General features: G+C 45.5%; 1 protein-coding gene across 2 annotated transcripts; it reads right to left on the bottom strand.

The window, feature by feature from the left end:
• Positions 1-51308: 51308 nt before the first annotated feature.
• Positions 51309-243806, bottom strand: SCN3B (sodium voltage-gated channel beta subunit 3). 2 transcript variants are annotated; one of them, XM_078681823.1, is made up of 7 exons: positions 243677-243806; positions 237260-237907; positions 177257-177420; positions 88190-88415; positions 82891-83029; positions 65833-65932; positions 51309-57624 (listed from the first exon to the last, which is right to left on the bottom strand). In XM_078681823.1, exons 2-6 carry the CDS (start codon positions 237309-237311, stop codon positions 65869-65871), a joined length of 645 nt encoding a protein of 214 aa, XP_078537949.1. In that variant the 5' UTR covers positions 237312-237907; positions 243677-243806; the 3' UTR covers positions 51309-57624; positions 65833-65868. The 2 variants fall into 2 exon arrangements, with proteins under 2 accessions (XP_078537949.1, XP_078537950.1); XM_078681824.1 differs by lacking the exon at positions 243677-243806 and adding an exon at positions 243252-243317.
• Positions 243807-288358: the final 44552 nt, after the last annotated feature.

Below are 288358 nucleotides of genomic sequence, written 5' to 3'. Positions count from 1 at the left end.
TATACCCTGATTTCACCGCTAAAGTGCAGGAGGAACGACGGCGCTTTCTCCCGTACAAACAACAGTTGCGGGACCTTGGATTGGACTACGCTATGTTATACCCGGCGCGGCTGCGCATTAACAGACAGGGCCACTCGCACTTTTTCACGGACCCCAAAGAACTGCAAAAATCCTTGAAGGTATGGATAAGGGAGAACAGAGGAAACTCGGAGACGCGCGCACCGGACCAATCTGGCGCCGAGGACCTGGAGGAACAGGACTGAGAAGGAGAGCATGCACGGGGGCACGACGGCGAACTGCTCCCATGGGGGCACCCAGGGCGCCTCTCCGCCCGGACACGAGACGGACTCCCGCTTGGCCCTTATTGCGGGACTGTTTGATCTACTGGACGTCGTCGAGTGGGTGAGATCCGAATGTTCTGGACTGGTGCCCCTGGGCCCACAATTTTGCGACACGTTGCTGCCCTGGGCGGGATCCCCCACCCTGGGGCTGGACACGAGACAGGTCAGATGTGGCTTGGAGGGCGGGGGGCGGGGGCCCGGGCAATGGGCCGGACCCTAATGTTTGATATTTTCTTGCTGGACTACTTCCACAGGGCGCTGCCGCGGAAGCAGCTTACATTCATAGTGAGGTGTTCCGGAAGGGACGGTGCACAACGAGAGGATTGAGTAGGCTACCTCTGCCCTGGCGCTTCTAGCTGTCACAGCTCGGACAGAGCTTGTTTGGGGTGTTATTGAATGGGTTTGCTGAAGGGTGGGGGGGAGGGATGTGGGGATCTCGGTCGCACCAGGTTGGGGTCGGTGGGCTGTGGGAGGTGGGTTGGGAAACTTTTTCTGAGTTTAGGGGAGTTTGGGGGGGGTCCACAATGTGTTCCGCAAAGTTACGTAATTTGGAGAGGACTGGTGGTGGTGGCGCGCGCCGGAGGGCGCGACAGGCACTGTTGGTAATCATCAGATGTTGCTACCTTCCCTATGGCTGACACACCACCCGGCGGGTCGCCGAATGACACTGAAACCCTTACAGCACTCACATGGAACGTTCGGGGGTTGAACGATTACCGGAAACTCCGTAAGGTGCTGCACTATCTCCAAAGACATCACATAGACCTGGCCTTGCTGCAGGAGACACACCTACCCAATGCTAGTAGAATGCACACACATAGAGGCCTCCAGGGTCACTCCACATATGCTGGCTTCACATCTCACGCCAGGGGTGTCCTTACGTGGGTAAACCCTAAATCCAAGCTCTCCCTCACACTGCTGAAAGCGGACCCGGAGGGTCGTTTCGTGCTGAGCAAATGCACGGGTAAGGGACATAATCTCCTGGTCATGAATGTGTATGGCCCGAACTACGACACCCCTGACTTTTATACAGCAGTAGCGGGGCACTGTGTCGACTGGCCCACAGATAGCATGATTTGGGGGGGGGATTTTAACTTTACTTTTAACCCAGAACTGGATAGGTCGGGGGGACCCCTCAGGCGCCCGGCAGCGGCTGCGCAGAGAATGCAGGCGGAAATGGTGAGACTGGGGCTGGTAGACGTCTGGAGAGAGAGGCACAGCGCGCGGGGGGGTTTCACACACTACTCTGCGTATCACAACATCCATACCAGGATCGACTACTGGCTGTCGGCACTTCCCCTGCTGCAGAAGGTGAGAGACTGTAGGGTACTCCCGCGGACACTATCAGACCACTCCCCCATACTGTTAGTCCTGAAAACTCCACAACCGAGAATACCCCCCTTCACCTGGCGCTTTCCGCCATACTCCCTGCTGGATGAGTCATTTCGCGCAGAACTGGGGGAGGACATTGACACGTTTTTCTCTAATAATATAGGCACAGTGGACAGCTTCGGGACGGTGTGGGAAACATTCAAGGTCTACGTTAGAGGAGTGGTCATGGCCAAACACTCCAGTGTCCTAAAAGCCATCAGGAATAGACTGTCATATCTCGAGGGACGGATTGCGGAATGTGAGCGCCTACAGCTGGCGGACCCGTCTCCGGCTGGAGATGAGATACTGCGGGAGCTCCTGACAGAGTTCCACGAGGAGGCAGACAGGGAGGTTAGGCATCTGGGAAAATACGCGACGGCCCGCACGTACGGTGAGGGAGACCGGCCGGGTGCACTGCTAGCCAGAATTATGAAGGGTGCCAGGCGGCGACAGGCAATCTCAGAATTACAGTCAGCGGACGGGGCGACGTTAACGGCCGAGGAGGATATCCTGGCGGAATTCCAGGGATTCTACCAGGAGCTGTACTCTAGTAAAATCTCGGGAGTAGAGGGGCAAATTGACAATTACCTAGATTACATCAAAATGCCGTTCTTAGAGAATTGGCAGAGGGAGTTCCTGGCGACTCCCATACTTCGGGGGGAGATAGCGGACGCCCTGGACAGCATGAGGTCGGAAAGCGCGCCTGGAATTGACGGCCTAACTGTGACCTTTTATAAGGCGTACAAAGACAAACTGTTGCCCTATCTTTCCACCCTCTTCGACGAAATCTGCGAATATGGCGCCATGCCCCCGTCTATGAGGGAAGCACTAATTGTGACGATCTTAAAACCAGGCAAGCCACACGATCTTCCGGGATCGTACCGCCCCTTGTCTCTTATCAACGTAGACGCGAAGATCTACGCTAAGGTTCTGGCCACCAGACTGGCGCTTGTCGCCCCTGAACTGGTGGCCCCAGAGCAGGCAGGCTTTATCCCTGCCCGGAACCTTACGTACAATATCAGAACGGTTATGGGAGCCCTGCAACACACCAAACATGACACCAAGGCCATTGCAGTCTTCTTGGATATGGAGAAGGCGTTTGACTCCGTGGAATGGCCTTTTATGCGTAAAGTCCTCAGAAAGCTGGGGCTGGGAGACCTTTTCCTCCAGCTGCTGGGCGCGCTCTATCACCGGCCGACCGCGAGAGTTCGCCTGGGCGATGTAGTCTCTGAGGCCTTCACTATAGGTAGGGGCACGAGACAGGGATGCCCCCTCTCGCCGCTACTGTACGCACTGGTAGCAGAGCCGCTGGCCTGCGCGATGCGGGAATACCACTCCTACGAGGCAATCAGCTACCCAACCTACAAAATCGGCATTTCCACATACGCGGACGACACGCTGTTGTACATTAGAGATCCAGTGAACAACCTCTCATCGGTCTTGAGGGAGGTGGTACGGTTTGGGGCCCTCTCGGGGCTGAAAGTCAACTGGCCAAAGTCTGTGGCATTCCCCCTGACCCCTGTAACTGAACCCTTCGAGATGGAATATCCTCTACAGTGGTCCGCAGACCCGGTCAGATATCTGGGCATACGGATACACACGGACCCTGATGTCGTGTTGAGGGAGAACTACGGGGTTGCCTATAGCAAACTAGCAGATGATGTTGAACTCTGGATCAAGCTCCCACTTTCGTTGATGGGCCGCATTGCCTTGATGAAAATGGTAGTCCTCCCGAGATTTTTGTTCCTCTTTAATAACCTCCCGATCGTCCTCTCTAAAGCTTTCTTTACAACCTTAAACAAACTCCTGGTCAGACTTGCCTGGGCCGGAAAACAGCCTAGAGTCCGCTGGACGGTACTTCAACTCCCATACGAGCAGGGGGGGTTGGCAGCCCCGGACTTTGAACGTTATTATAGAATCGCGCAAGCCTCCCATCTCCATACCTGGATACATGGCAACCCGGACATACCGCATGTTATCCTGGAACGACTATTCGCTGCACCTACTCCGCTGCCGGCGACTATCTGCAGCCCTGGCGACCGTAGAGTAGGAGTACTGGACTCCATCCGCTCTACTAACCACGCTTGGCATACCATAGTGCAGAGACAAGATAAGGTATTGTTGTACGCCCCTAGTATGCTGTCACACTGGGCGCTTTGGCTTCCTACACTGACGGAACCGGGTGTACACAGAGCTCTCGGTGAGCTGGGTGTACGCACGCTGGGTGACCTATTCGACAATGGTACGGTGAAGACGTGGGAACAGCTTACGCGGGGGCGCGATCCCCCCTCCATGCTACACCGCTTCCAATATCACAGGGTCCGCAGCGCTTTCCTGGACCTCTTAGGCCCTGACATGGAGGAACCCCCTGAAATCCCGGAACTAGAATACGTAATACACGCTGAATCTCCGAGGAAGCTTATTTCTAAACTCTATAGCATGGGACACGCACACACGGCACAGCGGTACACAAGGGCGCGACTGGCCTGGCAGACCGATTTAGATATACACATAGATGACGGAATGTGGACGTATTGCTGCGCGGCCTCCAGGCGAATTTCGCTGAACGGGAGACACCGCCTGGTTCACTTTAAATTTCTACAACGGGTGTACTACACGCCGGAACGGCTGCACCGATATCGCCTCCGCGACTCGCCACGTTGCGAGAGGTGTCGAGCCCCGGTGGCGGACTTTATACACGTTGCCTGGCTGTGCCCGGGAGTTCGGAGATTCTGGACCGAAATATTTGCAGAACTGAGCAGAATTGTGGACCTGGATCTGGACATAGAACCCGCTCTTGCCCTCCTGGGATATGCGAGGAATGTCCCGGCGCCGGTGCGTAAAATGGTCAGCATGGGCATGCTGCTAGCCAAACGGGTTGTCGCGTCTTGCTGGATGCGAGGCCCGCTCCCGACTCTGAAGCGTTGGGCCAGCGACATGCTGTACTGTAACACGCAAGCGGAGGTGTATAGCGAACTACTCCCTCCCCGAAGTCGCCCCAAGAACTTCTGGGAACTTTATCGGACCTATCTTACTTCCAGGGTGGACGAGGATGACACAGCATCGAGGGAGGGCGAGGGACAGAGGGGCGCAGCGACCTATGATCCGCCTTGACTCCAGCGGCGGCACCCTTCCATAGCCAGCGTCACCACGCCCTGTAGGCTTTCTACCTCTCCCAGCCTAGCACCCCCGCGTGAGCGCCCGCGCATTCGGTAGGACATGCTAAGCACCACACGCCATGTCGCTCCATTAGACCACGAGTAACTTTCTGGGAACACACAGACTAGGGACCAGTTGCAGGGGGTTGGAAGTTGGGGTTGGGGGGACGAGTTGGGGGAAAAAAGTAAAATCTATAGATATGTTAAACTTTGCACAGTGCACGTTACATTGTTGATGATATCACCATTCTGGAGCCGCAGCCGACTGGCTGGTACACTGGACTGTTCCTCTGTTGGTACTCATTTTTTGTGGTTTCCGCCTGACATACTCCTACCTCATCGATATGACGGTCGGGCCTATCGCCGGCCCGTGATGGGATGTAGGCGAACGGCTCTGTATGCATTGTAATGTGCTGTTTTCTGATAAATAAATAAAAAAAAAAAAAAAATAATCAATTAGCAACCTAACTTATCGCCCCTTCCTAAAGGTGATATCAGCTAAATTTCTACCCTCTCTAACATTTGGCAGTGAGGCCTTAAATGGAAAAGACGCAGTTATTATCAACAATGCTATTTCAAAAACCTTTAAAACCCTTTTTCAACTGCCTAATAATGCATCACAAGCACAAGTTAGGCTGGAATTCGGTCTAAATAATCAGCTTTATGTACGAAAAGGACAAGCAATTAAAGTCTGGAACAGAATAAAAAATGACCAGGAAAATCTGATGTCCCAGTTACTTTGGAAAGAAATTAGTGGAAATAGTAAATCAACTGCCTGGAAATATCTGGACGCGGACTGTAAGAATTTGAGGTTAGGTCTATTTGGGATACTACCATAACTCAGGAATCATTTAAGAAAACTATTAATAAAATAACAGATCCCTTATCGTTGATAAGAGACAAAGACACTTTTGTAAAAACCAAACATGCATGACCCATAATAAATGGATTCTCAAAAAAGATGGTACAGCAATACTTGGATACGCCATGGTCGCTGAAAAGCAAAAACTTTTTATTAAAGCACGATTTGGTGTATTGCCGGGATTATGCCATTAACAACGTGGAAAAATCTTGAAAAGGATTCACTATGTAGGCTGTGTAAATCTGGGGAGGAAAACATGATCCACCTACTGTGTCTCTGTCCTGAATTGAAAAATGAAAGAGTAACTATACTAAAGAGACTATTTAATGAAAGAGGGGTAAGAACATGTAGACAGGCATTGATATTATGTTTTTCTTCAGACGATATACTCATGAATTCTGCTTTGGTAAAATTTTTAACGAAAGTATTAGATGAGATGATAAAACAGGAAACTAATAACTATTATATTGTGTAAATCTTCATTGTAATGAATTTTATAGTAAACATTTCATTCAAAAGATGTATAGAATTTTAAAGATTTGTTGTTTTATAAATTGTATATAATGGATTATTGTATGAATTTGTTTTATTGTAAGATTTTAATTAATCAAACAATAAAGGATACGTACATGACCCCACCTGCTGGCTCATGTTGATCCCACAAAAACAACATCCTTTCCTATACTGACAACATAAAACTCAGTCGTCCCTCTCAGGGAAATCCCCTAACACAAGGAACAAATTCACCACATGCATGTCTGAAGAGGCCAGCTGGATTGAGTCAAGGTGTCAAGCCTAACATTAACAAGACAGAGGAGGTGATCTTCGGAAAGGATGCTTCCATGGGTTTTGACCTGGTGGCACTCAGACCTGGGACTCATTCCACTCCCTGCTCACACGCCAGATACCTCAGGTTCATCAGCGATAGGTAGCTAGGCATGTCCGCCCAGGTCAATGTTGTTTCCACGTCCTGTCAGTGGTGGTGCGTCCATTGGGGGCGTTGCCCTACTAATGCCACGGTCCCATTCGTTGTACTTCTGACACTAATTGCAGCAATCAGGACTCCTGATTGGAATTAGCATCAGAAGTAGAACAAGCCACGGATGCTGAAGGGGGTGGGGCTGCGGCAGGACTCTCAGGGTTGAGTGACAGCGAGGTGCAATAGTGCGCATGTTCGTTTTTGGGCTGATCATTTTTACAATCAACCCAAACATGCGCACTAGCCTTCTCCTTAAGAGACCGAGGGTTGCTTCATGTGCATCCCCCGGTCTCCTAATGGGCAGGTGTTGGACCTGGCCCTTTTTGGCAGGTTCACCCCGAAACTTTTTTTGCTTTTTCCTAGCCTGTTTCTGTGACCTGGTGTTGGTGATTTTAGGCCTTTGCGCACTTTTTCACTGTGGTACAGTGTAAAGTGCGTGAGCTCTCTGTGTATGTGTGGTGAGTGACCTGCCCTCCCATAGGAATGAATGGGGAATAGGTATGACCATGGTAGTTCCTGATGTGTGGGGAGTGCAGGGTCGAGTTTGGTATGTGCGAACTCGTGAGATTGAATGCTGTGTAATGATGTATGCGGCATTATTTGTGTCTAGTGTAGAAGTGCCACTTTTAGAAGTTGGCATATTTGTGTAATTTGTGTCTGGCAAGTGATTGGCTGAGGCTGGCTGGTGAGCCTGGCTCCAAGAGTCTGGGAGGGTCTGCCCCGGTGGTGAATGGAGTGTTTAGCATGCTGATGTGAGGGGAGGAGTGAGCCTGGGCCTGCTTGTGGATTGACCGTCTGGTTTGAGGGTCCTGAGTGAGGCTGGGTTTTCCCCACACAATGCTGGCTCCACCCCCTGGGGTGCGTCTGATGTCCCTAGCCTGGCCAGTGAAAGGAAATCCCTATAACCAGTTCTAGCTGGTTCTCACACTGCCTGCACCCTGCTAGACAGAGGATTTTTCTGTATAAAAAGGGTGCTGTGACGCTCTAAAAATGTTCTTGTTTCTGACTTGAATCCTGCCAGGGGCGTGCTGCTGCTTGGGCTCAGGGGAAAGGCTTGCCTCCCTGGGCCCTGCCCAGCCCCTGGATGCCTGGAGGACTTCTGGGGGACCCCTCTGCCTTGCCTGGGCTGATTGGGGGACTTTGCTTTGCTGATGGCGCCCTGGGAGTGCTTTCCTTTTTATTTCAGGACTCCTGGGTAAATCTAGCGCTGGGAAGCGATGTATTCGCCCCTGGCGCTTGAGACCGCTTTATTTTTGTCTCCATAGCGCTGGGAGCGCTTGATTCATGCCCATAGCGCCTAGGAGTGCTTTATTTCTGTTCTAGCGCCTGAGAGTGCGTTTATGGGCCTCTGGCGCCTGGGAGCGCCTTGATTGTTTTGGCCGGTGCCCACCCGGCATTTGCCCATTTTTATTGCTGGTTTTTGTGGCCCCGAGCGAGTGCCCACCTCGTTTTATGGTGAGTTACAAAGGAGCCGGTGCCCACCCGGCATTGCCCCAGAGTCCCGCCGTAGGAGCTGCACCGCGGGCCGCCGCGCTGCCTGCGGCGACTCGGAAGTCCTTGCACGAAGGACCAGAGGCTGCCGGAAGTCCCGCCCCCCTCGGCCGCGGAGCGAGAAGGAATCTGCGCGGCGTATGCTCCAGCGAGGCTCCCATGTTGTAGGAGAGCCCCGCAAGTACGGTGAGCAGAGGCGGAGGGGGAGCGGGGCACATTGCCGGTGCCCGCCCCCGCCGCAAGTCGAGGACCGGGTGAAGCCGGGCACTTTTTGCAAAGGCGGGGCTCTCAGGAGGAGAGAGAGCCCCGCGGTGACGGCAGGAAGCCCCGCAGAAGAAGTGCCGTGCCCGGAGGAGCCCCCGCCAGGAGAAGAACAGCCCGGTAAGTAGAAGGGCTGGGGGGCTCCGTGTGGGCTACTGTAGGTGCCTGTTCCAGGCACAGTGACGGTAAAGAGCGGCCCCACTTAGCAGCGGGCCGCTCCAACAGTTGGGGCACGATGATTTTAGGAGCTGTGAGCTCCGCCACGGCAGGGGTATATTCAGGGCGGCCCCAGATGGCAGCGGGCCGCTCCACCGTTCTGTTAATGATCCCTGAGGCCCGTGTCCTCCCCCAGTTGTTTGGAGAGTCTCTGAGGCTCGTGGGGGTATTTGGCCATGTCTAGCCCACGAAGGGCTCCTGAGGTACATTCCGAGCCTCGAGGGCTCCATGGAGCATATTTGTTTAAGAGCCTGTGTGGCTCCAACGTTTGGGGCATGTGTGATTTCCAGAGCCTGTATGGCTCCAACGTGCGCAGTTCAGAGCCTGTGAGGCTCCTACCTTTTGGCGTAGTTCTGTTCTAGGGTCAGTGAGGACCCTGCCGCAGTTTTTGATTCCCAGCTGCCTAGCAATTAGTGGGCAGCTGCACTGTTTAGGTCTTGTGATGTTCCCAGGTGCCCAGCAAGTAGTGGGCACCTGCACCGTTTAGGTCTTGCGCCAGTGGTGCACCCCTGACTGGTGCTGCAAGGCAGCGCGCCCTGACATTCTGGACACAGGGCTCTTTAGTCCCTTTATTAGATGGGGGCTGGTATGTGATTTTATTTAGGCGCAATGTGATTATCTATGTGATGGGAATGGCCTAATGTGAGTTTTGTGCAATGTGATATGGTGCTAGGAAATTTAATGCATTTCTTATGATTACGCACCTTGATCTTACACCTCTGAATGTTTTTAGGCATCAAGTGTTTTTGCGCTATTGAGTTATGTTCTGGCACCTCTGAATGTTATTATGCATCATGTGTCTTCCTGGATTCTACACCTCTGAATGTGTTGGTTTATGCATCATGTGTTTTTCCTTCCCTGCACCTCTGAATGTGTTTATGATGCATCATGTGCCTTATTATTACACCGCTGAATGTGTTTTTATACATCATGTGTTTGCCTTTTCCCTACACCTCTGAATGTAGTGATGCATCATGTGTAATGTGTTCTTGCTGATACCCCTAAATGTATTTTATTCTTAGGTGGTTGTTCTTTCCAGTACAGGTGGTCCTAGTGAGGTCCTGGTCCCCTGCGTGACATTCTCCTAAGGTGGTTAGGGTTGCGTAGGTGGTACTTACCTGTTACCAGTAGTTACTGGTTGTGTGCTATACTTGCTAATTTGTGCTACAGTGATTTTATATCCTTTTCTTCTAATTTCTGACAGTATTTCTATTTCTAAAAGTGTTGATTCTGACAGTGGCCCATGTGGCCCTGTCTTGTGAATAATCCCATGTGAATATTGCCCGTGCCAGTTGGCACAATGTACATGTGTGATTTCTCTCGGATGTGTTTTGACAATACAGAAGTTATTTTTATATAACCTTGTGTGGAGTTCCTTATGTGGTGTGCCTAGGATGTTGTTGCTGTTGTGTGCTGGCGCAAATGCTTTACACATTGCCTCCGAGTTTAGCTTTACTGCTCGTGCCAAGCTACCAAGGGGGTGAGCAGGGTTTGTTTTTATTTGGCGTGTGACTCCCTTGCCCTGACTAGAATGGTGGTTTCTGCCTGGCTTTGGCGTCAGCCTTAGCCTACCAGAAATAGCCAGGGATAGCCAATCCTGGCGCTGCTGGAGCAGCGTCTGGATTGGCTGAGAGGGGTTGCTTGCCAGCCACTCCCACTCACCCAGAAGACGTTGAAGGCGCCAACGCATCGGACCCCGGCCAGGAGCAGGCAGCAGAGGCAGCGCGGACCCACCCGGTCAGGTAAGTTTAAGGTTTTTTTTTAACTTTATTTTTAAACCCCCAGCCCCCATCCCTGCACAACCCCCCACGAGTATTGCAAGCCCTGAGGTACGTTTTAAAATTATTTTTAATCCCCTCCCCCGTGCTCACTCTCCCCTCATGCTCCCTCCACCCTTTGTTACTGGCGGCTGCCACTGCTGTGTTTGTTTAGATGAATGCACAGTTTCACAAAATGTCACACACCGATCTCTGTGTTTTCTGAAAGAGGCTGCGTGCTAAGCTTAACCTTGTCCTCAAGGATGTGTCCATGTTTGGAAGCAAAACAACAGCTCTGGAAGGGTAAAGGGTACTCACCTCACATAGCTTTACAGGCTACCCCCTGGCTCTGCTGGTGGAAGATCCTTCATCCTGAGGCCCTGCAAAACAAACAGCCATTTGGGAGGTGGCGGCATATTTTTTGCATGAAGAGCACTGCAGACATGCCTTATTGCTCCAGTATGCACTGCAAAGCCTTTGCGAACTGGGCACGTGTGGTGTTGTTCAATATGCGTGCTGCACTCTCACTTTCTAAGGTGCGAAAGCTTCCCTGTGTTAAACGTTCTGCTGTTCAAGAGTCATGTTACAGCATTATATGTATGTGCAGGGTTTACTATGGATGAGCCTAACCATGGGTTGCCCGTGTTAGTTTGAGTTTCCACAAACCCTAGGTGTAGGGCACACGCTGGCTAAACCAACCACACTTCCACAGATTTCCTGCTGCACACTCCTCCCACGTTCTTTACCATCAGATGGGGAGGAGGGCCTGCCATGGTGCAGGTGCTGCTTGCTCAGCATTTCTCATATCTGCTTTTCCTTAGCACTGCCAAAACCCACTTTTAATATTACCCAGTTTAATGCTGTACTGTAAACCGACTTTACCAGGATTCATATTCATGGCCTGCAGCTCGCAGCATATGTCTGTGGCAAGCAGTAACTCGCTGAGCCATCTCTTGAGCTTTTGTACATCTCTCAATGCTCTCATATTTTTCCTTTCCTGACCTCTCACAATCTTGACATTTTCTCTCCAGCCTTCCCCGCAAGAGTTTTAAGAACTTTTGAGGTGTTACATTAGAAGTTGTTTAAAAGAAATTGACAAAGCCATACATAGCGAATACATCTCAGGTCTGATGTTACACGGGCTCTATGTCTTGGTTTCCGTAATGTATCATGATTTTTTGTTAGGTGATCAGTTTTGTCGAATTTTCAACATGTAGCGGGTTGCTGTAGTCCAGAAATGATTCGGCTGTTGCACAGACGATTGGCATTACGTTATTTTTGAATATTAATGTTAATGCCTGCAGTGGTTAGCTTTGCTTAATGTGACTGTGGCTGGTTTTAACCTTTGTGTGATTTCCCGATTACATCAGGGTCTGTTGTTCTGTTTTGCCTAGTTCTTAATGGGGGCGTCTTGTTTCTGGCCATTGGTGACCAGCGACCCTGGAGAAGTGTTTTTGGTTGTTGTTTTGAGACAACCAATAGTGTTTACTCCCTTTGAGGTTCAGGGGTTTCAAAGCGCGTGTGTGCCGATTGTATGGGGATGTAAGCTATAGAATGAAGGAATTTCTTCCATCTAATTATGCCATTGAATGTTATGCCGAACACCAATAGACTCAATCAAGATACAGGCATGATTTTTACATGGGATGGATAAATATTACATGCCATTGTGGAATTTTAAATACACTTCCGACATTAATGATTTATCTTTGGGTGTTCAAAGGCCTTGTTCTGTTGCAAATACTTGTAATTCCATTCCCAGATCTCTCGGGTGCAATTTAAGAGGGAGAATAGTGGAAAACAATGTGCTTTGGGAAAACATGTATGGAAATACGTGGACTAGTAACAATAACTCATGTCTACTCCTATGCAGCACACTTTACACAGTGACTTGTCCCGAGTCACTAGCTCAGTACAGCAAGAACATTTTGATGGGGGCTAGCTAACGGGGATAGCTAACTCGGTACCAAGGAATAAGCAGGAACATCAACAGTCATTTGGCAATACATTTTTTGCACATTGCTGTGGTTTTTGCCCCTTGTCTCAAGAATAAAACAAAATGCCTGCTTTTTTTGTGACTGTAGGTGCATAGCATGGGCTTCATTGTCTACTCTAGCCACCTGAGGAAACTATTTCATCTACCATGTAATAACTGTGATCTAGCAAAATATCTCTTCCTTGACTGGGCTCTAAAAGTGAAAAAGCGTGGTTTGGTGGTATGGCCATTCTAAAGAGCTTGCAAGTGTGATGCTTTTGTATGAAGAGTTGTCTAGCAAAATCTTGAAAACTGGTTTGCCTTAAGTTATGTCTGTCTTGGAGTAGGTGCACAAAGATGTCACAAAAGATGCACTTTGAGATTTTATTTCCGTCTCAGTACACATAGTCAACTTGAGTACATGGCACAGTCCAGTCTCCTTGGACTGCAAAGAGTATCTTGCCTACAATGTAATAAAGTGGTTTGCACCTGGGTACAGCCTGTTTCGCTCAAGTGCCGCGGAGGGCACCTCACTTCTGTTTAATATCTGTAGAAGTAGCATGAAGTGCTTTGGTGCCAAGGCTGGTGCAACAGATTGAATTAGAAATAGGCTTTTGTAGCTTAGCATGTTCTGCTGATTACTTTGTTCAGTCTATTTAAATGTGTACCATCATTCTGACACATTTTCTCCTCTATTACTTGCATCATGAATCGGTGGCTCCTCCAGTGATTTGTGACTGCATTGTGATGTACTATTCTTTGTAGAAGTGTGTCTTCGAATCTTTCATACATTGCAGCAGTGTTGGGGTGAAGTTGATGGATATGAGGATGTTGTTACAGATCCTACCATAACACTTTCGCAAGTGCTTTATCAACCTTCCTGCTTCCTCAAATTTGCTTGGAAATGCTCCATTTATCCACTCTTTTTTCAAATTTTTCTCAGGGGAGAACAACCCCGAACCCCCAATAGGTTGTTCCGGCTCGCACGCTAAGCTCGCTCGCCTCAGTCCAGTCCACGATAACTTTACGCCTCACCACTTTCAAATGTCACCAGACGCCACTGTGTCCTGTTCTACACTCTGAGAATGCCGAGGAAGATCTGCAAATGGCTAACAAACAACACCAGAAAGACTGTCACCCAAGCACTCTTCAGCAGCAGAACGGACTATAGGAACTTCTTCTATGGAGGAATCACCAAACATCTTCAAACATCTCAGGAGGAGACTGTAAACTGACCAGATTGCAGTAGTCAGACTTAAGCTTAACCTCTCACACATGACCCACATCACTCCTCACTTCAGGTAGCTATACTGGCTCCTTATACACAATCACACGAGCATAATCCGACCCATAGGCTTTAAGGAGGCATCACTACCCAGCTTGGACTACAAATTGGACGTGATTGACGTCATTATGTAGTTCCCATACAGTCTCGCGAGATTTTACATCAGCGTGTGCACTATGCGTTTGTTTTACGTCAGTGTTGACGTTCCCGGAGAGCAAGATGATCGAATGATTAGGTGAGTGGGTTAACATATTAGCATCGACTTTTTACTATCAGAGAGGCGCACACATCGTCTGCTTCAGAGGGGTTTATCAATAATAAGACACTTAAGCCCGCAGTGAGACACTCCCTTTCGAGCCCACTAGGGATGTTTACGCTTGATAGGGTGTGTCTAAAGTTGGAGCATAAATAATTCTCACCCACAGAGTTCGTTGCCTCCCCCTTTCTCAGGTATTGCCTGGGGTAACGACGGAGAGGTGAGTGGGAGCATTCTAACAGCGGATGTTCTGAGCTAAGCAGCGTCCTTTTTTTAAAAAAAACGTGTGCCATTCACTGATTAGGTTACGCTCTGATAACATGTTTGAGTGGCTTAGTTTTTTAAGTTATTAACATTTTCATCAATTGTAATAAGATTATACCAGAGAATCCAGAGTTAAGAATATTTCTTAAGGTAGAATTGGGTGTATTTTGAGTTGCACGTTTTTGAAGTACAATCGAATTAAGGATCACATATTCATTGTTATAGAATGCTAGCATTGATAACAAGGTGCTTAAAAGCTGGCTTTCTAGTTTGTGTTCTCCTTACTTACCCCAGAGCGTGGCCTCATTTTTCCCTGAGTCTGAGTCCAGGCGAGGTGAGGTCTTCTCCCCGGTAGAGCTGGGTGAGTGGGTTATTTGCCTTTATACTTTGTAAACATGGAGTGATTGATCACTTCTTTCATTCGTCCATTTCTTGAATATTGGTGGTTTGTGTTTGTGTTTCATTAGATCACGCAATGGATCTATCTACATGGAGGAGCTGTAACTGATACATTGTATCCTTTCATTTGTAGCACAAATTTTTCATTATTAATTTTCACTTGGCAGTAGCATTGTTATGAACAGAGGTCCTGATGAAAGCCTTGCGTCCTTCCCATATAGGTTGAAACATGTTGGCCAGTAATGCAGTGATTTGTTTCCATACTGCATCCTTGCACTGTTCGTTTTGTTTTTAATTAGGAAGAGGGTATATTCCTAATAAAAGTACTGCTGTGTCCTCTATCCTATTTTATATTCACCACACCCCTTCTTGCACTGCACGTTTACCCATTTTTTGTTTTTCACTGGTCACCTAGTGCTTGCTGGGCAGTGATCCCGCTCTTCAACAGGGTAAGATCTGGTCTCAATGATCTAGAGACTTATTACCACTGGAGGATGACCAGATGATAAAATTGATCATGCAATAGTTTGATGGGTATCCTAAGAACTGAGCGGGTTCTATTCACAGCCACTGACACTTCCTCCAGTTCAGGTTATTGTTTATCTCGCTCCAATTGTCCGTTAATTCCATTCAGCTTGCTATGGATTGAGTGTTTCATTTATCCCTCTGCACTAGACCCCTAGGTTTCTTTGTGATAAAAGTTATTGATCAAGGGGTAACAACCTAGGCTAGGTCTTTAAACTCCCATTTGACCCTTCCTTATCTTATTGTTAGTATCCTTATACACAATCACACACGTTTCAAGCTCCTCATTCACCCCATACAATCCACTACACAAAATAGGACCAGCCTACTTGTCCAGCCGCATGGGCTTCCCCAACCGTTCGGGCACCTCTGCTCTGGCTACTTGCACACATCTCACACATCCATAGAAGTAGAACAGGAACTTGATCCTTCACTTACTTCACCCCTAATGTATTAAACAACCTTCCACATCACATCAAAATCTCTTCCTCTATTCTTGAATGCTGCAAGAAATTGAAGACATGGATCTTCAATTATTCCCTCTCCTTGCCCCAGTGTTAGCCTCACATACCTGCACAACACTAAGGTACCCTCATGGGTGATAGTGTGCTTCACAAATGCACCTAACATCTCCATGGTGTATTCAGGCTGTCTCTGTCACTCGTTGTCAGATGCAGTGACGCAGCACCGGAAGCACGGAGGTGCCTCACTGCGATTGACAATGAGCGACAGAGACAGACTCTGCACTTCCAGTGCTACAGAATCAGAGTCTTCGGAGCCGAGAGGAAGCACCATGGCCGTCCCCGAGCTTGTGCCAGCAAACCTCCTCGACCCGCCTCACACTGTCGCATCACCCCCCCAGCGGAAGAAGCCCTGTAAGCTACAGTCAGCGGTTTACACTGGATTACACTGGATGCTGCGGCAGGCACGGTGAGGTGGGGTGTGGGGGGCAATGTACAGGCTGCATCTGCATCTGCATTAAGGGGTGACAGGTTGGCTGAATGGCAGGGGAGGCCTGCTCTGCTCTGCTTGGCCATCCTGTTTGCCACCCAGCCCTCAATCCCGTTCTGCCGCTCAGCCCTGTTCTGCCTACCCGCCTACCTGTCCATCTGTTCACCTGCTTTCCCTGTGGGGCCTGCTTCCCCCGTGGTGTCTGAGATGCCTGAGATACCCGGATGCATCAGCAAAGCTGTGGCACAGTTGTGGGGACAGGTGTGGCGCAGTGCAGTGGCCCAGGCTGAGACTTACTGACCTACTGACTTCGGACATCAAGAGGAGCCACGGATCTGTGGCCCAGCGTACATGACATCACCGAGGATCATACAGCTGAGTCAGTGTGGCACAGTGCCCCAGAGCGAACCTGCTGGCCCCCCACCCCCCGCTCCCCTGCCCTCCCCCCTCCCCCCCCCCGCCGAGGTAGTCAATAGGGCTAGGGTGATACAGGGCAATATAGGGGAAAAGAAATGAAAAGACAAAAATAAATAGAAGGGAAAAGGACAAACAAGGCAGTGACCCTCTGGTCCTCTGACCTTCCGACAAGAACCAGTCAAGGAAAAGCAGAAAAATGTTAAGGGGGCATTGATAATAACTACAACAATAATAGCAACCACAACAATGAGATTGGGGACGGCGAGGCAGCAGGTGATGATAAACCCTAACAAGAAATTACACAGGACAACAAAGAAGGCATTGATTGAAGAAAGCAAAGAGGATCTGATGAGGGTGGAGGAGGAAACACCCCTGATCTCACCACTCTTCACTAGCCCGCAGGCACAACCTACTGCCAAAGTAAGCAATGCAACCACTCGATCCATTTTGACCAAATCCAGCCATCAACCAAAAATGTATACCAAATTCTCCTTCATAAAAGACGCCGGGCCAGTCTTGTGCTTGCACAGGGACAAAGAAAGTAATCTCCCTACTCCTCTTCAACCCATTAAAAAGCACCAGATTGTGCAACAGCAGTCGAAGGTATACTGTGTAGAGTCTGCAGCCACCAGAGAAGGTTGTGCGCAGCAAGACTCTGGGATGCAAGTGTAGAAGATGATAAGGTCAAAGGGAACAAGGGAGCAAGGACCTTGGACAAACAGGCGATGTCATACGGAACCAACCAGAGTTGATTGCGCTAAAAAAATCAACAAACCTAACCGGCAGGAGAAAGACGTCCCTGACGTCCCAGGCCCAGCCATAAGTTACACAGAGGCAATGGAAGAGGAAGAGGAAGAAAATTAAATTACCAACATCCATATCTCCCCCAGTAATGTCAAGGAAGAAACCCCGGGCAAACTGGTACCACACCAACTGGGAAAATAGGAGGCGGAAAGAATCAGGGTCTCCCAAATTCCCCCAACAACAAAAAGAATATTCAGAAAAAGACTCCAACCAAGAAAAGCAACTCAGCCCCTCATACCCATCAGCACCTGAGCCCATGGAGGCCACAATAGCAATAAAGACCCCATGCACACATCAACCAAAATGGAGGCTGAAAAAACTCTCAGACAAGGCCAGGAAAGCTGGATCAACCAAGCCAAGAACAGCAGCAAGGCCAGCATTGCCATCTGTTAGCAGGCACTGCGCAAGTCAAAGCAAAATGAAAACAGAAGGGCCATACAACTTAACAAACCAGGAATCATCTTACCTCACACCAGAGTAATGGGAGGAACTGGTTGCCTCATACCCTCTCGCGCCTCAAGTTGAACCCCAAGAAAGAAACAGCTCCCCAAAGCTTAACATGAAACAGGTCAAAATGCAGGAAAAAATAAGATATTTGGACCACACTGCTGCATACAATGCAATTGTCGGTAAATGCCATGCAATACTAGTCTGACAAAATGGACATCCAACTGTCAGTCCTCAATTCCCTCTCGATCTTCGTTGCAAACATCGACAACAAATTGGCAGATCTCAACAACCTGATCAAAAGGGCACAATTGGAGACACAAACTGTACATGCCAGCTGTACCTAGACAAATTGGCAACCCTCCCAACGGCAATGGACAACATTCTCTCCGACATAAAAAAAGCTGTGAAGCAGAAACCAGAAAAAAACAGCCATCACGAGAAAGGCCGAGCAACAACAAATACATTTAACAACCTAGGATCTGTCCCAGTGCACTCTGGATCTGACATCAGAAAGAAAAGTTTGGCCAACGAGGGCTTGGACCCGACAAGAACAGATGTAAAAAATCAAATAAGGCAAGGATCGGCGACATCCTCAAAGTGCAACATAGCATCCAAAAGTAAACTCCCAGGAAAGTTTACTTTAACAACTAGCTTGTAAACATCCAAACAGCAGAGGAAACAGAGGAGGAAGGGGCGAAACCAAAAGCTACTGTAGACTATATCATCTTGCCTGGGCAAGAGCCATGGTTTAGGAAAAGACCTAAAGGAAGATTCCTGAGACACTTCAATGCAGGCGGGTGGCGCGACAGAACCTGATCAAGAGTCATCAGAATGCCCGACACGGAAAGAGGGGACAGAAGCAAATGGAAGAATCTCCCCTAACACAACCACATGTGGTGGTGCTGACCCCAAGAGCAAATCCTGGAAAGGCTGAGGATGGACACAAGGGCGTTCACTTACAACAGGCCTTCGCCGCGAGACAGTTCCGACATGTGGAAGGCACATACACGGCACGGAAATAACAAGAAGAAGAGAACAGTAGAAGAGGCAGGGGAGCCCGGTTCCAACAGCATAAAAGAACACCTTCAAATTGGTTGTTTGCTAATACGTCAAGCGAAGAAGATCCTGAACCAGGCCCTAGTACTAATAGAGTGAGATTTAATCAATCAGAACCATCTAACACCGATTTAAATACACTCTTGAGGAATTTTTTAGAGCAGGGCCAAGCATCCAACAAAGGCCCGGGATTCCAACAACAACAAGGAAGAGGAAGAGGACGGGGCAATCGACCACAACCACAATGGCAAACTTCTTCACCACGGATGACGCGGAGCAGAGGGAAGAAACCAATGTGAAGAGCATTGTAGTCAATCTATCTAATCACCCTCTGACACCTGAAGAAGAGAAGGTGTTAAATAAGGGATTAGGCTTTGTGCCCACGCCTAACCATGATGCATTCAAATGTCGAACTGAGTTCCACGAGACGATGCGTAAAATCAAATTAAAGAAATTTTTCTTGAAACAACCGTTTGTAGAAAGTAAGGGATTTAACTCCAACCTAAGAAAACCTTCAACCTTTTGTCCTCCTAACGCAATGATCGGTCCCGAAGTCGCTGTTTTTGAGGCAAAGGTTTTAGAAGAGATTGGAGCTATAGAAAATAAGAGCGAATCAATGGGGTTCAAAAACATGACGAAAGAGAATTGGGATGCCATTAAGTCCCTTCAGAACAACGACAAAATAACTATAAAGAGCGCCGATAAGGGCGGTGCAATTGTGATTTTAAATACGTCTGACTACGAAGTGGAGGTACGAAAACTTTTAGACGTTAGAACTAACTACCAACCCCTGGCTAGAGATCCCACTCCGGAACTGAAGGAAATCATCACACAACTTGTCGGGACTGCGAAGGAAAAGAAATGGATAAGTACGAAGGAGGCGGAGTTCCTCATTAATACCACTCCGAGGACTCCGGCCTTTTATATCCTCCCGAAAATACACAAGCCTGCCAGGCCCCCCCCTGGCAGGCCAATCGTCTCGGGTATCCAGTCCATTCTGGAACCTCTGTCCCAATTCGCAGATTACTACCTCCGCGAATCGGTGATAACCCAAAGATCTTATGTGAAGGACACCACAGACATTCTTAATGTCCTTGATTCCATGTCTTTTGACCCGGACACTGAGTATATCGTGACTATTGACATCGAGTCCCTATACTCATGTATTCCACAGGAGGCTGCTCTTGTGGCAATCGCTAAAGCACTTAGAAAACAGGAATGGTTTTACGATGCGCCGCAGAGCTTCATCCTACAATGCGTCGAATTGGCGCTTACAAGAAACTTTTTTTGCTACAAAAATGACCTCTTCCTTTAAGTGACGGGAACATCAATGGGTGCCACGATGGCGCCAAGCGTGGCATGCATCTATGTGGGACAGTTCGAGGAGCACGTCATCGAATCTGATAATAATCCCTTTAAAGATCATCTGCGCCTGTGGAGGCCCTATATCGATGACGTGCTCCTCATCTGGGCAGGAGAAGAAGATTCTCTCCTTCAGTTCCTTAACTGGTTAAACACGCAGGACATGAGCCTGCGGTTCACGTGGAAATACCATCACACAAGTGCAGTCTACCTAGATTTGGATATTGAGGCCTCTGAAGGAAAGTTTACCACCAGTGTGCATCAAAAACCAACCGACAGGAATTCATTACTGGCCTATCAATCATACCACCCGAGGGCCCTCAGGGACAATCTCCCAGTGGGCCAATTCATGCGATACAGGAGGAATTGTTCGTCTACTGAGGTTTATAAAGAACAAGCAAAAGAACTGAGCAGAAGGTTAAAAGCGCGTGATTATCCATGCAAAGTAATCCGTCAGGCGAATAAGAGGGCCTTGAATACTCCTCGGGCAGCCCTTTTAGAATCTCAAAGTAAAGAGAAATCAGAATGTCTACCTGTGGTCATGACCTATGACCCTATGGCATTGAGGATTCGCCAGGCCATCAGAAAGCATTGGTCCATTCTTTCCACGCCAGATCACAAGATGCCTCCACCCCGCTTTGCCTTCCGAAGGGCTAACAATCTTAAGGACAAATTGGTCCATACCAGGATGATAGAGAAAACACAAACAGAAACAACCACCGTACCGAACGGACATTACCCGTGCGGGAATTGTTCGGTTTGTCACCTTACGAACAAAAGTACCACAGTTGTGCTACAATCGGGAAGGGTATGGACACTGAATTATTTCAGTAATTGTAATACTACCAATGTAGTGTATAGGCTGAGATGTGAATGTGGTCTTGAGTACATCGGACTGACGACACGCAAGATCAAACTCCGTATACAAGAGCATCTGAGTACAATACGACAAGGTAAACTGACGACCAAGTTGGTGCAACATTGCCACCGCAATAAACATTCTTTCACTTGGGTGGTCCTGGAAAGAGTGGTAGGCGAGGCGCAGTCTATGGAAAGATGCCTGGTAACAAAAGAAGCACGCTGGATATACCAGGAACGAAGCGAACAGCGAGGATTAAATGAACTATTGGAATGGAATAAGTTACGTTGAACAACCTGTACAGATGTTCCATGGCTCAGCAATCTAATGCCCGGTATTCAAACATATAACACAGTGTTTCTACTGTTCAATTCTGATATTAAATACCACTTATATCGTTTGCCGAGCTGTCTAAGCCTTACACCTTGAATCACCCTGAACTACCACTCGTATAAACCTAGGGACATAGCTTTAATAAGCATGCATTAGCGTGAAAATGATTTACACTGCATAATTTTAAATTTAATTTGCATATCATTGAGGTATATCTAGAAAGCGAGTGACCATTAGCGATATGCTTAAAAGAATGATGATTACCCTGTTAATATATTCATTACCTTAATCCCTAAATATACAAGGGGATTGACGTGTTAAATTCCCACATTAAGAAGTAAAAGCACGTGCACTCTTCGGAGTATCCAGTCTCAATGATCCCAATCTATACTTAATACAGCTATGAGATTGTTCGATAATGGCTGTATTGTAATTAGTGGGTTCCAGGGACACACAGCACTAACTTCTACTCTCGCTAGACCGTTCCAAGATGGCCGCACAATTTAACTGACTTTATTCGATCTGCCGGTAATGGATAGGATCAGCACTTGTAAACATAACGCCGACCAGCCATGTGTACTACTCGCTTCCTGTACCTGGATATGAAATAGTGGTAAATCTAAACGCTAAGAAAAAGATATGTAAATATTGTGGCAAAGCTTGAAACAAAGTCACGCAAGCCATGTGACTGTACCTACCAATCAGAGCCGAGTAAAGCCGGCGTCTGGAAAGTAAATAGAGCGGACATCACTCGCTCGGCGTTCCGGTGCTGAGAAGACGCCGAACGAGTATTCTCCACTGGTAAAAGATGCGAAACGGGCAGATTTTGTGGGGTTATACAAGACAACTTTGGTGAGACTAGAAATACAGTTTTTAACCACCGCCCGTGTGGCGTTCTTTTTCCTAGATAAAAGTATTGAAGGGAGAAACGACCACACTCACCGCTTGGGTGGTGTATCTTGATTTTAGAAAGTGGTTTCTCTTGAATGGTATGAAAGAAAAACTGGCCAATTAGGTAATTATTATCCATTATGTTGTAATTATTAAAGTTCGCGCTGTGTTGAATACACAGTGGAACTACAGGCAGTCCCTCATACGTACGTTTCTATTTTGATTTACAGCACTCAAAGCACAGTGCCTCTGGCAGTGGCAGCTCAATATTGTTTGCCCTGAAGAAATTGCCTGATAAAGACCAAGGCAATGAAACATGTCGGCTGTAAGCAGAGTGCGAATCGATAGGTAGTATTCGCATCTCTCCTTTTTATGTATATGTGTTTACTGTTTGCAACAAGAGAATGCGAGTAAAAGGTTTCTGTATCTTGTTTGCACAGTAGTTTTTTCGTTATATGTTGAACGTTGTTAGTCCTTGTCACATATAAGTTTTGCATACACTGCACCATTCACTGTCTCTTTTCCTTTGGGTTTCGCACACGTTTACGTTAAGCTAGGTGGCACCGATGATGAGAACAGGGCCATCCTGGTGAGTACCAACCAGGGGTCCCATTGGTGGTGCGCCCGTGAGGTGCCTTCTAGCTATTCACATTTTTTCAAATGTTGTCCTTCTAGTGAATGTATGTCCTGTGCTGTCTGGTTATATGTTGATCAGAGAATGGCTATCTTTTATCTTGGCAATAGACTGGAACATGGTAATAATCTCTAGAATTAGAGGTGTAGCTGGAATGATCTTTTGACAATCCATAGATGTTCTCAGGTCTATAAGATAAACTGCCTAAAGGACTAGGTCTTTTTGTGATTGTTGACTGAAATAACAACAACAAGGATTCAGGATACAAAGACAAGAGCTCGCCCGTAAAGGAGCATTCACTGAAAGTAGGTATAAAATCAAAATGGGGCTTCTAGATTCGCTTAACACCTATTTGGGGAAAGAATTGCAAATCAAAGAGGCATGTCCAGCCAGAAGCTATTTGGACAACTCACTTAACCAACTGGGACTGCAGAACCACTGGGAGCTATCAGGGACCTTTGCAAGCTTTAAAGAGATAGTAAATAACACTGTCAAAAAAGAATCACTCATACATGATAAAGCTGCCCTGACAGAGTGCGCTCAAACTGGTTTACCTTACCGTCCTACAGCAAGGCAACACCCCAAGTCTATCTCCACACTAGCTTCTCTAGAACCATCAAAGAGACGTTCTTGAAACTCCGCCTAGGCATATTACCATCTGCATATCATATGCTGCGGTTGGCTACGCCCTCCGAAGTCAACAATTTTCCGACTATGCGGGAAGGGAGAGGAGGACATAGTGCATCTGTTAACCATATCTAACACCCTAACACTGGAGCATCGGACCCACCTTAGACCACCATTTAATAAGAAGCACATTCGGACTTGCAGACAAGCAGTGTTAGCAAGCTTCTCCGGCGAGGATATCCAATTAAGCTGCCACCTGGTAAAATTCCTATCTGCCGCCACACTGAGCATCAAAAGACAAGCCAACCAGCTAGTGGATGGTGATGCAGTTGAACGGACCAAGGTACATTGATCCAACTTTCACAAGACGCTGACTGCACTGCAGCCTTATTGAGAACTTCAGCACAGTAAAACACTGGTATACCGCACATTTTAAAAAAGGACTCGCTCTGGGTAGATTGCTCTAAAGAAATAACTTATGTTGACTAACCATTTTCCTCTAAGTACCCAACAATTCTTAATGTATGCATTCTTTTACTCTATAGCAAGATTTCTCGTAAATAGCTGCTTTGCATTCAGCACCTTTTTCTGCTGTAAGTTAGGCGTAACACCAATGATTTTTATTAGAATCTCGCAGAGGTAAAAATTGCTGCTTTGGCACTTTACACTGTTGTGTGTGGATTTAGATATCGTATCTAGATTTCCCGATTCATGCCCTTATATAGGTACACTACACATTGCCCTCATATAGGCATAGAAATTGACCCCTTATTTAGGCATTGCTCATAATAACCAAATACAAGCATGGTCAACTACATCTGATCCTCTTCATCACAACGAATACTTGGATAACTAGACTCTTAAGCGTTTAGGACTTCCCCTTGCATGGGTATTGATTTCTCCAAGAACTCATTTATTATGCATGAACATCTATTCCTTAGGGGTTTATTCATGCCATTCTTATGCCCGACTTTTATGTCAATACTGGCATTCCTAAACACATTCAAGGTATAAATATGCCTACACTTGCTTTGGCAAGGCACGGTTCGGTTTGGACGCGGCTCGCCACAGCAAGTCCCGAAGGAAGTCAAATCCCCAACAGACGCACTGACCAGAAGCTGTCATCCTCCTCGCAGAGAATCCAGCTTCAATGTTTCTGACTCCCCTTGCCGGGTGTTAGAGATCGTGTTCCGGGAAAGAGATACCAACCTCTCTCATTCTAAGGTATGGAGCTGATTAGAACCTAGAGAAACTTTAGGCAACTCTTGGCATAACTTAAGCAGACTAAGACAGCACCTACTTCTTCCCTCGTACTGCACTTAGGTTAGGTACACGGGGGTAGGATTATTGTAGAAGCACCAGATGAGTATTTTAGCCTGTGTTATATATGTCTGTATTTTATGAATTTATGTCATAGCTACAAGACATGCTATTACAGTATTTTTTTATCCTACTGCTATCGCTGTACATTTTATACTTCACATTCTGTCTAATGATTGTAGCAGTTCATATCTCTTGCATGAGAAATAAGGCTGTTGAATAAACCCTTTTTATTGAAATGCCCGTCTCTCTATTTCTGTGCAACTCTGTAGAAATTAAGCATGCACGATTGACTGAGTGAAATGGTTATCTATTGTTTCCACTACTCTGAAGATATTGTTCCGACTCTAAGGGAAGCAAAATTGTCATGTTTATGCAGTTGTCAGAAACTAATTCCTTCTTGTACATTCGAGAAGTTTCTAGTGACCTCTGAGTTAGCTGGCACACACAATTAAGTTTAATGTACTCGATAGAGACATACTGACCTCAGTCCTATGTCAAAACTATAGTGTATATTATTCCAATGCACCAAGCCTATCAGGGATATAGGGCCATATGTATGAAGAAAACGATTTGCGATTCTGAAATATCGATTATTACCGAATCGCAAAATCAGAATCGCAAATCGGGATGTAACAACGCAATCGCAAATATATAGCGATTCGGCCAAAATCGCTAAATATTTGCACGATGGGTATCAGCGAATCCTTAAACGCCAAAAGTCGCAAAATAGCGAGTTCGCACCCTGGAAATCGCTATATAGCGCGACCGCACCCCAAAATTCGCTATATTGCGTGACCGCACCCCTAAATTTGCTAAATTGCGATGTTCCCACGGGAAAAATCGCAATTTAGCACATTTCTGGAAACATCCAATCGCTATCCTGATGCTTTATGATGACATCACCATCCAGGAAGTGAGTGATTTCCTATGGTGCTTCTGGATTGAGACAGAGAGTGTGAGAGTGTTGTTTGGTACTCAGGAGCCATGGCAGAAGTTGGAAACCAGGATGTCCCAGCAAGCCAGCAGGAGCAGCAAGCAGGGGAAGCAGGCAGGAAGAGGAAGCTCAAGTTCTCTGAGGCTAAACTAGAGACCCTAATCACCGAAATGGTGCCACACCATGAGGCATTATTTGGGACCAGTTCCCACAAGGTGCCAGAAGCCAGCAAGAGAAGGATTTGGGAGGGCATCCAAGCCAAAGTGAATGCCCTAGGAGTGATCCACAGGACAGTTGAAGTGTTGCAGAAGCGCTGGTACGACCTGCGCCAGCGCTCCAAGGAGAAGTTGGCTGCCAGGCTGGAGCAGTCCCAGCTCACCGGTGGGGGAACCTCCAACGTCCCTGACTCTACACCACTGGAGGAGCTGGTAGAGGGCACACTGCCTCCACAGAGTGTTGCGGGCGTGTCCGTGCTCGACAGCTCAGCACAACCAGCTGCAAGACCAGGTAAGAAGCATGCCTCCCCACCCTAAACCACCCCCAGAACCCCCTGCCGCGACCTAGGGATTAGGGGAACCACATGTCAGGCTAGAGCAAGTACACAGGCAGTCACTGCAATGCATTATGGGAGATGTAGTCACAGTAGTCTGTAATGTAGAATGTAGCATCAGAATTTCACATTGTACACATGTGCAGGTCAGGAAAGGTGAATGACACAAGTAAAGTCAGGGAACACTGTGAAAAATGTATTAGAACATCACATGTAATGATAAAATAAGTAATGTGTGCTGTTCTATCCACAGCACCTGCAAGTGGGAAGGCTACAGCCAGTGCAACTGAGACAGGACCCCAAGCCTCAGGAGAAGGCAGCCATGGCCATGATCCAGATGTAGAGGACAGTCCTTTCATCCGACCACAGGGACACAGTAGGAGGAACGTGAGGCCATTCAGAATAATGGATGATGAGGAAGAGGAAAATGTAAATGTGCAGTCTGATGCACCAGTACCCCAGCAGCAGGAGTCCAGAACAGAGTCCAGAGGCAGGCGTAGACCCCGCACGGCCATCAGCTCCAATGTGCAACAAGATGAATCAGTGTTTGCCGGCCTAGAAATTCACATGCTTCAGGTTCACCGCCTGCAAGCGAAACACATGAAGACCATTCAGAGAGAGATCAGGGCAGGGAACAGAGGACTACGCGAGGAAATCAGGGGGGCTGTGCAGGAGCTGACTGCAGAGTTGAGAGCTGAACGCGCAGCCAGGCGCAAAGAAATGGCCCGCATGGACCACTACACGCGTGCTATTAATTTCCTCGCCTCCTCCACCAATATGCTGGCAAGGCGTGCCATAGAGACTAAGCGAGAGTTCTCGCATGGTATCCAGGACATAGCCACTGTGGTAGTGCAGTCAACTGCCACCCTGGATGAGCTGCGTGCGCTGCGTACTGCTGGACCCGGGGTGCTTACCCCAGTGAGGAGGACTCACAGTCAGTGCGGAGCTCAACACCACCACCCACTGTTGAGAGGTGCCGTAGTGGCCGGAGCAACAGGTCTGCCACACAGCATTAGGGACTGCAGCAAAATGACTATTCCACACAGGGGGGATATGGGGCCAGCAACAGTGTAGCACTTGCTGTACCAATGACTGATTTAGTTGCACTGTGATTGAAACATGTGCTTTGGTTTAGGAGAGTTCATCCAGCTTTTTATGGATGTGTGACATTGTTGGTATTGGAAATTAAACACGTTTGCAGAGCAAGAAGTTGTCATTGTATCATTTTCACTCACCTAGAAGTAGTTCCGCATGATCTCATCACGCCTCTGTCGCCCAGCTGCAGCAGCAGCTACGCCAGCTTCCATGTGTATGGGTCCGGGTCCCTCCACGTCAGAGGTATCTGAGTCACTCAACTCCATAGGTGTCCCTTTCCTGGTTGCAATGTTGTGGAGCATGGCACAAGCTACAACAATTTTGCAGCACGTCTCAGGGCTGTATTGAAGGGCTCCTCCACTTTTGTGGATGCATCTGAATCTGCTCTTCAAAATCCCAAACGTTCGCTCGATGGTGCCTCTTGTGGAAATGTGTGCCCGGTTGTAGCGCCGCTCCCCAGCAGTGGCAGGATTCAAGTAGGGTGTCAGGATGAAGTCCCGGACTGCATAGGCACTGTCCCCTGTGGGTGGAAATGTTTAAAGGTCAGTCACTGTGATGCACATGCTGGTCATGAGTAATATGGGCTGACAGTGTGTGCTGTTACCTAGAAGGTATCCCTCTCCAAATTCCCCTCTTGAGAGTCTACGGTGTAGCCCACTGTGACGGAATATGAAGGCGTCATGTGTGCTTCCTGGGTACTTTGCCACTATATCGGTGATTATGTTTTTGGCATCACACACCATCTGTATGTTCAGTGAGTGGTAGCATTTCCTGTTCCGGAATACATACTCTATGTTTGAGGGGGGTGAAATGGCAATATGTGTTCAGTCTATACATCCTATGACGTGGGGGAATTGGGCTATGTTATAAAATTCCTGCTTGGTCTGTGCTAGTTCCTGTGGGGTGCTGGGGAAGTGTATGTGATGTTGCATCCTATGTGTCATGGCGTCGAGGAACGCATGGAAAAAGCGCGACAGGGCACTTTGTGACACCCCTCCTGCACTGGCTATGACCCCCTGGAAACTACCTGAGGACAGCAGGTGTAGTGAACAGAGGACCTGGATGTGTGTGGGTATGGCTTGTGTCCTGCGGGTGGGGTGTTCTAGGTGAGGCCTGAGTTCCTCAATCAATTCAAGCATGCTCTCTTCCTCCAGTCTGTAATGGGTGTGGATATCCTCATCAGTGCGTTGGAAGATGGTGGTGCGCAACCGGAATATCCTCTCCTGCCGTCTCCTCCTCTGCGCCAGAGCTCTCAGTCTTCGCCTCCTCACAATCATGTACAACCCGGACATTGTGGTAGGGAGTGTGTTGCATTCTGGGTTTCAATTTATACTTTGCACCTGGTTACCACCTGCTCCCACTTGATGGTAATTGCGATTCCTTATTTTGCGATTTTGCTTAATTCGCTATTTGCGATTGGTTGATACATTCCATTGTGATTTCGGAATAGCGATTTCAACTTTAGCGATTCTCCCTAACGGGTTTGATCGCAAATTTGGAAATCGCTTTTGTATTCGCTATTTAGCACTTTCGCAAAGTTTGGGATTCACTATTTAGCGATTCCTTATTTGGCAAGCGTTTTTTGCTTCATACATTGCGATTAGCGATTTTTTAGTCGCTAACGCTATTTTTAACAATTCGCAGCGTTTGCGACTGATTTTTGACTTCATACATATGGCCCTAAGGAACTACACTACATGGTGCCCAACGGTTTGGTAAGGCACTAATTTAATGCTCGATACTGAAGTAACTCAGTTGTGCTTTTCTCAGAGACCCCTACTCATAAAACTCCATAAGACATCTGGAGTAGGTAGGGATAGTATACGCCATAGCTGAGTAGGACGAAAATCCTTTGTATTAGCTTTTTGGTTTGTTCAACGTTGAAGGATACACTGTTCCAAAATATTGTGTGCCTTATCTTTGTTCCCTTGAATCTTGCTCTGCAACTTTCATTAAACAATGGGCGAAAAAGCCTATAACACCGAAACCGGTGAAGCTACAGGCGACAATGTCGTACCAGCATTTAATTAAACAGGTTTTAATGAAACTGATGAGAATGATATAATCATTCCTCCAAATTGAAGGAGAGCCATCACTCGAAAACTTATAAAACATGGCCTAACACCAAGAGGTGGTAGAGCAGTTTTTGTGATAGAGGCACATGAATATCACCAGACAGAGGTATTCTATTCATGGATAGTATTCCCAGAATAAAATCCAGTAACACACGTGTTTCACTTCTACAAAGAAGATGAACCACTAGAGGAATATATTCCGTTCAGGGATATTGAAATACAACTCACATACCATGAGCTCTAGTTTAAAGGTACACTAAAAGATTTAAATCACATTACCAGGCTTGGTCCACTAGGAAGACCAGGAGCAACATGGCCGGTTTTAGCCTGCTATACGCCTACCCTGACATTGAAGAAAAGTCGGATGATGAAATACTTAGTAATATCCAAAGATTAATAGAATTATACAGTTAAACCACAACTGTCTGAAAGTCCTGAAAAGGCTTTACTAAAAACACTCCTACCTCTTCTAAAAAGAAGTTGGAAAATAACAAACAATCAAAAGAGAAAGATTCTCAACCCCGATGTAGGTCTCCTCAAAAGGAGCCCTTTGAAAGGAGGTATAACCTCAGGAATAGGGATAATTTTAGAAAACCTGACAGGTATCAACATACTGATACACGTTCCTCTTGTACCTTTCAGATATCGTCACAGACATTCGAAAGAAGAGGACGGTCAGATCAAAAAGAAGAACGCGCGAAGTACAAAGACAATCAACACGTTCAGAGAAACAATACAATACCCCAATTCTCCAAAAAGAAAGTAGCAGGTCTAAAGATCAGACATGCCGAGGATTCTGGGAACACAGCTCAAGAACGGGTGAATGGGCTCAGACAATGTTGGACAGCGCAGCAGAAGTAACAATAGCTCTCCAGAACCTGAAGGGACTTCTGGAGACAGTGGACTCGAATGAGGGCATTGAAGTTGAAACTGCAGATACCAGGGTTAGCTCTCTGCATAGGTTATATGAAATAACACTCCGGATGGAGGGAGACATACCAAGAAAAGTGAAAGCACTCATTTGGGAGCGACTTTCAAAGGGTTATGATATACTTCTAGCAGAACGGGACTGGCCTCCAGAATTTGTCAGGGAGTGCTCACATGGTGAACACATCATTATGCCAGCCTTCTCCGACCATGTTCCAGTACATTTAAAATATATGTATGCCAGTAAATGGGCAGTCGCCCAAGTCCCAGCAGTATACAAAAATCATGTAAGATGGGATGAGGATTCACCTCACCACACAATCCAGTTAAAAAACGTAACCAACTGCACAAAGGCAGTACCAAATTAAGCAAGAAGCTAAAAAACAGGTCAGGGAGATCTTAGATCAACTTGAATACCAAGGGGTGATTGAAACTTGCACCTCATCAATGAACAATCCTTTGTTTCCTGTTTCCAAACCAGACAATATATATCGTCTGGATTTGGATTACAGACAGCTAAACTCTTGTTGTACAACATTTACAGTGCAAAATGCACACAGAACAGCATTAATGAATAACATTGTGCATAAAAAATATAAAACCACATTAGATATTTCAAATGGTTTCTTTTGTCAACATTTGCACTTGAAAGTAGGTATTTGACCGCTTTCTCAATAATGGGGACTCAGCATCAATTCTGTTGTCTCCCTCAAGGATTCAAGAATAGTCCGGGGTTATTCTCAGCAAGGGTAACAGAGTTACTACAAACTTATGATGACGAGGCATTGTCATATGTCGATGATATCTATCTGACAGACGATGACCTGAACAGGCACTTGAACAGGGTGAACACCATTATATTGGGCTTCTCCTCTGAGGGTTATAAATTCAAATTCAAAAAATCAAGAATTGCCCATCTCAATGTCCTTTTTCTAGGATATGAACTCAAGTGAAGGCAAAAGCCTGGCAGCCAACTTTTTAGAAAAGTGTGCGCTGCTCCAACCTCCAACAACGCTGAAAAACGTACAGTCAATTCTAGATTTCCTGAATTTTGGAAGAACTTACATTCTAAACTACGCAGAAAGGGTTAAACCTCTCTACGAATTAATCAAACCTGATTTTAAAATCACACATTGGACAAAAGAACACACAGAAATTTTGCGTTCGCTACAAACAGACATGTTAGCAACAGAACACTTACAAACATGCGTAAACTTACACAACTTAGGGATCCGAATAATTCCGGGTCAATGCGGATTCACCTACTTAACTTTAACAAAGTACCAATTGCATACAAATCACATTTGTATACACAAGCAGAAATGAAATTTACATCCACAGAAAAAGTTCTGACAGCAGTTTAAACCGCTGTAGCAAAAGAAAGAGCCCTAGCACAGGGGAAACGCATTATGGTCATAACTCCTGTACCAGCCTTGGAGGCGTTTACAAAACCTAGCATTCCGAATGCAAAAGCTTTACATCCAAGATGGATACAATGGGTTAATTCTCTTGTTGCAACTGATGTTGAATACGTTTTTGATCCTCATTTGAAAACACAAGCATTTCTGCAATATGAACACGAATGTCCTCTGCCTACTGAAAATCTACCTCTTGACCAGTACGAATTTATAATTCATACTGATAGATCTGCACAACCTGCTACGGGGGTAAACAAGCTTATAGTGCAGCATGCTCAATCGTTAAAGGTTGTATGTTTGATGGCAAATTTAGACCTATGGTCACAAAAACGCAATCTCTAGGAGATTGCACTGCTCAGCGAGCTGAACTACAAGCATTCAAAATGGCACTTGAAAATTCGGATTGCGAATTCCCCACACTCATAGTATGCGATTCTTTTTACTGTTTTCAATCTTACACAATTAATATTTACAGAATTGGCTTTCAAATGGTTTCAAAGATGAAAAGGGTGGCACAATCAAGCACAAAACGCTTTGGGAACAAGTAGTTCAGTTGCGAAACGGACTACAAAACACTCATGTGATTCACAAGCTGAGCCATCAACGTGATGGCGTTCACGTTGTAGTGAATTTATTGGCTGATGAAGCCGCAAGGGGGGCTGTGAAATCGGCTTCCGTAGCTGCAATCACTCTTTCAAAAACAAAAATAGACAGTGAAATAATACTGGCTGTCAATGCTTCAAGCAAAGGCAGCGGTACAGCGTTACCTAAAGGGTTTCCACTCAAATACTGGTATATAACTTATGCGAACAATATTCCGTTTGCTCGAATCCCTGGAGTGGGGGATAGGGTAATACCAAACATGGAACATAGATTAGGACTAATCCTAGCAGCACATGAAGGGCACGCCTCTGCTCATGCAGGTGTTTCCGCCACAATGTCGTTATTAAAACAACAATACTGGTGGCCCGGCATTAGGAAACAGACCAGAAACAATGTCCTGGACTGTGAAATATGCCAAAAGATGAAAGTCTCTACTATGAAATGTCTTGCGCAGACGCCCCTGTTAATCTCAGATAAACCATTAGCGTGTGTTTACCTGGACCACTGCGGTCCCTTACAAAGGGATCGTAACTATAAATATATCATGGTCACAGTGGATTCGTGTTCAAGGTTCATTTGGATGTGGCCTCAGCGCTCGGCTGACGCACAAACTGTTATAAAAGATTTGGGATTCTTTATTGGCACATACGCAATAGGCACACTACACTCTGAGCAGGGCCCTGCGTTTAGCTCTCGAGCTTACAAAGAAGGCATGGCCAGTTTGGGCGTTGAATTGCGGTACTCTTCTCCATTCCATCCTGAGGGAAATTCTCTTGTGGAAAGAAAAAACCGGGACACAAAGCAGTCTATAATAGCTAGGGTATTTGGTTCGGGTGATGGGTGGGTCAAACATCTTTATGGGGTCCAACGTAGTCTTAACAATTTGCCAAGAAGTTCCCTAGGGGGTATCACTCCATATGAGGTCCTATTTAGAACAAGATTGTTGGTTCCGGATCTTGATTGTCATAGAACAGTGGTGGAAAAAAAGAAATGTGATATCAAAGATCGTTTGGCTGTTTTATAGGACTTAAATGAACTAAGATCGAAACAAAGCAACATGTTCCTGAAGCCAACTACCACTGGGGAAAAACCAACTGTCCCAGCAAGGCCTGTCTGGATCCCAAAGCTTGGTGATCTAGTCAGAGAAAAGATCGCGGACAAGAAGGAATTTGGGCCTTCTTACAGACAACCAGTACCTGTCCTAGCAGTCCACGGACCAAAAACTGTTTTACTGCTTCCCCTTGCTGTTAAAAAGTAGAGAATATTGGTGTCTATTGACCTGATCAAACCACACTATGTGGCTGATACTAAGCAGTAAGCCAAGTGGACTCTGACAATATAGCAGACTCACTCCGCTCAAACTGAGAGACTCATCACCTTTGAAGATTCTACAGTGAGAAAAGAAGGACTATGCAATAAAGCAATGGAACTTGTTCCTCTTGAGACCCAAATAACAGTTTGTCTTGATACACCTGTCTAATACGAAGTAATAGGTAATCAAGTGGTTCCAGCAATTTCAAAGAATCCTGATGCAATTCCAACCATTGACAGAACTGCCTCTGGCTATTTTATTAACTTTGATAGGTTTTCCGAGGATCCCAGTGAACCTGAAATGACGCCAGCACAAAGAACTTTCAAAGAACAAGCAACACACTTTTTTCATCACCTGAAAAAGACTTATCTGGTTTCACCATGGATTGAACTATGGATTGTTTTGGGAATATTCTTCTTTCTACTTTGGTTAGCTCTGGTAATAACTCTGGGTATGCTGATAAATGGAAGATATATTCAAATGGACACAGCAAGTAAAAGAGTGAACTTACTTCTCCAGCCACACAAATCATCCCATAGTGAAAAAAGAGACTTGTCAGCAGTGAACATCACAGCAGCTCCTATACCAGATGGTATAGTTTGGGACAGAACTGAATATGACATTTTTGGCCAGTCTGAGCTTTTAAAGATGCACACTTATTCAAGATTTCAATAAGTGACTTTATTACATCTAGTCAAGTCAAGTCAAAAAACCTTATTTCAGCTATACAGCCATAAAAGCACATAAAAATATAGCATACATTTAGAGCACCTTCTGATACACAGTTTAAGATAATAAAAACAGAGATGATTTTTTTTTAAAAATGGTACTGAAGTGCAATTGTTTACAATGTTCGGTGACTCATCAACCTGATACATTACAAACTTAATTGAAATTCATTAGCTGATAGTTTTTAGAACATAAAACATGATTCAATAAATACTAGATAAAACAATCAATCAAGGTATTATTAAAAGTTAAGTTTCTACTGTTTGTCCTTATTTGGGAGCATGTGCAAGATTAGCATAGCAAATAGTAAATGGAGAAGCAATATACTGTAAGGATTTTCCATTGGGGTCAGAGGTCAAATAGGGTTTATTTGTCAGCAGGCACCTTTTCCATTATGATTCTCCTGCGTGTGCACCACATCTTGAATAGAAACCTGGAGGTGCCAAACACATATAGTGGGTCTGTTTCATACTTTAGTAATCTGAAGGCCTCAGAGTGGTGTCTAATTCCCACATTTCTTCAAAGCTGGACAATCCATTTTGACCTGGGTCTACTATACGCAGGGCAAAAGAGGAGGACGTGGGGTTCTGTTTCTTCAGTCACAGAGCAACCAGGACATCCTAATTTAGTGACTCGCTTCCATTTGCTGGTGAATGCTCTGAGCGGGAGCACCCCATGCCTAAATTGTGAATACAATTTCTTTGCAGTAAAAGGCTGAATACTATCCAGGGCCAACTTAAGTTTGTACTGCTGCTTGACTTCCAAAAACCTGTGAGTCAAACTACATGAGTTAGCAAACTGTGATAGTTGGGCAAATTTGTATTCCTTGTAGGCAGGCAGAAGATAGGGATTTTTTAGAGATGGAGGGGCAGGTCTCTTCTGGCGTCAGCCACATATTCATCCTGCCCAGTACCTGGCAAGTATTCTTAATGTGGGACAGCCATGGTATATTCCTTACACCCAGGATGGTCATAACGTCCCTAAGTTCCTCCCTATAATAAACCAACTCGGGCGTATTCCATATACGACGCTATAATAGAAGTGGGCGTGAGGCAATTAGATCTGCAATGGGGCCAATACCTAAGTCCATCCGTAGTGGTGTCAACGAAGTACTTTTCATAAGAGCCAGTAACTGCCTTAGAAAGGTATTCTCCGTTATAGATAGAATATTAGTTGGGCAGTGTCCCAGAGCTCCGTTCCATATAGCGACGCACCCCTTGCCTGTACTTTATACATTTCTGCCGGTGGACCTACCACTTTCTGGGTACAACTTTTATATACTGTCAAGATTCCCTCTATGGACTGAGTGAGTTTCAAATTGGCTTTCTTTATCTGGTTCCCCCAGTCCATCGTGTCAATAAGGGCCCCATTCGGATGTCAGGCGTATTGCCCCCGCCAGGCTGGCGGTAGCCACCGCCGGCCTGGCGGGGGCAATCCGCCCGACATCCACTTCCAAATGCCTCCGCCATATTAGTTTGGCGGGGGGACCACGGCGGACGGAAAGACCGTCCGCCGCTTTTCCACCCCGGTCGCCTTGCGGCCGGGGCGGAAAAGGATTAATATGGTGGCGGTGTCTAATAGACCCCGCCAGCCATATTATGATGGCATGAAGCCATGAAGGCTTGCGGTCTTCACTCTGGGGGCCCCTTGTGGGCCCCCAGAGTGAAGGAGGGGTGGGGGGTGCACACGGGGGGTACCTGTGGTACCCCCCAGCATTTGCATAAACAAAGCGGCAGGCACCACGCGGTGCACGCATACATTTTTAACATTGTGGCGGGCGGTGCAGTGAGCACCGCCCGAATGTTGAAAATGGGGGATGCGCCCGCCACTGTGGCGGGCGCATCCTAAGGTACACATCGGGACCCCCGCCCTTGAGGCGGGCGCCAAACTAATAGGGACCTAAGTGTTAGACCTAGATAGTCAAAAATGGACACCCTCTCTAGGGCCATGCCTTCCATTTGGGGGGGTGGGCAATTGGTGGTGTTTGCATGGAAGACCATATATTTTGTCTTTTGAAGGTTTATCTCCAGGTCCCTCTTCCTGCCGAATGAGCAGAACTCTTCCAGAACCCGCTGCATACCCATTGGTGTCTTGGAGAGTAGCAGGGTATCGTCCGCAAACATTAAAGCTCGTACCTAACCTCGGGGAATCTATATCTTTTACAGCTAGCAGTGTTTTAATAAGGCCATTTAAAAAGAGGGAGAACAGGGTCGGAGCTAAGACGCATCCCTGTCTCATCCCTTTCTCTACAGGGAAGGGGGCTGTCAGTTCCCCTTTTTTACCATGCTTTATTCTCGCATACGTGTCACGGTGCAGACGCTTAAGCAAGTTGCATAAATATGTTGGTACTCCCATATCCCGGAGTATTACCATAATTGATCCCGCTGCATCTAAGGTCCACAAAGGTTAGATAGAGGCTGCCACCCTCTAAAGAGACCGTTTTCCAATAGATCAATTGCAGTCTAAAGATCTTATCTATGGTAGAGGTTTTAGTCCTAAACCCAGCTTGTAAAGGCGTTGATACGTTCTTTTCCTCGATCCATGATTGCAATCGATCAAGAACAACCCCAGCAAATCTCTTTTGGGTGACATCAATATGGCTTATTGGACGATAGTTTGCCGGGTTGAGCGGGGAGTCTTTTTTATAGATAGGAATGATTTCTGCCCCTGCCCAAGTCAGGGGCATGGCCATACCTTGTAAGATAGCGTTGAACAAGGTGCATAAGTAGGGTGGCCACACTGCTTGCTCATTTTTAAATAGGTCACCAGGGATTCTATCAAGGCCAGGTGCCTTGGAAGGCAGGTGACTTCCCAGAGCCGCAGTAACCTCTTTCAATGTGCAGGGGGGGTGCATCACTGGTTAGATTTATTTCATTTGATGGGGCTTTGGTGGGAACCACTTCCCCATCAAGTGTCCTCATGTATAAGGTTTTAAAATGGGATTGCTAGACTTCTTCCCCCAAGTTTGGCTCGGTTGCAGAGTTGCCTTCGGATTTGCCAGTTTTCACTAGGTTCCAAAAGCCTCTCATATCCCGATTATCCAAAGATTTTTTGATTGCTTCCCATTTGTCTACCTCCCAGGTTGCTTTTGCTTCAGTTATAATTTTTTTGTAGTGTGCCCTGTTTGCCTTGGTGGATTGGTTGTCGTTATTTTTTATCCCAAGTAATAGAGCACGATTAGTATAATTACATATTTTGTTGTACCAGGGGTGTTTAGGTTTGGAGTCAGCTCTATTGCTAAATTTTTTCTTATAAAAATACTCCGCCAGTTTTAAAAGCATTTCCTGATGATTCGTGCTTAGTACCGACAGGAGTTCTAAACCTTGGCTATTGTCGGGTGCTTTAAAAGCTATTTCTAAAACAGGAATGACTTGTTTATAAAGGGTGGCCACTTTCTCTGGTGACTGTACAAAGGTTCCCCACCACACTCTTCTATCCCCTTCAGTTGTAATTAAGTTTGGAACTACTTGTGGGGATATGCTCTGTAGAACATTAAGCTGGGGGAGAGCTATTTTAAGTGCCAGCGGGTTGTGGCCACTTTCAGGATCAACGGAGAAGTCAATAACTTTGTGCCATAGATCTACATCAACCAGGATGTGGTCGATTATAGAGGCCTGGCCTATCTTGTTAAAAGTACATTTTCCTTGGCTGTCAGACGGGAAGCGACCGTTACATGCCCTGAGTGAATGACTGCAAATTGATTAGTTAATCTGAAGCACTAAGGGGGTCCCCTCCCCTGACTGGATAGCTATTACATTCGGGGATTGACAGGGCTGCATCTTCGTCACTCGTGATGGCGTTATCAAGACCCTTTAAGGGTTCGAAATGACAATTGAAGTCCCCTCCAATAATTACATATGTGCATTCTAATAGTGTGTACAAAAAAAGAGTCAAGACAGTCAATTGTCGGGGAGGTTTGCCCCGTCCTTACTGGACATGAGTAGATGTTGATAATTGCTATTTGGAGGGAATTTGTAAAAGAAAGGAGAATGCACAGGATATCAGGGGAGGGAGTGTCTATCATTTTGATACTACATCCCAGGTGTGTCCCAACCCATATACATAAGCCCCCTGAGGGTCTCCCCCTAGGCCCCTGGACTGCTGGGATACTATATGTGACATAGCCCACTCTATGCAAGTCTACCCTAGATCGGGTTTCCTGGAAGAGGCATAATTGTTGGCTATCAATGTACTCTCCCCAGTCAGGGAGGTCAGTTTTAGCGCTGAGCCCTGCTATGTTCCATGATAACATCTTAGGGTACTGGGGCTCCTCTGGGCCTGGAGTTTCATGTTGTAGTTGTCTCCCTTCCCTTGATGTTGTCTGGTGCGGGGCTTTCTACCCTGGTCGAAATGCTATCAGGATCCCTGCTTGTCTAAATGGGGTCCCCAGAGTTAATGCGGGTATTTAGGGGTTTATAGGTCTTTCCGGCCAGAGCACCCATACTCTTTTTCCGTAATTGTCTAACTCAACTGCCTGATCAGTGAGCCATGTAGAGCTTTTAGATGTAGCATTTAGTCAGTCGACCTAATCCAGGGAGCTGTATCTATTACTCACTGGGATATTAAAAGGTGTGGTGTCCTCGCATCCCTGGCCCATATTACGGAAGGTGGCACTCTGGGCTTTCAATTCCCATTTTCTATAGACTCTTCCCATTTCATTGACCAGCTGGCTTGGGGGATAGAAATAGTCCAAGGAAAGTTTTTGAATGACTTCCATCTCCTCGAAGATCTCCATCCCAGGATTTGCTGGACCGCCCTCCTGTCCCTAAAGTTAATCAAAACACAGTCTCCTAGAATTTCCTTACGGCTCTGTCCCAGCCATATATCCCTTACGTACAAATAGAATTACACTATGTGCCGAGAAGGGGAGTGGTATGTGTTTATTTAGACAATATGTAACTTTATTTTTCAGTTCTGGGTAGGTCTCCCCCCGGACATTTTCCAGCTCTGGCACTCCAGCTAATATAACAACATAAGATGCGGATGCTGGGGGCAGGTCTATACAAGGGAGTGTTGAGCTCTTGTCCCTCACTCTGGAATTGGATGTATTCTGAGTAGCTGTAGTGGCGGTTCTTTGTGGCTGGAGTCCTGTTGTCAGATCTGAAGTAGTTGCCATAGGCCTAGACTCTTGCCCGGGATCTATTGTGTGGGACGGTCTATTTTGGGGAATAGATGGGGCCTGGTTTTTTTGGGCGGGGGGCAGTCCCTGTATGCTCTTGCATATTGGCAGATTTTTCCTGTTCCCCTAGAGGGGGCAGAAATAGAGGGGTAGATGGAATTTCCAGGGTTCGTAGGGAAGCTGTGTTAGAATTTGGTGGTTTACTCAATTCCGCTGTTTGACAGATAACATCAATTTTGGACCCCCACAAGACCATCATTGTAGTTAACTTACTGATGCATCTCATTGCCACTTCAAACTCTGATTTTATACGCTGTTCGAAGTGGTCCTTTAGCTCTGTAGCCAGGTGTTGTACCCATACTGGGGGCTCTAGAGGTTTGGGGCTACTTTTAGCGACATCCTGACCTCCCGCCAAATTATCTGAAGCCACCATGAGGGCATTTTTCGCCTGTGTCCCTCTTTTTAGAACAGTTTGCTTCCTGAGTCCTCCTCTCTTTTTTACACCCCCACCCTTGCCAGTCCTATTGTTAATTTCCCCAACTAAGCGCTCTTGGGCACAGGGTAATTCTGGCGTGGTGGGAGCCACCAGTGTTTGTGGGGAGTGGGATAGCTCTAGGTCCTTGGTTGTGGAAGTGCTTAATATCACCAGGGTCAATGAAAGGCGTCTCTCAGTGCGTTTGATTTCACTCGCGACAGCTCCTATTGCCTGCTGCAACATTTTATCAATAGCAGTTGGTTTGACAATTGGCGTGGGTAGTGCAGCTTTCTGCCTAGTTGTTGGCCTAGAGGGCGGGGGGTGTTCTTTCCCATATTTATTTGCTTACTAAACCCCCCGATGCGCAATGGTTCCTACAGCGTCTTGCTGTTAATTTGGAGAGGGGGGGAGTGTTAGAATTTCAATAAAACTAGGAACTTCAGCTTTTACTTAGCACTAACTCCCAGCTCAACTTAGGTTAATGTCTTGTAATGCATATGGCTTTAAGTATCTTTAGTCGTCAGCCAAGGGAGGTGGCCCAGCCTCATACAGTCTCGGACGGACTCAGACGGGCCCGCCTTGGCCCGGGCTTCGCCCGGCACGCCAGTGTGCGTCCCGCGCCGCGGGGTTTGAGGCAGCGCTTTATAGCATGATCACCACGCCTCCCCCTGCGGCAGCTGGGAGCAATGCTGTTGTCAAGGAGCTGGTGCAGCCTGGGACAGCGAGTCCCACCAGGCTGTGCTGGAAGTGAAGTGAAGGGCCGCGAGGGTGTGGAGAGCAGCCTGAGTTCCAGCTCAGAGGGGGCAGAGTCACAAACAACAGGTGAGGCGAAAAATGCTCCCCTGAAGCAACACGTGCCGCGGGGGTTGAGGCAGTGCTTTATAGCGCGATCACCACGCCTCCCCCAGCGGCCGCTGGGAGCAATGCTGTTGTCAAGTAACTGGTGCAGCCTGGGATAGCAAGTCCTACCAGGCTGTGCTGGACGTGAAGTGAAGGGCCGCGAGGGTGTGGAGAGCAGCCCGAGTCCAGCTCAGAGGGGGCAGAGTCACAAACAGGTGCGGCGAAAAATGCTCCCCTGAAGCAACCTCTAGTACTTTTTCTGATTATTGGGACTTCCAGACTATTAATAACATGATATCTGATCTAGAAATGTTAGCAGTATTCACAAATCATGAATATTTAGAGAGTTCATTAGACTATGAACAAATGTATTGTTATAACATTATGGTCATAATTTCTTGCACAAATCTGCAATGCCTAGAAATGTATATATGTATAACCATTGGGAACATTGTCCTACACCTCCAAAGGGTAGCTCAAAAACTTTTGTAATTAAATTTCCATATTTTTCAGGGTTAAATTTATCCAATGCTGAATCATTTTATTTTAAAAATGTGAACAAGACAGGAACGAAAAATATGTTAACCAATACAAAACAGTTTTATTGTGCAGTCTTTATTGCCCAACTGTCTAGACATGTTTTCGACTTTTGGAAAGACACCATTGAGACAAAATCTGTCTGGGGTACAAAAGATTAGCAAGTACAGGGGGTAGAAGCTTTGTTTAGAGCCTGTATCATCCCTGAGCAAATTATGTCACTGTCCAACAAACATCTTGCCTTGGTTTAGCCAAGATCAAAGACATGAACACACCGACCATACCTATACCTACAAGTAATAGCACTACACGGGGGGAGGTACATAATATTTTGCATCACAACAGATCAGATCCAGAATGGATAAAATGGCTGCTTTGGCCCACAGGCACAAACAACTGTCAAGATCGATTCCTAAACAAAACACAGGGTTTCACAATCAATAGGCCAGACCCAAGATATCTTCAAAGACAGCATCCTGGGGTAGTAACAACATACAGTGTAGGGGAACTATGCCTTGATTGGCTACAGAAATCTGCATTTGATGATGTAAAACAACACTTATCTTTACTTAAAGATGGCACAGACCTTAGGCAATTCTTGCTAGGACCAAGAAAAACGTTTCAAATATGCCGGTATATATGCTGCATATAACGAATTATGGAAGATTACCCAAGCATAAACTGGAGAACGAATACGAGAAATTGATTATATTAATTTAGAGAAATCTCTCTCTGTAGTAGACAATGGGTTAATGACTCTGTAGTCTAGGATATATTCATTGGACAGCATCGTATCTTCTGCCATAGACATCATGGAACAAGACTTGGTCATGCTGCAACACGGCCAGTCTCAATTACATTCTATCATGCTATTAGTCTGGGTGCAACAAAACTGTCATGCAGGCTATATGCCTTGGCGTTTAATCAACACAACGTCACTGTTTTCAGAATTCAATCTCACTGATAAACAGATCAAACTGGCACAAAGGGGAGCAGACTATACGGTGCTGAGCATTGAAAAACTGGACAAATTACCATTCACAGTGGCAGAGAAACCACCTACTGAGTGGATCATACATGGTACAATTACTCTGCCTGTTACAATTTTCCATTTTCAGTATTGTCTAAAACACATACCAGCAGGCAAATATGAAAGGTTGGGTAAAGAATACATCAAGATATCCTGGAATTTACCATACACACACAGATGTTGGAGTGGGGGCATGAAGTGTTTCTTAGCGGTACTAACTGTGAAAACGCACTGAGCAATTCTCTCCTTTGTCAGGGTATTAATTTACACGGGCCTGCAATGGATCCACTACAAACTTATTCTGTCACCTGCAAGGCTCACCAGCTGCAGTGATTAATCCAATTTTTTGACTACTTTTTAATTGGAGTTACCTAATGTTGAATGATCACAGCAGCTGTGGCATGTTGCCAGGTATTCCATATCTAGTGACTGTTTCATCCAGGCTCACTTGCTGTATGCAAGTATTGTTTCAACAAACCAAGACAGTCAGGGAGTCGCCCCTATGGCCTTCACTGAACATTTCTTCTATACAAATTGATACTCTAAGCAGAATGAAAGCCAGTCTTTTACAAAAAACTATGCCACTGACCTCGGCCAAAGAAACCTGTGATCTACAATTCGCAAGGACTTCTGCCGAGATACATGCCCTTTTGAATACAAACTGCCCTATACATTTCTCAGAAATGTTGGACCGTATCTTAAACATGTCTGATACGAGCGGTATCGTACACCTATTTAAGAAGGTATGTTCAGGACTGTTAGCACCTTTTCAAGCAGCCCTCGGAATATTTCCCAACTTTGTGCACTCTGTGTTTGGCGGACTGCCACTACTTTTTGAACTCGTTGCAGGGATCCTATTTTTGCTCCTACTGCTACGATATGGCAAGCCAAATCACCAATGCCACTCCAAGCACCATGGAGAGAGCTCTATTGGAGATGAAGTATCGTGAGCGCATCGTTCAAATTCTAGGCTTACCTCGTCTACGAGAATTAAATACCACATGGTTTCTGTCATTCAGACCAATCTGGCAAGATTGCATATTACCTGTTCTACGCTGCCTGCTTTGCGGTGAAGAATGCATGCTAGACATCTGTCTAACACTCCCATTAGTCATGCCTACGGATATTGATACTCTGCTGGACACGGTAACGGCTCTGTGTTGTCCCCAGCGACTACCAATTCTGATGACCACATTAATTGGGATCTCACAGAAGCAAATTGCTACTGCTGAGGTACGAGAGGGAACAACAGGCATGCAGATAACATCCAATACAAACATTGCTGATGCGACCAATGCTGAAGGCGATGCTTCTCATCTACGTGTGGTTAGTCTTCTAAACGAGGTAATCCAACTTTCACCTACAATGGTAGATGACTTTTTATCTACAGACATAGAAGATTTCATGTTTTCTCCAAGCCCTAACACTGACTTTTGATTTTGGCACACAGTGTTCTGAGAGACTTTGACCTTCATTTTCCAAAACAAGGTACTAACTTTGGAACTTTTTCCTATGATTAATTTTTTTTCTCCAAATTTGTACTTTTCATTTTTAGCACCAGTAATCTTCTTATAGTAGAACTAGTTATAGAGAACAAGAATTCTTTGAATATTTCCAGAGACAATACATGAACTTGTCCACATCTAAATGATTATGTAATCTGAAATGAAATGGTTTCGGCCCTTTTTCTTCTGTATTCACGAGCCATTTCATAAATGTGTATATATGTGTATTCATTCAATTAGCATTCATTGCCAACTTATGCTTAGAATGAAACATTGCTTTAATATGTACAGCAAAATTGCATTTTATGCATCGCAACAGCTTTGAATGCATATTTTCAAATATATTTTTAGCCATGTTCTTAGCCATCCATGTGTAGCTATGTTTTAGATATGTTTAGCATGTTTAGAATTTAGTAACATCGTACATATGAAAGTGGAGTGGGTGTTGTGTGTCGATTTAGATATCGTATCTAGATTTTCTGATTCTTGCCCTCATATAGGTTCAATTCACATTGCCCTTATATAGGCATATCAATCCAGCCCTTAGTTAGACATTGCTCATGCTAACCAAATACAGGCATGGTCAACTACATCCAATCCTCTTCGTCACAACAAGATCTTGGAAAACCAGACTCTTAAGCCTTTAGGACTTCCCCTTGCTTGGATATTGATTTCTCCAAGAATTCATTTATTATGTTTGAACATCTATTCCTTAGGGATTCATTCATTACGTTCTTATGCCCGAATTTTACATCAATACTGGCATTCCTAAACATCTTCAAGGGATAAATATGCCTTCACTTGCTATGGCAAGGTAAGGTACGGTTCGGAAGCGGCTCGCCACAGCAAGTCCCGAAGGAAGTCAAATCCCCAACAGACGCACTGACCAGATGCTGTCATCCTCCTCGCACAGAATCCAGCTCCAGTGTTTCTGACTCCCCTTGCGGGGTGTTAGAGATCAAGTCCCGGGAAAGAGATACCAACCTCTCTCATTCTAAGGTATGGAGCTGATTAGAACCTAGAGAAACTTTTTGCAACTCTTGGCATAACTAAATCAGACTAAGACAGCACCTACTTCTTCCCTGGTATTGCACTTAGGTCAGTTACACTGGGGTAGGATTATTTTAGAAGCACCAGATGAGTATTTTAGCCTGTGTTATTTATGTATGTATTTTATGAATATATGTCATAGCTACAAGACGTGCTATTACAGTATTATTTTATCATACTGCTAACGCTGTACATTTTATACTTCACATTCTGTCTTACGATTGTAGCAGTTCATATCTCTTGCATGAGAAGAGATGCTCTGTAGAAATGAAGCATGCACGATTGACTGAGTGACATGGTTATCTATTGTTTCCACGACTCTGAAGATATTGTTCCGACTCTAAGGGAAGCAAAGTTGTCATGCTTATGCAGTTGTCAGAAACGAATCCCTTCTTATTCATTTGAGAAGTTTCTAGTGACCTCTGAGTTAGCTGGCACACACAATTAATTTTAATCTACTCGATAGAGACATACTGACCACAGTCCTATGTCAAAACTATAGTGTATAATATTCCAATGCGCAGAGCCTATCAGGGATATAGGAACTACACGACAACACTTTCCTTACATACTCAGGCATTTTCACTTTTTGTCACTTCACCTAACCTGCTGCTAAGTATTTGACCAACGAGGTCGGCTACTTTCGCTCTGCTGCTAAGAATATACCCACAGGGATTTGATTGCCTGTTCACAACGAATGCCGCGGTGCACACATGAAATACACTATAATCCCTGCAGAGGTTATATCGTTGTCTTGCACATTGCACTTTCTCCTACATGCCGTAGCACTTTGTTTCTTGCTGTCTAATCTATCCTGTTGTCAAGTATTGGACTAACGAGGATAGCTCTGCCAGTCAAGCCGCTAGGATTAGCAGGACTATATTTTGTTTAATATTATAGTTTTTTAATGGTTACTTATTTTTTTCTGTTCAAATTGTTGCTATAAAATGTCAACATGGGATGCACATTTGTAAAGGTTTTAATTAACTGTACAATAAATAAAATTTCTATTTCAGTTTTCAATACAAGTAACATAACATAGCTTAAAATAAAACAGTGCAATGCACACTAGTGAGTCCAGAAACACGAAGGACATATGAGCACATGTATATGCTACAATACTTCTTTCTCTACCAGCTGACAATTGGCATTGCTTCAGATTGGGCTCACTTTTTTCGTTTGTGCAGTTGTATGTGCAGTCCTTACACCTTGTACCATTTCTTTGTTTTGTCTAAAAAAAACTTGTTATTGGAATTTATTTCCAGCTCATATATTAAATCAATTCAAGTCACAGGGACTCATACATTTGTCTTCATCTTTAACAGACACATAGCCTGCGTCACCCAAAAATAACATTTACCTCCATCTGAGACACATCAATTTAACCAACTCTGGCTATCCTGATTGTTGGACCCGGGGTTTCCGGTCCAACTAGGGTAGCTTGGCACCAAAGGGGGAAGGCCTAACTCCGAGGTAACTGTGTTGTACCTGCGTTCACTCACCACAGCAATCCAGCACCCCTCCACCAAAAATGACACCACACCTTGTTAGAAAAGTATGGAATGCTTTATAAAAATCTTTAGATTGACTTATTCCTTTAGCAGTGTAAAATTTTAACACATCAAGCACTTCCACATTTGATTATTTGCATCAGTAAGAGCACGACATTGCATTAGCTAGAGAACTTTTTCTTCCAGAAGAAATGAGCTCAGCAATTTTCACTTAGTACTCCAATTTTCAGGTAGTCGCCTTGCAGTTTAAATAAGACAAGCAGCAAGACAGGTGCTTCTATACAGTGAAACAAGATTGCGCATTACTTCGGTAATGAAACAGTATTACATATTCCCTTTTAGTAAGGCTGGTATATGCATTAATATAACTGAAACCAGAATCATATTCCCCCAGTGGAGCAAGAACATGCATTAATTTCGGCCAGTAAACAGGTACTTGGTCTGGTAACCTACAACTCCCTGGCTTCTGATTAGCTGTAGTAAAGGTCCAGCAGTAGTTTTATGATTGGCAGGAGCCTAAATTCTGTAGTATGGTACTACTAGTTTAAGCTCCCCTGGTTCACGTTACCTCACCACCAGGGATCAGGAAAGTAGGCCAACCACTAGGCCCGGTAGTGATCTCACAGAGTTTGTGTCCCGCACCAGCCCCAAATCCCTGCTTACTTGTGGGCTTGAAGTTTTATTAATGGTTTTAGCCGTCACAGGCAGCTTGGGGAGCTTACATCCTCGCCGACAGGCTACCGGCGAAAATATCCGCCCCCTCGCAAACAAGGCAAGCCCACACACCAGACCTGCTCGGGAGAGAGGGCGCCTCCGTTGTCATACCCAGGCAAGGCTGCCGAGGCTTGGGAACCCCTTCAGGGAGCAACTCTTCACTCCGATGCAGATCCGCCTCTCCCCGAAGAAGTCAAGGCCACCACTAGGCCTGCGCGGGAGGGAGGACACTTCAGTGCGGCGCCGCCTCCTCCGTGAAGAAGCCAAGCCTTCCACTGGGCTTGCGCGGGAGGGAGGACACTTCAGTGCGACGCCGCCTCCTCAGTGAAGAAGCCAAGCCTTCCACTGGGCTTGCCCGGGAGGGAGGACACTTCAACGCGGCGCCGCCCCCACAGCAAAGTTCTCCTCAGCGAGAGGCGGTCGCACAGGCGTCGTCCCAATCGCCGGTCCCCCACTCTGAGAGGAAGTCGCGCTTCCCCACAGGAGGGAGCTTCCAGCCCGATGACACAGGACGGACGACTCCTTTCTACAGCAGCGCCCCTGCGAAAACACTCCAAGGGATCAGCGGCAGTGCATCCTCCCAGCGCTCTTCAGCACAGGTAATTCTGGGCAGGCATTCGCTATTTACAACCTCATGGTATCCCCGACAGTAATGGTTATGCTAGAGAGAGAGGGGGGGGTCTTCACAGACTTTACTTTAGAGATGCAGCCAGGCAGTGCCCTCAGGGCAGCACTCACCACTACAGTTCAGAGGAGCAGTACTCTTCAATCAGCATGACCTCCAATAGTTATTCAGGGATAATCCAGTGGGGGGGGGGTGACGGCCCCCCCTTCCTTAATGTGGAGACACCGGAGCCAGATTTAGATGAATGATATCTAAGGCGGGGCCAGATCTATAGGTAGGGGGGCAACGACAGAAGCAAGGAAGCAACTCCTAGGAGTAGTCAATCCCCTCAGTGCCCTATCCCCCTAACACAACAGCCTGTCCTCCAGCCAGCCCAACAGTGCACAAAATGGCCGCCCAGTACTGTCCACCCTTATATAGCCTAGGCCCAAGTCACCAGAGTAGGCGGGAAGGTTCTAGATTCCCCTAATGCTATCTTATGGGCCAAAGCTCTGAGGTAACTCCTGACAGGGCAACCATCTTAGGAGCTTGCCTAGGCCACCATTTTAGAAAAGTTGCACCTGCGCCTCAGCACTGATTAGCAGTGACGAGGCGCCTGGAGACATAAAGCCACAACACAAAAATGAAGTAGACAAAAAAGAAAAATGGAAGGCAAAAGGAGGAGAAAAATAAGGAGGGACCACCCAAAGGACTGACAGGTCTTACACTGATGATTGAAAGCTGTGGTGCTTCACTTCCCAATTCAGGGTGAGTAGAATACCAAGAGTACTGGATTCCAAACCCCAGCAAACATACAGCTCCCCAACCAATCCTACCACACAATAAATACAATCCTTGTTGATTTCCACGATTGAGCTATGCGTTCAATCCCTGCTGTTTATTGGTGCCTCTTGCTTGCTGTACATTACACAGAACATTTCATTTCACCCTCTAGAACCTACTAGAGCACTTCAAGCCAACACTCTTTAGGGTTCCTCAAAGCACATCAATAAACAACATCAATTTACCTGCATTTTAAACGTTTAATTATTAGTAAATTGTCAAGCATTTGAAAAATAAAGATTTCCCGGCAACAATTTGTTTTAAAAAAAAAAGAAAGTTTATTTAACAATAGAGAGTTTCTGAGAATGCATGCTATCTTTAGACTTCATTCCCGGGCCCCAAAGGCAATAACTGGATTTTCTCGCTTATATTAAATCCTACAAAGTAACAAATGTCCACTGTGTAGCTGTAAACAGTTTTGAGTAGTAATTCTTGAACGCTGGAAAACATTATTTACAATTTCTGAGTTTGCATTGAAATATATCAGTAATCACACCCCCATATTGAGTATTATTTTCTAATGAGAAACTTACAGGGCTGCATCATGAAGAGCTGAGCACCTGTTTTTATACTCTTGCGCGGTCTAAATTGCATATATTTGGACCAATTTTCCACCATGTTAGAGCTTAATCTTTAGATGGCGCAGAATAGAACCAGTGAGCATGGTTAGCGTCTTTCTGCTTTGGAAATTAGGGGGCAGATATACAAGGTCTGGCGCATCTCTGCAAATCAGCAGGCATGTGCAAGAAAACTTGCGACACAGAAAACTACCCGTGCACCACGACGGATGCGCTGCATTTACAATGCGGCACGCCGTGGCGTACGGAAAGGCAGATGCGTGTCGTATCTGCCGGTGTAAGGTTGGTGCAGTACTAGAGTCATGTCGCGGGCACGACGCAACTCCAGCTTCAAGCAGGCGCATGGTTTTGACCCAGCGGCGTCAGAAAAGTGACCGAGAACTTTTCTGAGACTTTCCTGCGATGGACCGCCCACACTGCGACGGTACACCCACATTATACCTGACACAGGTGTAATGTAGTGTAGGAGTTTATGGCGTGACGCATCTTCCTAGATGCGTCACATTGTAAATCCGTTGCAGCATGGTGCTTGTTTACGCCGCTGCTGCATCACAGAAGTGACTCAGCGGCGGCGCAAATGCATTGCAAGTACCTCGTAAATCTGCCCCGAGTTGTTTAAAATCATGTACTAACTCTGGGACATAATTGGTTAAATGAATGCACTTTAAACAGTGAAATCGCATAAAGATCATTTATGCTGAGTCAGCACAATTGTTCACAATATGTTCCCAGGACATGATAAAATAGCATCTGCAGGCTGCTATCTGAGTAGTGTGATAGGTTATTAAGCATACGGTTTGGCGTACAATAGTGACATGTTTTAAAGGGCCTCAAACAAATGTGCCATTAATTATGAGAGTTACTAAGAATGGTTTCTTCCTTAATATATAATCTCTCTACCTCAAGAATTTGGCAGTGTGAGGTAAAGAATAATATCCATTATGATGATACCATTACAACAGCTAAAGAGACAAACATCATGAAAATACGAGATTAAATATTTGTAACTGATATTCCTTGAGCCCCTGTTCCAAGTACACTTGCTCTTTTCCAGTGCCTGATACCTTCACAAGTTGCATATTCCTATCCCAGAGATACCCAACCAGTCCACCTGTACCAAATGTCACTTTACTTTTAATCTCCTGTGTGAAATTGTGACTACAAGATTATGTTATCCATTAGTTATCCAGTCACCAAGGTAACAGAGGTGCTTAACGTGTATGTTTGCCTCTAAACTCCAGTTTAACCCCATATCTAGACTTAAAAATGCTCAAAGCCATGTCCTGTAACTCTCCAGACTTTGAACATGTGAGCAAATATACACCTTCAATTTATAAATAAGACCTTAACCTGGAGTACAGTGCCAGGAAAACCTGAGAGTTGGTTAGTAAAATGTAAGTCTTGTTCAGCATTATATACGGATCATCTTCATTATTCTTTGTCCTAGCGTCCTTGTACCAGTCATTACGAGACTGTAGCGAATTCCGGACAGGAACTATAAACCAGAAAATGCTGCAAAAGCAAGCCCTGCCCATTTTGGCACCATATGTTCCTTGGTTTACCGAGCATTCTTCTGTTGCCCTAAGCATAACGAAGACCAGAAAATGGGAGGGAAGGGCGAGTCTTAGGGGCATATTACCAACCAATAGAGATAATTTTTGTCTCTAACTTGTTTAGAGACAAAAATTATCGCCGCAAATCGGCGATTTTTATCGCAGATAAACCTTGCTATTAGCAAGGTTTATCGCAAATGCGATAAAAAACGGCCGCAATGCATGAATATCGCTGAAAAGTCAGCGATATTCATGCATTATCGAGCAAATGCTCTTAGCCATGTTATCCACCTCCCATTGGATAACATGGCTAAGAACTGCTCCTGGGCAAGTGTTAGCTTTTGGAGATATTCGCGCTTAGCGCGAATATCTCCAAAAGTTGGTAATAGGAGATAGCGATGTTAGCGACTGTTTTCAGTTGCTAACATCTTGGCACGCCCACTTTGCATGTCATTAGTGATAAATATCACTGACATGCAAAGCGGGGCCCAAGATGGTCACTATCTCCTATTAGCTGTCGCTAACTGGTGTTAGCGACAGCTTGGTAATAGGGAGATAAAGCCCCTTGATAATATGCCCCTAAATGTTTGGTATGAGTATGCTAGGTCTAAATGTAAGGAAAATTACTGGTAAGTAATTCTGAACATTACTTCTATGTCCTGCATCCTCGTGCCAGTCATTAGTTATGAGGAATACCAAAACAATATTATATTTTCATTACCTCAATGACTTTAAAAAAATACATAGGAAACTGAGCAACTGCTACACCGGTGCTTTAATGTACTCTGACAGAATACAATAACATTGATTTCAGAACCCCGGAACCAAACCTCCTATCATCAGCAATAATTCCCTGTAGTCTGTAATGATGAACAAAAGTATTACGAATGCGCCAAGCTGCTCCCCTATAAATATCTGCAAATGCAATCTCATGACCTTTGTACATGAAGAGGAAAGATTCTTCGTTCATTTCCTTTGAATACCTACAGAGAGAGTTTGATCAGTGATGGAATAAGCCAGGGAAATTGTAGATCTAATCCAACAGAATGGTGATAATGTAGATAGTCAATGCTCATTTTACATCCAATAAGTACAATCTTGGTTCCTCAGGAGTAGAAGGAGATGGAAAAAAATCAGACAGAATCACTTCATGATCTCTGTTTACAGCTGCAAAAAAGCTAAATCCAGTGTTCTCTATACTATGTCTTACAAAATCAAAATGAAAGGAGTATGGCATTACAAGGTCCCCAAATCTCCAGCTTTTATCAGCGGGTTGAGTGGCTCCGAGGGGTGTTCTGCTAAGGTTTTCAACACTAGAATCAAATCTCAAAAAGGAGTTCTAACTCTTTAATTTGAGCTTTCTAAAGAAAAGCTTCTTAGTAAGCTCCTAGAATTTAGAACTCGCTGCCTTAGTATGTAAGTGACAATCGATTAATCCCTCACTTCAGAAAAAACTGAAACTTCTTCTTAACATATACCTAACCCCTCCCCCCAAAATCATCTGACTAGCTTGAGGCTCCTACCCCAGACCATCCAAATAAATTTGAGCGTCACTACCTCAGGGAAAAAACTGTGCTTCTACTCTCACCAACTCAGTAGCTCAATACCGAAAATACCTCCGAAATATTTTGTATACATATCCTATTGTACATTGTATTCTTCTTCTATATACTGCAATTATGTATTTTTATTTATTCCAAATGTAACTCTTGTAATAGCTGCATTGCTAGCTCTGTGCATCTATTCTCCCCAATTATGTTTCACCCTACCTAAAGTACTTCCGAACTAATTTGTCACATATCCTACCATTTACTGTATTCTACATTTATGTACTGTTACTATGTATTTGTATTTACTCCACGTGTATCTCATTTACTTGCCGCTGTGATATCTCTGAAAGTACTCTGATACCCTTGGGTCAAGTTTACGCTACATAAAACTAATAAATGGAGTGGATAAGAAATTAGATTCTTTTCCTCATTCAGAATCCTTCATGGATTCTTTTGGGATTTGAGCAAACAGGGGAAAGGCATATAGGCGCTTGTGCGGCTATCAAAGCATCTACCACCAATGCGCCCTACTCCGGAACCGGGAACAACATTTCTACACTTTTATGTTCTTGTTATCCCAAAGAGTTCAAAATATGAAACCCTCAACCTCCTGCATGTCTCCCGAAAGACTGAGGAAATAATGTCAAGGAATCTGCCTCCACATTGTCCCATCTCCTTCTGCAGATGCCACGGAATAATAGTACATGACTTTCTGCTCATTGTCAAATGCTCCAAAAAACATCCCCCAGGGACCTCAACCTTGTTTCACACAGGCGATTCTCATAAGATACAATCACTTGATTGTCTGATCATATAACATGTTTCCCTTGTATATTTTGGAAATATGTTAATGCTTTTGCCACTTCCTTTAATTTCCTCCCGGTGGAGGACTAAATGCTTTTAACTAGGCAGTATTCACCTTTAATTGAATAGTCCTTCAATGTTGCTGCTACGTCTGAAGGATGATGATGATGAAAGGATCTACCGGCTGAAGAGGTATTCCCTTCTTCAAGCTCAAGCATCACCTCTGTTTAAGTTTAGGGATTCTCATCACCAATGTCAGTTCAGTTGAAGGGCAAAAGAGACTAAATGGGTCAATGTCACTAAGAAGACACATAATTCCGTCAACCCTTGAAGCGTCAGTCAAAGTCCAAATGCCGGTTCCAGTTTCTTAATTAAAATTCACTAGTGCACTCTGTTCTGGAAGGAACACCATCTCCTTCAGAGTTTTGACGTTTGAACCAATAAACACTAACTCGTAAGTTGGAATAAATTGGTGTTTTGTCACATTCAAATCGAAGTCATGTTGTTCCAGACATTCTTGCACAGCTCCCAAGCCTTCGGTGTTTTTTTCTTCATAGGAGCATGGAGGATCCAGTCTTCCAAATACGGGCATATACTGCACCTCTGTAGATGAAACAAAGCCACCAGGGATGCCACCATAATTGTAAACACCAGCTCAGATTTCAATTCAAAGGGAAGAACCTTGAACTGGAAAGTCTGAGGATTGACACAAAGCCTCATCTTGTTGTGTTTACAAAGCCTCATGTATCACTTATGTGATTGGGTTTTTGGCACACAAACACACACATCCATTAGGTTGATCGTTTTTAGAAAACGCTCCTTGGAAATCAGAGGGATGACCTTTCATATGGTTTCCATCTTGAGTTAAACTGATTCTACCCACACATTCAAGTCCTTTACGCGAATTTCCAACCAGAATCCCCATGGCACCTGGGAGACCAGAAAAATAGTAGAGTACATTCCAGTTCTCTTCCCAGGACTGGTATCACAGCTTTCTTTTCCCGAAATCCCTGTATCGATTTATTGAATGCAGCCCTCTTTTCTGGAAACTTTGGACACAGTTTTAACTTAAAGCCAGATTCTTGATGGGAACATACAAATTCCAACGTTTCTGTTGGGCTTTCCCCCCACTTCTTCCCTGTTTCCTATGCTGGTAATTATGTTGCTTCTTTGATGGATGCCAAAAAGACTTGCCAAGTTAACCAGAAGATGAAGGCTGAGTTTGATGCGGTTGGTGTTGTTGTCAAATGAGAAAGAATGCTTTTTCACTTTAAACAATTTACTTAGCTTGTCTTCTAACTCAAGCCCAAGACATGTTTAGAGCCTGAAAGTACAACGTGAATGAAACTAATTTCCGAGAAGAGTCTGCTTGCCAATCCTCAAGCATACAATTCCTTCGTATAAAAATCACTGCACCTGCAGGTTAAGTCTCTGCTCTTACCACATCAAATAACACATCTGACATGAACTCAATCTGTTTCTCCATATCCTCTAAAATGACTGAACCTTCACTTCCTTCTTCAGTAGCCTTGAAGTATACTTTGAACTCCAAGGTCAATGATTGAGCTATGAAAGCGCTATAAATACCCCCCTCAATGATAGATGTGCCATAGATGGTACTTTAAAGGTAAAAAATAAACCTTTCTATTTCTTGTGTCTTTTATAATACCATCATCAGTCATATTTGTTCTTTCCACTAGGCTTTCAACAAAAAATAGATAGTTACAGAATCTAGAAGCATATCTACCATTTGTTGCAGTAGATGCAACCTAGACATAAATCTAGGTACTGTGATTTTATCTAGATCCTTCCATATATGAAACACAACATCAATGACATGTGGATTACTGTGATAATTCAATTGTACTTATTTCCAAAATTGTTTTACCACATCTCATGAAGTATAGGGTGGAACATGAAAGGGAAAACCACATATTCTCCCTTACATGGTTCAGTTCTGCAGGCAACAGTTCTTTCCCAATACATTTCCCTTGTTGTTTATTCGAGCCCACATTCAAGTCGCTGCTGGAATCAGATGTAGGGGAAAAAGCCACATTATGAGGAATAACCGCATCCCCATTTTTATCCTTTGGTGGCTTCTGTTTTCAATTCTCTACCACCCGCATTTTAATCATTCCATTCTCAATTTCCCTGCTTCTTTCCCTGGTAGTGGCAGAGGAGGCACAAGACGAAGTTGAAGAAGTGGAGGCAGGCTCCACATAATGGTGCTTTCTGCTGTGCTTGCACGTACTGCCCTAAATGAGGGAGAACAAAAAAAAGCAATTCACATTCTCACAGATACCAAGATCTTCACAGAGCTTCCAGGCTGAATCCAGCACTTTCCCTCGATCCCACTTCTTGGAAATCCAAGTAAGAAAGAAACCATACATTTTATGGCTGTCAGCAGTCCATACGTGGACTCAAAATGCTGGGGTGAAGTCCAGGAAACTTGGTTCTTCCTGGAATGACCAGTTTTGAGGCTTCCGTGTTAGGCAGTTGAGAAGGGAGAGCTGAAGGTGAAGCTGCCCCATGGGTGGTGCCACTGAAATAAAGATTATTTTGACCCCAGACTGTTCCCGGGGTGTTTCTTGGACTGTGACACTAGGCCCTCAAGAAGCGACAAACTCTTGCTTAGTCCCATAAATTCTAACCCAGCAGGGATTTATTTTGCGGTAATCACTAATGTGGTAAAGACTTGATTTACAGATGTTCAAGCCCTGCAGATATTGTTGTAAACCCCCTCTAAACTAGAAATAATCTCTGTAAGAGACCCAAACCCAGTCAGTGCCTTTTATATACATTTCATAGAATCTTATGTTCCAAGTCAGAGACAGAAAAAATGAAGCAGAAGAATGCTGGGTAAACCAAGCAATATAAAGTGCCCAGGGGGTGAGCGAGTAGAGCTTATATTTGCATGTCCTGGAATTGTTTTCCAGTCTGGAGGCGGTTACAACATCATAATTAATGACCGGGACGAGGATGGAGGACATAGAGGTAATAGACATTGTAGGAACAGAGCAAAATGGCCAGTAACAGAGAGAACAGCCAGACCGTACAGTGTTTCTTGAGTAGAATCCCGGTATGAAAAAGCTGATATTAGTGTCTGATGTGGCGCTAGTAGAATTCCAGTTCTAAACAGTATGGTAACGTTAAAATGCAGGAAGTTGAAGGATTTGAAAGTAGTAGTCAAGATAGGGCAAGGAGGAAATGGCATTATTAAAATTTGTGGACGGTGGGACGAGCAACACTCATGAGTTTCCCAATCATTTGCTCATGTGAGTAATAATCAATTTGGAGTGGCCAGGACGGTGAGAAAACAGCTGTAAAAGTTGACTTGAAAGGCCCATTTTGTTGGAGATGGAGGGAGAGGTACCTAAGTAGAGGCTGATGAGATCCCAACATTGGACACTGATTCTAGGAGCTGTACAGAGAATATCACTTGGCAGATAGTAATAGTCTGTCTGTGGGAACAGTATTTCACCCTCGCCTGAATGGTGTCATAGTTGCGGGGATTTGGAGCGGAAGTTTTGCACAGTACCGGGAACTAAAAAATAAAGTGTTCGTCTGAAGGACAAAAGGGATAACCTCTGGTGTCTCAATGTGAGATGACTGAAAGGTCATTGTATCGAGATACTGGTGCATTGGCAACATCATTTTCGGCTCAAATGAATAATCATTATGATTGAATTCAGAAGTTTCATTTTTTGCTCGGATAAAAATTAATTCACAAAGCACACACACACCTTTTCTTTTCTTTCTCAACTTTCATCCTCACTGCTTGTGTCTAGAAAGTACACAGATGCAGGACATAATAGCGACGGGCAGCTACCTGGCAGTGATAGAGCTCTCTGAAGATTGTCACTTCTCCTGTAGGTTTTAGGTTCTGCAGCTTCCAGTAGTCAAAAAATCCAATAAGTCGGATGGCAGTGAGAAGAGAAATGTGCACACAGCCTTGTCTGGTTTACGTCATGTATCGCTAATACAGTGGTTGCTGCATGATCACGTCACTATCAGTGTAATAAATAATTATTAAACAGCATGCTTAATATTGATGTTTGAAATAGTGATAGCTGGAAACATATTTAGGCACACCTTTGTCCCATCCCCACAAATTAATTGCCTAAATTAGATTAATGATACATCATGTTTTTCTAAGTTTCTAAGCATTTGAAATGGAGCCTAAAGAGATGATGAGTCATCGAGGACACGTGATAACGGGGTGCGGGTGGGTGATGCCAAATCTTTTGTGCAGCATGCATCAAATAATGAGTCAGTCTTTAGAAAACCATTTGGGAGCCCAGCTCAGGTTCAAGATACAGAGCTGGCAACAGCATTGATCCGAAGAAGAAGAAGAATTGATGCCTTCTTTCATGTATCCTGCTCCGACCCCTGTGGCAGTACATGGCTGGGAATCGCTCTTCCTGCAGAGAAGAAGGAGTCAGTTACAGCACTGTGAGATATGAGAGCTGTTTGTGAGCAATCTAACAACAACACTCAAATGGCTAGGATACGCCAGCAGAGGGCGCACCAACACCATTCAACCTAATGCCTGTATACAAACACTGCACCTATCAATGTTTATGTCAGTCTAGTTGTGCAATCACTACTTATAATTAAGGCTTCCTGTTTTCTGTTTTTACATATTTTGACAGATAAATACAGATAGAAAACTATTTATTTTCCTGTCTGAATGTATTTTTAAATGTGGATAAAAAAGAAAATTGGGTTGTTTTTTCAAGTGATTCTAAATGTTGTCAATCATGACTGCCAGGCCAATAGTTGAGGGGATTGACAGGCAAGGGGATTACCAAAATAAAGGAATTTTAGTAAAGAGCCTTAAACAGTTGTAGAATTGCACAGCCTTGATACTAAAATGGCATGTTTCATTATTAGTGCACTTTTTATTATCTGAGTGTATATATCATTGAAACCTGCCATGCGTTCAGACACGAGTGTACATTAACTGAATACATAAATGTGGAAATATGCACATTTCAGCTTAATTTTTTCACCAAACCTAAAATAAATATTGATAAATACATGTAAAATTAGCAGAAAATAAATATGGATATATACAGACAGAAATGACAAAAATATAAATACCATAAAACCAGGAGGCATACTTATAATGCGAAAGGAACATTAGAGCTCAACAGTAACATCCACTACATTAGTCCTGACATCACAGTATCACTGCTGGAGTCAAGTGAATGGAGAAAGGGGCTCTCTGAGCACAATACATAGGGATGTCTGAACACTTGCTCAAACTGATGACTTGTTACAGAATCCTATTGTGTGAGGTCAAGGGTCGTTTGCTGATTGATCCACACTTTTGGCCGTTCTCTCCTTAGCGAACAGCTGGGGTTCAAACCAAGAGAGGTATTGATCGGCATGGTACCACATAAGTTAGAACAGGTTTTGAATGTCACCAACATTAAGCTACTTAAGACATTTTATTCGGAAATAATATGGGCACAGTAATATTTTGTTTTATTTTCAAAGCAACAATATCCGCACTGATAACATATGTAGCATGAGAAGGCAACTGCCATATAGAAAGGGAACAGTGTTCGTTCTTTACTTGGAAGAATAATGTATCCCCGTAAAAGTTATATTGTGTCTGATATGTGACCTTATGAAAAAACTCGGTATTTGACCGTGTTTCTGCATGTAGCCAAAGAGCTCTTCTGTAACTTGCCTTGTCCTTACGACGTATGTTAAGTGTACATTACCCTTGATGTAAATGTATTGTGATGCTTATTTTAGTTGATTGGGCTCTCATAGGCATACCCCTCCCAGAATTTACATGATAGTATATTCAAAGTCCTACACATTATTTTTCAGCTTATTTCAGATGTGGTTGCCTCTCAAGTGTGAAACAGAGACAAATTAACAGGCTGTATTTGTTTACCTATGTGTAGAGTGTGAGTGTATACACATTAATGAAAAGTGTTTGCTAAAGTCTTATACGCAACAATTTAATTCACTTCTGCACACAACAATGAAAACTTACAAACATCTAGTGTAACCATCGGATGTATGTCAGTACAACGCGGTTGTTTTCAACGCGGTACTTTACATCGCAGATTTTACAACGCAAGTCGTTACAACGACTTGCGTTGGAGGGTGTGGATTTCGGAATCTTATAATTTTATTTTCCAACACCAGTCCCCATAACAGTAGGGAAGGTGTTGGAATATAAAATTACAAGATTCCTTATCCCACAGCGCCATCCAGCGCAAGTCGTAGTAACGACTTGCGTTGTAAGAGACGCGTCGTAACTGCACTGCTGGGTAACATCCGCGTTGTAAAGGATGTTAACCGTAACCATCCAATATGCCCAATTGTCACATTTGGCACAGATGCTGCCTGCTATCTGTTTTTACCTTTATTTTGGCCCTGCAATGCATATGCATGTAAATGCGGCATGCTATTTTTAATTATTTCATTTCAGCCCTCACTGCAGAATACTGCACCTCGCATTCCAAGCAATTTCCCTGGTGACACACTTTTATGCACTTCTCCATCTGTTTGCTCTGTGAGTCCACTGACTTTGTTTAAAGACTTTTTGGTGCCCTGTGTGTCTGACTCGCTTTCACGGGGTCTTCCCAAAGTATTCTGTCCATGAGGAATTCAGACTATCTTATGTGGCTGATTACACCAACCCGGCTCTCTCAATGCTATGGTGCTCTATTTGGTGTAATCCCGAGGCTTCTCTGAACAGGGAGATCTGCATGGATTGTCTCATATGTGAGAAGGGTCACCATATCCCCTTGTTAAACTATATTAATGATACCTGCGCTAAGTTACGGAGACCTGATATTTTTTCTATGCCTGCCAATTTATGACTGAGGGATAAACTTTGGGTTAAATCCAGCTTTAAAGAATACAGAAGTGGGAAAGAGAGTTGTCCAAACTGAGGAAAGCTGCCAAAAGGGAGTACCTGATGGTCAATCCACACAAGGGATGAAACCGTATCTGGAATTTGTGCATAATGCCTGAGATAGGGTGTTACTGATTAGATTTAGGCCTGGTCAGATTAGGGGTCACCTCTCTTTTCTGCTGGGCCAGTTTCACCTTAGTTCAAATTATAATTAAAAGATATACCACGGAATCTTACCAACCAGCCTGCCATAAAAAAATATAAATAGAAGATATTGCAGGTGCAGCCAAAGACCTATGTCTCTCGTTATAAAGTGCCCTGTGCAAATGTAAACACAGATATTTATGCCAAGGGCCCATGTCTCTCATTATAAAGTGTTTTATGCAAATATAAACACAGATAACTTAAAGTGGCCTGTACAAATTACAAACATAGTCCTAGAACAGAATTGCTTTGGTAGGATGGGGAGATGCCTAATTAAAGTCCTTTAGTAAGTTCTACGGGTTTGCTTAATTTGGGCAAGCAAGATAATAGGTGTTATTCATTGAAAAATGAGAGCAAAATTGTGGATGATCTGAAATGAAAATTTGTTTGACTCCACTTTCAGCTTGGTCTGCATTTCTGGGTTCAAATATTTGTTCACCATGCAACTGAAATAAGTGGCGGAAGGCATGGCTCGCGGGTGCGGGATGGTCGCGGCGGGGGAGAGGAAGGTGGTCGCGATTGCAGGAGGGATTGTGCATAATAAAATTGTAAAAAAAATTAAATTACTTACCTTGGTCCTGTGTCTCTGCTCCTGATCTCCTCGAGGAACAGGAAGCACAGCCAGGCCCCGCTGGCCAATCACAACACAGTAATGAGTTTGAGTTTAAAATATTTGTAGAGCGCACGTACACCTGGCGGTTTCATGGCGCTGTGAAGTACTGGGCCCACGAGGACGGGGAGGGTCGGGGGGGAGGGGGAGAGTAGGACAATTATGATGGGAAGGCCTGCGAAAAGAGCAAGGTTTTAAGCGCCTTGCGGAAATGAGGGTATTGAGTGGGAGATCTAAGGTGGACGGGGTGGGAGTTCCAAAAGGCGGGGGCAAGTGTGGAAAATTTGGTGCCCCCCCACTTTTTACGCCTAAAGCAGGGAACTGTCAGCAGTTGTTGAGAGGATGAGCGTAAATCCCTGACGGGGGCGTAAGCTCTGATTTCCGAGGAGATAAACACAGGAGCTGCGCCAGCCTGAACCTGGAAGAAGATACATCCGATCTTGAACTGAACTCGTTCTCGAATAGGGAGCCAGTGCAGGGACTTTAAGAGTGGAGTGACGTGATGGAATTTGGCCAGGTTGTGGAAAAGGCAGGCAGCCTGGTTTTGGACCAGTTGAAGTCGGCGGATGCTGTAGGCAGGCATGCCGTAGTATAATGCGTTGCCATAGTCTAGGCGAGAGATTACCATCGCCAGGACAATGAGCTTCAAGGCAGAAACAGAGAAAAAGCGGGAAACTTTGCGGATAGTGCGAAGTGAAAGGAAAGAAGAAGAAACCACGGAGCTGACCTGGGAGTGCAAAGTGAGTTGATCGTTCAGTTTGATCCCTAGAGTTTTCACGGAGGAAGAGGGAGAAGGGGAGGGACCAAGGGAAGGGGGCCAGAAAAGCGGGGTCCAGGGACTGGCGCAACCACCTGTCAGAACAAGCTCAGTTTTATCTGGGTTTAACTTCAGGTGGTTGTAATTCATCCAGTCCCGGATGAAGATCATAGTAGACTGGAAATTTGCCATAGAGTCAGGGGAGGGGGACAAAGTAAAAATAAGCTGGAGATCATCTGCGTAATTGTAGACGGAGACCTCCATTTGTTGGAGAGCAAAGATGAGGGGGGCTATATACAGATTCAATAAAAGAGGAGAGAGGGAAGAGCCCTGGGGGATTCCGCATTGCACCTTCCGGAAGTCCGCCGAGTAGTCGCCCAAGCGGACGGCCTGGGTGCGATCCGTCAAGAAGGATGACAGCCAGACCAAAGCAGAGCCACCGACCCCCGCCGCTCCGACACGAGAGAGTAAGATGGAATGATCAACCGTGTCAAAAGCGGCGGAGAGGTCGAGGAGTACCAGGGCCTGTGGGTGGTTAGTATCCATACCTTCTCTGAGATTGTCAAGGACCAATAACACTACGGACTCCGTGGAGTGTGCATGCGAAACCCGGCCTGACGGGGGGCTAGCACTCTATTTTCCTCCACAAAGGCACTGAGAGCACTGGTGACATGGCGTTTCAGGACCTTCCCTAGAAAGGGCAACAATGAGATGGGGCGATAGTTAACGAGAGCGGAGGGGTCGGCGCCAGGTTTTTTGAGGATCGGGACAATTACGGCTGATTTTAGAGGTTGGATGACAGTGCCCTCGGACAGTGAGCTGTTGAGAAATTTGAGAGGAGGCTGCGCACAGACCGAGTAAATGTGACTCAGGATGTGGGCAGGGCAGGGGTCAAGAGGAGAGCCTGATTTAATCAGTGGGAGAAGGGAAAGGAAGGCTTCCTCAGTCAGGAGAGGAAAGGAGTCAAGGCGTGTCACGACTGATGGGCGCTGGGGGTTGATGAAGGAGGGAGAGGGAGAGGGGATATTGACTTTGATGTTAGAAATTTTGTCCAGAAAGAGAGTCGCATAGATCCTGAGAAGGGGTGACTTGGTCAGAGTAAGCAAGGTCGTGGACAATAGAGAAAATTTCTCTAGGCTTGTTTTCAGCAACCATGATTCTAGAGGAGAAGTAGGCCGTCTTCGTAGCCAAAATAGTTTTTTTATACTGAAACAGGAGGATGGTATACCGGGTTTTGAGGTTCAATCAATCAATCAGGAGTTTGTTAAAGCGCGACTACTCACCCGTAAGGGTCTCAAGGCGCTAGGGGTGGGGGGGGTTTGGGGGGGGTTTAGGTTCCATTCCATCAAGGAGGGGGTCTGTCGAAGAGCCAGGTTTTGAGGTTTCTTGCGAAGATGGGGAGCGATGTTGTCTGTCTGAGGTGGAGCGGAAGGGCGTTCCATGCTTTGGCCGCGAGGAAGTAGAAGGAGCGGCCTCCCGATCTGGTCTTTCTGGTGCGGGGGACCACAGCGTAGGAAAGCTGGGCTGATCGTAGGGTCCTTTGGGGTGCGTGGAATTTGAGTCGGCTGTTCAGGTATGCTGGTCCGGTGCCGTGGAGGGCCTTGTGTGCGTGGGTGAGCATCTTAAAGGTGATTCTCGCCTCGACGGGGAGCCAGTGGAGTGTGCGCAGGTGCTGGGAGATGTGGCAGTGTTTTGGCAGGTTGAGGACCAGTCTTGCGGCGGCGTTGGAGCAGTAGTTACGTCGCCAGGCCCGCTCGGCGTGGCGCACTGTGAGTTTTAGTGCCTTGAGTTCCTGGTTGAACCAGCGGTTGGCGTCGTTCGCCCGTCTAGAGGACACCCGCCGGAGGGGAGCGACAGAGTCGCAACCTGACAAGAGCCAGGAGTTGATGTAGTCGGCTTGTTTGGAGGACGACAGGCCGTGTAAGTCCGGAGTAGATGCAAGGAGAGTGGCGGAGAGAGCGAGCAAATCCACCTTGCTCCATGAGCGCGCCCAGATGTTTTTGGGAAGAGAGGGCTTGATGACTGGGCTGAGGTGTAGGGAGAAGGACAATAAGAAGTGATCATACCAGGTGCAGGGGGAAATAAGCAAAGAGGCCAGCGGGCAGTTTAGAGACCAGACTTGATCCAGGATGTGGCCCTGAGTGTGGGTGGGGGAGTGAACGTGAGAGTTGAAGTTGAGGGAGCGGAGGGTATCTGAGAAATCTTTCGAGATCGAGCATTTGGCGGGGTCAGACGGCCAATAGTTAAAGTCTCCTAGTATCAAAATAGAGGCGTTGTTGACCGCTAGTGTGGCCACTAGGTCTTGAAAACCGGGGAGAAAGGATGGAGAGGGATGGGGGGGACGGTACATGAGCAGACAGGTAAGAGGAACTCTAAAGGTAGGCGAGCGGACGACTAAGAAGTCTGATGATCCGATGGAAGGAAAAGATAACGGCTGAAAGGTGAATTCTCTGCGGGCAATCAGGGCGACGCCACCACCCGATTTGCCGGAGGGGCGGTCAGCACGCAGAGCGTAGTAAGCAGCGGGGAGGGCAGCTAACAGAGAGGGATGGGAGTTGTCACAAAACCAGGTCTCTGTCAGAAATAAGAGATCCGGTTTGTGCAAGTCCAACAGAATGAAGAGTTCATGACAGTGCTTAACTGCTGACCTAGTATTAAGATAATAGACGGACAAGGTAGTGGGCACGGGGGGGGGCAGGGGGAGGGAACGGTAGGGGCAGCTGGGAAAGGGGGGGTCGCGAAGCTGTTAGTCCCAGTCTAGCTATGTGCAACATCACGGAGTCCTCCAAAGGCCACGGGCCTTGGAGGGTGTGGAGCTGAGTGGAAGAGTATTGAACATGCTGGGCATGATGGATGGCCCCTGGGCCCGGTCGGCCGCGGACGGGCGCAGACAGGCTTACCTTTGGCGCGCAGACGGCGCGCCCGCTGCGCGTCCGGAAAATGCACATGATTTATGGGTAGGTGGGGCGGCGGCGGGGGGCGTGGCCTCAAAAAGGGGCGTGGTCTCCGGGCTTGCGGGAATGGCGGCCAAACAGGTTTTAAGTAAAATGCCGCGGCAGCGCTGGATCAGCTGCGCGAGCACACTAGGGCAAGGAGCGAAGTAAGTGCTATTCAACAAATATACAGTGACAATCAAGATAAAAGTATTTTTAAAAATCTGTATCTCGCTCCCGGCTTCCGCCTCAGGAGCTCAGTACAAAGTGGTTGGCGCTTGTAATCAGCGTCAATTTATGGGTTTGCGGCGGGTGCGTGGCCTCAAAAAGGGGCGTGGCCTCCGGGCTCGCGGGAATGACGGCCAAACAGGTTTTAAGTAAAATGCCGCGGCAGCGCTGGATCAGCTGCGCGAGCACACTAGGGCAAGGAGCGAAGTAAGTGCTATTCAACAAATATTCAGTGACAATCAAGATAAAAATATTTTTAAAAATCTGTATCTCGCTCCCGGCTTCCGCCTCAGGAGCTCAGCACAAAGAGGTCGGCGCTTGTAATCAGCGTCAATTCATGGGTTGGCGGCGGGGGGTGTGGCCTCAAAAAGGGGCGTGGCCTCCGGGCTCGCGGGAATGGCGGCCAAACAGGTTATAAGTAAAATGCTGCGGCAGCGCTGGATCAGCTGCGCGAGTACACTAGGGCAAGGAGCGAAGTAAGTGCTATTCAACAAATATACAGTGACAATCAAGATAAAAGTATTTTTAAAAATCTGTAATGGAATGGAATGGAGCGTTGTGATTGGTAGTCACCCAGGCTCCCCTGACCAATCACAATGCTTCAATGCAGTGTTGTGATTGGTTTTGAGCGTCCTGGTTCGACACTCAACCAGGGAAGAACAGCCTGGGCATGTTCTCCACGCAAACTGTAATGCAGCCTGCATGGCGAATGGAAAAAGTGTGAATGACTGGTTTGGTCGGCAGTAGAGTGCCGACCAAGCAGTCATTGTGCACTTAAGAGGGTGCAAACCACTCCTTGCCTGCCCTGGTCTGAGAGAAGAGCAGCCCAACCCACCCGCCTGCAAAGCAGCATAAACATAAAATTATAGTAACTGAAAGTTATTAACATTTTATGTTTTTGCTTCTCGTGATGCTTGAAACCAGTGAGGTGACACTCCTCCACCATAGCAGAGGACCGCAACTGACTAAAATGTATTGCGATCACTATAATATATGATGGCGTCCATAACTCACCATGTCATCATCTTGTAATGAGCACAACTTTATTCATTATTCTTCAACAGGAACTGCACAGTTCTCCTTGTTTTCTGAGGGAATGGCCAGATAGTCAGTGCTGGTGGGACAAATCAGGATAAAAGTAATTACATTCAGCTATTGTTTACAAGGCATCTTAAATTACAAAGATCACATGATTTATTTACTCTATAAAGATGAACTTGAGGATTTGGATGTGAGGAGTTCAATAAAAGAAAATGCCTGAATATTTTTACATCAGGTTAAGCATGATGATTATAATAATGTTGGGGGCATCCAGACTGAGGGAGCAAGGAAGGAGCAACATGAGAACACAAGCAAAGGGGGTAAAAGCAAGTGCCAGTCCTGTTATCTGAGTGTTCAAAATAGCCAAATTGAAGCTTGGAATGGATGCTGTGTTAACCCCAAAGCTCTTCTACACTTCACCTTTCTACTAACAAGAAAGTACAAAGTGCAAAAAATGTACACAGAACCTTAGTTAAAATTATAATTAAAAGATATACCACAGAAGTTTACAAACCAGCCTACGATAAAAATATAAAAAGAAGATATTGCAGGTGCCAGTAAGGGCCCATGTCCCTCGTTATAAAGTGCCTTGTGCAAATGTAAACACAGATATTTATGCCAAGGGCCCATGTCTCTCATTATAAAGTGATTTATGCAAATGTAATTTGCATATTTGCTTTTTTTATTGAAAGGTGAATGATGGCTGTAGAAAGCAGACTTCTAATTCATCAGGAAGCGCTGTTAAACATTGCGCCGCCATCATTGTGTGTCAATTCCCATCAGTTCACTTTATGGCTGACTCCCATTATAGATTCATCAATAGAGAAACGGATACTAGTTACACCTTATGACCATTGGTGCAAGGAACAAAGATCAGAGTAGCCTAAAAAAACTCTATGTTATGGTTGGAAGGAGGTGCGGTATATCTGGTTCATCCGCCCCACATTAGAGTTATGGCAGTTATCTTTGGCTACTCCGAAGTGGTAAATTTGCCAGCCTCAACCCGAGGCGCCTCTGGTCTAGGGTGCAGCATCCAGAGAAATTGAGTGAAAAAAGGTGTAAAAGTAAATTGTGCAAAAAAAGGAATTCATCGTTAAAAAATGGTAAACAACCCGGAGGTTTTTTAATGAAGGTTGTTTTTGCCACTCGCTTAAAAATAAGTGATACTCCTTGTGGACCAAGTTACTAGGTCCAGTAGTATAATAAAAAGGCTACGTCGACATGTTTCAGCTCCTTGGGCCCGGATGGGTCTATGGAGCTTTCGTCAGGATTAACAAACATAAAAAATTCGTACTTACACAATTCGTGTAGTGGTTTTTCGGGTTTAGACACACTTATTTAGGTTTATGTAATTTTAGGAAATTCTCCTTCACACTCTGTAATGAAATAAAAATAAAGTACAACAAATGCACACATCTTTTTTCTAATGCATTGCAATTAGGATTGGTTGAGTAACATTTTCCTTCTACCAATACAACATGACCAAGGAAGGCAGTAAACGGTGGAGAGTTAAGTTGCTAGTGCTGAGTCTTGCTGAGGGGTAGTAGTCGTTTAGCCCCTGTTTAGATACTTGTAATGGGCATTAGTTTGCTTTTTAACAACTGTTTACTCATATGATTCTTAGTATAATGGCCCGCTAGTCATTGCTTCACGTTGGTTGGTGAAACATCAAGGGGAAGAAAGCGTGAGTATATACATCAGGGAGCATGCCACACTTTCGATTTTTCATGAGCGCTATTGCGCGGACATAGAGGTTGCCAATATCACCACGTTATAAATTTCTGAGACGCTAGGCAGTTCATGTACACTCTGGATTCCTTGAGGCAGAATGAGGAAATAGTGATTAAACCTGCCGACAAGGGGGGGGGCATAGTAATTCTAAGCAAAAACGGCTACAACGATCAATGCCTGGCCCTCTTGTCTGAGAGATTCTACCAGAAATTGACCACAGACCCTACAGAAAGACTACAAAACATAATCTCCATCATGGTCTACGAAGCAGAGATCAAAAGGTGGATCACAAAGAAAGAAGCAGAATACCTGATCATTCCAGGGCCTAAAATACCCTATTTCTACTCACTTCCAAAAACCCACAAAAACAGGTCCCCTCCTCCGGGGAGGCCAATTGTGTCTGGAATAGGGTCGGTACTTGAGCCGCTCTCGAAATTTGCGGACGAATTCCTGAAACCTCTAGTTCAGCGAACGCCATCATATCTAAAAGACACTCGAGATCTACTGGTGCAGATCAAAGCCAAACCATTTGACCCGGACACAATGCTCCTAGTGGGCTTAGATGTGGAATCACTATTCACCAGCCTGCCACAAGACGATACCCTACAAGTATTGGAAGATATTCTGTACCTCGAAGACTGGCATTACAATACGCCTAGGCACTTCATTCTCGAGTGCTGTAAATTAGCATTAAAAGAGAACTTTTTTGCCTATGAGGAAGATCTATACCTTCAGACCCATGGCACATCGATGGGCAGTGCCTTCGCCCCATCGGTGGCGGGCCTGTATGTGAGCCATTTTGAGAGTCAACACATCCACAATGCAACCAACATCTTCTCTTCCAGTATCCTTTACTGGAAGAGGTATATAGATGACATTATCCTGATCTGGAACACTAAAGATGACTTGGATCAGTTTATGCACTGGCTCAACCAGCTTGACCCTTGGTTAAAATTTACGTGCACCTCCAGTAACAACAGCTTGGATTTTTTGGACCTTACAATTTTTGTGGAGAACAATATCCTACAGACCAAAACCTTTACAAAACCGACTGCCAAAAATAGTCTGCTGTCATATCAGAGCTACCACCCCAAGCCACTCAGAGACAATCTTCCATTCAGCCAGTTTCTGAGGCTGAAACGCAACTGCAGTAAGAATGAAGATTACTTGACCCAAGCGCAAGATCTTAGTCAGAAGCTGCTAAAAAGGAATTACAATGTGAAAACAATAAAGTACTGTAAAAAAAGAGCAAGCAACCAACCAAGGGAGTGCCTCTTACAAAGTTATCCAAAGGTACCCATACAAGACCTGACAACATGTGTGACGACCTTCTGCCCATCAACGTATGAGGTCAACAAAATGATAAATAAAAACTGGCATATCCTAAACACTGGTGTCTTCAATTGGCCGAAGCCAAGATTTGCAAATCGCAGAACGAAGAACATCAAGGATGTCTTAGTCCATACCCGTCCAGTGAAGATACAGCAACAATCAACCACGCGGGATGTGACAATGACACCTGTAACTGGACACTACCCTTGTGGCTCCTGTGTAGCCTGCAAAACCACTACAATATCGAAAAAACTGCAACTGACGGAGACATTGATATGGACACAACGACAACATACGAACTGTAACTCCTCACACGTCATTTACATGGTCAGTTGCCCATGTAACAAGAAATACATCGGGATGACTTGTCGAAAAATCAAATTAAGAATTGGTGAGCATAAGAGCAACATCAGGTTAAAAAACAACACCACAAAACTATGTGCTCACTTTGTAGAGATAGGTCACTCTTGCGATGAGCTTCATTGGACAGTAATCGAAATGCTCACCGATAAAAGTAATAACTGTGAACGTCTGTTGTTCGAAAAAGAACAAAGGTGGGTGGACCGCCTTAAAACATGTGAACACGGATTGAACGATGCCATTCCCTGGCATCGATTTGCCAACTAACAACATGGGCAGAACTGAGCATAACCACTTAGCCTTTCCGTGTTTCATGTTTTCTTCTGTGACTCACATAAAAACCATGTGCATTGTTTTCTTCCCATTTGGCCTGCATAAAATACCTTATGTCCCTAATATCAGCAGGAAACAACCTGCCTTAAGTCTTAATGCCACAGACAGACTAATAAAGTTACGTGTATAAGACGAGATGCTTCAAAAAAACGACACGTCTTTTCCGCCCAGCAGGGCCCTTTAAATATCTGAGTTTCAAGTCAAGGCCACACCCCGGGGCAGAGTCAGCACAAGGCAGGAATCCTAGCAACACGCGGGTAATGGCGCCGGTCTCCTTGCTTTCCTGAAACACCGGTAAGATGCTTAATTAGTTACAGACTAATGGAGACCTCTTTACAACAGCTCTGGGCTCCTAAATCCTAAAAGCGACACCCCGTTGTAGCAGAGCACTTCTTGAATACAAGGTAGGCTAAAAACGATCTTTCTCCTTTTCTAAGACAGCACTGCGTCTTGCTCCACCTTGTTCCTTTAAAGACTTCGTAAATAACATTTACGTTAGAATGGGTGAATAACGTATCTTTAATTGTACAAATCTATGCGAATTTACATAAACTGCCTAGCGTCTCAGAAATTTGTAACGTGGTGATAGTGGCAACCTTTAAAGACCTCGTAAGAACATTTGCGTTAGAATGGGTGAATAACGTATCCTTTAGTGTGTAAATCAATGCGAGTGTACATGAACTGCCTAGCATCTCAGAAATTTATAACGTGGTGATATTGGCAACCTCTATGTCCGCGCAATAGCGCTCATGAAAAATCGAAAGTGTGGCATGCTCCCTGATGTATATACTCACGCTTTCTTCCCCTTGATGTTTCACCAACCAACGTGGAGCAATGACTAGCGGGCCATTATACTAAGAATCATATGAGTAAACAGTTGTTAAAAAGCAAACTAATGCCCATTACAAGTATCTAAACAGGGGCTAAACGACTACTACCCCTCAGCAAGACTCAGCACTAGCAACTTAACTCTCCACCGTTTACTGCCTTCCTTGGTCATGTTGTATTGGTAGAAGGAACATGTTACTCAACCAATCCTAATTTTAATGCATTAGAAAAAAGATGTGTGCATTTGTTGTACTTTATTTTTATTTCATTACAGATTGTGAAGAATTTCCTAAAATTACATAAACCTAAATAAGTGTGTCTAAACCCGAAAAACCACTACACGAATTGTGTAAGTACGAATTTTTTATGTTTGTTAGTCCTGACGAAAGCTCCATAGACCCATCCGGGCCCAAGGAGCTGAAACATGTCGACGTAGCCTTTTTATTATACTACTGGACCTAGTAACTTGGTCCACAAGGAGTATCACTTATTTTTAAGCGAGTGGCAAAAACAACCTTCATTAAAAAACCTCCGGGTTGTTTACCATTTTTTAACGATTAATTCCTTTTTTTGCACAATTTACTTTTACACCTTTTTTCACTCAATTTCTCTGGATGCTGCACCCTAGACCAGAGGCGCCTCGGGTTGAGGCTGGCAAATTTACCACTTCGGAGTAGCCAATGATAACTGCCATAACTCTAATGTGGGGCGGATGAACCAGATATACCGCACCTCCTTCCAACCATAACATAGAGTTTTTTGAGGCTACTCTGATCTTTGTTCCTTGCACCAATGGTCATAAGGTGTAACTAGTATCCGTTTCTCTATTGATGAATCTATAACCTATTACGGGGAATGAAACGGAGATTTTGATCCCTCGTCCCTCCTTGTGATTAACTACTGACTCCCATTATAACAGCACTTCATGGTGAATTAGAGGTCCGCTTTCTACAGCCATCATTCGCCTTTCAATGTGAGTGAACTGAGACTTATTTAAAACTGGTCAGGGACTATCATCTTGTTTTTGTGCAATCACATTGAGAAAGGCTTGTCGCTGAAACGCATCTGTGGTGCAATACACTGTATAATATATATATATATATATATATATATATATATATATATATATATATATATAATCCAAGCTCCAAAGTCCTTAACGTACAAGAAGCACTCGAACAGCAACATGCTCACGAAGAGCCTTTATGGTATACAGTCCGCCTGCACAACGATAGCTCTAAGCAGTTCAGTTTGCCATCGATGCCTGGCGCGTTTTGAAGGGTCCACACTTCTCTTCAGAGGCTTTGGCAATTGAAGGTGCATAGGACACAACTCTCATTTAAATGCTTCAATGCATGCCCTGGATGGTACGCTCTGCCGCGACTTGCAGAGCATTATGAGCATTATAGTGTCATTTTTTTTCCAGATGGAGCACGCAATGGTGCTGCTGTAACATTCATAGCCCCCAGATGGGCCTCGGTGTGCCGGTGGATATGCTAAATCTGTTGCTGCCCCATGAAGTCTGCCTGCTCGATAACAGACTGTGTGGCCCCCACTAGATATAGTCGCCAGTAGGTAGTTATAGTTAGTACCTTGTTTCTATTCAAAAAGCTTTTTTTCTTTTCCCAATAACTTTGGTGCCGGTTGACGAATCTTCGCAAAATGTTCAAAACTAGTGGGACGCTCTGGTCAGCTCCTGTCTTGTAAGTTTCAGGGTGATTTGTCAAGCAGGGGCAGAGAAAAAGGGGGGTTCAAAATGCGTTTTCCCCATGTTAATTTCCATAGGAAACTTTAGACAAAGCTACAGTCTGAACTGCTGAACTGAATTACACCAAATTTGGCACAAAGGTAGGTCTTGGTTTAGAAAGAGCCCTTTTTAAAATGGTGTAAATCTGTTCAGTAGTTCCTGAGAAATTAGAAAAAGAAAAAGTTTCGATATCTATGGCCGCGGTGGGTTCACGAACCCTCCCGGGCACGAGCTTCACTCTGATTGGTTGCCAAGACTCCAAACTAGGAAGTGTTGGCAGCCATCTTGTGACTCGGTAGAACGGAGTCACAAGAAAACAGTGAAAAAAAGATGACAAACAAGAAAAGAAGGCAAGGTAGAAACACCCTGACCCCCAGGGCCAAAAAAAGCATAATTTTTTTTAATTTCGGTGGAAATCGCTTTGGGGTTGCAAATCTTGCAGAAATAAAAAAAACAAAAAACTAAGCGCTGGCTCCTGCGCTACGTTTTCAAAAGACTCCGGGTGGGCCAGGTCAATGCCAAATAATTAGTGTGGGCCCACGGGGGCCCTTGCAGCCCTGGGGACCACAACCACCCCGGGGCTGTGAAAGAAATATGTGGGGGTCCCAATCCCCCCAATACTGCCCTCGAGACCGCCACCTCCCAGGGGCTTTCTGAAAAAACTGTGGGGGGCACGCGGTCCATCCGCTGCCCCGGGTACCACCACCTTCCCGGGGCACTATTTAAAAAAAACAAATCCTGTGTGGGGGGGCTTGAGCTCTGCCCACTCGTCCCGGGGACCACTACCTCCCCGGGGCACTAAATATTGAAATGCCGGGGTTTGTTACGGACCCCTGAGCACCGGGGACCAACACCTCCCCGGGGCTTTGCACTGGTTGAGAGGAAGGCCACGAAGCCCTCCTCCAGGAACCCTTGATTGCTCTGGGGACTGTAACCCCCCAGTGCCGGCTCCTGCAGTGTCCGGGGGTGCCCATGTTAGCAGCTCCCCTGGTGGAAAAGCAATGCCGGCTCCGGCAGGACCGTGAGGGCATTTGGGCTCCCCCATGGACCCCAACGGAGTGGCCAGGCACCGGGGATGGGGTCCCTGGGGCTAGAAGTGTCCCTGGAGGGGGGTCACATGGCCCCCTCCCCCCAAAATAAATTTCTTTTACAAAAAACGAAAGGCCAGCCCTGGGGGATGTCCCGGGCCCATAAATCGCCTGAGGAGGGGGGCCACACGACCCCTCCAAATATTTTAAATACAATTTTAAATACTGGCCATGCCCCGGGCCACGTGGCCCCCTTCCCATATTTTTCAAAACAATTAACAAAATAGGGGTCAGGCCCTGGGGATGGGGTCCCCAGGGCCGAAAATGGCCTCGGGAGGGAGGCCACGCAGCTCCATTCCCGTATTTTTTAAAACAATTAACAAAATAGGGATCAGTCCCAAAAATAGGAAAAGAAGGGGGCCACACAGCCTCCCATCTAAAAAAAAAAAAAAAAAAAAATGGCCACGGGCGCGTTTGCACAGTGGTGAAGGCAGGGGACGGTCCCCAACGGAGTGTCCAGGCCCCGGGAAATGGGGTCCCAGGGGCTAGAAGTGGCCCGAGAGGAGGGTCACATGGACCCCTCCCTCCCAAAAAGAAGGGAAAAAAAGGAAAGGCCGTCCCCTGGGAATGGGGTCCCCAAGGCCATAAATGGCCTGACGAGGGGCGCCATGTGCCCCCTCCAAATATTTTAAATACAATTTTAAATACTGCCCATGCTCCTGGGGGATGGGGTCTCCGGGGTCGAAAATGGCCTCGGGAGGGGGGCCACGCAGCCCCATTCCCATTGTTTTTTTAAACAATTAACAAAATAGGGATCAGTCCCAAAAATAGGAAAAGAAGGGGGGCAACACAGCCCCCTTCTAAAAAAAAAACCAGACACAGGGCACGTTTGCACAGTGGTGAAGGCAGAGGGTTGGGCCTGATGTGACAAGTGTGCAAATGCACTCCGTGGTGCGTTTTAATTTGGGGGATTAAGTCCCCATGAATCCTGAGGTTCCCTGAGGGCCAACTAGCCCGCCAGGTACCTACAGTAAGTGCAACAGAGTTGCATTGCAGAGAGGTGTAAAAAGGGCGTGGCCTCAGACCACCTCTCTGCAACGTAGCTCTGTGGTGCTTACTGGAGGTACCGGGTGGGCTACTTGGCACCCAGGGACCCTCAGGATTCAAGGGGACTTAATCCCCAACTTAAAATACGCCACGGGCGTGTTTGCACACTTTCCACAACAGTTCCCACCCCCTCCCTTCACTACTGTGCAAACGGGCCCTCTGGCCACTGGCGCGTTGTAAGGTGGGGGTTTAACTCCCCTTGAATCTTGAGGGCCCCTGTGGTCCAACCAACCTATCAGGTACCTCCACTAAGCGCCACAGAGCTGCGTTGCAAAGAGGTGTAAAAAGGGGGGTGGCCTTGGACCACCTCTCTGCAAAGCAGCTCTGTGGTGCTTACTGGAGGTACCTGGTGGGCTAGTTGGCCCACAGGGACCCTCAGGATTCAAGGGGACTTAATCCCCCAACTTACAACGTTATATGGGGTGCTTTTGCACAGTGGTGCAGGGAGGGGGGAACTACTCCTCCTGTTACCTCCCGTAAATGCCACACAGTGGGATTGCTAAGAGGTGTTTGAAGGCCACGCTCACCTTTCTCCACCACTCTGGAAACAAGAATGCTATGCTATAGTTAAAAATTAGCATTTAAAAAACATTTGAAACTCACTGAAAAAACCATAGGTTTCAGGGACGTTATACTTAGAAATTAGCATTTAAAAAACCATTGAAATTCACTGAAAAAAACATAGGTTTCAGGCACGTTATAGTTAGAAATGAGCATATAAAAAACCTTAGAAATTCACTGAAAAAACCATAGGTTTCAGGGACATTATAGTTAGTTGGACATTTCTCTCGTTCAAAACCATAGAAATTCCCCCGTTATAGTTAGTACAGCTAACTATAACTTGCGCACCCTTAATGCACTGCACTGCTGATGACGTCACATATTACATCATTCATGACATGGTCAGTGACATCACTGATGACATCTCAAATGACATCACTGATGACATCACTGATGACATCATCCATGTGAAAATCCGATGCCCCTCCTCACACTCTAATATAACCTTTGATACACCCACTGTAAAATACAGACTACCATTTTCAAAACTATCGACACACTAATACCAGTTACAACATACACATGATTCCTATGTGTACACACACATCCACTTATTCAACCATACAATCACTCATACATGCAGTCACTCATCAATACAACACTATCAAAATCACTCATACACCTATTGAGACACTCACACACCACCACTCATCCAGAGTTACTCACACACCTAGTCAGTCATGCAAAGAAACTATCACACTTCCATTTACTGACCTATACAGTTATACACACACCACATCACTTATTCAAACAGAAACAAACGCATAGTTACTCTCTTATACAATCACTGATACAAGTACACACTCATCCATACAGCCACTCTCACAATCACTGACTCGCACGTATAGTCCTTTATATACTTCAACTCTCACATAAACTGCCTTTTACATATGTAGTTACTTGGACATGTACCATTGAGACATCCATTCACTCACCAACACACCCATACACACACTCACCCACCCATACAGCTGTTTCTACCTGCATTCTTGAACCCATACACACAGTGAATCAACCACTCAAACATCTATTCACAGAGTCACACACCTCCCACCCACCCACACACACACTCAGGCACCCATACAAACACTCAGGCAACCAATCGATAACCCTTATAGACACTCATGTAGATACTGACCAACCTATGCAGCAGCTTATACAACAACAGACAGGCTGATACAGACATTTACACACCTTAGTCACTAACCCATGCATTCATTAAGTAATCACTCACTTAAACAGTCAGTCACGCACCTACTAAATCCAGACACTTATACACCCACTCATTTTTCAATACACCTTGGCATATATTTAATGCATATTTAAACTTTAAAGTCGCTGGATGATGTCATCAATGATGTCATTTGAGATGTCAGCAGTGATTTCACTGACCATGTCGTGACTGATGTAATATTTGACGTCATCAGCAGTGCATTGCTGGTGCGTGAGTTATAGTTAGCTGAACTAACTGTAATGGAGGAATTTCTATGGTTATGTACGAGAGAAATGTCCAACTAACAATAACTTCTCAAAAACCTATGTTTTTTTAGTGACTTTCTAAGGTTTTTTAAATGCTAATTTCTAACTATAACATGCCTGAAACCTACGTTTTTTTCAGAGAATATATATATATATGTGAGTGTGTGTGTGCAAGGCATATACTAAATCCTACATGATAAATCAATTCATGTCCTACTAATATATATTAATCATCAATAAATAATTATAATGTCTAAAAGCCATCATGCCTTCATATAAATATGTGCTAATATACTATATAATATCATAGCCAAACTGTTACAACTACATGTTGGCGTTTGGGTAATCACTCCTTGGTAAACATACCAGTTTTTGAAATAATTATACTAATGCAGAGTTATTATAGAAACATGAACATTAAATAGATGTATATATCTTGCCAATAGACCAAAAATGATGTCCATAGTGATCTTTGTCAATGCCATTGGACAAAATCATGATTATTAAAACATCCCCCCTATGTTCCCTGTGACATCTGGTTTCTATATTGGTCTGTGAAAAAAGAAATTTCCAAGAAACTATCCCCACCAACTTTGTCTTGTGGTTGGCAATTGTGGCCCAGCATAATGATATCAGAGAAAACACAACCTGTAATTTACATACAATAAATCACTGTTTTAACCATCAATACCCATGAGGAAAAAGTGCTATGTGCATAAAGTGTGTAGAAAAAATGAGAGAAATTATCCAGCAGCATAAGTTATGCACAATATTTATCTCTTTCGAATTCGGTTCATCTCATAATATATACAAATGTACACCAATATCTAGATCCGATTTGAAATACCTTGAAATTGTAGGAAATTATGAAGATCTTCCCTAACGTTCAACCCATTTGGGTTTTGGCATCTAGCTCTAGGATATATCGGGTCTCCAATTGTCAGAGCAAATATTCATGATTTCCTCCTCTCCTCAGGTTGGGGATAGCATCTATACATAATATTTCAAGCAATTGAAATTGTTACAGTGAAACTGCTTGAAATAGCAAGAAAAGGGGAATGAGATATCTGAATTCGCCGTCAAATGTTGTAAGATTCTTACATGCACTTGTAGTGCTTCCTACATATCGCAGTTTACAAGTGCATTCTAGAACGTAAACCGCAAACTCTGTTTTGCAAGTGTACAAACCCTCTAGCTTTCCTGGTCTTGCATTAAATATTGTGTAATATTGTGTCACGTTAACCCCAAAGCGGCAGGCTCTGCACAAACTAAATAGCTTAAACTCTCGTAAATGCGAGATATCTTGTATTTCAAATCCTGTTTTTTGTTGCAAGCGTGGCACACTAAGGCTTTAATTGTAGCGGCAGGCCCCTTTGTTGTTTTTTTTTGGGAGGAGCAGCTTCAGCTTCATACAATAATGGCAATCTTTGGCAGCTGCGTGCTTTTGCTGCCTGTTAACATAACATAACATGTGTATTTGTAAAGCACACTTATTACCTGTGGGTCTCAAAGCACTGAATAACAGATGTTTATTGCTACCCAACGCAATGGTACTCATTTTATCCACCTCAGATGGATGAAAAGCTGAGTGGACGCGCCGGGATATGAACCTGTGACCATGAGGTCGAACGCAGGCCCCTCCAGTGGATGCATTAGTCTACTAAGACACCAGGCCTGGCTTAGTGGGTTAATATTTTATACAGAAAGTACGCTTCCTTAAAGCTAGACCTTCCCTGAGGAGCCCAGCAACCGATCCCCATCGCTGGCTCCCTGGGTGTGCCCGTCCAGAGGAGAGGCATGCACATAATTTAAGGTTGTGCCGAGATCAGGTGTCGCGCTCACCAAGCTACCATTACGGTTAAGATCGCTGTTTTTCTTCTTCTTCATCTTAAGCAGCTTCTGTATTGTCACCATATGCCGCGGGTGCTGGGAAGGTAGGGTTTGCATGGCAGCTGATGTCTGATCACCTGAGTCACATTGATGGAAAAAAGTTGTGTTCAAATTTAATTACTTCCTATGAAAATAGGTCCTTTCTTAAAACAATCATCTCTTTATTCTATGACCCCAGATGCTAAATCACTGTCCTGATGAAGTATGGCTACCTAATGACATCATTACATATGTGGCAGCTTTAGTCAATCCTGGGTTGTTAACCAGCATCACTATTAATTTCAGGACTTTTGGTTTCCCATTTAATTATGGATTTACTTAGAAGGCTCGCTGTGCAAAGCACTGCTGGCTGAAGAAGGTTGCAGCTGTGCTGTGGTATTTCACTGTGATTTGAAGCACAATACAATGCAGAGTTGCAACCTGTTCTACCCATGTCGTCATGCGCACCTTAGGCCAGTGTAATATTTTCAGTCACAAAAGCGTACCATTCCGGGACTTGGAGGCCTTTACTGGATAATGTGAAACTACAAATCCCATAATCCTTACTGCTATTGGTTAACACACTGGGACTAGCTAGCTCTGTTCCAGTTGCCACTTTGGCATTGCTGCTCAGACATTGGGGTAAGACAACCAGTGTACAAAGTTATCTTTGTCTACAGCACCGTGTGCTGAAATTGAAGTCTCGGTGGAATGAGTATCTACTTATCAAGGTGGTTTGAAGGGCAGGCAAACAATTGTCGGGCCGGCAGAGCTAGGGTTAAAAATTTACAGCTAGGCACTTTGCAAAAAAAGGGTCAATTTTCACTATGAAAATGTGGTGTGTCGACGTTGCGTTTTGGGCAGTTTCCTATTGCGGCCACTAGACCTATCCACACAAGTGAGGTACCATTTTTCTATGAAGACTTTGAGGAATGGGGGGTGGGTGGAATTTTGTGGATCCATGCAGATTCCAGAACTTTCCACCACAGAAATGTGAGGAAAATGTGTGTTATTTTAGAAAGTTTGAGGTTTGCAAGGGATTCTGGGTAACAGAACCTGGTGAGAACCAGACAAGCCACCCCATCCTGGATTCCTCTGGGTGTCTAGTTTTCAAAAATATATAGGTTTGCTAGGTTTCCCTAGGTGCCGGCAGAGGTAGGGTTCAAAATCTACAGATAGGCACTTTGCAAAAAAATGGTCAGTTTTCACTGTAAAAATAAAGTGTGTTCACATTGCGTTTTGTGCTATTTCCTGTCACGAGCACTAGGCCTACCCACACAAGTGAGGTACAGTTTTTATCGGGAGACTTAGAGTAGTACAGGATTGTAGAGCAACTGTTATTAACTATTGACTTTCGATGCATTTCTGCCTTCCAAATGAAAGACAATGTGTAGAAAAGATGTCACTTTAAAAAATGTCCTTTAATTCTCATGCTAGTATGGGTAATCACAATTTTGGAAATCTGCAAATAGCTACTGTTTCTAAACTCTATATTTTATTTCAATTTCAGAAATACATAGTTGTCTTTCATCCTGATTTTTCACTGTATATATTTTTCCAAATTAATTGCTATATACCCTGTACTTATTAAAAAACCATTGCAAGATGCTGCTCAGTTATTGCCTCTGGGTTCCTGGTGAACCTACAATTCCTATGTATCCCCAGAACCAGAAATGTCCAGTGGTTGTAACTGTATATTGCTAACAAACATCGGTCATAATTAGAAGAAGTTACAGGTAAAGACGTTGGCAGTTTTTTTCAACTCATTTCCAATTTTTCCTATTTTCAACTGTTAGTTTCTCTAACAAACCTTAAAGTATCTACACAAAGACCCCTTGCAGAATTCAGAATTTTGTCTACTTTTCACAAATGTATAACTTTTCAGGATCCATTATTGCTTTCATACCCATTTCTACCATTAACTGGAAGAAGGTTGAAAGCACAAAAAATAGCAAAAATAGACTATGTTCAAGTAAAATGCCAAAACTGTGTAAATAATGTTGGTTTTCTGACATAAGTCTGTCAGTCCCTGAAACCTGGAAAATTGTGATTTTAGCCCCACAAACCCTTTGTTGATATCATTTGCAGGGAATAAAACAGACGCTTTCATTTGCAGCACTTTTTCCAATTTTTCACCCCCCCAACCGTTTTTTTGCTGTATTTTGGTAATTTCTGGGTCCCCTCCTGGGGAATCCACAAACCCTGGGTACCTTTAGACTCCTCGTGATGCTGGAAGAAAAGGACGCATATTTGGCATGGATACCTTATGTGGTCAAAGAGTTACAGGGGCCCAAGCGCGAACTACCCCAAATAGCCAGAAAAAGGCTTAGCACAGGGAAGGGGGGGGGGAGGCCTAGCAGTGAAGGGGGTTAACATCCTCACTTGCAAACCAGTAAGAGGATCTTCCAATAGCAGCGAATACATTAAAATGCATTCATTTATACTCGGTTAATTCCACTTTCTTCTTCTCTTTCTCTTTAATTATTGATTTACACCGACGTCAAGATAAGATCAACTCCCTCTTTCATAAAAGCAAAGTACTAATTTTAACATTCTGTCCATTTTAAACTTTGAAATTATAATCTGAATCTGATTTATTTCAACAGTCACCGAAGTCCAAACACTTTTCAGCCTACTAAAATAGCGTCCCACTTTACCTTGCGATGACGTGCGTCTCTCATGTGCTTCTTTTCTGTCATGGCACATATTCTTGCATTTCTATTCCAAATAATTATTTGCTACAGCAGTGGGACTATGGTATGCTCCAAGCCTTTATAATATGTTTTGTAAAAATCATGCTGCACCTATGTCAAAATCAATTTTAAGAGGGCACTATATGTCTATTTAATCTCTCTCCTTAATTCTTTACTTTCTAAAGTACAGGTAGTCCATGTGCACAAATAAAATTATGAAACCATACCCAGGCAGACAAGTGGGAACTGTGGCTAAATGTCAAAGGAGTTCCGCAAAATAAAAAATAAATTAAGCCAAGATTGATATGGGAAAGACATGACTAGGAATCAGTCGTGAGAGTAATGTCCTAGTGATAAAAGTGAAATAAATTGAGGTGCTAGTACTGATATGCAACTAGCAATATTCTTGTGAGGCTAAGTTGTCTAAAGTTGTGGAGTTTGCAAATACCGCCTCTGAACATCATTTCCTGCAAGGAAAGGTTCTACGATATATTTTTTGTAGGAGAATTATTCAATATAAAGTCATATTGGCAGCTTTTGCTTCCACAAAATGTATTTTTGGGGAAAACCCCAAACCTAAATTTTTACAAATAAAACATTTCCCACTTCAAATAAATTCATAAAATTAGAAAAGTTAAAAAAACTTAGGCCCTGATTACGATGTGGGCAGATATGACATTGTTGCGCAATGGGAACCGACTGACCTCAGGTCGGCAGTTCCCACTGCATCATGTGGATGAGATCACGCACAGTGCGGTCGGAAAACATCCATTTTGCTGTGGGAGCTTGTGCGGCGGGTAGAAAATGCCCGCAGCATAAGCTCCCATAGAAAAAAGGATGTTTCCAAACATCCCTTCACCATATGGCAGGCACCTCATGGTGCCTGCCACATGGTGCAGGGATGTTTAGCAGCGCCCAGAGCAGTATACGGAGGCGGAGGGAGGGATGGGGGCCCTTACAGGGGCCCTCAAAGTTACTGTCTGACAGCAGTTCCATGTCGGAAAGGCCGACATGGAAATTCTGTTGGAAAGTGCCATCATAATCCCGATGGCGGAAACGCCGTCCTTGAGGGCTGATGAAGCCTTTCCGAGGAGGCTATGAGCTCCTTGAGCCTGTCGGAATGGCGTCAGAATCGCCAGCTGGTTAAAACTGCAACTCCCGTCATTATAATACGGCAGTCGGACTTTAAACCTACAATCTCAGTCAGAAAGCCTTTGACCAGCAGTCAGAGGCGTTCGACCGACATTGTAATTAGGCCCTTAATTAAGTGTGACTAATTCAGTCTGGCGAATGTAAAGTAGCTTACATTGCAGCATTTAAAGACTATGGTTGAGGATCCACACTAATGATTTGAAACAGATAGAGTGGGTATAAACATTAGTGGAAGATTGGAAATGATGGCAGCATAAGAACAGAATTTTTGCACATGGAATTGGACGCAGAGGAGGGGGTGCTATAAGACACATTTGAAAAATAGAAAACATGATGGTGGCAGTGTTAGGAATAGGGTTTAGATGGATGCAAAGCTTTGCTGTAAAGTTCAGTAGCATACCTACAAATGAAAGCCTACCCTGTTTATAAATTCATGGACAAGAAATCTGTTCACCCATGGTTTATTCTTTGTAAATCAAGAATGGCCAACCTTGCTTTTGGCTACACATCTTTCGCTGACAGGGTTAAAGATAGGATGTATATTTGGTTAGCTCAAACTGAGGGTTATAATCACAGGCAGTTGTGTGCTAGGGTGGCTGTCTAATGAACAGCACTGGGGAATAGATTGAGGCAAGAAAGAGACACTTGGTGTTGCTGCTGGTGATGTAACATGAAGAGCAGCAATGGAGAGATTTGGGGTGATGGTAAAGGTGAGGATATAAAACGAGCATATAGGTGAGTGCGTGATGCAGCCATCCTAAAAATTGGACAAGTGTGAGGTGACCTGGAACACAGTCTCTGTTCTACTCACGGGCTCTCCTGTGATGTCTCCTCATTCTTGGCAATCTTCCTGTAGCAATAAACCATTTCTACCAGCAACCACAATGTTAGAAAGACCAGTAGGATGTACATCATGATTTCAGAGATGACAGCAGTAAAGTCTTCACTGGCTATGTAAGGAAAAAATGTCATAAGTGCTAAATATCCACAGCACAGAGTAAGAAGCACAAGTTCTTTCAATTGTACCTGTAAAGAGGGTAGCTGCATTCGTTAAGCACATTGAGTGTATTCAACTAACATCAGTACCACAAAATTAACACCTGAATCTCATTTACTATATTAGTATAGACATGCACTGAGACGTTTTGGATATTTGCCCCTTCTAAATGTCCAACTCCTTCTTCATGCTCTGGCTAACCATGACATATAAAATATGTGCAGCGTCACAGATTCTCTTCTGTTAAAACTTCCATGCAACTCATGTATCGCCACTAGTATACTCATGGGGGTATAAACTGTGACCAATACTGTATATGTGATAATACATTCTAAGAATAAGTCATCCAACATTACAGAGTGTTCTCACTGCCTCACGTACTATTAGTGACTATGAGCTCTTAAGGTCAGTGATACTAACTAAGACCACTCTCTTTCCTTTAAGAGCCCTGAACTGTGACCCTCTCTATTATACCAAGTGACACTTCTCTCTGTTTTTGCTCATTTTTTGATTCATCCCACCTCTAATCTAATTGAACTGCAATCTAAAAGCCCTCATTCCTCTGGTGACACTGAGCTCAGACACATCACTCAGAGCATGACACTCGGCTCTAATACATATCCTAACATAAGGAACATTGAAATCTGAGCCTTTTCTTACCATCAGTGAGACTGAGCTCTGATGTCTGTCTTCCTCTAAGGGTTATTTAGTTATCCATAGGGAATCTGGGCTCTTATTGGTCTCATGAGAATATGGATCGGCGTCCCGTTCTAGCCTTGAGTGTAGACTGAGCACTGACAACTCTCTTTACTGCAATAACCCTGTGTTCCCACTCCTCTCCTCACCTTCAGTGACACTGAGGAATCCCCTCTCTTATGCTCACTGCTACTGGGCTTCATTTTATTTTATTTTTCTTGGTGGCACTGAGCCCTGAGGCCTCCCTCTTCTACTCACACTGGAACAGAGTTCTAACACTTATCCTTAACACAAATACACTGAGATGTGTTCCTTCCCTTTACATAGTGACTGGCTTTAGTTACCTCATTTCCTCTAAGCACTGACCCCTCTCTTACCCGAGTAATATTGAGCTCTGACCCCTCCTATGTTCTTAGAAACATTAATGTTCTCTCTTTCCTCCAATGACAAACACCAATGACCTCTCTTTGCCTTAATGAAACTGGCACCTAGATCCTCTCTAATGGACAAAGAAAATGAACTCAGAACCCTCTATTTCCCCCAGGAATAGTGAATTCCGACCCCTCTATAATAACCAACACGGACAGTGAGACAAGCTACACCACCTATCTCACCCTTCACAGCACTGAGTTCTGACCCCTTGTCTTACCTCTGTGACAGTGCTCTATTCTCTACCCTCTACATAGCCTCATTGGCACTGGGTTCTTCAGACTAATCTCTTACTCTGAGTAACACTGGGGTTTGATTCCTCTCGTTAGTGAGACTAAGCTGAGATCTTTCCTTTCTGCTAATTGAAACTGATCTCTGACTCTTCTTTCACCAAGGTAAAACTATGTACCAACCCTTCTCTGACCCTGAGTGACAAAAAGGTTTGATATCGCATTACCTTGAAGGACACTAAACTCTAGCCCCTTGCATGTCCTTCCTGAGACTCAGATTAGATATTTTTTCCCCCACAGTGACTATTAGCTCCAATTCATTTTGCTTATCCTTATGACCTTGAAATCAAACCACTCTCTTCTGCTCAAAAACAGAGATGCACCTAATTCTTACGAAGACCCATTTTACTCCCAGTGGCCCTCAAAACTGACACCTCCCTTACCCTCAGTGGCACTGAATTTGAACCCCTCTACCTGTGTGCTCCTAAATCTCTCTGAACCTCAGATAAAATGTAAAGACCTTCTGATATTCAAAGACAATAACTTTTTACTACATCTTACCCTCACTAGCATTTACATTAGACACCTGTGTTAACCTGAGTGTCACAGAACACGTCTCTTTGGCTCAGAGCCACAGAGACCTGATCATTCTCCTTAACCTGACAGACGCCTGAGTCCTAGTTATTCTCTTAAGCTTCATTGACACGTAGCACTGATTGCTATACTTACCCTTAGTGATAATGAGTTATGTTCCAACTCCCACCCTCAGGGACAATGGGTTCTAATGTCCTTCTTTACCTTACAGACACTGAGCTCTCACTCCTGTCATCCTCTGAGACCTCTTCTACTATCAGAGACACTTATGCTAAGATTAACAAAGATTTTGCCTCAGTGTTGTGTCACTTTAGTGGCGCAGCCCCAATGCAAAATCCTTTTTGAATTTACTAAGCCATGCAAATCAATTTGAATTGCTTTGCATGGTTTAGTAAATGTAAAGTAAATCAAGGCAGCGCATAGTGCTGCCTTGCATTGCTTTGCATCAGGTAGGCGTGATATGAGTGGTGCATGGTCGTTTCCATACATCCATTCATGTATTTTGATGAAAACCCAGATTTACCAAGATTGTAAACCTGGGTTTGTGCCAAAATGGTGCGCCTACTTGACAGAATGTAACAAGGAGAAATATCTTTATTTCTCTTCATTACTTTCTCTTTCATTGTGTGCTGAATTCTACCGCACACATAGAAAGAGGGATATGCCTCTAAGGATTATTTTTGTGCAGAAAGTTAATCATGTTTGTAATGCAGGCAACCCTGCATCTCGGCACTAAGCAGCACACAGTGCACCAGCACTGGGAGAGAGCAGAAGTGTACTAACTTTTGGTAAACATGGTGCATTTCTGTTCTCTTCCTTTCAGGTAATACAGCAGGTTGCCTTACTGCGTTGTATTTGATTAAATAAAGTAAATCTGTCCCTTAGTTCTGACCCTTGTCCTTCCTCTTCATTTTTTAACTATCCCTTTCCTAATCTTCAATTTCACGAAGTTTTCATCCATCTCTTGCCATCAGAGACACTGAGCTTCAACTCATCTGACCTTCAAGGCTGCTGAGTACAGTCCCTCCCTTGATACATTTGACACTATGATCTAATGTGCCTCTTAGCCTCAGTAGCACTGACCATAGACCACATTATGCCATCATTAAATCTAACCCTTTTCCTTATCCTCAGTGGCACTGTACTCAAGCCCATTCTCTCTACTCTCAGAGGCATTGAGCCCACACCACTCTTTTACCCTCAGATTATGGAGGCCTTTATCAATCATCATAATCTTTAGTGCCACTGGGCTTAAATACTTACTCACCCTCATGGGTACTTGAACCTGCCCTCTTTCCTCACCCTCAGTATCAATGAGCTCTGAGCATTATCCTTGCTCTCAGTGACAATGAGCTTTGTTACTTCTCTTTAATCTCACTGATACTGAGCTCTCCCCACCTTTCTCAACATCACATAAAGTGAGGTCTTATACCTCTCTTAATTTTGTGGCCACTGAATGTAGATCCTCTCTTGCCCTCAGTGTGATTGAGCTCTGATCTCTCTTGTATGCTTTGTGATAACAACCTTAGACTCCTCCTACCTTCAGTTCTACTGCTGTTTAATGCCTATTCTTACTCTCAATGACACCGAACTCCAACTCTTGTTTTTCAGTCAAGAATATTGAGTTATGTCAGCTCAATTAGCTGTAAGTACACTGAGTTCTACCCTCACCGTACCTTCAGTGATACAGAGTCCTACCCCCTCTGCATTGCCCTGTTCTTAAACTTCCTCTGCCCACATTTACATGGACCACTGTCCTTATCGGCTGTGTTACTGAGCTGTTTGTGTTGCTGAGCATCAATGAAGACTATGACCCTGATCTCAGTCTCAGGGATACTCAGTTGTGGCCCATCTCTTACAAATAAGCATACTGTATTCTAACACCATCTTTGACGCAGGTATTTATACTCATTTCATACCCTCTGTCACAATGACCCCTTATCCGTCTCTTACCCACAGCCTCACTGAGTGTTGACAGCTTTTGAGCTGTCAGAGACTCAAAGTTCTAGCACCTCAATTCTCTGTGGGGCACTGACCTTAGTCTCCACTCTTACCTCACAGAACTGAACACTAACCCCTCTTATTAGTCATAAGTCATAAAGACATAGACCTCTGACTATTCTTTCTGTTTCCAGTTACAATAAACTCCTTCTGGCACTCACCCACACTGAGATCTTTCTACTTTTACCCTTGGTGACACTAAGTTTAGACTCTGCTCTTACCCTTATCTTCACTGATCCTGCATTTAAACTTCCCTCTTACCCCTCAGCATACAATGAGTTACACTGAGTTCTGAACCCTCTCTTCACAGTCGTAGACTGTAAGCTCTGAGACTTCTCTTAGCTTCATGAACACAGAGCCATGATCTTTCTCTTACCTAGTGGTCCGTAGAGCTCTGTCCTATTTTTAGCCTCATTATTTCTAACCACTCTCTTACCATTGATGACACAGGTTCTGATTCCTCAAATTCATAAAGACACTGAGCTGTGACCCAACTCTATCCTTCAGTGAAGCTAAAATGTGGTAATGTCTTACCCCCTATAAACTTAAGCAGCACTGTGACTAGACTCCTTTCCTAAAGGCAAGAATGCTGACATTTGACCTCTGGCCTTACCCTAACTGACAGTGAGTCACAACCTCTTTTTTCTCCAGTAGAATAGTCCTCTGACAACTTTCACAGACTCACTCATCCCTATTCGTAGTAGGTGCTCACAAAATATTACTTTCAGGGAGGCTGAGGTCAGACCCCAGTTTACCATCATGTGTACTAAGCTCCTGATGCTCCTGGCCACCAAAGTCATACTTCTCACTGCTCCCCAGGTACACAGATCTGTGACTCTACTTTTACCCTCAGATGATAACCTTTGACCACTCCTTTACCTTGAGCAATATGGAATTCTGAATCCTTTCCCACCCTCCCTGACATCTAGCCCAGAACAAAAGATTTCCAAGAGAGGCCCAGGAGGATTTAAATTATGATATTTCGATCACTATCATGACATAAAACAAAATTGTATGTAAAATGCATCTAAATGGGTGGCATTTGCTTAATAAACATTTTATGAGAAATTTCTGGCATGGATCTCGTTCTCCAGGGCTTACAGTGGCCCCTATGCCCTAAATCCCAGCATAATCTCATGGACACAGAGGCAGAATTTACTTACCTTCTTCAGTCACTACTAGATGAATGTGTTTTGTGCTCCGTACAGAAGGGCGGTGAATTTCAAACTTCAATTCACGGGTGACGTTGCAGGTAAACGTGCCAGAGTCATTCATGGTCACATTGTGGATTATGATGGACACATCCTGCATGTCTCTGCTGCCCTCCCACTGAACGCGTCCCTGGAAGGGACTTACATGTTCCTGTGGACCTTGGCTGTATTCATAAATCTAAGTAAGACAAACCGATGAAAAGGATTAGAACTAATCTACTCTGTATGACAACAGAACAACATGCAAAGCCACTTCTAACATTTGTATTTCAAAGAAAGGTTATATTGACAAAATCCTAGAAAAATTATAATGTCTGAAAGGTGGGTCTAAAATACAGGGATTACAAAAGAAATTGAAAAAGGTAACTCTATGCTATATGTTTTGTAAATGCTCTTAGTGTGGATAGGCTCTGAACAACAGTACATATTATAATAATGCTTATTTATATGCTTAGCAAATTAAGTGTTACCACGTGTAAACTCCATTAGCTTTAATAAGATCTCTAACTGTATTTGGACAAAATATCGAGAGACAGAGATATCATAAAAACATATTGTGAAACAAAAATACTGTGATGCAGATATATTGTCAAGAATATCTTTTTTTGGGTAAGTAAAATCGGTGTTAAGAATATCGTTGGTTTTAAGATCGTTTTCAACGATATAGTTGAAAATATAGTTTTTCCATTATTTTACTATGTTTTAGTGTATATATTAATTTTATGTATTATTGTTCGTATAATTGTGATTAATTTTTTTAAATATAGTTTGTAATTTTAAGTGATTTAGATTTTTTTATTTAATTGCTATCAGTCAGTCAGTCATATACTTTATTTCGGTCATAAGACCATAAAAGTGCAAGTGCAATACAGTTCTACAAAGCGATTAAAAAACTTACAGAGTACTTTGTTAACCTGATTAGAGGTATCTCACGAGCCATAATCTAAAATTCTTTGGATAAATTGATTAAACATAAGAGCACATAAAAGACCAAGCCAACAAAAGCCTATGCCTATTCCAGAATGGACGACATGGCCCACTGTGCTACCTTAATACTAAGGTTACACTACACTCGAGGCCGTCAATTAAAACATGAACAAACAGACTAGTAAGAGCAATATAAAAGCTACTTAACAAAAACACGAAAGCATGTGCAACAGTCTCACTCTTTCAGCGAAGTCCTTCTAATTGCCCACATGTCCCAAAAACTTTGCAACTGACAAAACTATAGCCGGACCAGAGTTCGATTTAAGGATACAGATGGCTTCACCATGACATTGTGTGCCCAATTGTTTACAGATTGGTTTAAGCCATTTTGCTCTCAGGTGGGAATACCTTAGGCAAACAAAAAATATATGGGCAATGGACTCTGAAGCAAAGACGCAACTTGGACAAAACTGGGAAGTGGTGGAAGACTGTCGCCAGGTGCCTGTAAAAAATTTCACGGTGAGGGAACCGAACCTGAACTGCATGTACAGTTTCTTATCCTGGGGCATCGTGATAATATCTAAATATTGCTTGTATGAACTGGACAATTTAAAATCCATGAACTCCGTAGTTAAGCGTCCCCATGATGAATTGGTAAGTGAAGCCTGTGCTACCCAGCCCTAGTAATGTGTCTTAACTAAATCTTTGTGGGAGCAGTACTGGGTCCTTAACATCCCAATAACCCTCTAGTCCTATTGTGGTTAGCAGGGATTTAACATTGCGGATCCAACCTATCTTCTTGACGCGGTCAAATGCGCTAACTTCCATGTGTGAAGCAGCATACGGGAACAACTCAGGGATGGACCTTATGTTAAGCCAAAACAGTAAGGGACGCAGCTTGGCCTTGTATGTAATAGAGACTCTACCCAAGTCCAGCCTTAGCGGGTGGAGTGGCATACTCTGAGGTAGCGAAACCAGGGACCCCAAGAACGTATTCTCTGTATTCAAAGTCCCACAATTTGGCTCCATAAAGAGCTTTGGAATCATAAATTTGAAGTGTGGCTGCTACTGGTTTACGGAAAGAAGATCTATGTTATTTTGTCTCGGCCCCTGTTGTTTGCCTGTGCTTTAGGGTCCGCTTTGCTACGCGAGGCTTCCATGACATATCTTCCGAAAGAGTGTTACCCAGGTAGTTGAAGGTGCTCAACCTTTCCAAGGGAACCCATCCTAATGCTAATTTACATCTAAAGGATTTATGAGGATTGAACAATAACAGCTTCATCTTTGTAGTATTTACCTCTAGGCCTCGGGAGTCACAGAAAATCTTTAAATGATTTAAAAGCAACTGAAGCCCTCCAGGTGTTTTAGATACTAGCAACGTGTCGTCTGTAAACAGTAATGTTACCACTTTTACCCACCCCAAGGTAGGAGCATCTGCTGGGACATAGGAAAGAAACTGGATAACACCATTCACAAAGAGGGAAAAGAGTGTAGGTGCCAGTACAAAGCCCTGACGTACTTCCCTATTGACTTTTAATGGGTCAGTAAGCTGGCCCTGGCAGCCCCAACAAACCCTGGCAAAAATTGACTCAAGGAGGCTAATAACAAGCTGCTGGTGAAGGCCCATATCTTTTAAAACATGCCAGAGCTTGTCGGTCCTTGGGATGAGATCGGAGGCGGTCTTTAGGTCGATGGAAGCTACGTAAAGGCCCCTGCGACCAATGACCACAGTCTTCCAAGTCAAGAGAAGGAAACGGAACACCTGATCAATGAGCCTGTGTTTTTCTAAAACCAGTTTGGTTTTTTGTTCAATAATCCAGTCGTCCATCTTTAGAAAGAGTGCACGAGCGAATACCTTTTGAACACAGCCTATAAGGCTGGTAGGTCTGTAGTTGCAGGGTGACGATCTATCGCCTTTCTAGTACACAGGGATCACCTCTGCTCCCTTCCAGAAAAATAGTATTTGGGGCCCCTCTTCTATCGCATTGGATAGTACCAAAATGTAGCTTGTCCAGTTCTCACTATCGCGAATAAATACATCGCTAGGATGGCATCAGGTCCAGGGGCTTTAGCCTTTATGATGGAATTAATGCAGGACTTGATTTTGCATTTGGAAAAGACATCCATGGCTGTAATGTGAACAAGGTCGGGGGGGGGACGTCTTATGTGTCCAATACACAGGGCCCAGAATATATTAAGGAAAAGTGGTCATCCCATACCTTAATAGAGATATTATTGGTTGGGAGGTGAGGGCCTATTGGCATCCACCTGGTAACTAGGAGCCCAAACGTCTGCAAATCTTTCCTAGCACAGGCCTCCCCAATTAACATCCATCTATTTTCATCCCACTCCCTTTTAGCTCAAACGTGAGCTAACTTGTAAGACCTCCTCAGTTCCCTCACTAGGGCCAAATTATTCGCTATAATTGCCTGGGCTAGTTGGGGTCTGAGACCTCTACACTCCTGGTTAAACCAGGAGAACTGAGATCTTGTCTTCAATCTGAGCATCTGTGGGCACGTTGGCTTGGAAAAATATTTAGTCAACTGCTCAAAGAGGCAATTATGGCAGGCCAGAATATCTTCCAGCCCTCCCAGATGATAAATTAAGCCTTAAATCTCTGCTGTGCTGATCAGTAGGTTCCGCTTAATTGCTTCAAGCTTACATTCGTCCGGGGGCCATTTAAGTTGTCTATTAATGTTTTTTGAGAGTAGCTCCCTTGACGATAAGATGAGTTTTGGAAAACTCAGAGAATCCACCAGGGAGACCCCAAAGAGAGTCTCATGGGATTGTGGTCGCTGTCCGTGGTAGAACTCACAGCCATATCGATCTCCTGCGCCACAGCCTTAGGTCCTCCCAAAAAATAATCTGTACAGCTTGTATTGTTGGTCCTATTAAAAGTATGAGCATCCATTTTTTCTGAGCTAGTACAGCCGTTTGCTGCCCTTAGTCCAAACTCCTGGAAAAGGGTATTAAGTTGGAGTGCCATTTGGGACCATTTTTTGAAAGGGGGTAGATCCAGGTGGGGGACATGCCACATCTGAACCTCCTCCCTAGTTCCACAAACGTCCTCCCTCTCCGGAGGTTCGAAAGTAATGTTAAAGTCACCAGATACAATCGAGGTGGCAGTGTGTCCCTATCATCCAAATGTTTTTCTAGCTCATGTATCGCAGTCGACCTCCTTCCCACCCCGGTTCCTCTAGCATAGATATAGATGTCAAGCAAGATGTCATTTTGGCCTGTAAGTTGAACTGTTGGAATGTCTAGGCAGTTGGACAGGAGCTCACAGATTGTGCAATGGAGTGCAGTTCAGACTCAAATGAACAACCACCCTACTGGGCGGCCTGGCTTACTAAGCTTGCTGGGTGATAAAATGTTACATTGCCTGGAACATAGATGGGGGTGGTACTCCAGCTCTCTTGCAGTATACATATATCAAAGGTTTCAATATATTGAATCCAATTCTGGAGCACCATTTTCAACCTTATCCCGGCCACAATCCATGACACAAGTTGGAGCGTGCTAGACTCTTCCTGTCTATTAGTAGAATTAGATCGTAACGCATCTGTGGAATCTCCTGCCTGCGCATGGTGCTGTGTTAGATTTATCGTTGAAGTTCCTCTAGGCGGCCCTCTATTAATTGGATTACCTCTTTGTTATTCCAAAAGCCATTAGGCGAGGGGATTGAAAAATGATTTTTAGTAGGTTGACTTCTGAATGTAAAGATGGTTTAGGTATTTTGGAGATTTGCTGGAGTCAAACATTAGCTGCTAAATTGGAATCTTGTGGTTTTGGGAGAAATTAATCTAGCTTCCAGAGCTTTCAGATAGTGGGCCACCTTCCCATTAGCCAAACACAATTCAATGAGGCCTATGGTATCATTAGGACGAGTAAGCCTTCTGGCTTGCAAGATGTCATCCCTTATGACTGAACGGCAGCTCCTCACATGGCAAATCCAATGTATGGTTGTAATTATAAGGGAGTCTTCCTCTTCATACCTTAAGTGGGAGGAGACTTTAGGCATGTTGACCATATAAATGCATTTAGGAAGCAATGGTGCATGCTCACGCCAAACAAAAGCATTAATTGGGGGTTAATATCTTTGCAAGGTTGGGGAAGATGATCGTGTGTGGGAGGAAGGCATCGCTGCGGTGGTGGACCTCTAGTTACTTGCGGCTGGGCTCCTTGGAACTCCCGTAGGTCACTATGTGGGATTGCTTCAGCAAGGATATTCTTGATGTTGACACTAGCAACTCTTGTGGAAGGTTGGTGGGGTGCTGTCTGCGCTGAGTAGGTTGGATTGACATAGTGGGTAGAGGTCTGGCTAATAGAAGTTTAACCTGTCCCGTGAGTTCTTTGATTGCTAATTTCAGCATAGTAACATCTGCCTTCAGATCAACTAAAATCCTGGAGACCGTGGGATCGAGCAAGGATAACCCTTTGGTTGGTGCTTCACCTCAAACTTCAGCTCTAATGCCCCCTCACCTGTCACTTCTTTCCTTCCCCCACATACTCTCTCATAGTCCTTCCTTCGTTCTTGGTCGCAACTCAGGTTTTGGAAGGGTGAAAACCTGTTACTAAGGGTGAGATCAGTGCCAGGTTGGCCTTGGGTTGAATAGATTGTGAGTGGAACTGGATTCTCTGTCAAGGAGTCACCATCAATGTCAGTTGGCACAAGGTGGGTCGACTTACTACTGTGCATGGTTGGTTTCCTAAACATTGAGATAATTAGTTTTTGTATGATCTGATTTGAGCCAGAGGGGAGTCCGTCCGGGCTATGGGTTGGAACAGACCCAGGCGGGACTAGGATTTCCTCGCACTCGACCAATAGGTAGTCAGTGCGATCTAGTACACAGTTGTTTCCAGCATTCTTTCGGGCAAGGTTGGCTTCATTGGATTATATTTGTGTCTGCCCACCCAGATAGTCAACAGATTTTTTTTTCCTATGTCCGATCCAAGACCCACATTTGCTGTAAAATAGAAGCAAAACCACAAGGATCTTGGTCCCAGCTGCAACTGTAAGACAGATAATGCCTTGCCACCAAAAGGGCACCTGTTGCATATATGTATATTGGATCACTGAAATAATATCGACTACCAAAATATCGTCTACCCAAAATATCGACGAGAAAATATCTACAACCAAAATATCGAGTTTGTATGTACAAACAGGTAAGTACAAAAATATCGAGTACAAAATATCGTTAACAAAAATATAGTTGTAAAAAATATCGACTTTAATAAAAACAATGTTTAATTACATTATTATAAAAAATTAATTACTAAAATATAATTAACAATACTTAAAATAACTTTTAATAATTAAATAATTAATGAAAGTAAAAAAATAATATTTTTTATCATATTTCTTAAAACATATATATATATATAGTAACAAAATGTAATTAAATAATAGCCAATATTATTAACGTACAAATACAAAAGAGTAAAAATTACTATTCCCACTGCAAAGAGTGCAACAGTGGATATATGACGTTACAACGCAACTTTTACAACGCACTACCATTACAACGTAAGTATTGGTAAGTATATAATAATTGTTTTAATTTTAATTATTTAAAATTACTTAAATATAATTTAATTTAATTTAATTTCATTAAATTAAATTAATGTAAATTTAATTTTACTTTATTTTTACACTGTACCCCTGTACCCCTGTACCCCAAAACTGACCCTGAACCCTAAAAAAACCCTTTACCCAAAAACCCAAAACTGACCCTGAACCCTAAAAATACCCCTTTACCCAAAAACTAAAAACTGACCCTGAACCCTAAAAATGCCCCTTTACCCAAAAACTAAAAACTGACCCTGAACCCTAAAAATACCCCTTTACCCAAAAACTAAAAACTGACCCTGAACCCTAAAAATACCCCTTTACCCAAAAACTAAAAACTGACCCTGAACCCTAAAAATACCCCTTTACCCAAAAACTAAAAACTGACCCTGAACCCTAAAAATACCCCTTTAATTTAACATAATTAGCAATTAATCAATTAAATTAAATTAATTACCAATTACATTTTAATTAATTAACAAATATTTAATTACCAATTAATTAAATATTACTACCAATTAATACATTTACATATTTAATAAATAATAATTAAATTACTTCCCACCCTATTCCCCTATAAACCCACAACCCGCTACAGGAAATACATTATTTTAATTTACATAATTAGCAATTAATACATTAAATTAAATTAATTACCAATTACATTTTAAATAATTAACATATAATATTTAATTACCAATTAATTAATTATTACTACCAATTAATAAATTTACATATTTAATTAATTATAATTAAATTACTTCCCACCCTATTCCCCTATAAACCCACAACCCGCTACAGAATAAAATTACACAATAATTTAAAAAAAATTATTAATTAAAAATAATTATAACATAAAATGACACTTTTCACACATATTATAACATAAAAACACTATAAATAATTACATATTATATAAAAAACGATATTTTTTACTTTCGATATTATTTACAGTCGATATTACTTCACTTACCTTAAAAACGATATTTTTGCTGTCGATATTCTGTCCTGTTGATATTTTCTTCAAACGATATTTAAAACTCGATATTCTGTCCAAACGATATTTTGGAGTCGATATTATGTCTGTGCACCATGTATATTGTCATCTATCTTCCACGAGCACTGCGTGCACGTGGAAGATAGTGTTCTATTTGGAATTGTTATGTTTTGCATGGCACTGGAATCACTAAGGGGAATGTTCAGGCATTAACTGTTAAGCTTGTAACTTGAGAGGTTGTATTAAACTCTTCTCTCCATAAACACATTGTCTTATTGTGTTTATTTAATGGAATTGACTTCCCTACACTGGCGATGAGGGGTACAATCCTGCACAAAAAAAAGATAATCATGTGAGGATATTTATTTATTACTTTCTCGACCGCATTTATCGAGCGGTGGCGTTTTACTATTTGGATTGTTTTCGACCGCGTAAATCGAGCGGTGGTGTTTTGTAACCTTCATTCCAATTGTACTTGCTCAACTGGAATTGGTTTATCTTCCTGGATTTGGATTTACGAATTATTTCACGTTCAGAGTTGGATTACGATTTATTTTTATTTATGCATTTGAGCCCTGATCGCTCCTGCGGCAGTTTTCAGTTGTACATGTAGTTGAGCCCTGATCGCTCCTGCGGCAGTTTTCAGTTGTATATGTAATAGCAACTGCGGCTGTAATACTCCGTGTTTTTTATTGTATACAATTGAACTTACGTGTGGTTCATTGAAGACACGGATCAACGGCATTTGTTGGGAATCTTCCTTGCGAACGTCCACATTGTTGGCTGGCTGCGATTTCCTTCAGTGTACTCTATGACACGCTAAGGATTGTGGGAAAGCAATGCATTCTGGGTCCTACATCATTACGCTATGCACGTCTGCGGCCATTTTACCTTGTTTAGTGTTTCCTTGGTAACATGTTACTGTTCCTGTGTTAAATTACGACGCTGTTTACCACGATTTTACAGCGTTACTATTACTTCTTCTGCTACAGCAATACCGGCAATTCGTTTTTTTTTCTCTTTTATGTATTTATTCTTTTAATTATTTTGTTTTTAATAAGTTGTAGGAATACTTCGATTAATTTGTTGCCATTTTAAGTAATACATATTTATTGATAAAATGTCTGGTATTTTACCACCTCCCTCATTTTTAACGGCTTCTGGCGAACCTCCCATGTCTTGGGAAGTTTGGGAACCTATGTTTTTATCCTATGTGGAGGTTATGGAAGGTGAAGATTGTGAAGCAGAGAGGAAACTTTCTCTTTTAAAACATTGTTTGGGTGGTTTTGGACCTAAAGAGTTCAAAACTCTCCCTGCTTTAATTAATCCAGGTAGAATTATTGTGTATCAATATGCATCTACTCAACTCAATATTCGTTTTGGTAAAAAGAAAAATGTTGTGATGGAAAGGTTTATTTTCTACTCTCGGAAACAGCATGACGAGGAATCTATTGAAGATTATGTATCTTCTCTAAGATCTCTTGCAGCCACTTGTGCATTTGAACATATTTCTTATGACCAGGTGTTAAGAGACCAAATTTTGATACGCACCAACAGTAAAAAAGTTCAGGAAAAACTGGTCTACTCCTGACTTATCTTTGAATGCTGCGATTGACATTGCTAAGTCGATTGAGCACTCAGAAAAGTTTGTAAAGGAGATTAGGGGCAAGGATAAAAGTGATGTTTTCAATGTAAATAAAGATCTTAAAGAACAGAATAAACAAAAGATGACTTCTAGTCAAAGGGATGACAATTCAAACAGATATGATATTAAACACAAAAGTGCAAATCAGAGTAATGAGAAACGCAGTTATACATTATTGTGCTTTAGATGTGGTAGTAATTCACATTTAGCCAATTACAAGAATTGTCCTGGGATTGACAAGGTCTGTGCTAAATGTAATAGAAAAGGTCATTTTATAAAATTTTGTAAATCACCACCCAAAAGAGTTAATTACATACATTATTCTAGTGATGATGACTTCAGTACGGGTAATGATGAAAATGATATCAACACTGTTATTAATGTATGTTGTGTTGATGGTGTCTCAAAATTTCCATCTTGTCTCGTTAAAGTTGATGGTAGGGAATTAGATTTCTTTGTTGATTCTTGTGCTTGGTTCACCATTATTTCCTTCAAAATTTTTGAGGCTAATTGGCCCCGTAGATGTTTAATTTCGCCAGATGTCTCTCCTGGTGGATATACAGGCCATAAAATTGATTTAGTAGGATATTGTGCAGCTAAATTAGAATTTGGCAAGAACCATGCATCAAGCAAAATTTATGTGACCAAAAGTGGGAAGTCATTACTTGGGTGGCCACAGAAATTTGATTTAGGTGTTAAGCTTGATCCCAGGGCTAATCCTCCTGTATTTGCCATTGAGACATTAATGCTACATAGAGATGTGTAGTATTCCTTTCATTATCTTGTGCTTGTTTTCTCTGCTCATCTTAGAATGTGTATATGTCACAGTGACAAGCATTCCACTTGTCACTGTGGTTTTGAAATATGTGTCAGTTGCTGCCAGCTGTTACCGGAGTCAACACTGCTGCTGCGCAGCACCTGCATAAGATAATAAAATTATCTTAAAAATCATTTATTGTAGTTTAACAATTACTACAATAATTGTGGCGACGATCGTAGCAGGTGTCTGCAGGACCCACGATTTTGGAGGAAAAAGGAACTCGACGAAGAAAACACGCACGAGAAATTTGACCGGTGATGATTGATATCACGTCGGAGTTGAGATGCGTGTAAGATATTCCTTTTCACATCCATGAAAGCGCATGAGGTACTGTTCATATTCTTTAAAAAAAGCGGCAGTGGTGTGTGTCGTATACGTAATCGTTTGAAGGTGAGAAGAAACCTCATTCGTCTTTAAGGTACAACTCATACGTTAAAAAAGTGCAAGTAAATGTTAAAACAATTTTCATTGGATGAAAAGCGAGCAACAAGAATTAAGCGATTTCAATTGGTAGAAGTCTAGTGAACATATGATTGGTCGGCAGTTCTACGTCACGATTTAGGTGCGTAACGCGCTTGTGCCAACAGATCACCGACTTCGACTTTTTTAAGACGTGCAGTGTCAATTACGAGTATCTGTTTCAAAGAGCATCGTTATTTTAATCAAATCTCAGTAAACACTGTACACATTACGATTACTGGGACAGATTGTCAACGCTGTTCATCAACATTGCTGCATTGCTACTATTTTTTATTTTGCTGTTGTTTTCTACTACGGATCGGCTGGCATTTAAAGACACATTGGGATACAGCAAAGCAAAATAAGAGAAACTGCAAATATTTAAAGACACATTGGGAATACGGTAAAGCAAGATAAGAGAAACTAAAAATGACAATGTTTTATTTTTCTCTTTAACAAGTTGTTACACAATTTTCCTTATGAACTGCATCGGGAATTTAGTGACTTAAAGCATATTTTATTTGGTTTTTTTTTACAGGTGGTTTAATGTCACTCTGATTTACAACAACTTGTGGTTGATATTTTAGTACACATTGCAATAAGAAATTAGCTTAAGCTTTTGTTTTAATTTTTTTATAAGCAAAACAGTTTTCAATATTTGAATAGGTAAATGTTGATATAATCTTGCCTATCAGTTTATAATCCTTTTTAATATATTCTATTGTGTGGCAATCTCTTTTACAATGCAGTCAGTTGCACCACCTCCGCCTTTCTTGGAGACACCAGGGGATCCACCAATACAGTGGAAAAGATGGTATGATGCTTTTATCACATATATTGGTGCCATTGGAGGTTCACGTTATAGGGCTGAAAGAAAAAAATGTTTATTGTTGAATGCTTTAGGGTTTGAAGGAAGAGAAATCTTTAAACATTTACCTGCTTTAGTTTGTACAGCTGATGAAGATGAGATGGATGAGTTTAATGAAACTGTAAAGAAATTAGAATTACGTTTTGATTTTCAACCTAGTTTAGTAGTAATTAGACATAAGTTTTTTTAAAAGAGACCAAAGAACTGGGGAAAAGATAGAAGATTTTATTTCGGCTTTATGTGTGTTAAGTGCTGAATGCCAATTTGAAAATTTTAGAGAACAACTTATAAGAGATCAGTTAATTTGCAAATGCACCGATAAAAGCATTCAACAAAAGTTACTTTCTTTAGGTAATCCTACTCTTGAGGAAACAATTAAAATAGCGAAAAGTATTGAACTCTCTAAAGTTTCAGTAAAAGAGCTAGATGAAAAGGGTGTATCAGGTAATTCTAAAGATGAATCTGTAAGAGTTGTAAGGTTTAAAGAAAGTAAAGTTGGTAATCACTTACGCAATGAAAATAAGTTTTTCAAACAAACTAACATTTGTTTTAAGTGTGGATATGCACCCCATTTTAGAACAGGTCGTCCATGTCCTGCTAGAAATGTTAATTGCAGGATATGTGGGAAATATGGTCATTTTTCAAAAGCTTGCCAAAATGTAAAGAAAAGTTCTGACTTTGCACATGATCAGAGACAAAGTAACAAACCTTTCTCTTCATCTTCTGTCGCAAATGTGTGTACTGCAGAGTCAAAGAGCGATTCATTGGAAAAAATTGAAGACGATCTGAGAGACATGGTTGTGGTTGTTACAGATGTTGGCGTTGTTAATGATCAATTTGCAGAATGTGTTGACCCATATGTGGAGATTGGTATTGGTACAAAGGTCTTGTATCTACTAGTGGATTCTGGTGCCAGAATCACCATGATTGACCGAGAGAAATTTCGTGAAGTTTGGGGTTCAAAAACACTGTTACCTCCTGATAGGTCTCCTGAGTCGTATGAAGGTATAACTATTGAACTGGTTGGGTATTTTGAGGATACTTTGGAGTTTAGAGGCAGGAAGATTTTCGGGAAAATATATGTTGCCATCAAAGGACTGAATATTCTCGGTTGGTTCCATCAAGGGTTATTCAAAATGATTTTCAGACCAGGCACAAAAGATCAGGTATCTATTATTAAGTCAGATGAGTTGGGTGATGTGTGGTGTGAAAAATTTCCTTCAGTTTTTAGCAAAAAGCTAGGTAAGATTTAGGGTTTTACTCACTGCATTAAGGTTAAAGATGGAACAATACCTGTCAAGCACAAGCTCAGAAATGTTCCATTTAGCGTGAGGGATCAGTTGGAGAAAGAACATAAAGATTTGTGTAGTAAGGAAATCATTGAACCTATTGAGTCTTCGCTTTGGCTTAGTCCATTAGTGGTTGCTAAAAAGAAAAATGGCGACCTTCGCGTGTGTGTGGACTTGCGCAGCTTAAACAAAAACATATGGATTGATTCTCACCCCCTTCCAAAAATATCAGACATGTTGTGCATGATTAATGGTTCCAAATGGTTCACAAAGTTGGACTTAGCCACGGCCTATCATCAGGTTGTCCTAGATCCATCTTCTAAACACTTAACAGCTTTTGTCTCACCTATTGGCTCATTCCAGTACTGTCGAATGCCATTTGGTCTAGCCTCCGCTGCTGCGGTTTTTCAAAGAATCATGACTAATCTTCTTAAAGATATAGATGGTGTCGTTGTTTTTCAAGACGACGTACTAGTTCATAGCCAAACATCAGAGGGTCATGATAAAGTGGTTTGTTGTGTTTTAAAAACTTTGTGTGAAGCAGGTGTGGTTTTGAAGAGGGAAAAATGTGTTTTCAAGGTTCAAAAGATAGAATATTTGGGGCACGTGGTGTCTGAGCATGGTGTGGAGCCTAGACCAGGTCTGGTCAAAGCTATTGTTGATTCACCCGCACCAAATGACAAAGTAGGGTTGAAATCTTTTATTGGGTTGTGCGAGTTTTATGCGCGCTTTTTGCCAGATTATGCCTCAAAGGTTCAACCATTGACCAATATGCTTAAGAAAAGTGTTCCTTTTGTTTGGGACAAAGAGTGTGATGTTGTTTTTATGTGGATCAAAGAACGTTTGGTCAGTCCCATCATTTTGAAGCCGTTTGATCCTAATCTTGCATGTACTATTACTGTAGACGCTAGTGGGGTTGGTCTGGGTGCCATTCTCACTCAGAATGTCAAGGGGCAAGAACATACCTTGGGATATGCTTCAAGAGTTTTACACGGTTCAGAACTGAACTTTTCAGTTATAGAAAGAGAGTTGTTGGCATGTTGGTGGGCCATAAGGAAATTTTCACCATATGTTTGGGGAAAACATTTCAAGCTATGTACGGATCACAAATCCCTTGTATCTATCCTTTCTGGGGATAAAGTGAAGGAACAAACGCCTAGAATTGCGCGTTTCTCCACCAAGCTTTTACAGTTTGATTTTGAGGTCAAATTCATTCCAGGATGTAAAAATGTTAGAGCGGATTATTTTCCGAGGCATCCTGTAGAGTGTAATGATGGTTTTATGGATGATTACGATGAGGATGATTGTTTTGTGGCTGCTGTTGTTTTGGATGAGATGTGGGCTATAAGTGAGGGAGAATGGAGAAATAAGTTGTCTGAGGACACTCTTCTTGGTGAGGTAATTAAATGTGTGAGAGGTAGTTGGCCCAAAGAGAAGAATGCCCATGTTTCTCTTCAGACTTTTGTGAAGGTAGCTAATGAGTTATCTATTGAAGATGGCTTATTGTTGCGTGGAGATAGATTGGTTCCTCCGAATTCTCTGAGGTCTAGGTTAATTCAGGGTGCTCATGAAGGCCATTTGGGCAGAACGTTTACAAAGAAAAGAGTGAGAGAGAATTTCTGGTGGCCCCAGATGGATAAGGACGTTGATAATTTTGTTGAAAATTGTGCTATTTGTTCCTTCTCTGAGAAAAGTTTAAAAGTGCGTACACCTCCCCTCCAACCTATTGATCTACCTAACAGACCGTGGGAGAAAATTGGCATAGATTTATTAGGACCATTTAATACCCTACCAATGAATGCTAGGTTTGCTATCGTTGCCATTGATTAATATTCGAAATGGCCTGAGGTTCGTTTTATTAATGAACCCAATTCTGTTAGTGTTATCGATTTTCTGAAGGATATATTTTTGCGAGAAGGTTGTCCAACCACCATTGTTAGTGATAATGGTTTACAATTTGTCAGTCAAGAGTTTGAGAGTTTCCTTCTCCAAAGTGGCATCAAACATTGTAAGAGTGCCCTTTATCACCCACAAACCAATGGCTTAGTGGAACGCATGAACCGTGTAATTAATAATTGTGTACAGTGGGCTTTAACTAGCCAGTGCAATGTTCAGAATGCGGTAAGATCCATGTTATGGTTTTATCGTACCACACCCCATACTTCCACCAAGGTATCTCCTTTCGAACTCCTTAGAGGTAGAAAACCATGCTCAAAAGTTTGCCCTGGTTAGATGGCCAGATGGGTTAAGATGAACACTTTAAACAATGTAGACAGTATTGTTAGAGAGAATGTTTCTCATGCTCAAAGTCGACAAAAAGAAAACTTTGATTTCAGGAAAAGTTCTGTTTCACAAGTCATAGAGATTGGGGATTTTGTTCGGATTAAGATCCCTACACATGTGAAAAAGGGTTTGTCAAAATGTTCTGAGCCCTTCAGAGTCTACAAGGTTTGTGGTAATGCAGTAAGGGTTAACAACAAAAATTGGTGGAATTTATCCAGAGTGGTTAAGATAAATAAACAATCAGGACATGTGGGGAATGAGGAAAATGATGAATCTGCATCTAAAGATTCTTTTGTTTCTCCATCATGTAATGACTCTAATACAACATGTGATGACACTATTAATTCTTCTGCTTCGTGTTTACGGAGAAGTGAGCGTCAACGTTTCTTACCTTTAAGATACCGATGATAATTGATAATTTTCAGATGTTCTGTTCTTCAATTTTTATGCACTGAGATCAGAGTTAAAATGTTCACTTTGCTTTTGTTTTTTTTTCATTGTGTTTTTTTTTGTTTTCTTTGTTGTTTTAAGAGGATGAGGATAATGTAGTATTCCTTTCATTATCTTGTGCTTGTTTTCTCTGCTCATCTTAGAATGTGTATATGTCACAGTGACAAGCATTCCACTTGTCACTGTGGTTTTGAAATATGTGTCAGTTGCTGCCAGCTGTTACCGGAGTCAACACTGCTGCTGCGCAGCACCTGCATAAGATAATAAAATTATCTTAAAAATCATTTATTGTAGTTTGACAATTACTACAAGATGTTTTGGTTGAAAAGTTAAGAAGGGAATTTCCTTTAGTTTTTAGTGGGAAATTGGGCAAGTATCTTGGATTTGAACACACTATTAGATTACATGAAGATTCTGTTCCCATACGTCATAGAGTAAGGAATGTTCCTATTTCTTATCGTAGTAAATTGAAGGATATGTTGAAAAACCTATGTAATGATGGTATAATAGAGCCTATTGAGTCCTCACCGTGAGTTTCCCCCATTGTGATTTCAGTTAAACCTTCTGGTGAGCTCAGATTGTGTGTCGATTTGCGCAGTTTGAATCGTTCTATTTGGGTGGATGCTCATCCTCTACCTAACTTGCATGAGATGGTTTCCACTTTGGCGGATGCGAAAGTTTTTTCTTGAATTGATTTGGCTAGTGCGTACCACCAGGTTGTGGTGTCGGAAGAATCCAAAAATTTGACTGCTTTTATCACCCCTGAAGGCCGTTACAGGTATTGCCGCATGCCTTTTGGTCTCGCGAGTGCAGCTTCTGTATTCCAGAGACTAATGAAGGATACCTTGGATGGCTTGGACGGAGCTGCGCTTTCCAAGATGACATCTTGGTTTACGGGAAAAGTGATGAGAACCATGATCATAATTTATACTGTGTTATTGCTGCGTTAGCCAAGAAGGGTCTCACTCTCAGGTTAGATAAATGCAACATCAAAGCGAAAGAGATTGAGTACCTTGGACACACTATCAATGGGGATGGGATTAAACCTAAAGGGAAGCATATTAAGAGTGTTGTTAATGCGCCTTTCCCATCTTCAAAAGAACAGTTGGTAGCGTTTTTGGGGTTAACCGAGTTTTATGCAAAATTCATTCCTAATTACTCAGTCAAGGTCGATCCTTTTAGATGTTTACTTAAGAAGAATGCTGTTTTTATATGGTCTGAGGAGTTGTCTGTTGCATTTAATATACTGAAGGAGTTTATTGCTAACGCTCCATGCTTGAAACCTTTCATCCCTGGGAAGAAATGTATTATGATGGTGGATGCAAGCAATTTAGGTCTAGGTGGAGTTCTTTTACAGAGGGATGATCATAGTGAATGGATAGTGGCGTACGCATCTAGAGCATTGAGGGATGCTAAAAAAAATTACTCAGTGATCGAGAGGGAATTACTAGCTTGTGTGTGGGGGGCTGAGCATTTTAGAAGTTTTCTTTGGGGAACTGAATTTGTAATTGAAACTGACCATAAGCCTCTTGTGTTCATGATGTCCCCAGGTGGAGGTAGGTCTATGTCGGCGCGTTTGGCAAGGCTTGCCTCAAGGTTACACTCTTTTAGATTCAGTATCGAGTATGTCTAGGGTAAGGCAAATATCCATGCTGATTGCATGTCCAGGTTGCCCGTTGTTGAGGTAGGTGTGTTTCAGGAGGATGATTGTGAGGTAGCTTTTACTGTTCAGGATGTGAATTTGATTGGTAGTGATAAACAAGTTTTGAGGGAAGATGTATGGAGTTCTGAGATGGAGAAAGATTTTGTTTTGAGTGAGGTAAAGAAGTTTATTGTTCAAGGTTGGCCTGAAACGAGGAAATTATCTGGGGAGCTAATGAGTTTTGCTAAAGTTAGTAGTGAGTTAGCTATTGAAAATGGCATTGTTTTAAGGGAAGATAAAATAATTCCTCCCTTTAATTTGAGGCGCACCATCATGGGGATTGGTCACGAGGGACATTTGGGTATTTCCTTTACGCGAAGGCGCATTAAGGATTTGTTTTGGTGGCCGGGGATTTACTCTTCTATTGAACAATTTGTGCGACTGTGTAGTAGTTGTGCAAATAGTGATAAATCTGCTTTTCCTCTGCGAGCGGAATCCATTCATGTGGAATTTCCGGATGGGCCATGGAGGAAGTTGGGCATTGATATTGTCGGGCCATTTCATGTGTTGCCTAAGGAAGAGAGCTTTGGTATTGTTTTGATCGATTACTTTTCTAAATGGCCAGAAATTAAAATGGTCAGGGAGGTCACTTCTCAGAAGATTATTGAGTTTTTAGATAGTGTTTTTTGCAGAGAGGGTATTCCACAAGTAATCGTCACAGTCTGCAATTTATTAGTAAGGACATGGGGTTGTTTTTCAATAAATGTGGAATAACTCACAAGAGAATTTCTGTTTTCCATCCTGGGGCCAATGGACAGGTGGAACGGTTTAATCGGGTGGTGAAAGAGGCTATTCAGCTTTCTAATAAGGGTGGGTTGAATTGGAGGAATGCTTTAAGTTCTATGCTTTTGTCTTACAGGACTTCTCCTAACTCAGTTACTCTAGTCAGCCCCTTTGACTTTTGAGAGGGAGAAAGCCTAGTACCACCTTGGTTCCATGGTGGTTAAGAGGGAAAGTTTCAAGTTGTAAATGATGTAGTTAAGGAAAGAGTTGAAAAATACAAAAGTAAAATGAAAATGGATATGGACAACAAAAGAGGCCACCCGAGCAAGCAAAACGTGGCTATTGGCGATTATGTTTGGGTAAAAAGAAACATCAATGTCTCTAAAGGGTGTCAATGTTGGTCGGATCCTAAAAAAGTTATTGAAATTTTCAATAATGCAGTCAGGATAGAAGGAGGAAGTGTCTGGAATCTTAATAGGATTTCATTGTATAAAGGATTTAATTTTTCTCCAAAGACTGAGGAAAAGTCTGGTTTGGGGGAAAATGTACGACTATGTGTTCCTCCTAGATCTAATTCTGTTTGTTATAAAGGAAATGTTAAACATCAAAAGGGTAAAAAAGAACATCATGTGCCGGGTAGGTTTAAAGATTTTGTTATGGCGATAAAAAAAAAAAAAAAAAGGGGGGGGGAAGATGTGTTGCATATATGTATATTGTCATCTATCTTCCACGAGCACTACGTGCACGTGGAAGATAGTGTTCTATTTGGAATTGTTATGTTTTGCATGGCACTGGAAGCACTAAGGGGAATGTTCAGGCATTAACTGTTAAGCTTGTAACTTGAGAGGTTGTATTAAACTCTTCTCTCCATAAACACATTGTCTTATTGTGTTTATTTAACCTCTTCAGCGCGACCGCGTTTCCCCCTCCGGTGCTGGGCCCTAATAGAAACGGGCGTGGTCATGACGGAACGGTTCCGTCATGAGCACAGCTCAACCGTAGCTCATGACGGAACCGTTCCGTCATGAGCATGGAAGGGGTTAATGGAATTGACTTCCCTACAGCACCCTTACCCTCGCCCACAGGCAGAGACAAAAATGCTCCACACAAATGCTCCTAGCACTGTTGGCAAGCAATTAATAGTCCAGAGGGGCAGAGTAATCTTGGGGATGTATCAGCTGGTGGGCTGGGGTACAACCTAGTCACCTTGAGGGTCCCACTCCAGCCTGGCAGTTACAGTGCAGTGATAAAGGTTAATAAACAAGCCAGTCACATAGAGTGGGAAAATGGTTACAGAGACACAGTACCTTAAGATGACATCAGTATAATCCAGAAAGTCCCAGTAAACAGAAGCCAAGGTGGGTGCCCTGCCCTGCCTCTTCCTGTCAAGGCGGGTAAGGACTTCAACCGTGAGTTTATGGTGTGCCTGTCCCGGAAACAGCGTTGCGGCCGCTCCTCAGCCCGATGGCAGCCTGGGAGCGGTAGTCTCCCTCAGGCAAGCAGGTCAATGTGGTCCCGTGATGCAGGACTCCAACTGTGACTTTATGGTGCTCCTGAGCCAGAAACAGTATTGCAGCTCTTCCTCTGGCCGATGGCAGGCTGGAAGCGGTAATGTACCTCAGGGAAACAGGTCAACGGGGTCCCACGCTGTAGGACTCCAACCGTGAGTTTCCGGCGCCCCTGCGCTGGAAACAGCATTGCGACCCCTCCTCTGTTCGATGGCAGGCTGGGAGCGGTAGTCTCCCTCAGGCAAACAGGTCAATGGGGTCCCGCACTGCGGGACTCCAACCATGAGTTTATGGTGTTCCTGCCCCAGAAACAGCATTGTGGCCCCTCCTCTGACCGATGGCAGGCTGGGAGTGGTAGTCTCCGTCAGGCAAACAGGTCAAAGGGGTTATAGCAGGTTTTTGGATTTGTAGGGCGATAGGGTGGGAAGTAAATAAAGTAATAATTAACTATTAACTAATTAATAATGCTTATGTAAGTATTTGATTGATATTAATGTTGTACATTATTTTATATTGATTTATTTGAGTTTTATTTTAGGTATGGGTAGCTAGGTTTGTAGGGGTATAGGGTGGGACGTTAAGTAATAATTGAATATACTTAGTATTTATTAATATTTTGATGGATTAATAATTATGTATATTGTGTAATAATTATATATTTAATGTGTATTTTAGGTATGGGATCCTGGGTTTGTAAGGGTTTAGGGCGGGAAGTTTAGTAAGTAATAATTTACAATGAATTATTAATTAATTATGTAATTGATTAATAATTATGTAAATTGTGTTCTACTTATTTGTTTTAGTTACATTTTAGGTGTGGGCTGCCCGGTTTGTAGGGTATAGGCTAGGAAGTTAATTAAGTAATAATTAAACAATAATTATTTTGTAATTGATAATTATTAACTTGTTTATTAATGATGTAAATGGTTTGATTTTCTTTGTTTTTAACATATATTTTGTATGCAAAATACTATTGCTTATATTAAGAGTTTTTCTTTTCTTTTATAAATTACTAGGGCTGTTCAAATATGTCATGTGCTTGAAGTGAAGTACTTTCCCTACTGTTGCACAGACTTGATTGGGAACCGTAAATCTTGCCCCTCCGAAGTATTACACTTTTCCTACTGTAGCACAGACTTGAGTGAGAAATGTAAATCTTCCCCTCTACTAACTCCAACGCTTTCCAGTCTGCAGTGGGTATACTCAATTTGTCCGTCTGAATTCCAGTGCTTTACCTACTGTTTCATAGACTGGAGTGGGAATAGTAAATTTAGACCCTCCAAAGTCCAACACTTTCCCTACTGTTGTACAGACTGGAATGAGAAGTGTAAATGTAATCCCTCCAAAGTCCAATGTTTTCACGTCTCTTTATAGTATTTGTAGTAAATGTGGTTTTTGGGGTTTTAAATTTACAATATTTAATTTAGTATCCAAATTAATTAATATAGATTATTTAAATATGTTATAGGGTTTTATTCTGAATATATATATATATATATATATATTCCAGCTCACGGTTTCAAAACACAGCTTCAACCAAAGAAACCACGCACTCCGGGGTAGCTCGTAAGATATTTAATTTCGCAACATTCAGAACTTGCAGGAAATTGAGCTGGATATATATATATATATATATATATATATATATATATATATATATATATATATATATATATATATATACATATATATGTATATATATGTTTTATATTCACATTAATACATATTAAATATAAAAAAATTATAATGGAAATAAATAATTTGAGTGTGTATATATAATAAATAATGTGAGTGTGTGTATATATATATATATATATATATATATATATATATATATATATATATATATATATTACCTACTGGCAGTCGCCAGTAGGTATATATAGTTAGGATTTTTTTGAATAGGGATTTCTGAAAATTCTATGTTGAATAACTTTGGCGTTGATGGACGGAAATGGCTGAAATTTTCAGGAAAATGGCACATTTTGTTTCTGAGCGTCCCCTGAAAGTTTGGGGGAGGTTCGTCAAGCAGGGGCCGAGAAAAAAGGGGGGTCCCAAAACGTGTTTTTAACATTGAGTTTTCCATAGGGCGGTTGGACTTACTTTTAGCTCGAACGGCTGAATGGATTTCCACAAAACTTGGCAAAATTGTAGGGACTGGTAGCCTGATGTGCCTTTGCTATGTCTCAAGATATATGCTCCAGTGGTTTTTACGAAAATTAACTTTGAAAAATATATATTGGGCTACATTGGGCTATATATATGTTAGAGCCCAAATGTAGCCCAATGTAGCCCAATGTAGCCCAAAGATGGCCACCAGAGACAAAAAAAACAAATGTAGCCCAAATATCAGCCAGATGTAGTCCAACTATAGCCCAGTGACAGAATGTCCCAGAGTGTTCTAAAGAACAACTAGAGCGCTAACAGTCTTACTTATAACAAAAGTATGGCACACCTTAAGTCATCTTGATTGGAATAAAGTGTTAACACTTAAAACATTTAATTTAGAAAGGAACAAAATGAGGGGGTTCATTTTGCCATAGAAATTATGATTAGTGCTGAAAAAAGAAAAATTAGGGCACATTTTGAGTGACTTCTCAAATCCTCTTATATTTCATTAAAAAAATTCTGATATGCAGTCTCCCAAGATTGCCACCAGAGACAAAAGAGCCCAAATGTAGCCCAAATATCAGCCAGATGTAGCCCAACTATAGCCCAATGACAGAATGTCCCAGAGTGTTCTAAAGAACAACTAGAACGCTAACAGTCTTACTTATGACAAAAGTATGGCACACCTGAAGTCATCTTGATTGGAATAAAGTGGTAACACTTAATACATTTAATTTGAAAAGGAACAAAATTAGGGGTTTCATTTTGCCATAGAAATGTAAAATATATATATATATATATATATATATATATATATATATCTATATATATCCAAATCCTTGCAGGCGCTCAATGAGAGGGAGACCACACGTGGAAAGGTTAGTTCAGGGTTTAATGGTCACACTGCCAGCACAGGGTAAAACGTCAGCACCCCATCAGGATTAAAAGCCGGACGCGTTTCGGGACTTCCACGTCCCTTCATCTGCGGCATACTGGTTAATTACTGCAAGCGCTGTGGAGCTGAAGCGCACCTGCATTCATTGCCTGCCACGGGCGTGGCTGAATGCAAAGCCTCTTGGGAGTTGTGGTCCGCTGCTCATCATCCCCAGTGGGTGCGCCTGCAATAATAAATACCCAAAGTTCTTGCCCAAGTGGGATGATCGGGAGGCCGCCGTCATTCCATGCCCCGCTTTGTGTGTGTTCCAGCCTGGTGAATTTGCTCCGTCCTGCCTCGGTTTGCCAATTCACTTCCACGCTCCTTAAATTCCCGGCATCAAGGATGTCAGGAAGGACTGCTTGTAGCTGGGGCCTCACCTCGCGACCGTAGCCAGCCGCTAACATCCAAATCCTTGCAGGCGCTCAATGAGAGGGAGACCACACGTGGAAAGGTTAGTTCAGGGTTTAATGGTCACACTGCCAGCACAGGGTAAAACGTCAGCACCCCATCAGGATTAAAAGCCGGACGCGTTTCGGGAATTCCACGTCCCTTCATCTGCGGCATACTGGTTAATTACTGCAAGCGCTGTGGAGCTGAAGCGCACCTGCATTCATTGCCTGCCACGGGCGTGGCTGAATGCAAAGCCTCTTGGGAGTTGTGGTCCACTGCTCATCATCCCCAGTGGGTGCGCCTGCAATAATAAATACCCAAAGTTCTTGCCCAAGTGGGATGATCGGGAGGCCGCCGTCATTCCATGCCCCGCTTTGTGTGTGTTCCAGCCTGGTGAATTTGCACCGTCCTGCCTCGGTTTGCCAATTCACTTCCACGCTCCTTAAATTCCCGGCATCAAGGATGTCAGGAAGGACTGCTTGTAGCTGGGGCCTCACCTCGCGACCGTAGCCAGCCGCTAACATCCAAATCCTTGCAGGCGCTCAATGAGAGAGAGACCACACGTGGAAAGGTTAGTTCAGGGTTTAATGGTCACACTGCCAGCACAGGGTAAAACGTCAGCACCCCATCAGGATTAAAAGCCGGACGCGTTTCAGGACTTCCACGTCCCTTCATCTGCGGCATACTGGTTAATTACTGCAAGAGCTGTGGAGCTGAAGCGCACCTGCATTCATTGCCTGCCACGGGCGTGGCTGAATGCAAAGCCTCTTGGGAGTTGTGGTCCGCTGCTCATCATCCCCAGTGGGTGCGCCTGCAATAATAAATACCCAAAGTTCTTGCCCAGTGGGATGATCGAGAGGCCGCCGTCATTCCATGCCCCACTTTGTGTGTGTTCCAGCCTGGTGAATTTGCACCGTCCTGCCTCGGTTTGCCAATTCACTTCCACGCTCCTTAAATTCCCGGCATCAAGGATGTCAGGAAGGACTGCTTGTAGCTGGGGCCTCACCTCGCGACCGTAGCCAGCCGCTAACATCCAAATCCTTGCAGGTGCTCAATGAGACGGAGACCACACGTGGAAAGGTTAGTTCAGGGTTTAATGGTCACACTGCCAGCACAGGGTAAAACGTCAGCACCCCATCAGGATTAAAAGCCGGACGCGTTTCGGGACTTCCACGTCCCTACATCTGCGGCATACTGGTTAATTACTGCAAGCGCTGTGGAGCTGAAGCGCACCTGCATTCATTGCCTGCCACGGGCGTGGCTGAATGCAAAGCCTCTTGGGAGTTGTGGTCCGCTGCTCATCATCCCCAGTGGGTGCGCCTGCAATAATAAATACCCAAAGTTCTTGCCCAAGTGGGATGATCGGGAGGCCGCCGTCATTCCATGCCCGGCTTTGTGTGTGTTCCAGCCTGGTGAATTTGCACCGTCCTGCCTCGGTTTGCCAATTCACTTCCACGCTCCTTAAATTCCCCGCATCAAGGATGTCAGGAAGGACTGCTTGTAGCTGGGGCCTCACCTCGCGACCGTAGCCAGCCGCTAACATCCAAAACCTTGCAGGCGCTCAATGAGAGGGAGACCACACGTGGAAAGGTTAGTTCAGGGTTTAATGGTCACACTGCCAGCACAGGGTAAAACGTCAGCACCCCATCAGGATTAAAAGCCGGACGCGTTTCGGGACTTCCACGTCCCTTCATCTGCGGCATACTGGTTAATTACTGCAAGCGCTGTGGAGCTGAAGCGCACCTGCATTCATTGCCTGCCACGGGCGTGGCTCAATGCAAAGCCTCTTGGGAGTTGTGGTCCGCTGCTCATCATCCCCAGTGGGTGCGCCTGCAATAATAAATACCCAAAGTTCTTGCCCAAGTGGGATGATCGGGAGGCCGCCGTCATTCCATGCCCCGCTTTGTGTGTGTTCCAGCCTGGTGAATTTGCACCATCCTGCCTCGGTTTGCCAATTCACTTCCACGCTCCTTAAATTCCCGGCATCAAGGATGTCAGGAAGGACTGCTTGTAGCTGGGGCCTCACCTCGCGACCGTAGCCAGCCGCTAACATCCAAATCCTTGCAGGCGCTCACTGAGAGGGAGACCACACGTGGAAAGGTTAGTTCAGGGTTTAATGGTCACACTGCCAGCACAGGGTAAAACGTCAGCACCCCATCAGGATTAAAAGCAGGACGCGTTTCGGGACTTCCACGTCCCTTCATCTGCGGCATACTGGTTAATTACTGCAAGCGCTGTGGAGCTGAAGCGCACCTGCATTCATTGCCTGCCACGGGCGTGGCTGAATGCAAAGCCTCTTGGGAGTTGTGGTCCGCTGCTCATCATCCCCAGTGGGTGCGACTGCAATATTAAATACCCAAAGTTCTTACCCAAGTGGGATGATCGGGAGGCCGCCGTCATTCCATGCCCGGCTTTGTGTGTGTTCCAGCCTGGTGAATTTGCACCGTCCTGCCTCGGTTTGCCAATTCACTTCCACGCTCCTTAAATTCCCCGCATCAAGGATGTCAGGAAGGACTGCTTGTAGCTGGGGCCTCACCTCGCGACCGTAGCCAGCCGCTAACATCCAAAACCTTGCAGGCGCTCAATGAGAGGGAGACCACACGTGGAAAGGTTAGTTCAGGGTTTAATGGTCACACTGCCAGCACAGGGTAAAACGTCAGCACCCCATCAGGATTAAAAGCCGGACGCGTTTCGGGACTTCCACGTCCCTTCATCTGCGGCATACTGGTTAATTACTGCAAGCGCTGTGGAGCTGAAGCGCACCTGCATTCATTGCCTGCCACGGGCGTGGCTGAATGCAAAGCCTCTTGGGAGTTGTGGTCCGCTGCTCATCATCCCCAGTGGGTGCGCCTGCAATAATAAATACCCAAAGTTCTTGCCCAAGTGGGATGATCGGGAGGCCGCCGTCATTCCATGCCCCGCTTTGTGTGTGTTCCAGCCTGGTGAATTTGCACCATCCTGCCTCGGTTTGCCAATTCACTTCCACGCTCCTTAAATTCCCGGCATCAAGGATGTCAGGAAGGACTGCTTGTAGCTGGGGCCTCACCTCGCGACCGTAGCCAGCCGCTAACATCCAAATCCTTGCAGGCGCTCACTGAGAGGGAGACCACACGTGGAAAGGTTAGTTCAGGGTTTAATGGTCACACTGCCAGCACAGGGTAAAACGTCAGCACCCCATCAGGATTAAAAGCAGGACGCGTTTCGGGACTTCCACGTCCCTTCATCTGCGGCATACTGGTTAATTACTGCAAGCGCTGTGGAGCTGAAGCGCACCTGCATTCATTGCCTGCCACGGGCGTGGCTGAATGCAAAGCCTCTTGGGAGTTGTGGTCCGCTGCTCATCATCCCCAGTGGGTGCGACTGCAATATTAAATACCCAAAGTTCTTACCCAAGTGGGATGATCGGGAGGCCGCCGTCATTCCATGCCCCGCTTTGTGTGTGTTCCAGCCTGGTGAATTTGCACCGTCCTGCCTCGGTTTGCCAATTCACTTCCACGCTCCTTAAATTCCCGGCATCAAGGATGTCAGGAAGGACTGCTTGTAGCTGGGGCCTCACCTCGCGACCGTAGCCAGCCGCTAACATCCAAATCCTTGCAGGCGCTCAATGAGAGGGAGACCACACGTGGAAAGGTTAGTTCAGGGTTTAATGGTCACACTGCCAGCACAGGGTAAAACGTCAGCACCCCATCAGGATTAAAAGCCGGACGCGTTTCGGGACTTCCACGTCCCTTCATCTGCGGCATACTGGTTAATTACTGCAAGCGCTGTGGAGCTGAAGCGCACCTGCATTCATTGCCTGCCACGGGCGTGGCTGAATGCAAAGCCTCTTGGGAGTTGTGGTCCGCTGCTCATCATCCCCAGTGGGTGCGCCTGCAATAATAAATACCCAAAGTTCTTGCCCAAGTGGGATGATCGGGAGGCCGCCGTCATTCCATGCCCCGCTTTGTGTGTGTTCCAGCCTGGTGAATTTGCACCGTCCTGCCTCGGTTTGCCAATTCACTTCCACGCTCCTTAAATTCCCGGCATCAAGGATGTCAGGAAGGACTGCTTGTAGCTGGGGCCTCACCTCGCGACCGTAGCCAGCCGCTAACATCCAAATCCTTGCAGGCGCTCAATGAGAGGGAGACCACACGTGGAAAGGTTAGTTCAGGGTTTAATGGTCACACTGCCAGCACAGGGTAAAACGTCAGCACCCCATCAGGATTAAAAGCCGGACGCGTTTCGGGACTTCCACGTCCCTTCATCTGTGGCATACTGGTTAATTACTGCAAGCGCTGTGGAGCTGAAGCGCACCTGCATTCATTGCCTGCCACGGGCGTGGCTGAATGCAAAGCCTCTTGGGAGTTGTGGTCCGCTGCTAATCATCCCCAGTGGGTGCGCCTGCAATAATAAATACCCAAAGTTCTTGCCCAAGTGTGATGATCGGGAGGCCGCCGTCATTCCATGCCCCGCTTTGTGTGTGTTCCAGCCTGGTGAATTTGCACCGTCCTGCCTCGGTTTGCCAATTCACTTCCACGCTCCATAAATTCCCGGCATCAAGGATGTCAGGAAGGACTGCTTGTAGCTGGGGCCTCACCTCGCGACCGTAGCCAGCCGCTAACATCCAAATCCTTGCAGGCGCTCAATGAGAGGGAGACCACACGTGGAAAGGTTAGTTCAGGGTTTAATGGTCACACTGCCAGCACAGGGTAAAACGTCAGCACCCCATCAGGATTAAAAGCCGGACGCGTTTCGGGACTTCCACGTCCCTTCATCTGCGGCATACTGGTTAATTACTGCAAGCGCTGTGGAGCTGAAGCGCACCTGCATTCATTGCCTGCCACGGGCGTGGCTGAATGCAAAGCCTCTTGGGAGTTGTGGTCCGCTGCTCATCATCCCCAGTGGGTGCGCCTGCAATAATAAATACCCAAAGTTCTTGCCCAAGTGGGATGATCGGGAGGCCGCCGTCATTCCATGCCCCGCTTTGTGTGTGTTCCAGCCTGGTGAATTTGCACCATCCTGCCTCGGTTTGCCAATTCACTTCCACGCTCCTTAAATTCCCGGCATCAAGGATGTCAGGAAGGACTGCTTGTAGCTGGGGCCTCACCTCGCGACCGTAGCCAGCCGCTAACATACAAATCCTTGCAGGCGCTCACTGAGAGGGAGACCACACGTGGAAAGGTTAGTTCAGGGTTTAATGGTCACACTGCCAGCACAGGGTAAAACTTCAGCACCCCATTAGGATTAAAAGCAGGACGCGTTTCGGGACTTCCACGTCCCTTCATCTGCGGCATACTGGTTAATTACTGCAAGCGCTGTGGAGCTGAAGCGCACCTGCATTCATTGCCTGCCACGGGTGTGGCTGAATGCAAAGCCTCTTGGGAGTTGTGGTCCGCTGCTCATCATCCCCAGTGGGTGCGACTGCAATAATAAATACCCAAAGTTCTTACCCAAGTGGGATGATCGGGAGGCCGCCGTCATTCCATGCCCCGCTTTGTGTGTGTTCCAGCCTGGTAAATTTGCATCGTCCTGCCTCGGTTTGCCAATTCACTTCCACGCTCCTTAAATTCCCGGCATCAAGGATGTCAGGAAGGACTGCTTGTAGCTGGGGCCTCACCTCGCGACCGTAGCCAGCCGCTAACATCCAAATCCTTGCAGGCGCTCAATGAGAGGGAGACCACACGTGGAAAGGTTAGTTCAGGGTTTAATGGTCACACTGCCAGCACAGGGTAAAACGTCAGCACCCCATCAGGATTAAAAGCCGGACGCGTTTCGGGACTTCCACGTCCCTTCATCTGCGGCATACTGGTTAATTACTGCAAGCGCTGTGGAGCTGAAGCGCACCTGCATTCATTGCCTGCCACGGGCGTGGCTGAATGCAAAGCCTCTTGGGAGTTGTGGTCCGCTGCTCATCATCCCCAGTGGGTGCGCCTGCAATAATAAATACCCAAAGTTCTTGCCCAAGTGGGATGATCGGGAGGCCGCCGTCATTCCATGCCCCGCTTTGTGTGTGTTCCAGCCTGGTGAATTTGCACCGTCCTGCCTCGGTTTGCCAATTCACTTCCACGCTCCTTAAATTCCCGGCATCAAGGATGTCAGGAAGGACTGCTTGTAGCTGGGGCCTCACCTCGCGACCGTAGCCAGCCGCTAACATCCAAATCCTTGCAGGCGCTCAATGAGAGGGAGACCACACGTGGAAAGGTTAGTTCAGGGTTTAATGGTCACACTGCCAGCACAGGGTAAAACGTCAGCACCCCATCAGGATTAAAAGCCGGACGCGTTTCGGGACTTCCACGTCCCTTCATCTGCGGCATACTGGTTAATTACTGCAAGCGCTGTGGAGCTGAAGCGCACCTGCATTCATTGCCTGCCACGGGCGTGGCTGAATGCAAAGCCTCTTGGGAGTTGTGGTCCGCTGCTAATCATCCCCAGTGGGTGCGCCTGCAATAATAAATACCCAAAGTTCTTGCCCAAGTGTGATGATCGGGAGGCCGCCGTCATTCCATGCCCCGCTTTGTGTGTGTTCCAGCCAGGTGAATTTGCACCGTCCTGCCTCGGTTTGCCAATTCACTTCCACGCTCCTTAAATTCCCGGCATCAAGGATGTCAGGAAGGACTGCTTGTAGCTGGGGCCTCACCTCGCGACCGTAGCCAGCCGCTAACATCCAAATCCTTGCAGGCGCTCAATGAGAGGGAGACCACACGTGGAAAGGTTAGTTCAGGGTTTAATGGTCACACTGCCAGCACAGGGTAAAACGTCAGCACCCCATCAGGATTAAAAGCCGGACGCGTTTCGGGACTTCCACGTCCCTTCATCTGCGGCATACTGGTTAATTACTGCAAGCGCTGTGGAGCTGAAGCGCACCTGCATTCATTGCCTGCCACGGGCGTGGCTGAATGCAAAGCTTCTTGGGAGTTGTGGTCCGCTGCTCATCATCCCCAGTGGGTGCGCCTGCAATAATAAATACCCAAAGTTGTTGCCCAAGTGGGATGATCGGGAGGCCGCCGTCATTCCATGCCCCGCTTTGTGTGTGTTCCAGCCTGGTGAATTTGCACCGTCCTGCCTCGGTTTGCCAATTCACTTCCACGCTCCTTAAATTCCCGGCATCCAGGATGTCAGGAAGGACTGCTTGTAGCTGGGGCCTCACCTCGCGACCGTAGCCAGCCGCTAACATCCAAATCCTTGCAGGCGCTCAGTGAGAGGGAGACCACACGTGGAAAGGTTAGTTCAGGGTTTAATGGTCACACTGCCAGCACAGGGTAAAACGTCAGCACCCCATCAGGATTAAAAGCCGGACGCGTTTCGGGACTTCCACGTCCCTTCATCTGCGGCATACTGGTTAATTACTGCAAGCGCTGTGGAGCTGAAGCGCACCTGCATTCATTGCCTGCCACGGACGTGGCTGAATGCAAAGCCTCTTGGGAGTTGTGGTCCGCTGCACATCATCCCCAGTGGGTGTGCCTGCAATAATAAATACCCAAAGTTCTTGCCCAAGTGGGATGATCGGGAGGCCGCCGTCATTCCATGCCCCGCTTTGTGTGTGTTCCAGCCTGGTGAATTTGCACCATCCTGCCTCGGTTTGCCAATTCACTTCCACGCTCCTTAAATTCCCGGCATCAAGGATGTCAGGAAGGACTGCTTGTAGCTGGGGCCTCACCTCGCGACCGTAGCCAGCCGCTAACATACAAATCCTTGCAGGCGCTCACTGAGAGGGAGACCACACGTGGAAAGGTTAGTTCAGGGTTTAATGGTCACACTGCCAGCACAGGGTAAAACGTCAGCACCCCATCAGGATTAAAAGCAGGACGCGTTTCGGGACTTCCACGTCCCTTCATCTGCGGCATACTGGTTAATTACTGCAAGCGCTGTGGAGCTGAAGCGCACCTGCATTCATTGCCTGCCACGGGCGTGGCTGAATGCAAAGCCTCTTGGGAGTTGTGGTCCGCTGCTCATCATCCCCAGTGGGTGCGACTGCAATAATAAATACCCAAAGTTCTTACCCAAGTGGGATGATCGGGAGGCCGCCGTCATTCCATGCCCCGCTTTGTGTGTGTTCCAGCCTGGTGAATTTGCACCGTCCTGCCTCGGTTTGCCAATTCACTTCCACGCTCCTTAAATTCCCAGCATCAAGGATGTCAGGAAGGACTGCTTGTAGCTGGGGCCTCACCTCGCGACCGTAGCCAGCCGCTAACATCCAAATCCTTGCAGGCGCTCAATGAGAGGGAGACCACACGTGGAAAGGTTAGTTCAGGGTTTAATGGTCACACTGCCAGCACAGGGTAAAACGTCAGCACCCCATCAGGATTAAAAGCCGGACGCGTTTCGGGACTTCCACGTCCCTTCATCTGCGGCATACTGGTTAATTACTGCAAGCGCTGTGGAGCTGAAGCGCACCTGCATTCATTGCCTGCCACGGGCGTGGCTGAATGCAAAGCCTCTTGGGAGTTGTGGTCCGCTGCTCATCATCCCCAGTGGGTGCGCCTGCAATAATAAATACCCAAAGTTCTTGCCCAAGTGGGATGATCGGGAGGCCGCCGTCATTCCATGCCCCGCTTTGTGTGTGTTCCAGCCTGGTGAATTTGCACCGTCCTGCCTCGGTTTGCCAATTCACTTCCACGCTCCTTAAATTCCCGGCATCAAGGATGTCAGGAAGGACTGCTTGTAGCTGGGGCCTCACCTCGCGACCGTATCCAGCCGCTAACATCCAAATCCTTGCAGGCGCTCAATGAGAGGGAGACCACACGTGGAAAGGTTAGTTCAGGGTTTAATGGTCACACTGCCAGCACAGGGTAAAACGTCAGCACCCCATCAGGATTAAAAGCCGGACGCGTTTCGGGACTTCCACGTCCCTTCATCTGCGGCATACTGGTTAATTACTGCAAGCGCTGTGGAGCTGAAGCGCACCTGCATTCATTGCCTGCCACGGGCGTGGCTGAATGCAAAGCCTCTTGGGAGTTGTGGTCCGCTGCTAATCATCCCCAGTGGGTGCGCCTGCAATAATAAATACCCAAAGTTCTTGCCCAAGTGTGATGATCGGGAGGCCGCCGTCATTCCATGCCCCGCTTTGTGTGTGTTCCAGCCAGGTGAATTTGCACCGTTCTGCCTCGGTTTGCCAATTCACTTCCACGCTCCTTAAATTCCCGGCATCAAGGATGTCAGGAAGGACTGCTTGTAGCTGGGGCCTCACCTCGCGACCGTAGCCAGCCGCTAACATCCAAATCCTTGCAGGCGCTCAATGAGAGGGAGACCACACGTGGAAAGGTTAGTTCAGGGTTTAATGGTCACACTGCCAGCACAGGGTAAAACGTCAGCACCCCATCAGGATTAAAAGCCGGACGCGTTTCGGGACTTCCACGTCCCTTCATCTGCGGCATACTGGTTAATTACTGCAAGCGCTGTGGAGCTGAAGCGCACCTGCATTCATTGCCTGCCACGGGCGTGGCTGAATGCAAAGCCTCTTGGGAGTTGTGGTCCGCTGCTCATCATCCCCAGTGGGTGCGCCTGCAATAATAAATACCCAAAGTTGTTGCCCAAGTGGGATGATCGGGAGGCCGCCGTCATTCCATGCCCCGCTTTGTGTGTGTTCCAGCCTGGTGAATTTGCACCGTCCTGCCTCGGTTTGCCAATTCACTTCCACGCTCCTTAAATTCCCGGCATCCAGGATGTCAGGAAGGACTGCTTGTAGCTGGGGCCTCACCTCCCGACCGTAGCCAGCCGCTAACATCCAAATCCTTGCAGGCGCTCAGTGAGAGGGAGACCACACGTGGAAAGGTTCGTTCAGGGTTTAATGGTCACACTGCCAGCACAGGGTAAAACGTCAGCACCCCATCAGGATTAAAAGCCGGACGTGTTTCGGGACTTCCACGTCCCTTCATCTGCGGCATACTGGTTAATTACTGCATGCGCTGTGGAGCTGAAGCGCACCTGCATTCATTGCCTGCCACGGGCGTGGCTGAATGCAAAGCCTCTTGGGAGTTGTGGTCCGCTGCTCATCATCCCCAGTGGGTGTGCCTGCAATAATAAATACCCAAAGTTCTTGCCCAAGTGGGATGATCGGGAGGCCGCCGTCATTCCATGCCCCGCTTTGTGTGTGTTCCAGCCTGGTGAATTTGCACCGTCCTGCCTCGGTTTGCCAATTCACTTCCACGCTCCTTAAATTCCCGGCATCAAGGATGTCAGGAAGGACTGCTTGTAGCTGGGGCCTCACCTCGCGACCGTAGCCAGCCGCTAACATCCAAATCCTTGCAGGCGCTCAATGAGAGGGAGACCACACGTGGAAAGGTTAGTTCAGGGTTTAATGGTCACACTGCCAGCACAGGGTAAAACGTCAGCACCCCATCAGGATTAAAAGCCGGACGCGTTTCGGGACTTCCACGTCCCTTCATCTGCGGCATACTGGTTAATTACTGCAAGCGCTGTGGAGCTGAAGCGCACCTGCATTCATTGCCTGCCACGGGTGTGGCTGAATGCAAAGCCTCTTGGAAGTTGTGGTCCGCTGCTCATCATCCCCAGTGGGTGCGCCTCTCATTGAGCGCCTGCAAGGATTTGGATGTTAGCGGCTGGCTACGGTCGCGAGGTGAGGCCCCAGCTACAAGCAGTCCTTCCTGACATCCTTGATGCTGGGAATTTAAGGAGCGTGGAAGTGAATTGGCAAACCGAGGCAGGACGGTGCAAATTCACCAGGCTGGAACACACACAAAGCGGGGCATGGAATGACGGCGGCCTCCCGATCATCCCACTTGGGCAAGAACTTTGGGTATTTATTATTGCAGGCGCACCCACTGGGGATGATGAGCAGCGGACCACAACTCCCAAGAGGCTTTGCATTCAGCCACGCCCGTGGCAGGCAATGAATGCAGGTGCGCTTCAGCTCCACAGCGCTTGCAGTAATTAACCAGTATGCCGCAGATGAAGGGACGTGGAAGTCCCGAAACGCGTCCGGCTTTTAATCCTGATGGGGTGCTGACGTTTTACCCTGTGCTGGCAGTGTGACCATTAAACCCTGAACTAACCTTTCCACGTGTGGTCTCCCTCTCATTGAGCGCCTGCAAGGATTTGGATGTTAGCGGCTGGCTACGGTCGCGAGGTGAGGCCCCAGCTACAAGCAGTCCTTCCTGACATCCTTGATGCCGGGAATTTAAGGAGCGTGGAAGTGAATTGGCAAACCGAGGCAGGACGGTGCAAATTCACCAGGCTGGAACACACACAAAGCGGGGCATGGAATGACGGCGGCCTCCCGATCAACCCACTTGGGCAAGAACTTTGGGTATTTATTATTGCAGGCGCACCCACTGGGGATGATGAGTAGCGGACCACAACTCCCAAGAGGCTTTGCATTCAGCCACGCCCGTGGCAGGCAATGAATGCAGGTGCGCTTCAGCTCCACAGCGCTTGCAGTAATTAACCAGTATGCCGCAGATGAAGGGACGTGGAAGTCCCGAAACGCGTCCGGCTTTTAATCCTGATGGGGTGCTGACGTTTTACCCTGTGCTGGCAGTGTGACCATTAAACCCTGAACTAACCTTTCCACGTGTGGTCTCCCTCTCATTGAGCGCCTGCAAGGATTTGGATGTTAGCGGCTGGCTACGGTCGCGAGGTGAGGCCCCAGCTACAAGCAGTCCTTCCTGACATCCTTGATGCCGGGAATTTAAGGAGCGTGGAAGTGAATTGGAAAACCGAGGCAGGACGGTGCAAATTCACCAGGCTGGAACACACACAAAGCGGGGCATGGAATGACGGCGGCCTCCCGATCATCCCACTTGGGCAAGAACTTTGCGTATTTATTATTGCAGGCGCACCCATTGGGGATGATGAGCAGCGGACCACAACTCCCAAGAGGCTTTGCATTCAGCCACGCCCGTGGCAGGCAATGAATGCAGGTGCGCTTCAGCTCCACAGCGCTTGCAGTAATTAACCAGTATGCCGCAGATGAAGGGACGTGAAGTCCCAAAACGCGTCCGGCTTTTAATCCTGATGGGGTGCTGACGTTTTACCCTGTGCTGGCAGTGTGACCATTAAACCCTGAACTAACCTTTCCACGTGTGGTCTCCCTCTCATTGAGCGCCTGCAAGGATTTGGATGTTAGCGGCTGGCTACGGTCGCGAGGTGAGGCCCCAGCTACAAGCAGTCCTTCCTGACATCCTTGATGCCGGGAATTTAAGGAGCGTGGAAGTGAATTGGCAAACCGAGGCAGGACGGTGCAAATTCACCAGGCTGGAACACACACAAAGCGGGGCATGGAATGACGGCGGCCTCCCGATCATCCCACTTGGGCAAGAACTTTGGGTATTTATTATTGCAGGCGCACCCACTGGGGATGATGAGCAGCGGACCACAACTCCCAAGAGGCTTTGCATTCAGCCACGCCCGTGGCAGGCAATGAATGCAGGTGCGCTTCAGCTCCACAGCGCTTGCAGTAATTAACCAGTATGCCGCAGATTAAGGGACGTGGAAGTCCCGAAACGCGTCCGGCTTTTAATCCTGATGGGGTGCTGACGTTTTACCCTGTGCTGGCAGTGTGACCATTAAACCCTGAACTAACCTTTCCACGTGTGGTCTCCCTCTCATTGAGCGCCTGCAATGATTTGGATGTTAGCGGCTGGCTACGGTCGCGAGGTGAGGCCCCAGCTACAAGCAGTCCTTCTTGACATCCTTTATGCCGGGAATTTAAGGAGCGTGGAAGTGAATTGGCAAACCGAGGCAGGACGGTGCAAATTCACCAGGCTGGAACACACACAAAGTGGGGCATGGAATGACGGCGGCCTCCCGATCATCCCACTTGGGCAAGAACTTTGGGTATTTATTATTGCAGGCGCACCCACTGGGGATGATGAGCAGCGGACCACAACTCCCAAGAGGCTTTGCATTCAGCCACGCCTGTGGCAGGCAATGAATGCAGGTGCGCTTCAGCTCCACAGCGCTTGCAGTAATTAACCAGTATGCCGCAGATGAAGGGACGTGGAAGTCCCGAAACGCGTCCGGCTTTTAATCCTGATGGGGTGCTGACGTTTTACCCTGTGCTGGCAGTGTGACCATTAAACCCTGAACTAACCTTTCCACGTGTGGTCTCCCTCTCATTGAGCGCCTGCAAGGATTTGGATGTTAGCGGCTGGCTACGGTCGCGAGGTGAGGCCCCAGCTACAAGCAGTCCTTCCTGACATCCTTGATGCCGGGAATTTAAGGAGCGTGGAAGTGAATTGGCAAACCGAGGCAGGACGGTGCAAATTCACCAGGCTGGAACACACACAAAGCGGGGCATGGAATGACGGCGGCCTCCCGATCATCCCACTTGGGCAAGAACTTTGGGTATTTATTATTGCAGGCGCACCCACTGGGGATGATGAGCAGCGGACCACAACTCCCAAGAGGCTTTGCATTCAGCCACGCCCGTGGCAGGCAATGAATGCAGGTGCGCTTCAGCTCCACAGCGCTTGCAGTAATTAACCAGTATGCCGCAGATTAAGGGACGTGGAAGTCCCGAAACGCGTCCGGCTTTTAATCCTGATGGGGTGCTGACGTTTTACCCTGTGCTGGCAGTGTGACCATTAAACCCTGAACTAACCTTTCCACGTGTGGTCTCCCTCTCATTGAGCGCCTGCAATGATTTGGATGTTAGCGGCTGGCTACGGTCGCGAGGTGAGGCCCCAGCTACAAGCAGTCCTTCCTGACATCCTTGATGCCGGGAATTTAAGGAGCGTGGAAGTGAATTGGCAAACCGAGGCAGGACGGTGCAAATTCACCAGGCTGGAACACACACAAAGCGGGGCATGGAATGACGGCGGCCTCCCGATCATCCCACTTGGGAAAGAACTTTGGGTATTTATTATTGCAGGCGCACCCACTGGGGATGATGAGCAGCGGACCACAACTCCCAAGAGGCTTTGCATTCAGCCACGCCCGTGGCAGGCAATGAATGCAGGTGCGCTTCAGCTCCACAGCGCTTGCAGTAATTAACCAGTATGCCGCAGATGAAGGGACGTGGAAGTCCCGAAACGCGTCCGGCTTTTAATCCTGATGGGGTGCTGACGTTTTACCCTGTGCTGGCAGTGTGACCATTAAACCCTGAACTAACCTTTCCACGTGTGGTCTCCCTCTCATTGAGCGCCTGCAAGGATTTGGATGTTAGCGGCTGGCTACGGTCGCGAGGTGAGGCCCCAGCTACAAGCAGTCCTTCCTGACATCCTTGATGCCGGGAATTTAAGGAGCGTGGAAGTGAATTGGCAAACCGAGGCAGGACGGTGCAAATTCACCAGGCTGGAACACACACAAAGCGGGGCATGGAATGACGGCGGCCTCCCGATCATCCCACCTGGGCAAGAACTTTGGGTATTTATTATTGCAGGCGCACCCACTGGGGATGATGAGCAGCGGACCACAACTCCCAAGAGGCTTTGCATTCAGCCACGCCCGTGGCAGGCAATAACTGCAGGTGCGCTTCAGCTCCACAGCGCTTGCAGTAATTAACCAGTATGCCGCAGATGAAGGGACGTGGAAGTCCCGAAATGTGTCCGGCTTTTAATCCTGATGGGGTGCGGACGTTTTACCCTGTGCTGGCAGTGTGACCATTAAACCCTGAACTAACCTTTCCACGTGTGGTCTCCCTCTCATTGAGCGCCTGCAAGGGTTTGGATATATATATATATATATATATATATATATATATATATATATATATATATATATATAACCTACTGGCGATCGCCAGTAGGTATATACAGTTAGGATTTTTTTGAATAGGGATTTCTGAAAATTCTATGTTGAATAACTTTGGCGTTGATGGACGGAATTGGCTGAAATTTTCAGGAAAATGGCACATATTGTTTCTGAGCGTTCCCTGAAAGTTTGGGGGGGTTTCGTCAAGCGGGGGCCGAGAACAAAGGGGGGTCCCAAAATGTGTTTTTAACATTGAGTTTTCCATAGGGCGGTTGGACTCACTTTTAGCTCGAACGGCTGAATGGATTTCTATGAAACTTGGCAAAATTGTAGAGACTGTTTGCCCGATGTGCCTTTGCTAGGTCTCAAGATATGTGCTCCAGTGGATTTTGAGAAATTAACGTTCAAAAAAATATATATATCTGTGACAGCGTCCCGGTTAGCGCCCCGGTTCGCGTACCAGACGCGTAACGGAACTTCGCGAGGAGAAGCGGATTGGCTCTCCGGTGACTGTCAACATTCTAAACAGTCCGGAGCGGCCGCCATCTTGTCTCTCGGTAGGATCGAGAGACAAGAGGTGGAAATAAACGAAGGGGGAAATGAATGAAAGGGGGCAAGGTAGACCCCTCCTGACCCCCCTAGGATTGATGTGGGGGCTATTAAAGGGCCCCGCGGGGCAAAAAAATAAAAGACATTTTTTTTTCGATTTTTCGCGGTGGAAGCGCTACCCGGTACGCGAACCGGGTAGCTCACCGGTAGCGTAACGGGAGTCCGCCATCTTGTGTTTCGGACAAATTTAGTCACAAGATGGAGGATAAACAATGTTGGGAATGGGTATAAGGGGGCACGGGAGACATATCCTGACCCCCTAGGTTTTCTGAGGGTGGCTGAGGAGGCCCATATATGTCAAAAACGGTTAGCGCCCGGTCCTACTAAATCCTTCATCCAGACACTTATACATCCACTCATTCTTCAATATGTAAGACATATTTTAACTTTACAGAAACATACAGTCACTGGATGTTGTCATCAGTGATGTCATCAGTGATGTCATTTGAGATGTCATCAGTGATGTCACTGACCATGTCATGAATGATGTAATATGTGACATGATCAGCAGTGGATTGCGGGTGCGCGATATATAGTTAGTGCAACTAACTATATATATGCCAATTTCAATGGTTTTGTGTGAGTAAAATAAGGTTTTGTAAATGCTAATTCCTAACTATATATGGTCTATAACCTATGGTTTTTTCAGTGAATTTTCAAGGTTTTGTAAATGCTAATTCCTAACTATATATGGTCTATAACCCTATAACCTATGGTTTTTTCAGTGAATATATATATATATATATATATATATATATATATATATATATATATATATATATATATATAATTTATTTAGTTTTAGTTTTGTAAAGCACACAGCTACCCCTAAAGGTTACCCGGCCCTTAGCATGAAGAAACAGAAGCGCTATCTACTTAGATTAGCCCTGTCTTCAAACCCTTGCGGAACGGAAGAAGAGAGGTACTGTCCCTGTGGGATTTGGGAAGGGAATTCCATAGATTGGACAGAGCACTGCAAAAGAATGTCCTCCCACCCGGACCAAATGGAATCTCAGTACCGTGCAGAGAACCAAGTTGGAGGATTTCAGGGAACGAGATGGGAAGTAAGAGGTCACCAGCTCTTGAATGAAATATGGCCCTGTTCTGAATTTTGCCTTAAACATATTGCAAAGAACCTTAAATTGGATCCGTTTAGGGATTGTCTGCCAGTGCAGGTCACGAAGGAGGTGTGAAACTGAGGCATGTTTGGGAAGTCAGTACAGCAGTCTTGCTGCTGAATTCTTGTCCATCTGCAGGCACCTCATAGATGCCTGGTCTGCTCCCAAATATAGGTTGTTACCGTAATCCAGTCCGGATATAACTAAGACCTGGATCTCGGTCTTCTGAACGGATTGGGGGATCATTCAGATGATCTTCCTCACCCATTTCAACACAACGAAACAGGCGGCGGTAACTTTAGACACCTGAGGTTTCATTGTTAGTTTGTCATCAAGAACAAAACCAAGGTTCTTAACCTCGCAGACGCAGTCGGAATAGGTCTCAATGAGTGTGGTCAGTGTTGAGGGCTCCCAAGCTGGGCATGTTTACCCAGGATCATGACCTCTGTCTTATCCCCATTCAGCCTTAGAGTGTTAGCACTCATCCAGGTGACCACTCGACTTAAGCATACATTAAGGTCAGAGAGTCCATGATCCTGGGTAGATGACAAAATAAATATAATTTGTGTCATCTCTGTATGAAAAGATAGTCAGACCACAACTCTCTGCTATGTTTGCCAAAGGCCTGACGTATATATTAAATAGCAGAGGGCTTAGCATTGAGCCTAGAGGGACCCCAAAAGCTAAAGCTTGAATTTCGGATATGGCACTGGCTGAGCAGACTTGAAATGTATGGTCCTTGAGAAATTAAGTTAGCCAGTCAAGGGCTTTTCCTTCCAGGCCCAAAGAAGATAGGCGTTCAAGCAAGATGGGGTGAAACGCAGTATCAAATGCTGTGCTAAGGTCTAATAAGGTAAACACAGCTGTACCACCCTCTTACAAGATCGTCTAAGATGTTCGGTTACTCCAAGGAGGGCAGATTTCATACTGTGTCTTACCCTGAACACTGACTGTGAAGGATGAAAAATGATTGGGCCTCTATGTAGGAGGTGAGATGAACCTTAACATGCTTCTCCAAAATTTTGGAAAGCATGGGTAGCCGAGAGATTTGTCTGATGTTCAAACAGATCAAAGCATCCAGATATGTTTTTTAGGAGTGGAAGCACCATTGTGTGCTTCCAACTCTGAGGATAAAGGCCTTCACGTAATGAGGTGTTCAGGAGATCAATTATCCTATGTAATAGTATTGGATCCACGAGAGAAAGTTTGGATGGTGGCAGAGAATCCAATGGAGAGCCGTATGTAATACCTTACAGAACAGTGAGAAAGGTGGAAAGATCAAGACTGGGCCAGACTGACATAGGGGGTGTTCAATTTCAATTTTTTATTGACTGTATAATTAATTAAAATCATTACAGTAAAATCAACAATGAAACAAATTCTTGTATATAGAAAAGGATAAATACTTCAAAAGCTGAAGTTAATGCTAATACTAAAATCGGGACTGTGATTGGTTACATCATTTACTTGCATGAAATATTTTGTTCAAGTGACTAAGCCCCGCATGGTTGTCCATTCCCCAACTTATGTGCCTTGGAGTTAGTCTGTTGCAGGTGAGCGCATATGCTACTCTCCATGGTGCATTAAGTATCTTACTAGGTGCATTGCTTTCTTGGTAGGGGTCCTGCAAATGGGACACTGTCAATGTTGCTGCTTGGATGGATCCTGTCCACTGTGGTCCACAGCTTTTAAGGCCAGCCTGATTTGGTGGATGAATTTCGCCAGTCTTGCCAAGATCATTGTGCTGGTATTGGACAGACATAATGCTCATGCTTCGCTAAAAGACTTTATGTTCTTACTGAGGCAAATTGGGCGCAGCAGTCACCGTCGATCATTGTTGAGTTTTGGGCAGCAACAGAGAAGGTGCAACCAGGATTCCTTCTTGTAGGTGCACAATCTGCAAGTTATGGATTCCCCTTTTCGAGCCCAAACGGGATTGAAATCAGCTATCCCCAGCATGGTCAGCCTCATATATAAAATTTTGCTACGGGTCTGAATTGTGAGGGACTCACTTAAACAGGGTTGTGCTGTTCCTGCCCTGTATGAATCATTTAGTGAGACCAGGTGCGGGCTTTGACTGAGAGATTTGTAGTCAAGGTCGAAAGAAATTTCGCGCACTTGTCTATTAATGGCTTTCTTCCATGCACTCAGGGGGATATCCTGCCGCGGCATACATTCTTCCTCGATCTTCAAGACTCGTATTGCCTTTCCCAGCCTTGTGTGCCATTCCGAGCCTGGCCACTCGAAGATGAATCTCAGGGGGTGTTAAATCAAAACTATTCACACTGTTTCAAAGTTCTTGTTTAGGCTGGTTCATTCGCTGATTAGGAAGGTCTGAAACCCCAAGTAAGTAGTTGTTCTTGATGTCCTTGAGTAGTTGAAAATTGATGTCTTTGGACAGTTGAAGATGGAAGATGGACGTCAGCCACTTTTTTAATAAAGTACTGGGCAAGTTCCTCGCATTGACGATTGGAAAGCAAGGGAGCAAGAGACACATTACAAGGATCAGCAAGTTCCTTAACCACCTTAAAAAGCGTCTTGGGACAGTTATGTGCCAATACAATTTTATCAGACTAGAATGAGGTGCACGCTGTCCTGCATAGTTTGATATTTTGTAATTGCCGATTTATACTTCTTTTTGGCATACGACTTTCTCCAAAGTCTGTCAAGTCTCTTGCAGTGGTTTTTTTCAGCTCAAATTGATTAATAAATGGAGCTAGTGGAGTAGCTCGGGCCGGGTGAAATGAGGAGAGTGGCTGGAAGGCATCCAGTGATTTAACGACCTGTCAATGAGTTTCAGATCATCAGTCTTCTCCATTAAAACAGGTTTTGTGTGTAAAAGTTGAGAGTTTAGCATCGAAACATCCAGCTTAGACTAGACTCTAGTCTTAATAGCTGTTTTATTTAGTGCAATCATAGGGTTAGCTGGAGTTTGAATAGAGAAAAGGGGGGCTGAATGGTCTGACCAGATCAAAGGTATAGGGGGATCGTTGGTCAGATTGTCTATATGTAAGAATATTGTGTCTAGAAGGTGGCTAGCCTCATGGGTAGGAGCTGAATTGTGTAAAGCTAGATTCAAAACTCTTAAGTCCTCAATAAAGGTAGTACCAAGGCGGCATTCTGGGTCATCAAAATGAATATTCAAATCCCCAAGCATTGTAAAATTAGTGGATTTCAGGATGTGTCAGGCCAGCAAGTCTGGAGAGGCTAGGGGCCAATTTCCGGCATACTTTGTAGAGCGGTAAATCAATGTGACAGACAATGTAAAGTTAGGGGAGAGAGCAATTGAAAACAGCAAAGCTTCACAGGCGGGAAGAGGAATATCCTTTACATTACATTTATAATTTTTTTTAACACAATAGCAAGCCCTAGACCTGTCCTGTCTTGTCTATCCTTCCTAACAATAGAATAGCTCGGGGCAGAGCAGTGATCACAGGAAGTGAGCTCTGTTGTGGCAAGGTCTCTGAAAGAAACATGCCATCAGGATTATGTTCACACAAGAAAGTAAACAGATGCTGATGATGTTTAGAGAACGAGTGACAGTTTATACAAAAAAACGGAATTCATTTCTACGACTGGCATGAAGACCTGCATCATCAGCATTATAATACCCAATATCGCTTCTTAAACTGGAGTTCATCTTGTCTGTTTGGAAATCAACGTTACAGCCATTGCAGATGGAGAAACCCACCCTATGATCAGATGGTGAACATCTATCAGAGGGTGGGGGTCTACATTTTTTTGATTAGTCTGACGTGTATCTGATTACATGGAAAGGGGCGCAGACAGGCTTGCCTCTATCTATCACATGTGTATATATATATATATATATATATATATATATATATATATATATATATATATATATATATATATATATATCTATATCTGGGTCACCTCGTCTCCACCCAGTGATGAACTCCTCCACCGCATAGAAACAGCACGAACACGGGCCAAGTAAGTGCTGAAAATCTTTATTTGTGCAAATTCAGCCGCATGACGTTTCGGCTCCAAGGAGCCTTGCTCACATAACAACATTACAATGTTGAGAACGCCCATTTAAAGTGCCACTAATTAGTTTACACAACGTCACATGGTCGGGCTGATAATGAATATGGACAAAATACTCGAGGTAGGGTGACAAGGCAGAGCAGTGTCATTTTTTTACAGAGAATCATATAATGTAAATCCACTTATGATTGTTATTTGTAATCATAGTCTCTGCATTACTAAAGACAAATACTGTGGATTTCGACACTGAAAAATGGGTAATTATTTAACTTCAAAAAATCACGGTCAAATACCATAAATCAAATCAACCAGATAAATGCTGTTTATCATATATATCTATATATCTATATATATATATGTCATGGTTCCTCGGGGTCCGATTCAGCAGCGCGTTCCCTTTCTTTGTGCATGCGGGCACAATACGGACCATTGCAGGACATAGCGACTATGCTTGCTAGTATGCAAGCAGAAAACCTCAGCCTACGCCAGGACATTACGACCTTACAAGGTCAAATGGCGGCTGGGGCATCAGGTCCTTGGGGTCCCACTCCTGCGTATAGGGCTAGACAGGAAGGGTTCTATGACCTCCCTTATTTAATTTTGGGGGGCCTTCCTCCACCTCCAACCAAGACCATGCCATAGAGGTGATAGCACCCCATCTTGTGCAGCTGGCGCCTCCAGAACGCTTTTATGGCGACAGCACCAAATATAGTGTGTTCCTTCACCAATGCCACCTGCACTTCATGGCCAGAGCTACGGCTTTTCCCGACGATGCTTCCAAAATCGCTTTCATCCTCTCATACATGGGTGGCGATGCCGCCCAATGGTCTATATCCTTGGTGGAAAATGACGACACAATGCTGTATAATCTCCGCGTGTTAAAAGAGACAATGCAACGGATGTTCGCTTGCCACACCTTTGTGCAAGCAGCTGATAACGAACTACTCAACCTGAAGCAGGATAACACAGACCTGCTTCACTATATCACGACATCAAGGCCCGTTGGCCTGAATCCAAGAAAGTATCCATCTTTTACAGGGGCTTACAAGACGAACTGAAGGACCTGATTTCACAGGTGCCAGACCCCCCAGAGAACATAGGGCCGTTCATTGACATGGTGGTCAAAGTAAACTTTCGGATACAGGAGCGAAAAAACAAGAAGACCAAAGGAGGCGAGATACGAATCCTGTCCTTTAGGGAACGAACAAAGGACGAACCAGCTCCGGCCAATGACGTACCTGAACCTATGCAAATAGGTGGAATACGGGGACCTCTCACCAGCGAAGAAAGAGAGAAGCGAAGGAGACAGAACCAGTGTTTATACTGCGGCTAGAATGGCCACTTTGTTCGGGAATGTCCAGTGAAGCCCACGCAAACCAGAGGAAGGAAACCTTTCACATTGCCGGTGTCCAAAGTAGAGAAATCGGGAAACGGAGAAACCCAGTAGACAGCGGGGTCCGGCTACTGGGTTCATCAGCCTGCAAGACTGCGACCCCTTCATTTTAGGGTGGTAACCATCATTTGGGTGTTGATGTGGAACTACTAGCTCGATCCGGCCAGGTACGGCAGGTGACTGCTCTTCTCGACTCAGGAGTCACCGGCAACTTCATCGACACCCAGTACTCAAAGGATCTGGGTATGGCCATCATACCCAAGGAGAAACCAGAAACGGTTAAAGCAGTGGATGGCACTGATCTTACCTCCGGCCTAATCCGGTATCAAACAGAAGAGATGGTGATGACGTTTGTGAACGATCACACGGAAACCATTGATTTCAACGTTATCTATGCACCACAGTTTAGAATCATATTGGGTCTTCCTTGGCTAGTGAACCACAACCCACGGATCGATTGGGCTTCTCAGACCATAGACCTGGAATCAGAGTATTGTCACCGTACCTGCTACTCCCAGCCTAGACACATCGGAGCTAGAACTGTCCAGGCCCGCTCGCTGCCATTGACAGGAATGGGTGAGATAACCCAGGACAACGTCCCCGAAGTGTACCTCGACTTGGCGGCTGCGTTCGACAAGAAGGGTGCCAATACCCTACCTCCTCATCGCTCGTTTGACTGCCGGATAGACCTCATAACTGGTTCCACGCTTCCCTGCAGTCGGATTTATTCCCTCACAGAAAAGGAGAATGAACACCTACGCTCCTACTTGGATGAATACCTGAACAATGGATTCATACGCCATTCCAGGTCTCCGGTATCCTCTCCTCTCTTTTTTGTGGCGAAGAAAGAGGGGGATCTGAGGACTTGAATCGACTTTAGGGCGATGAACGCCATCACCACGAAGAACAGGTACCCATTGCCTTTGATTTCCAACCTGTTGGATCAAGTAAAGAATGCCTCCATATACACAAACCTGGACCATATACCATATACCATCTAGTACGGGTCCGAAGGGGTGACGAATGGAAGACCGCCTTTAGGACCAGGTTTGGCCTCTTTGAGTATCAGGTCATGCCCTTCGGACTCTGTAACGCCCCCGCAGCGTTCCAGTTCTTCATCGATGAGGTACTCGGGATTATATCGACATCTTCTGCATCGTGTATATTGATGTTGTACTGATCTACTCATGTAACATCACGGAACACATCCAGCACGTACGTACCATCCTCCAGCAACTGATACGCCATCGCTTGTACGTCAAACTAGAGAAGAGCGTGTTTCACACCACTGCTGTTGAGTTCCTAGGACACATCATCACGTCTGCCAGGATCCAAATGGACAACAAGAAGGTGGAAGCCATACTTCAGTGGCCTTCTCCAACCATTGTGAAAGGAGTCCAGAGGTTCCTGGGGTTTTCCAATTACTACCGTAGCTTTATAACGGGATTCTCCAGGATCATAACCCCGATTACTCGACTGTTGCGTAAAGGTGTCCTTTATTGTTGGGATGCAGAAGCCGAACATGCCTTTCGGGAACTAAAAAGACGGTTCACCAAGGCTCCTATCCTTAGACACCCTGACCCAGAGCTTCCATTCGTTGTAGAAGCCGATGCCTCGCAAGACGCCCTTGGATGTGTGCTGTCTCAAAGGGGCGCCAAAACAGGTCTCCTTCATCCCGTGGCGTTCTACTCAAGGAAGCTACAAACAGCCGAACGTAACTATACCGTATCGGACCGAGAGCTGCTGGCTATAAAAACAGCATTCATGGAATGGCGCCACTATCTCAAAGATGCCAAACATTCTGTGATCATTTACCCGGATCACCGGAATTTGCAGTTCCTTCACTCAGCCTGTGCCCTGACATCAAGACAACTGCGCTGGACACTGTTCTTCAACGAATATGTCTTCAGCATCACATACCGGCCGGGCAAAGAAAACGCTAAAGCAGATGCGCTATCTCGTCTGGAGGAAACCACAGAAATCCTGGCCAACCCAGACCCGGTGTCCATTATTCCTGCACACAGTTTTCAGGGGGTGGTTCTGTCTTCCGAGTTCCTTACTCAGCTACAGAAGGACATAAGCCAGACCGATCCAGCCGCCATAACAGGGAACCAAGACGGCATAACCAGGCGGAATGGATTCATGTACAAGGACGACAAGTACTTCTTACCTTTGATGGCATGAGTTGTTCATTTGTCATGACCACGTCTTGTCAAATCACCCGGGATGCCACAAAACCACAGAACTCTTACAAAGACACTTCTGGTGGCCCACATTGAAAGCAGACACCAGGGCCTATATAGCACATTGCACGGTGTGTGCCCAAGGAAAGAACCTATCAGTGTCTTCAACCGGGCTGCTGCATCCCATCCCGGTTCCTCCTTATCCATGGCACACCGTCTCCATGGACTTTGTGGCGGAGTTACCAGCCACAGGAGCAGGTTACACCACTGTTCTTACCATCGTCGATCACCTCACCAAGATGGCTCACTTTGTACCACTGAAAAGACTACCGTCAGCAGCTGAACTGGCTGTGGTGTTCCTGCAAAATGTCATCCGACTACATGGTATTCCCTCTGTGCTCATAACAGACAGGGGTTCACAGTTCGTGTCCCGTTTCTGGAACAAAATGTGCGTGATCATGGACATGGACGTGCGCTTATCTTCCGCCTACCATCCCCAGATTGACGGCCAGGCAGAGAGACACAAACCACACCATGGAACAGTATCTCCGCTGTCTACCACTAGCAGTGTATAGGGAATGGGCGGAAGTCCTGTGGATGGTGGAATATGCCTACAACAACAACATGCATTCCGCCATCGGTATGTCTCCCTTCTATTGCCTCCAGGGTAAACATCCTCGTACTATGGCTTGGGACGAACCTCAGCCCAGTCCTCTGCCTACGGTTCAGGCTTACCATGCCAAATAGTGTGAACTGTGGCAACAAGCCCATTTCGAATTGGCCAAGGCTAAAGAAAGCTACAAGCTGTTCGCCGATTCCACAGGAGGATGGAACTGAAGTACAAGAAAGGAGACAGGGTATGGCTTTCCATCCGCAACCTCAATGTGGACAGTCCTAAGAAGCTTCTGTCTCTCTTTGTGGGACCCTACGTCATCAAGAGGATTGTCAACCCTGTGGCCATGAAACTGACTTTGCCTCAGCTGATGAAAGTGCACCCTGTCTTTCACATCTCCTTGCTACATGATGTTCATCCTGAGTGTATGGTCTCTTCCCCTCCTTCCCCGATACTCAGGGATGATCACCTTGAATACGACGTCAGGGCTATACTGGGTTCACGTCGTACTAGGGGGTGGCTGTACTACCTGGTTGACTGGAAGGGGTACGGTCCTGAAGAGTGTTCCTGGGTACCCCTGTCCCATGTGCGTCATGCTCCCCAGTTAGTCCGCGCCTTCCACGTTAGCCACCCGTTGAGTCCTCGCCCTGCCACTCCTGTCTGAACTGTGGGTTGGTAGGGGGGGTTTGTCTTGAGAGGGGGTACTGTCATGGATCCCGTGGTCATTTTCAGCAGCGCGTTCCCTTTCTTCGCCCATGCATGACCAGTCTCCCTCACCTCCTCACACGGCGAGTAGGTTGCGGTCCAGTTGTTGGGCCGGAAGCCGCCAGCTCACCTCAGCACTTCCGGGGGAAACCACTTAAACCACGGCGGTTCCCCCGGCTTAGCGCTTCTGATTGACCCTGACGTCTGGCTGCATTCCTGGTCCGTATTGTGCCCGCATGCATGTTTTCCACGCTGGACCCCTGTTCCGGTTCTCTCTGGGTTAGCGCTGAAAAGTACACGCTGCCCGAACGCGCCGTGCTGGAGCTTTGACAGGCTGCCTGCAAAGTCCGCGCTGGAGCGCTCCAGGCTGCCTTTACTCACCGCGCAGGAGCGCTTGTTTTGCATCATTACATAGGTATTTAGTTGGATTATATCCTCCCCGCGCAGGAGCGCTTGTTTCTTCTTTTATACTTTGCGCAGGAGCGCTTGTGTCTTCCTTTATACTTTGTGCAGGAGCGCTTGGGTATTCCTTTATTCTTTGCGCAGTAGCGCTTGGGTATTCCTTTATACTTTGCGCAGGAGCGCTTGTTTCTTTTTGGTTCTTTGGTTAGAAGAACCTCACAGTTCAGAGGCTTCTGTCCTAGTGGAGCTGTTTGTACTCACCCACGCCCTGCCTGGGGGAACTCTACCCTTATATGGTTTCCTTGAAGAGATCTCCACAAAGGGTGCTCCATACCCAAGGTAAGAGCTGGTCTGCAAGCGCGCAGGAGGTAGAACCTAGAGAGGGTAATACCTGCGCTAGCTATAACTGGGTCCCTCTGTCTTCCCTACAGCTAGAGTCGATGGTCCTTCTATATCCCAAGGGTGGTCCTCTTCTGGTCTTTCAAACACCATTCCCGTCTCTGGCTATCATCCCCGGTCCCATCTTGATTCCGGTTGATGTTCACTCCATAGCAGGGGTAAGGTGGGTACGGGGACGAGAGCTCCTGTCGTCTCTGCGAGAATACTTCACAAGCAGCAGGTAAGCCTTGTGGGGTACCTGACAAAAAAAAAAAATATATATATATATATATATATATATATATATATATATATATATATATAAACAAAACCCTTTCAGGCATAGAGTGACGCATAAATTATGCAAAAAAGAAGGAGAGAACTCTGGGTTGGTCTCAGTTTAGGTGGAAAGCAGCTCCTGTTAGAGCACTCTCAACACCAGCGACACTCTAGATCTGCTCACCTCAAATGTCTGTTTTTCTATAAAAGTTTTTAAGCATAGGATTAGCACAGTGCTATCCACGCCGAGATAGAAAATGACAAAGTCTTTTGCCATTTAAACAGCAAAGTCTTTAAGCATAGGACTAGTACAGTGCAGTCCTTGCCGAGCTGTAAAATAACAAAAGCCATTTATCACTCCAGGCACAATATTACAGCTTTGAATTAGTAAAATACCAACTCAAGCCAACCTGAAATGAGTAAAAGCAACGCCTGACACAGTGTTTCGCTCTAATTAGAGCTCTTCAGAGAGGTATAGCTTTGTCCAGACACAAGGGAGCACCCAGTATTAAGTCAAAACAAAACCCTTTCAGGCATAGAGTGACGCATAAATTATGCAAAAAAGAAGGAGAGAACTCTGGGTTGGTCTCAGTTTAGGTGGAAAGCAGCTCCTGTTAGAGCACTCTCAACACTATACTATACTATACTATAGTTTGGTAAAGCGCAAACAGCTGCCCCAGCGAGGAGGCGTCCCGGCGCTATAAAACCACAGGCCCAGGCCTGAGGGGTGAAGGTGGAAAGGAGAGTTAAGGGGAGGGGAATAGGTGTGTTTTAATGGCTTTACGGAAGGCAGGTAGACTTTCTATGGAGCGGATATTTTGTGGCAGATCGTTCCATAGTTTGGCTCCCAGAACCCTAAAGCGACACTCTAGATCTGCTCACCTCAAATGTCTGTTTTTCTATCAAAGTTTTTAAGCATAGGATTAGCACAGTGCTATCCACGCCGAGATAGAAAATGACAAAGTCTTTTGCCATTTAAAGAGCAAAGTCTTTAAGCATAGGACTTGTACAGTGCAGTCCTTGCCGAGCTGTAAAATAACAAAAGCCATTTATCACTCCAGGCACAATATTACAGCTTTGAATTGGTAAAATACCAACTCAAGCCAACCTGAAATTAGTAAAATCAATATATATATTCATTAAAAAACCCATAGGTTTCAGGGACGTTATAGTTAGTTGAACATTTGACTCTTATAAAACCAGAGAAATTCGCCTGTTATTGTTAGTTGAGCTAACTATAACTCGCGCGCCCGCAATGCACTGCTGATGACGTCACATATTACATCACTCATGACATGGTCAGTGCATTGCAGGCGCGCAAATTATAGTTAGCTGAACTAACTATAAAGGGGGAATTTCAATGGTTTTGTATGAGTGAAATGTCCAGCTAACTATAACATGTGTGAAACCTATGGGTTTTTCAGTGAATTTCTAAGGTTTTTTAAATGCTAATTCCTAACTATAATGTGGCTGAAACCTATGGTTTTTTCAGTGAATTTCTAAGGTTTTTTAAATGCCAATTCCTAACTATAACGTGGCAGAAACCTATGGTTGTTTCAGTGAATTTCAAAGGTTTTGTAAATGATAATTTTTAAATTTATTAATTGTTATTTTTTTTATACTGATTTACTACATTGTTTTGAAGTATTTATTTTTAGATATTTTTTTTAAATTACATTACATATTTTTAATATAAATTGAAAAAAAAGTTTTTATAAATATTGAAATTGTAATATTTTTATTTTTTTATTTTATATATTTTTTACTTTATATATATTTTATATAGCAGGCATCGATATCCTATGGAAGGAAATTCAAGTTACTGGTAAGTACGGTTAAAATTACTTTTCAGGATCACCACTGGACTGAAACATGCAGCACTGAGGTCTCTTCTGATGACAGGTGAGTAAATCGGAATTCGTAGTTCGGCTGATTTTAGACGAATATTTTAAAGTTCCAAAACTCCACACTTAGAAGAATTTCCAAGTGAAACCAGTCAATGTTAGCCTATGGAAGGAAATTCAAGTTACTGTAAGTATGGTTAGAATTACTTTTCAGGATCAGTAGTGGGCTGAAAGATGCAGCACTGAGGTGTCTCCTGATAACAGGTGAGTAAATCGGAATTCGTAGTTCTGCTGAATTTATAGGAATTTTTTAAAGTTCCAAAACTCCACACTTAAAAGATATTCCAAGTGAAACCAGTCAATGTTAGCCTATATAAGGAAATTCAGGTAACTGTAAGTATGGTTAAAATTACTTTTCTGGATCAGTACTGGGCTGAAAGATGCAGCACTGAGGTCTCTCCTGATAACAGGTGAGTAAATCGGAATTCGTAGTTCTGCTGATTTTATAGGAATTTTTTAAAGTTCCAAAACTCCACACTTAAAAGATTTTCCAAGTGAAACCAGTCAATGTTAGCCTATATAAGGAAATTCAAGTTACTGTAAGTATGGTTAAAATTACTTTTCTGGATCAGTACTGGGCTGAAACATGCAGCACTGAGGTCTCTCCTGATAACAGGTGAGTAAATCGGAATTCGTAGTTCTGCTGATTTTATAAAAAAAAATTTAAGTTCCAAAACTCCACACTTAAAAGATTTTCCAAGTGAAACCAGTCAATGTTACCCTATATAAGGAAATTCAAGTTACTGGTAAGTACGGTTAAAATTACTTTTCAGGATCAGCACTGGACTGAAACATGCAGCACTGAGGTCTCTCCTGATAACAGGTGAGTAAATCGGAATTTGTAGTTCGGCTGATTTTAGACGAATATTTTAAAGTTCCAAAACTCCACACACAGAAGAATTTCCAAGTGAAACCAGTCAATGTTAGCCTATATAAGGAAATTCAAGTTACTGTAAGTATGGTTAGAATTACTTTTCAGGATCAGTAGTGGTCTGAAAGATGCAGCACTGAGGTCTCTTCTGATAACATGTGAGTAAATCGGAATTCGAAGTTCGGCTGATTTTAGAGGAATTTTTTAAAGTTCCAAAACTCCACACTTAGAAGAATTTCCAAGTGAAACCAGTCAATTTTAGCCTATGGAAGGAAATTCAAGTTACTGTAAGTATGGTTAGAATTACTTTTCAGGATCAGTAGTGGGCTGAAAGATGCAGCACTGAGGTCTCTCCTGATAACAGGTGAGTAAATCGGAATTCGTAGCTCTGCTGATTTTATAGGAATTTTTTTAAGTTCCAAAACTCCACACTAAAAGATTTTCCAAGTGAAACCAGTCAATGTTAGCCTATATAAGGAAATTCAAGTTACTGTAAGTATGGTTAAAATTACTTTTCTGGATCAGTACTGGGCTGAAAGATGCAGCACTGAGGTCGGTCCTGATAAAAGGTGAATACATCGGAATTCGTAGTTCGGCTGATTTTAGAGGAATATTTTGCTCAACATGTGTGAAAACACGCCCTGTGGCGCGTTTTAAGTTGGGGAATTAATTCCTCTTCAATCCAGAGGTCCCCTAGGGGCCAACTAGCCCACCAGTACCTCCAGTATGCGCCAGGGAGCTACGTTGCACAGAGGTGTTCAGAGGTCACGCCCCTTTTTACAACACTCTGCAACGCAGCTCCATGGTGCTTACTGGAGATACCTGGTGGGCTAGTTGGCCCCTAGGGGACCTCTGATTGAAGAGGAATTAATTCCCCAACTTAAAACGCGCCACAGGGCGTGTTTGCACACACATCACCTCAAGCCCCGCCCCGCCTTTCACCACTGTGCAAACGTGCCCCTTGGCACGTTCTAAGTTGGGGGATTAAGTACCCTTGAATACTGGGGGTCCCCGGGGGCCAAGTAGCCCACCAGGAACATCCAGTATGTGCCATCTTAGTTGAGATTTAGGGCCTAATTTAGAGTTTGGCAGATGGCTTCTTCCATCACAAACATGGCGGATATCCCGTCTAACCTTATTACAATTAAAATATATCCTATGGCACTTGTATTAAGGCAGAAGGAATATCTGTCACATTTGTGACAGAGTAACCCATCAGCCAAACTCTAAATAAGGCCATTAGTGATGATTTTGATTTTGGTGCTAGGTTCTCAAACATATATGCTCTAAGATGTTTATTCTAAAAGTATGTAAAAATAATATCCAATGTGCATGGAGATTACCCTAAAGGGCCCTCTGTTGCCTCTGGGGAGCATGCAGGGGGGCATATGTTGTTCTCCCCCTTTGTGCATGCCCATCAGTACCTGCAGCATAGGTACTCATTTTGATGTTCCCATTGCGGTGCCTATTTCATAGGCACTGCCGTGGGAACACCAAAGAACCGCCTGCCAGAACAGGAGAAACTCCTAATCTGGCAGGTGTTTCAACCATGGGTTTGGCAGTGCAGCAGCGTGGCAGTCATGCTCACGCACCACCAAACTCGTGATCAGACCCTAGGTGTTTTTGCATTCATATTTATGATTGTTTGGATTTGAGGTGCATGCATATATGAGCATGTAGCATACCTTCAATGTGTGTCAGATAGTTGCTACAAGTTGTCATGGAGAACCAGTGTGACAGGTTGCTGAGGGAGGCCATTTTGTGATCTTTTCTCAGTGATAAAGAGTTCTGAGGAGGTAAACCAGGCTAGTGGTTTCCTTGTTCCTGTTCCCAGGCACCAATCTGGCATGCCATAGAAAAATGTAGCACTGTCACAGAAGATGAGGGTCGGTTCATAGGGTCTACAGTAGCGTGCCTGGTGTGACCTAGTGGTCGTCAACCTCACTGCCAAGTGTTAGCCTCTTCTTTGCCAGAATGTGATTTCAAATAAGTTGTTGGCTTTGCGGCAAGTGTATGGAGTTTTTTTCTGTCTCTCTGAAGTACTGATATGGCATGTATGTCCTTGCTTCAACAACATTTACCTCTCCACCATTATTACATATTTGCCCCTTTACTTCTCCCACCTACAACATCTAAAAGTGACCTTTTCACTGTCCATGTTACTTATCCCTACCTTCATTTTGTCCCTACCCTAAACTCTAACATATTCTTCTGCTTTAATCTTATATTGATTTAATGGCATTAAATATCATTTATACTATTCCTTACTCTAATTCTCAATATTTTCATTTGTAATTAATTTAAAGAATAAGTTATTGTAACACTCATCCTAACCAGCCATAGATTAATGTTATATTTGAATAAGGTAATTCAACCCTTAGATATAGTTTACATTAATGTATTTATGTTGTGCAATTTAATTCAAAATAAGGTGACCTATAATGTGCTCAATTATTTTGACAAAAAAATGCAATTAAATTAATGTCATTTAAATTGAAATAAACTTCAGTTTCACACTCATACTAACCCACACATTTAATTTTATTGAAAAGATTTATTTTTAATTTATAGAATTTCAAATATCTTAACTCTAGACTTAACCACAACCCAAACTGAATGAGTGAGAGAAAACATTTAATGTATAGAATAATAAAAGAATCACAAAAAATGTTGTAACTACAATGAATAAAAATAAAAATACCACATATACGTGAATGCTAGCCCTTCTTACAGAAATTATGAAACAGATAGTCACAACCCAAAATAGATTACCTTATACAATGATTGCTTTACCATTTCTAAATGTTTAAAAAGCAATCTAAATTGTATTTGCTGGAGTTATCTTTAAAAATAAAATAGAGTAAAGTAGTTTCTCCTAACGTTGTACAACAACTCTTGTGGTCGCAATATTTATTTTCTTAACTCTAATAAGATCGTGCATAAACATATTAAGTGCTCCACTGTCTCTTCTACCTGAGGGGATAGGGTATGGCTGACAGCTTGGGAGTCGATGGGGACCAGGTTCAAGTCTCAGCATCACCCTTAACATTCTGAGAATCTGGGCAAACCACTTAATCTCCCTGTGACTACAATTCAGGGCAATAATGTTTAAACACAACAGAGCTGCTCCCAGTGAGGGGGATCTAGGTGCAAATGTTTCCTAGTTCGTGAGTGCAGGCATCTCACAAAAAGTGAAGGACTGGTCTCACACACCAGCTGGTGTCATGCTTCATCATTGACCAGTCCCCGCCCTCTAAAAACTTGGTTTGATAGAGAGCTGGTATACACCTGACGACAGGGATGCACTTCTAAGCTAGGTGGGGCCCCTTACAGAAAAAAAGTGAGTTAAAAAGACATTACAGATGTCACATTAAATTTAATATTGCTGGCATCTGTATGGTGTTCTAAAAACATGGTCGGAGTGTTGGGGATGTAATTGTCCCCCCACCGATATCAAAGGGTTAACATGTTTCTGCCTGGTGGCCCAGTAGGGTCCGCGGCATTCATCAGGACCTAGGTGATAGAGATTGCGGGCTTTGCTCTTACCAAACTGTGGTGAGAGGTATCCACTATGTGGGGTGAGCTGGATCACACTCCACTGCGAGATGGCCTCGATATCTAAAGCCTGAAAAAAAGATATGAGAATTGTGTAGCAAAACACTGCACATAACAAGAAAATACGTACAGCCTCATGCACAGAACGCTATTTGTAAGTGGCTATGAGTGCAGCAAATAGTGTCATACATCTGTGCACTAGAAAAAATGGAATGTTCTCCATCATGCTTACCCTAAGGATGGGACCGAGTGCCCCATAGGAGAGTGAGGGCAGGAGACCCCTTTGGTCCAGAGCTGAACAAAACAAAATGTGAAGAAAAAACAACAAAATGCCAGATATTTACAAGATGTTTGTAGTTCCCAGAGGAGTAAAAATGAGGTTTCCAAAGTATTCCAATGAAAGTACCTGAAAGAGAAATGGTCTCACATTCTCTCACACATTCACACTCTTACTGTAACGTGATGCGATCTCCGCTGCTACACCTATGTGCGTGCTCCTCCGCCTCGATGTAGAGTGAGTGGTTTGACAATTAGCTATATATAGTGTCAGCGCTCATTAATTAACGCCCAACTAGGCTAATTAAGTGCCGGTGTGGGAGATCCGGTGTCTCGAAGGACGTAAGGTAAATGGTTATGCTGGCCGCCTGACCTGCCTCATATGGTGTTTCCGGTAGGGGACCCCGGCCACATCTGCTGCGTGCCTGGGGCCATGTAGTCCCAAAGGCGGTGCCCGTCTCCTCTGCGGTTTGGGAAAGTGAGCTGAGCAGCATCCAGGAAACGGCACCTGCGCAGGAGCCTCGGCGCGTACTCTTCTAGTGCATGCGCACAGAAGGGAACGGTAGCACATGCGTGTTGTGAGCACAGGAATGTGTACTGTTCTAGCGCATGTGCACATTAGGGAACTGTCGCGCATGCGTGTTGCGAGCCCAGGAATGTTATCCCACAAAGTGCAGGGCTTCTTAATGGACTGGAATGTGCCGGGAAGTGAAATATACACAAGAATACTGTGCTTTACCCTTGACATTAAACTATAATTAAAAGCCAGCCAATATGTTCTAGGGGCAACAGAGTTACACGTTAATTACACAGTGATAGAGCTAGAGGTGCACATATGAAAGGATCTAAGAGGGACAAAAAGGAACGTACCACCTCCCAAGATATGGGAAGTAATGGTTGAAAAAGGGCTGCGAATTCAGACCCACTGGATAGACTGGGCTGTATGGATGACATGTACATATATAAATATATATGTATGGATAGATGGGGGTGCTGGATGTTACTGGCACTAAAAACATGGATAATACAAGTTATGGGGCTAGTTGCAGCCATGGAATGTCATCATTGAGCCCTGCGCTCCATGTTCGGAGGAGGTAGACCCATCTCTGCTTCCTGATATGCAGTAAATGTAAATGTAAATGTAAGGGACACTTATAGAGCGCTGCTACCACTCCAAGGAGTATCTTGGCGCTTACACAACCCGGTGGAATAGTTGGAATAGGGAAGAGAGCATCCTGAATTATTAAGCACATCCACTAAACTAAAGTCCTACACAGAGTATCAGACATAGAAAAAATCCAGGTTTTCAATGCCTTCCTAAAAGGGGCCTCTTGGGAAAGGGATCGCAAGGAAAGGGGAAGTTTATTCCACGCCTTGGTTCCCAGTACAAAAATGGATTTGCCACCTTTTGTAGCCAGTTTAAAACGAGGAGTGGTAAGTAAATTCTGGCTTGCAGATCTAAGGCAGCGTGTTGGGTAGTATCTTTTAAACCCCCTGCGTAGATAGATCGGGCCACGCTGATGGAAGGCCCTGAAAGTAATCAAAAGAAGTTTGAACAGGATTCTCCTTCCTATTGGCAGCCAATGTAAAGTGTTTAAGGCTGCAGAGGCTGATGATCTACGGGGCAGACGCAGTACGAGGCGGGCAGCCGCATTTTGGACCATCTGCAATTTGTGGAGCACGATTTTATTTGCTCCAGCGTAGAGTCCATTGCAGTAGTCAAGCCTAGAATTTATTAAGGCCACTGCGACTGTTTTCCTCGCTGAGAGAGGAAGGAGATCAAAAAACTTCCTAAGTGCTTTAATAATTTGAAAGCACATGCCTGCCACTGCTATCGCCTGAGGTTTAAAAGATAGGCAGTTGTCAAATTTTATGCCTAGGTTACGTGCGGATGCAATTGTATTGGGTGGGGCTTCTGCATCCGATGGCCAGCATACCAAGGGGGAAAAAGGGTTATTGATCCCCATGGGTAAGATTTCCGTTTTTCCGGCGTTGCACTTTAGATGGTTGTTATTCATCCATTTGAATGTTGCTGCAAGACAATTCCTAAGATCTTCCTCGGCACCTGGTTTTTCCTTATCCAGCACCAAAATCAGTTGGGTATCGTCAGCGTATGATATAGAACTGATCCTGAATGACGCGATCAAGTTCATCAGGGGTACCATATATAGATTGAAAAGAACAGGGCTCAAACTAGAGCCCTGTGGCACCCCTGAGCTGACGTTTTTAGCCTCAGACTGATATGGGCCAAGCACTGTTATTTGGCGCCTGTTAATAAGGAAGTTCCTACACCAGGCCAACACCTGCCCTCCCACCCCTGCGGCAGCCAACCGGTCCAGTAAGATGTTATGGGATACGGTATCGAAGGCTGCCGACAGGTCAAGAAGGATAAGGACAGCCTGTTTTCCCTGATCCATTGCTGCTCTTACAGTTTCAGCAGAGTATAATAAAGCTGATTCGGTAGAGTGTTCTGACCGAAAACCTGACTGATTCGTATGGAGAACGTTATTCTTCTCCAGAAAGTTTGTCAGTTGACTATTGACAAACTTTTCAGTCAGTTTAGATAGAATGGGTAGCAGGGAAATCGGGCGCAGGTTGGAAAGGGTGGTAGGGTCGGCCAGGGCCTTTTTTTGGAGTGGCTTGACAGCTGCAAGTTTCCAATCCTCAGGGATACTTGCTGTTACTAGAGAAGAGTTGATGATACTGTTAATCATAGGATTAACTATCTCTATTAACTGGTGCAACACCGGAACAGGACAGGGATCAAAAGGGGAACCTGATTTGCTGGCTAAAATAGCTTTAGCAGTTTCTTCCAGAGAGACTGGGGCGAACTCGTCGAAACGGGGGGGGGAAGTCAGTTTCGCTATCTCTCCAACATCAGTTGTGATGATGGTTTCTGATGGAAAGGTATTAGTGATTGTTAGGATTTTATTCTCAAAATAATCAGATATCGTGTTACAGAGATCTTGCGATGGAGGGATCTCTTGCGATAGAGCTGAAGGATTGATAAAATCCTTAACAATCCTAAAGATAGCTTTTTGTTCTTGGCCTGCTGAAGAAATGGCCTGTAGGTAATAGGCTTTTTTTGCTAATTTTATTCCTACATGATACTTCCGTCTTGCTACTATGTAACTATTGCGTGCGTCGGTGTCGTAATTACGACGCCACCTCCGTTCTAGCGTTTTCACTTCGCCTAACTCAGTCTTAAGGGCTGGTGAAAACCACGAAGCATTTTTTTTCTTATACCTAGGTTTCGTGTTCTCATTGTTGGATGGTGTAAGCAACTTGCCTACTCCAGTAATCCAATCACAAAAGATTTGATAATCTAAAGGAGTACAATCAGCAAGAGCTGGTAATTCGTTGTTAAGTTTTTCAACGATGTCAGCTCTCCTCGCTAATGACTTCCAGTTTGGAGTGGGTTTCATATGAGGATTATCTGTCCGTTTTAGGAAATTGACAGAAAGTTTCCGGTGTTCAACTATAAGAAAAGGAATGAAGAAATGATCTGTCCAAACCTGAGGGCAAGGGGGTGTAACTATAAGGCCAGGGAAGTTAGAGCAGATACCATCTAATAGATGTCCTGCTTGATGGGTAGGTTCATGATTTACCAAAGTAAGTCCCAACACTTCAATTGTATCTAGAAAGCAACTGACTCCAGGATCATTTGGTGCCTCAAGATGTAAGTTGAGGTCACCCAACACCGTAAAGTTAGAGAACCTAAGAGTTAAATCACTCAACACATCACTAGCAGAGTCCAGAAATGTGGAAGGGGGGCCTGGAGGGCGATAAATAAGTACTCCAGAAAATACAAGAGAATCATGGAGTACTAGGGAAAAAACAAGTGCTTCTGACTCCTTAAGCTCCGTCAGTGCTTCTATTGTACATTTATAGCGGTTGCGATAAATAATCGCAAGACCTCCTCCTCGTTGTTCCTGCCTATCTAGACGTAGGATATGGTAGTCCTGTGGTAGAGCTATGGCAATGGCAGGATTGCACCATGGCTTCAGCCATGTTTCCGTAACAAAAAGACAATCCAATTGAGATTCAGTGATAAGATCAAAGACGTTCTGAGCATTTTTTACTAAGGAGCGAGCATTAATCAGCCCGCCTCGAAGTAAAATAGTATCACTGGGTATCTCAGGCGGCAGATCAGAGTTTAAAATTAGCCGACAATGAGCGCAACAAGCCGGGCCATGCCAAGTGTGGGGGACTAAGGAACAGTGACAAGGGGCATATGGGCCCCGAAATGATAGTAAATAGTCTCGTGACATACCTAAATCAGGAGGCATCCTGGAACAGTAGGAGTGAAGGTCAGAGTCTCCCGCCTCTCGCGCCTCCCTAGCGCTGACGGGCACAGACGGGCAGACTCTGGCTTGACTCAGGCGAGAGTCAGGCGCTTCCGCTGCGCGTCACCGCTGCGCGGGAGGGTGTGAGCTTTAAATACAGGCTCCCCTGCTGTCACACAGAGCACTAGAGCGCTCTGACGAGTGGCACCCTTAGTCCAGAGCAGTCCCAAGATGGCGGTCGGGCGCCTCGAGCAACACTAATTAGAGGCAGTAATCCGCTCTAGAAGCAGTGAGGGCACAATTAAAGTGCAGGTATGTGGGCGGACTGATGGGATTTAAAAAACAGAGATGTTAAATTACAATTTTACACTTTTTACAAAAACGATAATTTTTAAAATAATTATCAGCGCTGCGCGCCTAAACACACACTAGCACTATTGTGCGCTTAAAAAGAAGGTGCAGCTTTCCCTAAGGCCGAGCCACACTAGGTGCTCGCCTTAAATACAGGCTCCCCTGCTGTCACACAGAGCACTAGAGCGCTCTGACGAGTGGCACCCTTAGTCCAGAGCAGTCCCAAGATGGCGGTCGGGCGCCTCGAGCAACACTAATTAGAGGCAGTAATCCGCTCTAGAAGCAGTGAGGGCACAATTAAAGTGCAGGTATGTGGGCGGACTGATGGGATTTAAAAAACAGAGATGTTAAATTACAATTTTACACTTTTTACAAAAACGATAATTTTTAAAATAATTATCAGCGCTGCGCGCCTAAACACACACTAGCACTATTGTGCGCTTAAAAAGAAGGTGCAGCTTTCCCTAAGGCCGAGCCACACTAGGTGCTCGCCTTAAATACAGGCTCCCCTGCTGTCACACAGAGCACTAGAGCGCTCTGACGAGTGGCACCCTTAGTCCAGAGCAGTCCCAAGATGGCGGTCGGGCGCCTCGAGCAACACTAATTAGAGGCAGTAATCCGCTCTAGAAGCAGTGAGGGCACAATTAAAGTGCAGGTATGTGGGCGGACTGATGGGATTTAAAAAACAGAGATGTTAAATTACAATTTTACACTTTTTACAAAAACGATAATTTTTAAAATAATTATCAGCGCTGCGCGCCTAAACACACACTAGCACTATTGTGCGCTTAAAAAGAAGGTGCAGCTTTCCCTAACTTAAAAAGAAGGTGCAGCTTTCCCTAAGTGGTCTTGTGAAGTCCATTTTTTGTTTTTTCATCACTTCAAGGATTGCCCATTTGAGGTCAGTGTCCTTATGATTGTGTTCCAGGAAGTGTCTAGTAAGTTTGGTATTGTTTTTTTTACATCGTATAGTACTGCGATGTTCATTGATGCGGGTCTTAATTTTTCGTGTAGTCATGCCCACATATTTCAGATTGCATGGGCACATCAGGAAATACACCACATTCTCCGTGTTACAGTTGGAGAAGTTATTCATCTTCCATGGGCATGTATTATCCATGTTTTTAGATCTCTCCGCGACAGCGCAACATGTTTCTAAAGGGTCCTGGTCCACAAAGTCAGTCAGAACCTCTGCAGGGGCACTTGCTGCAAACGCAATCTAATGTCTGAAGAGGGAATCCCCCTCCCACACGTATGTCACCTTTGCGCGTGCAACACATTTCAGATCTCACACTCACTATAAGCGTAGATCTTACCTTCACATAACTTACGGCCCTGAGGAAAGCCATTTTTAAAGAAAGGCCTGGCTGAAACATGTAGACCACACACCAGATGCAGGAGTTCCTAAAATTCACTCCACCTACATCCATTGCCTTGCTTTTAATGCTAACAGAGGCCCAGACATTAAAGTGTTACCCCCTCGGGCACTGGGACCACTGTATAGCTTTTATACTTTCACTTTCACATCCCCAACACTGCACAAATACCAGCTCCGCAGTAACACAGGCATTGTAGCACACCCGGGACACATTCGGGGTCACTGGGTGGGCCCGATGATAAAGCATGCCACCGACTAGGTTGGTGAGTGAGGGCTTCATAAGAAAACAAAGTAGTTTTCCCCTTCCCCATACAGCCCTGAGACCTGTATCACTCACAAATAAGCTAGTACTCCTTTGATTACATATAATAAACCTGGGTATACAGACTGGTTACCCAGTCCTCTCTCTCTCTCCTTGATAACTGAGGGCTGTAGCGATCCCACCGTCTGACTCTTAATTGGCTGGTCGGAAGACCGCCACTACAACACTCCTGTGATTGTTGCCATCTGTGGACCACCAGACTCGCAATCTGGGCCTTAATCTACAATTTAAATGTGTATTAAATTATAAAATAAGTACAAAGATTAAAGAAATATATATGTATTCATTCATAGCCAATAATTTTAAAAATACTCACCCTCACTAACATTTCATTTAGATTTAATATTTGGTAAACGTGGTTAACAGTTATGTATTTTTTTTATTGAATAACTTTTTAAGGCTCATTAGATTAGTGTAATATTTCAAATTAAGTTTAGTTAACCATTTAAAAAAAATATAAGACTTATGTATAACTTTTAAAGCACTTAAAAGTATGCATATGATTTTTAACTTTTGACTAATTTGATTAATTTAATAATAGATCCTATGCTGGGTTATTTTAATTCCATGCCACTGCCCAAGTCTCCCTCGCATCTACCACAAAAGCATATGCATGTGTCCAGTGATCTCTACAGGTATATGAGAGGCAGAGGTGGAGATTTCTGGCCATAGGTTTGTGAACTGCATTTTGTAGTAGGTGTCTGGTACCACTGTATCCCTACTTTACTTACCGCAAAGTGCAGTTTGTGAATCGAGCTCTATTTTCATTAAACCATATTTTGTGTAACTTCCTGAGACAACTGCTACCTTCATAGATAATTTTTTCCTTTAGAGATGCACTGGACCATATCATTACGACAGTCAGTGAGTTTCAGTGCCTTTGGGAACTCCCATTCTTTAGATTTTCCAACAGGGGCCACAGTACATAAAAGGTGCATTTTCATTGTTTGCACTGGAAGGGGAACATCCATGACAACGCGGTCAAAACACCGCGCTGCCATTACCACGCGTCTTTTACAACGCAAGTCGTTAGCACGAGTTGCGCTGGATGGCGCTCTAGACTAAGGAATAGTAGATTTACTATTCTAACACCTTCCCCACTGTCTGTAGGCTGGAGTTGGAATAGTAAATCTTACTATTCCTAAGTCCATCACCCTACAGCGCAAGTCATGGTAACGACTTGCGTTGTAAAAGATGCGTTGTGATGTACCGCGATCTAAAAGATTGCGTTGTAACATCATACAACCCACCGGAAGCTCCTTTTAAAAGATCCCCCACGGTGCAAACAGTGAAAATGCACCCTATTATGATGAATGCACCGCCCCCATAGCAGCTGTTAACTTGTGCTGTCTTGGGATCAGCGCATTCAGTGAAAAAATGGAGCGGCTCCTCCGTGTTTTCACAGTGTAGGCAGCAACCCACCTGCACTTTTAAAAGTGATAAGAGTGGGTGCAGTCAGTGACTCCACCATTAGAAAGACTTAACCTTGGAGTCAGTCTGCCATTAGGCCACCAGATCATTGTGATTACTCTGGAACCTCTCTGACTCAGTGCAACTGCTGCTCTGGTGGATATTCTAAAGGCTTAAGAGATCCATGCCAGGCAGGTGGGTATCTCTAAATATGGAGTGGTCTCTACCAGGCGATAGGAGGCCAAAGCCTAGATGAGATGGCAGGCATGTTACAACTCGTCAGCATCTAAATTAGTGGCAACTGGTAATTCAATCGGCGAGAGGCAGTTGTCCACACATGCACGCTCACACACCCATGCATTCACACACATTCACAAACATACATACACACACCCATTCACAGCATGCACTCAGAAATTCACATACATTTATACACACACACATGCATGCACCAATCATTAAATAAATAAGACTTACTGGGCCACAGAGATGATTTGGGTGGTGGGAGAGAAGTCTTAGTAGTTCCTGATGATCGGGACTGCTGCCTCCTGTCATTGGCTGTCCTTGTTAAGTGTCAGCCAATGAGAGGTGACAGCAGTCCCTTACTTGTCACAGAGTGGGAGGGTGGCAGTGCTAACTCTACCCCACTCTGTGATGCGCGTCAATGATAGACACTCAATCCTGGGCACTTCAGGGATTAAAACTGATGCGTCCAGGTTCAGGCCTATCTGTCAAGCTCCCCCTTGTCATGTGGGTGAGGACCACCAAACACTTTTCTAGGCTGAGGAGGCTCAAACGGATTTCACATCTTCAACCCAGCAAAGTTCAGCTTAGGCAGCCAGGAGCCTGCACATTTAGCACAACTACAACACTTGGCTGCCTGATCTGTACATGAAGAGAGTCTGTCAGGCTGGCCTTTTCTCACCCTGAAAGACACTCTTCATGTTTGGAAAAAGGTGGGTTGATGGGACTCCTCCACCCTTAAGGACGTGCCACTGCTGGTTTAAATGATCCCAACATAATTTACCAAAGGTGTTGCCATCAAACATATTCTGGTGTGATGCCATTTTGTGTTAGACTACTAACTAAAATGTCAGTAATGTAGGTACAAGCGCATTTAGTGCTAGTATGTTTTGATGTTCAGAGTTGCCAGGTTTTCAGAATGCATATGCGTGACATTGCAATGGTTTGAGTGTACGAATTAGACTAATTCTGTTGTCAGATGTGTGACACTTCATGTTACACTTTCTCGCAAGCTAAACAAAACAATGCAGTCATGGTAAAAAAAGAAATAAGAGAAATGACCCTGTTTTGAGGACAGAGGAGCTCCAAACGAGCCCTGCAACTGCTGAAAAAAATTCTGTAATAGAAAGGACTACTTGGTGGTAAAGCACTTACTGGAGAAATGTGTGCAATTCTGTCACAGATTTGACTCATCATAAAATAGAGAATCAATTTGCCTGCTGCAAAGCACAACATGTAACATGGGGGTTGCAGATTTGTATTTTATACAGACAGGTCAGTGTGTTACTTCTTTAGCTGCAGAGATGCTTTTATTACCTGCAGGTCCAGTTATAATCTTTGAAATGTAGTACAGTAAGCTATGAACCAGCCTCAAGTGGATGCATGCAAACTGCAAGGCGTAAGTCTAGAAGCTTAGGGCCCGATGTAGGTGGCCATTACCGACCGGTAAATGGGTCATTGAGATGTAGGGGGCTATATTTTACAGAATCAGTAAATTTACCGATTTGGTACATTTACCGATTCTGTAAAATACCGAATCGGTAATTTTACCGATTCGGAAAATTCCTGATGTAGGTAGCACTGTTTCCAGTGCTACAGGCCTTTTAGATTCGGTATTTTACCACCCAATCCAATTGGGTGGTGAAATACCGAATCCAGGTGTGCATGCACATCTGTGCATGCACACCTGTGCCATGTGGCACACAGACATGCCCTTAGGGCATGTCTGTGTGCCACATGGCACACATGCCCGTCTTTGGGGTGCTAGAGGGTGTCAAAGTGACACCCCCTGCACCCTTGCAAAATTCGGTATTTACCGATTCGGTAAATACCGAATCGGTAATGCCCATTGATTCCTATGGGCTTCAATGCCCATAGGAATCAATGGGCATTACCGATTCGGTATTTACCGAATCGGTAAATACTGAATCCTTCCGATTCGGTAATTGTAAAAATACAATTACCTACATCTGCCAACCTCTTTTTTACCACTTCTTAAATACCGATTCGGTATGAATCGGCATTTAAGAAGTGGTAAAAAAGATTTACCTACATCGGGCCCGTAGTGTTTTTTTACATTATTCTAAGGTTGCTAACAGGTTTTTGGGGGAAGTATTAAGAAATTATTAGTAAGTTCTATATAAATGGTTATTAGAGTAATTACATTCTTGATGTGCATAATTATCTCTTATGTACAGATCGAGAAACTCAAAAAACTATTTCCAAATCTTAGTTTAACCTAATGAAGTGACGAGCTGACTTTGTTTGTTTACTTGATGCCACAGGCATCAGACATGTCTGAGGTAGGGACATCATGAGTCTGCTCCCTCAGGGCTGCAGTAGCCTCCTGAGTCGACTTGCCCCGAGATCATAGTCTGGACTCTTGAGATACCATGCAGTGCTAGAAAATGTGTGCATGTCTTGTTGTGATGGACCTGCGGTGTCCACTGAATGCGAATATGAGTCCTACAGCCAACCTCAACACGCTGCATGTCACTGCCTACTCTCTTTAACTGAGGTGTGGAATAACAGTGAAGCCAAGGCACAGTGGGGCATATTTATCAAGGTTTTGCATTGTCTGTGCACCACGCAAGGGGCCACAAGGGAGAAACAAAGCTTAAGGGAAATGTATCAAGTCATGCAAGGCCACCCTGCATGACTTGATAGGTCTAGAGTAACACATTGAAGCGCACATCGCTGCCTTGCTTTAAAACGTGTCAGGGAGGCGTTCCATGGGTGGAGTGTGGGTGTTGTCACACATCCACCCATTGATTTTGGTGCCTTCCCAAATTTACTATTAGTGGTAGATCCCAAGTAAGGCATAACAAGGAGAAATATCATTGTTTCTCCTCTATTTTCCTCTTTCTACCCGTGCGGAACCCCGCAGCACATGCAGAAAGAGGAAAAAGCCTTTCAAGATTGTTTTTGTGCAGGAAGTTTACCTTTCCTGCTCAAAAATAATCCTGCCTACAATGCAGGCACCTTTGCAGTATGACGCAAGGGTGCCGTGTTGGTGCTAGGCAGCCAAAAGTTGCCAGCCCAAAAATGAACAGGAATGTGCCATAAGATTGTCAATAGAGCGCATTCCTACCCTTTCCCTTTCACGCAGCACTGCAAGATGGCTCGCTGCTTTCTGCGGTGTGAAAGATTGAGAAATATGACCCTTCATGTGTTGGGTGGCGCTGGGTGCTGATTTCCCACTCTGATTGCCAGGGATCTCAAAACTCCTTCAGGCAGCTTCACTGCCTAGCATGTGCTTCTGTTCTCTCTTCAGCTGTTAGACTCAGTAGAGAGCAACAAACCTGAGCCAGGAATGAGTTCTTCTTAGCACGTACAGGGATGCCCAGCAGTGCTGATAGTAGATGGAGGCCAGGGACTGGCCTCAAGCAAACAGATTCTGCACTGCAGGTTGTCGGCAAAAGGTGCTCTCTCACTGCTGCTGCTTGCAGTGATGAGCTCAGAGCAGGCTGGCGAGCTCATCACTTTCAACTTCACGGTCAAGCCTGGGGCTGCCTTGGACCCTCGGTGCACATATGTGACCAGACCCGGTCGGATAGTTCCATTTTATCTAAGGTAGCCTTGCTGGAAAACTACATAGGATAAGGCGCCACCTGATGCAAGTGAGGGCTACAGCCAGTGCCCTGTATGAGTAATAAACTGGTTATTGTTTATCATTCAGTCAGTCAAATTGGCTTTATTTCGATAAAAAAAATATCTTAAAAAGCAGTACATACACATTACAACAAGAATAAAAAGATAAAAGCCTAGCCATAAAGTACAATCATACAGAATATAATACAAATGGCGACAATAAATTACCTAAGATGGTCTTAACAATTTGACCTAAATTAAACAATATATATAAGCCTTTTTGACCTAATCAGCCATGCCCAGCTTAAAAACCTCGCTAAGCCACAAACAAACAGGGGCCGTGTATCAGACTTTAATATTCGCAAGGTGTCAGGATCCGTGTCCCTCGCCAGAGGCTGTCAGCCAGAAAGAATCCGTGCTGGAAAACATCCTTACGATGTCTGCTGAGGTCCTGCAGCGCCCCGCCATGTTGGAAAGGTAGTTTCCAGCCCCATCGAGCAAAACATCCTGCAGCGGTCTAGTTTATAGGAGCAGTGGCGAGCATTGTCGTTAATGCGCATGCGCGAGCTTCGCGCTGCACACTTCAACCGACTTTCATCGCCTGACAGGAGTTTCCTTTGCTCGCTGTCATTTCTCTGAGGAAAAATCTTGCGCACTTTCAAAGAACGTTTTCCTTGTCTTTCACAGTGACTGCGCGTTATTTTCAGGAACTTGACACGCTGTTCGAATTCATCGTTTGCCCCCTTGTTTCTCCTCAAGTGTCCCGGAGTTTTGGCAGTTAAGACGCTACTCCTTAGCGTTCCAGTTCAGAGTTGGAGCAGAGACTTCAGAGTGTTTTCTGTGAAGAGAAGACCTCGAATCCCAAGTAAGAGTGTGGTTCTTTGTGCTTCAGTCTCTGGGCAATGACTGAGGTGATGATATCTTCAAGCTAGCAGTGTGTGGAGCAGAGGATCCTAGAGCCTAGAGACTAGCACTACAGAGTTCAGAGAGAGAGCCTTATTTTTTCCTTAAGACTTTTGAGAGTACTTGTTTAATGGACTTATTTCCTGCAACCTTCTTCAAGGAAACTCAATGACTGAATGTTTGCTTGCCGCCTGTGAAGAGAGTTGGTGGCCTTGTTCTTAATTCAGTTTCCAATGGGTTATCTGCCTGTTTCTATCCAGTGAATCAGATACTCGAGTACCAGACAAGCACACATAGGGAGGAGCTAGCTTCTGATTAGACACTGGTAAGAATAGCTTGGGTTAAGAAAGAATAGATAATAAGATATAACATTCCTTGTGAGTCAGAAAACTAATAAGTGTTTTGCCTTTACAGCGCAGACCAGACCAGACCAGGTGGGAAGCCAGTGTCGAAGCGTGTCTCTCGTTGTTTGTCTTCCACTTCCCCTTTCCCCCACGGGGTTAATTTGGTGGACTGCGAATTCTCAGTAGTCCCTGAGTTATCCTTGGGGTGGATTTGGGGTAAGAGCTTCTGTTCCTGAGGGGACCGCACCAGTGTATCCTTTGAATCTGACAGATTGAAGTGCCCGCCTCTTTATTGAGGAATCAGGTCCCCTCCTGAGCAGAAGATGGTGGAGAACTTTGACCTAAAGGCCTTAACGGCTGTTTTGAATGGTATGCAGGAACAATTAAATAATACTTTAGAAGAAAATAAAGCCCTGAGGGAGGAGATTAGGAGGTCTAGGCAGGAGTCCACCCGAACTAGGCAAAGGTTAGACGACTTAGAAGCAGCTGGGTCCTTATTTCAAGGTAATATTCCTACACCTCAATCCACATCCTCAGCGGGTGTCTCCACCCAGGTTATTCATTCCATTTCCCCAGTGATTCCGTTAGCTTCTCCTGAGAGATATGGTGGGGATCCTATGAAAGCACAAATCTTTTTGACACAGTGCTCATTACACTTTCTGTGTCGTCCGGTTATTTTTACAGACGACCAAGCTAAAGTGGCTTTCATTTTGTCGTACCTGACCGGAGATGCGGCTGCATGGTCCATGTCCTTGGTCACCAGGAAGGATCCTGTGTTGACCAATTATGCCGACTTTAAAGTAGAATTTGAGAAAATATTTGATCGAAGGTCAGCATCACAAGCTACATACAATGAGTTGTTGGACCTTAAACAAGGAAATAAAGACTTGGTAGGGTATTTGGCAAGTTTCAATAAGTTAGTGGTGGAAACAAATTGGCCAGAGACAAAACGTGCAGCGATCTTTTACAGAGGCCTGCGAGATGATCTTAAAGATGCTCTGGCTCAAATCCCTCAAAGACCTACGGAAGTTTCAGAACTAATTGATCTGGTGTTGCAGTTGGATCATAGGCTTAGTGAGCGGCGGAATGAGAAGAAGAAGGACTTTCGCTTCATGCCTCCACGATTTGATCGAGTTAAGGTGGAATCTTCAAAAAATTCAGAAGCAGTTTCCCCGGAAGAACCCATGCAAATCGGCTCAGTTCGTGGACCTCTTTCTAAAGAGGAAAAAGAGCGAAGAAGAAGTTCCCAACTATGTTTATATTGTGGGGGCGCCGGCCATTTTGTTAAGGAATGTTCTAAGAGACCAAAGACCACCTCGTCAGTAAAAGATCGGCTTCGCCCGTAGATAGAGTCGCACGGGTGGAAGCGTTTTCAAAGACGACTCCAGATAAACAACACATTATGAATACCTTACAGTCTGTGGCTCCTCATTTGACAGCTGTTTTTATAGTTAAATTTCGTAACCATGAGTTACATGAAGTTTCCGTGATGATCGACTCAGGAGCCACAGGGAATTTCTGCGACCTCAAATATGCCAGGCAAAATGGAATTCGACCAGTCCAAAAACTTGTGCCAGAAGCGGTTCGAGCAGTAGATGGGACCAACCTGTCATCAGGTCCAATTACTCACGAAACGGAAATGGTGCTGTTAACTGGGTTGAATGGGCACTCAGAGTGGATGTCGTTCAATTTAATAGACGCACCCCAGTTTCAATTGATCCTTGGTTTGCCTTGGCTAACAGAACACAACCCGAGAATAGATTGGAGTAAGAGAACCATTGAAATGAACTCTTCTTATTGTAAGGAAAATTGTTTCCATGTTCAAGAACATAAGGAAGAGCCCACTCCAGTAAAGATTTTAGCCTTTGGTCACACTACTCAAATCTGCGCTCTGGAGATTAAGGAAATTCCTGAGCAATATCAAGACTTGGCATTGGTGTTTGATAAAAGGGGTGCAGAGCAATTACCCCCCCATCGCCCATATGATTGTAAAATTGAAATCGAGCCTGGAGCAATTATACCTTGCAGTCGGATATACGCCCTCACTGAAAAAGAAAATCGGTATCTCAAAGAATATCTGGATAAGCATCTGGCTAATGGATTCATACGCCCATCTCAGTCCCCGGTGTCATCTCCTTTGTTTTTCATTCCAAAACGAGATGGGGATCTTCGGGCTTGCATAGACTATAGAGCTGTTAATCAAGTAACAGTGAAGAATCGCTATCCTCTCCCGTTAATTTCTGTGTTGCTTGACCAAGTTAAAGATGCCAAGATCTATACCAAGTTGGATCTCAGAGGGGCGTATCATTTAATTCGAGTGGCACCCGGTGATGAATGGAAGACTGCGTTCAGAACACGATATGGGTTATTTGAATATTGTGTTATGCCTTATGGACTCTGTAACGCTCCCGCTGCTTTTCAACATTTTGTAAATGATGTCTTGGGAGAATTTTTGGACAGAGTTGCCGTAGTCTACATAGACGATATCCTCATTTTCTCGAACAGTGAAGAAGAGCACATCCCTCATGTGAGAGCAATTTTAACGAAATTACTAGAGAATCATCTCTACGTGAAGCTGGAGAAATGTGCGTTTCATGTAACTCGTGTGGAGTTTTTGGGGTTTGTACTGTCCCCTGATGGTGTGAGTATGGATTCCACTAAGGTCAAGGCAGTGCAGGAGTGGCCCTCTCCGAAGTCAGTCAAGGAAGTTCAGAGTTTTTTGGGATTTTCCAATTTTTATCGAAGATTTATCCCAGATTTCTCTCAGAAGGTGATTCCAATAACTCGTTTGCTGAAGAAGGGAGTCAAGTTCATTTGGAACATAGAAGCCGAACACGCCTTCCAGTACCTCAAGGATTCTTTCACAAGAGCCCCAATTTTGCTGCATCCTCGAATGGAGGACCCCTTTTTTGTGGAAGCAGATGCTTCAGACGGAGCTATTGGAGGAATTTTATCGCAACGGCATCCAACTTCAGGACAGCTGCATCCAGTGGCTTACTATTCTAGAAAACTAAGTTCCCCAGAGTGTAACTATTCAATTGCGGACAAAGAGCTGTTGGCGGTCAAGAATGCTTTTGAGGAGTGGCGCCATTACTTAATGGGAGCCAGACATAAAATAACAGTCTATACTGACCACAGAAACCTCCAGTTTTTAAAATCTGCTCGAACCCTCACGGCTCGGCAGTTACGTTGGTCTTTATTTTTTGCTGACTTTGATTTCATTATTACCTTTCGACCAGGAAAGAGTAATGCCAAAGCTGATGCTTTATCTCGGATAGAGTCTGGATCTTCAGATGCAGAGAAAGAACCTCAGAATATCATTCCAGAAGAAAAAATCGTTTTGGCTGTGGATTCTTCGAAATTGGTTGTCCAGTTGCAAAAATCCATGACGGATCAAGAAATGAAGGATTGGTCCAATCAGGCGGAGGGTCGAGAAGTGAAGAATGGAGTTCCTTATCAGAATCATCGCATGTTCCTCCCTACCCCTGCACTTCAAGAAAAGGCCATGGAATCCTGTCATGATAGTCTGTTAGCAGGGCATAAAGGAATTCATAAAACTACAGAGTTGGTGGAAAGGAATTTTTGGTGGCCGGACATGAGATCTCAGGTACGACAATTTGTAACCACTTGTGAGAGATGTCTGAGGGGGAAGTCTGAGAGAAAGTCTCCTCAGGGAAAATTAAGACCTTTACCTGTTCCGCCTCATCCTTGGCATACTGTGTCCATGGATTTGATTGTGGAACTTCCCTTAAGTCAGGGGTATACCACAGTTTTGGTATTTGTAGACGTTTTTTCTAAAATGGCACACTTTGTTCCCTTGAAGAAAATTCCAGATGCTCCTCTTCTAGCTCAGCTTTTTGTTCAGCATGTGGTGCGCCTTCATGGCATTCCAAAGGTATTGATTTCGGATAGAGGAACTCAATTTGTTTCACATTTTTGGAGAGCCTTCTCTGCAAAATTGGGAATTGACACTCGCTTCTCCACAAGCTACCACCCAGAAACGGATGGCCAAACGGAAAGAGTGAACCAGGAGCTTGAGCAGTACCTGCGTTTATACCTGTTGGACCAGAAATTGGATTGGTCTGAATTGGTGTGGGCAGCAGAGTTTGCTTATAATAATGCTGTTCACTCTTCCACTGGTTATTCACCCTTTTTTGTAAATTATGGTAGGCATCCCACTTTCATTGTGGAAAAAGAGGAAAGCCCGGTTCCTGCAGTGGAAAAGAAGGTTAGTGAAATGCAGAAATCCCTCGTTCAAGTCAAAAGAAATTTAGAAAAGGCCAAAGAATCTTACAAAAAACACGCAGATAAAAAGAGAAGAGAGAATCCAGTATTTCAGGCAGGAGATAGAGTGTGGCTATCCACAAAGAATTTGCGGTTAAAAATAAATCGAAAATTTCAACCCCGATTTTTAGGTCCATTCAGAGTGGAAAAGATGCTAAATCCAGTCACAGTGAAAATTCAATTGCCTCCATATCTTAAGGTACACCCTACTTTCCATGTGTCCCTGTTAAAGAAAAGTCCACCCAAGTTGAGAGGGCGTTTAGCACCAAAACCCATTCAGGTAGACACACATGAAGAGTTTGAGGTACATAAAATTTTAGATTCCAAATTGAAAAGAGGTATCTTGTACTATCTGATTGACTGGAAGAATTTTGGCCCAGAGGAAAGATCGTGGGAGCCCTCTGAAAACGTTCATGCTCCAAGACTCCTTCGGGAGTTTCACAAGGCCAACCCTTCTAAACCCAAAGGAGAAAGAGCATTCTTGGTGGGAGGTACTGTCAGGATCCGTGTCCCTCGCCAGAGGCTGTCAGCCAGAAAGAATCCGTGCTGGAAAACATCTTTACGATGTCTGCTGAGGTCCTGCAGCGCCCCGCCATGTTGGAAAGGTAGTTTCCAGCCCCATCGAGCAAAACATCCTGCAGCGGTCTAGTTTATAGGAGCAGTGGCGAGCATTGTCGTTAATGCGCATGCGCGAGCCTCGCGCTGCGCACTTCAACCGACTTTCATCGCCTGACAGGAGTTTCCTTTGCTCGCTGTCATTTCTCTGAGGAAAAATCTTGCGCACTTTCAAAGAACGTTTTCCTTGTCTTTCACAGTGACTGCGCGTTATTTTCAGAAACTTGACACGCTGTTCGAATTCATCGTTTGCCCTCTTGTTTCTCCTCAAGTGTCCCGGAGTTTTGGCAGTTAAGACGCTACTCCTTAGCGTTCCAGTTCAGAGTTGGAGCAGAGACTTCAGAGTGTTTTCTGTGAAGAGAAGACCTCGAATCCCAAGTAAGAGTGTGGTTCTTTGTGCTTCAGTCTCTGGGCAATGACTGAGGTGATGATATCTTCAAGCTAGCAGTGTGTGGAGCAGAGGATCCTAGAGCCTAGAGACTAGCACTACAGAGTTCAGAGAGAAAGCCTTATTTTTTCCTTAAGACTTTTGAGAGTACTTGTTTAATGGACTTATTTCCTGCAACCTTCTTCAAGGAAACTCAATGACTGAATGTTTGCTTGCCGCCTGTGAAGAGAGTTGGTGGCCTTGTTCTTAATTCAGTTTCCAATGGGTTATCTGCCTGTTTCTATCCAGTGAATCAGATACTCGAGTACCAGACAAGCACACATAGGGAGGAGCTAGCTTCTGATTAGACACTGGTAAGAATAGCTTGGGTTAAGAAAGAATAGATAATAAGATATAACATTCCTTGTGAGTCAGAAAACAAATAAGTGTTTTGCCTTTACAGCGCAGACCAGACCAGACCAGGTGGGAAGCCAGTGTCGAAGCGTGTCTCTCGTTGTTTGTCTTCCACTTCCCCTTTCCCCCACGGGGTTAATTTGGTGGACTGCGAATTCTCAGTAGTCCCTGAGTTATCCTTGGGGTGGATTTGGGGTAAGAGCTTCTGTTCCTGAGGGGACCGCACCAGTGTATCCTTTGAATCTGACACAAGGCCACACTAGAATGTCTGGTACCAAGCTCCTTGCACATGGGTTTTAACCACCTGTTGCGAGGAGCTTTATAGGCAGGGCATTTGAACAAAAAGTGGGGGACTGACTCTGTCCTAGAAGAACAGAAAGGGCAAGAAGATACAGTTTGTGCCGGGATCTTCCAGCGTGTAGTCAGTTCTCCCAAAGGAAGCATACCTATTCTAAATTTAAAATATAAAGCCCTATCTCTGGGTATTGTAATAATGTCAAGATAAGGTTCCCGAAGGGCTACATCCTTCACTATTAAAAATTCTCTAGCGGATTTGCATAGATTGGGGTCGGTGTTTCTCCTACTCGTTACCCAATTCCAATACACTCTTTTCAAAACTGATTTGGGAGGGGCGGACCTAGAGAGCCAAGCCTCTCCAAGACCCAACTTGCCTAGCAAATGCTTTACATCCATTGACCACCTTATTTTCGACCAACCAGACATAGATAGTACTTCCTTCAACCCCTCTGCATAACTGCGAGTTCAGGGACCCTTCATATGCGGACCCAGAGAAGAAGGGGTCTCAGTCTGGCCAGGTCTTTAATTGAGCGACAGCCAATGGCCAGGAGCAATGGGAGGGTGGGGGTACTATTGGGGAGACACAACAAATCCTTCAGGAATTTATATTCTGAACAGGATAACTGATCTACGTTCTGGGCTCCCCAAAGCTCTGCCCCATAGAGCGCCGCACTAAGGCCTCTTGCCATATATATATATATCTAGTACCGGGGCAATAGGTTTGAGGGAAGATGACCTCTGTTATTTAAGAAGAGTCCCCACCACCCTTTTGTGACTTAATAACATTTTGTTGAGGTGGCTATTCCACCTCATGGTATCAGAGAGGCGGATACCTAGGTAGTCAAACTCCTTGACTCTATCCAGGGTTACCATATTCAAAGCTGGTTGCCGTCCAAGTTTTTTGGGAGGGTTCAGGACCAAATATTTTGTTTTTTCAGTATTGATCTTTAGGCCCCTAATCTCACAAAAAGATTGAAAACTATCAAGGAGGCTCTGCAGACCAACCGGGGATTTGGATATTAAAAGGGTATCATCTGCAAATAATAAGGTGGGTATTCTCCTCTCTGCCAGTGATGGTGCGTCAGCAGGATTTTTTAAAAGATGCTCCACCACTCCGTTGACATATAGTGAAAATAGAGTGGGGGCAAGGACGCACCCCTGGCGAACTCCTCTATTTACTGTTATTTGAGCGGTCTTTTGGCCCTGATTGCCCCACCGTACCTGCGCAAAGTTGTCAGCGTGAAGCTTCATTATTAGTGACAGTAAATACGGAGGCATTCCCATATCAAACAATACCCTCCATAGGTGCCCCCGCGGCACTAGGTCAAAGGCAGTCCGTAAATCGATGAATGCGAGATACAGACTGCCTTTGCCCAGTACGGCCACCTTCCAATATAACATCAGCAGTCGGAACGACTGCTCAATGGTCCCCACACGCGTTCTAAAGCCTGCTTGGAGGTCAGACAGAATCCCCTTTTCTTCAGCCCACTGGAGCACCCTCCCCAGAACTACCTTCCCAGCTACTTTCTGTGATGAATCAATTAGGCTTATGGGCCGATAGTTTGCTGGGTCGTCCCGCCCCCCTTTTTTAAAGATTGGGACCACCTCAGCACCCATCCAGAATTCTGGGAGAGTAGCACCGCTATAGGTTGCATTAAGCAATGAGACAATAAGAGTCCCCCATTCCGACAAGTTAAGGCGAAGCAGGTCCCCCGGTAGGCCATTCGGCCCTGCTGCTTTATTGGGCTCAAGAGATTTGATAGCATTCTCCACTTCCTTGACAGTAAATGCTATACCCTCCCTCAGCCCTGGGGGGTCCAGTGATGGCAGTTCAAAGAGGCCCAACCCATCTTCCGCAGTATCAGTATAAAGGCGAGAGAAATTTTCAAACCATGACCCCTCAGAAATATTACATGTATTGAGCGAGTCAGTGGGCCTATTTTTAGTTCTCACTAGATCCCAAACCCCCTAGCATCCCTCCTTACACTTGCCGTGTTCAGGTCACTCCAAAACCGATTCTCCCACTCCTTCTTAGCTTCTCTAATAGCAACCCTATACTTTTTTCTGGCAATACCGATCAACCCAATTTCCCTTGTTTTGACTGCGTTAATTAATTCTCTTTTTGCCCTCCGACATGTGTTAGAATACCATCCTGGGTTACCTTTGGGACAGCCCCGTTTACCTGCTTTACCGCCTCGTGTGCCTACCATTAAGAGGTCGCCCAAAATTTTGGTAGTATGGCAAAAAAGAGAAGATACCTCCTGGGTGTTCATACAAATGGACTTCAGCCTAATTACAGTTTTAGACATAATTGACCTTATTTCTAGGACCTTCCCCTCATCTATAGCAACTTTGTCCCATTTCAGGCGTCTCCCACAGTTCGAGGGACAGACTTCGCCTGTCAACTTCGCAACATGAGGCGCCTGAAGAGCTTTGTCCACTTTCCACAAAGGGGTCAGGGACAGAGTGAGTGGGTTATGGTCGCTGTCCGGAGATGGTAAAACCTCCATATCCAACAGGTGGGCCCAAAGCTGGAAGTACAGCAGAATATAATCAATTCTGGACGAATGACCAACCCTGTTAAACGTGTGAGCACCACAGGGGTCCGAGGCTGTTCTCCCGTTTGTCGCTCTTAACCCATGCTCCAGAGTAAGGGCATTTAATTGAATCGCCCGTTTAGACCACCTCTTGATTGGTGCCACCGTTAAAGGTGGAATTCCTCTCCTGGTGTCCTCATCTAAAGTGTCCAGAAAGTCATCTGCTGCCAGGGGCTCATAGGAGCAATTAAAATCACTGGCAAGCAGGATGTAGGCATTGGTGCTACATGTTCTAAGTTCATCCTCAAGGGCCACTAGAGTTGGAGATGCCAAACTCCCATTGGGGCCTCTAACGTAAAAGTTAAATATCTCTACGGCCCGGCCACTATGTGGCCCTCTCACTGTAAGCCTCTGTAAATCAGGAGACTTGGTTTCTATGTGGCTAATCTGATAGCCTAGTGAGATGCTAGCCCAAATAGGCAGGCCACCAGATGGGCGACCCCTCCCTGAAGATGTTATTGTTTATCGTGTTCACCTGACCACGAGTCACAGACCACATGATCTCCCCCACAGACTGTACAGCGGGCTTGATTGATCAAAGACATGGAGCCCCTTAACTACTGCAAAAAAGCAAACCAAAAAAACCAACACAGACACAAGTGCTCACCCCTCCAAGCCGCTCAATGTGAATGAATTTGTCAAGATGTTCTCTGGCTGCTTTTGTGAAAATCAGTCAGCCTTGTTGAGGGCCTCATACTTGGGTGGTCCCAGAGGGCCTATTATGCGTGACTAATGCATTTTAGTGCAATGATGCGGACTGCAGTACTAAACTACGTTAGTCTGACTCCTGATGTGTTGTACTTGACAGTACTTGGCAGGGCTGGATGTTGGAGTTGAATCTTATTCTAGTTGGTCAGGTTTGTGGAAACACATACCTAGTCGTTTGCCTATTGAACTAATGCATTGATATGCTTCTTTTAAGACAATTTGAGGTACATGCATCAAAGCACAAACAGTGCGATTCGCAAAAATAGGCCATTTGTGCCCGCAAAAATGGCTTCTGCGATGCATCAAATTGTAAGGCTCTCGCAATTTAAGAAATCGCAATTTATTGCGATTTCTTAAATTGCGATTGCATTTAAGGAATCGCAGATTGAGATTCCTTAAATGCAATGCATGATGAAATCGCAAATAGCATAGCAATTTCACTAATAAGGGTCGCAAATTACCATCAATTTGAACTTGATGGTAATTTGCGAAAACTTTGAAAAATGCACTAAAGTGCATTTTTCAAAGTTGTAGGTTACACACACTAATGCCCTTGGGGCATGCGTGTGTGCAACATGTGTGCACAGATCAATTTCAGGGGTGCAACAGGGTGTCCTTTTGACACCCTTGCACCCTTGAAATTGCATGAGCAATTTGCGAGTACCTATTGGGTACTCGCAAATTGCGCATGCAATGTCCCATTCTTTCCTATGGGCCTATGGGGAGGCATTCCTTAATTGCGACTCACAATTTGTGAGTCGCAATTAAGGAATGTTTGGGAATCGCTAATTTTATAGCGATTAATACATGCATAGGCTTTTGCAATTCCTTAATTGCGATTCCTTAATAATCAAAATTAAGGAATCACAAAAGCCTACATTGATGCATGTGCCCCTTTGTTTTTAAGGAGGGTGGGGAAGATGAGCCACATATTCAATTTAATTAACGAAGTAACATGAAAGCTTATGCTCTTGCTCTGCTGTATCCCCTTGAAGAGGAAGGCAGCGCGCCCAAAAGCAGATGTCTTTGAGACAAGCAGAGTTCTCACAGCTATATTAACAAGCATTTGCAATGCAATAGGTCTCGCAATTATGAGAATGTGCGCTATTAGCATTGTATTTGACAATGCTTTTATTTATGTGTTGTTTTTAAAACAGATAAATAAAAGGCATTGTAATTTTCAATGCCAATAGTTTAAACTCTCACAAATGCGAGACCTATTGCATTGCAAATGCGTGCAATAATAATTTAAAAAAAGCATTATGAGAGATCATGTCCAACAGCAGGCAGGATACAGCTATTTGAGAAAATAGTGCTTGAAGGCTGTAATTAAAGCCTACCCAGCAACAACACACATAACAGGGGGTGTCTCCATGCAGTGTTACAAAATGATACAAGGAGGTACTAAGGAGGGACTACTAAGCCTTTTGACCAATCACACAGCCACAGTTTACAGAGGACAATGACACAAGCCAATTGAAAATGTGGGCAGAGCTTCGAGACCCTACCTCAGTACAGCATGCCTTGCAGAGCAGCGCATGCGCTGCTCAGGCTCAACCTGAAAAGCGGCGTGGTCTGCAAAGCACATGGCAAGGTCCGAGCTATGGGCTGAACTAGTTGCAGCGACTATTAAGAAATACCCAGGAAGCTTCTGGAACTTATTACATTATTTCCCAAAGAATTGAGTCACCCTGCAGGTGCTATTTATTACAGAGGAAGGTTGGTGTTGATTTAGAACGTCTCATTATGGTGAAGACACAATTACGATAGTTACATCAACAGAAAAATTCAATACCAACACAGTTCAAAATTGTATTTCTACAAATATTACACCTTCAACACCTTCCTACTTGATAAATGAGATGGCTGTGCTCACCACAATAAACAAGCATTGACATAGCCAATAGGTCTCCCCTTTGGGACCTGCTGCATAACTAAATACTTATAAGGTTCCAAAGGTGAGACCTATTGGCTATGCCAATGCTTGTCCTTTACACTTACCAGGCTGTCTAACCTCACATTGTGCCCGTTCACACCGTAGAGATATTAATGGCAGCCATATGGTCGGCAGCTCCGCCCTCGCTATTGGTTGATAGTCAACCGCTGTAAAATCCTGGCCAACACTTTGCATGCTTCACTGGAGCTATGAAATGTATCCACTCAACTTTTCTCAAACAGGCCTGTGTAGTTAGGGTGGGGGTGAGGTATGCACGCTTTTGATTGTGTGGGGCTAGGATTTGGACCTCTGCCCCAGGGGAGTGATCACTGCCAAATTAGAAGCATTTCTGGTTGGCACTCCCATTTTCATGTTATTTAGTTTAAAGTCTCTAGCCTAATTATTTTCTCTCTGCGTTGTTTTTCTGTTGAATATTACAGTAAACCATGTTGCAGCCCTTAAAGTGGTGGGGGCAGGTAAAACATTCTCTGTTTAGAAGCATGAAATATAAAAGGTGTAAGTGAATTTTCTTTTATAACACAGCCGTCTGTACAACTTAGGTCGCAACATAGCATCTGAAATCGCACACAGGTTCATGCGGCATGCCATTAGACATTTACAAATTGGTTTCCTTTCCTCAAGGTTTAGTACAACCACTACGTTTTTTAGGGATTGCGTGATGGTTTCTGTGTAAATTAAAGGCCTATTTTTAATTCTATGAATCTTCTGTTTTTACTGAGAATTCAGATATGTCCTGTGCAATTCAATTCAATGGGCCAGTGTGCCATGCCAAAAGCCTCAACTTTTTTTCCACCACTTTAGACTGCAGCACTTATAGAAATATTAGAACCCTTGCACAGCTACCGTAAAACCCCATTACAATGTTTTACTGTCGCAACTCCTGCGTCTCATGGGCATCAATTTGAAACAAGTTTGAATAGATTGTTGTTCAGGAAGTGGCTGAAGTACTCGTAATTCAGTTCTACCATAAGCCTGAACTCAGGATATTTCAGTGCCTGGGGCCCTGCACGCCTTGCACCCCACCTGCGTGTTTCAAACACGTGAAGGCCCACCCGTTGAGTGCATGGATCATAGATTTTTGGTAGGCTTGTAGTGATGACCAGTTTCTGTCGGTACCTGTCTTTTTGCTCCAAAAGGCCATGTGTCCAGGGCATAGAACCGGTAACATAATAGTGTGTGTTATCGGCCCTCGTGCAAGGAAGGAATTGTGCCCCCATAGCTGCTGTTTGAATTATAAAATACAAGATCAATCATGGTTCAGTGGGCCCCTAAGGCCTTTGGGCCCCACTGCCACTGCTCCTAATGCACCTATTGAATCTGCACCCCTGCATAGAACTTTGAATCGCCTCTTTCTGTCTACCAGGAGTCAGTAGAATCATATCAGTACAACTTTTATGCACTGATGCTTTGGACTGGCTGATTTTGTAACCACTGCGACCTGTCAGTGAGTTTTTGGGGGGGCCGAGTGCAAAAGATTTTCAGTAGTAGTTTACAGTCACCACCAGGGGTATTATCATATCAGTCCCACCAGTACCAGTAGCTTTTTTGTAGTCACACATGCAAGGCCCGCCTCCCTTTTCCTGGTTCGTCCAGGAGGTTCTCATTTGGTCGTTTAGGTGTTACAATATTTCGTGCAAGCAAGATGAAAGAAAGCTGGCCCTTGAGTTGCCTATTAGGTGGCAATAGACCTGTTTCTGCTTTGTTCTCCGGAGGAGGGCGGCGCCCGCATTCCCGGATCTCAGCCTGCTCCCGCTAATTGCTCCCCGCCAGAAGAGCCTTCCCGCACGCATAGCTGCTGTGCATTGATCTGCGTCCTGTCAGGAGTTCAAGGCCGCGCTGAGCCAGAGCAGGCTGGAGCCAACCCTGGCGTGTTTAATTCCGGGCGTGAAAGGACATGTCGGGTTAATCAGCTGGAACTGACACTTTCGCTGCTGCAGCACCTCGCGACTCACGGTCTGGAGCCTTCATTGCAACACCGCGTCCACATTACCGAGGCACCCAAGCCAACCGACCACGCACGCAACCTGGGCTTCATCCTGGACCCCTCCCTCTCGATGACCAGACAAGTCAACGCCGTCTCCTCATCGTGCTTCAACACCCTGCGTATGCTTCGCAAGATCTTCCGCTGGATCCCGACCGAGACCAGGAAGACTGTCACCCAGGCACTCGTCACCAGCCGACTGGACTACGGAAACGCCCTCTACGCCGGAACCACAGCCAAGCTACAGAAAAGACTCCAGCGCATCCAGAACGCCCCCGCCCGACTCATCCTGGATGTCCCCCGACGCAGCCACATCTCCAGCCACCTGAGGAACCTGCACTGGCTCCCCGTCGACAAGAGGATCACGTTCCGGCTCCTCACCCACGCACACAAGTCTCTCCACGACCTGGGCCCAAAGTACCTCAACGACTGCCTGACCTTCTACACGCCCACCCGCCAGCTACGGTCCACCAGCCTCGCCCTCGCAGCCGTACCACGCATCCGAAGAGCCACCGCCGGAGGAAGAACCTTCTCTTACCTGGCTGCCAAGACTTGGAACTCCCTCCCCATCCACCTTCGGCTGACCCAGGACCATCTCGCCTTCAGGAAACAACTCAAGACCTGGCTGTTCGAGCAGTAGCATACCCCTCCCCCCAAGCGCCTTGAGACCCTCCCGGGTGAGTAGTGCACTATACAAATGGCATGATTGATTGATTGATTGACCGAGCCACGTCTGTCAGACCCCGGCTATTAGACACGCATCTCACTCCCACCGTCCAGTGCACAGCACCACCCCCTCAGTCACAATCATTCCTGCTTTAGGGGTCTCATATACGAAACAAGAACGACAAGCGCAGGAGGTCGTAGGTCCGCACAGAGGGAGACAGGCAGATGGAGAGGGGAGGGAGCAAGCTGAGGAGGGAGGGAGAAAAGCATGAGGTGTGTGCGGTGGCTGCGAAATAGAAAGTCCACATCTACAGCGTTTACCTTACGGGAGCGAGCAGCGGCGGGCACGATAATTACAAACAGATGGCGCCGCAGCTCGCTCCCGCAAGGTAAACGCCATACATGCATGAGTACAAATAGGAAACAGTGCAAAACATGCACGAGTTTCAACACAAGCTTGGAGCGATTTCAAGAGGTCACTCCAAAACAGCGCTTGCGTGCTGCGTACGCAAGACCGAAAAAAGGAAGGCGAATAGTGAGCTAGGGTCTAATGAGCACACAGGGGCACTTTTTAAATGGAAAGGAGAATACAAATCTCTTTAACATCTGCATAACAACGCAAGTTATTCAAAAAAGCTGCACAGATGGATGATACAACTAATTTATTAAAAAGGAGACCCATAAAATCCAGCAAACTACATGCTTCTTGTCCTGATACTTGTAGAGACAAAATACTATGCAAAATACATCTTACGAATAGACCTGGAATTTTAGTGAATTGACGTCCATGGTGCAGCCCTATTAGTGAAGCTAACAAGGTGAAGGCAGCGCCAGAAGAACGGGGGAAGGTGGCGGCAGATGGAAAGAAGAACAGAGGGAAAGGGCCAGAAGGAAAGACAGACAGAGTGAAGGCATCATAAGGAAAGTACAGAACAGACGTGCTGTAATGAAAGCCACAATATTTACAACAAGGGGTGGTGATGGACAGAGTCTCTGAATTAAGCAGAATACTCTCACCCAGTCAAGAGATCAGGGCTAGATCCAACACCGTTTTTTAGCTCATTGCACCATCCCAGTTTCAGAACCTGGCTGTATGCAAATTAGTCTGTCCCTGGTCCAGTGCATCATGGGAACAGGGCAGACCAGACTACAAAAGCCAATTCTTACACTGGGAAGGAAACAAGCTTCCGGGGACCGGTTTCTGGCATTACAGCCGTCTTCGGCCCAGCTTGCTTGAATCCTGATGGTGCAATGAGCAAGGGACTCACATCTGAGTATACCCTTCCACGCTTAGGGTGGACAAAAATATTTACAACAAGGGGTGGTGATGGACAGAGTCTCTGAATTAAGCAGAATACTCTCACCCAGTCAAGAGATCAGGGCTAGATCCAACACCGTTTTTCCCATGATGCACTGGGCCAGGGACAGACTAATTTGCATATAGCCAGGTTCTGAGCTGGGATGGGGCAGTGAGATAAATAACGGTGATGGATCAAGCCCTGATCTTTGGACTGGGTAAGAGTCGGCTGCTTAATTCAGACACTCTGTTCATCACCACCCCCTTTTCTGAATCGTTTTTGGCCACTATAGGTGTGGCAGGGTATACTCAGACATGAGTCCCTTTCTCACTGCTCCATCAGGATTCAAGCAAGCCGGGCCGAAGAGGCTGAAATGCCAGAAACCGGTCCCCGGTAGCTTGTCTCCTTTCTGGTGAAGAATTGGCTTGGTAGTTTGGTCTGCCCTGTTCCCATGATGCACTGGGCCAGGGACAGACTAATTTGCATATAGCAGGTTCTGAGCTGGGATGGGGCAGTGAGATAAATAACGGTGATGGATCAAGCCCTGATCTTTGGACTGGGTAAGAGTCGGCTGCTTAATTCAGACACTCTGTTCATCACCACCCCCTTTTCTGAATCGTTTTTGGCCACTATAGGTGTGGCAGGGTATACTCAGACATGAGTCCCTTTCTCACTGCTCCATCAGGATTCAAGCAAGCCGGGCCGAAGAGGCTGAAATGCCAGAAACCGGTCCCCGGTAGCTTGTCTCCTTTCTGGTGAAGAATTGGCTTGGTAGTTTGGTCTGCCCTGTTCCCATGATGCACTGGGCCAGGGACAGACTAATTTGCATATAGCCAGGTTCTGAGCTGGGACGGGGCAGTGAGATAAATAACGGTGATGGATCAAGCCCTGATCTTTGGACTGGGTAAGAGTCGGCTGCTTAATTCAGACACTCTGTTCATCACCACCCCCTTTTCTGAATCGTTTTTGGCCACTATAGGTGTGGCAGGGTATACTCAGACATGAGTCCCTTTCTCACTGCTCCATCAGGATTCAAGCAAGCCGGGCCGAAGAGGCTGAAATGCCAGAAACCGGTCCCCGGTAGCTTGTCTCCTTTCTGGTGAAGAATTGGCTTGGTAGTTTGGTCTGCCCTGTTCCCATGATGCACTGGGCCAGGGACAGACTAATTTGCATATAGCCAGGTTCTGAGCTGGGATGGGGCAGTGAGATAAATAACGGTGATGGATCAAGCCCTGATCTTTGGACTGGGTAAGAGTCGGCTGCTTAATTCAGACACTCTGTTCATCACCACCCCCTTTTCTGAATCGTAATGAAAGCCACAGCAGGGGGTATAGAACAGTGGTTTCCAAACTGTGGGGCTGGCCCCCCAGTGGACCTTGAGAGATGTGAGAGGGGCACAAGGATTTGGCTAAGAGACGCATTTAGTAAGTTCCTGGGATCCACAGACAAACAAACAAACAAACATCTTGCTGAAAAGTATTGGTGTGATTTTAGATGAAAAAACAGAGTGGCGTTGAGGTGCTCTGTAATGGGCCATCAGTAACAATTTTATTGGCTGGGTGTAAGTGCCAAATTGGGGCCTGCAAATAACCCCGCGGTCTCACTCACTAATTTCTGATAAAGGATCACACTTTGATTGCTAACAGCATATTAGCAATCATGGATTGGATCATTTATAAGGGGTAACTCAACATTTCTGCAATGTTTGAATTGTTAAATATGTTAAGAAGCACGTTTATTGTTTTGCATCTAACCTTGTAAGGACAGGCTCTATAATTCCACCATGCAAAGTATTCTAGATTTTAAAAAATCAGGTTTAAAGTGTCACATATACCACAGATCCACCTGTCTGGTCGGCATAATAATGCACAAAGTAAAAGGCAAAAATGAACAACATTTTTTTTAAATATATGTTTACACTTCAATTTTTGTAAATATTTGTCCCTAACACATTTCGACTCCTTTGCTTACAACAGATCTATTTTTGATATGGGATTCATTATAGGAAAAGAAGAAAGAACATTGCGTTTGTATAATTCTTTAAATAAGCCCTCTACTCTGAGATCTCACTTGAAATAGCTAGCTGGCTTGCTACATTTTACGCTCCAATGAGAACAATTGAAAAGCGATACTGCAAATGTTTGTTAGACGGCATATTCATATAACACACCAAAAAATCTACATTTAGGTCGCTTCCAGAACTTAACATGTTATAGAATAATTGTAAGAAAACAGGTTGTTCCTTTCCGGGGGGGATGTGACCGATGCAATTACTTTTAACCAGGCCTTAGAAAAGAAATAATTGTTAGTAAGAGTGCCGTCTTATTCTATCTACTAGATAGGCTGGTTATACCATCTATGTATACCATCTAAGTAGGTCAAAACCAATCTCCTTGAGGAGAGGGGAGTAGATTGCACCGAAAAGACAGATGTAACCTGATGAATTCCGAGGTACTTGTTTAATGTCGAGCAAATAAAACTTACCTGTTAACTTAGAATCACCTGCCACTATTCCGGGGTGACAAAGACGACGAGGAGAAAGCACAGGGAATGAGAGGGCTTTGGCAACAGTGTGAAAATGGGAGACCGGGAAGGGAAGTAGGAGATTGCAAATAGGCAGAGGGTACAATAAATCCAAGGCAGGCATGAGGCCGGGTTCACAGAACAGACAATGAATTACAAAGGGGTGACGGGTGCCAATGGAATAAAACAGGCTTACCTGATAGGTTGTGAGGTCATGGGTGCACCAAACTCTGGCCTTGCTCGCCGTGATTAAGGGGTAGGGAATGCCCATTAAATAATTAATCAATGACAATGAATTTAGTCTCATTCACGGTACTGGTTCAAATAGGATCTGATCTGTCACCCGACCGTATTAGTACACCAGACTGGTGTTGGTGTAAAGATTCTTCTCTAAGGCGGCCTGAGTTGACTGGACTCTAACTGCACCCTGCAGCAGCTTCTGCTGCACCATCCTTCCTGAGAACCACCCGGTGTGTACTGGCATCACTCTCACGTCTCCTGAGTTCCACTGAGTCCAGCCTCACCAAAGTCGTTGGATAGCGCTAGCACCCACGCACTTTACACTTATGACCCGAAATAGGGTTATCAAGACATGACAGAGATATGTGCCACACCAGAGGCGCAACTAGAGCCAAATTTTGGGTCATAAGTGTAAAGTGCATGGGTGCCAATGTAAACATAAAGGAAGACAGGACTCAGCTGACCAACTTTACATTATCCTGTTGCATGATTCAGCGCGCACGGAGACATCAGGAAACGCTGACTGGGGAGGGGAATTAACTATGCACCTACTTGGACATTTTGAAAGAGATAACTTGGCTGGGTATTTCTTATCAACACTGATTGCTGTGTCATACCCTTTATTATCGCCTGGAGTGAGCCTTGGCACCTTTGGAGAGCCGGCTTTGCTGATGCACACACGTCTTTACAAAACTAGGGTTGCAAGCTCAGATGTTAAAGCCAGTCAGTCTAGAGAGGTCGTCCCTCGTTTGCGCGCAGTGGACAGCTCGATGGTTCGCGCCGACGGGAGAGTGCTTGGGGGAGAGGAGGTGTTTGTAGGCACTGACATGGTGGCAGCAGACTCGAGACCAGCCCCCTCAGATGTTTGCACTACCGAACGCTGCTTTCATAATGAAGGAAGATTTTCAGAATGAACAACCTGTCAAAGGCAGCCGCTTGTTTAGATTTGCATCGCGCTCTCTAAATTCTCTGGCTGCCCCACATGTTTTACGCTTGGAATTTGGTTTAATCTCCTCTTTTATTTTGCTTTGTCAGCGGTCCTGAGATGGGGGAACGCTCTCCTCTGGGGAGATGAGGGCTCCCTCAGGGCTGCCCTGAGAGTGGAAATCTTTGACAAGCTAGGGGATTATTCAGCATTTTTTAGATCATTTGCATATGCAAATGATTTATTTGTGCTCAGTTTAAATAGTAATTCTCCTATGCCAAAGTCTGCATTGAAGCTATTCATAAAGAACTATGTAAGTTCTATTAGCATGGCAAGAGATTTGATTTAAGTAAATCTATGTCCCAAAACGAGTTGGTCTGTGGTAGTGCCTTGGGGAAAATACCTCAACCTTATTTAATCTGGAATCACCCACATGGGACTAGAAGACTGATGCTTCTTTTGACAATTAATCTGTTGCCCTTAAGAGATGTCACTGGCATATGGGATAAAATCCCGAAAGAGAAGAGAATTTGTGAATTATGTTATACTAAAATCCAGGATCTTAATCATGTTTTATTTGTGTGTCCAGAATTACATAGGGCAAGGCGCTTGTTTTTAAGACCATCATATATTAAATTTAATATTCATTCAGCTCAGGATGCCAGAAAATGTGTTTTATCGCCACCAAATGAAATGGTCTGTTATAGGATATTCCAATTTTTAAAAACTTTTTTGGCTCTTTATTAGGGTTTATTTAAAATTTCGCTATTAGTTGCCATTACTGTACAAAAAGTATATTCACCCTTCTGCTGCACTTTTTAATCTATTGTTGTATTTTAGGGAAATAATGTTTGTATTGTATTTAAAATTGTCTTTTTTATTGTATTGCATTTTGTTGACCTCTGTAGGGGTTCCTTAACAAATAAAACTTTTTGTCTTGTCTTGTCTTGCATCGCGCTCTCACTTTACAATAGCTGCCACCCCACACAGCACACCGCACTCACGGGGTGTGGCGGCAGTTATTGTTAAAGTGAAAGCACGATGCAAAAATAAACATGCGGCAGCCATTGCCAAAATAGTGCTCACCGACAGTGTAGCGCCGCAAGTAAAAGATCCAGTCCTGATGGGCAGTCACAAAAGGAGACAGGGTGGTAACAAGGAGGGACTAAGAATCCTCATTATCAATTAGAAGCCAGCATTTACCATAGACAATGACGACAGCCAATGAAAAAGATGGGCGGGGCTTTCACACCACTTCTAAAAAATACCTCAGTGTAGCATGCCTCGCAAAGTGAGCAGCGCATGCGCTGCAACACTAGGTGAGACCAAATAAAGGGTACATGGTCTCTGCCCAGCAGACCATAAGAAGTCATGGGGCTGTATGTAACGGGCATCTATTTACCAAAAGGTTTATTGACACAACATCCTTTACACTAAAGTTCTCGGTTGCACACTCAAATGAATATGAGAGAAAGCTGTGAATTTTAACGAATCAAAGAATCAATTATGTTCATGAAGCAGGTGGTACAAAGACTGTCACATGCCAAGTTTGCCTTATATAGCTGACTCTGACCCAGAGCAACCATACCACCCAATAGGAACTTCCCAATTTGTCTACGCTTCCATCAATCTCGATCTTACAATACATTTACTCTGAAGTAGTTACCCCAGTAAAGAGCAAGGTGGGTTTGCGCGGGCGGTGAAGTACTTACAAGGTAATCGTCCCCTCCCTCTGGTCTGTAGTACCACTCCACAAACGTGTCGGCAGTGACCTCCTCCCTCTTCATGCATGAGATGCAGAGAAGCTTCATGGAGTTGCCCTGCACCGCTTCCGTCGCTGAGGGCACCTCCACGCACACCGGAGAGCAGAGATCCACTGGAAAAAACAAAAGCAGAGAATTAGCACTACACTTAGCGGAGAGAAACAGTGTTCTGTAATGAAACTGGTGCACCTCAAGTTGTGAACTTCAGCTGTTCCTTTATGTTCAGCTGTGCTGTCTGCATTTAATGTATCTTTGTCTATGGATCCTGCTCTACCCTTCTAAAAATGAAGTAGCTATCAGTCACTATTTTGGTTTTCCTCCCTTCTCTCATTTCATTTTCTATAACTCTGTGTTTTACTGCTATATCTCTTGTTGTGTAGAAGTGATTTTACGCTATTCTGTGATATACACGATCCTCTCCTCCACTTTCCTGAACACTATGTTGATCTTTTCCCTGTATCTTTTTTCTCTCCTCCATCTTCATTTTGTGATTTATCAGCTATTTATTTTTTGCCGTTCATACTTCTTTTCTGGTCATTTCAGTCTCTTTCCTATATATTTCATCCCTGTGCCTGCAACTCCTAATATGTCCCTGTACTAATTTATCTAATTTATCTCCTAAGAACTACGTATTTCTCCCACTCCTTCAATTCATCAATGTGTGCATGTAAAATAATATTTGCTGTATACCATCTCATACTTTTCATTTTGTGCCAAGTCTTGCCTTTCTTCTACACCACCAAAAACCCCAGGAGGTTATCCATCCCGCTCATACCAGTCAAAGCATGACATTGGACTTTATATTCCATCTTGGCCCTGTGTTTCTCCCACACCAACCCATGGTTCTTCGTCTCCAACACATCAATGTCTCTCTCTGTCTGCGTTCCAAACCATGTCAGTCTATTTCAACTATTTCATGTAAGTTTCACCTCTTCATGGCGAGCTTCATTGCTTGCATTGTTGCTGTTACTGTTTGTCTGTCGCCCGGTCCATACTCATGCTCACCAGTGCCCCGAGCCATTCCAATCTAAGTCTGTTAGGTAGTTCATATTCATGACTCTCTATAATTCCGTTGTCATGTGTTTTTATCTTTGTTTTATTCCGGCGCCTGTTGATCCTTTTCCTCTTCTTTACCAATGTATTCTATCGCTGCACCGGTTCTACTGGATGCCATTCTAGCTGGCTATGATTTACACATCAAATGCAGCTAGCAGGGTGATATGCCACAATAATCCATATTTTTGCATAAACATGTGATGACTTTTGATCCTTTGAAGAAATGTCATAACTATTGTAACCATCCTTCCAGAGTAGCTTGAACATCTTCATAGTATATCACCCTTCGAGCAACAATTTGCTCATGTCGCACAGTCTTGTCTATCTTGCTCTTTCCACCACCAAGCTGGACCTAGACAAGTCTCATCAATCACCTTTTTGAAACCTCTCTGTCAATCACACAATGTTAGCACCACCCAGAAGGCTCTTATGTCAAAATAACGTTGTTGAAAAAAACACCTGACATAAATATTGAGCACTAAATATCATTTAGAACACTATTGTCAGATTGGGTGCAGATTTTTTATTGTTAACTCCAATGAGACGACATTTCTCAGTTCCAGATATTTAGGACATGATATTTGTGTGAGACAATATGTTCATTATGAAATATTAGAACCTTGGAACGTTGAGTGCTCCATTGAAACAATGGAGTGCTCTGGGCTTCTAATAACAATAGAGTATCAACAGTCCAATGTTTAACAAAGGCCTTACGGAGCCAGCTCGGGCTAGGTGAGGTTTTTGTGCTTACAAATTTGAACATTCTTCCCTCTAGGGGCGGAATCTTCTAATAGCCTTAGCGCACTCTGTAGCCTTCGGCTCGGGCCTTTAACGCTGGAGTGGGCCTTTAAGCGGGGTCGAGCAATAGAGCTCAACCCCGCTAAGTCGAGCTCTATAGCTATAATGGTACCACAACCGCAGACGGTCATGAAATAATGCCCTCATAAGGCACTGGTGTGACCGAATCGTCAGAGATTTAAGGCCAGAGCTACCCTAGTCTTTGTTGTTGATGGAAGGTGTACTGCGAAGTCGTCTGGCAGAACATCCCATCCTGACATCCTGTGTAGTTCCCTATGACACTCACTCTTTCCTTTTCACTTCCTCACAGAAAAAACTATTCAACCAACGTTAACATATTACAGAGACACCACAGATGCTGGCCCGTGATGTTAATTCACATAATTGGCTCACCGTACACAAAAACAAATTTTCGAGCAAACTCACACAAAGTCACAGCCCCAATGAAAGGAAAGCATATTAAAATGCATACCACCATTCCCTAAATAGCATAACACATGACAGCACCTGCCACTGGGTACAGATGTCAAGCTGTCAAAGCCTACACCCTTGGGTTACTGGTCTGCCACCAGATTTTGTGTTGTTTGTACATGAAACCACCAAGCAAAGAGTGGAGAACTTTTGCAACAAAACAGCCACATTCCCAATGCCCACAATTCATGGAAACTCCAACACCTACCAAACTCATTGTAAACATTTACAGTGGATTACTCCCCCAAGGCTGCATCCCACCGTGAGGAAGAAAATGATTGCTGATGTGTCAGACTTCTTTTAGTAAGGCCGGTTTCACACTCTTTATGGTAGAAGGCAGGGGGAAAACTGGCAGGCAATTTCAAAATGGCCCCAAAATTCCTTGCAGCCAAAGGATAGACTGATTATCTTACTTCCAAAAATTGCAAAATCTTGTTTAAAAAAATGAATTAATAGAAATCCTTCTACCACGTCCACACAATTGACCACCTGTTTAACCTTTAATTAGCTTGACAATCGACAGTAAAAAGAAAAAGCTGTTACATGCCTACAGAATTCTTGTCTGATAAACCTGGCTTTTTCAGCTGATTTTTCCCTTGACTTTTTGGCCGCCTATTTTTGACCTGTTATTGTGGGTTTTATGACTCTGGGCACTTTACCACTGCTGATCGGTGCATATGTGCATATGCTCTCACTTTAAACTGTGTTTATGGAATGGTTTTTCCATGATTGGCTTATTTGATTAACTGCTAAGTCCCTAGTACCATGCACTGTGTGTGCCCAGGGCCTGTAAGTCAAATGCTGCTAGTCGGCCTGCAGCACTGATTGCGCCAACCATGCAAGTAGCCTTTTAAAAGGAACTCAGACCTGCCACTACAGTGTCTGTGCTCAGTTTCTACTGCCAAGGCAAGTCCACCCACATGTTATGCCCTAACATTCCCTTTTATTACATGTGAATCATCCCTAAGGTATGCCCAGGGTAACCCTGTGGGCAGGGTTTAGTGTATGTGAAAGGTAGGATATGTACTGGTATGTGTGACATGTCCTGATAGTGAAATACAGTGTATTTCACTAAGGAAAGGTTATATTTCCCATAGGATAGAATGTAAGTTTATTTATAACATCTTATAAGTATAACTTCGCATTGGGACAAGGTAGAAAGATGAAGTTTAGTATGCTTGAACTCAGTATATAAAAATGAATCTTTCAGTAAATATGATTTTATGTTGTGTGTTGGAAAATACCACTTTTAGAAATTGGGTATTATCTTGCTTAGCCATCCTGTGTGCCTCTGCTAATTTGTGGATTGAATGTCTGAGTTTGGAGTGGCTGGGGATGTGCATTCTCTTCAGACAGCCACTGGGGGATTGAGATGTGTCCTGCCTTTCATGGATGAGTCAGGGGTGGGCTGAATAGACATGGGCTGCATCTAGAGTGGTGGGAGGAGACTTCTCTGTACCTGAATAGACCTGGTCTGCCTTGGACAATGAAGTCTCTACCTCCTGCCAGGACGCTGGACCAGAGAGGACAGAACTGGTTTGGACTGAGCACAGAGCCTCTCTGCCACAAGAGTTCAAATAGAAATTGAGTATACATTTTGGGGCACAGACCCCAGGACTTTAGATCACTTCTGGACTCAAGAGGAATCTCTGCCAATGAGAAGAGCTGGGAAAACTGAAGGAGAAGTACTGCCCCTCTGCTGTGTGCTGTGTGGGGTTGGCCTGAAGTGGTTGTTTCTGCCCAGGAGAGGACCAAGACGTTGCTGTTTGCTGTGTATCCTGCTTGAAGAAGATCTCTACAGTCTTGGTGTAGAGCTTGCCTCGTGTTAAGAAGTCTCAGAGTCACAAATACTTAATTTTCTCTGTCCTTCTGCACCTAGAACTGCTGTTTCAGCTGCGACAGAGGGAAATAGCAACACCAATGCAGGCGAGCAATACCGCGGCCTGCAATGAAATTATGGACACCCCTCATGATGTGTGCAACGCACCACCCCGACTTACACCGCAGCCCTGACACTTGCAGATACCGCACTGAAGAGACTCTACTCTCACAGAGGCCACTGCCTGCACCAGAGCTTAGTGCACTGCTCGTGATGCTCATGACGCACAACCCCGACTCGCACAGTAGCCCGACCACTCCGAGGCAGGTGCTTCATCTTCGCAGGGTCGATACTTGACGTGGGTGACCTCCCGAATCGTTTGACCCCGCATCGTCGTAAGGAACCGACGCCTCAACACCATCACAACGTCACCTCCCCGGCAAAAGTAAGGAACCAACGCCTCACCTTCCCTGCATCGCAGTAAAGAACTGACGCCTCACCTCCCCTGCTGTTGTAAGGAATAGACGCCGCCTGGCGCCAGCGAAGCATCACCTCCCAATGCTGTGTACTGTCTTTGTTTTCATTGTTTACCAAAGTGATGTTCTTTGGGCCAAAACATGATAGTGACCTGACCTAGAAGCTAGAACAGATACATGTGGACCTAATGTCTGTCTATGGCTGCCACGACTTCGTGTGCTGCACGGGCAGTTATTCATACATCTTCCACTAAAGGTCCCTGTTCTATTTGTAAAAATGTTCCCTTTCAGTACAACCCAGTGTTTAATGTGATAAATAAATCCAACAATACACAAATTGGTGCCTATAAAGTGCAAAAACTTCAAAAAATGTGTGCATAGGTAAGGGGTGCCTCACCGAAGTAACATCATGGGAGTCCACTGGTTGGTTCTCACCAGTGGGCTCAGGTTCTTATCATCAGCACACCGTACCTTAAAGAAAACAAAAAAATGAATAATAATAATAGTAATGTGCAAGTGTGGTAAATATGCAGTAAACCAGTTGTGTAGATACTGGTTATAAGACTAAAGTGTCAACCTAGGTGCTAAAAAAACCTGACCCCATAAGGTGGACCCCAACTTTTAAGGACCACTTTATTATTATTAAAAACGAGCTACATCCAACACTAGCTGTTCACCTTTATTCTATGCTGTGGGTTTGCTCACATTAAAAAGACACTCTGTTGCCTCTTATCTTCATAGAGGGCCAACATATTTCATTGCCTGAATATTTTAAGGCAATTTCTTCAGGGCACGGGTCAGTACCACCACTCTGCTTTCCTTTTCACATGTGAATGTTTTCCTAGGGAACAAGTTAAAAATACAGACAACACACAGTTATCGACACATAAGCACAACCCATTAGGGACAGATTTCTTCTCTGAACCTTTGGCCCCACGCCCCTGTCCCGCATAATTACCACTTGGATCCCCTGTTTGAGAATACCAGTGACCTCCTTTTTCTTTGTCACTGTAGCGGTTATACCCGCTGCTACTGTTGTTAGCCTATGGGGAAAGACACATGTATTTTAATCTGTGGTTAAATGGCTCTTTTGACTCTGGCCTCCACAATTTACTGCACTCATGCGAAGGTTTGGGCCTCCTCCAGCAGGTCCCTAAGGCCACTCATAAGGCTGGGCATCTCCTTGATCTTATCTTCTCCAAACCCCACCTCCTGCATATTGGCAACATTTTGCCAATGGATTGGATGGATCACTCCCTGATAAAAAAAATTGTTGAGCTTAAGACCCCCATTGACTCAGGTCTCACGCCCTTTGACGGAATATACCAGCAGAGACTGGAAGACTCTGACATGCTCGAGGAGCTCGGGCCCTGTGTTCTTGATTGGGGATTGTTTCTCTTCTGACTTGCAAGTTGGGGAGAATTACGCCTCACTATGTCTAAAGATTACTTCGACACTGGACGCCTGTGCCCCTTTGAAAAACCACAGGTGTAAGGGCAGGAATTCTGCCCCTTGGTTTAATATCTCATTAACAGATCTTAATTGATGTGTAAACAGGCCGAGAGGAGATGGAGGCGAGGTTATAAGGAGACAGACAGGATGCTGTGGAAAATAAAAATTGTGGAGTATAAGAACGAAATTAGAAGGTCTAAAGCCAACTATTTCTCCTACGTAATTTGCAATGCCTCTAATAGCTCTAGAAGCATTTTTTAATATTTTGAATAGTCTTACCAGCCCGGACTGCTCTAAGAATGTAATAGCCCCCTCCCTAGAACTCTGTGAGAACCTAGCTAGGTTCTTTCGGGAAAAGATCAAGCTGATTATTGATGATCTTGAGGGTAGCCAGCAAGCAGCTGGTTATTTAGTCCTGACGACCGAGGGCACTGCAGTGCAGGTGATGGGAGACTCAGAGGGTGTGAACAACTTTGGGAGTTTTCGCCTTTAACGGTGGAGGACTTCAGCAGACTGGCACAGGGTATCTCCTCTGGTTCACCCCTGGACCCGGTACCCCATAAGATCTGGAAGGAGTTTGAGGAGGAACTGTTCCCTTCTTTGCGTCTGATCTGTAATCAGTCGCTAATCAGTGGTGTAGTTCCCCCACAGTGGAACCAAGCTTTGGTGTTCCCTTTATTGAAGAAGCCTTCTCTTGATCCTGAATGTTAAAAAAATTATAGGCCTATTTCCTTGCTGCCATTCCCTGCTAAAGTCATGGAATGGGCTGTTAGTATTACCTTGTCTTCACATCTAGAACAACACAATCTACTGGAGGAGGTTCAGTTCGGATTTCGGACGGCTCATGGGACCGAGACGGTACTGTTGACCGTCATGGACGAGCTTCAGAGGCGGGCAGACAGGGGTCAGGCAGCAGCGCTGATCTTGCTTGACCTGTCTGCTGCCTTTGATACGGTCAACCATGAGACTCAGCTGAGAAGGCTGAGCGAGGCCGGGGTGAAAGGCTGTGCCTTGCGTTGGTTTCGATCCTTTTTGCAGGATAGACAGCAGGCGGTGTCCCTTCCCCCTTTCCAATCTGCCTTCTCCGACGTGTTTCATGGGGTACCTCAGGGATCGGCAATTAGCCCTATTCTATTCAATGTGTATCTAAAACCTTTGATTGCTGTCATCAAGGCATATAATATTGACATCATAAATTATGCCGATGACATGCAGCTGATCCTCTCCTTTGAGGGAGAGGATTCGATATCAGTGGAGGCGTTTCACAACTGTTTGCAGGACACGGCCCGCTGGCTGCGGGATAACTCTTTACAATTTAATGTAGGAAAGACAGAGGTGATCTTTTGTGCTGCTAACAAGATCTTACATCTTCCCTGCAACTTCTGGCCTCTGGGATCTTCACCTGCAGTTCGGCCGGCAACAACTGTCCGTAATCTGGGCATTTTATTTGAAAATAAGCTTTCCTTGGAAGCTCAGGTTACTAAAACAACTGCCTCGGGTATTGCGATCATTAGATCCCTTCGAAAAATCTTCCCTTTACTACCTTCTCAGGTACGTGCCCAAGTAGCAAGATGTACGATTTTCAGTAGGCTTGACTACTGTAACGCTCTCTTGCTCGATTCTCCAAATTTTTTGCTGGACAGACTGCAAAGGATCCAGTCAGCAGCTGCCAAACTAGTCTTAGGGTGGTCTAGAAGTTCCTCTGCATCTGCAGAGTTTGCAGAACTTCATTGGCTCCCCCTGAGACAGAGAGTGCAGTTTAAATCCCTCTGCCTTGTTTTTAAAGCCCTTCATGGGACAGGGCCCATGCGTATGCGAAAAAAATTTGATTGGTACACCCCCACAAGAATGCTTCGCTCCTCATCAGCGAGACTGGTGAAGGTTCCTAGATTTAGGAAGGTTAGGTCAGGGGGTAGATCCTTTGAGGTAGCAGCGGCCAAATTGTGGAATAGTCTTCCCTGGGAAATTAGGCAAATTAGGGAACTCCATCCCTTCAGAAAAAGTGTAAAGACCTTGTTGTTCCCCAAGATCTAGACGCCAGACCCTGCTCTTAACTCACTCCCCTTCTGAGCTACTAAGCGCCAGGATGCCTGCTAGGCGACAGTGCACTCTATAAGTTGAATAAATAATAAATAAATAAATAAATATTACCCCCATGTACCAAATTCAGCATACTTTCTCTGCTGGTAGCTGTTTTTATGCCGCATAGTGCCTGACGTGCCTAATATAAAAGTTAGAATGCGTACTATGGCATATCCGATGTCTTTTGCCTATGTAAATAAAAGAAAGACCCTCCGCTTTTCTACAGGGCCTGCGTGTATCTGGGCTGTCATGGCTTCAAGAGGTGCCCTGTACACCTACATTTGCCTCTTACTGCAATGTACAAATAGAGTTCGGCGTTTACAAGTGTTTAGCCCTCTGCTAATAGAAACACTCCCCCCACTACTGGACTAGCTTGAAGATCACAGTCGCGGTCGGCGCTGGACCCCCACCATGCCCCATTCTGGTGCCGGTCTATGACACGTCCACACTCTCGGACTGAGTAGGCGCGATATTTAAAACGGCACCAGCGCAGGAATCATTTCATTCGACCCGCCCTGTACTGCCTAGGCGGAAGTCCCGCCCAAGTATCCGTTGGCGGCCGATAGTGATTTCCTTGTAAACACAGGCACCACCTTTGAATTGCGATACCGCTACGGATGCCCCAGTTGTATCATGATTGTAAGTTCATTTGGAGGTTATGTATCCAATTATATGTAAAAACATGAGGAAGTGTTTAATAAAATCTCAAATGTCTGTGTTCAGATGACAGTTTCACACCCTATTTTTTGTTTGAATTTCAACAATAATTATGTTGAACCGCGCTCTGATAGTTCAGCCCCGCAAATATATATATTAAAATGCAGAGGCTAATACTGCAAATCATGTCGATTCCAAATGATACCACCACATGCGACACATATAAACAGTCCGGTATACTAACCCCATCTGTTGAGTTTACAATGTGTATAGAGCTAATATTCACTTAGAGTGTCCTATTGATGTATTCTTTGGAAATATGGCAGGGTTCCTGCTGGCCCGACTGTGATAGATGCTACGGGCCTGTGCAATTCCACTCAATGGTATTGTTGAGTCCCCGACTGTCTGTCCCCTTTAGGTAAATCCAATGGGCTTCTTTGTTGGCCAATCTTAGCTCCATGTTATGTTTATCACCAGTCACCTTTTCCAATATTACCCATTTGAAACTCTTGTGGTGGTGATTCTGTTCAGCAAAATGCTGTACCAATTTGGTCGTGAGTTTCCTTGCTTTCAGAGTACTCAGGTGTTCCTGCATTCTTACTTTCACATTGAATGTAGTGAGGCCAATGTAATGGAGTTGACACGGGCATGTGAGTCTATATACAACATTGGTTGTATTGCAGTTACTGAGTCTGTTAAGGTACCAGATTTTTCCATTAGTCAATGTTACGTGTTCCATGGATTCTGTTAATTTGCACACTGAACATCCACCACATGGATAGTGCCCAGTAGGTAGTCCTGTTTCTCTGGTGTTGGTGATGGGACGGGTGTGTACCAGTTTATCACGTAGATTGAAGGAACGCTTGAAAGTGAACCTTGACGGTGGCATCTTCATACTTGCGGTGTTCAAAATATGCCAATGTTTCCTAATTATCCCCCGAATTGTGGTTGATAATGGGTCATAGGTAGTGACCACAGGTGTACATTGGCTGTTGTCACGCTAGTTCCTTTAGAGGAGAGCAGATCTTGGGGTGTTAAATGCTCTTTTCCTGGCCTGTCTAATCACCCTGTAAGGGTACGCCCTCTGTTCTAATCTGGACGCTAATTCATCGGATTGTTCCACAAATCTTTCCACCTGTGAACAATTCCTGCGGTAACGCAGGAATTGACCTACCGGCAAGTTGTCCCGAAGGGCACGGGGATGAAATGATTTGTAGTGAAGCAAGGAGTTTTTGTCCGTGGGTTTCTGATGGACATTGGTCATGATCTTTTTGTCTTTTATATAGATGTCCAGGTCCAAGTAGGCCGCCGTGTTCTTGCTGTAGGTCCACGTAAATTTAAGACATGGATCCAGATTGTTCAGCCTGTTAAGGAACTTCAAGAGGTCATCCTCAGAGCCTCTCCAGATGCATAGAATATCATCTATAAACCTCTTCCAGAGGCCAATATTGGCATGGAAGGGGTTCATAGCGTCATGGACAAAGTTGATCTCAAACTGTCCCACATAGATGCAGGCTAGACTTGGGGCAAAAGTTGCCCCATCGAAGTGCCCGACACCTGTAAGTACAGTTGGTCCTTGTAGGAGAAGAAATTTCTAGTAAGTGCTAACTCTGTGCACTGCAGAACAAATGTTTGGGGGACATCATGGAACCATTCGTACTCCCCCAGGGCCCGCTCTGCTGCCACCAGTGTGGCTTCCTGGAGGATGGTAGTGTACAATGATTCAACGTCGATCGTGACCAGGAATTGCTGATTCGGATAAAAATCCAAAGTATCCAAGAAGTTCACGATATCAGTGGTGTCTTGAATATATGAGGGTCGTGAAACAACACATTCCCTCCCAAAAAAAATCAGAAAATTGTGACAACGGCTCAAGTAATGATTGAATACCCGAAACTATCGGGCGCCCCGGTGGGGGCCGTTGTGCCTTATGGATTTTAGGCACAACAAAGAAAGCTGGTACCCGTGGCTTGATGTTTATAAGGAAATCAGCTTCTTTACTTGTGAGCCACTTCTTCTCTTTGGCTTCGGCCACCATCTTCATGATAAGATCTTGGAACTCAGGAGTTGGGTCACGTGCTAGAGGGTAGTAATTCTGGTGGACCCCCAACAACTTTGTTATTTCTGCTTCATAGTCCCTGGTGTTCATAACCACCACCGCTCCTCCCTTATCGGCGGGTTTGGTGGTTATGGACCCATTATTTTGGAGACTTGTTATTGCTTCCCAGTCTGTTTTGTTTATGTTGGTGTGTGCACGGACAGTTTGTGTTTGTTCCAATTGCTGGATATCTGCCAGGAATTTTTGCTCGAACACTAGTAATTCTGGTCCCACCATATTGTTGGTGGGTCAGAACTGAGAGGGGCGGTGGAAATAAGTGGAAAAAATAGATGGGGGTTCTGACTCTTTTCCTTCAAAGAACTTTCTAAGTTTGATCTTACGCATATGTCTGTTCAGTTCGTTCCGACATTTAAAGCTGTCATGTCTGCGCATGGGGACAAACCCCAAACCTTTGTTTAACACCTCAAGTTCATCCACTGTTAACTGGTGATCTGATAGATTGACCACTATGTTGTTGGAAGTCACATCGGGGTTCCGTCTCGCCTGCGTGTGATTCTGCGGGAGAAGGCCTGCCATATTGGATTCAAATTGAGGTGGGCCCTGCCCAGATACACGCACGCCCTATAGAAAAGCGGAGGATCTTTCTTTTATTTACATAGGCAAAAGACATTCTAACTTTTATATTTGGCACGTCAGGCACTATGTGGCATAAAAAAAGCTACCAGCCGAGAAAGTATGCTGAATTTGGTACATGGGGGTAATACGTGTGTCTTTCCTTGTAGGCTAACAACAGTAGCAGCGGGTATAACCGCTACAGTGACATAGAAAAAGGAGGTCACCGGTATGCTCAAAGAGGGCATCCAAGTGGTAATTATGCGGGACAGGGGCGTGTGGCCAAAGGTTCAGAGAAGAAATCTGTCCCTAATGGGTTGTGCTTATGTGTCGATATCTGTGTGTTGTCTGTATTTTTAACTTGTTCCCTAGGAAAACATTCACATGTGAAAAGGAAAGCAGACTGGTGGTACTGACCCGTGCCATGAAGAAATTGCCTTAAAATATAAAGGCAATGAAACATGTTGGCACTCTATGAAGATAAGAGGCAACAGAGTGTCTTTTTAATGTGAGCAACCCCACAGCATAGAATAAAGGTCAACAGCTAGTGTTGGCTGTAGCTCGTTTTTAGTAATAATAAAGTGGTCCTTAAAAGTTGGGGTCCACCTTATGGGGACAGGTTTTTTTAGCACCTAGAACAACACTGTGAACAGAAGGCAGTCCCTACCTTGAGTGACCCGACTCTTCCCTCGAGGTCCCGAGCCTCGCGGGCCGATCCGACGGCGTCCCTGGCAACCCGGACTCCATTTCTTTCTCCCTCATTGCAGGACCCACTCCGGAAGGACGAGAAACCGGAAGGACTCCCGAGTGACCCCGGAAGTCCCTCCCCCTACTCGATGACGGAGGAAGGAAAAGGAGGAAACGAAGACGGCGGTGTGTGCAGAGAGTTCGACTCGTGGCAGAAGACGGACGGCGGCACCCCTGTGAAGCAGAACGTAGAAGGAGAAGACGAAGAGGTCTGGACGGAGGACTGGTGGAGTCCTGTGGAGGACGTCGGAGAGCGGCCATAACTCGCGGGAGAGTTACGGCAGGGGCATGTGAGTAACGAACCCCTCTTGTGTAACTAGACTGTGAATAGCCCTAGTATAAATTGTAACCGCCTCCCTGGGTCTCACTACTCACTGTATATAATATAAAGCAACCCTTCGCGATCACCGGCACTTGTACGATACGCCTTGCACTGACTCTGTCTTCCGGCACCCTCCTCTCCTTCCCGACTGTATCCTTACCCTGCACATACCCCCTCACTGTCCGCTTTCTCTTCTGCACTCCTGGTGACGGTATTAGGTGCCCACACTGTTCAGAACGGTCAGACTGACGGCCCTTTGTCTCTCTCTCTCCTTGCCCACCTCCGAGGAACCACCACCCGAGGAAGGAGCCGGACCGCCCTGGTGGACGACGCCCCACGCTACGTCCAGCCGTGTTACCGCCCACATCCAGGAGCCATCTTTGGGACCTTCAACCAAGCTTCAACCAAGCACCTTCCCAGTCGGAGCTACCACTATCCATACTTTGTCCCTCCTTGACTTTGTGCACGAACAAATAAAAAGACATAGCCCACTACATACGGCCTCCACGCCTGTTATTCCGGCCCGCATACGCCCCACGACGACCAGTGGCGGCTGGTGGATTTAGAAAGAGGTGGGGCGAAAAATGTTGTACCCCCAATGTAACAAGCGAGCGAGCGAAGCGAGCGAGCCCGAACTGGAAAAGGAGGGTGCGGGGGGGTTCTCCCCCCGCAAGAAAAGTTTGAAAAAAGGGATTCAAATGGAGAGTTTTGCACCACATATTTACTGCAAATTGTTGAAAAAAGGGGGAATCCACATATAGCATTTTGAAGTACAAGTGTGAAGCAAACATTAGAATCAAACCAAGAATGTGCCCAATCCTCATACTGGTCTGCTTGCAAAATGACCCCCAAGCCAAGCACATACAACCAACAGAAATAGGCCTTCTAAGTGTTTCCTACCTGTAACACATCTCTGAACCACCTATGTTTTCATTGTATATAATAATGAAAATGCTTCAGATTGTTCTTATTTATCTTATGCAACGTACAACCATTGACAAAGACTATAGTCCTGGCTTGTTGTAGGTTTAATGTCACTCGTATTATATAGCTGGAGGCAATGACAGGAGGCGCACAATACCAGTGGGCCAGCACACTATGCTAAGTACAGATTTTTAGCTTAACAGTTTTAAGCCACTCTCATAATTACATCGGCTGCCCCTAGGAGAGACCCCACCCCCAGTTTTTTCATCCCACTTTGACCCCTGCACACATACTTTGCTTACACTTTTGATGAGAGCCCTGGGAAACTGGGACGCAGAGGTTACTCACACGTAAATCAGGGAAAGAAAAATAAACACCAAGCTCCCTAGAAGACACAGACTAACATTTGACCTCTGTCTCTGATTGCACAGCAAATGTGACAAGATAAGAACAAGATTTAAAAGCTTGTTTACAGAAAGCGAGTTTGTGGAAAAACATAGTATACAAGATTTTGGCAATGGAAGGGACAATCCAGACAGCCTAAAACAAAGCCAGCAAACAGAAAATGTGAGTTACAAACCACACAGCTAATGGTGAGCAACTGGCGGAATGCATTCCTGGGTCAAATTTCTGAATGTCCCCAATGTCTTTAGCAAACCAGACATCTATGCGGTTTGGTAGGCTGAGACATAAAAAAGTAGTTTCATGAATATAAGCAGTGGAAAGATAGGTTTCATCCAGTCTAAGGGATTGTAAAGAAGCTATTTTCCAGGGGAATGACAAACATGAGAGGAAGAAAAGACATCAACTAATAAGCAAGCAAACAAGCGAATAGACAGGCAACTAATGATTAGCAATGAGCTGGCACAAAGTCCACTGGAAGTTTTTGATATGGTTCACAGAATGTCTTTTACGCACAGACAGCTAAAAGGTATCTGTAGGCAAGATCTAAAAATAACAGATGAATGCCAATGCCTAGGTCCTTGCATTGGGGGAATGGGACTATTGGGCTACTAAGCGTTTGGCGGGCTGAAGGGAGAGGGTGCAAATGCATGCGTGTGAGCGAGTGCATAGCTGGAAAGATGAAAGCATCTGTGCATGGATGAAAAGATGAATGTGTGAAAAGATGGATGCTTGCCGTTATCTCCCCATTTTGAGGGCAGAGAAAACAAAGGCTTCCCCAGCTCCATGAAACAGAGAAATCTGGGGAGAGGTTGCATTGTCATGGCTATGCTGGGATCAGGGAAAGACAAATTTCAAGTCCCAGAACATTATGCCATTTTGTTTTGAGTTTAAGTCTGATGCATTGAGAAAAGTATGGTCACAACACAATGGGGCCACTGACCGTGTACAAACACACTGGTGAATGTATTAATGCACCAGTGTCTGTAATGATGCGTCAATGGATGCCTTAGAGTGGGAGCATACATAGATGGCTAAATAGTTATGGACAAGTGCCTGGGTGTGACTGGATTGATAAAGGAAGGTGCAGATGTGGCGGAAGTCAAGAGCTGGATGCCTAAGTCTATTCATAGCCTTCTCTAAGTAACTGCTTCTAGAAGCCACAATTTCACAGCTGTAATGTGCGTTACAGAAGAATTTCTCCTGAAAAGTAGCAGTAGAAAAACAAAAACACAAAAGCACAAACAAATTCCAGGTGCTGGACAACTTTTTATGTTAAACGTACAGGCTTGTAAATGCTGAACTCTCAGTGGGAGAATGGGTTATTTTTGCCTCTCACACTCCTCCGGCATGTTCAGTGGGAGAAGCAGGATTCCTACTAGTGGACAATGAATTTTGTGGCCTCTCACATTTTGATCTTAACGCAGGTGGTGACAAATTGAATAGGCTCTTGAAGACACATGGCCTCATACCCAGTATTGATTTAGTTGCAAAAGAAATCCCGAGTCACGTAACGTTCATGGGTAGAGGGAGGACGCCCTTAATTGATTTTATCACACTATCTAAGGCTTGGGCTAGAAAGGTGTGTAAGTTTAAATTGTAAAGTGTGTTCTGAATGACCATAACCCACTTGTTTTAGGCCTTAACCTGCGGCCGCCCTTGGTGTCTATGAATGGGATGGTTTGCCACATCGTATATATGAGAAATAGGGGTGTGCGCCGTAAATGGAGGGACGACGAACCAAAGGTCTTCTTAGCCTAGCTTGTGGAGAATCAGAGGGAGCACTTTGAGCTTTGTCTAAGTGCTGCACCCGATCTGGGGTTGGTGCTACGGGCCTTTGCCAAAATGTGTAAGAAGCCAACTGAGCAATTAAAATTAACACTATTTAAGCAACACCATGCCAGAGGCACAATAAATGGTTTGATAAGTCATGCTCACCAGCTCATAGTAGCCTCACACAAGCTCTAAAAAGCTTGCTGAGGGTTTTGCTAGAAATTAGAAACTGTAGGACGCTCTATAAAGAAGCCATTAGTTTAAGGAAAGGGAGGCTTAGGAGCAGCTTATTGTTGCCTGTGCAAGGAATGATGCGTCTCAATTTTGGAAGGAAGTCAATGCACCTTTCTTTTCAAGTAGCTCTGCAATTAGCATAGATGGGACCATTCCTGAACATGTATTGGTCAAACACTTTACGAATTTCTATGATTCGAATAAACTGGAACCCATTGAGATTATCGCCATTGAGGATTCAATTGGCCTAGGAGGTGCAGAAGAGCAAACAATCTCCCTTGGGAACATAACCTCGGCTCTGAATAGATGCCCAAGCAACAAAGCACTGGTGCCAGATGGGTGCCTGATGACCCTTTTAAGCACAGTTTGGCACTTTGGGCCCTAATACTGGTGAATGTGCTTCGGAGTGCGAGCTGTGATGATCCCCCTAAACCATGGTCTAGGGCAACAACTGTCCCAATTTTTAAAACGGGAGGACAAGCGTGAGGCAGTCCCAGAAATTCTGACCATTACTTATGTGTTCTGAAGTGGATATTGGGGTCACCAGCAGAGACACAGGAATTGTTAGAATGGTTTTGAAGAGTAGACGGCAGGGGTCATGTGCGTGTCGAAGAGAGCAAGTCCCGGTGCAGACACATGACGGCACACGGCACATCACTTGTTTCCCTTTGTAACATCATAAAGTGAAGTGAAAAAATGGGCCTGGGCCTTACCGGCTGGTGGTGAACTGCTCGAGTTCACATAACACCAATTATGTCTCATTGATATGCATTGATATAGCTCAAGTCCGCTGTCTGTTCTCTGCAGTTCCCTTTACTCAGTCAGTTAAGTGTGCACTCCTCAAGTGATAAATGGCACAGATCTGTTCCCTATTATTACTGCTCAGTGCTTGTCATGCAGAAGCGCAAGGGAGATCCGTCAGAGACGATCCACTCCAGGATTTACCAGATGCTCCACGATTCTTACATTTTTAAGATCCTTGCATGAGTAGCTCGTCTACTCCTGAGTTATCCTTTGCATTTTAGGACTTCTAGTCCTGATTTCCAAATGGAATCAACAGGACTAGGCTTCCCAGAATGCAAAGAAGATGGTCGCATCTCTTACCACTTTGCAAACTTAACATATATATGACAAGGGTTGTACGTATCGAAGTTTAACATATAGAATTACTATATTAGTTCTTTGAAAGCTATCATGTTCTCTTCAGGCTGAGCTTTTACGAGAAACCTTCTGGCTCCCCTCCAAGAAAATGTTTTGAAAAACCATGCATAAGGGTGCCTTAAATGGATCTCAAGATATCAATATTGGTCACACCTTAATTTGCTTAAGGGGCACTTAAAGGTCCTATAGCCCTTTCTCTGCCCACCTCTCCTCTTTTCTCTCATCGCCCTCTCACAGGCTATGCCCTTTGTCTTTCTCTCCCTTCTCCCTCTTCCCACCTCCAATGCTGAGAGATACAGAGACATCCATCAGCCAAGAGGCTGTGTGTGGGAAAGTGGCTATGTAAATGAGAGCAAAGTTTTGTCTGACAATGCAGATGTCACACGATTGGAGGAGCCACCTTAAGTACATGACGTAGTTACATAGAGGGCATTACACTGCTTCCTTCTACTGTGCACATAAAAGGAAATTAAAGAGTGAAATAAAGAAGTGCAAAGAGAGAATGCAGGATTAATTTGTGCAATAAAAGAGTCCAAGTGAGAGAAAGGTGATTATACAGAGAGGATAGGGTCGAGAAATTAAAAGAAAGCAGCCATGTAAACGTAGCTGGCAGTGAAGGTGTGAAAATATTAGCAAACTCTAAAACAAAGGTGACAAGGTGTGAAGGTGACCTTTTTATAGATTTAAGCCTTTCATAAGTGAGGCGGAAAAGCATCTCCCTTGGTGACAAATGAAAAAGTCAAGTACTTAGCTTTAAATCTGACTAATTACCTTGTTTAAAAGCTGAACCTAGAACATGTATGATATACAAAGCCTTGCAGCTAACAAGCACACAGAAAACTGGTAGATCAACGTTAAAAAAGGGTCTGCTTGGTATGGTGGAGAACATAGATGTCAGACTGTACATTTATAATACTGCTTCCCATCAAAAGGCAGGACTTGGAACAGTAGTGAAGGTGATGAAAACACTGAATGTGCTGTATGACCGACTATACACCTGCTTCACTGCATAAAAACTGTTTATTAACAGTCTGTAATGCACGGTCCTCAGGTTTCTGTAGTTAAGTGGTTGCTCACTTCAAGTACACACAGTCCCAGCTTTGAGCTCAAGTATCAACATATTTTTTATTAACAATAAAAGAGATTTTCTTAGCTATGGCAGTAATAGAAAGCCTTGATTGCATTAAAGGTATACAACGCAAATATTATGCAGTCCCCAGCCATGCTACCTTATTCACAGCAGCCACTAACAACGAAAAGGGACTTCATACTCTATAACTCTCATGAGTCTACACAGATTGAGTTATCCAATCAAAATGTTCTATAATCCATACAAACAGGAGCAGAACAACTTAATTTTCATTCATCCTTACTGACTCTCCAGTGTGCATCAGTAAACCATGCACCTGTAAGCCAATCACTTGGTCACGTGCAGACTGCTTGGGAAGTGCTGTGTCATGAAAACCGAGACTGTAAAAAACAGGAAACACAGACAATTGATAATACAATCATTATAGTTTTGGAGGAAGAAATGCAACAGACCCGGTGCTGACACATGATGGCACACCACTTGTTTCCCTATGTAAAATAAATTATAAAGTGAAGTGAAAAAATGGGCCTGGGCCTTACCGGATGGTGGTGAACTGCTCGAGTTCACATAACACTGTCTGCAGACTCTGCACACCGTCACGATGTGCACAGCACACATCCCTCTCCTAACAGCTAACTTTTGTGCCCATTGACTAGCTGCGATTCAGAAAAGGGGGTGGTGATGAACAGAGTGTCTGAATTAAGCAGACCACTCTTACCCAGTCCAAAGTTCAGGGCTTGATCCATCACCGTTATTTAGCTCACTGCCCCATCCCAGCTCAGAACCTGGCTATATGCAAATTAGTCTGTCCCTGGCCCAGTGCATCATGGGAACAGGGCAGACCAAACTACCAAGCCGATTCTTCACCAGAAAGGAGACAAGCTACCGGGGACCGGTTTCTGGCATTTCAGCCTCGTCGGCCCGGCTTGCTTGAATCCTGATGGAGCAGTGAGCAAGGGACTCATGTCTGAGTATACCCTGCCACACCTATAGTGGCCAAAAACGATTCAGAAAAGGGGGTGGTGATGAACAGAGTGTCTGAATTAAGCAGACCACTCTTACCCAGTCCAAAGATCAGGGCTTGATCCATCACCGTTATTTAGCTCACTGCCCCATCCCAGCTCAGAACCTGGCTATATGCAAATTAGTCTGTCCCTGGCCCAGTGCATCATGGGAACAGGGCAGACCAAACTACCAAGCCAATTCTTCACCAGAAAGGAGACAAGCTACCGGGGACCGGTTTCTGGCATTTCAGCCTCGTCGGCCCGGCTTGCTTGAATCCTGATGGAGCAGTGAGCAAGGGACTCATGTCTGAGTATACCCTGCCACACCTATAGTGGCCAAAAACGATTCAGAAAAGGGGGTGGTGATGAACAGAGTGTCTGAATTAAGCAGACCACTCTTACCCAGTCCAAAGATCAGGGCTTGATCCATCACCGTTATTTAGCTCACTGCCCCATCCCAGCTCAGAACCTGGCTATATGCAAATTAGTCTGTCCCTGGCCCAGTGCATCATGGGAACAGGGCAGACCAAACTACCAAGCCAATTCTTCACCAGAAAGGAGACAAGCTACCGGGGACCGGTTTCTGGCATTTCAGCCTCGTCGGCCCGGCTTGCTTGAATCCTGATGGAGCAGTGAGCAAGGGACTCATGTCTGAGTATACCCTGCCACACCTATAGTGGCCATAAACGATTCAGAAAAGGGGGTGGTGATGAACAGAGTGTCTGAATTAAGCAGACCACTCTTACCCAGTCCAAAGATCAGGGCTTGATCCATCACCGTTATTTAGCTCACTGCCCCATCCCAGCTCAGAACCTGGCTATATGCAAATTAGTCTGTCCCTGGCCCAGTGCATCATGGGAACAGGGCAGACCAAACTACCAAGCCAATTCTTCACCAGAAAGGAGACAAGCTACCGGTAACCGGTTTCTGGCATTTCAGCCTCGTCGGCCCGGCTTGCTTGAATCCTGATGGAGCAGTGAGCAAGGGACTCATGTCTGAGTATACCCTGCCACACCTATAGTGGCCAAAAACGATTCAGAAAAGGGGGTGGTGATGAACAGAGTGTCTGAATTAAGCAGACCACTCTTACCCAGTCCAAAGATCAGGGCTTGATCCATCACCGTTATTTAGCTCACTGCTCCATCCCAGCTCAGAACCTGGCTATATGCAAATTAGTCTGTCCGTGGCCCAGTGAATCATGGGAACAGGGCAGACCAAACTACCAAGCCAATTCTTCACCAGAAAGGAGACAAGCTACCGGGGACCGGTTTCTGGCATTTCAGCCTCGTCGGCCCGGCTTGCTTGAATCCTTATGGAGCAGTGAGCAAAAGGGACTCATGTCTGAGTATACCCTGCCACACCTATAGTGGCCAAAAACGATTCAGAAAAGGGGGTGGTGATGAACAGAGTGTCTGAATTAAGCAGACCACTCTTACCCAGTCCAAAGATCAGGGCTTGATCCATCACCATTATTTAGCTCACTGCCCCATCCCAGCTCAGAACCTGGCTATATGCAAATTAGTCTGTCCCTGGCCCAGTGCATCATGGGAACAGGGCAGACCAAACTACCAAGCCAATTCTTCACCAGAAAGGAGACAAGCTACCGGGGACCGGTTTCTGGCATTTCAGCCTCGTCGGCCCGGCTTGCTTGAATCCTGATGGAGCAGTGAGCAAGGGACTCATGTCTGAGTATACCCTGCCACACCTATAGTGGCCAAAAACGATTCAGAAAAGGGGGTGGTGATGAACAGAGTGTCTGAATTAAGCAGACCACTCTTACCCAGTCCAAAGATCAGGGCTTGATCCATCACCGTTATTTAGCTCACTGCCCCATCCCAGTTCAGAACCTGGCTATATGCAAATTAGTCTGTCCCTGGCCCAGCGCATCATGGGAACAGGGCAGACCAAACTACCAAGCCGATTCTTCACCAGAAAGGAGACAAGCTACCGGGGACCGGTTTCTGGCATTTCAGCCTCGTCGGCCCGGCTTGCTTGAATCCTGATGGAGCAGTGAGCAAGGGACTCATGTCTGAGTATACCCTGCCACACCTATAGTGGCCAAAAACGATTCAGAAAAGGGGGTGGTGATGAACAGGGTGTCTGAATTAAGCAGACCACTCTTACCCAGTCCAAAGATCAGGGCTTGATCCATCACCGTTATTTAGCTCACTGCCCCATCCCAGCTCAGAACCTGGCTATATGCAAATTAGTCTGTCCCTGGCCCAGTGCATCATGGGAACAGGGCAGACCAAACTACCAAGCCAATTCTTCACCAGAAAGGAGACAAGCTACCGGGGACCGGTTTCTGGCATTTCAGCCTCGTCGGCCCGGCTTGCTTGAATCCTGATGGAGCAGTGAGCAAGGGACTCATGTCTGAGTATACCCTGCCACACCTATAGTGGCCAAAAACGATTCAGAAAAGGGGGTGGTGATGAACAGAGTGTCTGAATTAAGCAGACCACTCTTACCCAGTCCAAAGATCAGGGCTTGATCCATCACCGTTATTTAGCTCACTGCCCCATCCCAGCTAAGAACCTGGCTATATGCAAATTAGTCTGTCCCTGGCCCAGTGCATCATGGGAACAGGGCAGACCAAACTACCAAGCCAATTCTTCACCAGAAAGGAGACAAGCTACCGGGGACCGGTTTCTGTCATTTCAGCCTCGTCGGCCCGGCTTGCTTGAATCCTGATGGAGCAGTGAGCAAGGGACTCACGTCTGAGTATACCCTGCCACACCTATAGTGGCCAAAAACGATTCAGAAAAGGGGGTGGTGATGAACAGAGTGTCTGAATTAAGCAGACCACTCTTACCCAGTCCATAGATCAGGGCTTGATCCATCACCGTTATTTAGCTCACTGCCCCATCCCAGCTCAGAACCTGGCTATATGCAAATTAGTCTGTCCCTGGCCCAGTGCATCATGGGAACAGGGCAGACCAAACTACCAAGCCAATTCTTCACCAGAAAGGAGACAAGCTACCGGGGACCGGTTTCTGGCATTTCAGCCTCGTCGGCCCGGCTTGCTTGAATCCTGATGGAGCAGTGAGCAAGGGACTCATGTCTGAGTATACCCTGCCACACCTATAGTGGCCAAAAACGATTCAGAAAAGGGGGTGGTGATGAACAGAGTGTCTGAATTAAGCAGACCACTCTTACCCAGTCCAAAGATCAGGGCTTGATCCATCACTGTTATTTAGCTCACTGCCCGATCCCAGCTCAGAACCTGGCTATATGCAAATTAGTCTGTCCCTGGCCCAGTGCATCATGGGAACAGGGCAGACCAAACTACCAAGCCAATTCTTCACCAGAAAGGAGACAAGCTACCGGGGACCGGTTTCTGGCATTTCAGCCTCGTCGGCCCGGCTTGCTTGAATCCTGATGGAGCAGTGAGCAAGGGACTCATGTCTGAGTATACCCTGCCACACCTATAGTGGCCAAAAACGATTCAGAAAAGGGGGTGGTGATGAACAGAGTGTCTGAATTAAGCAGACCACTCTTACCCAGTCCATAGATCAGGGCTTGATCCATCACCGTTATTTAGCTCACTGCCCCATCCCAGCTCAGAACCTGGCTATATGCAAATTAGTCTGTCCCTGGCCCAGTGCATCATGGGAACAGGGCAGACCAAACTACCAAGCCAATTCTTCACCAGAAAGGAGACAAGCTACCGGGGACCGGTTTCTGGCATTTCAGCCTCGTCGTTCCGGCTTGCTTGAATCCTGATGGAGCAGTGAGCAAGGGACTCATGTCTGAGTATACCCTGCCACACCTATAGTGGCCAAAAACGATTCAGAAAAGGGGGTGGTGATGAACAGAGTGTCTGAATTAAGCAGACCACTCTTACCCAGTCCAAAGATCAGGGCTTGATCCATCAACGTTATTTAGCTCACTGCCCGATCCCAGTTCAGAACCTGGCTATATGCAAATTAGTCTGTCCCTGGCCCAGCGCATCATGGGAACAGGGCAGACCAAACTACCAAGCCGATTCTTCACCAGAAAGGAGACAAGCTACCGGGGACCGGTTTCTGGCATTTCAGCCTCGTCGGCCCGGCTTGCTTGAATCCTGATGGAGCAGTGAGCAAGGGACTCATGTCTGAGTATACCCTGCCACACCTATAGTGGCCAAAAACGATTCAGAAAAGGGGGTGGTGATGAACAGAGTGTCTGAATTAAGCAGACCACTCTTACCCAGTCCAAAGATCAGGGCTTGATCCATCACCGTTATTTAGCTCACTGCCCCATCCCAGCTCAGAACCTGGCTATATGCAAATTAGTCTGTCCCTGGCCCAGTGCATCATGGGAACAGGGCAGACCAAACTACCAAGCCAATTCTTCACCAGAAAGGAGACAAGCTACCGGGGACCGGTTTCTGGCATTTCAGCCTCGTCGGCCCGGCTTGCTTGAATCCTGATGGAGCAGTGAGCAAGGGACTCATGTCTGAGTATACCCTGCCACACCTATAGTGGCCAAAAACGATTCAGAAAAGGGGGTGGTGATGAACAGAGTGTCTGAATTAAGCAGACCACTCTTACCCAGTCCAAAGATCAGGGCTTGATCCATCACCGTTATTTAGCTCACTGCCCCATCCCAGCTCAGAACCTGGCTATATGCAAATTAGTCTGTCCCTGGCCCAGTGCATCATGGGAACAGGGCAGACCAAACTACCAAGCCAATTCTTCACCAGAAAGGAGACAAGCTACCGAGGACCGGTTTCTGGCATTTCAGCCTCGTCGGCCCGGCTTGCTTGAATCCTGATGGAGCAGTGAGCAAGGGACTCATGTCTGAGTATACCTTGCCACACCTATAGTGGCCAAAAACGATTCAGAAAAGGGGGTGGTGATGAACAGAGTGTCTGAATTAAGCAGACCACTCTTACCCAGTCCAAAGATCAGGGCTTGATCCATCACCGTTATTTAGCTCACTGCCCCATCCCAGCTCAGAACCTGGCTATATGCAAATTAGTCTGTCCCTGGCCCAGTGCATCATGGGAACAGGGCAGACCAAACTACCAAGCCAATTCTTCACCAGAAAGGAGACAAGCTACCGGGGACCGGTTTCTGGCATTTCAGCCTCGTCGGCCCGGCTTGCTTGAATACTGATGGAGCAGTGAGCAAGGGACTCATGTCTGAGTATACCCTGCCACACCTATAGTGGCCAAAAACGATTCAGAAAAGGGGGTGGTGATGAACAGAGTGTCTGAATTAAGCAGACCACTCTTACCCAGTCCAAAGATCAGGGCTTGATCCATCACCGTTATTTAGCTCACTGCCCCATCCCAGCTCAGAACCTGGCTATATGCAAATTAGTCTGTCCCTGGCCCAGTGCATCATGGGAACAGGGCAGACCAAACTACCAAGCCAATTCTTCACCAGAAAGGAGACAAGCTACCGGGGACCGGTTTCTGGCATTTCAGCCTCGTCGGCCCGGCTTGCTTGAATCCTGATGGAGCAGTGAGCAAGGGACTCATGTCTGAGTATACCCTGCCACACCTATAGTGGCCAAAAACGATTCAGAAAAGGGGGTGGTGATGAACAGAGTGTCTGAATTAAGCAGACCACTCTTACCCAGTCCATAGATCAGGGCTTGATCCATCACCGTTATTTAGCTCACTGCCCCATCCCAGCTCAGAACCTGGCTATATGCAAATTAGTCTGTCCCTGGCCCAGTGCATCATGGGAACAGGGCAGACCAAACTACCAAGCCAATTCTTCACCAGAAAGGAGACAAGCTACCGGGGACCGGTTTCTGGCATTTCAGCCTCGTCGGCCCGGCTTGCTTGAATCCTGATGGAGCAGTGAGCAAGGGACTCATGTCTGAGTATACCCTGCCACACCTATAGTGGCCAAAAACGATTCAGAAAAGGGGGTGGTGATGAACAGAGTGTCTGAATTAAGCAGACCACTCTTACCCAGTCCAAAGATCAGGGCTTGATCCATCACCGTTATTTAGCTCACTGCCCCATCCCAGCTCAGAACCTGGCTATATGCAAATTAGTCTGTCCCTGGCCCAGTGCATCATGGGAACAGGGCAGACCAAACTACCAAGCCAATTGACTGGGTAGGAGTGTTCTGCCTAATTCAGATACTCTGTCCATCACCACCCCCTTTTGAATCGTTTTGGCCACCACAAGTGTGGAAGGGTATGCTCAGATGTGAGTCCCTTGCTCACTGCACCATCAGGATTCAAGCAAGCCGGGCCGAAGACGGCTGTAATGCCAGAAACCGGTCCCCGGAAGCTTGTTTCCTTTCCAGTAAAGAATTGGCTTGGTAGTTTGGTCTGCCCTGTTCCCATGATGCACTGGGCCAGGGTCAGACTAATTTGCATGTAGCCAGGTTCTGAACTGGGATGGTGCAGTGAGCTAAAAAACGGTGATGGATCAAGCCCTGATCTTTTGACTGGGTAGGAGTGTTCTGCTTAATTCAGATACTCTGTCCATCACCACCCCCTTTTGAATCGTTTTGGCCACCACAAGTGTGGAAGGGTATGCTCAGATGTGAGTCCCTTGCTCACTGCACCATCAGGATTCAAGCAAGCCGGGCCGAAGACGGCTGTAATGCCAGAAACCGGTCCCCGGAAGCTTGTTTCCTTTCCAGTAAAGAATTGGCTTGGTAGTTTGGTCTGCCCTGTTCCCATGATGCACTGGGCCAGGGTCAGACTAATTTGCATGTAGCCAGGTTCTGAACTGGGATGGTGCAGTGAGCTAAAAAACGGTGATGGATCAAGCCCTGATCTTTTGACTGGGTAGGAGTGTTCTGCTTAATTCAGATACTCTGTCCATCACCACCCCCTTTTGAATCGTTTTGGCCACCACAAGTGTGGAAGAGTATGCTCAGATGTGAGTCCCTTGCTCACTGCACCATCAGGATTCAAGCAAGCCGGGCCGAAGACGGCTGTAATGCCAGAAACCGGTCCCCGGAAGCTTGTTTCCTTTCCAGTAAAGAATTGGCTTGGTAGTTTGGTCTGCCCTGTTGCCATGATGCACTGGGCCAGGGTCAGACTAATTTGCATGTAGCCAGGTTCTGAACTGGGATGGTGCAGTGAGCTAAAAAACGGTGATGGATCAAGCCCTGATCTTTTGACTGGGTAGGAGTGTTCTGCTTAATTCAGATACTCTGTCCATCACCACCCCCTTTTGAATCGTTTTGGCCACCACAAGTGTGGAAGGGTATGCTCAGATGTGAGTCCCTTGCTCACTGCACCATCAGGATTCAAGCAAGCCGGGCCGAAGACGGCTGTAATGCCAGAAACCGGTCCCCGGAAGCTTGTTTCCTTTCCAGTAAAGAATTGGCTTGGTAGTTTGGTCTGCCCTGTTCCCATGATGCACTGGGCCAGGGTCAGACTAATTTGCATGTAGCCAGGTTCTGAACTGGGATGGTGCAGTGAGCTAAAAAACGGTGATGGATCAAGCCCTGATCTTTTGACTGGGTAGGAGTGTTCTGCTTAATTCAGATACTCTGTCCATCACCACCCCCTTTTGAATCATTGACTAGCTGCTGCAGCCTCCCAGCAGTAATTCATACTGCTGCCTGGACCAACTCGACCAAAAATCATGCAGTCAGTCATGCTGCGCAGAAGAATGTCAGAAATGGCGTCCAGTAACGCGGGAAGCAGCCTCACTCACAAGAGGTTGTGTCTGCGCAGACTCGATCCTTGAGTCACTGACTGCCACGCCCTTTCCCGAATCGTCACTGCAGTGTCCCACCCACGCCCTGTAAAGAGTTGGGAAAGGGTGGGGTGACAAGGCTCCTCACTCCGTGATTGACGTGGAGGATTTGTTATCCCGGGCTTGCACTTAAAACGCCCGGGGCAAACTTAACCTCTGCGCCATCAGGGGGAGGAGACTGGGCTTTGAATCCAAGCCTTTTCCGAGCTGATGACATCATAGCCTTCAGGGATGTGAGGTTTCAGCCCGGCAAATGCTTAGATTTCTTTCAGCGCGCCCGGGGAGAAAACAGAAAATCACGTGATGACTGTGCTCCGTGTAAATAAGTTAAATTATACAAAGAGGGCACCTTTTTAAATGGAAATAAATAAACGAGCATTCAGAATTATTATTGCTCTATGTAACGGGGGCGGAGCCCCGACGCCCCTAAAGAGAAACCGCCACTGACGACGACAAACACTTTAGTGCTTATAACCAGTAACTACACGATTGGTTCACTGCATATTCACCACACTTGCACATCCCTATTATTATTATTCATTTTTTAGTTTTCTTTAAGGTATGGGGTGCTGATGATAACCTGAGCCCACTGGTGAGAACCAACTAGTGGACTCCCATGGTGTTACTTCCGTGAGGCCCCCCTTACCTATTCACACATTTTTTGTAGTCTTTGCACTTTATTGGCACCAATTTGTGTATTGCGGGATTTATTTATCACATTAAACACTGGGTTGCACTGAAAGGGAACATTTTTACAAATAGAACAGGGGCCTATAGTGGAAGACAGTGTATGATTAACTGCCCATGCAGCACACGAAGTTGTGGCAGCCATAGACAGACATTAGGTCCATATGTATCAGTTCTAGCTTCTAGTTCAGGTCAGGTCACTATGGTGTTTTGATTCAGTGAGTAGAGTCATATTTTAAATTAAATAATCGGATATTTCTGACTAGTAAGACACACACACATTGGCACCATCCGTATTGGCCGCACGACATGTTCTGCATAGTATGGACAAGTATTGTTTGGCATTTACTAATGATCACATCGTTCTTTGGGCTCCATGTAACTCTGTGGCCGAAGCAGCGCACCTCCCTGTTGGCATCGTACTTTGGGATTTTCAGCTGTAACGACGTCGTAATAGCCCCAGGTTGAGATGTTTGTTGCTACAAGCTTTATTTATGTGAGTAACCTATTTTTGGTGATATCTTGATATATGTATGGTGGATTTTAGTCATTTTAGTCTTGTTTTGTTTTGATAAAGATTTCCTATTTTTCTAAACTGGTGTGGTGTCCATTTATAGTTTTTTCACTGTATAACTGTATGTTTGCACAAATGCTTTACACACTGTCTCTGAGATAAGCCTGCTTGCTCATGCCAAGCCACCAAGGAGCTGAGCAGGGGTTATCTAAGGGTGTAGCTCTCTTACCCTGACTAGAAGCAAGGGTCCCTGCTTGGACAAAGGTGCAAACCATTGCCAACCAGAGACCCCCATTTCTAACATTGACTCTTATCAAAAAGTCGTACACAAGCTTGTTCAAAACCTAGAGGACACAAACACTCAACAGACAAGATTCCCATTCCATATATTTTGTGCTAAGCTGATACAGTTCTTCCAAGCTAAAATTCTGAGCTTCTGTCTTTATATTAGACACCCCTATCTTTTAGCGTGTAGCTTTTCATTATTCTTTCTCTGTCCTCAGATTTAATTTTGAAAGTACAGTTCTGGTCTTTTTGCACTTTCTCATCCTATTGCCTTTAAGTATTTCTCAAAAAGTAAATACTTGTTCTTAAGGTTAAGCTCACTGTTCTTATGATTAATTGGGACCGCCTGATGCAGTTAACTCTTTCCTATAGACTGGTAAAGCACGCTCTTCTCTGAGACTGCTACTGTCTATTCGGGTCGATGTCATCCTTACTTACTTTCTTACTTTACAAACCCTATTTTTATCTGTAAGCCATAAAAGCACGAGATAAAACATACATTAAAAACAGTTAGGATTTACATTATAATGTGCAAAATTGTTTGCAATAATATAGACAATGAATGGCTCCTTGCTATTAGGCAGGCTCCTACAATGTAAACGTTTTATGCAATATATAAGGAAGTACCTGATACCTCCCTTGCTGGAATTAATCATTAACATGATTTCATATCCAGCTATCCTGAAACTAGGTGTATGTAATTTTCTGCACAATAAAATAGGTTAATCAGCTGCCAAAATAAAAAAAAAATATAAAACTCTAAAATGGATCCTCTAATATAAAATAGGTAATAGTCATCCCATTCTTAAATAGTTGCACCAAATGCAGTATTACTGTACACCACTGTACAAATTTACATGAGAGATACTCAGTGTGTACCTTATTCTCCACACACTCATCAGAAAACAGAGAGAGCAAAGATTGACAGCCTGCCTAAATCATATCTCAGAATCCTGAGTTCTTCTTTGTGTTCCCTACCTCCCAGTTTCCAACAAGGCGGGATTATCGAACACGTCCTTTGAGACACAAAGGTTGGGCAGAAGAAAACAGTGTGCTCAATAGTTTCTTTTTGTTCCCTACAGGTCAGGCATTGTAGCTCATTGGCCCATGGTGTACTCTCTCACTTGGCAGTAAAGGCCTGGAGAGGTAAAGATCCATACCAGAACTGCAAGTAGAGACACCTGGCTAAAATGGGTTCCAACCAAAAAGAGTCCACTTTTTTTATTAGACCGTCCTATCATTGTAATCCTCAAACTTCTTCTAAAAAATGATGAGTTTTCTTAAAATAACCCTCACCCACCAAAGTGACCCATGGTGGCATGCTTTATTATCTGGTTCTTCCTGCCCTGCTGCGGGTTGGGGCGTCCTAGGAGCGACTGAGACGTGGGAGCACTTTCTTTAGATCGATGCATAATAGTTCTCTAATTACGGCTCATTGAGCTCTGTCCGGGTAGGAAGGGGCGCTTGTAGTCACACATTCGTCAAAGCAATTCCCTTGCTCAATATTGGCTGCCTTACCCATAGCTCCAGCTTTAAAGAAAGTATGCACAAAGTATGTCTAGAGTAAGGAAATGCATACCAAGTAGGTATCATAAGTGCATGTATCAGTATTTCTTATATATAACTACAAGTTATATAGTGAGACCATCAAGTCATATAGGAGTGGTTAATGGGATCATATCCGTTGGTGCTGATGAAAAGCCTTAGGGGAAGGCTTGAAAAATGTTGACCAGGGGTCAGGCACCCATTACAGTGTGAGTCTCCCACCCCCCTTTTTACTAATACCAGCTAGAGGACCTAATAAATTATTTAATCCAAATAGCCAGGTATTTTTTAACATTACACATCTACTTGACCCTCTCACTCCCTTCCCTCATAGTCATACACCCAACAAAGTGGTTCCACATCTTTGTCCGTGGTAGCATGCCCCGTCCCGCAGTGGGGCGGGAAGAACCTGATGATGAAGCATGCCACCATGGGTCACTTTGGTGGGTGAGGGTTATTTTAAGAAACCCGGTCCCGATAGTAAGGGGTAGGTGACCTGGAGACGTGCTACATGCACAACATACATGAGGAACTCCTCGTGTTAAAACCTACCGTGTACCTTGATGCCTGGTTAGTTCACAACTTATGGTAGTTCCAGTACTACCAGGTATCTGACAAGTGAATCGCATGGTTGTTGTGAGTGTGCAGGCACACACCAGTTGATGTTTTAGTTGTAGATAGTCTAAAACTGTTTTTGGTCCAAACGAATCGCCCGCACACTAGCCGGACAGCGAGAAACATGTTGACCTTTTCACCTATAAGAGCGTAATAACTAGAGACATAATACTCAGCTGAGCGCCTTATATCAACTTTTTTACTTAGGGTAGGAGGCCCCTTGATTAAAGTTATCGTCGCTGGTACTCCCAACCCTATTTTAGATTCACTTTAAACACACATTCATATACACACAATAGACCCCTCACCCCCACATCATCTCACGGCTGTTGGTAAAAGATCTCCGTTAAAGTGCCCCTACTATAGGGAGCCCGTTGGATATTGCACCGCCGACCCAACGAGGAGCAGCCCGATGATGAAGCATGACACCCTACCAGGTGTGTGAGGGCATTATAATCCAATGAAATGGATTCCCAACTTTGAACCACTCTGGTCAGGTTGGTCTATATTCCCCTATTATCTGACTCTCTCTTCTAAGGAACAGCATTAACCTTTTTTCTAGACTTATTTTAAGAAAACTCATCATTTTGTAGAAGAATTTTGAGGATTACAACGAAAGGACAGTCTAATAAAAACAAGTGGACTCTTTTTGGTTATTTACACATGACGGGAGGACGAGTCCCCTTTGTACCTCTTTTTCCCCCCTTTGGTTATATGTAGAATGGGTTCTATTTTGTCCAGGAAGTCCTCCTGCTTAAAGGAGTCCTTAACTGTGAGAAAAGCATTTGTTAGAGATCCATGGCTCGACTGACTATGTATGCGATTATCTCTGTGTTGCCAGAATGCAGTTTTAATAAGTGATTTCGAAATAGCCTCAGCCTGGACTGGGGCATTCCATAGGCCATCAAGAGAATTGTCTGTGATTGTACCCTTTACATGCTTTAGCCATAGATTTCTGCCAGCGCCTAATTGGGACAAAATTTCCTCTAACTCCTGTTGATAAGCAGATAGCTCCAGGTTAGCCCAAATCCTCCTCCAATGAAGTATGGAGCTCAATGCCAATCTGTCTGAGATGTTTCTGGCCCCAAGGTTCAGCCTGAAAGGGAGCAAAGGAGTGCTCACGGGAAAAATGACAAGCTGTCGCATAAATCGATTTTCCACCATTTCCAGCAAAGTTGCACCCAGATACCCCCACAACTCAGCACCATGGGCAGCTGTCTCCCAAGGCTATATGGTTATATATTTAAATTGCTGGAAAGATAGGGCAATACTGTGAACTGTCCAACATCTTTAAAATTCCTCTCTCTACTTGTTTGGGTATAAAATTGTCGCTGTGTAATGTCAGCTTGCCAGCCCAGATGTTCAGTGAGAGTGAGGCCTAAATACACAAATATACAATGCATTCTAATGGGGCCCCTGCTAGCATGAGATGTGTCTTAGTTTAGAACCAAGGATTAAGGACCATGTACTTGGCTTTACTCACATTGATCTCCAATCCCCTCAGCTTGCAGAAGCAATCAAACTGATCCGTTAGCTTCTAGAGTCCCATCAGGGTTTTGGAAATCAATAAGCTATCATCAGCAAACATGAGGGTGGGAACCCTCTTGTTTGCTAATCTAACTATGTCATTTTAACACTGGTCCAGGAATTTACCAAGGCCATTAATGTAGAGTATAAAGAGCATGAGTGCCAGCACATACCCCAGCCTGACTCGTCTAGTTACGGGGAAGGGATCGGTAAGCTCTCCTGCTCTACGGTGTCTAACCTGCACATAGTTGTTATAATGCGGCCTGACTATGGTGTCTAGCAAATAAGATGGCACTCCCATCTCAGAATGGACCTGCCAAAGCATTGATCTTGGTACCAAATCAAAGACAGAGTGCAGGTCTACAAACAGGACGTAAAGTTGTCTCCCTCCCGGTGTAACTGTTTTCCAGTACAATATTTACAGGGAGAACACTTAATCAATTGTACTTGTGGACTCTCTAAGAACATATGACGGTATTCAGTAAGTGTTTAGCATGAATGTATTTGGAACGCCGTCATTCGTATGAGCAGTGCTGGTGGATTTTTAATATACTATCAGTAGTCAATATTATAGCTCTTGTCAGTATTTAAAGACTGTGCAATTTCTCCTGTCAATGTATTTAGAGGACATGATGGGTTCTCTGCCTTTGATAGGCATACATATTTTTTTGTTTTGCATCCAGTGTTTTCAGTGGTCTAGTCACTTTCTGATAGACTACTACATTCATTTGGTTTTGCGGATAAAAAATACATCTTGGCGCTTTGGCAGACCTTAAAATAGACAAGTATTTCAGAGGTTCTCAATGAGACCTGGCTGTAAAACCTGTGGCTTTTTAAGCAATGTATGGGACCTCAGAGCTGGCATACCCAATGCTCGATGAAGTTGAAAGGGCATTACACCAAACAGTGAAGAACAAGGCATTTGGCCCTGATGGCGTACTTGCCGATTTGTTTTTGGCCAATCCTGTACTATGGCGCCCCCTATTTTTTTTTTTATTTCTTTTTATTGAAACTTTTAACAACATTAACAAGAAAAATAACAAGGCAGTACAATAAATAGAATGGCGAAGCGTCCTGCGGGGAGGAAAGCATAAGATCATAATACAATCATTAACATTGCAGGATGGGAGGATTGAGGGATGTAACAAGTCCGGGGACAATCCGAGCAATACAATAGCAGGAATGTCGGGTCAAGTGGAGGGAGGATCCGCCACCAAGTTTGTGAAGGGAGGTGTACATATTTCTCCCCGGTAGGAGTTCCATTGACCCCAAATCTTACCCCACTTGCGAGGCCTGCCACGTGCCTCATACACCGTCTTCTCCCTGAACATGCACCAGTCCATATTCTCCTTCCATGCCAGAACTGTAGGCGGCCTCTGAGAGCCCCACAACTGGGCGATATCCCTCTTAGCGATCATATTGCCAAGGGTCACCCACTGAGTCTGTGCCAAATCATAATCATTTGGTTCCCAAACATTCAACAAACATCGTCTAGCTTCAGGCAACAACGCAACACCCGTGACCTCTTCCATTACTGCATGCACTCGACTCCAAAAACGAACAACCACGGGCACTCCCAGAGTACGTGGAGAAAAGTGCCCGAGAGGCCGCAATCACGCCTGCACTGCCCACCTGAAGCATAACCCATGCTGACCAAGCGTGGACCGGTAACATAGATCCTGTGGAGAATTTTAAGCTGTACGAACCGGAGGCGGGCCGGAATTGCAACCTCTTTCGGCGAGGATATGGCCGACTGCCAGTCCTCGTCATCTAACTCCAAACCAACGCCGGTCCAAGCTTCCCTGAGGCGCTGTAGAAGGTCGGTCCTATTGTTTATCAATTTTTTGTAAATTAGCGAAATCGTACTGTCGGGAACGTGCCCATCCAGCACCCGATCTTCAAGTGGCGACGCCTCCGGAACAGTAGTACCCGGAGGGAAAACCGCAATCAGCGCGTTTCGGATCTGAGCATATCTAAAAAACTCCTTGTCACTCAAGTCATACTCCAATCTCAACTCCTCGAAGGTTTTGACCCTATCCTTAGTCCATACATCATTCACCCTGCTTATACCAATCACGTCCCACCTATCGAAACCTTTCGTCTTCCATAGGTAGCCCAGCCTCTCGGAAGCGTAAAGAGGGGCCGCGCGTGTAAGTCTATTCTTCCATACCATTGCATCATTCGCACGATGCCAAACTTGCACCGCTATCTTGGTAGGGCCAGTGAGCATCCTCCCAGCCGATTTCGTATAAAGCGCCCTGTTGTAGTCACCACCAGGCAGCAACCATCTGTCCATTTCGAATGCGGGGTTTGACGTGGGATCGTACGTGCCGTGGTTAATCGCCCCCAGTTGGGAGGCCCAGTAGTAGCGCTTAATATCTGGGAGAGCGATTCCACCGTCATACCAAGGAAGTGTTAACTTGGGAACGGCTATGCGGAACCGCCCACCCCATATCAGTTGTCTTTGCAAGCTTTCAACCTCTCGAAAGTAGCTGGCCGGGATGGTATCAAAAGTATTCTGTATGGCATATAAAAATTGGGGCAGTGACATCATCTTGAATAGAGCCGCTCGTCCCTGCGGGGAAAACGGACGTCTATGCCATGCCTCAACATCGGACCGTAAGCGCTGAAGCGGGGGTAGCAGGTTACGATCATAGCGAACCACAGGATCTAAGGTGATAAACACCCCCAAGTATTTGAAACCCGCGTGTACCACCTGTATTGGGCACCCACGCGGCAAGAGAGGAGAATCTCCCGAGAGAACGTACACGCAGGACTTGGACCAATTGATTACAAGGCCAGAATTTTTACCAAAGGAAGTCAATACATCGAATAGTACTACTAGCGACTTCCGAGGTGACGTGAGGTATAGCAGAATGTCGTCAGCGTAGAGCGATACTCGGTCCTCGAAGTCAGGGGTCCAGCGTATACCCTTCATTGACGGCTCCCACCTCAGCCAAGCCGCCAAGGGTTCCAAAGCAAGGGCAAAAAGAAGTGGGGACAACGGGCACCCCTGGCGAGTACCCCTTCCGAGAGAGAATGAGCCGGAAACACGACCATTAACAACTACCTGAGCCAAGGGGTCGTGATATAGTAATTTTACCCAACTGATGAAAACGGGGCCAAAACCAAACTTAGCGAGGGCAGCCCAGAGGTATGACCATTCCAGCGTATCAAACGCCATTGTGGCATCCAAAGAGGCCAAAATGGCCGATTCACGCAACGAGGACGCTCTCGCAAGTGCGCCATGTAGACGCCGAAGGTTCAGTGCCGTGTTTCGGTGCGGAATGAATCCGGACTGATCTGGATGGATCAGGTCGCAGATAACAGTTATCAAGCGATTCGCGAGCACTTTTGCGAGGATCTTAGGCTCGGCGTTTAAGAGCGAGATGGGCCTGTACGACGAGCAGCAATCCCGTGGCTTCCCCTCCTTGTGAATCACAACGATAGATGCAAGTCGTTGATCTAAAGGGAGGGTACCCGCATCTAGCGATTCTAAAAACATTGAGCGAAGATGCGGTGCTATTTTATCGGGCGTAGCTTATAAAGTTCGATGGGAAGTCCATTCGGACCCGCGGCCTTTCCCGATCTCACAGAGCGGACTGCGGTCGCGACCTCCTCAACAGAGAGTGTCGCGTCCATCAGCTCCCTATCCAGATCCGATAAGCAGGGCAAAGCAATGTCTCTCAGAAGCAGATGCGAGTCCTGTTCCGGTCTATCCGATACTGGGGAGTAAACAGTTTAGAAATACTCAGAAAAACACTACACAATCTCAACTGGGTCAGTCACTCTCAGTCCATCCGCTTTCTCAATCAAAGGAACCACACGACTAGCCCTCTCCTTCCTGTCCAACCAAGTTATCAACTTTCCGGCCTTATCACCCACATCATACAAACGGCCTTGCTGCTCTCTACTCATCACCTTGGCGGCATCAGTGACCAATGCTCTATACTCAGTTTGTTTGAGGCTGAGAAGGTGCAACCTGTCCTGGGTAACATCAGATTCCAGTTCTCTTTCTATGTCTGATATCTCAGTTTCAAGTCGGACCACTGCCTCGCACTTACGTTTCTTAGCGTTATTAATTAACGATAAGGCGTGGCCACGGATGACCATCTTTTAGGCTTGCCATAGCTAGACAGATGATGACACAGACCCCACGTTATCCACAAAATAATGGTCGAGTGATTTGATCAATTCCGCACGGATCTTAGGGTCACGGAGATACCAAGGGTTGATCGGGGCTACCCGGCCCTCAGTTCCCAGCCCCAGTTCCATTACGAGCCATAAGGGGGAGTGATCTGAAATACCCCTAACCAAATGTCTGATCTCTTTAACAAGCGGGGCCTGTGTTGCGGGCGTCAGGATATAGTCAAGTCTCGAGAGACTACCATGTGCACCAGAGTGAAAGGTGTATTGTAATTGTCCAGGGTGTAGCAGCCTCCAGCAATCTATCAATCCCAGAGTGTCAAGGAAGCCACCCAGCCAGGACTGGGACCTCCCAAGATCCCTAGGTGGGTAGCGATCGATATTCCCGGAGACCACTGAGTCAAAATCGCCGCCCACCACAAAGATGCCCTCTTGGAGCCCCAGTATCACCCTCCCCAAGTCAGCAAAGGTCGTAGTCTGAAGGCCCTGTGGGACATAAACGGAGAGCAGAGTGATGACTTTCCCCTCCCATCATCCAGTAATGGCGGCGTATTACCCCCTGTCATCAAGAATGACGGCGTCGATCTCAAGGGGGAGGGACACTCTGACCAAGATACCCACCCCCCTAGAGCCAGTGGTGAAGCCGGAGTGTGCCAGGAGACGGTAGCCCCTTCGGTTCATGGCATGGCATGTATTGCCTATCAAATGTGTCTCTTGCAACAGCACAACATCAGGGGAGAGACGTCTCAAGAGTTGTAACACCACACCACGTTTTATCCTGTCCCCCAACCCGTTAACATTCCAACATAGCAACTTTAGCCCCCTACCCCCATCCCGAACGTGGTCGCAGCATCCACCCCACATTAGTCGCGACAGCCAAATCCAATAGTCCATCAATATAGTGCCTTGAAATGAACCAAACAGTAACATTCCCCCCCTCCTTCCCCAACCCACCCTCGAAACAAGACCCCCCACCCTGCACCCTTGCGTTAGACTCAAAGGCCCCTCCAACTTGCAGTGTGCCTGTCGCCCTAGCAAATAACTAATCTACGAAAAGAAACCCCAGAGGAGGAAGAGACCCACTCCCTCCGCCACCCCTGGAAAACCACCTCAATTAAAGCAAGTTAAAGGATCTGCAAACCATAGCTGAAAGATCTATATGCAGTCCAGCGAACCAAGTCCCATTACTATTCCTGTTCCATCGGTCCGCCCCCGGCTCCACCGGAGTGTTCAGGGTGTTCCTGCTGCCTGGGCAGTGTGTCGGGCCAGTCACTTGCAGCCTCAGGGTGATCAAAGAAGAAAGTCCGATCTCCATGTTCCACACGTAGCCGAGCTGGAAATAGCATTGCGTATTTCATGTCCCTGTCTCTCAATCGTCTCTTCACTCCCTGAAACCCCATCCTTTGTTTCTGCACCAACTGAGTGAAGTCCGGGTAGAAACTCACCGTCGTATTCTCAAATTTCGTGGGGCCACCCAAGCGCGACGCCTGCAGGATAGCGTCCCGATCACGGAAATTAAATATCCTGGCGATTATGGGCCGCGGGGTAGCACCCAGCTTAGGTTTACCACCCGGCACTCTGTGTGCCCGCTCCACCACAAAGAATTTACTCAGGCCTTTGGGTGCGAGATGGTTGACGATGCGGTCCTCCACGATGAGGTCAACATGTAAGTTGTCTGAATTCTCAGGGACACCCAATACGGATGTTGTTCCGCCTAGCACGACTTTCAAAATCCTCCAAACGACGGGAGAAGGAGTCATTAGAGGACCGCAGATTACGGACCTCCGTTTGTAGGTCGGAGACATCCGTCATGAGGCTAGAAGTCTACAAATCCAGGGATTTCACTTTTTCGTTCGTTTTAGCCAAATCCGCCCTGATCAAGTTGACATCTATCGCCACTGTATCCAGTTTTTGTGCCAGGGTTTCATACTGCACACCGATTGAGGTCTTCCTACTCGCAATGGCGCCCATTACATCGTGCAGAGTCAGGTCGTCGTCCGCCGTAAGATCATACCCCCTGTCCACTGGAGGCTTGCCCGTTCCACCGGGGGATCCCTTAGGATGGGCGTATCGGTCCATGACATTAGGTTGTATGGAGCCCCCACTGTGAACAGTCTTGGTCTTTCGCCTTTCAACCTCGGGCTTGCCGGCCAACTTGGAAGCTGCGCCCCCGAGGGGACCCCGAGATCTGGTGAAAATGGCTACCTCAAAATCACCCACGGATGCTCAACCAAAGGACAGTGTGTCTCACGTCACACACCAAGCGTTAATATACAGTGCCGGCCCTGAAGTGGGACCACAAAGTGAAGCAGTCCTTGGGCAGCGGGGTCAAATCCGCTGCGTAGAAGGGTCCGGGCCAAAAGCGAAACCGAAAGCCAAGTCCAGGGTCGAGATTAGGATCAGGGCAATCGCTGTTGTTCAATTACCGCCCAGGCAGATCATCAACTCGAGCCCGGGGCAGATCCGTGGAGCAGGCCAGGAAAGTTCAGATCGTCATAAAATCGGTTCCTTCGGACCAAATCAGTTTTTGAAAGCAGCTATCATATCAGCTGGGTTGCATCTTCAATGATCCGTCGTCATAACCAGGATCATAGTCAGGATAAGTGCCGGAGGTGGCGAAGGTCCGCGAGCCCTGTGCTCACGCGACCATCCCGGTTGCGCGCGAAGCTCCTCCCTCATGGCACCCCCTATTGACCAACATTTTAAGCTCTATAACTTCCCAGGGCCCACCCAAATCATGGGACACCGTGATTATAGTCCCCATTTTTAAAAAAGGGGGACAGGTCAGATCCAAAATGCTACCGTCCAATCTCAATAATTGATTGTACTTGTAAACTGATGAGCAGGGTCATACTAGAATGACTGGAGACCTGGGTAGCCGAACATGGGAAGTTTTCGGACATACAATATGGCTTCAGGAGGGGCCTGGGAACTGTCGAACAGTGTCTTAATCTGCAACTGGTCATAAGCAAGTACACAATAGCCAAGACCAGATCCCGTTATCTCGGGTTCATGGATTTAACATCAGCTTTTGACTAGGTGCAGAGAGGGAGAGTACGGGAAAAAATGCTGGATTTGGGCATTGATCTATCTTTAGTCCATTTTTTATCCCAGATGCATCAGGATGTGACTGGGAGGGTCAGGTACGGAGCGAGTGGGGAACTTACAGCTCCGATTAAAATGAACCAAGGGTTTTGTCAAGGGTGTGTCCTTGCCCCCTTTTTATTTTGTCTGTTAATGACCTAGAAAGATGCATCAACCAAGGGAATGTGGATGTTCCTAAGATAGGCCCCAGAAATCTTCCGGCACTACGTTATGCCGATGACTGTGTTCTAATGTCCAGAACCAGTGTGGGCCTACAGAAGCTTGTGACTAGATTTAACGATTTTATGACCGAACTGGGTCTAAGGACTAACACGGCAAAGTCTTACACTATGGTGGCAGGTAAATCTCCCCCCATTTTAAAATCATGTTTCATTGACAACGAAAGGCTGTCCTATGTCCCTACTTTTTCGTACGTGGGAATCCCGTTTGATCAGAAAAGCACTTTGTACCATCTAGTTGAAAGAAGGGTAGGTAGTTTTAATCAAAACATGGAGGCAGTATTCAGGTTTATAAAGAAGCTAGGCTCAAGACCGATCAATTCAATAATTAATATTTATAAGGCCCGTTTGTGTTCTGTTACCTTGTATGGGGCTGGAGTATGGGGCTTCTGTAATCTGGCTCATCTCCAAGCAGCTGAAAACAATTTTATGAGATGCTTGTTGATAGTCGCCAGTAGTCTTCCCGCTACCATCTGTCATAGTGAACTTAGTTTGACCCCTTTGTCCTTTCGTAAACAAACTGCTCCAATGTTACTGTGGCACTCAATTTGGGTAAAGGAGGAGCCAGTCCTTAAACGCACAATTTAACTTAGACTGTTTTAAACTTGATTACATGCTGAAGATACCCTGGCTTAGCCACATAAAAAACTGTTGAAGTCAATGGGGTTGGCAGATTGTTTTTATAAACCAGCGACATTGCAAAGATCCCAAAATTCTAATTGAAAAAGGACTTCTTGAACTGTCTAAAGTTGTCTAGTAAGCGCATAAAGATGGTAAAAATGAGAGTCTCTGAAAACTCGCTTTTAGTACATTCCCCAGGTGTTGAGCCTTATCTCTCTTTTTATTTCGGTCAAACCAAATTGTTTTATCTCATTAGATTCAGGTTTGGCAACTCGCACCTTCTGATTTCTTACACCCGTAAAGCCTATTGTGATGCTAAACTGGATCTTTGCCCTTGTGATTCCAAATCTACACAGAGCACGCTTCACTTCCTGTTTTTCTGTCAACTTTATATTAAGGCAAGGTGCGATGTTATTATTCACGTTTTAAAATGTTTAAATATCAGGAAGTGTCGGACAGCTATATATCATCTCCAGCTTTTGAATAATGAATTCATTTGTTTAAATGGTCTACGGATATATCTGTCCGTTTACGTAATATTGTTGGTAAATGATTTTTGACTCCGTTTTTAATGAATTACTTTTGGATTTAATTGCCTCTGTACACACTGATTATGAATTATCACTGTCTTGAAGTGTACCATGTATTGTCTGTATCACATTTTTAATTTATGTTTTAAACATTTTTTATGATGTATTCTTTTATGGCTGCAAGTCAGTCGAATAAAGATATTTGACTGACTGAAGCAACTTACTTAAAAAATGCTGGGCAGGTTTGGAGGAAACCTATTTGCGCAATAAGTTGATAATTTATATGTGACGAGCTAACACAAAATGTTATCTGAAATATCGTTATGAAGGTGTAAATTTTCTTACTAATGTAAAGTGTTTGAAAATATGAAATGTTCTGCATAATTGCCTGTTTTGACCTTTTTTTTTGGTTTAAATGCCCTGGTTCAAGTTTAATTACTGTTTTTGGTTGTCGGGTCCCAAAACAGTTCCAAAACAGTTTCAAACCGGTGTTGAACGTGCCTCAAATTAAAACAAATATGAAGGCCAATTAAGTTGAAGCTAGGGGAGAGCATTCATGCGTGCTACAAGTGAATGAGACAGCTGAATATCTAAAGTCAAGCACTGTACCCTCAAGTGTAGCCTACCCAAGAGGATAGTGTGTCAGTTTGGGGTAAGACTCCATAGATGTTGCCATGTCGTGACCCCAATAACGACAGACACTTATAGTTGTATTTCATGGAGCTTTATTCATTGCGTCCATGCATGTCCCAGTCCCTACTCTAACCGCCCTTTCCTGTTCATACCCCGCCTCTTCCCCCAGCCCCGATGCTCCTCCCATCCCAACTACTAGACTGCACAACATTACATCTCCCCCTTTGTTAACAAAAGAAACTTGAAACAGCTTCTAATCCATTTCTTCGATTAATCTCCTTGATTTGACAATGTCTCTCCGTGGTCTGATACAGGGTCCGCTGTCAATCATCGCATTTCCTTGCGACTGACCAGACCTCAACGACAGGCGTGGTTGAGTTGCTTCACTACTGTCTGGTTGCACTGTGTCCTTTTCAAGTATTTCCTTCATACCTGGTGTGCACTTCTGAAAATGGGATGCATTGCGAGTAATTCTTCGTTGCTCCGACTCAGCTGTGATCATGGTGCCTTTGTGTTGGGTAACAGTAAGAGGTTCATCTTTGAACCTGCAGTCAGTCTTCTTGGTCTGTTCCTGTTTGACCACTACACAATCTCCAGTTTGCAAGGAGGGGAGCTTGGCATGCCGTCGGGCATCAGCATATATTTTCATTCGATTCTTCTCCGCACAATCAGCTTTAGCAGTTTCGTAATGAATGCTTGTCGGGGACACCGGTGTTAGAGCTCCTTCCCACATAGGAATCCTTGTCCTGATGGGCCTACCTAACATGAGTGTGGCAGGGCATTTTCCGGTGGTTGCGTGGGGGGTGGTTCGATAAGCCCTTAGTACTTCATTCAAAGCCATCTGCAGATCTTTCTTTTCTAGCGTGGCTTGTTGGAAAGTCTTTTTCAACGTGGCCATGAATCTCTCAATGGTGCCATTTGCTTGAGGCCACAAAGGGGTGACCTTCCGATGGTGAAAGTTCAAGTGTTTCGCAAAATCACTGAATTTATGGCTATTGAAAGGAGGGCCATTGTCCATTTTAAGTTCCTTAGGAACACCCCACGCAGCAAACACTTCATCCAGTACCGCTATTGTGCTGGATGCATTGGTGGATGACACAAATTGGGCGATGGGGAATTGCGAGTATTCGTCCATTATTGCCACCACATACCGACCAGATTGGAGAGGTCCATAGAAATCCATGGCGAGTTCCTGCCATACTCCCTCCGGCAATGGGGTCATCTGAAGTGGAGCTGGAGGGTCACCTGATTTTACCAGTTGGCATTGTGGACAGTCTTTCAACGTGGATTCCACTATTTGATCTAGTTGCGGGAACCACACACTTTCTCTGAGGGTTCTCTTGGTGGCAACAACTCCTCTATGACCTTCGTGTGCCAGGTTAACCACTCCTTGGCGTAGTTGTCTAGGGATGACGATCCGGTGGTCCCTCAGCAAGAGCCCTTCTGAGGTGGTTGATAGCTCATCCCTGACGTTATGGAAGGCTTGCATCTCCTGACGTATCTGTGAGTCTTTCATTTCATCCTCACTCTCATGTCTCCATCGGTGTGTGCATAACCGACGCATTACTTTCTGGAGGATATTGTATTGGGCCGTCGCCTCCGTCATTGCCTCAAGGGGAACGGCGGGTGGTCGGGCTACACTTACCACAAAGTGTATGTACTCTTCAGCCATCGATGGGCGTGATTCATGGGCTGTCAGTGGATGTCTGGACATGTAGTCCGCAGGATTCTCACCCTTCCCGGGTTTGTGAATGATTGTGAAGGTGTATTCCTGCAATCTCAGACCCCACCTCTCAATGCGAGGAGGCATCTTGGCCTTGGGGTTGCCAAAGATGGTGACAAGGCCTTGGTGGTCTGTGACCATTGTAAAGTGTTTGCCAAAAATGAACTCATGGAAATGTTCACATGCCCACACAACCGCTAGGCTCTCCTTCTCGGGTTGCGAGTAGACTTTCTCAGTGTCTGAGAGGCTGCGGCTGGCATACGCTACAATGTAACGTCGCTCTGTGTCGTTGTCATATTGAGCCAGAATAGCGCCTAGACCAACAGGACTGGCATCCACAGTAATTTCCGTCTTCCTTTTTGTGTTGAAATAGGCCAGGTTATCCGCTGACTCCACTGCTTGCTTTATTTCTTGGAATGCTCTCTCGCACGAGGGGCTCCACACAAATGGCTGTCCTTGCTTTGTGAGGGCACGAAGGGGGTGACTGATCGTTGCACAGTCTTTAATGTATCTTGAGCAGTAGCTGGCCATGCCCAGGAATGATCGGACGTCACTGACATCTAGAGGGCTCTTGGTGGTATTGAGCGCAGTCACTTTCTCGGGATCAGGCTTCATCCCAGCTCCTGAAAAGATGTGACCAATGAATTTGAGTGTTGACTGATGGAACTCACACTTGTCTTTGTTTACGGTTAAATTAGCTTCCAGAAGGGCATGACACACGCGGTCCAGGGCTTGATCATGCTTTTGAGTATTTGATCCATACACCAGTATGTCGTCACTGTAGTTCAGTGAATTTGGGATGTGCCTGATGGTTTGGCGGATCACCTCTTGAAAGATTTCCGCTGCGGAAGAGATTCCGAAGCTTAGTCTTTTATAGCGAAATAGACCCAAATGTGTTGCAAATGTTGTGATGTATCTCGATTTCTCGTGTAACTCCAATTGATGATATCCTTTGTTGAGATCTAATTTGGAGAAAACCCTGGCTCCATTCAGTGCTGCTATCATGTCGCTCAGATGAGGCCCTGGATGTCGTTCCCGTTCAATTGCAGTGTTGGAAAGTCTCATGTTCACGCATATTCTCACTTTCTCAGGGGTGCCCTTCTTGGGGACGATTACCACCGGGGACACCCATGGTGTGGGACCGTCTGTTTTTTCAATAATGTCCGCTTGAAGCAGTTCTTGAATCTCGTCCTCCACGGCCTGTTGTAGGTGGAAAGGGACTCGCCATGGATGTTGAGCAATGGGACGCACCTGGTCATTTATGTGTAAACGAATCAGGCATTTGTTCATTTTGCCAAGTCCTTGGAAGAGTTTGGGAAACTTCCGAATGATGTCAGGATTATCATGGACTCGATACAGTATTTCTACCAGCCTAAGTCTTTCAGCTGTGGGCAAACTGAGGAGACAATCAGCCTCCGGTCCATGGATGACATGAATATAGGGTTGAACTGTTGTTGACTCATACTTAAGGGTTGTAGCGAACTTGCCCAGACAGTGGAGTGGTTTTTTCGACATCCACGTGAATACTCTGACATATGCAGGGCTCAATGTGGGCTGTGATCTCATCTTATTGTATTCGGTCACTGGCATGTCGTTGAGTGACGCTCCACTGTCAAGTACAAATTTGGTGGCGTGAGTCCCCACTTCAATGTCCAGCGGAGGATATTTTTTTAGTTGATCCGGGTCTGCCACCATGCAGACATATTCGTCAGTGTACTTTGTCTCTCTGGAGGTTGACCTTGAGTCCCTAGATGTTGACCTCCTAGCCCAGTGCGAGTTGTGCAACTCTCTGCTGGAATGTGATGAACCGGAAGATGACACTGCTCGGTCCTGCACTGCCTTTACATGGTGTCGCCTTTCATCCGTTCGAGATCTGGTTTTCCCACTCTTCCTCTCCGTGTTGTATATTCCACACATGATTTCAAAGTGGTTCATGCGTCCACATTTACGGCACTGTTGCCCCATCGCTGGGCAAGAATCAGTGTGTGGGAAATCATACCCGCATCGATAGCACTTCCTTGTCCGTTCGGTCTTCCTGGTGTAACTCGATTTCTTTCCTCTCCTTCTCGAGTTGGGGCGTTGATTGCTTCGACGTGTATGCCTGGACGCCGGGCGAGACTTTCTCTGGTGGTCACCAGACCTTCTCCGAAGGCTAGAGCTTTGAGTCCAGTATGCCTGTTCTCTTTTTTCGCCCCGTCCTGTCTCCATGACCTTTGCATGTTCTTCTGCCTGATCATGCACTCTCGTCATCTCTTCGATCTCATCGAGACTATGACTCTTTCTCAGCAGTCGCCTGCGAAGGGTCTCTGAATGACAACCATCGATGACTTTCAATCGGATGGCATCATCAGTTGAAAAGGAGTCAAAATTGCAATATTGCGATAGTCGACGCAGTCGTGAGATGAAGGTGCTCATCATTTCTTCTTTATCTTGGCGAGCCTGATGAAACACATACCTCTCGTAGTCCACATTTCTTTTGTGTACAAACTTTTTATTAAGTGCTTCACGTACTTTATCATAGGTCCCTTTATCATCTGTCGATAGTTCTTTGATCACTTTCCCAATTTCTTTGCCAACAAGGTTGCGGAGTGCAATCAGTTTGTCTCTGTCTCCAGCAACTTTCGACCCTTCTAGGTAGTCTTCAAAATCTTCCAACCATTCCTGCCAACGAGGACCCATACTTCCGCCTGCCACTAGTGTCAATGGCTCCCGGGGGCGTAGATGAGAAACGATGGGCATGACAGGAGCAACCACAGCCGCGGCTGCACCACCTCCATTTCGAACAGGCGAGGTTGACATGGTTGGGCTGACACAAAATCAACACACTTGTGTTTGTTTGCTCTCTTCTTGCTTTAACCAAGGCTTGTTGGATTTTCAACAATGTTTATTTGCAGGTATCAATGTTTGTTTTGCATGTACCACTGGTTGTTTCTTGAATTCTGACACTGCCTGACCTTAAAATGGCCGCTTACAATCCACACATAGAAAATGTCCCAATGGCTGCCTGACTTCAAGATGGCCGCCGTTACTGACTTCTCATCTCCCACGAGACTTCATATCCATTCATCCTCTCTTCAGGACTCACCGGCAGCCGATCTCAGGTGCAGCACGCTCCAGATCTCCGGGCCTCATCAACAGCTGCCACATTCAGGTGAGGTTGGGGTGGGCTCCCACCTTGCTTCGCCAGGTCCCGCGCTCACTCGGCGACAGCTTGCCGAAGCTCACGCATCGGGAGTGAGGTTTCGATGTCGGGGCCCGCTCAAGCTCCGTTTTTCACTGCGCTCGATGTCGCTTACCAGCCGGCCTTCATGGGGGCAGTGTCCACCACCAGGGGCGATTTTTTGTAACACTTTGGGGTGACATGCAGAGTCGGAGTGGGCTCCCGACCTCTGCTCTTTCGGCGCGTGCCAACTTGCACGCATCAGGCGTGAGTCGCGTTTTGGCGCGATCGAGCGTTTCTTTTTCCAGATGCCCGGGTGCTTGTTCTCTCGGTCCTCTTGGGCTCCCACAGTCGCTTGACTTGGGAGGAGGGTCACCTGCTGCTGGCCTCTCGATTTAGGCGGCAGTTTCACTCTTCACAGCAGCACTTCTCTCTTCGGACGCTGCTCGGGACAGGACGCTCCTGCAGGGTTCTGTGGGTGAATTTACTGCTGATCCCACCTTCGTCGCCAGCTGTCATGTCGTGACCCCAATAACGACAGACACTTATAGTTGTATTTCATGGAGCTTTATTCATTGCGTCCATGCATGTCCCAGTCCCTACTCTAACCGCGCTTTCCTGTTCATACCCCGCCTCTTCCCCCAGCCCCGATGCTCCTCCCATCCCAACTACTAGACTGCACAACATTACAGATGTGTACCATAGATGTGTATTAGTTTCATAGAACTAGTGCAATCATCATCGGCTAGAAGTTGAAGGTTGACCTGTGGGACCGTATATACTTATCACGTCCTTTGACTTAGCTGAAGATACCTGCAAACCATCTCAGGTGAGGGATGGGAAAGTTACTGTCGCTGCATAATGAAGGTTGGTGAATGGCTTGCAGTAGGTTGCATTAGGTGGACATAGCAAATCACATGTAAGCAGTAGGGAGACAGGTTAGTGTGATTCAAATACATCTAGGAATGCCCTTTCTAGTATAACTGCATGACCAACAGTGGTTAATTGGTGCCGGTGGTTTCCTGTTGGGCATCACTGGCAATTACCTGGGCAGTAGGGACAGAAGATTAGCCCTTCTTCTATTTCCAATGGACAAAGAAGTAGAAGAAGGGCAACTAAATCAATGATTCCTAAATATTTCTGTGTTTTGGTGGCCTTTCTTTTGTCTAGCTGGCAGCAGTTGCTACAGACCCGGTGATAGTGGCCGTGCGGGCAATGCCGATTTCTCAGCTGGCAAAAGCTGCCTCCTCAGCAAAACAAACGGTGGAACTGCTGCACTTCACTGAAGACTTCAGGAAGAGCAAAGCAAATGTAAGTGGGAACTAAGAAAATTAAATATTGGGATAAATGAAAGTGATCATTTTCCACTGGCTCTCTCCCTTCAGGGAATTCCTGAAAATAGGGCCCAAAATCAAAATGAAACACAGCCTAGTGGAGACATAATGACCAGTAATAATAGGAGGAAGATCTTGTGGGAGCAAGAGGCTGAACACAAGAGAGGGTAAGCTCAATAATACCAGGACTTTATTTCAATATTGCTTTTTTACCCAGAGTCAGCACCTAATGATGTCTTAGAAACCCACAATAGGCGGTAGGATGAACTGAAAAAATGCTTCTTCATCAAATTTCCCACTGGTAAGATCAAGCCCCCTGCTGAAGATCCTACCTGCTTTAATAAAGAGGTGGGGAGGCAAAGAGAGTTTCAGTTAACTCTCTTAAAGCAGGCTCCCCAGAGGCTATCCAGTCAGCAAGAGTGTCCTACAAATCAACCCTAAATCAAGCAGCCATTACGTGGGACACATCCATCTGGACTGATTTTTTGACCACCTCAAGTGCAGGGGACCAAAGCACTTTTTACCACATAATATTTCATGGGGCTAAGACGTCCAGATCTAGACCTGAAGCCCACATTCCCGCACACGACTGGATCAACTACTTCTACTCTTTGTACAGTGACCCTTGGGCCTCCCCCTTCTGTTTCTATGAGTAAGTTCTACACAGCAATTCTTTTTCTGGAAAAGCCAAAATCAACCTTCTTAGACCTTACATCATGAGATGCCCCGGGCTTCTTCATTTCAAAAGAAACCTATTCTGCTATTTGCTCCCAGAAGTCTGGCAAGCCACAGGATTGGACGGAATCCTGGCTGACCTATTCCTCTCTGAACCAGCTGTTTGGGCAACCTACCACATTTGTGTAGCTAATGCTATAATGGCGGGCGCTGCCATCCCTGCTCCCTGGAAAGGCGCTGAGATTATCCCCATTTATAAGAAGAGTCTTTAGTCTGATCCTGCGAGCAACCGGACTATTAGCCTTATTGACACAAGTCAGAAAATGTTCTTCAAGCAGGTTCTGGATCACCTAAAGGCCTGGATTGATGACAACAAGATCCTCTATCAATTTCAGGCTGGGTTACGCCCCAGAAACAGAACTGTCAATCAGGCTTTTAGGTTCCAGCTCTTGAGATGGAAGGAGTTCGATATAAACAAGGGCAGTTTATATATTGCCTTCGTTGATTTGAAGGCACCTTTTGACATGGTCCCCAGGACTAAACTTGGTCCACCCTTACGGCTCTAGGATTAACAGATCCCTTTTATGACATCATAACTAAGCTCCACTGAGTAAACTTCGCAAACATTCATTGGGGAGCAAACGAGGAAACCACTGACCATTTTACAGTCAGCAGGGGAGTTAGGCAGAACTGTGTCCTTGCCTCCACCTTATTTCTTCTTTTCATCAACAGCTATGTTGATTTCCTTATGGTGTGTGACAATGATTCCCCGGTGCTTGGTGTACTAAAATTCCAGCGCTACTGTTTGCTGATGACACGCTACTGCTTTTGAAAACCCCAAGGAGTATTAAGACTCTCCTCCTGAGGTTTCATTCATTCTGCGTTTCTGCTGGCTTGACTATAAACGTTTTTTTTTTTTTTTTTTTTTTTTTAAAACCTTTATTTGAGCAAGCAAGAAGGTACAAGGATGGGCCTACAACCACACGGGCCAGCCGCTAAAAAGGAGTAGACACATATCATATATGCCCGCAGAGGTAACAGTCAACCAACAATGCAATACTCCACATTATATACAGAGCAAAAAACAGGTTTTATGTTTATAAAAGAACAAACATACAAAAAGGCGAGAGTGTATCACTGAAGGTCAGCCCAAGGGACGCAAGGGGGGGACAGCAACGGAAGTGCAATAGCAACATTCTAAGCACCAAGGAGTTCGGAGGGGGGGGGGGGGAGGGGCGCAGAGATCAGGAAGAAGGGGGGGGAGAGCCGGAGACACCAGCTCAGTCCCTATATGAAGATTCCGAGAACGCTAGCCTAAGGAGACAGGGTAATCTCGATAGTGTCCACAAGGGGAGGAGTACAAATGTCGCCACGGTATTCATTCCATTGACCCCACACCTTCACCCATGCCCTGGGTCTGCCCCTGGCCACATAGACGGTTTTCTCACGGAACATGGACCAATCCATGTTATTCTCCCATTGCGAGAGGGCAGGGGGCCTGGAGGCCCCCCAGAGTTGCGCAATATCTCGCTTCGCAATCATATAGCCCAGGGTGGCCCATCTAGTCTGTGCCACCGAATAGTCAGTGGGCTCCCAAACATTCAAAAGACAGCGACGAGGTTCTGGACGCAAGGACATCCCTGTCACCACTGTCATCAGATCAAGCACAGCCACCCAATAAGCAGCCACCATCTGGCACTCCCAAAGAATATGCAGGAAAGTAGCACGCAAACCACATCCACGCTTACACAATCCATCGGAGGAAAAGCCCATCACCATCAGTCGCGGCCCCGTCACGTACACCCGATGAAGGATCTTCAATTGGACCAGACGGAGTCGAGCCGGGATAGCCACCTCCTTCGGGGAGGAGAGGGCCGACTGCCAATCCTCATCATCAAGTTCCAACCCATCTCCCACCCACTGTTCCCGAAGTCGGGCCAATAAGTCAGTCCGATTGTTAATCAACTTTTTATAGATCAGGGAGATAGTGCTATCAGGAAGATGTCCGTCAAGGATACGGTCCTCAAGGGGGGAAGAGTCAGGCGGAATCTCACCAGGAGCAAATACCGAAACCAAAGCGTGCCTGACCTGTAAATAACGAAAGAATTCCCGACTACTCAGGCCGTATTCAGCCTGAAGGGCCTGAAACGGGCGCACTGAACCCTTAGAGTACACATCCCCCACCTTAGAGATCCCAATCAATTCCCAACGGTCAAAACCCTTGGAAGACCAAAGACCGCCCAGACGTTCTGAAGCATAAAGCGGCGTCGCCAACGTCAAGCGATCCTCCCAGCCCAGGCTCACATTCGCGGCACGCCATACCGACAAAGCAATCAAAGTAGGCCCCACAAGATGGCGCCCAGCGGAGCGAGAATAGAGCACTCTGTTAAAGTCACCTCCCGGAAGCTGAAGTTTATCCATCTCAAACGCCGGATTACGACCTGGCGAGAACATAGCGTGATTGATAGCGGACAGATGGGAAGCCCAGTAGTATCTCTTAACATCGGGGAGCGCCATGCCCCCATCATACCACGGGATGGAAAGTTTCGCGAGAGCAATGCGCGGTCGCCCATCCCAAATAAGTTGCCTCTGAAGGCTCTCAATCTCCCGAAAATAGGCCTTAGGGATAGGATCGTAATAATTCTGGAGAGCGTAGAGAAACCGCGGTAATGACATCATCTTAAACAAGGCCGCCCGACCCAGGGGAGACAAGGGAAGTTTGCGCCAACGGGCAACGTCCAAACGGAGCCTAAGCAACGGGGGTAGGAGATTACGATCATAACGAAGGGACGGGTCCAAGGTAACAAAAACCCCCAAGTATTTGAAGCCATCCCGGACCACCTGAAGAGGAAGTCTACTCGGCAACGAAGGCAAGACACCAGATTATAAACGTTTTTAAAACTAAGTTTATGGCAATAAACCCTCACACGGGCTTTGGAGGGCCATTACCTCTAGAGAGGCTAAAATTGGAGAGTGTTCTCGAATTTGACTATCTCAGAATCTGGCTTTCTACCACAAACTACTGGGACAGCCAAGTCTTTAAGAACTCTCTTAGGCTAAACCATGGGACTGCTGCTATTCTAAGATTTGCCACCGAGGCCACTTTTCACCCTGTCTCTTCACTTCTCGGAGTTTGGAGAACACAAGCAGTAGCAACTGCCTCCTATGGCACAGAACTTTGGAGGCATATTAGTAACGTAGGTACGCTGAGTACAGCTGAAAACAATTTTTTGCAGACAGCCTGTAATCTACCTCAGAGCACTCCCTTTATTTTAAGGCAAGACATTGGTATCCGCCCTATAACTTCTCTGGTGCAACTGAAATCCCTACTTTACTGGCTATGCTTTTGGTCTGTTCCCGGGCTGTCTCACTCCAGGGTGGATTTGAGCGACATCCTAGGTAGACAAAAAAGTAGGACTTTGGGATCCATGACTGAGCTTTATTAGGCAGACCTTCTACTTACTGTTGCTGCAAGAGCTCTGACTAGACTCTTCCACTACCACATCTTCCTCAATTAAAAAACTGAAGACTCTTTATTGGGAACATTAGTAGATGAAGCTGATCAATCAGCCAAATCTGGGGTACCTTAGCGACCAATTTATAGGGTTTAAGCCCATTTCGGCTCTTGAAGCCTATATGGACCAGATTGACCCTCCCCCCCACCAAAGCACTCTATATAAGGTTTAGATTGGGCCCCCTACCCCTCGCTTCATTTACCTCTAAATGGAAATAAGGTCCGGTGGGAGTAGCCTCTGCCCAGCATGCAATGGGCATGAGGAAACCGACAACCATCTGTTGTTCTTCTGCCCCTTTTAATCGAAGCAGTGCAAATGCTGGATTGTTCGCCTTTAATGTTCGCTAGGAGTCCGTCAGTATAGGGTTGCCCTGAGAATCTGTAGAGCTGACACCTCACCCATTATCATGGTTTCGATCGCTAAGTTTTTAAGTGAGTGTTTGGTCGATCCAGCGCAAAGTCACCTCACACTAATCTCTAGGGCTGAGAAAATATTTTTGTTGAGCAACTACACCGAATTGAACCATTGCTCTTGTATGTACAGTGTTTTAAATGTAGTATAGGTGCTAATTTTATCTGGGATTATAAAAAAGTGAAATCTTCTCTTTAATGTTTTTTTATTATTTTTATTATGGTTTACAAATGTATGGTATTTTTCCTGCTGTCACTTAAGTGAGACATATAATTTTCGTATCTCCTTTTTAGAAAAAAAAACATTGCGCTTCGTTATTAATTGTGTTCTTAGTGGGCTCATGGACTGTACTTTTCTTTCTGATCATTGACCTTAACGGTCTATGACCAAAATAAAGCTTAAACTGAGAACTGGTTAGTAATTACGCATTGCTTCACTTGAAGAACTACAACTTTGCATAACTGAACCACATTGACCAGAACGCACTTCCTCTTTCAGTTCTCTTTTTTCTTCTTCCTTAACCATTCCCCTCTTTTTCCCTTCTCCTGTGTGACCCTCACACAAAAAGTAGACTACCATGACTCATGATTTTTTTTTATTCTTAAACCTCTTCCTGACATATTTGTTTTAAATAAGTGTATATTCTTCCTATTTCAGTGATTTTGTGAATTATAAGAAGTTTATTTCTAATGATATTTTGACACAGGACTTGATATGGTATGATGGGACTTGTTTTGTTTATTATAGTTTTGTTAAAACATCAAGTTAGTCATTTTAAATTGACCTTGTATAGTGTTTCCCATTGTTGGCTTGCACGAGAATAACATGGATGGACTTAGCAGCATAGAAAATATCATTGCAGCTAAAGCCGGGCGGCCCACTTCTCCAGCTTATAAAGGCAGAAGGGACAGAAGCAAGATAATACGGGGAGACAGTTAGGGCTTGGAGAAATCCGCCAGTCGCTAAGTGCAGAAGGCATGGTGATTCCCAAGATTGTCCCCTCAGGGGTCATCACCTATGTTAGAAATGGGGGTCTCTAGTTGGCAATGGTTTGCACCTTTGTCCAAATAGGGACCCTTGCTTCTAGTCAGGGTTAGGGGCTACACTCCTAGATAACCCCTGCTCACCCCCTTGGTAGCTTGGCACGAGCAGACAGGCTTATCTGAGACGCAGTGTGTAAAGCATTTGTGAACACATACAGTAATACAGTGAAAACACTACAAATGGACACCACACCAGTTGAGAAAAATAAGGAATCTTTACTAGACTTAACACAAGACCAAAAGACACAAATTCACCCCACTGTAATCAACAATAAGTCTTTAAAATGGTAGAAAATAGCTTAGTTCACTGTAGATGGTAAATGCGACACTTTACTCTCAAAGTACCGGGGATGCGTCACGCAATGCAAACAAAAGGGTCGCAGGGAAGTTGATGCACCGTTCCTTAGACTCAGGGGAGTGGATGTGTTGGTTCATTACTGCAGCGCAGGGGAGGTGATGCGTCGCTTCCTTACTGTGTGGGGACTTATTGCGTTGTTTCTTACTGTGGTCCGGTGACGATGCAACAAGATGGCGTCTCGATGCAATGTGAGGATCCGGTGCGATGCGACAAAATGGTGTTTTGGATGCGATGCGACAACAGGGATGCGATGCGGGCATGCCTGACAGCCATGCGGCAAAATCGATGAACTTTGGAGCTGCGACAAGCCCTGTGACACGCTTCTCATGTGATGCGACGGCAACCTCTGTGGCGGCGGCACGTTTCTCCAATGATGCGATACGCTTTGTCTGAGATGCGACGGCAAACAGCTGCAGCGGTGGAACACTTCTTCGGCGATGCGACTGCAACTGCTGCAGTGGAGACATGCTTCTCCTTGTTGCGTCACGCTTCCAGCTCCCAGCGACACGCAGACACCAGAGGTACCCAGAACAACAGCAGGCACCTCTCTGCAGGTAGAATACCCAACAAGGAAATTCATGGGGGGAGCTCGTGGTGAAGTCTTGATGTCCCTGTGACTTCAGACAGGAGGCTCAGCTTCAAGCCCTTGGAGGTCTTCCTCAAGATGATAAAGTACACAAAGTTTCCTTTTCCCTTTTCTTGGAATAGAGTAACCACTGCAGGCCAACGCCCAGATAACAACCAGCACTGGGTTTCTCTTCTTGACAAAGGTCCGTCTTGATTCCCAGAAAAGCTCTAAAGTTCTGGGGTCTGGGCCCCAATATTTATACTGCAAAATCCTTTGTTCTTTGAAGGCAGAGAGTGTCTGTACCTAGTCAAAACCAGTTCTGTCCTCCTGGGTGCAGCTTCCTGGCAGGAGTTGGAGACAGCATTGTTTGAGAGCAGACCTGGCCCAGGTAGCTGAAACGAAATCTCCTCCCCCTACTCTCTATTCTATGAGAGCTCAGGTCAGTGAAAGGAAATCCCCGCCCCCTACTCTCTATTCAATGCAGGTCCTATTCAGCCCACCGCTGACCCATCAGACTGCTGGAGCCAAGGCCCTCTCCAGCCTCCTGTCACTCACAAACCAGACATGGAGTACACAAACCTAGCACAGGCAAACTGGATGTTTAGGCAAGAAAACTGAATTCAGGCATACTAAACTCGAATTTCAACCTAGTTCCCTGAGTCAGTTAGGATTATAAGATGTTATAATCAGACTGCCCATTCTGGCCTATGGGAACAGGTAGCCTTGCAATAGTGAATAACGGGTTTGGCTGTAATTCACTATCAGGACATGCCACACACATCAGGAAATGTCCTACCTTTTACATACAATGCACCCTGCCCATGGGGGCACCTTGGCCTACCTTAGGGGTGGCTAACATATAGAAAAGGAAGGTTTAGGACCTGACAAGTGTGTGCACTTGCCAAGTCGACATGGCAGTCCCAGACTGCACACAGGCTCTGCAATGGCAGGCCTGAGCCATATTTTACAACTGCTTCTGTGGGTGGCACAACCAGTGCTGCAAGCCCACCAGCAGCATTTGATTTACAGGCCCTGGGCACACATGGTGCACTGTACTAGGGTCTGACAAGTAAATCAAATAAGCCAATCATGGAGTCACTAATCCATTACTACAATTTACAATAGGGAGCACTTGCACGTTGGCACTGAATAGCAGTGGCACTTTGCCCAAAGCATCTAGACCAGCAAAAACACAGGAGGCAATAGCAAAAATGGAAGGGAGACCCACGCCAATGGTGCCAGGTCTAACAACCTATGAACAAAAAGAGATGTCCACTGACATTTCAGTGGAGGATTAAATATGGCAAAATAGTCCCCAACAAGGATCCATGATTAGACAAAATCCCAGGTGATCTATTTCTGAGTGAAACAAAACTCTGGAGTGCCTATTTCTAAGAGATCCTAAAGGGGACACCTCTCCACATACTTGGGCAGGGACCGAAATAATTCCCATCTTTAACAAGGGCTCATGTGACTTGCAGGCGAATTATCATCCAATAAGTCTTATAGACAGTACACAAGCTTGGTAGTAAAGTGATCCTAGGTAGACTATAGGATTGGCTAGCTGACGATGAGATTCTGACACCGCTCCAGGTGGGCTTTAGAGAGGGGAAACATCCTTTAGGATGAAGCGGGAATCACACTGTGCCTTCACAGCGCCGGCAATATAACAAAGGCATCTTTAGCACGAATTCCTACAGCACACAAGTTGTTACAATGACTCAAACTATTCCAAAAACTAGCGCCCCCCACAAGGCAAGCCGTTATAACGACCTGCGTGCTGATTGAATGCGTGCTAAAGATGCGTTTGTTCGAATGACGGTGTTCTGAGAGCATGCATGCTAAGAACATGCAGAATACCATCATACATTCATACTACATGCCAGATCCATGTCATTAAAATACTTAGTGATGTCAGTACACATACCCTTCACAGATATTCCCGGGAGCTCACATCATATTCCAGGAAGTTACAGATGGATGCCGCTCAAGTTATCTAATGCGATGGTAATGTGCATCGAGCATTTTTAAACAGTCTACATTCTTGCTACTAGTAACACGTGTCCTACTCAAATATTTTATGGTATAGGTTGCATAAATAACCTGCGTCTGCCTAAGTTGTCAGAGCTCCTTATTGCGGCAAGGGGATACTCATTGCACTAATGCTTGTACAGCATGGTTGATGCTTATATACCATGGTTGATGCTTATACACCATGGTTGATGCTTATATACCATGGTTGATGCTTATGTACCCTGGTGGATGTTTATATACCATGGTGGATGCTTATATACCATGGTTGATGCTTATATACCATGGTGGATGTTTATATACCACGGTGGATGTTTATGTGCATGGTTGCGGCATATATACCATGGTTGATGCTTATTTACCAGGGGGTTACGTTTAAGGTGCAAGGGCTTTTGATTATGCGTCAAGCCAATTGTTTGTGAGACAGAACTGCATTTTCATGCAAGTCTATTATGCTCCTCTGCTAGAAGATATGGAGCGTATAATATATAATAGTTATTTGCCAGGGCGTCAGCATATATTTCAGATCTAGAACTGTATGCTTCTGTTGATGCTTATGTATCTTGACATGTGCTAATTAATGTGTGGCACTTTGAGGTCGGCCCTCTCTCGCTCATCCATCGTGGTTCAGTGTAGTACTTCATTAATCAGAGCTTTTTTTCTGTTCCTCAAACTAACATTAATTGGTGCTATATATCATTGTGCTATGATGTCATTACACTAAAAGTGCCATAGACCTACTGGGTACAAATTAAATTTCTTTGAACGTGGAATGGCACTGACCTTGGAAAACGCTTGTTTCTTGTCTCCCCAGATGTCCCAATTAACTTTGACATTACATACTGCAAAATGAAGACATGGGCATACAGTAAGTCCATTAATTGCTTTAAGATTGTTCCGGTTACTGATTTGCATGTGTGTGCTCATATATCCCTGCACTGTTGATTCCAAATATGGGCCTGTAGAAGGCTTGGCGAAATTAAAGGAGGAGTTGAAACCATAACAGACCTGTATTTGTGTAATTGGTCAATTCTTCTGACTGTAACATAAATATGTGAATTTGAGGAACCGATACCACATTACACAGACATGGTTCATACCCACTATGCCCTCTTTTTGGGTAATCTTTCATATAGATCTCTGACCAGTATAACTGGGTATTTGCTATCATAAAATGTACGTTTGCGTTTTCACTCCCTTTAAACTAGTGAGCTGATGTGTCCACCAGAACGGCTTTATATAGAATATTTGTACTTAATAGTATCATAACATCAGTGCCTTGGTACCATATATCATATTTGCAAAAGACTGCTCAGATTCTTTCGTATTCTTATCACTATGTACAACAAACACATTTGTATTGCTGTAGCTAATTCTTCAACTTTAGGTAAAATGGTTTACCCCAAGCCTCAACCTTTTGTGCTAAACATCTACCGTATCTTCATATTGTACTTATTTCATCTCACTTGCAAGAGTCGGTCACGCCAGGTATAAAGCTTCTAGTTGTATGATTTATTTCAACTGATGAGGTATGGTAGCCGAATACAGTGGCCTATGTATTGTCTGGAAAACATGTTGTGTCCTAAATATAATTTACAAAAATATCGCCCCATCAGAGTTAAAAATGAAAAATCTAATTTTTGTAAAACAATTTTAAGACATAGAATTTAAGCCAGGTGATGTCTTCAGCCATTGATGAGATATAGAGAATTTACAATTTCTTGGAGATACTGCAAATTCGCCCAATGATGTTAAAGATCTACGAAAAGTACAGGGATACAAGCCCATTTAGCTAAAGAAAGTGTTCTGGTAGCTGCAAGAAAACTAAAACATGACTCTGCCAAACCTGACCTTTGAAAGAAAAGAATTAAAAAAGGAGCACCAAAACAACACTTATATCATGCCACACAAAATCTAAGTATGGTAAAGTATGGGAGAGTTTGGGCTATAAAATGACCTGTGAAGTGTGATTTGTAATGTACAATGTGTTGACCCATGTGAAATCTGCTGGTATATGTTGCAATATATATAGTGGTATCTGATGCAGTATGAGGTATTGTGTGCACCGTGGTCGCATTTGCTGCTACACGAGTTACCTGCCAAACGAATAAACGAAAGTGTTTTCGAGACCTTCTAAGAATAGAAGATCTGATGTTGGTTTTACCGTGCTGCGATTGTCAACTCATTTAAATGAGTGACAGATCTGCTACTTGTACATATCGCTACAGTTAGTCAAGGATTGGACTTTGTGCCCCTTTTGTTGTTCATAAAAGGTTCTATATCCTGCACAAAATCGACTGTCCTGAAGATGGTCTCATAGATTGAAACGAAAGAGACCGAAACGTCCACAATCTCGTCAACTCCATGAAAAAGTCACCTTCTTTAAGCAATAATTATTGACTTTGAAGATAATATCTGCTTACTAAATTTCTGGAGCTGATGTTTTAGTTATACACTGTATGCCTCAATTCAGTTGTGCATCTGTGTCATAACTACTGTTGCTGGTATCAACTGTGTTAAAACTGTACCCTTCTCAATTTTTTCAAGTGTTGGTCAAAATCATATAACATTTAATTTTTATAACTAGACACTCTCTGTGTTTTGTGTACTCTCTTCTTTTCTCTTCCTCCTCCCCTCTCCTATTTTTTGTAATTGAATTACTTGTGTTTGTCCAGTTGGACACATTTGAGTCTGATTACCTTAACTGACTCTTGATTTTTGTTAAAATCACTCAAACAATGTTAGATAGGCAGTGAAATCCCTTGTAGACACTTTCACTTTGATTTAATGTGCATAGATCTAGGCTTTGTGCCGTACTATGTGCAGAGATGCACTTTGTGATGTGCAATGTGCCATACAATGTGCACTGTACCAACTGATGCAAAAATATTATGCGGTCCGCATGAGATGTTTAAAGTGATACACCATGCTGTATGTATGCTGTGTCACGTGCTAGAAAGTGCCATAGACAGTGTGCTACACGCAGGGAGATATACCCGAGCGATGCATTATGTAACGGTACATGGTGATCTTCGAAGCACTGACACTTTCAAACTAATTGCTTCTAGGCGCAGGTGTGAAGTCTGCAGCTGCCTCAGTTTGTCGGAAACACACAGGATAAAATAGGAAATATACTCCAAATCAATGTAAAATCTATAGGGAACTGGGTGGGGATTCATTCTACATTTTGAAATGTTTACATCCTGAGGCTCTTGTGTGGCCCATTTATTTTGAAATAGCAGGGAACACCCCGGCCCTTCCCCGGGGGCAGTCCTGCCGGACGCTTGGCCTCTATCATTGCATTGTTCGTTGCAGTTCTGCCATTTTAATGCATCAGTGACTCCCAGCTGCAAATTACTTGGGCACTGTCAGTCAGTGTGTGTGAAAGGAACACCGCCTGCATCCCAGACAAGTCCTAAAATATCTCTACATGCCTTTAAAATACGCCTCAAGTATACAAATATAATCTCATCTTATATCAATCATAGTATTCTTTTTACTGGTATATTTTATACCATCCTTAGGAATAAGAAAGAGAATAAGTATAATACGAATGTGTTTTATATGGCGCACGTTTGCTGTTTCCAGGCGGTGTAAATAATAGAGGTTACTATTGGACGCAATACACTATGGCACTCACTCAATGGATCTCTGAAGCACAGCATGCATAATGACAATTCCAAAAGTATCAAGAATGATAACAACAAATATTAATATCAGTAAGGCAACAATAAAGATTACAGCAACAAACCAAGTATAAATAAAACCCAATAATAGTAATTGAAATACAAATAAGAATACTGAGAAAAGTATTTTTCAACATAAAGGCCAGTTGCCCTCAATCTCCACCCACAACCACAGACTGCAAAGCCTCCTTACGATAGGGGCCTTGGATTCCGCCCTTACCTGTGAGAAGGAGGAGGGCGGCAGCCCAGCAGAGCTGTCTCAGGGCGTCCATGATGCTGCTCGTGGCTCCGCTGGTGCCTCTGCTGCTTCCGTTGCCGGAGGTCCGCGGGGATCGCCTGCCCTGCTCCCCAGATATTTCACAGAAGAGGGGGGTGCACAATCAGCGGGAGGCAGGGGACGCTCCCAGAGGTAACGGTTGCGCGGTGGTTCAGCACCCTGGAGGGCACAGTTGCGCGGTGGTTCAGCACCCTGGAGAGCTCCCCGTGCGCCCCGTCCTTGAATGCCGGATGGAAAGCTGAAATTCGAAGGGTCCGGATAAATTAAGAGGGTCCTGCGGTGCCGACGATTCTCAAGGCAGCTGCGGTGCAGTTGTTTTTAGAATTCCTCTCTTGGCAAAGCGCGGCCAGGAACTGCCCGGAACGGCGGTCGATTCGAGAGATCCGGATAAACCTTCCGAAGATCTCAGCTGAGAAAGCACGGAGCGGTCCCAAGGCTCGGATGGTATGAGGAGCCGCGGTTCTTATGGCTCGGTTCTGGTTTTAGTGCAGCCAAGTTATTGTTTCATCAGAATTGAGACTTTGGACGCTCATGTGTGTACGATTCAAATAGGGAACCCGTGTGCATTTTCCTCCGGCGAGGCGCCCCCTGCTGGGGAAAATAAAACACAAGGTACATCAAAGCGAGCTTCAGATTGGCTGCCTGTGTCGAATTGAAATAGGGAAGGGGGCGGCACTAGCAAAGCAGAGAAAGCAAAGAATGGACAACCAGAGGAGCAAGGATTGTAAAACAAGCAAAGCAGGGGAGGGAGGCACAGGAAGGAAAGCAGGAACGAACAGTCGGGAACCAATGCAGGGACAAAAAGGAATAGAAAGCTGCACAGCGAGGAAGACAAAACGAAAGAGAAGAGTGGGAAGGTAGAACGAAACGGCATGGAAGCTAATATGACACATTAAGGCAATCACAATAAAGTCAGCAAGGAAGAGAAAGCAAGGAGGGGACAACACTGAATACAAGGAAGGGACAGCAAGAGAGGCAACAAGGAAAGTAACCAAGATACAGGAGGAGAAGCAAGGAGGCAACAGCAAGGCAAAGACAACAAGGAAAGCACGGACTGAAAAGCGAGGAAGAACCCTCAAGAAAGAGGCAGTAAGAAAAACAAAGAGGTAGCAAAGAAAAAAACGTGTAAAGGAAGGATAAGACAGCAAGAAAGAGAGAGCAATGGAAATTAAAGAGCCGGCAGGAAGCAGGGATGTAAGCAAGGGAAGCAAGGAAGGGGTCGCTGGGAAAACAAGAAGCAGACAGGAAGGAAGTATATGGAAGGACTGCAAGAAAGAGACAGCACAGAAAGCAAGAAAGAGACAGCAGGTAAAGTAAAGAAGTGGCAGAAATGATAGAATGGTGGGGGCAGGAAAGGGAAGGAGGGAAAAGCAAGGAATTCAATGAATAAACATTGAGAAAGAGGCTGCATGGAAAGCAACAACACAGCAAGCAAGAAATAACAAATAACCAGTTAGTGACAAGCAGAAAAGAACAATAAGTCTGTCCTTTGCAAGCTGGTCCAATGGTTACCTTTTTCTTTATTTTTTTTATTGCAAACATATGCCACACAAATAAAAAGAAGAAAGTGTCTGCATATAAAAAAGGCCATTATATGCTTTCAATAAAAAGTACATATGTGGCTGTTTTTTAGTGGCGTAAAACATTTGTGCCACTCATTTTCTTTTTTACGAAGAAGACATGAATAAATCACCATCTAACTAATAGCCCAAATCACAGAGCGCTACAATGTTACAATGTCACATAAAAACTTCATAACAACAACTTAAATAAAGAAAGAGACAGGATATACATAATTAATTAACAGGACAAAAATAGGTGGTATTTAAATACAATATAAAAAATAATACAACAAAGGGGCATAATTTGAAACACCTTTGTCACTGAAGTGAAAGGTAATATTTTTAGGTGGATTTGAACAACGTACCCAGGATCTTGCAGTCACTCAAATTGAAGGAAGTCAGTGAGAAACGTGTGCTGGCCCTATGTCACAATGGGTATGCTAGGGTGGGTGGGAACAAAATATGAATGACAATTCAACCAACCAATGGATGAAGCTGGCGAACTAAAAGCCCAGTAGTTTGAACAATACTTGTGATTTGCTTTTGAAAAACAATAGGCTGGCGAAGTCAGCCAAAGCTGTCTCACAGGCCAAACCTATCAAAAGTAAAGGAAGAAAGAGAAAGCAATGAAAGCAAAAAAGAGACAGGGACACAAAAGAGACAACAATAACAATGAAACAGAAAAAGAAAGAAGGAAACGTATGGAAAGCAAGGTAGGAGCAGAAAGGGAAGCAAGTGAAATAGAACAATGAAGGAACACTAAGGAAGAGGTAGTAAAGAAAACAAGGGTTCAAAATGTAAGAGACAGCTAGGAAACAAATGGGTGATGGCAGGAAAGGCAAAGGCGGGCCTCCAGAAAGAGAAGAGAGATCTAAGAAGAGGGAAAAGAAGAGACAGCAAGGAAGACACAGCAGGAAGAGGTGTGGCGCTGCGGCTCGGGCGACTGACTCCGGAATCTGGGGATCACGGTTCGATCCCTGGCACCGGCGGCAGATTAGCCCAGCACCATGTGACTCTGGGCAATAGCTCGCTTAATCTTCCCGACGGCCCCCAGCGCCTAGAGACCCTTACGGGTGATTGTGCGCTTTAAAAAAAAAGAAAAAAGAAAACAAAAAAGGACAACAAAAAAGGCATGGCAAGAAGAACCGCAAGAAACACAAGAATACACAGACAGAAAGGGACAGCAAGTTGAGTGAGAAAGGGGCAGGAAAGGACATTTAGGGAGACATGGAAAAGAGAACAATGACCAGGCGCACAATGCCTATCAGGCTAAAAGGACCTCTGCCCCCCGTTGTGACTCTCAGCCCAGGCAGCTACAACTTGAGCTGCTGTGGGTTTGGCTGGGCAGTGTCTGGAGTCTTACCTCCAGAACGCCCAAGTTTTTCACAGGTCTTTAAAGACCATTTGCATATTTCCATACCTTTGTAAACTGGTTACTGAGGCTTACTTTTTTTCTAGTCCAGTAACCCCTGGGCCCCCACTGTGCCTATTACTTACAGTTGCATTTTACATTTACTGCCGTAGTGTGAGAATGCATTTCATGAAATGGAATATAAAGTAGGGTTGCCAAAAGAAAAATGCCAGCCATGTGTTGTTTAAAGAGCCTGCAAAGACCTGGTCTTGACACTAAATAGAGTTATAAATAAAAAAGTATGTATTTATTTGTAATGTGAATTTTCTGTATTTGTTCCCTTTAAATTTCAGTCATGGATCATTCAGGCAGCCCTAGAACACAATTAAAAGTGCTTTCAATTTACATTTGCTGTTCAAAGTATGCACAGATGGAGAACAGCCATGACAACGCGGGGATTACCCCGCACTGCCATTACAACGCGTGGATTACAACGAAAGTCGTTACAACAACTTTCGCTGGAGGCCGCTGTTGGATAGGAAATAGTTTAATTTTCTATCCAACACCTTCCCTACTGTCAATGTGGGCTGGAGTTGGAATAGAAAATGAAACTATTCCACTATCCAGCGCCCTCCAGCGAAAGTCGTTGTAACGACTTTCGTTGTAATCCCCGCGTTGTAATGGCATGCGGGGTAAAAGCCGGCATTGTAATGACATACAACCGCACAGATAAGTGCTGAAAATACAGCTTTATGTGACGGTTTATTTTGTACCATCTGGGACATCAAAATAATGAGCTGGCAACCCTAATCATAAAACTGGAAGTTTGTTGCAGGATCAGCACATTATTTATTTCCTCCACCCTCGATCCCTGATTAATGCCATAATAGCAATAGTTTAACTTATATCTGAAACCCAACACCAGAGTCAATAACATGCTAAGTTACTTCAAGCATCTGGGAATGCACCCTGCATTCAGACAACTCACTCCTCATTCTCGCCCTTCACTGTCACACTCACCCTGCACTCACAGCGATCATAATGCACTCACACTGATCACTAGGCACTCACACCATTTGCCCGCTCACCCTGCACTCACAGTGATCACTCTGCACTCACAATGCACTTGTGCTGTTCACCCTGTACTTCACTCTGCAGTCACACTTGCAAACTACTCACCCTGCACTCATGTGACATTTCACTCACCTGTCCCTCTCACTGCTCATTCTGAAATCTCACTCAAACAAGCCCATAACTAACCATGCATTCATTCATCCCACTCTGCACTTATATCCGCACCCAAATTCATATGGGCACCTCACTCACCCTGCATTCACTCATCTTATCCTACTCACGCACTGTTGCATCTCTCACTGTGCACTCACGAGGGCACTCCGGCCACCCACACATGCACGCATAGGGTTAATGTGCCTGCTACAAAGAACGTGTACCATGCAGATCACAGAGCTGAGTGTGAGTAAACTATAACTAGCGCTATAAAAAAATTAAATGTTTGTCAGAAAGGTGCTACAGAGAGATGAGGTGCATTGTTGGTGAGTGGTAGTGAGGAAATTCATGGAGAAGGAGGAAATGGGGAGGGGCGCCAAAAAAGATTGTTGCACCGTGCGTGACCAGTGCTAGGGCCAGCCCTGGCTGGGAGGGTTAACCCCCCCCTCCCCGAAGCTCGAGTCTAGTTGTGCCCCTGGCAACGACAGACAGCCGTTGCTCTCTTTGTCCTAGGAAAAGGAAGTGACAGGTAAGAACAGACTGAAAAGAGAGAACGGGTGGGAGATAACAAGAGACCTGGATCATAAAAAAGACAGTAAGGAATTGAAGTCTCGTGATTAAATAATGGCGTGTTTTATATGCCGCTTGACACTACACGTCTTTTGGTTCCAAGCACTGCAAAGACAGAAGTAACTGGAAAGCCTTTTCATGGTACACATTAACAAACTTCAGAAGGAAGGTTAGCCGAGTTAGCAATATCAAGACTCGAACTCGTGCCTTCAGGTCCCATCAGATGTCACGGGCGCCTGTTAACCACTTAACCAGTTTGTCGGCATTCATGTGATTGCAGAAAGCAGGTGAGCACGTCACTCCGCCTAGAGTTAGCTTGGGGCAGCTTTGAGTGACCCAGAGACGGAAAATTACAACACTCTTCTTTGGTAAATAATTGGGGTTCTGTCACGGCAAGGGGGAGGTGGCTACGTCACTCCTCCTTCGTCCAGTAAGGAGCTATCGCCTTAGGATGAAAGTGAACATAGCTCTCCGTGGTCTGTTCTTGGCTGTCTGCCTGCCTCAAGAGGACGGGGAACACACTGCGCCCTCCCAGGGCTTTACATGGGCCGGTACTGTCCGGTATGGAGTACAGGCATTTTTTTATTTTGAGAGGGTTTAGTACCGGCACTTCACAAGAGAAATGCTATACTTTTAATTGGAGAGTACCTACACTTCTCAGCAACAAGCAGGTACTCTGGTACAAAGTACTTGCCCTTCTAATGTTCCATTTCAAGCACTTGTTCTGACCCTGTAGCACTCCCCAGCCACACATACAAAAAGACCACTTAATTCCTCCTTGGTTCCCATTTGGGGCTATGTCCCGGCAGAGGCAAGGCGAGCACCTAACTCCGTTTGGAACCAGACTGAGGAAAGGGAGTATACAGCACGATTCCCTTGATCAGGCGTTGGGGGGTGGGTGGGAGGCTCTCTCCTCTTTCGCCTGCCTGCAAGACTGAAGGATCCGTAGCCCATAAGATAATTCGATTACATCACACAACCCTCTCGGTGGTTATAGAACAACCCCTCTCTCCCGCCAGCGTTATTCTCCCCTCATCTGAAGTACGACAGGAAGGCTTTGGTCTAACGATGAATCACCCTCCAGGTATCACTGCCACTCCGATCCCCTGCCCTCCCCCGAAAAGCCACGAGACGGAAGCAGTCCGCCAACCCCCTCCCCGCATTCTCTGGGGCGAGGCGCCGCCCACGATGCCCTACCCGTTCCCCAGGTGTGGCAGCCCCTTACCCAGCCGCCCTGGGAGAATCGACTATTCACATCCCCGTTTGTTCACAGCCGGCTCTAGCAGGCTAGCCCTATGGTACTGGGCATGCGCAGAACGGTCCCTCGTCACTGCTGGCAGGACCAAAGAACCAGGCGGTGCATCACATGAGCTCACAGCTCGATGTACAGTCGGCAGGTGATGCTCCTCTAAGACACTCTCCCTTTCAGCAAGGACCAAGGCGATGCATGGGGCTGGAGGGGGGTGCGTATTGTCTCCCCCTCGAGTCCTAGGCGAACAAGGCATTGCACCATATATGGATACAGAGAGATACTTCACCCGGCACCCACTTTAGCCTGGAGGGGCACAGCATCATTATGTGTGCCTCACCCTTTGCGCAGGCGCAGTCTGCAGAAAGCATAGCGTTGCCCTACAGACATCTCAGACTCACCATCCGGCACTCGGACTCCCTTGCAGTCAATGTCCTTGGTCTGCACTGGGGCGCGCGGTACAGGGGCTGGCAACTCCTCTGCGGACAGCATTCAGCCCCTCCTATGCATTGGCACGGGAGCGGGTTCTTGCCTTACTGACAACATGCACGACTACCCCAGCGAGAGGGTAACGCAGGGTCAGCCTGCCCTGCCCCAGCAGACGGAGCTCACCCCTTTCCCAGACCGAGGCTCCAGGAGGCGTGGCCTTTCACAAAGGCAGATGCCACGCTCTCCCCAGACACCTTCTAAAGAGACAATATCCTCGGGCATGACCGGGTCCACTGGATTATGGAAAAGCGGAGAAGGGCTTAATTACGTGCTAAGAAAAGGCAAATTATGAGCCTTAATGGGGCACACATTTAAAGCAGTATTGGTGTACTGTCAAAGGTTCACCTCACTAGTATCAGGTTGACACAAAAATACAGTAATTAGTAACTGCAAAGCGGCCTGCTGCTGCGGCTGCTACAGAGACACAGGTGTGGCGGCCATTCTAGTAATGTTTGGTCTGTTCCAGATAAAAGCATTTTTTGTTAAAATATGTAAATTATGCAGGTGGTGGGTTATGTGCAGTGGTCGAAGTGGGGAAAACAAGTAGGGGAACTGTGGGTGGAGCATCAGAAGGCTGGAATAACAAGAGGATTGGGTCAGTGGGCGGAGTCAGAGGTGTGGTTAAAAAGAGCAAAACATACCCATTTTTAGTATGTTTAGCATTTCACTGACCAGTTACAGCTTATAACGAACGTTATTTAATACAACCAATGGATACACGTGTATTTGAGGTTTAATATATGAGTTAATGACACTAAAATACATTTACAATGTGGGATACGTTTCCAATCACAGAATGTCACAAACATGCTTATAAGTGGAACCAGATGCCATTTGTTTCCGAGCCATGCGGGTTCTTTCATCAGCACTTCTCCTCCCTTTTTCTAACCAATTTCTGAACATAAAATTTTGGTTTAAATTCTATGACAGGAGGCCCCACAAGTTGGGGAGCACTGTTGATGACATCAATCTGTGCCCCTCGGTCTATGCAAAATTGTCGTCCTGCGTTTTTTATGTGCTTCAAGCAACATGTCATGAAGCCAGCATTAGAAGACTCCTGGTTTCCTGTTATTGTATCTAGAAATAGCACTCAAAACTGAATATCTACACCCAAAACAACCCAGACCTGTTGTTTTTGCAGATGTTTTTAGAAATATCAGATGAATGAGATTAAATTATTATATTAGTAGTTTGTGTAATTACCACTCAAGTTAGTTAGCATTGAGAATTGCAATTGTATCAATTCTGAAATTATGAGACAAACAGTGGTAGATTCAGAAATAGGTAGAGATCCTCGGATTATCTCAATCAGTTATTGTCTCCCCTTCAGACTAATATCCTCTGCAATCATCTTCATCCTTTGTCTCTCCACAAGCACTGTAGGTGTCTAGAAATACCACCCAACAGAGACTGCATGAGGAAGTTCAAACATGAATGGCAAAATATCCTAGTTTGCAAATGTCTTCCACATAATTATAGCCCTGTCATATTTGCCACATAACAGATAATATGCTGAAATTATTCAAAACATATAAAAGTTTATTTTTTCTCTTTTTTTCTTTTAGTTCATATAAATTCTGTTATCAATCAGAAATCACAAGAAAGACATTTTTCAATTCATATAAAAAATTCAGGACAGGTACAATTAAGTCATAAATATCTACAACAAAAATACAATATACAAAATTATTTAGTAATACCCCTTGGTAACAACCATATCTCTCAACATACTCACGTGCTAACAATCATACCACACTCAAACTACAAACTAGGATGGAGAAAGGAACTGAGTTAATAATTAGCAAGATGACAATGCTGAAAAAGTGGGCCAAGATGTAACTTTGGGCTCCCGCAGCAGGTCTACGCGCGTTTCGGCAGCTTTAAGCCGCCTTCATCAGGACCTTTTTCATCATGACTGTGCAGATACCAGGGGATCTGAAAAAAATATATTTACAAAAAGTAACCATATTGTCACCACCAAAACGTTTAGACAAATTAATTTTATTGCGAAACAACAGGAGCTCAACAACATGACCACAGCGGGAAAGGGCGTAAATTCAACAAGACCTGAGCCAACCAGGTGGTGTAGCCATGCCTAATAAATTTACATAATATCCTGGTAGTAATGGTATTTCTAGGAATGAGCATTTAGTACAACAATAATTGTCATGTTGATCAAGAGGGTAGGCAAATGGTCCTAATTTACCATAAAATAAGTATAAGATGTGAGAGTCTAGAACCTCATACTATGCCCTCGATTAGTCACATTAATTCAACCATGGGACATAGCCCTTGAGCTTACCAGTTGCATCAAGCAGCAGTAGAATCACTAAAAACGTCTTCAGTGCATATCAGGGGACAGGGCGTCCTATGCTGCCAATAAGTAACTGCAGGGAAAAGATTTCTCATATTTTATCTCAGATAAACACTAGAGGTAAAACTAGTTACAACCACTAGAATGGAGTCCATATCTAATGAAGCTCAGACGCTTCAAAAGGTAAATACCTTTTTTTACGTTGAGAAACGTGTTGAAATACTTGTGAAGAACAGATAAGTGATCTATTTAAACTCTCCACCATCCAGTACTACTGTATGGTGGAGAGTTTAAATAGATCACTTATTATAAATTTCTCATACTATTATAGACTATGGTGTAAATCATGCCAGCTGACCGTCGAAGTCCTAAGCCTCTTTTTGACTATAATCATCTGTGAACAAGCTGTGAAATCGTGTTCTTCACAAGTATTTCAACACGTTTCTCAACGTAAAAAAAGGTATTTACCTTTTGAAGCGTCTGAGCTTCATTAGATATGGACTCCATTCTAGTGGTTGTAACTAGTTTTACCTCTAGTGTTTATCTGAGATAAAATATGAGAAATCTTTTCCCTGCAGTTACTTATTGGCAGCATAGGACGCCCTGTCCCCTGATATGCACTGAAGACGTTTTTAGTGATTCTACTGCTGCTTGATGCAACTGGTAAGCTCAAGGGCTATGTCCCATGGTTGAATTAATGTGACTAATCGAGGGCATAGTATGAGGTTCTAGACTCTCACATCTTATACTTATTTTATGGTAAATTAGGACCATTTGCCTACCCTCTTGATCAACATGACAATTATTGTTGTACTAAATGCTCATTCCTAGAAATACCATTACTACCAGGATATTATGTAAATTTATTAGGCATGGCTACACCACCTGGTTGGCTCAGGTCTTGTTGAATTTACGCCCTTTCCCGCTGTGGTCATGTTGTTGAGCTCCTGTTGTTTCGCAATAAAATTAATTTGTCTAAACGTTTTGGTGGTGACAATATGGTTACTTTTTGTAAATATATTTTTTTCAGATCCCCTGGTATCTGCACAGTCATGATGAAAAAGGTCCTGATGAAGGCGGCTTAAAGCTGCCGAAACGCGCGTAGACCTGCTGCGGGAGCCCAAAGTTACATCTTGGCCCACTTTTTTAGCATTGTCATCTTGCTAATTATTAACTCAGTTCCTTTCTCCATCCTAGTTTGTAGTTTGAGTGTGGTATGATTGTTAGCACGTGAGTATGTTGAGAGATATGGTTGTTACCAAGGGGTATTACTAAATAATTTTGTATATTGTATTTTTGTTGTAGATATTTATGACTTAATTGTACCTGTCCTGAATTTTTTATATGAATTGAAAAATGTCTTTCTTGTGATTTCTGATTGATAACAGAATTTATATGAACTAAAAGAAAAAAAGAGAAAAAATAAACTTTTATATGTTTTGAATAATTTCAGCATATTATCTGTTTTTTGTCACCCGTTTTGGACATTTATAGACATAATTGTGTAATTGAATTATAAGGCCACTGTAGGAACGTCTTTACATTATAATTGTTTTTTGTTCCCCTCTGTTCCTTGGCCACAACTTACCTTTTTGAGGGGGTCCCTTCGTACATGTTGCTGATATTTGCCACATAATACATCATCAGCTGCATGATCTGATGGTTTTAACTAAAACATTGTTTGTAGCTCAAACGGATCAAAACACATGACTTATGTTGCTGTGAAGTAGAAGTCCCTTTACTGCATAATTACAGTGGTCCCAAAGCAGGCAGCACATCTTAAAAGTGCTTGTGCATGAAGCAGAGAGAACTTGAAGTTTGTGAACTTAGAGGTATGTATACGGTAATGGAGACACAGGGCAGCGCAGCAAGTTATTTTGCTATGCTGCCCTGGGTCACAGGAAAAGGGCAATAATGCACCGTATTTATCCAATACGGTACATTTCTGTCTTTTCACCTAGTGCTGGCGCCGTTTAGTCAGCCTAACGCCAATGCATGCACCCTGTTGCATGCAGTATTGGTTTTGTGCAGGAAGGGTCACTCTCCGCACAAAAACAATCCGGAGAGGCTTTTTCCTCTCTCTAAGTGTGCTGCACAAATAGAATGAGAAAACTGGGAGAAATAAAGATATTTCTCTATGTTGTGACTCCCTTGAGGAAGGGTAGGATTTTGATACATTCCCAGGTGTACAAGTCCTTGTAAATCTAGGAATGCATCATAAACCATGGGAGTTGCATGGGAACACCCACAGCAACGTGTCCCTTGTGCAGAGGAAGGCAAATCAGCGATTTGCACTGTGTCGCATTACTCAATATTTATGAAACCATTCAAAGTGGCTATGAGTGGCTTCATAAATATGACTTGGAGATTTGTGTTGTGCATTTACCAAGTTCCGTGGTGCAAACAGAATGCAAGGTCCTCGAATCTATGCGCCTTCATTTGGTGTGCGTGCAGGGATATGACACATGACAACAAAACTCTTAACATCAGAATAAAAACAGGCACTGGCTAAGCTCCTTTTCTCTCACTGTTCATCCATTAGACACACTGCTAAATCCTGCATCCCATAACTGGGTAACCGCACCTTCCGAGGTCATCACCCATGACTAGGAAGCACTTCACATGTGGAATCAAAACAAGGATCACACCCTTTCAGCAGGGGCGGCTCCTCCACGTGGGCGTCGGAGCGTCCCCCAACTTCTTTCTCTCAGTACGAAAAGCAGAAATGTAAAATGGTACAAATACCATTTTACGTTTCTGCTTTGCACTGCGAGAAAGCAAAAAAAGGGTATGCCTGGTTGTGGGCGGGCAGGTCGGGAGGAGTGGCTAGCCCAATGTCATGGGCGCTGACTCTTTGGTCGGCCCCAGGGCCGAGCAAACCAGTCATAGCACTCTCCGTTTTCTTCATGTAGGCTGCTGCGAGCCTCAATGAAGAAAACTGCCTCCTCTTAGACGTCTGTAAGAATGGCGTCCTAGCCAATCACAACGCTGCCATTGCAGAGTTGTGATTGGCTTAGGGGAAGAGAGGGTGGTTGCCTGTGGCTGCTTCCTGTTAGCAGAGAGGGCAGGAGGCGTGCCTCAGGAGTCCGGGTCTGGAGACAAGTCCTTTACATTATTACATTAACCCCCTCCCCACACTACCCCACACTACCACACACTACCCCCCACGCCCTACGATTTATGCTGGCCGCGACTGCCTATCAGCCACACAGCCTGGCAGGCATGCCTGCGGGCAAATGCTGCAGCACCCCTACACACACAGAGTGATAAAAGCACTATATAAATGCTACAATGTTACGCAATACTCTATCTGTGCGTTTTGCAAATTGCACTCCATGCAAGGTTTCTTAGCTTCGATGTATTCCTGTTTCACAGCTGGGCTGGGGAACATAACATTCATTTGAACAATAATATTTTATGATGATAAAAAATAGTGAATTTCAAGTAAAATGGCACCAAAATTCCACGACCATATTTAAGCTTAGACACAATGCGCTACAGACTTACAAGCAGGCCCAAATTGCAGTGCTAATATTAGCACTACAGATCCCAGAATGCATTTATTGTTTATACCAATACAGCTGGACTGGTTATCACTATCCCCCAGTGGGCCCACCTTTAAATATATTTGATTACAGGCTATTGCTGGTCTCCCTAAGCAAGTGAGGGTAACTATGAGTATTGCAAACCGCGACCAAGATGCATTTAGAAAGCAGTGCATGTCCCAGAAGGACAGCAGAAGACGTCACTCATCTGACTTATGGTGATACAGTAGCATAGAAGGGTGAAGGAGTTCGGGGTTATAAAGCATTCTTGTCTAAATTAAAATGAGAAATTATGCGGTGTAACACAGTGCATCTTGTGACATTATTAGTTTCCTATGCTGTTATTTTAACACTAATGAATACTGCCAGGGTGTAAATTTCAACTAGTTAGTACCGGTGTAATATAATGCGAATGCAGCAATCAGTAACTAAAAATTATTGGTTAATCTTTCCAATATATCTAACACATTGCGACACCATATTGGGTGCTTTCTCCTACGAATCTCACATCGCTCGAGCTAGAAACAAAATTGATTTCTGTCATACCTGTATATTATGCCGGAGATGGTCAATTATTATGCAAGTGCAGCATATTCATAATTATGAGGGAAATCTCCACACCAGCACAATCACATACTTACAGTAGCCAGCAAAAATGAACTGGATTGAGTATTAATGTAGTTGACCTCGACTTTATATCCCGAGCAGGTTGAACTATGCAATTCTGCAGTTGTGTTTTTTCCGCATAATTATGGATTAGCCACATAATCCATAACTTGCAGATTTTATCAAAACAAAATTCTGTTTCTATCGGGAACGCATCAAAATGTACTAAAAAAACACGGTGACGTGTTGGCGTACGTCGGGGCCTCGTAAAAGTTGACTGATCACCTTTTAATTGTGTATTTCAGTGTTTGAGTGCTATACTATTAGGAAGGAGGTGGAACCTTTCCCAAGTATTAACATGTACAAAAAGACATATTAATGTAGTAATAGTGCCACAAAAAGTGCAGTTTTACACCGCATAACGTAACATGCCTTTTTTTGCTTCATAATTTAGTCAACAAAGTTGCATAATTTGGTCCATCCTTGTCGCATAATTCCAGTGGTCCTGTCTATATCCCATGGTGAATGCACACAGGCCCATATACAGATCGGTAAATTTGTACTTGGTTTGTAATTAGCAGATAAGCACCAGGGTTCAAGGCAATTTTACTCCACACAACCCAAGTTGGGGCCCAACAATCTATGGACGCAAAGTAGCTGCGATCTAGGCCCAGACCCTAACATCTGCAAGTGGGCAGACAGATCACAGGACAGTTGTGGGTCAAGCAGGAAAATCATGGACTACAACCTTAATGGGATCTGTGGAATACTATGCATATGAACCTTTGAATAAAGAGCAATCAACCCAAAATGTCCTCAAAGAATTTCAGTGTGTGACCCATCTGCACGCTCACTTAATATCAGTCTCCCCACGCCTCCTTAAACCTTTCATAAACTATGACTATTCCGATGGCCCTCCTGAGTTGAGCGGCAGTTTATCCATGTGATTTTAAAATGACAAAGCTATTGTTTTTGAATTGTTAAACACACCTCAAATTTTATACGTGATTATTTTCATCGATGTAAATGTGCATAAAATGCCAGCTACTATAACTTTGCTCTGTATTTTGATTCACATTTGTTGGTTCCCTGGGGCAATGCAGGCCAGAGTGCCGAAATGTGTTTTTACTAAACGTATCAGTTAATTGCACACATACAAAGACATTATATATGTGGTGAGTGAGAAACATACCGTCAGAGTAAATGATATATTTACAGGTTGCGCCTGCTGATGCACAGTTTGGTAAGAGGGAAGAGAGTTATTCCCAAGTTATCAGTTGTCAGTAGGTGAGTCCTCAAGCCTGAGAAAGACTGCCCGCAGGATGGCAAGGCGAGAGCTCCACAAAAGGGGCTCAAGTAGGCGGGAAGGCCAAAATAAGTGGTTTGGGGGAAACAAAAGACAAAGCATAACATGCGATGGAAAGAGAGACACTGGCGCACCTTATTTGGGCAATATTACAAGCATCTACATGCTACAGGAAATACCTGGGAACACACCTTATAAGAGAGACCTGAACATACCTTCCAACGAGGGCAGTAACTTGGGCATATATTCCAAGTGTGGCATGTAGTGGCACAGTGAAAATATAGATATAACTGGTAAAACTGTGGCTGCCTATGCTATCTGTCCCTGATATGGCATTGTAGAGCTTTGGTGGCCCACAGACGACTATCCAAATGGTGTAAGGTTTCCATCCTAGAGTGCATAATTTTTGGTGGGTAGAAATGTCAGCAGTATTACTGGCACTTCATTTCTATTCTGCACCTAGATCAACTTCAACAAGCATTTGCAATGCAATAGGTCTCGCATTTGCAAATGCTTGTTTTTTAAAGCACCAAGGTTTGGGCATAGTCTGACAGGAATTCTGCACTGGAGTGCTTTTCCTTTCCTTGTGGTGTCGTCAGTCTCTGTGAGCCCTAAAATAAAGGGCAGATGAGGTCAAGGGTGCGGCCTAAAAGGCATCCTGATGTGACCATTGTATTGGTCACAGTGGGGGCAGGCAGGGGGCCTCCTCACTAAATGAGGTGTAAATCGCACTCTAGCAGCAGGGCCACCAAAGGTAGCTGTTTTCGCGTGGTGATTGATTGATTGCTCCTACTGTGTTGCTTTGAAGGCCCCTGACCCCAGACACAGAGGGGAAGGGTGAGGCGGTTGGGGCAACTGCAGACGCCTTCCTTAATGTGCAACAAACAGGGCTGGACGATCACGTAATCTTTTTTAAATTTGGACCATTCCTGCCGTCTTGGGATGCATTTCTAAGGTAAAGAAGTAGGGGAACGGACTGTGTTGAATTTAAAAAGTAGGGGCATGCCGTGCCCTTCCGATCCCACCCACTTCTACCACTGGTTATGTGGCGAGCGCAGTAAATCTAAAAGATTGCGGAAAAAGTTGCAGCCACAAAATGGCATTATTTCAGTGACTCTGGATATAACCCTTCCTCCCCAGATCCTGGAGGCTGCAGAGGGCAAAGCCTTCCACGCACGATGAACCAGTCCCCCAACCCTCACCCAAGGCACAGACTGAGTCAGTGCTGGAAACAAAAGAAAACAAAATACTCCGGGATCCCATAAATTAGGGGCAGAGGGGAACCAGAAGAAAACAAGCATTGGAAATGCAATAGGGCTCGCATTAGGAAAGTTTGAGCTATTGGTCTTATAAATATAATTTTTTTTATTTAGTGTTATTTTTTAAAATAGCTAAATAATAGCTTTGTCATTTGCAATCCCATTAGTTATAACTTTCGCAAATACCTATAGCATTTGTAATGCAACATGTTTTGTATTTACGTGACTTAGATGTATTGATATTACAAATAACAATGGCTTTTAATTTTTTTAAATGATTAATAATTAAATAATTTATTTAATTTGTAATGGCAATAGCTTAAAATTTTGTAAATAACGTTTGTGAAGATTATGTGCAGTGTTTTTTATTGTGACGAAAATCTAAGAACAGAAGTGAAATATTAACATCTTTTTGTGATTTGTAATAAAGCATGAAAGCTTGAAAACAGCTTCAAACCTTGAAAGAACATATTTGAACCAGTGATGCTGTGGTTGCGCTGAGTGATGCTGTGGTTGTGCTGAGTGATGCTGTGGTTGCGCTGAGTGATGCTGTGGTTGCGCTGAGTGGTGTGTGCATCGGTGGAGCTAAGTGGGTGCATTGGTGGAGCTTAGTTGGAGCATCGGTGGAGCTGTGTGGTGGCTGCATCAGTGGAGCTGTGTGGTGGGTGCCTCGGCGGAGCTGTGTGGTGGGTGCATCAGTGGAGCTGGGTGGTGGGTGCATCTATGGAGCTGTGTGGTGGGTGCATCGGTGGAGCTATGTGGTGGGTGCTTCGGTGGAGCTGTGTGGTGGGTGCATCTGTGGAGCTGTGTGGTGGGTGCATCTGTGGAGCTGTGTGGTGGGTGCCTCGGTGGAGCTGTGTGGTGGGTGCATCGGTGGAGCTGTGTGGTCGGTGCCTTGGTGGAGCTGTGTGGTGGGTGCCTCGGTGGAGCTTTGTGGTGGGTGCATCGGTGGAGCTGTGTGGTGGGTGCATCGGTGGAGCTGTGTCGGTGGAGCTGTGTGGTGGGTACATCGGTGGAGCTGGGTGGTGGGTGCATCGGTGGAGCTGGGTCGGTGGAGCTGTGTGGTGGCTGCATCGGTGGAGCTGTATGGTGGGTGCATCGGTGGAGCTGTATGGTGGGTGCATCGGTGGAGCTGTGTGGTGGGTGCATCGGTGGAGCTGTGTGGTGGGTGCATCGGTGGAGCTGTGTGGTGGGTGCATCGGTGGAGCTGTGTAGGTGGAGCTGTGTGGTGGGTGCATCGGTGGAGCTGTGTGGTGGGTGCATTGGTGGAGCTGTGTGGTGGGTGCATCGGTGAAGCTGTGTGGTGGGTGCCTCAGTGGAGCTCTGTGGTGGGTGCATCGGTGAAGCTGTGTGGTGGGTGCATCGGTGGAGCTTAGTGGGTGCATTGGTGGAGCTGTGTGGTGGGTGCATTGGTGGAGCTTAGTTTGAGCATCGGTGGAGCTGTGTGGTGGGTGCATCGGTGGAGCTGTGTGGTGGGTGCATCAGTGGAGCTGTGTGGTGGGTGCATCGGTGAAGCTGTGTTGGTGGAGCTGGGTGGTGGGTGCTTCGGTGGAGCTGTGTGATGGGTGCATCGGTGGAGCTGTGTAGGTGGAGCTGTGTGGTGGGTGCATCGGTGGAGCTGTGTGGTGGGTGCATTGGTGGAGCTGTGTGGTGGGTGCATCGGTGGAACTGTGTGGTGGGTACCTCGGTGGAGCTCTGTGGTGGGTGCATCGGTGAAGCTGTGTGGTGGGTGCATCGGTGGAGCTTAGTGGGTGCATTGGTGGAGCTGTGTGGTGGGTGCATTGGTGGAGCTTAGTTGGAGCATCGGTGGAGCTGTGTGGTGGGTGCATTGGTGGAGCTGTGTGGTTGGTTCCTCGGCGGAGCTGTGTGGTGGGTGCATCGGTGGAGCTGTGTGGGTGCATTGGTGGAGCTGTGTGGTGGGTGCATCGGTGGAGCTGTGTGGTGGGTGCACTCGGTGGAGCTGTGTGGTGGGTGCATCTGTGGAGCTGTGTGGTTGGTGCATCTGTGGAGCTGTGTGGTGGGTGCATCTGTGGAGCTGTGTGGTGGGTGCCTCGGTGGAGCTGTGTGGTGGGTGCATCGGTGGAGCTGTGTGGTGGGTGCCTTGGTGGAGCTGTATGGTGGGTGCCTCGGTGGAGCTGTGTGGTGGGTGCATCGGTGGAGCTGTGTGGTGGGTGCATCGGTGGAGCTGTGTGAGTGGAGCTGTGTGGTGGGTGCATCGGTGGAGATGGGTGGGGGTGCATCGGTGGGGCTGTGTCGGTGGAGCTGTGTGGTAGCTGCATCGGTGGAGCTGTGTGGTGGGTGCATCGGTGGAGCTGTGTGGTGGGTGCATCGGTGGAGCTGTGTGGTGGGTGCCTTGGTGAAGCTGTGTGGTGGGTGCATCGGTGAAGCTGTGTGATGGGTGCATCGGTGGAGCTGTGTGGCGGGTGCATCTGTTGAGCTGTGTGGTGGGTGCCTCGGTGGAGCTGTGTGGTGGGTGGAGCTGTGTGGTGGGTGCATCAGTGGAGCTGTGTGGTGGGGGCATCTGTGGAGCTCTGTGGTGGGTGCATAGGTGGAGCTGTGTCGGTGGAGCTGTGTGGTGGTTGCATCAGTGGAGCTGGGTGGTGGGTGCATCGGTGGAGCTGTGTCGGTGGAGCTGTGTAGTGGGTGCATCTGTGAAGCTGTGTGGTGGGTGCATTGGTGGGGCTGTGTGGTGGGTGCATCTGTGGAGCTGTGTGGTGGGTGAATTGGTGGAGCCGTGTGGTGGGTGCCTCAGTGGAGCTGTGTGGTGGCTGCATCGGTGGAGCTGTGTGGTGGGTGCATCGGTGGAGCTGTGTGGTGGGTGCTTCGGTGGAGCTGTGTAGGTGGAGCTGTGTGGTGGGTGCATCGGTGGAGCTGTGTGGTGGGTGCATTGGTGGAGCTGTGTGGTGAGTGCATCGGTGGAGCTGTGTGGTGGGAGCATCGGTGGAGCTGTGTAGGTGGAGCTGTGTGGTGGGTGCATTGGTGGAGCTGTGTGGTGGGTGCATCGGTGGAGCTGTGTGGTGGGTTCCTTGGTGGAGCTCTGTGGTGGGTGCATCGGTGAAGGTGTGTGGTGGGTGCATCGGTGGAGCTTAGTGGGTACATTGGTGGAGCTGTGTGGTGGGTGCATTGGTGGAGCTTAGTTTGAGCATCGGTGGAGCTGTGTGGTGGGTGCATCGGTGGAGCTGTGTGGTGGGTGCATCAGTGGAGCTGTGTGGTGGGTGCATCGGTGAAGATGTGTCAGTGGAGCTGTGTGCTGGGTGCATCGGTGGAGCTGGGTGGTGGGTGCATCGGTGGAGCTGTGTGGTGGGTGCATCGGTGGAGCTGTGTAGGTGGAGCTGTGTGGTGGGTGCATCGGTGGAGCTGTGTGGTGGGTGCATTGGTGGAGCTGTGTGGTGGGTGCATCGGTGAAGCCGTGTGGCGGGTGCATCGGTGGAGCTGAGTGGTGGGGGCATCTGTGGAGCTCTGTGGTGGGTGCATCGGTGGAGCTGTGTCAATGGAGCTGTGTGGTGGTTGCATCAGTGGAGCTGGGTGGTGGGTGCATCAGTGGAGCTGTGTCAGTGGAGCTGTGTGGTGGGTGCATCGGTGGAGCTGGGTGGTGGGTGCATCAGTGGAGCTGTGTGGTGGGTGCATTGGTGGAGCTGGGTGGTGGGTGCATCTGTGGATCTGTGTGGTGGGTGCATCTGTGGAGCTGTGTGGTGGGTGCATCTGTGGAGCTGTGTGGTGGATGCCTCAGTGGAGCTGTGTGGTGGTTGCATAGGTGGAGCTGTGTGGTGGGTGCATCGGTGGAGCTGTGTGGTGGATGCATCGGTGGAGCTGTGTGGTGGGTACATCGGTGGAGCTGTGTGGTGGGTGCATCGGTGGAGCTGTGTGGTGGGTGCTTCGGTGGAGCTGTGTGGTGGGTGCATCTGTGGAGCTGTGTGGTGGGTGCCTCTGTGGAGCTGTGTGGTGGGTGCATCTGTTGAGCTGTGTGGTGGGTGCATAGGTGGAGCTGTGTGGTGGGTGCATTGGTGGAGCTGTGTGGTGGGTGCATCAGTGGAGCTGTGTCGTGGGTGCTTCGGTGGAGCTGTGTGGTGGGTGCATCTGTGGAGCTGTGTGTTGGGTGCATCTGTGGAGCTGTGTGTTGGGTGCCTCTGTGGAGCTGTGTGGTGGGTGCATCTGTTGAGCTGTGTGGTGGGTGCATAGGTGGAGCTGTGTGGTGGGTGCATCGGTGGAGCTGTGTGGTGGGTGCATCGGTGGAGCTGTGTGGTGGGTGCATCGGTGGAGCTGTGTAGGTGGAGCTGTGTGGTGGGTGCATTGGTGGAGCTGTGTGGTGGGTGCATCGGTGGAGCTGTGTGGTGGGTGCCTCAGTGGAGCTCTGTGGTGGGTGCATCGGTGAAGCTGTGTGGTGGGTGCATCGGTGGAGCTTAGTGGGTGCATTGGTGGAGCTGTGTGGTGGGTGCATTGGTGGAGCTTAGTTTGAGCATCGGTGGAGCTGTGTGGTGGGTGCATCGGTGGAGCTGTGGGGTGGGTGCATCAGTGGAGCTGTGTGGTGGGTGCATCGGTGAAGCTGTGTCGGCGGAGCTGTGTGCTGGGTGCATTAGTGGAGCTCGGTGGTGGGTGCATCATTGGAGCTGTGTGGTGGGTGCATCGGTGGAGCTGTGTGGTGGGTGCATTGGTGGAGCTGTGTGGTGGGTGCATCGGTGGAACTGTGTCGTGGGTGCCTCGGTGGAGCTCTGTGGTGGGTGCATCGGTTAAGCCGTGTGGCGGGTGCATCGGTGGAGCTGTGTGGTGGGGGCATCTGTGGAGCTCTGTGGTGGGTGCATCGGTGGAGCTGTGTCGGTGGAGCTGTGTGGTGGTTGCATCAGTGGAGCTGGGTGGTGGGTGCATCGGTGGAGCTGTGTCGGTGGAGCTCTATGGTGGGTGCATCGGTGGAGCTGTGTCGGTGGAGCTGTGTGGTGGTTGCATCAGTGGAGCTGGGTGGTGGGTGCATCAGTGGAGCTGTGTCAGTGGAGCTGTGTGGTGGGTGCATCGGTGGAGCTGGGTGGTGGGTGCATCAGTGGAGCTGTGTGGTGGGTGCATTGGTGGAGCTGGGTGATTGGTGCATCTGTGGAGCTGTGTGGTGGGTGCATCTGTGGAGCTGGGTGGTGGGTGCATCTGTGGAGCTGTGTGGTGTGTGCATATGTGGAGCTGTGTGGTGGATGTCTCAGTGGAGCTGTGTGGTGGGTGCATAGGTGGAGCTGTGTGGTGGGTGCATCGGTGGAGCTGTGTGGTGGGTGCATCGGTGGAGCTGTGTGGTGGGTACATCGGTGGAGCTGTGTGGTGGGTGCATCGGTGGAGCTGTGTGGTGGATGCTTCGGTGGAGCTGTGTGGTGGGTGCATCTGTGGAGCTGTGTGGTGGGTGCCTCTGTGGAGCTGTGTGGTGGGTGCATCTGTTGAGCTGTGTGGTGGGTGCATAGGTGGAGCTGTGTGGTGGGTGCATCGGTGGAGCTGTGTGGTGGGTGCATCAGTGGAGCTGTGTGGTGGGTGCTTCGGTGGAGCTGTGTGGTGGGTGCATCTGTGGAGCTGTGTGCTGGGTGCCTCTGTGGAGCTGTGTGGTGGGTGCATCTGTTGAGCTGTGTGGTGGGTGCATAGGTGGAGCTGTGTGGTGGGTGCATCGGTGGAGCTGTGTGGTGGGTGCATCGGTGGAGCTGTGTGGTGGGTGCATCGGTGGAACTGTGTAGGTAGAGCTGCGTGGTGGGTGCATCGGTGGAGCTGTGTGGTGGGTGCCTCAGTGGAGCTCTGTGGTGGGTGCATCGGTGAAGCTGTGTGGTGGGTGCATCGGTGGAGCTTAGTGGGTGCATTGGTGGAGCTGTGTGGTGGGTGCATTGGTGGAGCTTAGTTTGAGCATCGGTGGAGCTGTGTGCTGGGTGCATCGGTGGAGCTCGGTGGTGGGTGCATCATTGGAGCTGTGTGGTGGGTGCATCATTGGAGCTGTGTGGGTGGAGCTGTGTGGTGGGTGCATCGGTGAAGCTGTGTGGTGGGTGCATTGGTGGAGCTGTGTGGTGGGTGCATCGGTGGAACTGTGTCGTGGGTGCCTCGGTGGAGCTCTGTGGTGGGTGCATCGGTGAAGCCGTGTGGCGGGTGCATCGGTGGAGCTGTGTGGTGGGGGCATCCGTGGAGCTCTGTGGTGGGTGCATCGGTGGAGCTGTGTCGGTGGAGCTGTGTGGTGGTTGCATCAGTGGAGCTGGGTGGTGGGTGCATCGGTGGAGCTGTGTCGGTGGAGCTGTGTGGTGGGTGCATCGGTGGAGCTGGGTGGTGGGTGCATCAGTGGAGCTGTGTGGTGGGTGCATTGGTGGAGCTGGGTGGTGGGTGCATCTGTGGAGCTGTGTGGTGGGTGCATCTGTGGAGCTGGGTGGTGGGTGCATCTGTGGAGCTGTGTGGTGGCTGCATCCGTGGAGCTGTGTGGTGGGTGCCTCCGTGGAGCTGTGTGGTGGGTCCATAGGTGGAGCGGTGTGGTGGGTGCATCGGTGGAGCTGTGTGGTGGGTGCCTCAGTGGAGCTGTGTGGTGGGTGCATCGGTGGAGCTGTGTGGTGGGTGCATCGGTGGAGCTGTGTGGTGGGTACATCGGTGGAGCTGTGTGGTGAGTGCTTCGGTGGAGCTGTGTGGTGGGTGCATCTGTGGAGCTGTGTGGTGGGTGCCTCTGTGGAGCTGTGTGGTGGGTGCATCTGTTGAGCTGTGTGGTGGGTTCATAGGTGGAGCTGTGTGGTGGGTGCATCGGTGGAGCTGTGTGGTAAGTGCCTCGGTGGAGCTGTGTGGTGGGTGCCTTGGTGGAGCTGTGTGGTGGGTGCATCGGTGAAGCGGTGTGGTGGGGGCATCGGTGGAGTTGTGTGGTAGGTGCCTCGGTGGAGCTGTGTGGTGGGTGCCTCGGTGGAGCTGTATGGTGGGTGCCTTGGTGGAGCTGTGTGGTGGGTGCATCGGTGGAGCTGTGTGGTGGGTGCGTCGGTGGAGCTGTGTCGGTGGAGCTGTGTGGTGGCTGCATCGGTGGAGCTGTGTGGTGGGGGCATCTGTGGAGCTCTGTGGTGGGTGCATCGGTGGAGCTGTGTCGGTGGAGCTGTGTGGTGGTTGCATCAGTGGAGCTGGGTGGTGGGTGCATCGGTGGAGCTGTGTCGGTGGAGCTGTGTGGTGGGTGCATCGGTGGAGCTGTGTGGTGGGTGTATCTGTGTAGCTGTGTGGTGAGTCCATCTGTGGAGTTGTGTGGTGGGTGCATCTGTGGAGCTGTGTGGTGGGTGCTTCGGTGGAGCTGTGTGGTGGGTGCATCGGTGGAGCTGTGTGGTGGGTGCATCGGTGGAGCTGTATGGTCGTTGCCTCGGTGGAGCTGTGTGGTGGGTGCATCGGTGAAGCTGTGTGGTGGGTGCATCGGTGGAGCTGTATAGTGGGTGCCTCGGTGGAGCTGTATGGTGGGTGCCTTGGTGGATCTGTGTGGTGGGTGCATCGGTGGAGCTGTGTGGTGGGTGCATTGGTGGAGCTGTGTCGTTGGAGCTGTGTGTTGGCTGCATCGGTGGAGCTGTGTGGTGGGTGCATCGGTGGAGCTATGTGGTGGGTGCATCGTTACAGAGGGAAGGAATCTGTACTTGGAGGAAGTGGGGAGAAAATTGGTAGGGGATAGGTTGAGCTTGAGCCGGGAGAGAAATGCATCTACAAGCGGCTTGCCAATAGTGAGATTACAAAGCTTCTCACACGAAGCAGAGGAGTTTGACAGAAACAAAGGTCCCTCCCGGAATGGGTAAAAGAGAAGGGTTTAGTCCGGGAGATTGATGGGAGTGAGTAAGGGTGACGAGAATAGGGTGAGAGAAAGCTAGAAGACATTCAACCAGAAAAGGAAAAGCTGCCATGTTAAAATAAACGCGAGACACGGCCTGGCGGCCGTGTAAAGTGAAAGTACGGCCGGCCTGGGCAGTGAAAGGGGAGGAGATAGGAGAAAGGCGAGTCACGGCAGCAGCAACCTTTGATGTTGCCGCCGGCCGTGCAGTGAATAATTCGGGGAGGAGAAATGCCGGCTGGGGGAAGCTGAGATGCCTGTGTGAGGGAGGCTGGTGCCTTTGATGTGCACGCGCTTTTTGCCAATGCGCTTGTGCATTGAGCTTGTTTTTCTCGGGCACAGCAACAAATCGCCGAGATGGTTAAGCTCTAGTTAAGCCACAATATAGCTCGCCAGCTATGCGCAAGCGCATCAGCAGGCGAGCCCTAAAAAAGGGGGGGTGGCATTTGAGTCATGAAGCCATAATGAAGCGTAGTCATGAAGTGGAGTCTGAGACTCCATTTAAACATGCATTAAAAAGAAAAATAATAATCCTCTTCCTCCACAGAAATGGCAACAAGGATGAACGTGATACTAAATATATCAAAGTTCACATAAAAGGTTACAAACAGACAGCATTTTAGATATTGATATTCCCAGTAGGTGTCCGAGTATTACAGACATAAGATAACTATGTTGGTTAATGCACTTGCTGGAGAGATCAGTGTGCAGTTTAGTCATAGGTTTGACTCCTCATAAAATAGGTTGGATGAATAATGTTCCTGCCGCAAACCAAAGTGTGTAACACTCATATCACAGGATTGTATTGTATGGAGATAGCTGGTTACCGTGTTACCTGCAGGTCACATGTTTTGATCCTTATAGTATAGCTTTGTGAGTTACCTGCTTGCAGCTCAGAGGCATGAGTTTAGAGCCTTGCTTTTTTTTTTTAATCTTTCATTATTTTAAGGTTATTGTAGGACTTGGCCCTTTTTGGCTAAAATCCCTAAACTTTTTGCTTTCCCCCTAGACCTTTCTTCTGACATGGTGTTGCCAACTTAGATGCTTTGTGCCTTTGCCACTACTAAACAGTGTCAAAGTGCAAGTGCTCTCTGTAAAAAGTGTAATGGTAATTGGTTGTCCATGATTGGTATGTTTGCCTTACTAGTAAAGTGCACTATGTGTGCCAGGGCTGGTAATGCAAATGCTACTAGTGGGCCTACAGCACTAATTGTGACACCCACACAAGTAGCCTTAAAAAGGGAACATAGGCCTGCCATTGCAGGGCCTGCGCACAGTTTGGTAAACTGCCATGTTGTTGTGACAAGTGCACCCACTTGCCAGACCTTACCTTTCCCTTTCTATGCACATCAGACACCCCTATGGTAGTTCCAGGGTACCCCCTGGGCAGGGTGCAGTGCATGTGAAAGGTAAGACATGTACTAAGGTGTGTACCATGTCTTGACAGTGAAATAATCTCCATTTCGTTTTTCACTGTTTGAAGGCCATCTTGCCCATAGGATAGAATGGGAAGGCTGTGTAATATCTTTTCCAGCCTATCTTCCCAAAGGCTTAAGATGGAAAGATGAAGCTTAGTATGCCTGAACTCATGTAATAGCACATATTTTTATGAAGGTAGTTTTTGCATTGTGTGTTTATAAGCCACTCTTTTAGAAGTGGCTGGGTTTTGTGCTCTAACATTTCTGTGTGCCTCTGCCTGGTTGTGGATTGACTGTCTGGATTTGAAAGCAATAGGATCTGGGGAATGTCTTGACCCAGGGGAGGAGGCGAGGCAGCAACAGGCTGACCTGCACCTGGGGTATAGGGGGAGGAGTAGCCCCTAGAGGTGAAGGGGCTTGGGGTGCTGCTATAAAACAATTGTCCCATCTCCTGCTGAGTGATTGAGAATCCACACCTCCAATAATCAAAGGAAGAAGGTGTCACTGGCAGGGAGGCACCCAGAACTCGCTTGAACAGGGGTCAGTGCCCTCTGAAACAAAAAAAGACTCCAAAGCCATTGAGGGGTATAACTATGAGAGCTGAAGCCCCTGAACCTGGGAGAATGGCTTGATCAAGACTGAACAAGACTGGAGCTACTTCGTGGTCAAGAGGAACAACTAAAGAGCCTGTAGGAAAGGACTGACCCTTGCTGTGTGTTCTGGGGATGGCCTGCAGTTTGCTGTTTTAACCAAGGCTAAAGGAATTAGCTGTGTGCTGTGTCCCCCTGCTTGAAAGGACTTTGCTGTGCTGTGTCCTGAACTAATTATCCCCAAGGGCCCGAGGTGAGCTGGCTCCCTGTTGCAGAAACACAGGAACACAAACGTTTCCAGGAGAGTCTCTGCAGCGCTGTGTGCACTTGCTTGTTGCAGCCTGAGACCCTCATAAAGTGTGCCTTGTGATCGTGGGCACCTGGAGTCCAAGCAAGGATCAGCGATGAGGTGTGCGCATGCTTTTTGCAGCCTGAACCCCTTTGTGAGGATTGTCGAGTTATCTTGTGCACCAGAATCCAAGTGAGTCTCATCGACTCTGTGTGCATGTGCTTTGTGCACTGTGAGACATTCGTGAGGATTTGCCTTGTTAACGTGTGCACCGGAATCCAAGTGAGTCTCATCGACGCTGGGTGTGTGTGCTTTGTGCAATGTGAGACCTTTGTGAGGATTTGCCTTGTTAACGTGCACCCAGAGTTTAAGTGAGTCCCAGCTACACTGTGCGCGTGATCTTCGTGCAGCCTGAGACCTTCCTGTGGAGTGTCCGGTGATCGTGCACCTGAAGCTCTAGGAAGTCTCAGCAACGCTGTGTGCGTGTGCCCGGTGGCAGCTTTAGATCTTCATAATCGTAGCGGACCGGACTGGCAGCCCCGGAGGAGCTGATCCGCCAGCCCGAGCCCGCAGTTGCTAATTCAGAAGCATTGCTTTGGAGGCCCAGCTGCTGGACGAGGAGAGGAGAGTGAGTTTGCGCCCCCAGGTAACGTGTGTTTACTCCTGGGATGGAGTGCAGGCTTGGAGGGAGACACTCTCGGTCACTCTCTCATTCAGGCAGCGCGAGCCTGTGCTCCAGCTCGTATCGTAGCCCTGTATTGCCAAGGGAGTGGCAGTACAGGGCCTGGAGTGCGGAGATGACTGCTGCCAGATTCATCGCATGCTGGCCCTTATCAAGGAGGCCCACGCAGCCATACTGTACATGTACATTCTCCCCCAGGACTGTACATCACTCTATGCCCTGAAGAAGTTCATTGTATAAGAACGAAAAAGGTTGGCTGGCAGTTTTCTGTATTTGGATATGTAAATAAAGGATTCATTAAGACAACCTAATCAAGACTATATGACTCATTGACAAACTATCTTCACTAAGGGGTGGTGCACCACTCCAAATCTTGGGTTCATCCATTCTCTGCATCGCAGCTGGAACCCAAAGACGGCAGGTGCTGGAGTAGCTTGTGCACACCCAGCCGGACTTATTGTTGAATCAAACACGAAGGGAACACAGCAGGGGAGTGCCTTCGCTGCGTCCGCCGTTGCCCGTAACTGTACTCTGCTCGAGACCCATTACCATATAGAGGAATGAGGCAAATGGCAAAGTTCCATTATAATGTCAGGTAACTCTGACATGACTTGTAATATCCTTTAATTATACATAGAGGGTATTTTATTAAATCTAATACGTGCTTACACCATCACCTTTCCTTCAAACCACATAAATGCGTGGAGTCATGCTCTTTCATGTTAATTGCAGACAAGAAGATAGAAAGCAGAATCATTAGTGAAAAATTAAACACACCAAAAGGCATTTAGTAATTTTTGCTAAAAGATATTAGAATCAGTTGAATGTAAAACAGATCTTAAATGCTCTACATCAGAATGTATGGAAGCATGTAAAGATTCTATGTTTCCTGTAATGAACAATAAAGTGGAAAACATTAAATATGTTAGTATACATTTCTCCTTTCTATTGATGATTTCAGAAGAAGAAAAAGCCAGTTTCCATTTATCTTGTTCAAATAGTAGCTGTAACTGTGGCCTGCCCTTCACCCTTGCAGTTCAGCTACTACGTCATTTCTTTATTACAGGTGACTGCAAACGTCACAAGCACCTGTAATAAGGAAATTAGAAAAAAAGCTTTTTTTTACAGGAATTGCAGGCTCTTATATATTGTAAATACTTATTAGTGAGTGCTATACGTGTGAGGTAAAGTACCCGCCTGCAGTACAATATAAGGACATTGCAAGTTACAGAGGAGTTCTGTGACCATACAGGGGAAGGCTGAACTCCCTTACGAGCTAATGGAACCCCGAGTTGACTTATAACATCTTTTTAGTGTACAGAAGTGGGTAATTTATTCCTTATATCACATGGTCACTCCATCCCTTTCCCACAAACCACTCATATCCTTAATGCAGTGCTCGTTCATGAGAAAGCAATAGTATGTTTGCAAACATGAAGAATACATGTGGAAACTGTGGTGCAAAGTTAAACAAACTAAAACAAAGTTAGATATTTGTGGCAAAAACATACTAGAATCAGTTTAATACAAGATAGATTTAAAAACTACTGTAGCTCGGAATGTGCAGAAATATGCAGAGCACTTCTTTTCTTTAAGTATCTAGAAACATGAATACCTCCTCCTGCTTATCACCATTCATCTAGAAAAAACAGAGAAGCAAGAAAAGCCACATTTTGTTTTTTTAAACTACAGCTTTCATAATGCTCGGTGTCCTCCCTTTCACTGTGACTGTGGTTCTGCAGCAGGCTTTGAGACGTCAACATTCAACTGTGATAAGTTATTACAATTAAGTAGCTACATCATTTCTTTATTACAGTCACAAGTCACCTGCAATAAGGTAATTGGAGACAGGTTTTTATACAGGGATTGCAGGATCCCATGCATTATAAATGATAATCGATATAATTACTGCCATTCATTCAGTGCATACTCAGCTTAAAAAAGTCAAAACCAGCTTCCAAATCATAGTTTATCTCTGAAGCACTTGTTATGTGATAAGCTAAGAAATTGGCTACACGCTGTTAGATTCCAGTTATCTCCCAGCCAGGGTGACTCTCTAATATGAAAATGCCCGGAGAAATTTTGAATTTTGGGCCTGTTTGGAATAATACAAACAGAGTCTACTAAAAAGGTGGGTAGGGTTGGCTCTGGGAACTTCGAACCCATTGGTTAGCGAGTGCCTAGGAGTCATGTACATCTAACTGGTGCCAGGCATAAACATGGCACCTCCACGCACCCACTTCAGAACACCTTCTGGACATGTGGAAGATCAAAAGATGACTGGACCAGCTGCCTGTGACCTGACTAGCGCTCTGAAGGATTGGCCCTCTTCCCTCCTGTACTAGGGGCGAAGAAGTGGACTCCAAGGGTCAGTTGACTGACCTCCTCTTTGGCTTCAGGGAGACAACAAGCTGTGAAAGACATTTTCCTGGAAATACCCAGGTGATGAATGGTAACTGGATCTGGACTGTTCCCGGCTGTTGGCCTCTTCTTGACACCCTCTGAGTATCTAAGTGCCTCCTCTGAGGTCCTGTGGATCCTCAGAAGTGTACTCCTGTGGTTGTTTGGGCACCAGAAGAAAGTTTGGAAACTTCTTAAAACGTTTCCTCTAGAACAGACGGACTGAGACACCCTTTCAGGCATTCAGACTTCCGGATCTTCATAATAACCAATCAACTTGGTGTATCCGACCTTGCCTCTATCATATTGAAATTGCACCTTGGTTCAAGTCTACCATGACCATTGACTATCAATGATGCTTTACTTTTTCTTGACGTTATTTCCACTTAAAACTCTAAAAAAAATCATATCACCAGTTCCTTTTATTGCTTCTTTGTCATTTGGGTCGTATTTTGTTTATTCAATTTTGTCTATTTCTCTCATTTGGATTTTTATAGTTTGGCATTTTTACTTTATTACACCTTTGATACTGCATAAATACTTTCACATTGTCCTAAGTTAAACCTGCCTGCCCTCTGCCATATCTACTAGGGGGTTGAGCTCTTCATGGGTTGTGAGTGTTCCTTGAAATGGGCAGTCAAGCAACCCAATTAATAATCAAATTTTTTCTTCTTCACGCATCCCTACTTCCTTATCTACTTGCCCAGTTCCTTTAAGAATTGTGAGAACTGGCTAACAACCTGGGGAGCCATACTTCATGCAGCCCTTGATTCTCTGGCCTCTGCCACTGCACGGCCTGCACGAGCGGTTTATTGCCGCCGTGATGTGGCATTTAAAGTGCTTGTAGGTAAAAGGTAGGACATGTGCCTTAACTGTGGCATGACTTGGTAGTGACAAACAGCCTACTTGGTTTCTCTCTGCTGTGAGACTGCCCTCTCTTATAGATGCATTGGGGATTTCCTGATATGTCCTTCGTGGCAATTTCTGATCTGAGAGGGGTAGCATGATCATGTTTGGTATGTTTGGAATAGTAATGATAAATCCTGCTTATTGGTCAAAGCAGATTTAGTATTACTATTTTAGAAATCCCACTTTTAGAAGTGGGCATTTCTGTGTGCTGATGTGTCTTTGTGTCCTGCCTGGATGTGTATTGACCATCTGGTTCTGTATGACAGGGAAGAGGGGATGTGCCTTCACTCCAGCCAGTCCCTGGGGGGGTTGAGGTGTGTCCTGCCTTTCCTGGGTGACTCAGCGCTAGGCTGAATAGACCTGGTCTGAATTTAGAGTAGAGGGAGGAGTTTTCCCTTGCACCTGAATAGGCCTGGTCTGCATTTGCGGTGGTGGGAAGTGCATCTGCACCTGAATAGGGCTGTACCTGCCTTCTACAATGCTGGCTCCGCCCCCCTGCGGTGTGTCTGGGCCAGAGATTACAAAGTGAATGAGGGGTTTTGTGCACTTGTAAATGTGTTTTAAAGTGCCCCCTGAACAAATACACTAGTACTGTAAATACAGGGGCTGTGACCCCATGAGAAAAAGAGAAGACACTGCATGGATGACCAATGGACTGCTGTGGGCCAAAAGGAACTGCCGTTTGGGACTATCTGCTTGAAGGACTGTCACTGTGCTAAATGACCCTGTGTGCTGGCTTGCCTGTGCCCTGCTCTCTGCCTCAGTGTCTCCAGGGACTTGGTGGCATGCTCCCTGCCTGCAGTGCATGGAGAGTGCTGTGAAGTTTGGTGGTGTGCCCTAACTGGCAAGCGCCCTGGTGCTTTGGTTCTAATATGACTCCTGAGAGGAGCGCTTCTCATATCCGGAAGCTTGGGCAGGGCTGCACTGTCCTGCTGTGACCGTGCAACGGGAGGGGAGAGCCGAGGAAATGAGGGGCTCTCCCTCCTGTGGATTAGTTGTACCTGAAGTTGCAGCAGCTGGAGCTCTGCTACGTGGTCCCAGGCTATCACATAACATGGAAACAGTGAGGAATCCCAAGATTGGAGGTCCTTGAGGTTGCCACGCAAAGGCTATGTTATAGAGGGGCAGGGCCGAAGACAGCGGAGCCGACAAAGATTTCACTCCGTGTCCTGCCCCTTTCATCTCAAAAGTGGAGCGGCTGCACCGGGTGGTTGCGGGCCGCTACGGGTGAAGAAGTCATGGCAGAAGCCCCTGGCCTGCTGTAGACTTTTGTTACCAGGGAGTGGAGAGGATGAGCTGTCCGACCCCAAGAAGGTCCCAGGCCACCAGTAGGATTCCGACTCTCCCGGAGTACGGGTGACCCTGATCAGGAAAACATTTCTCGCTCAGCGGACCGGACGGGAAAGGAACCCTCCATGGAGGCCTCGGTCCAACTGAACCTGCTGGGAACACTGGATACATTATTGCTGGGACGCAGTGCCCTGTGTATTTACTGCTGCAACCAATGCGAGGTACTAGCAGTGTGAACTGCTACCTCAGACGCCCTGATATGAGTTATGTCATATATGTCTTGCAGGCATTACTTTAGGGTGTACATTATACATACAGGGATTGCATAACAACGTTACTGTGCCTGGTCTCCCTGTGATGTGCGTAAGAATGGTGGTTTAGTAACTTGTGCGAGCTAGGAGTATTCACTTGTTGCACTACATGTGGTTTATGATATATGCACTGCTGATGATGGTTTATGCATAATGTGTTATACTCAGTGTAATCCTACCAGTAGTTACTGGTCAGCCTAATTGTGATGTTTATGACCGTGGCTCAGTTGGCAAGTGATGTATGTAAACCCTGTGATGTCATGGCAAGTGCCTTGTGGCACAGTGCTTTAAGTTATGGTGGTCTAATATGTTTCGTGAATAATACAAAGGATATTTGTATATAACCTTGTGTGGAGTCTCTTTTGTGGTGGGCCTAGTGTGTCACTGCTGTGTGAGTGTGTGGCACAAATTCTGTACACATTGCCTCTGGGATAAGCCTGACTGCTTTGCCAAGCTACCAAGGGGGTGAGCAGGGGTTATCTTTGGTGTGTAACTCTCTTGCCTTGACTAGAATGTTGGGTTCTGCTTGGCTTAGGTGCATACCCTAGCCAACCAGAAACCCCATTTATAACAATCTATTAATATTCCTTACATTGATACCTTTATCATATAGTGGATCAATTTGCATCTGTAAAGCACACTCTTTCACCTCCAGGGGTATCTGGGTGCTGTATCTCTATTAAAGAGTCTTGTCTTGAGTCTCCTTCTGAAGTCTGCCAGGGAGGGGGCCATACGGAATTGGAAGGGGAGTTCGTTCCAGGTCTTGGTTGCTATATAGGAGAAGGAGCGGCTGCCGCTGCGGGTGTCCTGGATGTGCGTGTGTGTGCGAGCGTAAGTGAAGAGAGGCACAGGTGTCTAACTGGTTGGTAGAAGTTCAGTCGATGGTTGAGGGAGGCAAATCTTAGGTTGTGGAGGGCTTTGCAGGAATGTGTGAGGACCTTGAACTGGCATCTTAAATTGATGGGATGCCAGTGGAGGTCTCTCAGGTGGGGGCGATGTGGGTTCATTTGTGGAGGTCCGGGTTGAGTCTGGCAGCAGTGTTCTGTATGGTCTTGAGTCTTCTGAGGAGTTGGATGGGGATGCCGGCATAGAGGACATTGCCAAAGTTGAGGTGGCTGGTGATCAATGCCTGAGTGACAGTCTTTCTGGTGTTGGTTGGGAACCATCTGAAGATTCTGCAAGCATGTGAAGTATGTGAAAGCAGGAGGAGGCAACTGCGTTACCTTGTTGTTTCATGGTCGGTTGACATTTGAGGATGATGCCGAGGTTGCATGAGTGGTCTGTTGGTGTGGGTCTGAGTTTTACAGGCCACCAGCTGTGGTCACATGTAGAGGTGTTCTTCCTGAAGATCAGTACTTCAGTTTAGTCTGGGTTTCATTGGAGGCAGTTGTCTTTCATCCATTTGGCTACATTGGTCATGGCATTACAGAAGTTGGTTTTGGCATTGGTGGGGTCCTGGGCGAGCAAGAGGATCATTTCAGTGTTGTCTGCATAGGCGATTATGTTGAGTATGTGGGATATGACAATGTCTGCAAGAGGGGCCATGTAGATGTTGAACAGTGTGGGGCTGAGGGATGATCCTCATGGTATGCTGCATATGATATCTTTGGGTGCGGAGGTGAAGGGAGGCAGTGGGATGCTCTGTGTGCTTCCTGTAAGGAAAGAAGTGATCCACTTGAAGGCGTCTTGCCATGGGCCTATGTTGTACAGTCTGTTGATGCGGGTGTTGTGGGAGATTGTGTCGAACACTGCGGAGAGGTCGAGAAGGCTCAGGGCCATGATTTCTCCATGGTTGAAGAGTGTTCTCATGTGGTCTGTGGCTGCAATCAACATGGTCTCTGTGCATTGGTTGGCACAGAATCCTGCCTGAGAGGCATGCAGTTGGTGGCTTTGTTTCAGGAATTTGGTGAGCTGCTTCGTTGATGGCTTTCTCAAGAACTTTGGCCAGGTAAGAGAGCAGGGAGATCAAACGATCATTTTTGAGAACATTGGGGTCAGCAGAGGCTTTCTTTAGGAGGGGTCTGATGTCTGTGTGTTTCCATCTGTCCAGAAAGGTTGCAGTGGAGATGGAGGTGTTTAGTATGCTGGTGAGGTGCGTGCTGATTGGGTTCAATGCAAGGCTGGAGAGGAGGTGGGGGCAGCAGTCAGTGGGCATCCTGGAGTGGATGAAAGGCATGATGGCTGAGGTGGTCAGGACGGTGAGCAGTGATCAGGTAGTGATAGTTTGGCTGGGGTTTGCTGGTTGGTTGAGGTTGTCATGGTTGATAGTGGAGTGTTGGATGTTGAAATTGTTGTAGATTTTGATGGTCTTGCTGTGGAAGTAGTTGGAGAGAGTGTGACAGAGTTCTTAGGAGGGGTGGATAGTATTCTTGATGGCTGTCGGGTTGGAGAATTCTTTGATTATTATGAAGAGTTCTGTGGTATCTTCCACCACCGCGCCTCCACCCCCGCATTGCAGCTCTGTGTGTAATGGAACTGCTCGCGGTGACATCATTTAGAATGTCACTGCGACCAGGATTCCAAGACGAGCGCCGCGGAGATAACGAGAGAGTCACCTGTTGTAACCGGGAGGCAGTGGCTGAGGTCGTTGTGTTCTACTGCATTTTACGGACCACAATAAAGACTGTTACTACCCCTACCTATCGTGGCTGTCCATTTCGCGGTTGACTACTACACTGGCGACGAGGGTGAAGCTATAAGAACGACCTCAACACGCACGGAAAGAAAGGAAAGAAGAGTGTCCCGACGAATTTTAAATGAGCGGAATATAGCTGAGTAAAGGAAGCCTTGACCACAACAGGAGCAAGATTATCCCAGAATGAGGAGGCTTCGGTGACAAGGAAAGTAAGAAGCAGATAAAGGTGAAGGCGGAAGAAAAGATTTGCGGTGAGCGGCAGCAAGGGGAAAATAAAGAGTGACTGTTCCCACACGACGTATGTGTCTGTGCAGTGGCAGGTGGAGGTCAGAAGGGAGAGCAATTGGCGGTGTGCGGAAGGGCAAGAAAGGTCACGGAGGAAAGGATCAGACTTGCGGAGAGGCGCAGGATGGCGAAACTGCGTGAGCCTCAAGCAGCGTTCTAGCCGAGAAGGTGAGGTGGATGGTACGATCTTGTGAACCACTAGCACGAGGCGTACAGAAGGTGGTAATGCACGGCGTGGGAGCGGCAAAAGCATGAAAGAATAGCGGAGAGTACAGTTGTGGCATGACTGCGGAAGGGGGCTCGTACGTGCGGAGTTGGAGAGCACACTGAGGAAGACAAATATTCTCCTGCCGGCGAGCGGACCAAGCTGTGGGTTACACCTTTTGTGACTGTATACCCTGGGGGTAACCGAGCAGCGGGACTGTCGTCACTCACCTGGGCCGGTTGAGGAGAAGATCGACAATTGGGACTTGGTAGAATCTCGGAGTGGTGTTCACTGGGAAGGTGGGCCAGCAAACGGAAACGACAGCACACTCTCAAGTGAATCTCCTCACTAGGAGAGTTGACATTTAGCGCCACAGTGCCACATTGTGGCAGAGGAAAAGAAAAAAAAATGTGTATGTTGGGTGATGTTTTATCACCAGTTCATGCTTAACTGATAGTTTTGATCTTAAGGCAAATTTGTGTAAAGGGGCTATTACAGCACTTTCTGTGTTTCTTGAGGGGCATTTGGTGGTCATTCAACGCTTCCCTTTTGTACAGCTAGAGCGCATGTTCCCTTATCAAGGGTAGACCACTAAATACAGTATCTAAGATGCAGAGTGTGACACCCCCGCCTTTCTTTCTGTCAAACCCAGGGGAGCCTGCAGTACACTGGAAAAAGTGGAAGAAGGTGTTTTTCAACTATGCAACGGTATGTGGCCCCAATCTAGGATTAGAGAGGAAAGTAGCCTTACTAGCATACTACCTAGGAGCAGAGGGGGAAGAGGTGTTGGAACATCTCCCAGACCTGGGTATGCAAGAAGCGAGATGTTTGAATGAGCTAGAAATTAGCCTTAAAAAATTAGATCTACACTACCTCCCCAAGACCAGCACCATAATGCAAAGGTACCATTTCGGGAAGAGAGTGCAGAAGGAAGGGGAGTCAGTAGAAGATTTTGTGTCTGATCTAAGGAAACTGGCAGCGACGTGCAAGTTTGGTGGCGCATGTGAAGAGAGAATAAGAGGCCAGTATGTGTTAGCGTGTAGAACAGAACACGTACGGGAAGAGTTGTGGCGGAAAGATGACCTGCCACTGAGGGAGGTCCTAATTGTTGCAAAACAGGTGGAACACATGTTGCAGTGTGTTAGTGAAATAAAACAGGACAGTGGCGGGAAAGTAAGCGAAGAAAAAACCAAAGTAAGCGAGGTCATGACAGAATGTGAAGGAGTATCAGAAGTCAAGGGCCAGAAGATTGCACATAAAGAGCTGAAAGAGAACAAGACCGGGTGGTAGTTCAAAGGTAACTGTTATAGATGCGGAAAGCAAGGACACATGGCTAATGATAAGGAGTGCCCCGCACTCAAATTCACGTGCAACAAGTGCGGGAGGAAGGGCCATTTTAGGCAGTATTGCAAGAGCGGTCAGGGGTTTAGCAGACAGAGCAAAGACAGGACTAACACAGTGTGTGACGAGATAGTGCTGCAAATGGGTGGAGGCCAGGTCAGCAATCCCAAAGACACCATAAGAGTAAAAGGCGTTGAAGTAGTAGCATTGTTCGATTCATGTTCTAGAATTACGATCATTAGCGCCAAGGAGTTTGCACGGGTGTCCAGGGGGAAGATTAGTTTGAACAGGATGGATGTATGGCCTGGGGGCTATGCAGGTTGACCCATTTCCATGAAGGGCTACTTCTGGGACACAGTAGAGTACAAGGATAGAGCAACAGTATCGAAAATCTATGTGTCTACAGTTGGTGACAACATCTTAGGCTGGCAAGCACAGAAAGAATTAGGGGTCTACCTAAATCCTAACAAAGACCCTCAAATCCTAATACAGGAAGTGCAAGAAACTAGCGAAGACATTGTCACAGAGTTCAAAGAGGTTTTCAGAGAAGAACTAGGATGCTTAAAGAATTACTGCCACAAGATCAAACTAAAGGAAAACGCGATACCCGTTGTAGCTAAAGTAAGGAAACTTCCCATAGCAATCCAGGAAGCAGTGAAGATTGAACTTGAAAACTGTGCAAGGCAGGTGTTATCGAACCAGTGGAGGCCACGGAATGGTTGGAGCCAATTGTAGCAGCTCAGAAAAAGGATGGGTCGGTTCGTCTGTGCATTGACCTCAGGTCCTTGAACAAAGAGGTCGTGGTCGACAGATTCCCACTGCCAAATATCACTCAGATGATGATCATGTTAGAGGGCACGAAAGTATTCTCAACACTTGATCTCACCTCGGCATACTTCCAGATCAAGCTACATGAGGAGTCGCAGGAACTCACGGCGTTTGTGACGCCCATGGGTGCGTTCAAGTTTAAGAGGATGCCCTTCGGCCTGGTGTCGGCTGCAGCCGTGTTCCAGCGACTCATGTGCAACATGTTGGGAGAGATCCCTGGGGTATTGTGCTACCAAGATGATGTGCTGGTATTCGCAAAAGACGATGAGGAGCACAACAAGAGGTTGAGGCAAGTGCTAGCCAGGTTTAGGTCACAAGGCCTGACGGTGAGAAAAGAAAAGTGCAAGTTTGGCTGCAAGGAACTAGATTTTTTGGGGCACAAAGTGACGGCAGAAGCTATCCGTCCAAAAGCAGAACTCGAAAACACCATAACGAATTTGATGCCACCGAAGAGCAAAGATGAAATCAAGTCATTCCTGGGAATGCTAGAATTCTACAGCAAATTTGTGCAAAACTTCGCTGGAAGGACGTTTGCTATACGCCAGTTACTAAAAAAGGATACAATGTTCAGCTGAAGTGGGGAGTGCCAAAAGGAGTTAGAGGACGTGAATGGAGCACTCGCAGGAGCACCCAACCTCCAGTCATTTATACCCAATCGAGTAACCGTGGTAACCACTGACGCCAGTGCCAAGGGTCTCGGAGCGGTCCTCGCACAGATAGGAACAAGCGTGGAAGAAACTATAGCATTCGCGTCGAGATCACTACAGAAGTCAGAGAGCAACTACTCTGTGATCGAGAAAGAGGCTGTGGCAGTGTTCTGGGCCGTGAGCAAATTCAGGGACTTTCTATAGGGAACAAGATTCATTCTTGGGACGGACCACAAACCCTTGGTAGAGGTGTTCGGAAAGAAGGGCCTTTATGCGATCTCCAGCAGGATCAGGCGGTGGGTTGTAGGTCTCCAAGAATACACGTTCAAGGTAGAACATGTCCCTGGAACCAAGAATCTTGCTGCAGACTGTTTGTCGCGGTTAGTGACGGAAAGTGCTGGAGACACGGAAAAAGGAAGAGAAGAAGAAGAGAAGGAGGATTACCAAACGGAAAACGTATGTGCAATAATCCAGAGAGCCATTGGAGAAGAACAATGGAAAGAAGCGCTCAGGACCGACGAGGTCATCCTCAAAGTGTGTGGGAGAGTACAAAGCAAGTGGAGACATGAGGATAAACGGGACGAAGCTCTACGGCCGTTCTGGATTGTCCAAGACCAATTGTCAGTAAAAGACGAGTGTTTGTTCAGGGGGACAAGGTTGGTCCCACCCACAGCAGTGAGAAAGGACCTAGTGGATATAGCTCATGACGGCCACCTGGGCATCACCAAGACTAAACAAAGGCTAAGAGAAGACTACTGGTGGCCACGCATGGACCAGGCTATCGAGAGGAAGGTTAGAGACTGTATCCCATGCAGCGTTAGCGTCAAAGTGCTGAGACAACAAACGCCGCCAATGGTGTGTAGGCCTCCCCCGTCAGGGCCGTGGGAGGAGGTAGCGATAGACATTGTAGGCCCACTGGTGGGAGAAGTACGCACACCCTACATCTTAGTGCTTATGGATCTGTACTCAAGGTGGCCAGAGTTGAAGATTGTAAGTGAAATCACGACAAATACTGTCATTGAGTTCCTTCAAGAATTGTTCATCAGAGAGGGGCTACCAAGCAGTCTACTCACAGACAACGGGGTTCAACTGTGCTCGAAAGAATTGAAAGACTTCCTCGAAGAACGGGGGATCAAGCACAAACGTTGCGCTTTGTACCACCCCGAGACCAATGGGATGATCGAGAGATTCAACAAGACTCCCAAGGAGAGCATCCAGTTGGCAAAGACCAGTAACTTGAATTGGAAGGAAGAAGTGTGGAAACGGTTGGAAGCATATAGGCTCACGCCACACCAGACGACGGGCGTCACCCCTTTTGAGTTGCTCAGGGCAAGGGTACCAAACACAAAACTTTAACCAGGCTGGATGTGGTGGCACAAGGGATGGTCAGATCACTCCAAGGAATCGAGAGGGCTAGTGAAACAGAGCATAGCCATGGCAGAGAGGAAAGAAAGGTTTGATAGACTGCACTCCACACGAGAGGCTGGGTTCAAAGTATGGGATGACATTAAAATCAGAACACCCACTGGCAAGGCGAGTTGGTCAGAATACAGCAGGCCCACAAAGATAGTGAAGTTGTTCAGAAATGCGGTAAAAACCCAGGAAGGGAAGATTTGGAACCTGGGAAGAGTTGTGAGATATCGCCCTCCTAAGCAAGGTAGCTGTGGGGAGGGAGGGAGTGAGAAAGAACCAGGGGTGGCCGAGGAACTCCCTCCCAGGGCACACGGGACGATCCCTCCCCCGGTCAACAGAACAAGCAGGAGAGTGACCAGACCGCCCAGACATCTTGAGCAATTTGTGATGATGTAACTTGTTGCTGTATACCCTGTTCTTTATTGCTCCTTTTCCGTAGGGAAGGGGGATGTGTGGTATCTTCCACCACCGCGCCTCCACCCCCGCATTTCAGCTCTGTGTGTAATGGAACTGCTCGTGGTGACATCATTTAGAATGTCACCGCGACCAGGATTCCAAGACGAGCGCCGCGGAGATAACGAGAAAGTCACCTGTTGTGACCGGGAGGCTGTGGCTGAGGTCGTTGTGTTCTACTGCATTTTACTGACCACAATAAAGACTGTTACTACCCCTACCTGTCGTGGTTGTCCATTTCGGGGTTGACTACTACAAGTTCCTTTGTGTGGTTAGCAGCTGAGTCGATGCAGTGGTGATGTCTGCTTTCTTGGCTTCATTGATGAGCCAGTGGTAATTGCTGAGGGCTATTTTGTGAGCTGCTCTGTCGGTGGGGTTCTTGGTGGAGTGCCACCGTTCGTCCAGTTGGTGGAAGTTGTGCTTGGTGGTACTGAGTTCTGGGGTGTACCAGCTGGCATATTTGGGGCTCTTGTTGGTTTTTATAGGTTTCAGCAGGGCAACTGTCTCAGTGCAGTTGGAGAGCTAGGCGGTGAAGTTCTGGATGACATGGTTGAGGTCTGTTTAGGCCTCAGGTTGGGGGAGTGAGAGTCTGTGACCACTGCGTCTTGGTGACTTTGCTCCAGCTACAGTGGAAGGAGATCTGCTGCCTGGTGGTGGTGTGCTGGGTGTAGGTGATGATGAAGTGTACAATGGTGTGGTCGGTCCAGGTGAGTTCTGGGATGTGGCTGAACTGGATTCTGTCGCTGGCGGTGAAGATGGTGTCAAGTGTGTTTCTGGCTTTGTGTGTGGGTTTGGTGACCAATTGGGTGAGACCGATGTTGTTCAGGTTCCCCAGGAGGGCAATGGAGTTGGCATCATTGGGGTAGATGATGTAGAAGTTGAGGTCGCTGAGTAACATGTAGTGGTGTGTGTCAATTGCTCGGGAAGAGCTGAGGTTGGGGATGGCATAGCAGAATGTTGCTCAGGGTCCTGGGGGCCTGTAGGCAAGGGTGCTTCTTATCATGGTCTTCACGTCAGTTTGTAGTAGGAAGTTGAGGTGTTCCATGAGACAGGGGCCATATCATCTGTCACTGTTCCCGATAACACCAGTGCAAAGGTAACTCGAGGATGCATCTGTTCATCTTATATAGCTAGTCATGACTGTCAAGGTGGTAGTCAAAACATGTGCATGCATAATCCATTTAATCAACGGGAAACAGTGACTATGATCAACATACTTAGCAAAACCCGCTTTTATGGTGTAACCCGTGATTCACAAAGAGACGTCTAAGGGAAGAAACCAAATTAACCTTAGTAAGTTAGCCACTACCACAGCCTGTCTACCATTGATCATCAATATACATTGAAACCTTACCAGAGAACGGTAAACATATCCGCCAACCTGAGGGCCTTCATGCAACGTTAGCGTGCAAGAGAGAGAACATGCGGCAGATGTTGCCGGCTTATCTCCTTAATTGACTGCTAATCACTATAGTGCCAACCTTGGTTGCCATATTGGGGGAAAACCATTCCAGCATATCTAATTTGTTAGCAGTGTGAGCTCGAGTCAAATCAATCCACTTAGATATCCGGTTGCAATCATCAACCATGGGGTGGCAGGGGTGGGGAGAGGGAAAATCTCAATTATTGAGAGGAAACTGCAAATCATTATCATTAACCTATTGGTGTGAGGTAAATAGCATCTGTGCAAAACCCACTGAACAAAAGATTTCAAGTGGCACAAACATAAGGAGTGTTATACAATACAATCAGGAAAAACATTATACTGAAGTCACTCTAAAGACAGAGATCCAGATATACACTATTGAATGTAACCTCAGTCCCTTGTTTTTTCGTTTTTTCCACATACTAAAATATTGGTTTGATGAAATAATATTGTGTTGGATGATGGATTCCTTGAAATATTCTGAAGTTTTCACATGCTCTGAATGAGTCCTAAGGGGCGTTGTACATGTATGAGATATTGGCCCTGGTCCCTGTGTGCCTATAGGGTTATCCAGTTCAGTTCAGTTCAACTTTATTTCGGCTAATATAGCCATAAAAGCACGAAGTACAGACAAGAACGATATTTACAAACAAGGAATTTAGAAAATGAAAAAATGCCTTTGACAACAATTGATCACATATCACATTACAATTAATATAATGGGACAGAGTAACAATTAGTTCTATACAATTAATTATACATAATCCTTAAAATCTAATTAAAACCATAAAAAAGGTTGATTCCTTATAAAAAGCCAGATTAAAACCTAAGTTAAAATCTTTAAAACCACACAATTTGTACAAAAAGTGAACTCAGTGCATTCTACGTTATTTAGCATTGTGGGAGAAAACTGCAGATTTCAATATTACATTATAGTTTGTGTCCAAAACGTTTCCTAGTAAGGAACACATTGAATAAGAACCTGCTTATGCAAAAAACCACCAGTTGTGAGGTATTAGACCTTATAATACGCTCAGCCTCTTTATACGTCCTGACACCCAAATTTTTACACAAGGGTTTTATCCAGCGCCGCCTAGGTGACGCATAAACGGAACAGAAAAACAATAGATGGGCATCATCTACCTTGGACTTTAGTGGGCAAAGGGTACAGATACCATTATTGTTGCTATCTCCCCAATTACATGTATGAGCATTGGTCTGTAATACCCCATATCTGAATTGCAAATACAAGGTTTTTGCTAGTGGTGGGTTTATCTCATCCATGAACGATTCGAATGCAGCATTGTCTTTTATAGACAAGAATTTCTGAGTTAATATACCAATAGATGGACAGTGAGATGGCTCGTCATTAACATAAGACCAATAAGTGGTTTTTAAAACATTTTTACACACGGAAGTCATATTCTGGGGTTCGTCCCAAAAATGGGACAGCCCTAACCTGATACACCAAAGTTCAATATGTTTTAACCATGCAATTTTCTTGTACTCATCAATCCGGGTAATTTCTATCAAACCATTTTTATAGTTACATAGTTCCGGGGTTGTCCATAACCTTACCCAATACAACGATGGCCTAAGAACTGCTTGATCTGTCCTTTTTAGTTCCAAATCTAAAAATACTGGAACTAAGGGGGTTCTAGTTGGTATTTTTAATAACCTGCGCACAAAGTGGTTTTCTTCCCGTTCAAAATTATGTTTACAACAATGCCCCCAGACCTCAGCACTGTAAAGTGCAGCCGATTGGGCCTTTTCTTTAAAGACTTCCAATGCCGGTGTAATGGCTTTAGAGTCACTAGCTCCGTGCACTTTTAAAATGGGCATAGAATTTTGCTTAAAAGCCAACCTACTCTTTGTCAGGTGTCCCTTCCATGAACTGTTGCTATCCAGTGTAATACCTAGATAGTTAAAGCTCCCCACATATTCCAATTTTTGGTTGTTTAAGGCCAAGTTCTTCCTGAATGTCTTTTGTGGATTTATTGACATATATTTTGTTTTAGATGAGTTTATTTCCAACCCCTTCATTTCGCAGTAACCATTAAAGAAGTTCACCAGATTTTGAAGGCCCTTCGGAGTTTGTGAGATGAGGATTGTATCATCGGCAAAAAGTAATGCCGTGATTGCCTCATCTCCTAACCTAGGGGAGTCGTGGTCCCAGTCCCTTAGATACGCGGGTATGTCATTAACGTACAATGAAAATAGCGTAGGTGCCAATACACATCCTTGGCGCACACCACGGCTTACAGGTATGGGCTTTGATAATTCACCATCCTTTCCCCATCTAACTTTTGCATAATTCTCTGTGTGTAATCGAATGAGTTCATTAAGTAGCTTGCCTGGGACCCCATATCTCGTAATGTAATCCACAGAAGATTCCGTAGGACGAGGTCAAAGGCGGCCCGCAAGTCTATAAATGCCACAAACAAACTGCCCTTCCTTATGTTAATGTACTTCCAGCAGATACATGTGAACCTGAACACTTGATCTACTGTACTAACTTTTGGTCTGAACCCTGCCTGATATTTAGATAGTATGTGAGTCTCATCCATCCATTCTATGAGTCGATTTAAAATATGCCTGGCAAAAACCTTCTGTAAAAGATCAATTAAACTAATTGGGCGGTAATTGCCCGGATCATAACGATCTCCTTTTTTGAATATTGTTACAATTTCTGCCCCTTTCCAACTTTCAGGAATTGGCGTTCCAGCCGCTATAGAGTTACATAAAAAGTTAATATATGGCCCCCATACTTCCACATCGTGTTTTAGTAGGTCTCCAGGAATCCTGTCCGGTCCTGGAGCTTTGCCCGCTTTAATAGCGCCTAGTGCCTGCATAGTCTCCTCTATACTAAAACTTAATGGCATTATACTCAAGTCTAGGTTGTACTCTGGATTTTGTGTTGGTAACCCATCTTCATCTTCTGAGTAAAGTTTAGCAAAATGGTCGCACCAAGTTTTTTCATCTAAATAAACGTCCTTTGGTGATCTACCCTTTCTGTTCCCTTTGGATATTAGGTTCCAAAAGGTGCCTTGGTCTCTTGATTTGGCTGCTGTTAATAAGTCTTCCCATAATGCATCATCCCAGATTTTTTTCATTTGGGTCAAAATTTTATTATAAGCATGTCTACATTCTCTTATAGAGTGAGAGTTTTTAGTTTTAACAGCCTGAATGAGATTGGACTTTGCTGTGCGACATTCTTTGTTATACCAGGGGTTGACCAACTCTATGTGGTTTGGAGTCTTTTCTCTTTTGCACGCTTTGCTCAGGAGGGGGCCCAGAGCATCAACCAGTTTATAGCGTAGATCTAAGACATCCTGGCTACCCAATAAGGGTTCCTTACAAGATGTGACAGTTTCAGAAAAGGTATTATAGATATTTATCATTACATCTTCTTTAGCCAGGATATTGGGCCATCTTAATGCACGTCTATTGTTAGATATCTGTGGCTCCCCTGAGGAACTGTTTTGTGCAGTCTCCTCACCTCGATTAGATATGAAGGGTTCTGAATTTAACCATAATTGGAGTGGGAGGTGATCACTCTCAATTCTGGCCTCTATTTTTAGATCAATGAGTAAGTACCATAAGCTCAAGGACACCAATAAAAGATCTATATGTGTCTTGCAATTGGCTTTGCAGAAAGTTGGGGCTGCAGGTCTATCCGACTGCAGACGGCCATTACAAGCTCTTAATTCATGACCTACAGTTAACTGGAAAATTTGAATTGCTGCTACAGTGCATTTAACTGGCCCGTTAACATCCAAATTTGGAATATCATTTGCAGTATCCTGCTCTTCAAGTAAATTGTCCAGGCCCAATACCGGTTCATATTTTCAATTAAAATCCCCTCCTACTATTACTTGGGCATTTGGTCCTTAGGTATCTAAGAAAGAGTCTAATAATTCTATTACCTTAGATTCTTTATTTGTTGCCTGTGGCCTATTAAATATGTTTATTAAACATATAGTATCATTCCCCCTTGTCACCATCTTTAGTCCTAACAAATCGGGGGAAGGAATATTTAATGGGGTAACTTCTATTTCTAGATTAACTTTAACCCAGATCACCAGCCCCCCCTGACGGTCTTCCTCTTGTTGAAGGAATTGCATCACAGTTAAAGGTTTTAAACCCAAGTCTGTGTGGAGCTTTTAAAGACCATGTCTCCTGAAGGAGGATGATATCATGGTCCTCAATGTAGGTACACCAGTCGAGGTCCCGAAGGTTCCTCGCTAGCCCTGCTATATTCCATGATGCTAGTTTTAAAGATAATTTGTCACTGGGTCTGGGTGCGGGTACGTCCAGCGCTAAATCTTGTGTGATTTTAACGGCCAAAGGGTGTGCTTGGCCACATAATTCATCCATAGTATTATTAGCTATAATAGGACCCTGAAGCACACGTCTGTCTAATTCACATGCAGTCCCCTCGTCTGGAGTATCACAAATATCACCAGCACAATTAGTAATCTTTTCCATTTCCTCTGCCATTTGAACGGGCCCATGTGTTAACCTGTCGTTGTGGTTCAGTATGTACACCACTACCTGCTCCAGCGAATATTCAGCTTCTGAACTAATCATATTAGGTTTACCTACTTCATTGCTTAGAGATGTCCCCAAACAATCTCTGTCAATCAATGGGAGTCAATCATTCTGATCCATCGCACTCAGTGCCTGATATCTGTTGTGCGTTGTGATCTCAAAGATTGGACTCCCATAGGAATTAGGGGGCCTTGGTCGATTATTACGCTGGGGGCCCTTGTCTAAATGGCTATAAAAATATCCCAAGGGGTGTACGCCCACAGTATTCTCACCCTGCGTTAAGGAGGCAGCCCTAAGCAATACAGTCGCAACATGCTGGGGGTGTCTAAAATTAACGATAACGCAATCACCCCTGCAAGTTTTCCTGGCATTTCCAATCCACGGTGCCCGTCTAGTTGATTGTATCTGGTCAGTGAAATGTATCGGGAACCCACAGTTTTTGTTCAGCCAGGAAAACGTTTTATGCTTCAGTGAATCGTGTCACTCCTGCCGAAAATTAGACTCAGTTGGGTGTAGAGGTGGAACATTTGAAAGTACAACTACATATGGTTCACAAGCTGGTGGGAGGTTGACTGGTCATATTCTCCTTACTGGGATAGAGGGCCCCTCTATACTTGTTGTGGTCATTTTAGACTGGGTAGATTGACCATCCAATACACTCGTCCCCTTAGCTGTAACCATATTTGACTCCCCCACAGTTAATTGCTGTACAACATTGTCAGTTAAAACAGTCCTGTCCCGCATTGAAAGTTTCTCACCATTTATTGTCTGGTTTAAAAGCTCCCCTAATCTAGACACTTCAGTAGTAAGGGCATCAATTTTTGCCACTAGGGGCTTAACAATTACTTCTAGTTTGACTTCCAACAACTCAGAAATATGATCTAGAAGATCAGAGTTTATGTTTATGCCAATGTCAGTGGTCATGGTTCCCTTATGACTGGGAGTACTCCTCTTGGATAAATCCGGCTTTCTCTTAAGGTGTGTTCCTCCCCGTTTGGGCGCTGTTTTCCTACATTTTCTTACTGCTCTCTTGGCCGGTGAGCAGTGAGTGGAAACATCTATAGAATCTATAGGATCATCAGGTGCGCCATCATCCAAAGTATTCTGGTCTATCATGTTTGCCTCCTGCGGCTCCACTATAAGAGTGCTTGAGATAACGTCTGTAGTGGAAGGGGGGATTATGTCCAATCCACCACTAGCATCTGATACAGCCGTTATTGTCTCAGGTAGATTGTCCCGTCCCAGCGACTCCTTCTATCATTGTTAATTTTACTCACAATTTTCACAAGGTAATTATCCATAGTTATTTTACTTTTAGCCATTACTATTTTCTCCCCCCTTTGATAACAATGGCTTTTAGACCCCTGCTGGTGTTGGGCAGGAAGACAGTAGCAAAATATTATAACTTCTATGTACTTCCGTATATAACTTTAGAACCAAATTGTAATGAAGAATATAATATAAAAGTTCGTGGATTTTACTTCTTAGGGGGTGGCCCAGCCCTGCCTTGTTCTGCCCGGACTGCACAGACTGCCCCGCCCTTGTCCCGGGCTTCTCCTGGCGCTACCCGCGCGCGTCCCGCGGGACGAGAGGTGTCCACACCTTTGTAGCGCCTTCGGGCGCAGGCTCCGCCGTTACGGGTGCGCCTGTGACAGCTGAGGCACCTGGGCAATGTAGTTAACCGCCGTTTCCCTCACGGCACTCTGATAGCAGCTCTGGCGCCCCCACAGCCGTTTCCCTCACGGCGGGAGCATGTGCGGTAGGAACAGCAGCGTCCGGTGTAGTTCAATTGCCCCCTGGAGCGCTCGGCGCTCCACATCTTTGTAGCGCCGTCGGGCGCAGGCTCCGTCGTCACGGGTGCGCCTGTGACAGCTGGGGCACCTGGGCAATGTAGTTAACCGCCGTTTCCCTCACGGCACTCTGATAGCAGCTCTGGCGCCCCCACAGCCGTTTCCCTCACGGCGGGAGCGTGTGCGGTAGGAACAGCATCATCCGGTGTAGTTCAATTGCCCCCTGGAGCGCTCGGCGCTCCACACCTTTGTAGCGCCGTCGGGCGCAGGCTTCGTCGTCACGGGTGTGCCTGTGACAGCTGGGGTTATCCTTGTTCAGTGTTACAGAAAAGAGCAATGGCACCAATAAATATTTTCCTCTAGGTGATTGCTTCCACTTGGCTGAGGGGTCCTTGTCACTTTCACATCTGGTGGCTGTAATGGTGGGTCTCTGGAAATGTGTGTAGTTACTTAAAAATATCCGCTTATTTTGTTTAGAGGAAGCTGTAGGCACAGTGTGACAGTTTCTTATTAGGCCTGTGCGGAATTTTGATTAAGCCGGAAAAATCAAAGTAGTTGGACGTGTGTTTTCTAAGTTTACATGTCCTGATAGTAAAAACAACACACGGAGGATATACTCAAGAATGTGTGATAACCATCGCAAAAGTATCTTAACGCAACACTCAACATCGCAGTCTATCGCGGGAAAATTATGCTGTGTTACCTAAGTATTCACAACACAGCGGTACCATGCAATAGTCTCCAGATAATGCATCCAAATGACCGCGTTAAAATCAACGCCACACCACAAAAATGTGAAACACAAACGCAAAACAAGTTGTGATGAGGCCAATCGCGATACAAAAAGCAGCAAAAACGAGCGGCAGGCCTGCAAATCCAACACATCTGGCGGGAAAATGCACAATAAAAGCTACAAAAACAAAACACCAGAAACAATCCAAAGTGTGTAGCAACATGGTTGCAGCCTGACAGAGCGCAGAGGCCAACGCGAACCCAACAAGCCCCACAGACCACCAACAAGGAACAACGGGGTCGGGGAAGGCTAAGGAGAAGAGGGAGAGGAAGATGGGGTGCAGTCCACAGGAAAACCAGATCAGCGTCAAGGAGGTGACAGAACACTACCCTCAACTGACCCACAATTAGACTACCATGAAGGCAGTCGGAGTGTTGAGGAGGCCAATGAAGGAGGCCAAGAGGTGCTGGCATGATGTGAAAAGCCACACCCCATTTCTTAGTGCAAAATGCAGCCTCAAATCCTTTTTGGATGTGAAAGAGCATTTGTGTGCTAAGAAGATACCTCTAAATGCAGAATTAATTGTCTTGCATAATTACCCGTAATCTCTCAGAGTTTTTAGATAATTCCGCTTGATTCAGCCACACAGAATTTGTGAGTTATGCCCACCTCTACTCATTTGCTTTGTGGGAGTTCGGCAAAGAGAGCAATACTGGTCACCGACATAATCGCCAAACAAAAGTCAGATTTCTTCAGGCTCATAGAAATAGGCGCCATCTGCCAATTTAATAGCATTTCGTTTTTTAACTTTGGAAAGACAAAATGCTGAGTCAGTCATACTGAGGATGAATAGAGGGGCCATGCTGTGCACAGACATCTCCGGATAGAAGTTGATTTTACCCTCCTTGCATTGTTTGGGAGTCTTGAGGTGTCTGCCTGCGTGAGATTGGTTATTAGAGCTGGACAGGTGAGTAATCAGGTGAGTATTCAGTCAATCAAAATTGTGGCACGGATTGTGCATGGACATTGATTCATCATAATGTCTGCCATAGCAGAACTGACATCAACCACCCTATGACCCTCAATTGGCTGACACGGTTAACTGTTTATCCCATGCTTTGCCCCTGGACAGTTTCTTATTTGCTTCTTATTGGATAGATGAAAGGCAATCAGTAGAAACTAAAGGAAATAAACAGGGTACTGATAAGCCTGTTAACATTCTGTTCTTTCTGCTGTCCTCATGACCTCTGAGATAAATGGTGGTTGGGTCAGTGCAAAGAGTGCCAAAGGGCCAGTCAATGGTAGCAGCTAATGCAACTGGTATGCTTACTAACTTATGGCCAGTGCCACTGGCATTATGCAGTGAGGGAGATCCAAATTATAAAGCAGGGATGACTGAAATATGCAGCGAGATAAGCCAAATTATGCATCATGATGCAGCACATTTTGTGGTAGTATTTTGTACATTTTACACACGTTCACACCATCCGGGCAAAGTTTTCATCTCATCAGGACTAGTGTGTCACCAAAGCACAGCAGTAGCCAGCAGAAGGATGATCAGTCAACATTTGTGAAGGGACTTGCACTAGGCAGCAAAACTTGTTGCTGTGTTTTTAGTAACCTTTATCCATTTGAGCTAGTGTAAGAAAATGCCTCTTTTTGACAGATCACTAGGGGAATAGCTTCAGGGGTGAGTGTTTGTGGTATTATACCCCCCTAAAAATAGATTCTGTAGTAAATAGTTGGATACAGATACTTTTAGTTGGTTATGGTAAGATGTCTGTCAGATTTCACCCTGTATTTTTACATGCACAAACAATAAATACACACTTACACACACTTTGTCTCGTTGATGCCTTAAAACTTGGTTAGTTTGAAAATAATTGTGTTTGAAGTACCCCTAGCAATCCACACTCCTCTCTCTTTCTACTGCCTTTTAAGCCCACCTCATGTTCTGCTTCTTACAATGTATAATGTATGTATAGGATATGCCAGGATAATTGTTGGAAGATCTGAAGCTTATACTCCCCGATCTTGCTGACCAAGCTACACCCCTGACGATCACCTCCAAATTATTGGACTGATGCTGCTGGTTTGTCGACTCTGAAGGCGCACTGAGTCCTGCCAAACAGGCTTCTGTGCCAGTGCTTTGACCCTTAAAACCTGTATATCCAATTGTCTCACCCACAATTAGCATATGTTACTTTCTTATAAGTCTCTGGTACCAGGGGTACCCAGGGTCTGTAAGTTAAGGTGTCCCTCATGGCCAGCAGCACTTATTGTGCCACCATAAGTGTGACAAAGAAAAGAGAATGACAGCATGCAACTGCTGGCTGGAAAACCAGTGTTTAAACTTCAAACTCAACTTTGCTATTTAAAGTAATGGCAAAACCCAGATCTTCCTTTTTAATATTCATAAGTTACCCCTAAGACAGTCCTACTGAGCCCTAAAGGCAGGTTGAATTCTATTAAAATGTTGAACGTGTGTTTCCTAAGTTTACATGTCCTGATAGTAAAAACAACATATGGGGGATATACTCAAGAACGTGTGATAACCATCGCAAAAGTAACTTAACGCAACACTCAACATCTCAGTCTATTGCGGGAAAATTACTACGTGTTAACTAAGTATTCACAACACGGCGGTCCCATGCAATAGTCTCCAGATAATGCGTCAAATGACCACGTTAAAATCAATGCCACACTGCAAAAAAGCAATACACGGACGCAAAAAAGTTGTGATGAGGCCAATCGCGATACAGTAAGCAGGGAAATCCAGAGGCAGGCCTGCAAATCCCATGCGTCTGGCGGGAAAATGCACAATAAAAGCTACAAAAACAACACACCAGAAACAATCCAAAGTGCGTAGCAACATGAATTCAGCCTGACCGAGCGCAGAGGCCAACACAAACCCAACAAACCCCACAGACCACCAGCAAGGAACAACGGGTCGGGGGAGGCCAAGGAGAAGAGGGAGAGGAACCCGGGGTGCAGTCTGCAGGAAAACCAGATCAGCGTCAAGGAGGTGACAGAACACTGCCCTCAACTGTCCCAAGATTAGACTACCGTGAATGCAGTCAGAATGTCGAGGAGGCCAATGGAGGAGGCCAAGAGGTGCTGGCATGATGTGAAAAGCCACACCAAGCACAAACCTGCTGCCAACAGGAAGGCGGTACAAAAGGGGGTGGTGATGGACGGAGCATCTGAATCAATCAAACACTCACACCCAGTCAAAACATCTGAGTTTAATCCATCACCGTTCTTTAGCCCACTCTGCCACCCCAGTTCAGACATGGCTATATGCAAATCAGTCTGACCCTGTGCCTCATGGGAACAGTCCAGCCCAAACTGCCAAGCCATGTCTTCCCTGGACCGGCATATAGCCATGTCTGAACTGGGGTGGCAGAGTGGGCTAAAGAACGGTGATGGATTAAACCCAGATCTTTTGACTGGGGGTGAGTGTTTGATTTATTCAGATGCTCCGTCCATCACCACCCCCTTTTGTACTGCTTTTGGCCGCCATAAGTGTGGCAGGGTATGCTCAGACGTGAGTCCCTTGCTCACTTTGCCACTGGATTCAAGCAAGCTGGGCTG

This window comes from Lissotriton helveticus, chromosome 3_1 (assembly GCF_964261635.1).
Source record: "Lissotriton helveticus chromosome 3_1, aLisHel1.1, whole genome shotgun sequence".
Taxonomy (NCBI): Eukaryota; Metazoa; Chordata; class Amphibia; order Caudata; family Salamandridae; genus Lissotriton; species Lissotriton helveticus.
The sequence above is the reverse complement of the archived record's forward strand: the minus strand, read 5'-3'. Positions and strand labels throughout refer to the sequence as shown.

Excerpts from the sequence above, each read along its gene's own strand:
- SCN3B (XM_078681823.1), bottom strand. The coding sequence starts at position 237,311 with ATGGACGCCCTGAGACAGCTCTGCTGGGCTGCCGCCCTCCTCCTTCTC. Across the intron at positions 177,421-237,259 it reads CGCCCTCCTCCTTCTCACAG|TGGATCTCTGCTCTCCGGTG; the intron begins GTAAGGGCGGAA and ends TGTTTTTTCCAG. Across the intron at positions 65,933-82,890 it reads GAGACATCACAGGAGAGCCC|CACTGACTATCTGGCCATTC; the intron begins GTGAGTAGAACA and ends TTGTCCCACCAG.